The sequence below is a fragment of the Ictidomys tridecemlineatus genome, chromosome 7 (assembly GCF_052094955.1).
Source record: "Ictidomys tridecemlineatus isolate mIctTri1 chromosome 7, mIctTri1.hap1, whole genome shotgun sequence".
Taxonomy (NCBI): Eukaryota; Metazoa; Chordata; class Mammalia; order Rodentia; family Sciuridae; genus Ictidomys; species Ictidomys tridecemlineatus.
Genome location: NC_135483.1, coordinates 181009745 through 181256424, shown reverse-complemented (window position 1 = coordinate 181256424; position 246680 = coordinate 181009745). Strand labels below are relative to the sequence as shown.

The window sequence follows — 246680 nt, the reverse complement described above, 5'->3', positions numbered from 1 at the left end:
AAGGGTTGGGGTTGGGATTCAGCAGTAGTGCACTTGCCTACATGTGCAAGGCCCTGAGTTCAACCCCAAGTACCATCCCCCCAACACAGAAACCTCAAAGAATAATCAAAGAAGTTAACCATAGTTCCATTCGGGTAATCACAGGGTGGAGTTTCCCTGCCTCATATCCCCGGGCTCACATCTCTCCATCCACAGCTGACGATGGACAGTGCTACCACCTCCCCATCTCATGCCCTGGAACACTCTGCTTCTCATCCTGCAAGTTTTCTAGAAAGCCAGGTCTGTGCCTCTCTATGCTCCAAACAACCCTGGAGTCCCTGGGATTTAATACCTCCAGAGGCAACTCTCAACCAGTAAAGAACAAAACTTAGTGCAATTGAATCACGCTGGACTGTTATCCAGCCCTCCACAGACAATTCTGAGGGGTATTCAATATGATTCTTCCAAGGGTCCACAGTGATACTCAGCCCCATTGCCCACTGCTGTAACCTATTCAACCTCACACTTAATTTCATTGACTTTTCTTCTTTCTTTACCTCAAAGGAAAGTGATTTCTGGGATCATCTCCCACACAAATTACCTGAATCCAACTTCTTATTTATTTTGGCTGAACCCAAACTAAACCTATTACATGCTAGACACTCTTCTAGACACTGGGGATACAGTTGTGGAATAAGGCAAAATGTTCACTGCCATGGAGTTTATTTATAAATCATTTTCTAACCATCTGTTATCAGGGAAAAATTCAAGCAATTTATCTGGTCCAGGGAGCATTCAGGTTCTTGTCTTATCAATTTCCTCAGTGCCATGGTGCTTTACCCCATTCTGTCAACTATTTGTACCAGCAATTCAGTCCTAATTGTGTTTCCCAAATGTGCCCAGAGGGTGTATGCTCCAGGGTCCCAGTATATGCCATTCTCTCTATATTACAAGTGCCCCCTCCCCAACAAACTTTGTCAATCTTATCCTAAAAATCTAAGTTCTCCTCTGTGACCTTCCCCACATCTCAATCACTGGAGCAAAGTGACAGTTTGCCATCTACAAGGCATGGAGAGGGGCTTGGAACAGATTCTCCCTGTCTGCCCTGCTGACCCCTTGATTTCATATTGCCAGCATCCAGAACTGTGAGATCACAAATTTTTGTGGCTTAAGCAACTCAGTCTATGGCATTTTGTTAAGGCAGCCCTAGAAAACTAATACAAATGGCTGGATTTCGTTGGAGAGAATTTAGATATATTCTACCTGAGAGAATAATGGTGCCACTGTACTCATGGTAGGTCTGGAACCTGAGACTTTGCATTTTAAAGAAATTTTAGATGATACTGATGCCATTAGTCCAAGGACCACACTTTGAGAACCACCATCTTAGAAAAAATGTACACATAGGTACACAGAAGACATGTATAAGGATGTTCAAAACTGTGTTATATATAATAGTCCCAAACTGGAAGCCTATATATCTATCAACAGTAAAAGAGAGGACCAGGTGATACAGCACTTGCTTAGCATGTACAAGACCAGGGATTCGATGGCTTCATAAAATTGGATAAAAAAAATTTTTTTAAAGAATACATAGTATATAATCCCATTTATATACAGATTTAAAATAGGTAAACTATCTCTTCTGGACCATATTCAGGAGTTTGGGGACTGAATAAAAATCTCTTTTTGGCCTTTATCCAGTTTTTTCCATTCAAGAAGAAATGCCACAGAGAATAAACATGGCAACACCCTGAGGCGCAGCATGACCCAGACAGCACTGCTGAATACATAAATTAGTCTTTGACAAGGGGTTGTTGTTTCATTAATTTAGGCAAGTCATTTGACTTGGAAGAAATATGATGCAAATAGGCCACACGTTCTAGTTGGTATCAGGGTGGGATGAGTCAAACTAAATTAAATGAATAACTACTAAACTTGAATTGACAGCAATGAAAAAAATGCTGTTATCTTAAAACCATCAAAGCCCAGAACCTTGGAGGTTGGCACTGGAACTCTTAGAAAAAACAATCAATTGGATGGTGTGTCATAGTTGCCTCTTCCCAGTAGGAATTCAGCCTTTTCCCTAGGTCCCAGTGCTAAGGCATTCACAGATATGGAGCTCCTTAACTGGATGACAATGTGGCCTTAAGTATACACAGTGGATCTTCCTCCAAGTCTTCCCCAAAAGGACCCACAGCCATTTACAAAGTTAATCATACAGGGGCAAAGGATATACACAAACGCTCCAGGCTACTAGAAACCTGTCCTGAATGGAGATTCATCCACAAAAATATAAGATACCATTGTGAACACCATCAAGGTGAGAATCTATGGATGTCAGGTAATAAATGGAGTTGTGGTCACAGTCTGCCTTATGATAGTTTACTTGAATTGTGGACCCATCCTGTAGTCATGTCCTGTCTCTGAATGTATGATGGGAATAGACATATTTAATAGTTGGCAGAATCTCGTCTTTGATTTTCTTACCTGTGAACTAAGGATTATTTTAGCAGAAATCCCCACTGAAAGTACCTGGAACTACCTCCCTGATATGGTTTGGATATGGCTTTTCCCCCAGAAGTTCTTGTGATAGAGAGTTAGTCCCCATTTTGGTGGCAATAAGGTGATGTAACCTTAAAGAAGTGGAGACTAGTGTCACATAATTATGTCATGGGGGTTCAATACTCATGAATGGTTAATGCTGTTCCTTGGGAGTCAGGTTTAGTGGATTGGTTCCTGCAAGAGCAAGTTGTTAAAAAAAAGAACAAGCCTGACCCCTGCCTTGTCTCTTGCATCTTCTCTTCCCATGTGAACTCTTCCATGTATACTTCCACTGTTGGGCTGCCATCCACTCAGAGGTTTTCCTTGGAGCCAAGCAGATGCTGGTACCAAGTTCTTTAACCTCTTGAACTATATAGGTCTCTTTTCTTTATAAAGTACCCAGCCTTGAGTATTTTGTAATAGCAATACAAAATGGACTATAATATTCTCCCTTCCAAAAGTATGCACCAAAAGCAGTTCTGCATCCTAGAGGAATTTCAGAAATTAATACCACTATCAAAGACTTGAGGACTGAGATTATAGCTTAGTGCCAGAGCGCTTGCCTAGCATGTTTAAAGCACTGGGTTCAATCCTTAGCACCACGTATAAAATAAACCAATAAAATAAAGGCATTCTTTCCTCTACAAGTACAAAAAAAAATTCTTTAAAAAAAAAGAGCTTGAAAGATACAGAGATAACTATTCTTGTCACATCCTCATTTAATTTGCCCATATATGCTTTGAAACAGAGAGATGAATCTTGGAGAATAATTATAGATTATAATAACTTTGGCTAGTGCAAACTGGAAATATGCTGTAAAAGATACACTGATTTTGATTTCAAAAACTTATTATGAAAAAACAAATTCAAAATATCTCAAGAAGTTCTTATACTGAGAATACACTGAACTAATATTTTGATACATTGGGTTAAATATAACATTTAAATTAATTTCAACCATTTTTTCATACTTTTTAAATGAGTTATTAGAAAAATTAAAATTACATGTATAATTACAACTATAGTTACATTAGACAACACTGATTTAGAAAACCTTCTTTCTTTCTCATTTTTATTAGGAAAAACAGAAGCACTTTGCACTCATATGACAGAGAAAAACACCATGTCCCAAAAATGTCTTTTTTGAAGTCTATATCAACCCTCCTGTTCTCTGTAAAATTGTGATCTGGAAAGATTGCTTTTACTTTGATATCTAAAATGGGTTGAATGTTTGTGTCACCCCACCCCTGACAAATTCATATGTTGAAATCCAAACTATATATTAGGAAGTGAGCCTTTGGGAGGTAAATGGGTCCTGAGGGACTAGTGCCTTTATAAAAGATCTAAAAAGCTCTCTTTCTTTTTTTTCTACTTTTGAGAATAACAACAAGAAGTTGTCTGTCTGCAACCTGGAAGGGAGCCCTCACCAGAATCTCAACCAGCTGTACCTTGATCCTGGACTTCCAGCCTCTGGAACTGTAAGAAACAAATTTCTATTGCTTAGATGCCTTTTAATTTATAATAATTTTATAGCAGCCTGAAGTAAGACAATATCCCACATAAAATGGCACTGGTTCATTACTTTAATGATATTGTGCTGGGCTGGGGATGTGGCTCAAGCGATATCGCGCTCGCCTGGCATGCGTGCGGCCCGGGTTCGATCCTCAGCACCACATACAAACAAAGATGTTGTGTCCGCCGAAAACTAAAAAATAAATATTAAAAAGATTCTCTCTCTCTCTCTCTCTCTCTCTCTCTCTCTCTTTCTCTCTCTCTCTCTCTCTCTCTCTCTCTCTCTCTCTCTCCTCTGTCACTCTCTTTAAAAAAAAAATGATATTGTGCTAACTGGATATGCTAAGCAAGATGTAGCAAGGATTTTAGATACCATGAGACGCATGCATGGAAGAAGAACTTCAGGGAAGTTCAGAGTCCTGCCACATTAATGAAGTTTCTAGAGGTCCAGTTGTCTGTGACATGTTGAGATCCCCTCTCTAAAGTGAGATACATTGAGTGGGGGTGTACTTCAGTGGTAAAGTGATTGCCTAGCATGCACAGGCCTTGGGTTTGATCCTCTGAATGATAATCAATCAGTAAAGTGAAATAAGTTACTTCATGTTAGACAATTATCATGATTAAAAAGAGAAACAATACTCTTTGGAAAAGAATGGTCCTCAGTGGTATTTGAGGAAATATAAAGTGCCGCAGTCTGGCTGGGCACAAAATAACCGAGCCGCCACACAGCCTTGTAGGTTCAAAACAGGAACTCCTTTACTCTCCGCCACGCACATGGCCTTCTCTCCCGACAGACCACACACCAACCAGAAATCCCTCCTCCTGCACTTCCCCAACCAATGGGAACTCTCCGGGAATCCCCGGAGTAGTAGGCCTACTACTTTGCAGGGATCTAATATACACAGCTTAACATAACCATTATCATCTCAATGGCTTGCTGGCGTCACCTCTCAATCACTCCGTTTGGGCAAAAATGCCATGCGTTATTCGGACTCCGCTATAGCTCTCAGCAATACAGCACATTTGTGCTACTCAGACTGATTTACCAGTGAACCAACACACTTTTCATGTGGCCTGAAGCAAGAAAATGTTTTGCAGTGGTTCCAAGTTTTAATGCAACCAGTATTTTATTTAATTATTATGAATCAGTGATCCCAGTGGTATTGGAAGTGTCTACAGCAGACCAAGATGTTATATGAATCCTCTGGCAAAACCTAGTCAGATTATTATCATGTACTCTCCTAATATTTTGGAGTGAGGCCATTCCTCTTTATTCTACCAGCTGTTCTCCATTTGAAAATCAGCTCCTAGTTTTCTACCATGCTCTTGTTTTCTTCAACTACACACCTGGTCATGGGACAATGAGTAATTAAGAACTTGGTATTATCTGACCCACAAGTCATAGAATTGGAGGTTCATCACAGCCTTCCCTTACTAAATGGAAATGGTACATATAAGAGGGGGCCCAAGAAGATATGGATGGAACAAGTTGCATGAGCAGGTAACTCAGACTCCTACTGCTTCATCACCTCTCCCACAATCTTATTTATGGCCTCCTGGGGAATTTCTTATGACCAGATGACAGGGGAAGAAACAACACAGGCCTAATTTAGAGACATCTGCACAAAATGCAGGCATCAGCCAGAAGTAGAAGACTGCTATATTATGGCCCAGTGCAGAAGTGTCTGTGAATTACATTGATGAAATCTTCTTTGTGGGAATTTGTATTGATATATCTGGCTTTCCACTTAGAACTGAAGAAGAGAAGATCTCTGAGGCATGGATCTATACTGATACAAAGATTATGGCTAATAGGTTGGTTGACTGATCAGGGATTTGAATAGAACACATTTGAAGATCTGCAACAACAAGGTCTTGGATGGATCACTGGGCATGGACCCAGAGTATGACTACTGTCATGATTTCCTGAGTAAATGACCATCAGAGGTGCAGAGTGTGGAGAAGACTGTCAATAGTCAAAAGTATAAAATTATCTGTTTTGCACATACCAGTCATCTTTCCCCAGCAACTCTGGGACTTTCTTAATGAGCCCATGTACTAATGGATAGGGTGTCAGGGATTAACAACATGACTTCCCTCCCTAAGAATTATCTGGTTATAGCTATCCCTGGATACTAATTTGCCAACAGCAGAGAACAATGTTGATTTCCCAAAATTGCATATAAGCAACCTGGTAATATATTTTCATCCTGAATTCATTCCACCAGGAAAAGGAATAGGGGATTTATATTCTAGAAATGGATTTGTCTTTCCTGTTCATAGTACTAACTTATCATTAGTGAATTTGCAGAATGTTTTTATCATCCCTAAGAAAAGCAAGAAGTGAAAGTCAAAGTGGCCCCTCTCACTATAATACCTCAGAACCTCTGAAGGAATGCTTGCATCCCATCTCTTGAATGATGACTTTTCAAGGTCCTACTGCCCAAGGCAAAAAGGCTTTCACCACATTCATGGTAATATTAAATTGGAAGCTGAGATTAACTAACACCTGGCCACTTGGTGTTCCTCATATCACCAAACCCACAGGCTGATAGGGATGCCATTATATTAACCACAGTAATTGACTCTAATTATTAGGTTGGGAAGCTGTGTTACTGCTATAAAATGAAGGCAAAGATGATAACTACCGAAACCAAAGGAATTCACTTGGACTCTTTATATTTTCTTTCCCCATAGTACTGGCTCAATAGAAAATTGTGGAAACCAAATAAAGTTAGAGATGTCAAATATCAGATCTTGCAGAAATAAGGATTTATTTCTCAGCCCACTAGTTTAAAAATCCCATCCAGTCCCTTTGACCAGAGTAAAAAGACCATAATAACCCAAGACAAGGGGTAATCAAAATTTCACCAACAGTTAGTGATGCACTCTTAGGTTATAACATCATAGTGAAAAACAAAGAAACTCAGTCCACAAAAGAATGGATAATGGTTACCCTCAGAAAAAGGCCATGTCTGGGGAACCAGTCAGGCTTTTAGGGTGCTGGAAAAGTTCTAGAGCTTGACCTGAGTCACATGGGGTTTTGTGGTAATGTATTAAGCTTTTGTTTGTTTGTTTTGCACATTCGTCTTTTATTTTTCACAATTTACAAAGTTTCAAAAAGTGGAAAAAATGGGGTAAAGTAACAAAGAAGGCAGGGGGAATTTTCAAGAGTGAAAAGAAGACTTCCCTGAGTATATGTGAGAGTTTTAAAGGGTTTTTGTTGTTTATTTTTTAGAACTTTTAATAAAACTTGTAGAACCCTTTTACTAAAGGAAAAGTGACCTGTCTCTTCAACAAGACAATGCCAAATAAAACTCAAAAGTAAAATTTTATGAAAAATGAAAAACAGCATCCTAAAATATCAAACAAACTGAAACAGACCTAATTACATGTCAAATTGGTAGTTGTGACTGCTCAAACAAAAGAGTTATTTCAAATGACTTTAGAACACAGTATTTTGACACTATATCCCTAGGGGTTATATTTAATGACAAAGACAAACTGCCAAAAAACTTATGCATTCACTGATTAGGAGAGTAACATTTGTATGGTTAGGTGTAAATCATTGCATATTGTAGGATTAAACATACAAGAGTTATGTTAATGTCAGTAGGAACACAAATCTTCAGTGTAGGATTAAAAAAAATTCATAAAAAATCCAGAGTTCATTAAGAATCATGGTGAAATTTTGTAAATATGTGTGTGTGTGTGTGTGCGTGTGTGTGTGCACGCGTGTCTGTGTGTCTATCTGTGTCTATGTCTTAATATTCCATCTCTGGTCTTTGAAAGGGACTGGAAGCAGCAGTCCCTCACCCCATCCACCCAGATTATGGTTTCTAAAATCAACCCTTAATAAAATCTATAATGTCTCTTTGGAGAAATGGCTGCTTTCATGTCCGGACAGGGAATAAAAAAATATGAACCTGATGCATTTTGGAGTGGCAAAAATCAAGGTGGATTTTAATGATTAATGGGAAGTTTCAAAAGAACATCAGAGCAGGGCATGGTGGCACACACCTGTATGTCCAGTGACTTGGGAGGCTGAAGCAGGAGGATCACAAGTTCCGGGCTAGCCTCAGCAATTTAGTGAAACTCAGTCTCAAAATAAAAAATAAAAAAGGGATGGGGAGAAAAGGACTTAAAAACAGTATACTACAGGAACACAGCCACATCAGTTTACTGCAGCACAATTCACAATAGCTAAACTGTGGAACCAACCTAGATGCCCTTCATCTATCCTAGATAAATGGATAAAGAAAATGCAGGTAAATGGATGGAGTTGGAGAATATAATGCTAAGTGAAGTCAGCTAATCCCAAAAAACCAAAAGCCAAATGTTTTATCTGATATAAGGAGGCTGATTTATAGTGGGATTGGGAGGAGGGAGCATGGGAAGATTAAACAACTCTAGACAGGGCAAAGGGGAGGGAGGGGGAAGGTGGGGGTAAGAGGGTAAAAAAATGGTGAAGTGAGATGGACATTACTACCCTAAGTACATGTATGAAGAAGACACAAATGTGTGAATATACTTTGTATACAAGCAGAGATATGAAAAATTATGCCCTATATATGTTATATGAATTGTAATGCATTCTGCTGTCATATATAACAAATTAGAATTTAAAAAAAAAGATTTAAGGGAAAAAAGGGCTTGGGAGATAGCTCAGAGAGCATCCCTCAATTCAATTCCCTATACCAAAAAAAAAAAAAAAAAATGGAGCCATCTTAAAAGACCTTTCACTGGCTTATTCTAGGATAATTTGAATATTGAAAATAATTGCTGTGATTGATTCATATCAAATATATAAATAATAATATTCAATAAAAAATCATGAAAGTATTTTTTAAAACTTACTATCCACTCTTAGGGGTAACTATTATAACTATTATAGCAGCTTATTACTCTGAAAATGGGTGAAAAGTGAAAGCTAAGAATATGTTCTACATTTCCAGTTGGGATTACATTTCAGATAAGTTAAGCCTAGTTAATAATGCCAATCCCTTTATGAAATATCAGCTAATAAATGTAAAAGGAAGGAAAGAGTAAGAAAAATCACTATTTTGCTACCTCTGGTGAAATAATTTAGTCAAAACTGATCAACTAGGTGAAAAAGTTGATGGGGAACTAGATATTCTCATGTGAAACTATTATCCCATGGATTATATGCTTGTTACGTTAGGAAAACATAATTTAATAGAGATCTGGCTGGTTCTACCTCAAATCAGTGATCAATTTCAGCATCACTAATAGTGGGACAGGCAGACAACATGCACCTTCGCAAACGATGCAACTGAAGGTATTTTTCTTAAAAAAAAAAAAGTGTCTAACCTGATCCAATCAAGGTTTCAGATGTAGCTTCTAGTTTACAGAAAATCCAGGGGATATGAATGTTATACACATGGGGAATATAGGGAAATAAGCCATGAAGAAACAAACAAATTCAAAGGTGAGGAGTTCTAAAGAAAAAGTGACCTGTCTCTTCAATAAGACAGTGTCAAAAATGTGGGAGGGGATCAGTATCAATGCTAATTTAAAGAGAATTAAGAAACGTATCTAACCAGGCGAGGTGGCACATGCCTGTGATCCCAGTGATTCATGAGGCTAAGACAGGAGGATCAAAAGTTCTAGACTAGCCTCAGTAAATTAGCAAGGCCATAAGAAACTCAGTGAGAACCTGTCTCAAAATTTAAAAGTTGGGGAACAGGGCTAGAGATGTAGCTCAGTGATGAAGCCCTTCTGTATTCAATCCCAGTATCAAAGTGAGAGAGAGGGAAAGAGAAAGAAGGAAGAGGAGGAGGAGGAGGAGGAGGAGGAGGAAAGAAAAGAAAGAAATCTAGATGCAATTATGGCCTTTGATTGACTCCCATTTTGAGCAGAAATAGCTGAAAAAGGAATTTTGGAGAAATAGTTTGAGAAATTTAAATGTGATTGAGTATTAAATAATATTAAGAGAGTTACTGTGGTTATGTGAGAAAATGTCCTTGTTTCCTAGAGATACATATTGAAATATTTATAATGGAATTATGATGTCTATAATTTGCTTAAATACTAAGAAGAAGCAAATATGGCAAAATGCCAATAACTGTTAAGTCTAGATGAGATGGTATGAGTATTCACTATGCACACATCTCTCTCTCTCTCTCTCTCTCTCTCTCTCTCCTCTCTCTCTCTCTCTCTCTCTCTCTCTCTCTCTCTCTCTCTCTCTCTCTCTCTCTCTCTCTCTCATATTTTACTAGAAAGCAAGACAGTAAAATGATCAAATTTGAACCCTAGAAAGCTCACTCCCTAGCTTATTGGGAGATAAGAATGGAAGCAAAAGACCAGTGGGATGATTACTGCAAAATCCACCATGAGTGAGCACAGAGGTCTAGGTAGGGCAGTCAGGGGGAAGAGAGGTGAGCTGATATGAGATACACTTTGCCATACTAACCATAAAATTGTTGATAGGCTCCAGATGGAAGAGTCAGAGAGTCAACACTAATAACAAAAATTACTACCTACAAGGGTGCAGATAGATAGGAGAATAACTTCTGATGCTCTGTAGCACAGAAAGATGACTACGGTTAATTAACTATTTCAAAGTAAATGAAGAGAGGATTCTGAATGTTCCTAATACAAGGAAATAATAAATGTTTAAGGTGAGCTGGGGTTGTGGCTCAGTGGTAGAGTGCTTGCACGTGAGGGGCACTGGGTTCGATCCCCAGCACCACATGAAACTAGATAAATAAAATCAAGATATAAAAAATGTTTAAGGGATAGGTATGATCATTAACCGCTGTGTACATGTATTGAAATGTCACACTGTAGTCCATAAATATGTTCAATTACTATTTATCAATTAAAAGTAAATAAATGTTTTAAAACAAAGGAAAAAGTTCAAAAGACAATAAATACATTGTAAGCATTGTAAGGAGAGAAAAAAAAGATAATATTTTATGTTATGTTCAGTACGTGCTCGTCCAGTCCTTGTTCCCAGTGATCCACATGAATTTAATTCATATAATTCTCACCGTCACATTGTGAATTACTTACTAGTATTAGCCTCTCTGATTTACGCTGCTTGAGCACAGATAGATAAACAACTTGCCCAAGGTTATACCCCTAGTAGGTGGCACCATTGGAATTGGAATCCAAGCACGAACGCCTAACCATCCCTGGCCTTAAGAATGACGCCAGAACTATTAATGAAGACACACGAAAGAGTTCCTTTCTATTCACTTTTATGCTCCTCGTTTTAGGATTTATATTCCCAGACCCACGTAGCTTCCCTGGCCCCCACGGGAACTATAAGTAACCCATTTCGCCAATCTTGGGCGCAAAAGAGAGAGGTGGATGTGGTCCTTGAAGAGGAGCATAGTTAGGTCAAAAGGGGATAAGCCAAGTGGGAATTCTAGTGTGGCTCCTACTATTTGGTGGAGGAGGTGAAGGTTGCTTAGGTACCCCGCTAAGACAGGGCTCTTACGTCACGTGTGACGCAAATAAGCGTAAGAGCCGGGGGTGGAGATGTCGTCACCACCCGCCTGCGGTTGGCCGAGTTGCCTTGAGAGGGGCAAGTAGACCCCGCCTTGGAGGTGGGTGGGAAGTGGCAGGCCCCGCCTTGGCTCCGCTGGAAGGCTCCCGCCAGCGTCGCTGCGACTCTGGCGGGGGATCGAGCGCTTGGAGCCTGGAAGGATGCGGCGCCCGCGGCGGCCTGGGGGTCCCGGGGGATCCGGTGGTCTCCGGCTGCTCGTCTGCCTCCTGCTGCTGAGCAGCCACCCGGGAGGCTGCAGCGCCATTAGTGCCCACGGTCAGGAGGAAACTTGGGGGGTGGGGGCAATATGGGGCTGGGAGCAAAACTCGGTGCGGGGGTGGGGTGAGGGAAAGTGTCGTGAAGGTAAGAAGCCCAGGTAGAATATGTGTATGGGATGGGGTGGAGGAGGCACAGCGCGACGAGGACGATGAGAGGGACGAAAGGGGCGTAGGCCTGGAGGTGGGGCTGGGAATATGCGGGCGGGACCTAAGAGAAGTGGGCTCAGGAGAAAATTGCTGGTTCAGGAGGAGAAATGGACGTGCATGGGGGTAGAGGGGCTTAAAGACGGGCTACAGGACCTCGGGAGCAAGTCTTGCCGAGGCACCAGGGAGGTGGTGGCCCGTGGTGAAAAATGGGGGAGGGGGGGCAGGGAGGTAGGAAGAGGGAGAGGTAACGGTGATCTCTGGGCGATAAGAGCTCGGGCCGTAGGCAACCCCTAGAGGATTGGGCTGGGGAAAAGGTCAGGATTTCTCTTTAAGTCTAGAGAGACCGGTTGCTGAGATCTAATCTCCTATAAGAGGGGCCAGCTGGGAGAGGGAGCAGAAGAGGATGAAGAGGGGAGGGTCGTTCTCTGTACCCCTCCCCACAGCCAGGCCTGGTGCTGACTCACATCTGTGCGGACAGAGGCTGTCAGCGCTGACTCACGGGCCGGGGGTGGGGGTGGGAAGGTGGCGCATGGGGGAAGGGGCGCAGCCTCGCCATCTGGCGCCCTCTTTCCCCACCCGGGCTTGGAGACCAACGCAGGGGTTCTTCCTGTGACGCTGTGGGTTAACAAGATGGAGCGGAGGGGTCAGGTCCTCTGGAGACTCCTCTCCCCTCAACCCCTCCCTCTCCCGCAATTCCCTCCTGAAAAGCCCTTCGCGGCTCCAGGCTTCAGCACCACGGACAGCGCGGCGGCAGGGATCTGGAACCGCTTGCCAGGAACACCCTGACCCTCTCCCCCCACGCGGGGGGAGGTGTATTAGACTTTCCGCCTCGTCTGAGTTCCAGGCTATTAAACTTAGGAGGCTTTCGAAGATTTGGGGAAGTAAATTTTCCTTCTGGATTTGGCGAAAACTCTCCCATAGTAATTTTATGAAAACAACAAGATCCTCTAACACGACTGTCCCCGCCCCCGCCCTTGCCTTGGGCTTTCCTGTCTGTGCTCAAGCAGCGTAAAGCAGAAAGGCTGCTGCTTCTCAACTCTTAGTAAAGTGACTGGAGGCTCTTAAGGATTCGGACTTTAAAATCCAGAGCCGGATCTCATGCTTTCTTCTATTCAGGATTCTAGGCCTCTTCCCTACTCTCCTCCCAGATTAAAGGCTTTCTTAGAATGAAAGAATGGGCCCCGTCTGGTTTTCCTGTTTCCCTGACTTTCCATCCATCCTACCATTCTGTGTGGGGGTGTCTGAGCTTCTGCTTACCTGTCCCTCTACAGGCTGTTTATTTGATCGTAGACTCTGCTCTCACCTGGAAGTATGCATTCAGGGTGAGTAAGACCCAGGCATAGGACTCACAAGACAGAGAGGTACAACAAAAAACAAGTGGGAGTCCCAGAAGGGAGGAGAGGGGACAGTCTTGGGATAAGGAGCCCTGACCTTAAGGAACAAGAGAGAAGGTGGAGAAAGTGCTGTTCATTGGCAACCTGGACTTTGATAGGTCTCTTGTTCAATATTTCTGATACCACTTTTGTCCTCTTAGATGGCTTGTTTGGACAGTGCCAGGTGGGAGTGGGGCAGGCACGGCCCCTTTTGCAAGTCACCTCCCCAGTTCTCCAACGCTTACAAGGTGTGCTCCGACAGCTCATGTCTCAAGGTAAAATCTGGTTGCACTGGAGGAGAGAGATTCAAGCTTGGTTAGATATGAGTGGGGAAGTAAGGGACCACCTGACCCAAAGACTTCTCTTTCTGAAATATTCTTGTCATGCCAACTTCTGGAAACTCACCTTCCTAGATCTTGCTGGAGAAGGGGACAAGAAAAGGATGTGATAAAATCCTAAAGACTGGCTGTTCACGTCTGAACTCTGGATTCTAAAAGCACTGGAAGAAGCCAGCATCTGTCTCTTTAGGTCCAGTTTCACTCCCTGGGACTGTCTGAGTGTTCTCCACAGATTCTAAGGTCCTTAGGCAAGAGAACACCCCACTCATTCAATTCATTCATTCAGCACGTATCTATTGAGTATTTACTATGTGAGGGGGGGCAGGATGGGGCATAGTTCTAGATGTTGGGGATGTAACAGGGAATAAAACAAAGATCTCTGTCTATTGGGGTTTATGTTTGGAAGATAAGGGGAAGAAACACTATATTAGTTAGAAAATAAATAGTATGCTAGAAGGTAATAAATGGATATTAGGGTAGGCTAGAAAGTGCCATAGAACATTACAGCAGAATAAAGGGACCTGAAATGGTGAATTAGAAAGCTGCACTATACATTTTTGAATATATGTAAATTTTGAACAGACTATAAGGAGAAGGGAGAGTTTGCCAGGAGGTTATTCAAGGAAAGAGTGTTTCAGGCAGACCAAACAGCTAGGTCAAAAGCCCTAAGGCAGGAGCAAATTTTAGGAACACCATGGATGCCACTATAACTGATAGAAAAGTGACAGAAAGGAAAAATAGAAGTCACATTTGGGTTAGTAATGGAGGAAGGAATGTAGTCATTGTAGGGACTCAAGGGAATGTATGGCATTGGCTCCACTCTGAGTACAAGAGGAAACCATTGCAGGGTTTTAGCACAGTTGTGCATGATCTAACTTCTATTTTAAAAGGATTATTCTTGCTGCTGTGTTGAGAATACACAGAATGTAGAGAGAGTCAAGGTTTGAAGCAGGACGTCCAGTGAAAGCTGCCATAATAACTTGGGTAAGAGATGAAAGTAGTTTGGACTAGGTTGATGATGAAATACTAGATATGGCTGTAAAAAGAGAAGTCAGAAATGACATCCACATTGTATTGCCCAGACAACTGAATCAGTGGAGATGTCATTAACTATGATGGGGGAAATTGCACACACACACACACACACAAAAAAAAAAAAAAAAAAAAAAACTTTGGGTGAAGTTGGGCGATGTTTAGTTTTTGATATGTTGAGTTTAAAATGTCTGTGCAGGTAGGATGGAATTCAAACCTGTGAGATAGGATTTTGAGAGAGAGGACCAGAATAGAGTTATAAATTTGGGATTCTTTGGCATAGAGATGGCAAATATATCTATAAGGTAGATGGCTTAACCAAAGGATTGAGTATATATGAAGAAGAAGACTTAAGAATCAAGCCCTGGAGAATTCTTTTTGTGTGTATGAGAGTGGAGTGTACAGGGATTGAACTCAGGGGTACTCTGTGACTGAACCACATCCCCAGCCATGTTTTGTATTTTTTAAATATCTTTATTTATTTATTTTTACATGGTCTGAGGATTGAACCCAGTGCCTCACATGTGTGAGGCAGGTGCTCTACCACTGAGCTACAGCCCCAGCCCCCCTATTTTGTATTTTATTTAGAGAGAGGGTCTCTCTGAGTTGCTTAGTGCCTCATTTTTGCTGAGGCTGGCTTTGAACTCAAGATCCTCCTGCCTCAGCCTCCTGAGCCACTGGAATTACAGGCGGGCACTTCACCTGGCAAGCCCTGGAGAATTCTAATAACCTTTTCCCTGAATTACATCATGAAGTGTCCCATAATACAAGGCCTGAATTCTGAAGGGAGAGGGAAGATGGAAGGAGGGAGTAGTCTCAATGTTCCCATTCATAGTTTAAATGTATGACACATTTTGATTAAACTTAAAACATTTGATATTCTAGTGCAAATATAAATGGCAAATTAGAAAGCTGCAGTGTACATTTTTGAATATATGTAAATTTTGAACAGACTGTAAGGAGAAGGAAGAGTTTGCCAGGACTTTAAGGCCAAAAATACATTCTCCAAGTCAACTGCTCTGTATGTATGGCTCTGCAGGTCCAGTCCTCAGACTCAGAGGAATCTGTTAGGACCTAGGTGGATGGCCAGTTACCAGGCAGACTTTGTTAACTGTTAGAGTCCAACATGTAAGTTTAGGGGGTACTGTGACCCAGACTCAGCCACAGAAGGAAAGAGACTTTGAAGATGAGCTTATTTAGGTTAAGAAAGAAGGAGGAGGAAGAAAGTGAAAGGGGAGGAGGAGGAGGAGAAGGAGAAGAAGAGACTTAGAATCGGAAGCCAGTGAGGTAGGAGGAGTGTTCAATGTCCCAGATGCCAAGTGAAAATCTACCAAAGAGGGAGAGATCAACATTGTCAAATGATGATGACAGGTTAAGAAAAATGACATCTGGGAACTGGCCATTGGATTTAGATAAGCATAATTCACTGCTGACCTTGATGAAAGCAGCTTTGGCAAAGTAGTAGTAAAATCCTGAATAGAGGGGCTGGGGCTGGGGTTTAGTGGTAGAGCATTTGCCTTGCACACGTGAGGCACTGGGTTCGAGGCCCAGCACCACATATAAATAAATAAATAAATGAAATAAAGGTATTGTGTTCATCTACAACTAAAAAAAAACTAAAAAAAAAAATTAAAAATAAAATAAAATCCTGAATAGAGTAGATTGAGAGGGAATGGGAGGAAAGAAATTGGATAGAGTGTTGTAGTGTTGTAGATAAGTCTTTCAAGGAATCTTGCTACAAAGAAATGGGATCATAACTAAAGGGAAATGTGATGCCAAATAGTAGTTTTTTAAGATGGAAAAATATTGCATCATATTTTTATGCTGATGGCAACAATTCAGTAGAAAATGGAGAAGAGGATGATGTAGGAAATAGGGGAGAATTTCGGGGAGGGTGTTCTGGAGTAGGTAAGAGGGAATAGAATCTAGTGCTCAAGTGGAGGAATTAAGTTTAAATAGGAGCACAGGTAGTTAATCAAATATTAAAAGACAAGAAGGCAGAGAGAGATGTTGGTAGATCCCAGAATATTTGTCAAGAGCACCATAGATTATAAACCCAGAACATAGAAGAAAAAATGAGGGTAGAGAGAGGGAGATTTTTCTTTAAGAATGGGTGGCTGGTCTTTCCTGAGAGCAGAGTTTCATGGGGTTAAAGGGTCAAACAGAAGATCTGCTTCAAGGTAAGATGATGATTATAACAAATATGAGAATGATAATGATGCCAACCCTGATGAGGAGAGGATGTAGAAGTTTAAAGCAAATGTCCACTGATTTAGAGTTTTCTAAGCACTTTCATTTCCATGGTCACACTTGATCTTCACAATCACATTGTGAGCTATGTGATATTCCCATATGGAAACTGAGGTTCAGGAAAATAATAATAATAGCTATAATAATAGCATTGTTGAAAGTTCATTATGTGACAGACACTATTCTATTTAATATATGTTATTTTAGTTAATACAAATAACTCCCTTAGGAGAGGGCCAGGATGGTGGCTCAGGGGTAACGTGCTTGCCTAGCATGCACTGGGTTCAATTCTCAGCACCACATACAAATAAATAAAATAAAGGTCCATCAACAACTAAAAATTTTATATATATATCTTAGGTGGTATAAATGCCCATCTTATGGAGGAGAGAATTGAGATAATTGAGGCTCAGCAATCTTCTCAAAATCACTGAATTTCTCAGTGGCAGAGGCAGATTCAAACCCAAGCAGTCTGACTGCAAAAGCTGGACCGGAGGGTGAGAAAAAGCAGCTCATATCACCCTGTGGGTCTCCAGCCTCCTCCACTGCCTCTCTGCTCTGCCAAACTCAATGCACTGCAGTGTAGGGGTTGTGCTTTTTGTGACTGGGCACCCAGACTCCTCACCCACTCTCACCTGTCATTGCCCAACAGGATTATCCTGGCATGATGACCTCACACAGTATGTGATCTCCCAGGAAATGGAGCGCATCCCCAGGCTTCGGCCCCCAGAGCCCCGGCCAAGGGACAGGTAGGCAGCCTTTCTCAGCAACCTTAGTGTATTGAGGCTGGTAGTGTGTGGTCTTCTTGATGGTGAGAAGGGAGGGGAAGGGAAGAAGAGGGTACCAAGGTCATCAGACTGAAACACAGATAAAAGAGATTCAGGAATGGTCACTCTCTGACATGCTCACATGCCCAGAAGGAGCTGGGTGCACTCTGGGGATCAAAAAAAAAGTATTAAAAATACACTCAAAAACATTATTTGAAAGTTTTAGACCCTGTCTCAAAAAAAAAAAAAAAATTAGAAGGGCTGGGGTTGTAGTTCAGCAATAGAGTGCCCCTGCTTTCTATCCCTAGTACCACCAAAAAAGTCATTATTTGATATTTTATAAGAATCATAAAAGAGTCATCTTAGGCAGATTAGAATTTTGTTGAAGTCACTTAACATTCAGTTTCATCACCATGTGGAATTGTTTATGGCGGAGAGATCACCATTTTTCCATGGCTAGGACCTCTAAGGCAGTGTCCAGACCCAGCAAAGCGGAAGAAGAGCAATGAGGTTCACTGAGCTCAGAAGAAAGCATGCGGCAGGGGTGGGGGTGAAAGGGCAGTCTTGAATGTTTGAACATACACGAGGAGAACCAGCACACAAAAGGACAACTAGGCACACTGCAGCCACAGTTCATCTTTAGAGGCTCCAAGCTGCTTTTCCTGCTCCCATTCTGCCCTCCTCCAATCCTAGCCATATGCTTCCCTGGCCCCAGCAGCTCTGTTTGGGGACCTAGGCATGCTTACCAAGGAGGCAGATACCTCAACCCAGGCTTGTCTCTCTGACCTTCCCCAAGTCCTTCTGGTGCATCTCCTGTCCCCTGAGGTCACCTCATTTCTTAAGAGGTCAGACTTACTCGACCTGTCTGACCCCCTGCCCCCATCTCTTCCTCGTAAGCTCTCTATCCCCTTGCTGCATAAACCATCACACACACACTTTGCTTTCCTCCCCAGATCTGGCTTGGTGCCCAGGAGACCTGGTCCTGCTGGGGAGCTGCTTTCACAGGGCACCCCCACTGGTTCTTCCCCTGCTGCCCAGGGGCTTCCTCGACCTCCCATGGGTGGGGGTGGAGCTGGGGCAGGCTCCCCACTGTCCCCTCTGCAGGCTGAGTTGCTGCCTCCTCTCTTGGAGCATCTTCTGCTGCCCCCGCAGGCTCCCCACCCTGCCCTGAGTTATGAACCTACCTTGCTGCAGCCCTACCTGTTCCACCAGGTGAGCCCTTGACTCTGGCCCTTTCCCCGCCTTCCATCCCTCGGTTCTGACTTTTTCCCTTACTGGTATCTCTGAATTTCCACAGTTTGGCTCCCGTGATGGTTCCCGGAGCCCAGAGAGCTCATCAGGAATGGTCAGTGTTGGCCCCCTGCCCAAGGCCGAAGCTCCTCCCCTCTTCAGCAGAACTGCATCCAAGGGCATGTTTGGGGCCCATTCTGGTCACTCCTATGGGGACCTTCCTGGGCCCTCACCTGCTCAGCTTTTCCAGGATTCAGCATTGCTTTACTTGGCCCAGGACTTGCCAGTACCCAACAGGGCTAGGACACCAAGGCTACCAGAGCAAGGGGGCAGCAGTCGGGCAGAAGACTCTTCAGAGGGGTATGAGCAGGAAGGACGAGTGGATCGTGGGGAGAAGCCTCCTTCCCCAGCAGTGCAGCCAGGTAACAGACCTCAGCATCCACCTCCCTGACTAAGGAATCTGCTTTGGGAGAACCATGGGGTGCCTTCCTGACTACCCATGCATCTGTTGAAGTGTCATCCATACATTTAACTAGTGTCTACTGACAAGGTGATCCATGTAGGCACTAGCATAGATGGGAGTACTGTGGGGTGCAAACTGGATATTATTCTTCAGATGAAGAACTGAAATGCCCATAGAGGGCCTGGAGTTTGGTATTGGCTCCAGAGAGGTCTTTTCCCCAAAATGTGTACAAGGGCTGGGAAGGGGATGGTATCAGCGTCCTATTATTTAAGAAGAATCACTTAAATGTGCTAGTCCACCCTCCCAGTCAGTTCATTCCATCATCTGCCCTAAGCTCTGTGTCTGGCCCCCAGCGGATATAGCCCTGCAGAGACTGGCCACTGTCCTGTCGGGCTATGGAGTGGAGCTGCGTCAACTGACCCCTGAGCAGCTTTCCACGCTCTCGACCCTGCTGCAGCTGCTTCCCAAGGCCACAGGAAGAAATCCAGGTGAGTGTCCAAGCAGAGAGACCAGCGACTCCCAAATCCAAGGAGGCTTCTAGCCCCACCTGTCAAGACCACAGGGAGAAGCCCAAAGGGAAAGAGTCAGAGTCAAGGTCAGGGGAAGAGAGATTTTTTTCAGACTCAGAGTAATTTCCAGCAAACATCAGGGAGCAAGTGGTAGGGTGATGAAATGAGGAGTTTGATCAAGAAAAGACTAAAGGGTGGGGGCTGGGGATGTGGCTCAAGCGGTAGCGCGCTCGCCTGGCATGCGTGCGGCCCGGGTTCGATCCTCCAGCACCACATACAAACAAAGATGTTGTGTCCGCCAATAACTAATAAATAAATAAATAAATATTTAAAAAAAAAAAGACTAAAGGGTGGAAGTAATGGAAAAGAAGATATGGGCAGGGGGACTGGGGGAGACATGAAGAAGGGTGGGTCAATGCTGCTGAGGACACGAGGAGTGCGTGGCCTGTGAGCAGAGGCCAAAAATTGATGGGTAGAGGGAGAACTGAACAAAGAATAGCTTAGAGAGATATGGCCAATGATGAAAGGAGAAGTTAAGAAAGCAGTGCCTTATAAGGCTGAACCAAAGAGGAATGAGGCCATCAATAGAGTCTTGGTCACTAAAACAAGATCAAGGCCACAGCAGATAGAACAGGCCCAGGGGCTCCAGCCCCTTCTCCCGCCGGTGTTGTTGTATAGATGTTGTTCTTGGCCCTTTTCCCCAGACTCTTGTTTTTCCTGTCTCTACAGGAGGGATTGTAAATGTTGGAGCTGATGTCAAGAAAGTAAGTTCCCAGCACCTCCCTGACCTGTAAATGTCCCATGGCAGTACACTCCCTTGCTGAAACCTAAATCTCAGAATCAGGACTTAGAATCTGTATCCTCCAGTCCCTCATCTTGGGCCCAGAGAGCTCAAGTCATTGTCTGTAGTTTTATATCAAGCTGTTGGCAGAGCTGGAATTAGAAACCAGAATTCTTGATTCATTCCTCTTTCACTAAAATCCTTTCAGACTATTCTCTGGGGATTCCTGCAACAAGAGAAGAATTGAGAGAAGGCAGGCTCCTGACCATCTGTAGCTGGAGGAGCTCTGCTTCTCTCCATTTTAGGTGTCAGACTTCCAAGATATTGTAGCTGAACAAAAAGTCTTAAAAACATTGCCTGCTGTTCATCTTCTAACCTCACCCCAGCTTTTCTGGCTCCAGAAGTTCCTCCCACTCCTCCAACTCCATCCCATGGATAATTACAGATCATGTTTACTCATTCAATCTTTTATTCATTCATTCATCCACTTGGCTCACATTTCTGGATGCACTGTCTATACCCAGCGCTGTACCAGGCCCTGGCTTAAGCTCCACTGTGGAAAGCTCAAGATTCCAGGGTGTGGCCCCCCTCCCACAAACCCCTCCACTGTAGGTAGTCCACACCTTCATTCTCTCTTCTAACAGACAATGGAGGAGCAGGTGCAGGGTGGAGACAGAGCAGAACCTCCACCTCCCACCCCCTCCCTGCCTGGGTACCCCACTGCCAGCCCTATCTCCAATAAAGACCAGCAGCTGCTGAGCCCTGCCTCCTCTGAGTCCCCCAAAGCTGTGAGTCTCCCCGCTACACCTGTCCTGCTGGAGAAGAAAAGTTCATTGGGCCAAATCCAGCCCACAGTGGTGGGACAACCTTTAGCTCAGCCATCAGCAGAAGAGTATGGCTACATCGTCACTGACCAGAAGTAAGGGCTCCAGCTCAGAGAAACCTTTCAGTCCCTTGGGGTTGGGCTGGCCCATCTGGCGGGAAGCAAAAGCAGAAATCCAAATGTGAAAGACAGGGAGGTGGTAGCAGCTCTGCATCCCTGGAGGTGGCTTGTTTTAAGAAAGTGACTGAGAATATCCCCACTTTCCTTCCTCTGCCTGCTACCCGCCTCCAGACCCCTGAGCCTGGCTGCAGGAGTGAAGCTGCTGGAGATCCTGGCTGAGCATGTGCACATGTCCTCAGGCAGCTTCATCAACATCAGGTGGGGCGGCTATCTTAATGGGGCAGTGGCAGGGGTCTAGAAGACAGCTTGAGCCCTGCAGTGGCTGGAGGAAAGGAAGACAAGTTCTGGGGTCAGACTCAGGGGAGGAAAGGAAGACAAGTTCTGGGGTCAGAGATGCTCCCAGCTGTACTGAAGGTACAGCCACACCTATCCTTGCTGCTGGTTCCATTCATTATCTGCCTGTCATCAGACACCACTGTGGGGGCATCCCTGACCTGCTCCAGCCCCATCCTTTAATGGGGAGAGAGCCAGAGTTGGCCTCTCTGTTAGAACCTGGTGTCTAGGGTAGGTGAGGCAGTAACATAGCACCTACTTGGCAGTGTGGTGGGACCGGCCCTCACCTTCCGCATCCGGCACAATGAACAGAACCTGTCTTTGGCGGATGTGACCCAGCAAGCTGGTAAATACCACCCCACAATCTCAAGCCCAGGCTTGACCCTCGACCCAGTCCTAATATCCAGGCCCGGGGCTGATGCTCCCTTTAAATATCCCCGGCCCACATGCCATCTAGGCCCTACCTGCCACCTGGCATAGTATGACATGGGATGGAGACCATATAGGACTGGAGAGAGCCTGACCTGTGTCCTCTCTGCAGGGCTGGTGAAGTCTGAACTGGAAGCACAGACAGGGCTCCAGATCTTACAGACAGGAGTGGGACAGGTAGGCACTATCCCAGGGGGCTGACGTTGTCCACAAGAGATGGAGGCAAACTTGACAGTACAACTGAGCAGAAACCTCGTTTATCTGGCTGGCCAGCCCCCACCCCCGCTTTGCCAACCAGCCCCTCCCCATGCATTTCCTTTTATGGCCAGCAGATGGCCCCAGTGGCCCCTCCTCCCTGTGGGACCAGCCTTTTAAAGAAAGGCCTGTGCTTGGAAGAACTGAGATGCCCTTGGTCTCCTGCAACAAAGTCTCTCAATTCTAAGGGGAAACTTGGCACAGAAGAAACACAATACTCAAAATATGTTTGTAGTCAACATCTAACACTTATGCCTCACACTCCAGTATTCCATTCTGCTAGCTCCTTCCCCACTTCTTTCTGTCTGTCTTTATATGGAAATCTTTCTGAAGGAAGTCACCCCCAGTGTCTCTGGCACTTGAGTTGTCTGATGGGGATTGAGAAGGAGCACCTGAGCCATTCTGACCTCACAGCTTTGCCCTAGGAAATGTCCTAGCAAGGATCAGGACAGGGGCATGGGTGACAAGCAGCACCTAAGTCCACCCCCCAACACACACCACTTCCTCCCTTCCTGATTCTGGCTTTGTTCCTACAGAGGGAGGAGGCAGCTGCAGTCCTTCCCCGACCAGCCCACAGCACCTCTCCCATGCGCTCAGTGCTGCTTACTCTGGTGGCCCTGGCAGGTGTTGCTGGGCTACTAGTGGCTTTGGCAGTGGCTCTGTGTATGCGCCAGCACTCGAGGCAGCGGGACAAGGAGCGCCTGGCAGCCCTGGGGCCTGAGGGAGCCCATGGTGACACTACTTTTGAGTACCAGGTGTGCAATCCCAGAAGGTTGTCAAGGGGAGGAAGAGCAAGGGGCTGAGGAGTCTGGGTCTTGCTTGGAGTGAAGGTGGGAGTGCAATGGCGAGCGAGTTGTCATCCCCAGGAATGTCCAGGCAGAGACTGAAGAGGGTCCAGCAAGTGTTGTGGGGGAATTTCTGAATGAATGGGAATTCCCACAAGGAGCAGATATTTCCAGAAGTTCATTCCAATGCTATGATTCTGAGGGTCTAGGATTTCACCCTGTAATATCTGAGGTTGTTATAAGCCACACACAAGCAGAAAACTCTGACAAGGATGAGGGCCAGGGTAGAAGATTCTACCTCAGAGGAGTTGGGTTCAAGGGTGTGCCTAGAGACCTAGACTTGAACCTAGGCCCCTGTTGAAAGGCTTCAGAGGACCCGTAGGCCTCACCTGATTCTTCTTCCTCTGCAGGACCTATGTCGCCAGCACATGGCCACAAAGTCCCTGTTCAACCGGGCAGAGGGTCCACCAGAGCCTTCAAGGGTGAGCAGTGTGTCCTCCCAGTTCAGTGATGCGGCTCAGGCCAGCCCCAGCTCCCACAGCAGCACACCATCCTGGTGCGAGGAGCCTGCCCAGGCCAACATGGACATCTCCACGGGACACATGATTCTGGTCAGGACAGGGCTTGGGTCCTGAGAGGGGAGGGAACAGGATGGTGGGAGAATTAGGACTGGTGGTGTAGGCCAGAGCCTCGCTGTGGTGCCCCTGCAGGCGTACATGGAGGACCACCTGCGGAACCGGGACCGCCTGGCCAAGGAGTGGCAAGCCCTGTGTGCCTACCAAGCAGAGCCGAACACCTGCGCCACTGCCCAGGGAGAGGGCAACATCAAGAAGAACCGCCATCCGGACTTCCTGCCCTGTAAGTGAGCCCTGACTGGCCTGGCCCCCACTCTCTGCTGGGACCTCTGAACGGCTGTGAGGAAAGCACTGGGCTCCTGGCTTAGGCTGAGTGGCAGAGGTACCAGGACCCCAGTGACCAGAGGGTCATCTGGGGTGGGATGTCCGGGTCTGTGCAGATGATCATGCCCGCATCAAGCTGAAGGTGGAGAGCAGCCCTTCTCGAAGTGATTACATCAACGCCAGCCCCATTGTGAGTGGCCCTGACTCCATCCTCCTCCTTGGCCTCATTTGTGTCCTGCCTTTCTTGACTTCATTCTCTGTGGTCACCACCTACCTCACCCAAGTCCCTGGAATTGTGGGGCTGATATTCTAGTATGGAAATAAGGGCTTCTCTGTCTTCCCTGGTCTGGTCTCTTTGACCAAGCTTCTCCATAGTAGCAGTGCCCATTCTGGCTCTTGATATATCTTCCTGCCCTCAGATTGAACATGACCCACGGATGCCAGCCTACATAGCTACACAGGGTCCGCTGTCCCATACCATCGCTGACTTCTGGCAGGTGGGCTCTTGGAATGACCTCTAGGGACCAGGGGATTTTGTGGTCAGTAAGGGCCAGTCAGGTTACAGTGGGAGGTTAAAGTGCAGTTTATCCGCGTCTCTGTCCACAGATGGTATGGGAGAGTGGCTGCACTGTCATCGTCATGCTGACTCCACTGGTGGAGGATGGTGTCAAGCAGTGTGACCGCTACTGGCCAGACGAGGGCTCCTCTCTGTATCACGTATATGAGGTCAGCAGGGTCCCCACACCAAGGAGAAGACAAGAGTGGAGTGGGGCAGATGAATGATGGCCTGCCTAGGCATTCATGTATTTATATGAATATATGTGCATAGACACATATATGTACATATATATATGCATACACATACCTACATATACACATATATGTCTGCCTGTATGTCCTGTCTAGGATCAAAAAAGTGTTTATAGGGACTTAGAATAAAAGTATAGAAATAAAACCACTGAAACTGAGATAAGAAGCTAAGAGCCATGATTATGTGAGACAGAGAAAATAAGTATACTCAAAATCAGAGAGTAAGACCTACTTTAATTGAGCCTAACTGAGCTCTGAGTTTCCCAATGGCCAAAGCAAAGAAAGAAATATCACCAGTCACACATCTTGCTTATGTAAAATAGAAAAAAAAAAGTGTTCTCATTGGGTGAGAAGATAGATAGGTATGGGGGGAGGAGACAGAGGCAAAGCAGGGGAAGGCAGTAGAGATTCCAGACAGTGATCCCCTGTAAGACAAGGGATCTTAAGAACACAATAGAAGTTTCTCATGGCCAGATAATCCCGGATAGTACTTTTTTCATTATCAATGAGCACTCTATAGTCTTTGTTCTTTATAAGCCTTTTGTCGGTCCTGCTCATGGGTAAAGGAAAAAATTGAATAGAAATATTATGAAATTTCATCAAAGTTTGTGATCGACTAGCAAACTTTGGAAGACCTGTGAGAAGGAGCAAGGAGAGGCTCCAACCTCTAGAAGTTCATAGTAATAGTTGTTCTGGGTGGAAAAGTCACCAGTTGTCCTGAGCAGTAGATAAACGACATAGGCTGCCAGGGTTCTTGAGGACAGCTGGGACAGGTGGGGCGGTGTGGAGTGGTACATTGCCTGAAGAATTTCTGGAGCGAGGTGGGGACCCCCGAGGCCCGGGGTGCGAGGGATGCGTGCGCAGCCTGGAGACGGGAGCGTTCCTGCGGCGCTCAGGTCCCGCGGTCCCGGGCAGGTGAACCTGGTGTCGGAGCACATCTGGTGCGAAGACTTCCTGGTGCGGAGCTTCTATCTGAAGAACGTGCAGACCCAGGAGACGCGGACGCTCACGCAGTTCCACTTCCTCAGCTGGCCGGCAGAGGGCACTCCGGCCTCCACCCGGCCGCTGCTGGACTTCCGCAGGTGAAAAGCTCGACGAGGGGCTGGACTCCCTCGTGTCCCCTTGGCCCTCCAGCTCCTCCTGGTGCCCCAGGTCTAATTTGGAGCCTCGGCCCTTGACCCCTGCCTCCCGCCCACCACCCTCTCGCCCAGAGCCATCCCCAGCCCGTGACTGGTCTCAGTCTGGCCAGCTGTGTGCTTCTCCCACCCTCTCTCTCTCTCCCTGCCTCTCTGTGGCTGCCTCCTAATTTCCCAGCTTCCCTGCAAAAGGGCAAACGTTGTTTGTAGCTGCCCTCCCTGTCTCCGCTCCTCCACTGGGCTTTGCTTCCTGCCCTGACACCCTGCAAATTTCTCCCACCTTCCTTCTTTCCATCCCTCCCCCGTGGCCACTATTGATTCTGTGATCTGCAGCTAGTATTCTCACTCTAGATGCATAGTTACAGGGGGAGCCGAAAAGCAGCTGAAAGCCAAGGGCAAGAGTACAGAAAGGACTGAGACTGTCAGAGGGAGGGCAGTAGGGTGTCTGTCTTGGGAACTCCTTGGAGCAGGGGCAGAAGCTAACTGAGGAGGGCTGGGGTCGTAGTTCAATGGTAGAGCACTTGCCTTAGCACGTGTGAGGTCCTGGGTTCAATCCCCAGAATGGGGGTGAGGGAGAGAAGCTGAGGACACGGGAACCAAGACCAGGCCAGAACTCCAGCGTCCCCTGCCCTTCCCCAGCCAGGCAGGTGGCTGGGAAGCAGGGCCTCTCTGCCCTGCAGTTATTGTGTGTTGCCAGTCTCTTGCCAGGCTGGCCTGGATCTCTGGGCAGAGAATCAGAGTTAGGGTGGGGACCTGGGTATACTTTTTGAACATGAGGACAACTAGAGTCCCTGGATGGGAGCATATCTAAAAAGCAATGCCAGGTTGTTGGGGCTATTTCCATTTTTGACCTTTAAAAATCCTGATCAGGCTGAGGGTGTAGCTCAGCTGTGGAGTGCTTGCATAGCATGTGTGAGGCTCTGGGTTGCATCCCAGCACTGCCAAAAAAGTTAAAAATCCTGATAGGACCTTACATCGATCTGTTTTGGGGCTGCATATATAAGCTAAAGGCTTGTAAGCTAGGCTAGAATTATGCAAATTCAGTTGGAATGAGACATCCAGAACAAATTAATCATTTTGGTGAAGGCCCACCAGAGGGAAGGCAAATTAATAAAGGAAGTCCTAGAAAGTGACCCTGGGCAAGTTTCTTGGCCTCCCTCTGTTCTCTTACCTGTGAAATGAGGCTGATGACACATACTTTAGGGGACTGTTACAAGATTTAATAGGATCAAACATGTAAAATCTAGTTGTACATAGCAAGGACTCAGTTAATTCCAGATACTATTTATGATCATTATTATGAACCAGCTGAAAACCATCATTGTGACCCCCATTCAACCCCAGCCTTCTGATGCACCCACCAGTATGCTAGAAAGCCACGTGGACTCCTGTAAAACCATTCAAAGTCCTCTGGTCCCTTAGCTGGAGGATCACTAAGTCCCAAGTTCCTCCTGAAACAATCTGACCCCTAAGAAGTTCCTCCCTATCCTGGGGGTATTAGGAGTCTGCCAGTGACTCTCAAAGATGGAAGGTTATAAGGGATGATGGAAGGTTAGATAAGGCCACTGAGGGAGGGAGAAACCCCTGCTCTTTGCTGAACTGTGGTCAAGGGTAGAGAGAAGCATCCAAAGTCCAAGTGGACCCTAAGTCTGAATATAACCTAGACATAGAATGCCCGGGCAGAGGTGAGGTTGATTCAGGGAGACATGCGGCAACCCAGTGTTCAGAGATGAGTGGTTTTCCTCCCTTGGCCAGAGGAAGTGTGTGCCCAGTGTGACCTGATGTCACTGCTGGTGATGACTATTAGGAGTCTGAATGAGGAGGGGCAGAATAATGCCCTTGAAGTCACCCCTTAGATTCTGGCAGAGGCAGCTATTAATGTTATTGTGTGTTGTCATGATTAGTAGCTATCATTTATTGAGCACCCACTGTGTGCCATATCTTGCACTTAGTCCTTTACATAGATTTCTTGTGATTGTCATAAGAACCTTAAGGAAAAGATTACTATTATTATATCCTCCACTTTACAGGTAAGAAATTTGAGGTTCAAAGAGGTTAAATCCAGGAACATAGCTTGGGCACATAGCTCTTAAGTGACAAGTCAACCCCAGTGCCACCCACACAAATTCTTGATTCTTTGCCTCCAGCCCTGACTTCTTTTTCCAACCCTCTTCCCACTGCCCTGGCCATGAGGTGGGGTGGGAGGAGGCAGACGATAAGGCCAACAGGTGTGTTCTGGGCTCCCTTCCTCACTGCTGGTGCCCAGTGGCGCTCACAGCCATTTCTCATTGCAGGAAGGTGAACAAGTGCTACCGGGGCCGCTCCTGCCCCATCATCGTGCATTGCAGGTTGGTGGGGACAAAAAGTGCAGGGCAGCCCAGGCTTGGAGAGTCCCCGGGCTGGAGTCTTCCTGATTCCCATCCTTCTTTGGCCTTGCTCCCTCTGTACATCTCCCATGCACATTGCCGGCCTGTCCTCTTAAGACTGGCACACTCTAGACCACAGACTAAATCTGGCACAGCCTGTTTTTAGTCTTGTTGTTTAGTGGCCCATGAGCCATGGTTGAAGGGGGAAAAAGAGAATGTGACAGAGACTCTCTGTGACCCTTTCCACAGAAAGTTGGCCAAACAAAAGCCTGGCCCCTGGTTAGGGAGGGCTGTTCCCCCCACCCGCTGGTGTCTCCTCCACAGGACTGACCCATGGCTCTCCCTTTGGGTTGTTCCAGTGCCCAGGGATACCCCACAGTTCACAGGCTCCCCTCTCTTGGCCCAAGCCCAGGGCCCAGGCACTATGACCTTTCTCTTATCCGTGGCTCACTAGCGCCCTCCCCGGGCCCACCCTAATGGATCAACCAGTGTTGTCTCCAACCCAAACTTCCAGGCCTCCTCCACCCCTCTCCCCCATTCTGCTGGGCCCCTCTGCTAAGCCTGTCAACAATTCCTCCTGTTTCAGTGATGGTGCAGGGAGGACTGGCACCTACATCCTCATTGACATGGTACTGAACCGCATGGCAAAAGGTAAGGACCATCCCCACAGTGCTTGAAGCTCTAGGGCGGTGGCTTGAGGCTCCCCAGCACCAGGTGCCTGGGAGCTTATGGAGGAGCAGTCTGTCAGGCTTCCAGGCTTTGCCCCATCCTCCATGCCACCCCTCACCTCTGGATGCCCCAGGATTTCTTTGCCCTAGCCTCCTCTGGACACCCCTGCAGCCCGGTGTTCTACCCTTTTTCCAGGAGTAAAGGAGATTGACATTGCTGCCACTCTGGAACATGTCCGTGACCAGCGACCTGGCCTTGTCCGCTCTAAGGTGACTGTGCCTTCCTGCCCTGACTCTAGCTGCCACCCTTCCCTAGCAGCCATGACAGCCACCCTGGGGACAGCAGCAGCAGCCTGCTTTTCCCTTCTACCTCTGGACTTCCCTAGGAGGCTCTCCTCCTCCCAAGAAACCTGCCCAGTACCCCCATCTGTGGAAACCCCAGGGCAAAAACATAGACCAGGTCTCCCCATGACTCTCCTGTCATTGCCCTTCCCCAGGACCAGTTTGAATTTGCCCTGACAGCTGTGGCAGAGGAGGTGAACGCCATCCTCAAGGCCCTACCCCAGTGAGACACCCACGCCCCCTAGTGGGCAGCCCAGCCTCCGTTCCTTCTGCCTGTGTGAGCATCTATCTGTATATCTACTCCTCACCCCAGCCCACCACCTTGGTCCCTCTGGGCCCACCCAGCCCTTCCAAGAGCAGTGTGCAAGGGAGGAGATGTGGGAAGGGCAGGCCTGTCCAGCCTCACACATGCCAGAGTTGGGGTAGCTCCTGGGGGAGCTGGCAGTGGCCAGAAGGAGAGGAGAGGCCGTGGGCAGCAAGCCTACCCAGAGCCTTCTCCTGCCTGAATTCCCTGGCCCTTCTTTGTGGTTCTGGATGCTCCCGACACCTCTGTGTATTTCCCTGGCCTGCTGTGTGGACAGAGCGGGGTGGGATGCACCAGCTTTCCCAGCCCTGTTGCTGTTGGCCTGCCACCTTGAACCCCACAAGGGGACTCTCCTCCCTGCCCCCAGGCCTCCTCTCTCTGCCCTCCCGCCATGTGCCAATCAACCTCTCTCCCTCTGGCACAAGAGAGCATTTCTAGAAAAATCTACTTTTGTATCAACGTGAATAAAGTTAGTGTTGTCTGTGCATCTGCAACCCTGACTCCTTCATGTTTCTGTCTGCTCTGCTTCCAGACCAGCCTCAGCCCTGGTCCCAGCTGAGCCCTTTCCATCTCTCCTTAGAGGATGGGACACTGCAGCCTGGAGGCTCGCTTCCCTCTGTCTGATCAGTGGTGTGTTAGGCGTACATAACCACCAGGCAGTCCTAGTTTACCCTGTTTCTAGGTGGCTGGCAGTCTCCAAGGTGTCACGTTTATTAACTTGATCTTTACAAGCCACCACCCAGGATTAGCCTCTTTTGAAGATGAAGAGGCTGCAGCATGGCCCTGGCCCAGGTGGTACATCCTTCTAAGTGGTAGAGTTAGGACCAGACCCAGCAGCTTGATCTCCCTGCTGCCTTCCCTCTCAAGTCTGGGCAGCTGTTTTGTGCACTTTGTCCTGGGGAATAACTTTCATATGGTGCAGGACTGAGGTTAGGCCCTGTGGAGGTCACTCTATAGCAAACTCGTGACAGTGGTGCCAGGAAGACCTCTCTACCTGGGGGATGGGGTGAGGGGGGATTCTTCTCCCTTTCTGACCCACCCCAGCTTCCAGGTACCTCCCTTATGAGGCATTCCTTCTCCCAGCAGTCCTCACCTGTGTGCCAAGAGGTGCCCTTGGACAATGATGGTGGACACAGAGCCTGAGGCCTGGGCCACATAGGAGTTAGGACCACTTACCCATGTAGAGGCTCAGACTCCCAGAGCAAATACCATCTGCCAGAGTGGGAAGTGAAGGGACCAGCCAGAACAACACAGGCCCCTGCTGTCTGTCCACTCTACCAAGGTGCAACCCAATATGCTCCACATCTCAGGGCAGAAGCAGGGAAAACAGCCACTTTCACAAACTTCTGGCAGACTTTTCAGGATAGAGGCTACTTCTTTAAGAAAATACATCATAGGCCCTTCGGCTATTGAAGTTAAAGCTAAGAGCCTCTCCCAGAATGCATGGAGGCGGGTCACACTGCCCAGCACCACAATGCAAAGGTGCTTGTGCCATGGCTGGAGAATGGGGAGGGTAGCCAGCTCTCTGCTCCCTGGACCCAGATGGCTAGGGGCCTGAGCTCTGCATGGGAGGACTCTTAACTCTTCTAGACACCCTGGCTCACACCTCTGCTGTGAGGCAAGGACCCTGCTGAGGGGCTTAGTAAAGGGATCTGGAAGTCTGGCTTAAAGTTTTCACCAAAGTCCTCGGCTTCCTGAGGCTCTCATGCTTCCAGTCTTAACTTAATCTGGTCCTAACTGTGTCTGTGTTGTGCAGTATTGGTGGGTGGCTCCCTTGTAAGAGGAATATCCACCATGGGGAAAACTGATTGTGGGACCTCAAGAGGAAAGGGCCAAGAATGTAAGCATTTCTCAGGGCCCCACCACAAACTGGGGAGGGCAATTTGGTCAACCTGGAGGAGACTTCTGCTGCCAACTGGCAAGGCTTGCACCTGCAGCTGTTTGGGCAAAAAGGAGGTGAGGCCTGAGGTGTCACCCATTCGTCCCACAGGGTTCCTCATGAGCCACCTAGGAAAGAAGGAACACAGAATACTACCAAGCTCTCAAAACAGCTTTATTGACTTCCAGTTTCCCTCCTGTCTTGAGCTCAGCCCAGCTGGCTTTGATAGGTCTCTGAGGCTCAGTGCTACAAGGGCTGATGACACCCCACTCCAGCAGTCCCCTCCCTAGCCTTGGGCTCCCCGGGCAGGGAGGAGGAGAGGCAGCTCGTCTGTGATGTTGGAGAGAAAGAATGGGAAGCAGGGTCAGAGGCCAAAGAAAGCCATTCAAGCAGCAGCATGCCTGGAGTTCCTGTCACATGCCGCTAGGGTGGCCTCCCCTTCCAAGCTCTGCCAGCCCACGCCCATCAGCCTTCCATGGCCATGCCCTGCTTCCTCAGTCTGCTGCCCCCCTGGCTTGTTCCTCAGACCCCAGTCTGCCTGCAGAAAAAGAACCTCTTTCAGACATTGCAGGTCCTTGACCTGCCCACTCCGACCCCGGGGCCAGCAAGGTGTCAGGGGAACTGAGGCTCAGGTCATTCCCCCTTCATCCACATTCTAGCCTGCCAGGAACAAATCAAAAGACAAGATCTCCCGGTCTAGAGCGAGTGACAAGCTGGCCAGCGCCAGAACTATATACTCCAAGAAGCACAGATCTGAAACCACGCACCACCTCCCCTGGCTATGCTGAGCAGGAAGGTGGTCGGGTGCACTGCATTCTAGGACTAGTAGTCCCCAAGAGACAGCAGCAAACACTCAGGTTAGAGAGTTCACAGGCTAAGTCTACTGATGCCTCCCACCCGACCCCCACCCACTACCCAGGCCCCAGTTCTACACTCAGGATGGGTGAGGGAGAGGAATGGAGTGTCCCCTCCCAATGCTTGGGGGAGGATGCTGTCCTGTTGGAACTGTGCAGCGACTGTGGATCCTGGACATCCAGCTCAGAACACATCTGGGGAGAGAGCGGGGGCGGGTAACAGGAGAGAGGGTCAGCAGCAAGCTGTGGAGGATGGAGCCAAGCATGCACACCTGGGCTGGCCCTGTGGCCTTTCCCTGAGCCCTGATGCATGGTGGGATAGTAGTATGGGATCCAGTCCCCACCTAGGCCTCCCCCTGGGTCACCTGGCCCTACCCCACCTCTCCAGGGTTAGCCAGCCTCACCTCTGCCTAGTCCCAGGGCCGGGGCAGGCTGAGGCAGCAAGAGGAAGGGAGGAGGAGTGGACTCCGGTTCCAAATCTGGATGGCTGAGAGGCTCCCGCCCCACCCCGCTAGCCTCCCCAGAAGACCTCATGGCCCCAATGGCCCCAGCATCTTCCTGGGCACACTGAGGCTTCTCGGGGAAGGAAGAAGAAGGGAGTCCTAGCCAGACGGCAGTGAAAGCAAGCGATGTGGCCCGCAGGGAGTTGCAGAAAGCAGAGTAGGAGAAAGGAGAGCAGCACAGAAGGAAAGCACAGAGACAGTCAGAGCTCAACACTGCACAGAAACCAGCGGGGGCTGCAGCTGGACACAGAGCAGAAATGCCGCTCAGTCTGCACTGCTCCCCAGGGTAGCTGCCAACTCGGCTCAGAGCACCCCAGGCCAAGTCCTCCTTCCTTGACACAGTTGGCAACACAGGTGGCAGAAACCAGGGCACAAAAGGCCCAACCCAAACTACTAATGCCACTCAGAAACTCCCCATTCAGCAAGTGCATCTGGGCTCATCCTCAGCCCCTTCCACAGCCCTGATGCCCCGACCCTGGGCTTCACCCAGGGACCTATCAGCCCCAGGCTGAGCAAATAAATTCCAAATCCACAACACCAGAGTGCAGCAGGCCTGGGAGGGAAACGTGGAGGGACATGGGCTGCTTTAACTCAGGCCATGCTCCACTCAGCTCTCCTGACAGCCGGACCTCAAGTCAAGACCTGAGTCAAGTCAGGCTGGGCCTGGTGTTCAAAGGATGTGGCAGCGAGAGGCCTTCTCCTCTGGAGATGGGCTACGTTTGGTTGCCTCACCCTTTGCACCCTCAGGGGTCCCCCCCACACCCAGATCTTGGTGCTGGACCTTGGGTTGCCCCTGCCGTTGTTGCTGCACCCCCCGCCCACCTGCCGGCTTCTGCCCAGCTGCTTCCATCTCTGACAGACTGTAGGCCATGGCAAGCTGCAGGTCCTCATCATCCTCAGAGAGGTCACTCTCAGAGGGACGTGATACAGGGGTTGGCCGGACCTGCATGCCCCCCGACCTGGAGGTGACTGACTGTTGCTGCTCCCGACGGCTCAGCTCCAAGCCCAAGGCCAGGTCATCTGGGACACCTGCAAGAGTCACCATCAACATGAGGCTCCAGAATCGGGGCCCATCCCTTCACACGGTGAGGACTGGGCACCATGCATCAGCCCCTAGGGCTCACCTTGAGCAAGTTATAAAACTTCCCTGGGCCTCCCTTTTCTCACCTATGCAATGGGAATGCAATCAAGCCTACATATGCAAATCATTCCAGTGATTAATTAAGACAACAAGCATAAGGTTACAATAGGGAGGAGGGGAGCAGGGTTGATGGCATCTGCTCTGGGAATCCTGCACCCAGAGTTTGATTACTGGTTCCTTTTATCCCTTGCTTGATAGGAAGAAATCTTGCACAAGGAGCTACTTGAAAGTCAGGGTCATTAACCATGCTGTGACTTGGTCTCCTCAAATAAAATCAGGCAAATACCACCTGCTCTGCTTGTTCTCATGGATGCTTTAAGAATACAGGAGAGGGCTGGGGTTGTAGCTCAGTGGTATAGTGCTTGTCTAAGCACGTGTGAAGCACTAGGTTTGATCATCAGCACTACAAATGAAATAAAAGTATTGTGTTCATCTACAACTAAAAATATTTTTTAAAAAAATACAGGAGATACTGGATATGTGCTAATGTTTTAAAACTATAAAGTGCTCTGTAAATGTAAGGCACTCCACTAATGTGATAGTGATTAGCTGTATCGCTGAGATCTGTTTACTCTTTCCCCCTCTCATGGCCATCTCTGATCCTGAAAATCTGGCCTGTGGCTGACATTAGGGCCCAGCCCGCACAGGAGTTCAGAGAAGAGCCATATGGGGAGGGGGCTGTAGGGGCTGAGCTGATCTTCCTGCAAGTTCTGGGTGGTGGAGCCACTCCTCACCATTGATGGAGACTGACTTCAGCTGCCCGTCCTCCTCCACTTCTACCCGTTCTTGCCCGTTCTCCATGATTCTGTGGGAGACAGCACAATTCTGGTAGAGACTCTGGCCACCACAGTGGACAGGGCAGATTTTCTATGGTGTACACAGCTCTCACCTCCACCCCTCAATCTCAGACCTCTCACCCACATGGCCCTAGAAGGAGCTCTCACCTGCGTGTTGTGATGCGGCGTCCTTGGACAAAAGTGGTGGATGTGGAAACAGAGCGAAAAGCACCAGCCCCAGGGCTGAAGGAGAAAGACGAGGAGGAGAAATCTGGCATTGGGATGAAGGAGGCAGAGGAGAAGCTGTTAGGGGAGGCTATGCCCTGACTGCCACAAAAACACCAAAGGCCAAGGACCTCAGGCCTCTCATACAGCTGCCCAGAAGCAGGAGTCTACATACAGGGCACAGGCTTAAAAAGTGACAAGATGAGGTAGAGATTCCAAGGCTCAGAGCTTCTAAAAGTGCAAAGAGACAACACTTACCAGAGTGCCCAGGGAAGGAAGAAGAGAAGGTAAAGAAGGGGCCCGAGTGTCGAGTGCCTCGACTCTGAAGCTCTGAGAAGGGGCCCAGGTCATCTGCAACAAGAAAGCAGATCAACCGTTACTAGGGAGCAGATTTCCCCCCAAAATGTGTGAACTTAGCTTATAAATCTCGAAATACAAACTGCTAAGCAACTGGGTACTTTTCTGATTTTTTGTTGTTTTTGGCTGAACTTCTTCACAAAATAAGTTCCTTTTGAAGGTAGTATATGAAAATCCTCAGTGGTTAGTTCTGTTCTTCCTTTGTTCCTTCCAGAACAACCAGTTCTGGAAGGAATGAAGGAAGAAAGGAAAGAAGGAAGGGAGAAACATAAAAGCAAGGGCAGATGGGCTCCTTCCACATAGGCAATTAAGGATGATGTGATGATAGGCAGGAACAGCAGGGTGTCCTGGCTTTTGCCATTTGCTGTGTGACTCTTAAATAAGCTATCTGTGCCTCAGTTTATAAATTTTTATTTCTTTCTTTTTAGTTTATACATCTTTAAATGGGGATTAAAATTACTCACCTCTAAGGTGGTTCAGAAGAGAACTGGGGATGTAAAATACTCGACATTAATCTTTCAAAACCTAGTATATGTTGTTATGGGTAATGCTACTATTATTGTCACATGATGCTTTGAATCTTGCTCTCATGGCTGTTATTGTGGAAGTCTAACAATGTGTTACTGTTGTTGTCATTTAGTAAGACCAGTCTGTAAAGTGTCACTAGTGGGTCACGTGAGTTCTGGCATGTGTAAGGTTCTGTCCCAGCTCTCACTGGACACACACCCACTGCACAAGATCTTTTGCCTGTGGAATTCAGCTTGTCTCTCAGCCTCCTGCCTAAGGGCCTCCCAGCTGACAGAGATCAGGCCTGAAAGGGGAAGCTGAGTCATTCTGAGCACATCTGGGTCCACTCACCAAAAAGTTCTGCAAAAGGGTCTCCACTCCCGAAGAACTCACGGAAGACTTCTTCAGGACTTCGGAAGGTAAAGGTGAAGCCAGGCCCACCACCACCACTTTCTGCCCGAGAGGGACCAGAGGCTGGAGGAGACACAGCATGAGAGGAAAGCTTAGGGTGTGTGTCTCACCTCAAGACAAAGATGCCACCAATGGCATGGCCAGGAGCCTCACAGAAAGCTTTTCATGGCAGGAGTCTGCCCTCCCCCTTCCTCCCTGACCCACTTCCATCCCCAGGTCCCGCCTACCTGCCCCAGTCAGCCCTTCTCGGCCATAGCGGTCATAGATCTCCCGCTTATGCTCTGAAAAAAAGAGACCTGATTACTTCTCCCTCCCTCTGGGATGATGGCCCAACCTTCCAGGCTAGCATAGCCCTCAAAAGATTGCTCCCCAAAACTTCAGTCTCTGGGCAGAGTGCAGGAGGGTGTTCAGGACACACAGGCTATGGGTTTAGCCCTTGGCACAGCTGGTACCTCATCTGTAAAATGGACAATAGCAACTACCTCCTAGGGCTATTGCAAGGACTAAATGAAATAATTTATGTAAACTGCTTAGCACCATGCTTGACACATAACGAGCGCTCAATAAATGTTGGGTAGGAGCTGGGGGTATAGCTCAGTGGTACAGCACTTGCCTAGCACCCTGGGTTCAATCTTCAGCAATGCAAAAAATAAATATCAGCTAATTATCACTATGTAATTATTAGTCAGAACTTAGCCTGAATGTCAATTCCTTAGAGAGACCTTCTGAGACCACCATAACAAACCACGTGCCCATTATTCCCTACCACAGCACCCTGCTACTCTCCTTCAAAATGCTCTTCACAAGCTACAACTCTGTAATTTTTATCTATCTTTGCTGACCTCAGGACAAGGGCAATGCCCGCTTGTCCGCCCCAGTACCCAATTAGTGCCTGTCACTGTAAAATTCTAATCAATAGTTTTCAAATGAATGAATAAAAGACAGATTCAGGGTCAGGAGTGTAGCTCAATTGTTGAGCACTTGCCTAGCATGTGAAAGGACCTGGGTTTTATCCCCAGCACCACAGAATAAAACATAAAAGGCACACCTGGACTCATTCCAGCTCTGTGAGACCCTGAGCAAGTTTTTTCACCTCTCTCAGCCTCCTTGCCTATGAAATGGGAGTAAGAAAACCTGCCTCACAGGTTGCCTGAGAGGACCCATGGAAATTATCAAGGCCTGGCACGGAGGAGGCTCAAATACATTGGTCACCTGCCCTGCTCCCTTCCCTGGTCAGGACCCATGCCACTCTCTAGAGAGTAGGGAGGAGACAAAGCTCTTCCTATGGAAGGGGGCACTTAAATGCCAAGTTTGAAAAATGGAGGCAGGTGGCAGAGGGATGGCTTTGGGAAGGAATCTGATGGGCATGAGTAGAGAGAGAGGATGTGCTGGGCCCTGTCCTGACCCAGGGCCTTACTGTCAGACAGCACTTCATAGGCCTCAGCCACCTCCTTAAATTTCTTTTCAGCAAACTCTTTATTATCCGGGTTCTTGTCTGGGTGCCATTGTAGAGCCTTCCGACGATACCTGCAGGAAGTGGGTGCAAGGGGAGGGTCAGGCTCTTCCCACCAGGGAACTGAAGCACCCATCCATTCTCCCTTAGCCCACCAATGTCCTTTCACAGCTTGTACCCAGCCCACCCCAGCTGCAGAGGCTGCTCTGTTGCCATCTTTTCATGGAGCTCTTCTCTCTCCCTTCTGTGCCAGGGCTGGAACCACATGATGAGCAGATATTAATGCCAGAGTGAGAATGCCCCCGCCCTGACCCTAACTGGACCAGCACAGAGGATAAAAGAACACTGACCCTCCTCCTAGAATCTGGGCATCTTTGAGCTGCATGTGGAGAAAGCCCACATCTAGAAGAGGGGAGTGGAAGGGACGGAAGGGAGGCACTGGAGAAGGACCCACAGTGTAGCTTCCAGCACGACTTGGTCTTTCTCTGAACTTCCTCCTTTTATTCTTGCAGGGGTCTCCTTGCTCCTGCAGGTATCACTCTGAAAGGCCCCGTGGCACTGGGGGTGGGGGGTGGGGCAGGGAGTGGGAGGTTTTCTGATGCACAGCGGAGGCACTTACGCCTTCTTGATGTCATCAGCGGATGCACTTCGCGGCACATCTAGAATCTCGTAGTAGGATGCCATGGCAACCCGTCAGTCGTCAGGCAGGCCTCTCCGGGCTGCAGGAAAGAAGGAGTCAGGCAAAGGGTACCAGCAGCCCCTCCCTATGGCGGAGACCCCCGGGGGAGGGAGGCTCTTGGAGGTGGTAGCGGAGCCCGCGGGGCGGTGCTTGCAGCCGGCAGTGAGACTCCTTCCGCAGCTTTATCTGCCCCCGCAAGCCGGTGCCCAGGGCTATCTGGATGCGCAGGCCTGGGGAGCCCTATCAGAGCCCCCTAAATTCAGCACCCTGGGTCGGGCCCCCGCCTTACGCGGGCCCGGCAGCACCTCGGTGCCGGAGTCCCGCCCCAGCCCCCCGCCGGGAACCGTCTGGCACGGGCGGCACGGCTCGCGGCTGCTGCGTAGGACGCACCCGGCCCAGCTGTGCGACAAGCATGCGTCAGCTGCACGGAAACTACTAGAGACTGGGAGAAGGCCGGCTCCACCCGTCACACCGAGGGGAGGGCGACGGCAGGGGCTGCTGGGAGATGGGGGCGGAGCTTGCTATTTTGGGCAAGCACAGCGGCTACGTCATGCCCAGGTGCGACCTGGGAAGCTGAGGCCAGCGCAGTCCATCCAGGCGTGATGCCCTCGCGCAAACCGAGGCAGAAGCACCCACCAGCAAGGTGCTGGCCCTGGTCCCGATGTCTCTCGGCTGTAACACTCTGTAATCCATTGGAACTCACCCGGAGGTCACGGCTGCCTCCAAGACCCACCGACTCGCCTAACTCCTCCCCTTCTTCGGATCCCTGTTCCAAGCCCTGGCCTTCGAAAGAGCCTGCCCTAACATTCCTTGAGTAGGTCAGACCTGCCTTTTAGAGAGTCTCGAGGCATTTCCTTCAGCACGCTTGTCAGAGCCACAAATTAGCATTTATTGGTTTGCTTATTTGATTCACAGTCACCTCCCCCACTAGAATGTAAATTCCACAGGGCAGAGATTGTGTCCTTTTTTTCACTAGTAAATAGGCCAGTAGTCGGTGTTCCAGAAGATCCGTTGGATAATTAAATAACTAACAGATGCAAATCCCTTGGTGACAGTTTGACACATTTGGGAGAGGTGAAGTTATAGGAGACAGTAAAAAGAAACTCCCCAGATTCAAGGTTTTTCTTCTCAAACCGATGTTGGAATAGCCCTGTTCCACCTCAAAAATGATTCCCGGGTTCAGGCCTTATGAGAGAGTTAGAGAACCTTCCAGAAATGGCTCTTACTAGGTACTATACAGCCAATCCACAAGCATTAGTTGCAGATCTTCTACATACTAGATGCTGCCAGCATGTATAAAGAAGAACACAGGGATTGGAGCATAGCTTTGTGGTAGAGCACTTGCGCAGTATGCATGATGCCCTGAGTTCCATACCCAGCACTGAAAAAAGAAAGAAAGAAAAAAGAAAAGAAATAGAGGAAGAGGGAGAGGAAAGGAAAAGGAAGACTAAAACTTGATATGATAACAGCCTATCCCCAGGGCTTTTGGAAACAGACCTGGGTTTGCAACCTGGCACTGCTCTGTGACTTAAGGAAACCTCTGTGGGCTCACTTTTTTCTCTTTTAGATATAGGTAATGCCTGGGGTTGTTTGAAAGTCAAATGGGGCACAGTACCTATTCTGTATCATTAGTACAACCATCTCTGGCATCACAGTTGGCTCAAGGAGTAACTGTTAATGAGTCCAGAAAAGTGTTTCCAGATGGGTGACCCAGGAATGCTTCATCAAAGATAAGGGCTTGAGCTGGACATGAGGGAAGAAGGTGGTATGCATTTGTCCAGTTTTCCTGGCTGTCCATCATCAGAACCTCCTGCTTACATTTGGGGAATTCCCATCTACATTTGGGGAATTTCCATTGCACAGTCCCTGCCACATGGCCATCTGCCACAAAAGCACCAGGGATTGCTCTCTCAGACTTCCCAGCTCTAACAGTGGGAAGGGCACGCAAAAGATATAAGGTCTGCCAAGCAGGTGCTGTAACTGGGACTTTAAATCTGAAACAAGTCACCAAACAGCAGGTGTAGGTAGATGACAATCCATTTCTGCCTGGTGGTGACTGCCATGGGGCCTGCAGTGGCCTCTAGTGTCTGGCGAAGAAACTGTCAGCCTCAATTATCTGTTATAAGAGAGGCATGGGCACTGAAGTTGGTGGAGGGGCAAGTATCTCCTACACAGGTGGCCAAGCTTGCCCTGGTGCTTGCCTGTTTGCTGAGCCTTGTTTTCAAGCTCTTGCATTGATTCTGTGTGCTACTACATTTGTGGAGGTGGGGAAGGGGTGTTGTTTTGTTGCTTTTATAGATTTATCAGAGTTCCTTTCTGCTGTTTACAACAGGAGTCTTGACTGATCCAAAGACTGAGGACTCAGATTTTGTATAAGAGCAAAATGTAGGCTGGGTCACTTGAAAATCTTCCAAGCCATTATCTTTATCTTCTCACTTCTGTCACCTCAACAGACATTTGTCTAGCACCTCCCGTATATGTGAGATGATACAAGGGTAGAAATTCAAAAGGTTTCAGTTCCTGTCCCTGTGCTCAGGGAGATGAAAATCTAGTTGGAACATAGTCAAAGGACATAGACAAATGACAACCAAGAGAAATTATATTGAATGCATCTAGCAAACAAAGGGTTCATTTTCTTTGTCCACAAATTCAACAACTTAATAAGAAAAAAACAAACTGCAATTTTTTTCAATGCTGGGGATGGAACCCAGGGCCTCACATATGCTGGGCAAGTGCTGTTTCCCTGAGCTGCATCCTCAGGTCTCCACTGTAATTTTGAAAATGGGCAAAGGGCACAGACAACTCACAGAAAAGGAGGCACTAGCTTCAAAATACATGAAAAGATGCTCAATCTCATTCATAACAAAAGAATTATAAGCAAAAACTGCTGCCAGTGACAAAGGCCTGTAATCCCAGGGGCTCTAGAGGCTGAGGCAGGAAGATTGCAAGTTAAAGTCATCTCAGCAATTTAGCAGGGCACTAAGCAACTCAGCTAGACCCTGTGTCAAAATAAAATATAAGAAAAGGGCTGTGGATGAGGATTAGTGGCCAAGCCACCCTAGGTCCAATCCGTGGTACTAAAATAAACCAAACAGTGTAACAAAATACCTTACTTTACTTTTTTTTGTGGTACTAGGGATTGAGCCCAGGGGCACTCTACCACAAAGCTATATCCCCAGCCTTTGTATTATTTTTTTTTTTAATTTTGAGATAGGGTCTTGCTAAATTGCAGAGGCTGGCCTTCAATTTGAATCCTCCTGCCTCAGCCTTTAGAGTCACTAGGATTACAGGCAAGTACCACCACATCCAGCTACTTATTGAATGATTAACAAGGATCAAATTGTATAAATACATCATATGAGCAAGGCTCAGATGTTCTCGTATGTTGGTAGTGGGAGGGCAGGTAATTTGGTATAATTTCTGTTAACTTTTTTTTTCCTGGTCACTTTGTGGTGCTGGGAATTGAACTCGGGGCCTTGTGCATGCTACACAGGTGCTTTACCACTGAGCCATGTCTCTAGGCTTTGGTATGCTTTCTAAAGAGCAATATGGGGTACAACAAAATTAAATGTGTGTGGTCTTTGATCCAGCAATTTCAATTCTAAGAATTTATGGTTGTATATAGGTGCAAAGAAGTATGTTCAAGATTGCAGCATTCTTTTTATTAGGATAAGATTAGAAATAACCTAAACACTTATTATTAGCAAACTGTTTAAAATGACAATGGTAAACTGTGTGATGGAATATTTTCAAAAGCATGAGGCATCGTTACATGTACTGATAAAGACCATCTTCTAGATTGTTAAATGAAAAAACAAGGTGTAGAACACAGTGTATATTAAATGTTATATATACACATGAGAGGTATTTATATGTCTCTAAAAGAAAACACTATCAAAAAAGTTAACAGTGGTGTCTTCCAAGAGGAGAACAAGACAAAGGAGATTTATCCTTGCAGTTCACAGATTTCTTTGGTACCCTTTGAATCCTGAAGGATGTGCACATAATGTCTATTCAAATACATATAAAATTTAAAACCCTAGTTTGGGAACTAGGACATTAATAAGAAGCCACATGCTACTGTACAAGGCAGACCATGCCAAGGGCCAAATGAGTGGTGGAGACAGATGGTAGGGGCTGGCAGAATCCAGAGGAGGGAGAGGTCCTGGGGGTTGCATGGGTTCCGGATGGCTGTGACCTAAGCTGGAATGAATGGCAACAGTGAGGTGGGGAGGGGAAGGTGGCAGTCCAGAAGGAAATGGTGAGGACGAAGCTTCAGAGGCACACATGTTCCTGACACAGCAGAGGTGAGGAAATAAATCTGTTGGGTGTGATCCAATGCTGGGAAGCTGCCTCTTGTGTCTGTCTGCAGGAGGTAATTGTATCCTGGCTTTAGAAGTATCAGGGATGAAAGCATTCCCCTGCATTGAGAGAGTCCCCAGGAGCCAGGCTGGATGGCCCCCCCAGCTGCCACCTCCCCATACCACACCCAATCTAACCCAGGCTTGCCAGTGCCTGCCAGCATGCATACACTGGGATGACTTTCGGAGTCTGACAAGAAGAGATAGCCATACAACTGCCAGGGGTGGGTTGGCTGATACAGTAGACAGGAAGGGAGATTGGCTGCCTCTCTGGATACCAAGCCATATTGGCAGATGACAGTCCCATCTTTCTCTCAGCCATCCCTCCTGATCTCTCCCAGGCCCTTACCCCACCTCCTATGAGATATCAGAGGACCCTTTCCAAAGGATACCAAAAGCCCTGCTACCTATCCCCAGAGAAGCATCTGTCCTAATTTAGGCCCAGAAACTTGGCTCCTGCCCCCTCCCTTGATGCCCTCCCCACCCCCAGATCCTGGGCAGGGCAGAGTCAAGCATCATTCCCTCCCTGCCCTGGAGGTGCCTGAGTCACTGTCTGGGCATCAGGCACCTGGCAGGCCAGAGGAACCACTGTGGGCAGGAGGGAAACATCTGAGGGAAGGTAGGCAGCAGCACAAGCTTTAGCTTGGTCTGATCTGAGTTTGAATTCCTCCTCCTTGCATTTACTAGCTGAGTAAACTTGGGTAAGTCACATCACTTCTTTGAGCTTTAGTCCCCACCTCTATTCAAGTAACAAGTTCCTTCAACAATACTGAGTGTCTAATATTATCAATGAGGAACAAGGCCTTGCTCCCATGGAGTCCCCCTTTTGATAATATAGTAACTGTACCTATTTCAGAATGCAACAAGACAGTATGGACTCAGGGCCTTGCGCATACTGGGTGCTCAACAGATGGCAGCAATTTCTTGGGGTTTGAAGGACTCCCAAAGTAACCTTCCTTTCCATCCCAAATTTGAAGCTAGGTGAGGGAAAGACACAGGAGTCAGATGGAGATTTTAAAATCGGCATTTTTTTTGTAGTTGTAGATTTGTAGATGGACAGCATGTCTATATTTTATTTGTGTATTTTTTTTAATGTGGTGCTGACGATAGAACTCAGTGCCTCCCATGTGTAAGACAAGCGCTCTGCCACTGAGCTACAGCTCCAGTCCACTAAAAATCAGCTCTTTTAGTAGAGAAAAAAATGGATTGAGGGTATAGCTGTGTTATTCAGCCAAAATGGGTTTCCAAATATGCTCTCTGAATTAAATTACCCCCACCTCAATACACGACACACAACTGCAGCCTCTCTGTTCTGAGAACAGAGCCCCTTAAGTATAAATCATGGAAGATGAGTTGAGGACACTTGCTGCCTCTGAGTAACTCCCAGAGGGAAAGGAAGCCACTGGGCTGGACATGCCCATTTTCTCCTCTAAATCCTCCACCATCCTGTTGCTTTCACTCCATTTTCTATTACTAGAAAGTACTTGTTGGGACAAAAATGACAAGGACAGGAGAGCAAGGAGCTACTCCTTGAATAGCATCCTGGTGCCGGGCCTCATGGCAGTCGGTGTTGGTGATTCACCTGCTTTCTCCATTTCCCCACCTTCCCTACCCTGCTCTGTACCTCACAGGGCTGCATGACCTTTGTCCCCCTTGCCAAATGGCGTCTAGTTTTAGCCAATGGAAACCACTGGCTGGAAATTGAAGATGGGAAGAAGGAAGAAGCCAGTATCCCTACTGTGGTTCCAGTTCCCACCTGGCAGTCCCAGCTTCAAGACCCTGGTATTATATCTCATCTGTTGGTTCCTCTAGCCTGAGAGATGACAGTACCTTCCTGATGTCACTAATTTTGAAGTCATCCTCCTAGCCTTCCATCTTTGGGAAGTGGCACCAAGCCTGGGACAAGGAAGCTGAGGATGACACTGAGAATTGAATATCCACTTGTTAGGGTGACATGTGGATGACTCTAGTTCCAACATCACCAATGGTTAAACCATCCCTCAACCCAGAAGATGATCCAAGAAGTCCATATGAGAAGACAAAAGGACCACCATCGGGCTGGAAGTAGGGACTTGAAGCTGTACTTGCATAACACATAGCATAGGATTGATTTATTTATTTGTAGTACTGCGGATTGAACCCAGGAGGCTTTAGCACTGAGATCCCTAGCCCTTTTCATTTTGAGATGGGGTGTCCCTAAATTGCTCAGACTGCCCTCAAACTTGTGAATCTCTCACCTTAGCCTCCTGAGGTACTGAGATTACAGGTGTGCACCACCACACCTGGCTGGTCACATGTCTTATGAAAAGTGATGAGTATTGATGGAGATTATCAGAGGTTAGCCCTTCTGCTAGCCATTTCCTCTTTGTTGGTGCTACTATGTTACTGCCTGACTGCCAACTTCTGGACTCTCTGTACATTGACCTCCTCCTGGCAAAGGCCTCCAGACTGAGCTGCAGCCATGTCTGACTGCTCTTCTGCATCGCTCTGGGCCTTCCAGTGGCCCAGCTTCTGTTGAAGCCCTGGGTGGACTTCATATTGCATGCTCCACAGCACCATGTCTTCCTCCAGGGTTTCCTATTGACTCTGCAGCCCAAGTATGTACAGCCCAAAAGTACAGGGAACTTGATATTTGATGGGGTGAAGATTTAACTCACAGAAAAAAGAAAGCAATTCATAACCTCCTCCACCCTCACCTGCCCGCTCCCCTAAGGATGGCCTGAGATGTCATTTACATCACTGCCTCTTCTCTAGGCCAGGTTTGCCCTCCTTTCCTGCCACACTCCCCACGGCCCCCATTCTGCTCACTGGAATTATAGTCTAGTGAAATCTAAAATTAGATCTGCCTTCAGGGGAGCCCAGGCTAAAACATCAGCCTTCCTTTCTCTCTTGAAGGAGAAACCCCCCCTCCCTTGTGGTTTTTCCCAAGAGAAAAAGACATTTATGAGACAATAAGGCCACAGTGCTTTATTTAGGACAGATACAGAGGATCTTCTAATATTCGTCTCCTTCCTCCTCCTCTCCCTCCCCCTCCAGGCTGTCCATTCCCACCTCCTCGTAATCCTTCTCCAGGGCAGCCATATCCTCTCGAGCCTCAGAGAACTCACCCTCTTCCATGCCCTCACCCACATACCAGTGCACAAACGCCCTCTTGGCATACATCAGGTCGAACTTGTGGTCCAGGCGGGCCCAGGCCTCGGCGATGGCGGTCGTGTTGCTCAGCATGCACACAGCACGCTGCACCTTGGCCAGGTCACCCCCAGGCACCACAGTGGGAGGCTGATAGTTGATGCCAACCTTGAAGCCTGTGGGGCACCAGTCCACAAACTGGATGCTGCGCTTGGTCTTGATGGCAGCAATGGCGGCATTCACATCTTTGGGCACCACGTCTCCACGGTACAGCAGGCAGCAGGCCATGTACTTGCCATGCCGGGGGTCACACTTCACCATCTGGTTGGCAGGCTCAAAGCAGGCATTGGTGATTTCTGCCACCGACAGCTGCTCGTGGTAGGCCTTCTCTGCAGAGATGACTGGCGCATAGGTGGCCAGGGGGAAGTGGATGCGCGGGTAGGGCACCAGGTTGGTCTGGAACTCCGTCAGGTCCACGTTGAGGGCCCCATCAAAACGCAGGGAAGCTGTGATGGAGGACACGATTTGGCTGATGAGGCGGTTGAGGTTGGTGTAGGTTGGGCGCTCGATGTCTAGGTTGCGGCGGCAGATGTCATAGATGGCCTCGTTGTCCACCATGAAGGCACAGTCAGAGTGCTCCAGGGTGGTGTGGGTGGTCAGGATGGAGTTGTAGGGCTCCACCACAGCTGTGGACACCTGAGGAGCTGGGTAGATGGAGAACTCCAGCTTGGATTTCTTGCCATAGTCCACAGAGAGCCGCTCCATCAGGAGGGAGGTGAAGCCAGAGCCGGTGCCCCCTCCAAAGCTGTGGAAGATGAGGAATCCTTGCAGCCCTGTGCACTGGTCAGCCTGTCCAGTGAAGAAGAGAAATGTGGGGTATAATGCACCGTTGACAAATGGGAAAGACCCATCTGTGCTGTTTCAAAATCTCCAAAAGCTTCATGAAATCCTTGGAAGACTTTTCCAAAACCACGAGAGATCCATGTGGAGAGGTCTCCCTATTTCTCCTCTTTATCCCTCTTCCTTTCTACAGTCTCCTGAGGCCTTTCACACACAGCTCTCTTGAATCTTGTTGTGACATAGTCATTTTTGTCATAACTTGCCAATACACCCAGCTTCACACCCATGTCCCCCTGACTTAACTTCAGATGTTTCTGGAGGACTTTTCTAATGTATCAATAATTCAGGACCATCCTTGGTGGAAGCCAAAGCAAAACACAGAGCCTTGGGATAACATTCTTTTAACCCATGATTTTCATGATGATATTCTGGGAATGCTTATGGGTCTCCATAACTTGGCCAGGCAACCCACCAACATGTTGCATTAGGGGTCATTGCCTAGCACTGGGCCAGTCACTATGGAAAATAAAGAAGACCCCGGCTCCAGGCTGGAACTACAGTTGGCCTCCACTGATCAGAGCAGGGGCCTTCCTCATTAGTCCTAGTCCTTTTGTTTAGGAAGCTCTCCCAGGGGATGAAGCTGTCCTTCCCTAGTCTGGTCTCCAGAGCATTTCACAACAGGGATCCAGATTCGCCTGCCCTGGCCCTCAGTCATTCCTTACCAGCTTCCGAATCCGGTCTAACACCAGATCAATGAGCTCCTTTCCAATGGTGTAGTGGCCTCGGGCATAGTTATTGGCAGCATCTTCCTTGCCTGTGATGAGCTGCTCTGGGTGGAAGAGCTGGCGGTAGGTGCCTGTGCGAACTTCATCTGCAAGGGGTAGAGTTTTAGGTTCCACCTCCTTTACAGTCCAACTCCCAAGTCCCAGGGTACTATTAGGGAATGGGGTGGGGTCCCAGATTCTACCCTAGAATCCAGAAGAGCTGCATCCAGGCTGCTGAGATTACCCTCCCTGAAAATGCTTTCCCATGACATGGAAAAGGATGTGCGGTGGCCTTGGAACTCAGGAACTGTAGATCTGAAGTTCTAATTGGCTACAGCAGCTGGGAGGCTATAACCATTAACTCCAGTCTTCTCCAGTGGTGGAATAGGCTATGGTAGGGACTGATCATCACTCACCAATCACTGTGGGCTCCAGGTCCACAAAGACTGCCCGGGGCACATGTTTTCCAGCCCCAGTTTCACTGAAGAAGGTGTTGAAGGAGTCATCTCCTCCCCCGATGGTCTTGTCACTGGGCATCTGCCCATCTGGTTGGATTCCATGTTCTAAGCAGTAGAGCTCCCAGCAGGCATTGCCAATCTGCACACCAGCCTGCCCCACATGGACTGAGATGCACTCACGCTGAATGGGCAAAGGGCAGAGAACAACCTTAGGAGTGTATGGTGCCTGGACACCATTCTTCTCTATCTTCCTTGAATGGTTCTCTGGCTGAGAGCCAAGTTCCTGGACTCTGCTACCCTTGCCCCACCTCCCATATCTACGCATTTATTGGTGGCATTTAAGACCACCAGGCACTAGTTGTGGGGCTAAAACTCTCAAAGGAAGCAGATGTGGGCAGATTGAAGATTATACAGCCTTGCTCAGTGACTAAGCTTCTCAATAAGGAACATGGACCGGATCAGATGAGTCTGGCAGAGCATGATAGTCAGTCTACTCATGTTCAGAAAGAAATGAGAAGCCACTGGTGAGGAAAGCAAGGGAAAACACGAACACTAAGTTTGATACTCTCTGGCAGAGTGGGGAGTGAGTGCAATTGGAGAGGGAATCTATGGTCAAGCTTGGTGTTCATTACATTATGTTATTCTTTATATATTTTTGCATATCTGGAATATTTCATAATTTTAATGAGGATGCTTTCTCCTTAAATTTAACACATCACTGACTTTTAAAATATGAAATAAGGACCTTGACTTAGGATTTTCAGATGACAGGAATGAATTCATAAGTAATCTGGATCCCAGCCTTATGAATTCTCCACTTGTCTTGAGCAAAAATCTTAAGCTCCTTGTTGGCATGCTGTCCTGTAAAATGGGGATGATAAAAAATACTGACTCCTAGAAAGAAAGAGGTTTGAATGGAAGGACTCATGCAGACTGCCTGGCCCATTGCCTGATACATGCTAGGGTATGCCATTATATTTTAATTTCCCACCCCCAATTCCTGGTTTCATGATAAAAGAAGGGAATAAGTTGCTGTAGGGATTCAATGACTCTGAAATGTCCCAGGTTCCAGACAGAAGGCTGACTCAGTCGCCTGTCACTAGTAAGACTAGCATGGCTACTGCACCTCTGAGGCTGCCCAGATTTTGTCCACAAAACCAAACACCACCCTGGCCCTCAAAACTGCCAGTATACACAGAGTGTCTCTTAGGAAACAAGGCTTCATACTCTGGGGCAGCAGGTTTGGGACAAAGAACTCAGTCTCTGGAGTTACACAGACCTGGCCTCTCTGATGGCCCCTGACAAGTTACTTCATCTCAGCTTCCTAGTTCCTTTTCCCTTTTTTTGGTACTGGGGATTGAACCCAGGGGCACTTGACCACTGAGCCACATCCCCAGCCCTATTTTGAATTTTATTTAGAAACAGGGTCTCACTGAGTTGCTTAGTGCCTTGCTTTTGAGAGTCCAGCTTTGAACTCACAATCCTCCTGCCTCAGTCTCCTGAACAGCTGGGGTTACAAGCATGCACCACCCTTCCCAGCTTCCATTTTCTTGATAATAAAAATGGGACCATCTCCCACCTTGCAGGCTTTGGTGTGTTTTTTAGTGCCTGTTTAATAAGCACAAGTTAGATGTCAGGCACTGCGTTATTCCCTCCTCAAACATTAACTCCTTTAATCCCCACAGCAATAGCCTTGGGTGGGTACTTTTATTATTCTCATTTCACAAATGAGGAACTGACCCTCAGGAAAATTAAGCAACCTGTTTAAGGTCAAGAGTGAAAGTAGCATCTTCAGAGTAGAGACATCCTGGCTCTTAACTGCTCTTCTACCCTGCGTGGCAGGGAGACTGTTGCAGATATCAAACGTGCCCCATGCACAGCACAGCAGCTCCAGATAGATGGAGCACCTCCCTCTTCTCCCTCCCTCTCCCATTGATCTGTAGCTGAAATATGGAGCTGAACAAAGGCACAGGTGGCAGAACTAAGAGAGAATCCTGAAAACAGCAGCTTCTGAGGAGAACATGTCACCACAGCAAAGAAAGGGAACCAGAGCCCAAAAGGGAATCTATGGCAAGACCCAGGGTTTGGAGATTCAGCCAATATGGAAAGTACCTATGCTTTCTCCTCAAGTCCTGCTTACCCCATGCTCCTCACCCCTAAATTCAGAGCCCTTCAGCAACACTGCTCCTGAGCAAGGCTCAGATGCAACCCTGGAAACTGTTGTCCTTTCTTTCCTCACCCTTGTACATACCAGCATACTTAGGGGCCACACTCATACCCAGAAGTCTCATTCTATCTCTCCGCTTCACCTAAGCTATAGCCCAGGGGATACCTGGACTCCCAAAGTTCCCTCACAGCAGCCATCTGCCCTGCTTACCATGTTGCCTGGCTGGGGGCTGCCTGGGGTCCTCTGTCGGTGTGGCTGCTGCTTGGTAGAAGGCAGGGAGGATCTGTGAGAAACCCAGGGCTGCGGCCTCCTTATACTCTCTGGTTGCTCTCATGGGGGAGTGTTGTTAGAAACGGCCCCAGGAGGGCTGGCCTGTTGACTTGGTTACAGCACAGTAGGCAGGCACTGAGCCTGCGCCCAAACAGGAGCCAGCTAGGGTGAGCAGAGGAGGGGCCAGCACTAGGAACCCCCGCACAGGTATCCAGGTCCCTGGGTACCTGGGTCCGTTGCCAGTCACTTTATTCCTTTTCTGATTACAGCCCAGCTCTCACAGGTTGGAGAGGATTTAGAAATTAAGCCCCCAGAACTCGAACACCACCACTGCCTCCCTTCCCCCAGGACTAGTGAGACCTGAAGTAGTGTGGGTGGGACTAGGAAGATAGCTGCAGTCATCCAGAAATAATGAGTCCTTAGGCAAGAGATCAAGACTGGAACATTCTGGGTGCAAAGTCCGAATATCATAGAACATAGAGAACTAGGGTCAAATAGGGAACCCTGTGCCGAATACCTACTAGCTCATAACTTCTTTTGGCCTCAGTTTTCTTATCTGTAAGACTGTGAGTTTTAGGAGTTTAGGGAACCGCAGCAACCCCAGACTAAGCACCTGAGAGAGTTTATCTCCTTTGAGATAAACTCTCTCAGGTGCTTAGTCTCCCTACAGGCAAAGCAAGATGAGTCTCAAGGCTGTTCTTAAATGTTTTCCTAAGTGTACTGCATGTCATGGCTACACTAGCCTAGCCCTTATGTCCCCTCAGGAGACTCTGTATTGCCTTGGGAAAAATTCTGAAATAAAAAACGTCAATCTCTAGCATGTACTCCTGCTTTATACACTGCTCCCCCAACCCTGTGCTCGGGATTCAACCCAGGACTGGTGGCTGCTAGGCCAGTGCCTACTACTTTATAGTTCTTAAGGCAGCTTTGTACTTTACCTTCTTTGAGTCTCTCAACAACTTTGTGAGGTAGGCAAGGTGGTCCTCTTATTCCCATAATGAAGAAAAGGAAATTGAAGTCTCTGGTGTCTGCGCAAGGTCACATGGGGGTTCATTATCAGTGAAATTAAGATTCATCTGAGACTCCGGCTGTGCTTTCCTTTCCACATGGCAGAGCACTTGAGGATGCAAGAGCAGACAGCTGGAAATACCGGAGTTATTGGTGACATCACTGAACCAACCCTGGGACTGCCCTACACTCCAATTTGTAATGGAATAATGAATATCCTCCTTGTTTAAGCCATGGTTATTTATGTTTTCCATTGTTTGCAGCCAAAAAAAAAAAAAAAACCTCTTAAAAAGATGAGGGTAGCAATGGAGAGAATATGATGCTAGATTTTAACTTAGCACTTGGGTGCAGTCTGTTCACTCAGACTGGGATGTCCAGAACAGAAGAGGGTTTGGCAGGAAGCAGGTGAGGGTAGGAAATTGAGAGCTCCACTGTGAATATGCTGTTTGAGATGTCTGATGGACTCTCGAGTGGGGATATCAATAAAGCAAACAGACATGTGAGTCTGAAGTTCAGAGAGAAGTCCAAAATGGGTTACGTTTTTACACATCTGAGAGTCATCAGGATATCTGTGATACCCATCTTTCTTTGTTTTTGTGGTCCTTGGGATTGGACCCAGGGCCTTTCATGTCTTAGGCAAGTGCTGTGTCACTGAGACACCCCCAGATATCCATTTCTTTTTATCCTTTTCTTTCACTGTTGCATGAGAATTTATACACTTTGGTTCTACTCCCCCCCCCCTTTATACTGGGGATTAAACCCAGAGGCACTTAACCACTGAGTTACATCCTTAGCCCTTCTTTTATTTTTTATTTCGAGACAGGGTCTCATTAGGTTGTTGAGGCTGGCTTTGAACTTTTGAACCTTCTGCCTTAGCTTCCCACGTTGCTGGGATTACAGGCATGCACCACCACACCCAGCAGTTCTATTTTTGAATAATTCTAGAAGTGTTACAATAACTTTTTATTATGGACATTTAAACACATACCCCAAACTGAAAATAATACAATAAAATTCTATATACTTATCGCTGAGATTCAACAAGTACTCCTTCAGGAAGAAAATTTTTAAAAGAAAATAAGAATACTTGGGACTGGGCTGTGGGAATCTCTGTTTAAGGTAAGCTACCAGAGATTACCAAGAAAGAGGGTCCAGCAGCTGGGGCTGAAGCTCAGTGGTAGAATGCCTGCCTCACACACATGAGGCACTGGGTTTGATACTCAGCACCACATAAAAAAATAAATAAAACTTGTAACCATCTACAACTAAAAAAATTTTTTTAAAAAGAATTTCAAGGAAAAAGGATGTTCTACCATGTCAAACAATGTTGTGAGAAGCTAAGATAAAGATGTAGACACATTCTTTGGAGATTTGGTAAGATTGAGATCACTAAAGACCCTGGAAAGAACATCTGAGTGGAGCACGTGAGCCAAGGCTTCTGGCAAGTGTTGAGGAGTGAAGATATGGAGATGGTGACAATAGGGACATCCATTCTCAGTGGTTATTATATAAGAAGGAGGACAACTGGTAGAAGTTCCATTCACAACAAACTTAACGTTGCACAAAACTACAGCTCCACCTGTCCAAGATGGAGGTGGTGAAGACAGTTTAAACTTCAAGAACCTTGCTGCTGGGCTGGGAATGTGGCTCAAGCGGTAGCGCGCTCGCCTGGCATGTGTGCAGCCCGGGTTCGATCCTCAGCACCACATACCAACAAAGACGTTGTGTCCGCCGAGAACTAAAAAATAAATATTAAAAATTCTCTCTCTCTCTCTAAAAAAAAAAAAAAAGAAAAGAAAAGAAAAAGAAAAAAAAAGAATCTTGCTGCTCTGATCCAAGGTGAAAATGAGACTATGGGAAGGGGTTAGAAATGATGGAGGTAACAGCAGGTTAGGAAAGAGGGAGAGAGAACCAATGGATATCCACCTGGAGTAGATGGACTGAGATGTGATTTGATGGGAATCGTGAAGAAACACTCTACATTCTGTACATGCATGTGAATGTCTAAATAGTTTGGACCATTACCTTCACGGTCACAGAGCTTATGGCCCTAATTCAAGAGATCTGTATATATCCTGAGAGGACAAACCCACACCCACACTCAAACCCACACCCCCCACACACACACAAACACACACACACAATCAGAAGCAGCGTCAGCATTCTACTCACATGCCTTGAACATTTCTTCCTGCCTCCTGTTTCTCCATTTTCCCAGCTAGAGGGGACTGCTTAGGGGTTGTAAACTCCTAGCTCAGGAGTCAGGATAATATAACCCAGTATAACGAAGTTGAGTGTTAATCATTTTCAGTGTCATCAAGGTATCAAAAGTGAAAAGGACTGGTGAATTGGATAGGGTAGGAGTTTATCTCCTACCCCAAGAAGATAATCACTATCAACTCCATTTGTTACTGTACTGGTTTCCTATTGCTGCTGCAATGAATTACTACATACTTAGTGCCTAAAACAACAAAAATGTATTATGTTACAGTGATGAAGACCAAATGTCCAAAATGGGTCTATGGAGTTAAAATAAGGGTGTTTGAAGGGAAGATTCTAGGGAAGACTCTGTCCCTTGCCTTCCATCTTCTACCAGTTGCTCTCATTCCTAACTCATGGCCCATCTTTAAAGCCATCAATCATGTCATTCCAGTCTATGCATCTGACCTCTTCTGATTCTAACCGTTCTGCTTCTCTCTTTAACTAATAAGGACACTTGTGATAAAAGTGGGTCCACCAGCATGCTTTAAGCTAATCTCACCATCTCAAGATTCTCACCTTCATCTCATCTGCAAAATATCTTTTCCTATAAGAAAACATAGTAACAGGTTCCAGGAATTAGTATGTATCTTGGAAGTGGGGTACACCATTCTGCTATTGCAGTTGCTAAATGGGAATGCAGGTTTGGTAGGACCAGAGGCTCCAGTTCTTTTCAAGATAGGCTGGACATCAGGGATTTGATATGAATACAGAAAAAAGTTAACACAGTTGGCCTGAGACTGATGTCCTTAGAAAGAAGGATGGTTCATTGTGCTTTTCTTCTAGGAGTCTGGAATTTTGGTATATGCTAGACAGAGGTGTCTATGTAACAAAACTTTTTAAAAAAAATCTTGACTACTGAGTCTCTACTGGGTTTCCTTAGGCAGAATCACTGCAGGAAGATGTTATTGCATTTATATTTTGGAGGAAGAGTATGCTTTGTGTGAGCCTGATGGGAGAGAGAGGACACAGATTCCTGACTCTGTCTGCATCTTTCCTTTATGATCCAGTTGTTCATCCTTACTACATTGCTGTAATAAACTTTTGCTGTGAGCACAACTATACATGGGGTCCTGTGAGTTCTTCCAGTGAATATCCTAACATGAGGGTGGTTTAGGGTGTCCTTCAACACAGTTATTCCTGATCTTCTCCTATTCTAAATGCTATGGTGATTAACAACATAAAGGCCAGAAAAAAACTTTTCTGAGAGGGAATTGTGTCTCTTAGTTGCCAAGCTTCAACTTCTGTCTTCTTAAGTTCTATCCTCATTTTAACCCTACCATGGGTCAAACATATTAAGAGTTTTGCTTGAGATAATGCAGGTCTCACTGTATTCATTCTGCTGGGATGGAGTACAGAAGGAGGAAAGAGGGTGAAGGAGAGCTTGCAAGATCTGTGTCCTGTGATCACCAATCCTCTGCAGAGGTCATGACCCCATTTCCCAAGGAGCCCTCCTATGAGCCCTTGTTGGCTTTCTTTTTATGAAGAAGACTTCTTTTCCCAACTAGATGGCAAGTCCACTGGGAAGAGAGACTTTTGTCATATTTCACTGTATTCTTTTCTACGCCTTGCCTAAGTCAAATGCCAATTAAGTATTTTGTTGATAGAAAGTTTCTGTCACTAGTTATTTTATGGGATTGTGTTGCATTGTCACAGTCCTGGCCGGGGGGAAAACAGGATAGGAAGAAAGGCAGTAATCGTTTGTCCTGGGAGATGGATTCTTAAGAACCAGCACATGGGTACTGCTTGAGGAAATTCCCCAATGGCGAGAGACAGAAAAATGTAATGCAAGTCAGGGAAAGCAGAAATCACTTGAAAAGACATGACCTTGTAAAAATGGAAATGAAGTGTATAAAGTAGGAATGGCTTCTGCTGAAAATCTAAGGTATCAGTGAGATTAAGTCACTTGCCCAAGGTCACACAGCACAATCTGAATAAGATTCCAGGTCCAGAGGGCTTCAGGTCCAGCGCTTCAGGATTCTGGAGACCACAGTGATTGCTCACCAATAGTGACCACGCTAATGAAGGGGCCACTGATCAGCTGGCGGCGGGAAAGTTTCAGGAGATTCCCCAGGGTTGATCCTCGCTGACAGGATGCGGGTTCGGTGCTGCGGGAAAGTCTAAGGACTGGGCACCCTGGGACTCAGGCTGTGCAGCTCTGGTCCTGGGCCTCCCATAGGTGTAGGCCAAGGCCCGTCGTCACCACCGGGACCAGCAGGGGGCGTGCGACTAGAAGGGGTACAGCTGAAAGGAGCCTCCAGGGAGGCGGGGCGGAAAGGGCCTTCGGCGACTTTGATTGCCGTTTGCAGCCAGGAAGATTTCACCCCTTACACCTAAGTCAGAACAGCTGAACGACCGGCGCCCTCATGACGCAGGTGCAAGCGAGACGCGCAGTGTCACCGCACCCTGCATCCCTGCGCGGGTTCTCTGGAGCCTGGGGTGTCATCTTAGAACGGGAATCGAAGGGTTAAAGTCTGGGCGCTAGTCCTAAACCAAATCTGACAGGTGAGGTACCCAGGAATGGCAAGGGGCGGGCACCCGGCGTAGTCCCACCTTCGGGACCGCCTACCCTATGAGGGCGTGGCCTCTGGGTCACCCAGCCCCTAGTGGGCGAGCGGAACTCGCGGGCCCCGCCCCCTGCCTATAAGAGCGGTGCGGCACTGCAGCTAGCGCAGTTCTCACTGAGACCCGTCACCCCGACTCTACGTGAGACGCACCACCCGGACTCACCATGGTGAGTGGGCCTCGCCGGGATTGCGCCCGTCCTGTCCCCTAATTGTCTTTCTCCTTCTAGGCAACTTTCCTCCAGGGATACTTGGGACCCTACGCCCAGCGTTCCGGGTCTCAAGGAGGTACAGGGGTTTTGCACTATCCCCAGCCCCCCTCCGGGGGTGACTTTGGCCTGGTAGTTGACCACCTTCAGAGGCTGGAGATGGGGGGGCGGCCGGGTGGGATTTTCCACTAGCAGAGAGGAGCCCTCCTAGCAATGCCCTCCTATCTCCCCAATCGTTTGTGCCCCAATCCTCCTGAAGGGAGCCAAAAGGTCCTTTCCATCGTGACCCGCTTGGCTGCCCCTGCCCCCATTCCCCCCCATCCCCAGTCGCTGCAACTGACAGAACACGTGCTTGGCTCAAGAAGGTGGAAGGGGTCAAGTTACTTGGTGCCGAATCCCCTTTTCCTACCTGGGTGCATCTCCCGCACCCACAACCCCCCTCCGGTGACTCAGCACCCCGCTTCTGAGCCGGGAGGGGTGGCGGGAATGGGGTTCGGCCTCTTGAGGCGAGCCAGCCTCTCTCCTGCGGGTGCGCTGAGGACTGGCAGAGACAGCTGGCATTGAGCGACAGCCCAGACAGAGGCCAGGTTGGGGGGAGGGGAAAGCTGTGTGTGTGGGGGGTGGTGGTATTTATAGCCTAGGAGCGGGGGCCGAAACTCAATCCTCACTTTCGGCTAGGAAATAACTGGAAAGACTCCTGGGGGAAAGCGGATGTAGGGCCTGGGTACAGGATGGCGCTCACGCTGCGTGGGGCAAGGCGGGTTACCTCTGGGGCCTCACCACAGGTTCCGCTTCCTTTTCTGGGTATCTGGAAACTGTCACCCCGCCATTTCGTTGTGGAAGGGAGGTGCGTGAAATTTGGTGCTGCAAGGGTTAAATTTCGGACACTTAGTGGCAATACCTAAGGCAGCGAATGCCCCAGTGCCCACAACCCTAATTGCCCGCCCTTACTGTCTGCTTACCAGCATTATCCTGCTATTTCCGTGCGTGCTGTCGCAGTGGATGAAGGTGGTGAAGACATGCAGAGTGCGGGGGTGGATGTGGGGAGAGGAGCCAGATGGGATTGATCCCCAGGGCCAGATGGGATTTAAAGGTGGGGAGAGAGGGCATTTTGATGACTAGGGTGGTCAGCTGATCCAAAGGCTGAAAGACCTCTGCTTCCACCATAAAGAAGGGGAAAGGGTTATAGGAAATTCAAGTTCCTCCCGAAATCAAAATATTAAGTGGGGAGGCCTCTGGCTAACTCTGGAAAACCTGGAGAAGCGGGTTGTGGTTAGCAGGGATTGGGAGAAGCTGCAGCCTCTGCTGGTCTCATGCACATGCCCTTTCTGTCCTCAGTGTCCTGTCAATGTGACAGGGTTATGCTGAGCCACAGCTCTCACTTGACAAATTTCCCACTGTGAAATAGACTCAGGAGTTGCCTGCCCTCCCTGGTACCTCCAACTAGGGAGTCCTGTGTAGGAGATCCTGGGGAGGCTGCCAGCCTAAGCCTCCCTTCTTGCCAACTGAATCATCCCAGCTGGTTATAGGATGGGAGAGAGGAACATGAGGTGAGGACTCGTGGATGTGGCATTTACGATGTGCCTACCCCTCTCTTTATCCCTCTAGCGTGAATGTATCTCAGTCCATGTGGGGCAAGCAGGTGTCCAGATGGGCAATGCCTGCTGGGAGCTCTACTGCCTGGAACATGGGATCCAGCCTGATGGCCAAATGCCCAGTGACAAGACTATTGGTGGAGGGGACGACTCCTTCACCACCTTCTTCTGTGAAACTGGTGCTGGAAAACATGTGCCCAGGGCCGTTTTTGTGGACCTGGAGCCGACTGTAATTGGTGAGTAGAGGGGGCAAATTTGAGGAAAGTGAAGAGTGACTGAGAGAGGGTGTCTAGAGTTGACTTTCCTGGTCCTGAAAACTCCTATCCCTATTTGAAGCTAAAGAAGGCAAGCTGACCTCAAGCAGGCGGGGCTGTAGCAGGTCTGAGTTTCTCTCACACTATGGTATCTTAGGCTGGCAGAAGGATGAGCTAGCTCTTCTCTATATCTGGCCACAACTACCACCCAAGGGGAAGGTCCCTGCAGAATGCAGCCTTGTGGTTTTGTTCCAACAATGTGGTTTATCCCTTTCCAGATGAGATCCGAAATGGCCCATACCGACAGCTCTTCCACCCAGAGCAGCTCATCACTGGGAAAGAGGATGCTGCTAACAACTATGCCCGTGGTCACTACACCATTGGCAAGGAAATCATTGACCCTGTCCTAGACCGGATCCGCAAGCTGGTAAGAATTTGTCATGGAAGGGAGGGAGTTTTTTTCATCCATTTCAGAAAATATGTGTTGCAGAATGTGAGCTTCTATGGAATACAGATTGGTCTTTTCCTTGACTTCTCAGATACTTTAGGCTACATATAGCTACAAGAGAGAGTTCCTTGGGTCCTTCCCCTACTTATACTGCTCTCTTTCTCTTTCTGCTCTTTCAGTCTGACCAGTGCACAGGACTTCAAGGCTTCCTGGTATTCCACAGCTTTGGAGGGGGCACCGGCTCTGGCTTCACCTCCCTCCTGATGGAGCGGCTCTCTGTGGACTATGGCAAGAAATCCAAGCTGGAGTTCTCCATCTACCCAGCTCCTCAGGTGTCCACAGCTGTGGTGGAGCCCTACAACTCCATCCTGACCACCCACACCACCCTGGAGCACTCTGACTGTGCCTTCATGGTGGACAACGAGGCCATCTATGACATCTGCCGCCGCAACCTAGACATCGAGCGCCCAACCTACACCAACCTCAACCGCCTCATCAGCCAAATCGTGTCCTCCATCACAGCTTCCCTGCGTTTTGATGGGGCCCTCAACGTGGACCTGACGGAGTTCCAGACCAACCTGGTGCCCTACCCGCGCATCCACTTCCCCCTGGCCACCTATGCGCCAGTCATCTCTGCAGAGAAGGCCTACCACGAGCAGCTGTCGGTGGCAGAAATCACCAATGCCTGCTTTGAGCCTGCCAACCAGATGGTGAAGTGTGACCCCCGGCATGGCAAGTACATGGCCTGCTGCCTGCTGTACCGTGGAGACGTGGTGCCCAAAGATGTGAATGCCGCCATTGCTGCCATCAAGACCAAGCGCAGCATCCAGTTTGTGGACTGGTGCCCCACAGGCTTCAAGGTTGGCATCAACTATCAGCCTCCCACTGTGGTGCCTGGGGGTGACCTGGCCAAGGTGCAGCGTGCTGTGTGCATGCTGAGCAACACGACCGCCATCGCCGAGGCCTGGGCCCGCCTGGACCACAAGTTCGACCTGATGTATGCCAAGAGGGCGTTTGTGCACTGGTATGTGGGTGAGGGCATGGAAGAGGGTGAGTTCTCTGAGGCTCGAGAGGATATGGCTGCCCTGGAGAAGGATTACGAGGAGGTGGGCATCGACTCCTATGAGGATGAGGATGAAGGAGAAGAATAGAACAGCTGCCTGGAGCCTCCTTACTATGTTTATTGCAAAATCCTTTCAAAATAAAGTTTCCTTGCACGGTTTCTTGTCCCCTCTGAATACTTGAGCTTCTGCTGCCTTCCCCTTTGTGCTGCTGCTGCTACTGCTACTGCTACCACTGCTGCCCTCACTATTTGCTGCTCATGACACTTTTCCCTTCCATGGCTGAAGGTGAGACTTGCCAAGGGGCTCTTTCCAGGCCCAGGAATCATGACCCCAGGGACCTTGATATTAGGTCCTAGGAGGATCCAAAAATAGGGAGGAAATGAGGACCAAATCCCCCTGGACCTTTCTATCCTGTCACAAACTATTGAAGGATATGAGTCTTCACTTCCTTACAAGTAGGAATTTAAATCCAGTAGTTTCTGTGTTGGAGAATGGACTGCCACCCTATTATTCCTGCTGCTTCTGCATCCACCAACTCTGGAAGCAAGACTTGGGCAAGGCTTTGCTGTGCATTATTAGAGTCTGGGAATGGGGCTGAGCTGGCCCAAAGTTCCCAGGCATGGAGTCACATCATAAGCTTGGGGGGTGGGAGGGAACAAGGGCGATCTGGAGTTGTTTTTGCCATTGCACTTCTCAGCAGCTTTGCATAGCTTACTGTCTGTCTTGCTTTGCTGGAGCTAGGGCTGTGCCATTAAAAGTCAGGTAGTCTCCCTGTTTGTGCTTTCTTTCAGCCTCAGCCTAACACTAGCTGGTGGGAGCCTCCTGCCAGGGCCCTGGGGGAAAATTCAAACTTTGCTAATAGGCACCCCAGGACCCACACTGACGTCAGTATGTGGCGACACTGGCGACGGTGGGCATGGTGGGGGAGGAAGCTTCAATCTTGGGAGCAGGAGATGCCAACCTGCCCTTGCCGCCTCTCCCTGGTGATTCAGGGACACTGTGCCCTTCCCTGGGGAACAGGTTTTAAGCCCAGCTAAGGGCAGGGCCCCTGTTTACTCAGCAGAGCAGACAGGAAGTGGCTGCTGAATACTGCCACACCACACTAGTCTCATTAATTATTAACTATGTGTGAGCTAGGGAAATCAGGGAGATGTGGCCAAAATGGTTGCCAGCTCCACTCCCCTTGCCCCAGGCTGAGGATGGGAGACCAGTTAGGTAGCTGTCTGAAAGCTTCCCCAGGTGTCTCCACCCGGAGGCTCTTGGCCTGGCAAACCGGCTGGGCTACTTTAACTAAGTAACCCACCCCTGGGAGTGAAAGAAGAAAAGAAATAGTTGAGTGTGCTTTTAGGGGTGCTGATCCCAGTTCTTAGCAAAGGCAGAAACTAGCTCAAGTCACAGCTTTAATTTTACGACTAAAACAAGCTAGGGAAAAAACTACCCACATATCAGAAAAGGACACTTGCCTCCTGTTAAATAATACAGAAACACCTTTGCTGACTACACCAATACCTCTTTCCAGGCTGTTCCCTTGGAACTGGCAACCAGACTCTGGGCCCCTTGCATCTCTTCTCTGCCTCTAGACACACTGGGAATAAGATCCACACCAACCTGCTTTCACTTTATTCTCCTGTTTATACATTCTCCTGCTTCCAGATTTGAAAGCAGAACATGATGTGAGCGCAGCAGTCCAGCTCAGAGTTGTGCACCATATTTTCTCTGTTTCACTTTCTCCCCCAGCCTCATCACCGGTGGGGCCCCTTGCCTATGTACTGGGGTAAAAGAGCAGAGAGAGGACTGAGATAATGATCCTCATTCCTGGTACCCAACTGTCAAGGGCAGCCCTGGATAGAAAGGATGAACTTCCAATGAGGGATAAGAGCCTCTTTCCAAGGCACATGGAGCCATCTCAATGTGGCCACTGGTTAGTTCAGATTTGAGTGGTGTGCTGGCCTGGAGCTGGGGGTTGCATTGCCTCCAATTGACTGAGGAGAAGAGGAATGTGAGGGCGTTGCTGCAGGTCCACAGTCATCATGGAGGCCAGCAGCTGTCGAAGTGCTGAAGAATGCCTGTGGAGGGAGGAGGGCAAGGTGAAGGGAGGGCATCTAGCGCCCTTGCTAAGGTCCAACTCAGCTTACCCTGGGGAAGTCTGAAATGCTTGGTGTTCCTCTAAGTGCTCACCTGGGGCTTTGTGGGATGCTGAGTTGGTTCTGCACAGCAAGGGCCACACTGTCACCTTTCTGAAACACCATGTCATAAGGGCCTTCCCCAAACATCATGGCATAAAGCACACAACCTAGGGACTGAGCACAATGTGGTTAGTCCCTGGAAGGGAACTGATGGAAGTGACATCTCCCCTTCTGTGGTGAAAAAAGACTACAAAAGCTAAAAAGAATATTCCAACCTGAGCCAATGGCACTCCCAGGGCCCAGAGAAACTGCCAGTTAGCCAGAGGCCTCTGCAGTCCTTGCTCAGATACTGCCTTCAGCACCGATAACGAGCAGTAACTACCCAGCTCAATGTGAGGGATTATATCACTTCCTGAGCAACTGAGTATAGTATCAGTGACAGTTACCAGGAAGGAAGTTGAGGGGTATGGAGACATACTGTGGTTCCTGGGGCTTCATGCAACAGAAACCAAACACTTTCTACTGCCTCTCCCCACTCCACAGCAGGTACAGAGTTGCACCCCTCCCACCCAGAGTCCCACCCAGTTGCTTCTCACCCAGACATCAGTCCGTTCATCGATGACACAGTGGCTCTGCACAGAGAAGAGCTCCGGGGCCCGGTAGGAGATGGTGCACCGCTGGGCTGCCCAGTCCTGGAACAGTGGTCCCAGAGCTCAAAAGTGGGGCGCAGGCCACAGTAATGTGACTGAATTTGGGCATGCACCACAAGGAATTGGGAATGGGAAACAGGTGGGCAAAGGAACCTGGAGATTTACCTGTAGGGTCAGAGCCTGGCGGGAACCCTCCACTTGGATACATGCTTGATTCATGGAACCCAAGTCCATTAAAACTGGCTGTCCCTCATCTCCAAGCAAGATATTGGTGGGCTTCAGGTCCCTGGAGTGAAGTGAAAATGACCAATAAGCATTCCTGGACAGGAAGACTTGGAATCCCAGGGAGCAAAAATATCAAGGGGGCTTTCCTTGGGAGGAGAGTGGAGACCTCCTGGTTGTCTTAGTGAGGTTCTTCCTCTTAGCTCAGCATGTACCTGGGACCCTCCCACTGACCTGTGGGCATAACCTTTGGTATGAATGGCCTCAAGGCCTCTGCAGATACCCAACAGCAGCCGAAGGATTTGATCCTCAGTCAGGAAGTTGCCTTTGTCTTTCAGCCTTTCTATCTCATTCCACAGCGTACCTCTCTGCAACAAAAGTTTCCTCAGTTGAGATTTTCTGAAGTCTCTGTTCCCTGGGCCTAATCCCTGTCCTGTGTGTCAAAGCCCACCAATCCTTTCATCACACATACCCTGAAACCCACAGTCCCACTTAGACTCCTCTAAACTCCAAATCCAAAGTGGTCAAACCCTGGACATGGCTCCTGTTTCCCAACATGCTTGACTGCTCACAATCTTCAGCAGGTATCTGCTGCAACCCCCTCCATAACCAAGAGACTTTCTGACCTTGAAGAAAGGTAGCAGCAGCCAGGCCTCATGCTTAGCACCCCGCTCTTTCAGACAGTAAGCCACGAGGCGAAGAATGTTGGGGTGGTGGAAGAGGCGATGCATGTCTGCTTCCCGCTGAGCCTCCTCCCGGTCCTGCTGCTCGTGACACAGGATTCGCTTCAGGGCGTAGAAGTGTCCGTCATGTAACCCCTCCACTAGGTCCACATAGCTGAACCCACTGTGGGCCAAAGGGGTCAGTGAAGGACCATGATCATCTCCCACACAGCTTGGACCCAGAGGAATTCCCTTGGGGAGGGGTGCCTCTCTCATTGCATAGAAACCCTCCCAAGATGTGGCTCTAAGAGAAGTGTGAATGAGTTCCTCAGGAGCAGGAACACAAAAATTGTTAAGGTCCTGTGGTCCTAACAATGTTCTGCACATGATAGAAGCTCAACAAATATAAAATAATAGCCAACATGTATATCAAGTTCTTATGAACTGGGTGGGACACCTATATACATTATCTAATTTAATCCTCACAATTACCTCAGTGAGGTATGATAATCATCTCCTTTAGGTAGATGAAGGAACCATGGCTCACCAGGGTCACACAAGGTGGATCTAGAAGGCCTGGGTCCAGAATCCACTTTCTTGACCCATTCAGCTAAGGCTCGGTCAGATGAGGTAGATAGGGATAAAATCCTTGTGCCCCTATCATGTGCAGACCCTATGTAGTCCCTCAGTGACCATAACCCTGGGGGCAAGCTAAGTGATTTTCAAACACTCACCCCTCCCCCAGTTTCTGGATGAAGAGGTAACGCTTATTGTCAATGATGACAGTTCCACGAGAACAGACACACAGGGCGTGTCCCATAATGTCTCAGTCATCCTTCTCAAGGACAGACTTTGGCTGCCAAAAGGTTCGTCCAGAGTGAATGGACTCTTCTAGGTGATGGCCTGGGGGCCCAGCAGATCATGCTGGAAAGAAATCCACCGCAGGTCGCGGGTCCGGCATAATCCAGATGGCCCTGAAGTACAATTGCGGACAGCTCAGGCCCAGGTCTCAGAACTTAGATTCCCGTCTAAAGAAAACAGACCCTGGCGACCGCAGCTCCAGAAGGCTGAGTCGAGTGCCCTAAAGCCTCTGGCCACGCAGCGACTACCAGGTCGCTTCCTCCAACCCCGGCCCACCTTTGGACGGATCCCGCTCCCAAGCTCTTGGGGCCGCAAAGGCAAGGCACAGGGTAGCTCCCGAGGAAGTGCGAGGCTCGGGCCCACCTCCGGCAGAGCCCACCCCGGGCTGCGGAGCCCAGGGTCTGCCAGCCGCGACTTCCCACTGACCTGGCTCGGGCCGGAGAGAAGCACCAGGGACCGGAAGTAACGATTACATCATCAGTCCGCGCCGGAGTAACGGTCCACCGTCTCTTAGCAACTGCTGAGCATCCGGAGGATGTGAGGGCGCGGAGCTGAAAGGCCCCGGGCCGCACAGACCTACGGGCCGACGGGTCCCAGGACCCGGGTGAGGGTTCTCCACTTGGCCTTCAGTAGGGGTCAAGACACAGGCACTTGCGCCAAAGGGGGGCAAAGCTGGGCTCTGCCCGAGGCCCCCAGGACCTCCATCTCCCAATGTCGGAGGTAGGGGGCCTCACACCTCCGCGCGCTGGGGGAGAATGTGGCCTACTATGGTTCAGCCCAGAGAGGGATCCAGGGAGGGGCGGGTGCTGGTGGCCCGGACCCTGGAGTTCTTGTCCTGTCCAACCTTAAGGACTGTGGCATGTGTCCTACTACCCTAGAGTCAGTGATTAAGAGCTCAGACTGGAAGCAGACAGTCAGTTTCTAAATCCAGTCCTAATAGCCTCCTATCTGCATGACCTCTGGCAAATGACAACCTCTCAGATCTTCACTTTTCCCTAGCTGTAGAACAGATGTAATGATACCTAAGGTTAAGTGTATGAACTATGAGGTCAAACTGCATAATCCAATCCCAGTTCTACTAAACTAGTTGTATGACCTTGGATGGGCTACTTATTTCCATCCTCCAGTTTCTTCATCTGTAAAATGAAAATAATTATTTCACGGAGTTGTTTGAGATATAAAGTGCTTAGCCCAATATCTGACACATAGTCCTTAAGTATCAATAAAGAGCAATAATAATCATTGCTTATTACCCTGGTTCTCACACCTCAGGTTTGGAACTGTGAGGCAGAAGGAATAGAAATTCACAAAGTACAAGCCTTGGCACCAAGCAGTTGTTTGTGACATCTCTTGTCTAGACAAGCAGGGGTAAGTTGGAGAGTGCCCTTCCGAAGAAATTATAATGGCTCTATTTGCTCAATGTGGTCTTTTGATGAAACGGGGCTCTCTACGGGAAAGGTCTGTCTTGTAACTTTTGGTTCCCTGCTTCCATATCCCTGGTCACCACGGAGATTTTCCTAATGGGTTCCTTGATTCTGACATCCATTAATCTAGATTTAATTTGTTATATGTCAAGCCCTGAGCCAGACACCGAGGATCCAACGGCAAGACACTCCCGCTCTCAGGGAACTCGGTCCAATAAAGCAGTGCTTCTCAATCTTGAATATGTTTAGGATAGTCTGGGAATCTTGTTAAAATACAAATTCTGATTCTATAGGTCTAAGGTAGGACCTGAGATTCTGCATTTCTAACAAGCTCTCAGGTGATTAAGCTGGTTCGTGAACTGCACTTAGAGTAGTAAGATGTAGAGGATTTTTACAAACTAATAGAATAGTGGGTGGCTGGCTGCAGGCGGGGTACAAAGTCCCGGGTAACCTCCTAGAAACTTGAGGTGGTCTCCGCCCCTTGCTTGCTGAGGTTCCCTCCCAGGAGTCCAACACGTGACGGTCGGACCTACGGATCAGACTAGAGGAGCCCCGAGAGCGTCATGGCTCCCGAGAAGCCGCCCTGCCTTCCCTTCCTGATGCTGCCGCTCCTGACGCTGCTGCTGCAGCAGGTAAGATGAGAGGGTTGACTGACGGATGAAAGTCAACCACCAAGCGGCCAGCAGGGCTAGTTTCATTTTCCTCCGCTTTTGGCTGACGCTGACCCTCACTCCAAACGTCTGCTGAGCACAGGCTTTTCCCCTTTGCAGGCAGACCCTCGGTCGTTCGTAGTGGATCGGGAACGTGGCCTGTTCCTCTTGGACGGGACCCCGTTCCGATATGTGTCTGGCAGCTTGCACTACTTCCGGGTACCGCGGATACTGTGGGCGGACCGGCTTTTCAAGATGCGATTGAGCGGCCTCAACGCCGTACAGTTGTAAGAAATGCTAGCGAGAGCTACTTGGGGGAGGAGGCGGGATTTACTTTTCCTACCGGTTCCTTCGGATGGGTGCTGGCCTGAAGACTGACTCTGGCTGAAAAGAGGCTAGAACTCCCAGACTCCTAAACTAAGGGTGATAAGGGGCGGGCCAGGACCTGCTTCCTAGTGCTGCTGGAGATTCCTGCCCGCCTGAGCCCTTAGTCCTCCCTGGCATCTCCCCATCTCGGGCCCTGTTAACCTTTACTTTCTCAGGTACGTGCCCTGGAACTTTCATGAGCCAGAGCCTGGAGTCTATAACTTTAATGGCAGCCGCGACCTCTTTACCTTTCTGAACGAGGCAGCTATAGCAAACCTGTTGGTCATACTGAGACCAGGACCTTACATCTGTGCAGAGTGGGAGATGGTGAGTTAGTTGGAGGAGGGACAGAACAAAAGCTTTCCATGTGTTTCTAGGCTAGTCCCCTCTGCCCTCACTGTAGGGGCATGCCCAGCATTATATCCAACTCTCTCCTTTCTTACCTTCCCACTACACCCCAGGACAGCAAAACCTACATGCTTTTTTGTCTTTGTTTGTCTCAGGGGGGTCTCCCATCTTGGTTGCTTCGGAATCCTAAAATTAATCTGAGAACCTCAGATCCAGGTGAGTTGAGACAAAAGATTTAACACAGAAAAAAAAAATCAAACAAAAAGGCGGATCATTTGTGTGCCTCAAACAGAAGAGACCATCCTTAACTTGGAGATTATTCATTCAAATATTGTTTCCTTCATGCCCAGCAGGACACTGGAAACTGGCACCAGACAGACCTAGTCCCTGTGCAATAGAGGTTATAACATAGTGGAACAGACAGACCAAAAAACAAACAAACATAAAAACCATTCACCACTTGTAGATAAGGTTATTAGCTATAAACAAGGAATTAAAGACAGTGAGTAACAGAGATTTTCTTATTTGCAGGGTAGTCAGAAAAGGTTTTTCTGAGAAGGGGACATTTTAGTTGACTTGTAGGGAAGGGAAAGCATTGGTCATACAAAGAGCGAGGCAAGAATATTCATGTCTGAGGAAGGTAGATCAGCATGGTGGAGTACAGTGGGGTGAGGGAGATATAAGACATGATATTGAAGATGAGACAGATAATTGGTATAAGTCCTTATAGGACTTCTGTGGGGTTCTTAGTTTATTCTCAGTATATAGTCACGTTAAAAAAAATTAGCAAGGGATATGACATGACTTGATTTTTTTGCTTGTTTGTTGTACCTGGGATTGAACCCAGGGGTGCTTTACCACTGAGCCACATCCTTTTTATTTTTGAGACAGGGCCTCACTAAGTTGCTGGGGCTGAATTCAAACTTGCTATCCTCCTGCCTCAGCCTCCTGAGTTACTGAGATTACAAATGTGTGTCACCAAGCCCAGCAGATCTGATTTGTTTTAACATTACTTAGTCTGGATGTGGAGAATGGATTGAGGGGAGCAAGGGTGGAGAACTCAATGGAGATATTACTGTAGTTAGAACACAGAAGAGAGTTCCTGGATTAAGATGACTGTGGTGGAAATGTAAAGAAAGCAGAATTGAGATACACTGTGGATATAGAAATCCATGCTTGGTTGAAATCCACTTCTTTTGTATCCCATGATATCCACTTATCTGGTCTCTGCCCTTGGTTCCCAAGGCAGTGACCACTCAATCTTACTCTCTTGTTGACAGATTTTGATTGGAATGGGATGGGTGGGGCAGTGTGAGTAGGAATGAAGCATTTGGCCAATTAAAGTGGTGATGCTATTTCCTGACACAGGGAAGGTAGAGAAGACTAGGGGAACAACTTAAGATGCCAGAGAGCTTTATGCCAAACCCAATTGTCTATAAATATATTTAAAATGATAAATTATTAATGAAACACCAACATGCAGTCCATTTTGCTCAAGAAAACCAGCAACTGGCTGGAAATTTGTTTTCCCTTTTCATTTTAAAATACATACCTGCCTTAACCTTCAGAGGATTGATTATATAGAGTTTTGAATTATACTTCAAACAAAAGATAAATATTGAAATAATTAAACATTTTTTATCCAATAAATAAAAAGAAAAGAAATCCAGTGACCACTACATTGTGAAATCCATGATTTCCTCATCCCCTTCACCAATGAGTGGCCCTCAGCACAGCTGGGTTGCTCTGTCCTTTGAAATACACTTATTTTTGGTACTGAGGATTGAACCCAGGGCACTTTACCACTGAGCTACATCCCCAGTCCTTTTTATATTTTGAAACAGGGTTGCTGAGGCTTGCCTCAAACTTGTGATCCTCCTGCCTTGGCCTCCTAACTTGCTGGGATTACAGGTGAATTCTTACTGTATCTCCCATGATACCCACTTATCTGGTCTGTGCCCCTGCTTCCCAAAGCAGTGACCACTTAGTCTTAATCTCTTGCTTGTCCTTTTCTGTTTTCCTTTACTACAAATGCTGTAGTGTACACAGCTATCCTTGGATGCTTTTCTTTTCTCTATTATCATTCCCTAGGTGATTGCATTCTTTTGTATGATGGGATTAAAATCCATCTGATAGCTAATGATCCTGAAATATGTATCTCCATAGCCAGGACCTTTCTCATGATTTTGACACATACATTCAACTGCCTATGTGACGTCTCCATTGAGGCAAATAAAAGGCATAATGATACAATCTCTTGGTGTTGTCTTCCAAACCAGCTCTCTTAGTCTTTTTATTTCAGTTAATGGCAACTCTACTTTCCAACTGAGCAGCATAAACACTGTGTTAAATCCTTCATGCTAGTCTTTCCTCCACATCTCACATTTAATCCATCAGAAAGTCCTGTCAATTTTACCCTCAACAATATTGAATTTAACTACTTTCTCACCACCTCTGCCATTCCCTGGTCCAGAGGATCTCTCCTCAGCTGACTTATCTTATAGCTTCCCAAGTGACTTCCTTTGTTCGCCTTCTCTCCCATATAGTCATTTCTCAATCCAGTGGCCAGTGTGATTCTATTAAAATAGATGTTTAAATACACATCGTGAGATTTCTCTGCTTAACCTCTACAATAAAATTTCATCTCATTCAGAATATAAATCATGTATTTCTTAAAATGATTTACTAGGTCTTATGTAATTGGCCCCAGTCATGTTCTTCATCTGACCCTCTTCTCCTTGTTCATGCTGCCTCAACCTCCCTATCCTCATTGCTGTTCTTCAGACCCACCAGCCTTGGGTTGTGAGGCCTCTGCCTGAGGTCTTCCCTTGATCTCCCTGCTGAAATCACCTCAGCGGTGCTTCCTGGCCACTCTTTAAATTTTAAGTTCTCCCACTCCATTATTTTAGACCTTCTTTCCTGCTTTAGTTCTTGTTCTTGGCACTATATATTCCCTTATTTATTTCCTTAATTTATGGTCTGCCTACATCACTAAAAATTCCAGAAGGGCAGATGTTTTGTCTGTTTTGTTCCTTTATGTATCCTTGGAACAGTGCTTTGTGCATACTCAGCACCCATAAATACTTGTTGAAAATGTGAATGTGATTTAATATATGCTTGGATTAAAATATGCAGTACAAATTTGGCTTCCTTTATATGACACATAAAGTGTAATTAAATGGTTTAAGAATGGAGCAATATCCTCCAAAAGGTCTTTCATTGAATCCACCTTTGAGAGTCCCTGTCTTTTGCTTTGTCCTCAATGATAGGGATGCAACATTGAAGGAACCCTCCAAATAAGGTTCCTATTCACTAGTTGGGAAATTAGCAAGAAACAATCACAGACATAAATGTTCAATCATAATTTGTCAAGTTACTTAGAAGTATGAGATAATGTGAGAGTGTTTTAACAAGAGATCTATCCTGATCTGGGATATCAGAGGCTTTCTTGAGGATATTGATTGCACACACCTGTAATCCCAGCGACTTGAGGGTGGAGTGAGAGCATCAGAAATTTCAAGGCCAGCCTGGGCAACCTAGGAAAACCCTGTCTCAAAAACTTAGAAAGGCTGGGAATATAGTTCATGGTAGAATGAACCTGAGTTCGGTCCCCAGTACCAGAAGAAAAAATATTGAAGCATGAGTTGGAGTTGGTTAGGTAAAGGAGGGTGGAGGAAAAAGTGTCAGGCAGAGGAAACACTATGCATGAAGATCTTCAGGGTGAATCACAAAAATAACAAGCAGGAGTTGAGAATTTTAAGGCACAATGCCTAGTATAATGATCTTCCAATTACCAACTTAAAAAAATCATTTGACTGAAAGGTGCAAGTCAGATGCTCTACATTGTGAATTCCCATGCTACTTCACAGAAATCTCAGGCATAAGTGGATTACATAATAACAGTTCCAGGGGCTGGGGATGTGGCTCAAACAATAGCGTGCTTGCCTGGCATGTGTGCAGCCGGGTTTGAGCCTCAGCACCACATACAAACAAAGATGTTGTGTCCGCCAATAACTAAAATAATAATAATAATAATAGTTCCATACTGTGTATTTAGCCTTTTTCATCCATGTGTTTTTTTTCCTTTTTGTTTTGGTTTAGGGGTACTGGGGATTGAACTCAGGGGCACTCAACCACTGAGCCACATCCCTAGCCCCATTGTATTTTATTTAGAGACAGGGTCTCATTGAGTTGTTTAGCACCTCTTCGTTGCTGAAGCTGGCTTTAAACTCAGGATCCTCCTGTCTCAGCCTCCCGAGCCACTGGGATTACAGGCCTGCACCACCACGCCTGGCTCATCCATGTATTTTTTTTAATATATATATTTTTAGTAGTAGTTGGACACAATACCTTTATTTTATTTATTTTTATGTGGTGTTGATGATCAAACTCAGTGCCTCACATGTGCTAGGTGAGCACTCTACTGCTGAGCCACAACCCCAGCGCCTCATCCATGTATTTTTAAGAAACAATACTCTATACCCATCATGTGCAAGGTCCTGGGTTCAATCCCCAGAACCATGAAAACAAACACATGTACTTTAAAGTTTCTTATGTTTTACTTCCATTGACATGCAAATATGTACGTGCTTAGGGTTGAGAGTTCTAAGAGTCACTACTTCCCAGAGTTTTTTTCAGGGGGCAAGTGGGATGGAACCTGCAGCCTAGAGTAAGGGCAGCACTGAAGTTGTTAGCAGGGATGCTGGGGATGGGGGCCATGGAGATGGTGGTGGCCTCTAATGAGCCGAGTGCCTCTCCTTCCTTTAGACTTCCTTGCTGCAGTGGACTCCTGGTTCAAGGTCTTGCTGCCCAAGATATATCCATTTCTCTACCACAATGGGGGCAACATCATTAGCATTCAGGTACAAGTGGGAAGTTGACTGGGCGAGGGGAAGAAGGTGTAAGGTGTTTTTAACCTTCTCAACCACATAGTTCCCATTTCCCTTTCCCCTGGCAGGTTGAGAATGAATATGGTAGCTACTGGGCCTGCGACTTCAACTACATGAGACACTTGGCTGGGCTCTTCCGTGCGCTACTAGGAGACAAGATCTTGCTCTTCACCACAGATGGGCCTGACGGACTCAAATGTGGCACCCTCAAGGGACTGTTTGCTACTATAGACTTTGGGCCAGGTCTCCTGAACAAGGGTTTGCAGTGGAGTCTAGGGAAGGGGTGCCTTTTCTGTACTGTTCATCTTTTACCCTTGCTTCCTTCCTGCAGCTGACAACATGACCAGAATCTTTGCCCTGCTTCAGAAGTATGAACCCCATGGGCCATTGGTGAGGGACCAGAGGGAAGGGGAATCAAAGCAAGAATCATGGATGGGAATAGGTCCAGCTTGGTTTTCACCTCTTTCATGGCTTTTTCACTTCATATTCTAGGTGAACTCTGAATACTACACAGGCTGGCTGGATTACTGGGGTCAGAATCACTCCACACGGTCCATTGAACCTATAGCTAAAGGACTAGAAAACATGCTCAAGTTGGGAGCCAGTGTGAACATGTAACTGAAGACAATATGAACCTGTTACTGGGAGATGGGGATGAAAGTTAAGATTCAGTGGGTCAGCTTTTACCCCCTCCCCCCAATTCAGGTACATGTTCCATGGAGGCACCAACTTTGGATACTGGAATGGTGAGTACAGATTGTCCCCTGGGTCAGAAATAGGAAGGTAACAAGGAATTAGAATCTAAGGGCTGGATGGACTAGGATGCCTAGAAATTGGATATGCCACCACTGCCCGCTCTGATGGCAAAATTCTCTGCCTGAAGCTCTTTGCTTAGTGCCTATCCTCTGAATGAAAGATATGTTAATTAAATTGGTTCAACCCTAGGTGCTGATGAGAAGGGACGCTTCCTTCCAATAACTACCAGCTATGACTACGATGCACCCATATCTGAAGCAGGGGACACCACACCTAAGCTTTTTGCTCTTCGAAATGTCATTGGCAAGGTGCCCTTTTATTAATCGGGGAGAAGGTCGTGCCCAAATTATAATGGGATCCTCCTATAAACTGGTGGTGGTTTTCTGGGCCACAGAGCTGAGTGTCCCATGGAAGCATTTCCCAATCACTCAAATGGTACCACTTGAGTTACACATGAGTGAACATTATAGTGTCTAAATTAGAGTCTTTATGACCAAAGCCCTTCCCTGGGTCCCAGGTTAGGAACCTTGCTCTAGGTTCTTGGAATAGGGGCTGTTTTTGTGGTTTTCCTATGGCTCCTGAGAGAATTTGGGCTCAGTTCCAGGAAGTTCCCTTGGGACCTTTACCTCCCCCCAGCCACAAGATGATGCTTGGACCTTTAACTATGCACCTGGTAAGTTCCTCCCGTCTTTTCTGATTCTATACCTTTACTTTCTAAATATCTACCTTATCCTGTCCTTGATCCAGAAACCTCCCTCTTATTCTGATTCTCGCCTCTTATTTTAACAGGATGGGGATTTGCTGGGTTTCCTAGATTTTCTGTGCCCCCAGGGGCCTATCCATTCAGTCATGCCATTGACCTTTGAGGCTGTGAAGCAGGTAAGACATATATCTACATCTGGTGGGAACCACAAACTCTCACCAGCTATAGTGAAAAGTTCCTCCTAGCTACAATTTCCCTTTAATGTCCTTTCTTATCTCAATTTATCTTAAACTCATTCTTCCATATCCAGGACCATGGCTATATGCTGTACCGGACCTATCTTTCTTATTCCATTTTTGAGCCAACACCATTATGGGTGCCAAATAATGGAGTCCATGACCGTGCCTATGTGATGATGGATGGGGTGAGAAACTAATTCCAGGTTAACTTGTGAGATCCAATTTCCCCCTTTCCCCAGCACTCTATAGCTTTAAGTTTTCATCTTTACCCTTTCCTACTGCCTGCTCACATCTATAGAGGATACAGAATTATGGGATGAGGAAGAACTTGATTAAGGATAGAGTTCCAGAATGGTGGTGGGTAATTCACAGTTGGCTACATTTTCCTTACTCTTCAAATAAGTGTTCTAATGTGGTTCTCTATGCAGTGGCCAAGAATTAAATGCTGAGCCCTTCCTTTCATAGATCCTGTCTCTTATCCACAGGTAATCCAGGGTGTTCTGGAAAGAAATACGGATAACAAACTATATTTGATGGGGAAAGTAGGGACCAAACTGGATATCTTGCTAGAGAACATGGGAAGGCTCAGTTTTGGGTCTAACCACAGTGACTTCAAGGTGAGTTAGTTTTGCTTCCCTGTCTATCCCAGTACACTTATTGACCAACTCCTCTGGAATGACCAGAGTCTAACGGAAGGTAAGGTACAGCCAGGTCTTTAAGAGTCAGAGAAATAGTGGCTTGTGGGGACCTGAATATGGCCACCAATTACATCCTAGAATTTGATTAGGGACAGTAAATAAATTTACAGGCTTAGTAAATAATGACTTTTCCTTTGCCTCCCACAGGGCTTGTTAGAGCCACCAATTCTGGGGCAAACAATCCTTACCCAGTGGATGATTTTCCCTCTGAAAGTAGATCATTTTGTAAAGTGGTGGTATACATTCAAGTTGCCAAAAAGACCACAGCCTAAAGATCCTTCCGGCCCCACCTTCTACTCCACAATGTTTCCAATTTTAGGCTCAGCTGGGGACACATTTCTCTATCTACCTGGATGGACAAAGGTATTGCTAATGGTGGTTGTTGGCGGAGGATGTCTTTCCCAATATCACCGAACCAGACCCTAAAGAAAAATTATGAAAAGAGGGGGAGCAGAAATTATTATTTTGATGAGAAACCCCAAAGAGGATGATTCTATCCCTTGGAGAGCTAATCTTTGCTTTTCTCACTCTCTTATTGCCCCACAGGGCCAAGTCTGGATCAATGGGTTTAATTTGGGCCGGTACTGGACAAAGTTGGGGCCACAACACACCCTCTACGTGCCAAGACCCCTGCTGTTACCTAGGGGAGCTGTCAACACAATCACCTTGCTGGAGCTAGAAAATGTCCCTTTACAGCCCCAAATCCAGTTCTTGGATAGGCCTATCCTTAACAGCACTGTACATAGGATACTTTCCCTCTCACCTGATGTACAAAATGACACTGAACTAATGGAGTTAAGTGGGCACTGAAAGAAAGATAACCCTTGGACCTGGGACATGGAGTGGGCAGAATCCTTTGGTGCTGGCCATGGTAACCAAAGGCCAGAAGGCCTCTGAATGTAAGTACAAGTACAGTTTTCTTGCCAAACTTTTTATTAAAATTCCAGAGACAGTACCAGCTCCATACACTTCTGTGACCCTATCTTTGCCCTGGTTCCTGAGTATCCCTCACCCTATTCTTCCAAATACTCTGTGGCTTCATGGGGAAGAAGAAACCTAGGGCTGGAGTCAATATGCCCTCTCAGGGCCTACATTTGGCCCAGGTGAAGCTGTAGGAGGTCAGGAAGAGGGCTTCCCAGCCCGACGGCGATGGTCCTGGAGGCAACGTGTGGAGCAGAAACTGAAGTCAAGGTAATGAAAGGGAATGAGGCCTTGGAGGGAAGTCCCACAACTCCAGCAGCGTCTGAACAAGAGGAAGAAAAATGGCAGGACAGGTTCCCCAGAAACTTTCCACTCCAAGCTTTTTGCAACTCTCAAAGGTTCCCAGAGTATCTCAAATCCCCTCAGCAACCCCTCTGAAAACCATGTAGACCATCATTCCACTTGCCCCAAATAGTCCCCACAACATTAGAGTCCACTCTGACTCAAACCCTAGCCCCATACCGAGCATTGATAACTCCAGAGTTAGGGATTGGAGGAGCAGGGGCTCCCAATTGGGCAGCAAATCGGCGCTCTGCAGCCAGAGCTCTCTGAAAAACACAAAGTCACATTGCCAACAAGAGCTGCACTATGGGGAGTGGGTGAGAGCTCTAGGGAAGTCTCACTATGGAAGAGCCTGGCCTCACCTTCTCTCTGTCACTGAGGGCAGCAAACCTCCATTGCTCTTCTTGCTCTCGCTCTTCCTGCTCTCGCTGCTTCCGCTGCTGTTCCTCCCGTTGCCGCCGGGCTGCCTTCTGCTCCCTTTTCCGTGTGGCCTGCCGTGCCTCCATTTCTGGTGTCAGTGGCCCTGGTACCTGGGGGATTTTCCAGAAGATATTAAGTAAGACCCACAAAAGCTATCCTTGGTTAAAAGTGCAAAGGAGTAGAAAGGACCTGGCTAGGACCTATGACACCTTCCCACTCTGCATCTCCTTCTTCTAGCTGACCTGAGCCTTCTTGTAATCATAGGCATCCGGATTCTTCTCCATGAATCTTCGGAACTCATTACGTGTTGATCTGTCAGCTGCTACCATATAAGGTGGGCGGGCCTGGGAGTCCCTGCGTACAAAAAAAAAACACAAAATGGGTTCAACTTGCCTTCTGTCTTTCTCAATATCACCCAACCAGACTCTAAGGTTATATTGTCAACTAAAGAATGCAACATGAGCCACCAAATTATCTTCTCTATATCCAAAATGGCTCAGAGTGGAGACACTTACTGCACAGTGGGGTTGCAACCTGCCTCCAGCAGCAAATGAACCACTGAGCTTCTTCCAGCTGCAGCTGCTGCATGCAGGAGAGTGAAGCCACCAGAGCCCAAGGGGGCATTGAGTAAGGACCTAACTCTAGGGTCTGTAGGCTCAGCAGCTAACTGGAGCTTCAGCATTCCAATGTCTCCAGCTCGGCAAGCAGCTAGAAGCACATTCCATAGCTCTGGCTGATCAGGGGTCTTGGCCTTATCCACCAAAGGCTTCAAGGGGGCTTCAACTGTCTGGTCTGACAGAGAGAAGGGCTCATTTTCTTGAGGTTTCTGGAGAAGAGTTGTATGTGCCCCAGTTTCCTGGTCTCGACTTCTCTCTTTATTCCGTTTTCTTCTTCTCCGCTTAGGCAATACTTCAAACTCTCGAAGATCCAGTGTCTCCCGAGTTAATTCCACTAGCTCCAATTCTACCCGGGAGCCATCTTCTCCCTCTGACCCTGAACCTAGGGAGAAATATGACAGGTTAGATCCATCTAAGGAATAAACAGAGAGTGAGCTGGTTCAGATGTATTTATGTCTATAAAGAAAAATGAAATTTCTATCTTGTCCCGGAACTATTCCTATGAGCAGTCCTAGGATTGTGCATAGAAGAAAACATGGCAGCAATCCTTGCCCCAAACCAGCAGCATCCAGCCAGGCAGACAAATAATGTGAGACTTGTGCAACACACTGAAATATCTACTCCATGATAAGATTTTCTAAGTACCAGGGATATATATCCATGAACAAAAGAGATAACATGAGATCTGGAAAAGTCAAGTAAAAATGCCACAGTGATTGCTATGACACACCTTACTTTATACAGATACTGGGGTGTATGTGGATAGGTATATGTGGTGTAAAAACCCATCTATGGGTCAATTAAAAGTGATTTTGCCACTGTATTTCAAAGACAGACACACAAATAGACTTGATAAATGCCAGATGGTGCCTATACCCTGGTTGGATAATTCCTCCATCTTCCCTAGTGCCTCATTTTCATCACTGGGGACCTTTCTTCTTTCTTCCTTAGCAGCCTTCTTCCTCTCCTCTTTCACAGTCTTCCAGTATATCCGAGGTGAGTACAATCTGATTGTCTCCTGAGGGTTGTCTTCTGCCATAAAACACAAAATCTTTCTCAAACTTAGTTGAAGAAAAGCCAGCCCAGGTTTCTCAGTGAAAATATTCCTGGGCTATAGTTCCAGGGTTAGAAAAATCCTCTGGATGCCCACAAGAGAATCAAGGTTTGAGCTGTAGAGTACTGAAAGGTCTAAGAAGCCTAAAGATTGGAACTGGAGGCTTACCATAGACATGCACGGTGGTCAGCTTAAGAAACACACGCTGGACCTCATGGAATGTGGGTCTGCGGGTGGTGAGGGGGATAACCCAAAGTCGGGGATCCTCCCTCTGCAGAGGTGCCCCATGGCCTCCAAAGAAGAAGGAACGGCCAGAACGGGGGACACGCAGCAGGATTGTCTCAGCCTCCTCAAGTGCTTTGGCCCAGGCTGGCCCTGCCAGCAGGTCCCGAACATCCTAGAGAAGAGAGTAACTCCACTTGGCATATATTCACTTACTATTTTTAAATCTTCATCCAAAGATTTAAAAAGGAGGAAGAACTAAGGTTCCTAGAGACCCTTATTCTATTTTGTCTACCCAGAAATAATGAAAACTGGAAGGATATGAGAATCCCAAACCTCTCTACTGTAACATTTAGCAAGTTGAAACGAGAAGCAAAAAGAGTGATTAGTGGACCAACAAATCTGGGAGATCTAAACTCACTGTATACAGTGTGGCTTCATTGTAGCGCCTCAGATTGGCTCCAGCAGAGCGTGTTGGCCCACCCTGGGCATCTCGAAGACCTTGGGCTGTGCCCCGCTTGGCCCGCACGGTGTAGCGGTGAAAGGTTTTGTGTATCATTACTTCTTTTCTGTAGACAGCACAGACTCAGTACTGGAGAATAGCTGGTGCTCCCAGGTTAGCAGGATCCATTCCAGCCTTGCCCCATACAGCACCCTCACCCTTGAAAAATGGCACCAGCAAAGTGCCCAGCTGCAGCCAGGAGCACCACGCAGCATCTGGGACCTCTATTTTGCAGGTTCTGTAACAGCAGTTCTGCCTCTTCTGGGGGAACCTGCATGATATATGAAGCAGAACATAGTTTTATTCATCAAGGACAAGAAACCAAATGCTAATGCTAAGTGCTTCACAATAAATTATTACCTCATTTATTACAACCACCCTGAGCCTTGTTTCCATTTTATAAAGAAGGACATCTGAAGTTTGGAGAGGTAGTGGTAGATATACCATTTGGATAAGTGGTATATCCACAATTCAAACAGACTGATCTGTTTCTAAACTGAATTCTATAATACTTGACCCTAGCACAATTCAGGCCAGTTTCAACTAAAGACTGCTGTCCATGTGATACCCAAGCCCAAAAAGAAGGATGGGAAGAAGTGATACATTAACCAGCTAAGGAGAAAACTAAGCTGAGCATATAAAAAGTTGTGGTTGACCACACAACTTGTGCAGACACTTGCCTTGTGAGGGCCTAGAACACAGCGGTAGGCATAAAGAAATTGGCCATGGGCATTTTGGAAAAGAACTCGATGGGCATGGAAGCCTGGGGATTGGTTGGGCTTCTCAAATTCAGCCCTCTCCTTGCTCAGTGTCTGCAAGTCCTCTTCGCTATCTGAATCTTCTGATCCTGAGATGCTGGAAAGATCTCCTAAAGACAGACAACATGGGACATAAAAGTTTGGTACCCCATTTCTAACCTTTCTACAAACTCCTTATGGCCTTCTTACACCCCATGTCCTGCTCCCACCAGGTATCACCTGTGGAGCTCTGCTTTTCAAAGTCCAGGGCAGACAGGAGAGGCTTGTTCTTGAGACGTTGCTTTAGGTTAAAGCGATGCCAGTCAAGCTTATAATGTTCTCTCTGGTACAAAGGCAAAACGGGAGGCAGGTGGTAGAACATGGCCCAGCCTGGCCCTATGTACTAGCCAAGACCGCTCATGGAACTCCAGAAGTGGGACCAGGTAACACCAACTGCTTTAGTGGTAAAGCACAGACCTTTAATAACTTAAGGCAAATCAAATGTCTACCACCACAGCCCCCACCCCACCCCCACCTCTATTTTTGTTCCTAACATCCAGCCCTATATCCTGGCTTTTTACCTGTTCCTGGTGGTTCTGGAAGGTCTGGTCACAGGATGAACAAAATAATTTCTCTGAAATATCCAGAGGACCATGGAGTCCTTTTCTTTCTGGGCTTGTTCTCTCTCCTGAACCTAAATAAGGGAAGGGTAATTGAACTTCTAAGGGGCTCAAATTCACAATGCCTGGATTTAGTCAATATCTGATATCCCAACAGTAAGACACAAAAGAAAGAGATGGGCACACGCCTGTAATCCCAGCAGCTTGGGAGCCTGAGACAAGAGGATTCATAGCCAGCCTCAGCAACTTGACAAGGCCCTGAGCAACTCAGCAAGACCCTGTCTCAAAATAAAATGTAAAAGAAGGCTAGGGATGTGACTCAGTGGTAACACCACCCCCCGCCCCCCCTTCAATCCCTAGTACAAAAAAAAAAAGATGGTATGACTTTGCCTTCAAAATATTTACAATCTAATAATCATGAAATCAGTTTATACAATCAATAGTCTTCTAAAAAATTCATTAAAATAAATATGTCAAATGTTGTATTTAAAATAGCCAAAGGGATTATTTTACAGGAATTCTGTAGAAAATAATCTGTGGTAATGTTAAAATTTCCTCTTTTTTCTTTTTGTTTTAGGTGCTGGGAATTAAACCCAGGGCCTTGTACATGCTAAATTCATGCTCTATCGCTGAGCTACACTCCTAGCCCTTGAATTTTTTTTTCATTTTATTTCATTAACTGCTACATACTGCATGTTACATAACACTGCAGAACGTTCTAGAAAGGGTAAATGGCCATAAGTTATTATTAAGAAAAATGTTCCCTTAATATTCTCCAAACTTTTTGACACATAGTGATAATTCTGGATTCACACCTATCTCTTTTTTCATCAAACACCACTGATATGGATTAACAGGCAACCCCTTTTTTTCTTGCTCCTGCTAGTGAACTTGTGGATGCACTCTCAGTTGCCACTCCCCGGAAGAACAAATATGCACCCATAAAGACAAGTCCAGGGAGAATCTCAAACCACATCTCCACAAAGTTAACTAAACCAAAACACTATTACCAGGTCCCTTAAAAGTGACTGGGCTTCAGCTCATATCCCCATAAATCCTAGAATTATTATCGCTGTTGTTGTTGTTATTTTGTAGTACTGGGTGTGCATTCATGCTAGGCCAGCACTCTGTCACTGAGCTACAACCAGGCCTTAATAACTTAAACTTACTTTTAAGTGTACAAAAGCCACTCCCCTGCTGGGTCCTGTGATCAATGCCTGTAATCTCAGCAGCTTGGGAGACTGGGGAGGGAGGATTGCAAGTTCAAAGCCAGCCTCAGCAATTTACTGAAACTGTAAGCAACTTAGCAAGACCCTTTCTCTAAACAAAATATTAAAAAGGGCTGGGGACGTGGCTCACAGGTTGAGCACCCTGAGTTCAATCCCTGGTGCAAAAAAAATAATAACAGTCACTCCCTAAGTGCCACTTTTGAAGATTACAGTTCAATTAAAAGGGAAGTTATTCTAAAGAGAAGTGTAATAAAACACATAGCCAAAGACAAACTACAATTATATGAAACCGACAATAAATTGTTTAATATTTAGCACAAAGGGATGATTTTGAAGCCAGATTTAAAGATAGGTAGTTAGTGTAATTAGGTAAATCGGATCTAATATCTAATATGGAGTAAAATGGAGAATGAAGGCCATATTGAGAATGGAGTCCAGGAAAAGGGGAATTGAAAATGTCCCCAAGGCCCAGAGCCCATACCAAGGAAATGATAATGAAGCAGCTCCCAGCAAAATGTGGAGATGCTAGTCCAAAAGTCCTTCCAGCCCAAATTACTCCTTCCTCCCACCTGTCCCCCAACCTTTGGGCCTTCCCCACCTACATTCCATCACTGCAAGATAAAAGAAATAAGGCCCACCTGTCCCCCACCCTTTGGGCCTTCCCCACCTACATTCCATCACTGCAAGATAACAGAACTAAGGACCTGGAATTCGAGAAAGCTGAGAGAAGACCTCCCCCTCCCATGGATTCCACCTCTTGGGTCCCCTTCTTCCTCCGGGTATTAGTCTTTTCTGCTGTCCTTAATCAAGCTTCTACTTTATAAACTTGCCTCCGAGTGCTTCTCTGGTGTTATACTTCAGCATTCCGGGAAGCAAGGACTTGTCACTGGTAAAGGGCGGTAACACTTTGGAGTTCAGTACAATTTGGAATACATCTAAGTATTTTGAAGTGTTTTCAAGGCAGTGGTGTTAAATGTGACCAAACATATGCAACAGTTAAAGTCTTGTTTGGAGAAAACTTAGGGGCCTGTGATGGAAATTACCCCGAGACTAGAGTTTTAAGAAAAACTGTATCCAGTAAAAAGAGTCACCGTGTACTCCTAAACTGAGAAATACGATTAAGAAAGTGTTCCTGGGCTGGGGATATGGCTCAAGTGGTAATGCACTCGCCTGGCGTGCACGGGGCGCTGGGTTCGATCCGCAGCACCACATAAAAAAATAAAGATAATGTGTCCACCGAAAACAAAAAAATAAAAAAGTACTAAAAAAATTCTCTTTCTCCTCTCTCTCTGTTAAGAAAGATAGAAAGACTTCCTAACACTCCGAAGAGCCCTGTGACGTTCCACATGTTTCTACCCCAAACTTTTCGGGATACCTGGACAGGAAGTAGCCAGAGCCCCGGCCAGAGCTTCCCCGGGAGCGTGGCTCACCAGGCTCAGGCCCCGAAGGACTGGAGCATCCGCGCTGAGGTCAAAGAGGGAGACCGACGCCGGAGCTGGAACCGAAGTCGCAGCTGGAGCTGGCGACATGGCTGAACAGGAATTACTTAGAAGCAGCTCCTGGAGCAGAAAAGGGAGTATGGGGGGAGGGTTGTATTAAGAAACTGAACTCCCCAGAAACCACTGCCATATCTCATGCCTGAATTGGCCTTCTCTATGGCGCAAGGCCCATAGATTCTCAACCTGCTAGAGGATACAGCTCGGCAGTAAATACATGGCCCTGGTCTGTTTCCTCAAACCCCTAGCCTCGGGCCGCAGGGGTGAAATGGGGGAGCGTCCAGCTCCAAATCGAATTTAAGAGTTAAAATCACTAAGATTGCCTAACCGACCGCTCTTTTGTTACTCAAACGACGAGTTCCAGCCATGACTGAGTCGCGTAATCTTGTCCCCACCTTCAGAAGCTGCACCAAATGTCTCAAGAGCCCCGCAACAGCACAGCCACCTTTTGAAAGTCGGATTTCTGCAACACCACAAGAGTCCCGTCACTACGGATCAGCGAAAAGGACAAACATCCCCGCCCGCCCCGGAGTCCCTCCCTACGTAGAGCGCACTATTGGTCCTCTGACTTCCAAGACCCTCCTGGTGTCCTTCGTCCCGCCCCTGGACTCGAGAATTGGCCGATGTGTCTCCTCCCCCCATGTTCATTGGCCAATTAGGCTGCAGATGACGGTGAGTGGCAGACGCCGGGCCTAGCGCTCTGGGTCGGACCGAGCAGAGCCGAACAGACCGAGCCCCTGGAATCGCCCGGGTCGCGGTTCCTGAGGTGACACGCGAGACTGGTTATTGGAATCCCCGGGCCCAGGCAGGAGCTGGCCAAGAGTGCCCACGGAGCTCCAAGTGAGCTCGCAGCGGGTAACGGGGGAAGGGGCACCGCGGGCGGGGCGGGGGCGCGCAGTCAGAATGTTTTGATAGCGGGCGCGCGGAGGGGTGGCGCGCACGGGCGGCGGGGACGCGCGTGAGGTTGTCCGCTGTTGGGAACCGAGCCCTTGGCCTGGGGCCGGGCTACCCTGGGGCGCGTTGTGCTCAGGCCCGGGTGGCTGGGTGTAGGGAGGTAACCCAGTCCACCCGGGCGTCAGCTGTAGGTCGGGCTCTACCCCTCCAACATCCGCTGGAACCCCTAAGCCCAGGCCCTGCCTCCTGGGGATCCATGGGTCCTGGGTCTACATTGACCTGATGAGTGGTGAGTTCGCAGAGAGGCAGGGCTGCCACTAATCCAGGGAATCCCACTGGGGCGAGGTGGGGCCAGATCCACAGTCCCCAGGGTCTGCACTGACTTGGTGAACACCACCTTGTCCATGCCTGGCTCCAGGGACGTACGGAATCCGTTTACACTAACTTGGAATTTCCTGGCCAAAAGCTATGTCTGTGTGCCAAGGAAGCAGGTGAAGGGGTTGACCAGAAAGGTCCTTTTCAGATAACACTTTTATTTGGGGTTTTGTGGACCCTGAGGGCCATATCTAATTTTTTAAACTGAGATGGGGCAGTGGAGGAAAAATCTAGAGGGGCCCCCAGCCTCTGGCCAGTACTGACTCAGTCTCCACAGGGTCAATAAGTTGCTTCTGGGGATTCTAGAGGTGGATGAATGACCCTCTATAGTACAGCCAAAGGAGATCTCACAGTCCTAGACTGGAAGGGGCCTTTTCCCCACTGCAGCCTCCCTGTCCTCCTCTTAGTGGAACTTGGGTGCATGGGAGGGTTGGTTTCTTTTCTGTCCCCATTCCCCACTCTCTGGGGCCTGACACCTTCTCCTCCAGCAGCTGTCAAGCCAGGGCATCCAGGGCTGGAGTGGAGCAGACACTGTCCATGGAGCTGGTAGGGCCATGTGCTTATCTCAAATCTTTGTTTACAACATGCTTCCAAACTGCTAGTCTCTGGGGAGACCAGGGATTCCTGGAGGGGTAGGGGAGGGATCTTGCTCTCTATTGAATAGAAGATGAAACAGCCTGCTCCCCACCAAAGGAGCAGATTCTGGCTTCAGACCAGGGAAAGTCTCTGGGAATGACTGACCACGGTTAAGGGCATCCAGTCCCTAAGCTTACTACTCTCCTTGGGTTATTACTCTTGCTTTGCCTTTGAGCCAAGGAGACTGGTGGTGAAGACAAAACCCAAGGATTCTTTCTCACTCCTTCTGGCCTAGTAGACAGGGCAACAGGCAGGCAGCACCTGGGCCTGAACCAGTGTCTCTTTTTCCTCATCACTGGCAGGTGGACAAGGTGGACAGGGGGCTGCGGTGATGGCGCAGTTTGACACTGAATACCAGCGCCTGGAGGCATCTTATAGCGATTCCCCTCCAGGGGAGGAGGACCTGTTGGTGCATGTTGCTGAGGGAAGCAAATGTGAGTTCTTGGGTACAACAGCCAGAGCTGAGCTGAGGGGGGAGTGGGTGGAGGAATATTGAGAGAGTGAGGGGCTTTTGTTCCTTCAGAGCTCTGACATCTCTGCTCCTGTGCCCACAGCACCTTGGCACCACATCGAAAACCTTGACCTCTTTTTCTCTCGAATATCCTTTGTGTCTCTGTGTTAGAGCTCTGGGACCCTTCTCTGAGCCAGGTCACTGATGGGACGCAGGGGTGGGTTCAACTGATCCCTGGAAGAAAAAATGATGCCCATCCTGAGGCTGAAAGAGGCTAGTAAAATAATGATTATTAAAAATAATGATATGCCACATTTACCAAGAGCTACGTGCCTAGGTGCACTTTGTGGTGTTAATTTATAAGGAACTTTTCTAAGATGATCCACCTTTCTGATGGGATGTTAATAATCACAATAATTACTGTCTTTTGACTCATTCTTTGTCATTTCTGTGTTAAATACTTTGCATGCATTTTCTTATACCTAATAACTCTGTGAGACATGTTGCCATTCCACAGTTGACAAAAGTTTAGAGAGGTTAAATAACTTGTATAAAGTCTAGACCTTCAGAGCCAGGAACTTAAGCTCAGGTGCATGACATCAAGGTCTAAATGTATAAATGTTGTCTTTACTGACCACCTTTTCTTAACAATTAACACGTTTATAATCTTCATCAGAAGAATGGCTTCACGTGTATGCTCATTGGGGAGATCTTTGAGCTCATGTAAGTATACAAAGGAATGAATGATGTCGTGAAGGAATTCATCTATCTTTCCTTGCTCTAACCCTGACTCTGCTTGCCAAGATCTCACAGTCCTAGACTGGAAGGGGCCCAGGCTCCAAACTCTACAAGACCAGGTGTGATGCCAAAACTTATAGCTTCACCTCTTGCAAGAAGAGCTTTCCAGGTCCTGTCTCTTCTATGAAAAGAACTCACACCTTGATCATTTCATCAGAGTTGCAGTGGATATGCCAGTTTCAGTCAGGATGTCTCAGAGGTAGCAGACAGTTAAGAGCCTCTATTCTACATTAGTTGTACCTTAGACCTGCTGCTGCGCACGGGACCTTCTAATGGGGAGGAGCCATACAGTGTTGCCAGAGGGGAAGGGTCTGAGAAGCTGTTTCTCAATGAGAAAAGAGTTCACATCCCCAAAGAGCTTCTAACTACCATCCAAAGGGATCAGGGGCTAGATTCGAGAAACCATAGTTATAAAACCTCTGCAAGTTAAGTCTAGTGGTGGTGACAGATTATCATAAGGTGAGAAAGCAGAATGATTCTGTGGTGCCTGAAGCTAAGAGTAAAAAATAGGAGCCAATTTGGGCCTGAGAATGTCCCATGAGGTTGAACAGAGGCAGCCTGTTAGAAGTTCATCGCCTTTGATTTCCTGTCTTCTTTGGCTGCTTCCAAGCTCTCTTGTTCCACTTTATTTTACTGGTGCCTCTCTGATTCTCAGACTGCATCCCTCTTCCCGACTCCCTAGGCAGTTTCTCTTTGTGGTTGCCTTCACTACCTTCCTGGTTAGCTGTGTGGACTATGACATCCTATTTGCCAACAAGATGGTGAACCACAGTCTTCACCCTACTGAGCCCGTCAAGGTCACTCTGCCAGATGCCTTTTTGCCTGCCCAAGTCTGCAGTGCCAGGTGAGGCTGTAGGTGAGAAGGCACTGGGGTCTGCAATTCTTCCAGTAGGTAGGGAATGGAGTGGAGTATGAGGCAGCAACTTGTACCCCAGATGTAGACTCAGGCTCGGCCTAGCAGAATTTTTTAGGATAGCAGAATGTCTCTAAGACTCATTCTTCAAGGACCACCCCACTTCACCTTCTCTGTCCCCATTAGGATACAGGAAAATGGCTCCCTTATTACCATTCTGGTCATTGCTGGTGTCTTCTGGATCCACCGACTTATCAAATTCATCTATAACATTTGCTGCTATTGGGAGATCCACTCCTTCTACCTGCATGCTCTGCGCATTCCCATGGTAAGATTGGCTTTGGACCATTAGCACCACAATGTAAGACATCATGGGAGGGATGAGGTGTATTCTGAGTATCACATGTCCGTCCAGATTCATCATTGGCAGGTGTGCTAATCAGATTTCTATTACAGTTACAAAATACCTGAGATAATCAGCTTATAAAGTGAAAAGATTAGCTGGGCATGGTGGTACACATCTGTAATCCCAGCAATTCGGAAGGCTTAGGCAAGAGGATTGCAAGTTCAAAGCCACCTCAGCAATATAGCAAGGCCCTAAGCAACTTAGCAAGACCCTGTTTCAAAAAAAAAAGGGCTGGGAATATGGCTCCATGGTTAAGCACTCCTGGGTTCAATCCCTAGAATGCAAAAGAGAGAGAGAAGATTTATTTTATTCCACAATTCAGAGGTTTCAGTCTATGGTTGGTTGATCCAGTGGTTTGGGGGCCTATAGCAGGGAAGTACATCATGATGGGACACATGGTAGAAGATGCCTTTTCATCTCATGGCAGCCAGGAAGCAAAGAGAAAGTCAGGGGTCCCAAGTCCCAATATCCCCTTCCAGGGAATGCCCCTGATGACCTAACTTATTCCTATTAGGCCCTACTTCTACAAGGTTCCACCACTTGCCAATAGTGCCACCAGCTAATGGGAGACCAAACCATTAACACATGGGTCTTTGGGGAACACATTCTAGATCCAAACTAGAGCAATAGGTCAGGAAGTATCTGATTAAAGGCTCTACTTGGGCCATATCTATGCAGGGTAAGGGGTCGGGCTAACAACTCCCCCTTCCATACCTTGTTTCTTCCTCATCCCACCCTGCAGTCCGCCCTGCCCTATTGCACGTGGCAGGAAGTGCAGGCCCGGATTGTGCAGACCCAGAAAGAGCATCAGATCTGTATCCACAAGCGTGAGTTGACAGAGCTGGACATCTACCACCGCATCCTCCGTTTCCAGAACTACATGGTGGCACTGGTGAACAAATCCCTTCTCCCCCTGCGCTTCCGCCTGCCTGGCCTTGGAGAGGCTGTCTTCTTTACCCGTGGCCTCAAGTACAACTTTGAGCTGATCCTGTTCTGGGGACCTGGCTCTCTGTTTCTCAATGAATGGAGCCTCAAGGCTGAGTATAAACGTGGGGGACAACGGCTAGAGCTGGCTCAGCGCCTCAGCAACCGCATCCTGTGGATTGGCATTGCCAATTTCCTGCTCTGCCCCCTTATCCTCATCTGGCAGATCCTCTATGCCTTCTTCAGCTATGCTGAGGTGTTGAAGCGCGAGCCAGGGGCCCTGGGAGCACGCTGTTGGTCACTGTATGGCCGCTGCTACCTCCGCCACTTCAACGAGCTGGAGCATGAGCTACAATCCCGCCTCAATCGTGGTTACAAACCTGCCTCCAAATACATGAATTGCTTTTTGTCACCTCTGCTGACACTGTTGGCCAAGAATGGTGCCTTCTTTGCTGGCTCCATCCTGGCTGTGCTTATTGCCCTCACCATCTATGATGAAGATGTATTGGCTGTGGAGCATGTCCTCACCACCGTCACACTCCTGGGAGTCACGGTGACCGTGTGCAGGTGGGTCAGGGCAGCAGGTGGGAGCAAACAGACCAACCTTCCAGGAAAGGTTTGCATCTCACCATGAGCTTGATCTCACTAGGTCCTTCATCCCAGACCAGCATATGGTGTTCTGCCCTGAGCAGCTGCTCCGTGTGATCCTCGCTCACATCCACTACATGCCTGACCACTGGCAGGGTAATGCCCACCGCTCGCAGACCCGGGACGAGTTTGCCCAGCTCTTCCAGTACAAGGCAGTGAGTGGAGTTGGAGTTAGGGCCTGCTAGAGACTGACTGGTAGCTTGGTGGTGAGGCCAAGCTCCTTCCTGCTCTCTTATGACCTTGGTCCCTTTCCTTTTAGGTTTTCATCTTGGAGGAATTGCTGAGCCCCATTGTCACACCCCTCATCCTCATCTTTTGCTTGCGCCCACGGGCCCTGGAGATTATAGACTTCTTCCGCAACTTCACCGTGGAGGTGGTTGGTGTTGGAGATACCTGCTCCTTTGCTCAGATGGATGTTCGCCAGCACGGTCACCCCCAGGTAGCAGGAGAGAAGAGGGGCAGGTGGACAGGGATGATGCCAGTACATAGTGTCTTTGGACAAACTGCAAAAAGTCACCCTTTCTGAGCCAACAAAAAAGGCAGCTCTGCCTCTGGCCAGCCCTGCCTCAGTATTTGGTACTATTTAGGACACCACTTGGTAACTAGCAGCCTGGGCTGGATTTCAGCCCTGTTTTGCACTATTGACCAAATTCCCTTGAGAAAGGCACAACACAAGCAACTGACCCAGCATGTTGCTACCCTGGGGTGGGCATTAGGGTCCCTGAACAAGATATGACAATGCTTTATGGTCTCTGTCCTCCAGAAGGGCCTACTTTGCAAGAGGTACAGGTAGAGTGCCTATAAGAGGACAGGCTTGCTTACTATGTCTTCCCTGTGCAGTGGCTATCTGGTGGGCAGACAGAAGCCTCAGTGTACCAGCAAGCTGAAGATGGAAAGACAGAGTTGTCACTCATGCACTTTGCTATCACCAACCCTGGCTGGCAGCCACCACGTGAGAGCACAGCCTTCCTAGGCTTCCTCAAGGAACAGGTTCAGCGGGATGGAGCAGCTGCTGGCCTTGCACAAGGAGGTCTGCTCCCTGAGAATGCCCTTTTTACATCCATCCAGTCCTTACAATCCGAGTCTGAGGTATGTTCCTGGGGGACTGGGAAATGGGCAGAGTGGACTCCTGGAGTCGGGGATTGGGGCTATGGCATGGAATGGAAGGTTTCCTTCTGTCTGCTTAGTCTATGTAGGCCATTGGGCCCTAAGGTATAGAATACTAGGGAACCTAGAAGCTTCTCCCCTGCTCTGAGAATTCTGCCCATCCTTTTTTTTTCATAGCCCCTGAGCCTTATTGCAAATGTGGTAGCTGGCTCATCCTGCCGGGGCCCCCCACTGCCCAGAGACCTGCAGGGCTCCAGGCATAGAGCTGAAGTTGCCTCTGCCCTGCGCTCCTTCTCCCCTCTGCAGCCTGGGCAGGCTCCCACAGGCCGGGCTCCCAGCACCATGACAGGCTCTGGGTGAGTAGAAGTGGACCAAGAAGGGAGGGTATGATAGTAGTCCCAGCAACTTGTGTGGGCCTAAAGAGTGTTGATAACTAGGGCTGGGGATATAGCTCAATGGTAGAGCACTTCCCTAGAGCACTGTGTGAGGACCTGGGTTCAATCCCTAGTACTGGGGACAAAAAAAAAATACTGACAACTGCTGTCTGTCTGTGCTGGGAGGGACAGGGTGGATGCCCGGACAGCCAGCTCCGGAAGCAGCGTATGGGAAGGACAGCTGCAGAGCCTGGTGCTGTCAGAATACGCATCCACGGAGATGAGCCTGCATGCCCTCTATATGCACCAGGTGAGTGGGCAGCTGGGAAACAGAACAGGAGAAATCAGGCATGGGTTCCCATCCCTTCTCTGCAACTTACCTATTCTACAGTCTCCATTCTCACATATACCATCTTAATACCGTGTTAACCAAGCATACTTTCAGTGCCTTCAGTTACCTCTGCCTAGAGTTCATTCCCTGGTATATCCAGATGCTCCCTTTTCCTCCTCCTGTTATTACCTCCTCCTGAGACTTTTCTCTGACCACTCTCAGTAAAAGCCTCCCTTACTGCCTTCCTGTTCTGTATTTCACCATGGCCTTTGGTACCATCTGACATACTGTATTTTTTCCTTATTTGTTTATTGCCTATACTCTGCCTAGCCACTACCATCACCAGTGTATAACCAGGGGCTGCTGGCTTTGTCTATTTTGTTTACCACTATGTCCCAATACTTAAAAGAGTGCCTGACACTTAGACCCTTGATCAGTTTGTTCTTGAATCAAATGAATGGGTAAAATGGGAGTCCTTACCACCTATGCACAGGCTTTTCTAGGAGTCTGCTGATAACAAACCTGTAGAGTATCAGGCATCTGGCATATACTACTATTAACACCATATGTGCCCTGGGTGAAGGATTCTAGGTGAAGGGGGTGCAAGTGGGAACTGGCTGATACCATGATGGAGGCAGCTGTTTCAGTACCCTTTGTCCCCTCAACTAATAAGCCCCTCACTTCTGCAGCTCCACAAACAGCAGACCCAAGCTGAACCTGAGCGGCATGTGTGGCACCGCCGGGAAAGTGATGAGAGTGGAGAGAGTGCCCCTGAAGAGGGGGGAGAGGGCGCCAGGGCCTCTCAACCTATCCCTCGCTCTGCCAGCTATCCCTGTGCTACACCCAGGCCTGGAGCACCTGAGACCACTGCCCTGCATGGGGGCTTCCAGAGGCGCTATGGGGGCATCACAGGTATCCATCTAGGGATATGGAAGGAGTAAGGTTGCAGGGAAGCGTAACTTTTTAGGGGAGGAAAGAGATCAGAAGGATGGGGCCCAAAGAGGCCAGTCCTCCGAGCAGTCCTTGAACCCATCTCCTCTTTCCTGTTTGTGTTCTTATTTGTCTGTCCAGATCCTGGCACAGTGCCCCGGGCTCCTTCTCACTTTTCCCGCCTGCCCCTTGGAGGGTGGGCTGAAGATGGGCAGCCAGCATCAAGGCACCCGGAGCCTGTGCCCGAGGAGGGCTCAGAGGATGAGCTTCCCCCTCAGGTGCACAAGGTAAGAGCTCTAGGGCTTGAGAACCACTACCAGAAGTAATAACTTCCAGGCTGAGGTGGCAGCTTCCCATGTGGAGGAATGTGTTCCCACTCCGTGCACCCTCCCCTCCAAGATGTACTCCCCTTTCCTTACTCACCTGCTCTGAAGTCCAGGGCTTGCTTTTGCTTATCTTCCCAGTGAATCAAATTTCTTTTTCCTTTATATCTAGGCTCCCATGGTGTAGATATTTAAAATTATCTTCATTGCCATCCATTTTCTCTCCACAGGTATAGATAAGGCTGAGAAAGTCCTTATGCCCCAGGATGGAGGCCACCGCTGCCCTGCCATCCCATCCACTCACCATGGGAGGGCTCCTCTGAGTGTTGCCTGGCTCCACATGTGTGGTGTTTGTGTGTCTGTGCCTGGCCAAGGGAGGTGCCAACACTGGGCTTGCCACAGCCCCAGGAGAAGAATTTGTGGCCTAGGAACTAGGGGCGCACAGAACTCTAGCCTCAACCCCAGGACCCCCTTGGCTCAGAGTGTGGTGCTAGAAACTTGTCCCCAGCCCAGCCCCAGTACTGCCACCTTTGCACCCACCCCTGCAAGTCTCCAGAGGGCTGACTACCACAGAAGCTGCCAAGCAGGAAGAACCTGTGCCAACTGTGGAGTGGGGAGGTTGGGCCTGGACCCTTGACCCTTACAGTCTACCCCCAGATGAGCAGCTCAGGCTGTGGCCCTTACCTCATCCCTAGTTCTCACCCAGTGCTACAGCCAGCTTGCCTCTCTTTTGCTTCCTGCACATCACTGGCATGTGTGTGCTGCTTGCTCCCATTCTGTTCGCTTGCTCCCCTACCATTTGGCTTTTGCTTTGTGTTGCAGTGGAGGCCCTAGCTCCCAGCTCTTCTCATTTTATCTTTTGACACTAACTTGCAGGAGCAGTATGGAAATTCTTTGCTGCTCTCTGCAACTTTTAGGATGGGCCCCTGGGAGATGAGGCCTTCCTGGGCCCCCATTGCTGCTTATTGTATCCCTACCCCCTGCACATGGACCGGACAGGGCTGGAGTATGACCTCAACCGTCTATATCCCAGCAAGAGAACTCTGGCCCCCATCACGCTGTTCTCTAGAGGGGGATGGAGGTGGGATGGCCTCGCCCTAGGCTTTGGGCTGCTGCATTGCATGCTGGGACTCAGCTCCTACTCTATGTCCCACCCTCACCCAACCCTGGTCCTCAGCGGCAGAGTGGTGATCTCTGCTATCAGCGCTCACAGAGGAACGGGGTGGGGACCGTGTACAGCTTGATGACCCTCAATAAAGAAGGGACTTTGACCTGGTCGTGGCTTATCTCGTGCAGCTAGGGTCCTGGAGTGGGGTGCGTGCGATTCCTCCTACTCCCTGGAGACCAGGCGGGATTTGGTAGCAAGTGGGCCCAGGCCTCAGCTAGAATACACCGAGCTTGCCGAGTAAGCTGAAGGGCTGCTTCTGACCCACAGTTCGGTGGAGGTCAAGGTCTGCGTCGGACGTGCGGTCAGATTTCCCGCGCTGAGCACAGGATCAAGTTGGCTCCGCCCTTCTATTTTGCCCACCTCGCGTGCCTCGTTCTTCCCCGCCCCCTGCCTCCAGAGACATTTGGCCAATAGAGACTCTGTATAGTGGATGGGGCGGGGCGGGACAGGGTGGGGGCCGCTGCGGTAGAGGGCGGTGCGAATCTGACCTTGGGTTTCTGTGCGCCAACACTTGGCCGGAGGGTCCTGGGCTGCGGGCGGAGGCGGCGTACGTGCCCTGCGTGAGTGCGTGGAGGCTGCGCGTGCGCGAAGCGAGTGGGCGGTGTGGCAGGTCCATGTGCGTCCATTCCCAAGACCCCCGCAGTTTCGCTCCGGGTGACTCCATGACCCAAGACACCCCGGCGTCCGTGCCTCTCCCTGAGCGGCCAGTCCGGTTCTCCGGTCCCACAGTGCTTGCAGGTTCGACCAGCAGCCACATATTGTCATGGTGATTGTGGGCAACTACTGTGAGGCCGAAGGGCCCGTGGGTCCGACCTGGGCTCAGGGGGGCCTGAGTCCCTGTTTCTTCTTCACGTTCGTATCCTCGACACTGATGGCCCTTGGGACTCTGGCCTTGGTGCTGGCTCTTCCCTGCAAGCGTCGGGAGCGACTCGTTAGCGCGGACGCTTTGTCTTGGGGGACTGGTCCCCACATCGCTCCTTACGGGCTGCAGCTGCTTCTGGCCACACTTCAGGTGGCACTGCCACTGGCTGGTCTGGTTGGCCGGGTGGGCACCGCCCGGGGGACCCGGCTGCCAGGCTACCTGCTGCTGGCTTCTGTGCTGGAGAGTGTGGCCAGTGCCTTTGGCCTGTGGCTGCTTGTGAAGGAACGGAGCCAGGCACGGCAGAGTCTCGCAATGGGCGTCTGGATCAAGTTCAGGCACAGTCCTGCTCTCCTGCTTCTCTGGACGGTGGCGTTTGCAGCTGAGAACTTGGCCCTTGTGTCTTGGAACAACCCGCAGTGGTGGTGGGCAAGGGCAGACCAGGGTCAGCAGGTGAGGGTCCTTGTGGAGAGAATGGGAAGCACTAATGGCAGGGCCTGGGAAGAAGTACTGCATGTGTGGACTTACTGGCTCCATACTTTAGGATGGCTCTTAAAAAAAGAAAGGAGTGACCGGTTCCTGCTGGGTGCTGATAGCCAGCTGGTGGGGCGTGCCTGTGCTGAGTCACTGTGGTTTTTTTTTTTTTTTAAAGCCTGTTAGGTGCTGGGCTCCTGAGGAGGGCTCAGTGTTATGAGAAGTAGTTAACGAGATTTTAGTGTCATTCACATTCTGTGCACATTTCATTTTAGGTTCAGTTTGGTCTGTGGGTCCTGAGATATGTGGTTTCTGGAGGGCTGTTTGTCCTGGGGCTCTGGGCCCCTGGTCTTCGTCCCCAGTCCTACACCTTGCAGGTTATTGAAGAAGACCAAGATGTAGAAAGGAACCAGGTACACCTTGTTTTCTGAGTCCTGAGATGTGTGTGTGTTGTGTGCATGCGTGTATGCACTCTGGGTTTCCATCCCAGGGTCTCCTGAATGCTAAATGTGCTCTACTGCTGACCTACATCTCCAAGTCCTCTGAATCCAGATGTCTATCTTTATTTAATTCCCTGTCATCATTCCCTCTCCCCAAAAAGAGTTAGTTCTTTTCCCAAACATCAATTTGTGACCCAGTAGTAGCTTTCTAATCCCATAAGAGATTGATCAGACACTTTGGAGCTATATCCCCATACATTTTTCCATGGAACATTTTTGGCTAGTGAGTTTCTTTATCTCTGAGCTTCTCTCCTCTGTGTGTTATCATCCTAGGCTGGTTCGACAGACCAACAGTCTACTTGGCGAGACTTTGGCAGGAAGCTTCGCCTGTTGAGTGGCTACCTATGGCCTAAGGGGAGTCCAGCTCTGCAGCTGGTTGTACTCATCTGTCTGGGGCTCATGGGCTTGGACCGAGCACTCAATGTGTTGGTCCCCATCTTCTATAGAGACATTGGTGAGGGGGAGAAGGAATACAGCTTAGCCTGCTGGTTCTTCCTTGGCCTGGTGGATGAGGTGGCTCTTACCTAGGGAGATGGGACAGAGGGAGGTGGGACAGTGGGAGCTAGGTGGTCAGAAAAGGACAGCTTGGGGCAGTTTTGCCTGAAGCAAATCCCGGGTGCCCAAGTGACCTTTTTTTTTCCATAGTGAACTTGCTGACTAAGAATGCCTCTTGGAGTTCCCTGGCCTGGACTGTTACCACCTATGTCTTCCTCAAGTTCCTCCAGGGTGGTGGCACTGGCAGTACAGGTGTGTGGGACCCTGCACTCATTCTGGTTGGCATCAATCCCTCCCACAGGCATTCCCTTACCCTTGTGCCTCATTGAGGATTCCTTTCCCAGGTCCCTCTGTGCTTTTAGACCTTTTATATCTTAGTGTTGGGCTGACATCCCTCAGCCTCAAGCCCTATTGAGGCTTCCCTGCTCTCTAGGCTTTGTGAGCAACCTGCGCACGTTCCTGTGGATCCGGGTGCAGCAGTTCACATCGCGGCGTGTGGAGCTACGCCTCTTCTCCCACTTGCACGAGTTATCACTGCGTTGGCACCTGAGTCGCCGCACTGGGGAGGTGCTGAGGATTGTTGACCGGGGCACATCCAGTGTCACAGGGTTGCTCAGGTGCTACACGAGTGGAAAGGGCATTGGGAGGGTGGGACCCTGAAGCAGGGGTAGAGGAGCTATCAGAATAGACCTTGCCTGACCTGCTACCCCTCTCACTTGGTTTATGTTTTGTTTTATAAATCATAAGAGTGATATATACACTGCTGTCATAATAACTTAATGCAGACAAGAAGAGATCTCAGTTATATCTGTGCAGACTCACAGAATTAATATACTGTGGAAAATTTTCCTAAATCAGGTTTTTAGGACATAGATGTTCTTAGAGTTCCTTTAACAAAACCTCATGGGGGTATATTTTCATCCATGCATGAAGATCTCCGCTACTCACCATAACTGATAACTTTATAGAAAATTCTGTGATTTGGGCATGCCATGGTTTATTTAGCTTTGTATCTCTTAAAAGACATTTAGATTGATTCCAGTCTGTTGCTGTTGAAAACAAAACACTACACTAAAACTCCTAGAGGTAGGGTTGCTGGGTGTCAGCCACCAACCTTTTGTCGCTTGACTTGCCCTCTTAGCTACCTGGTATTCAACATCATCCCCACGCTGGCTGACATCATCATTGGCATCATCTACTTCAGCATGTTCTTCAATGCCTGGTTTGGCCTCATTGTGTTTCTGTGCATGAGTCTTTACCTCAGTGAGTACAGCTGGGTGAAACCATCTCTCTGAACTATCTAGGGCTTCCTTGGCATGAGCATCACTACCCACTTTGGGGAGGCTGAGGATTGGTGGACTTGATTAGGATATGGCTCCTCCTGGCATGGTGGGCAGGTTTCCTGCTCTGTCACGTTGAACCTTAGTTCACCCTAGATAAAGGACCAGGGAGGGACATCCTTGTCACACCCTCCAGTGGCCTCAGGTCAAGGAGAAACTCATTTATGCAGTAAGATGCATTTTGCCTTTACCTCAAGACGTTTTCCACTCATAGGCCTTCGAGTAAGCTGCAAAGATATCTTAGACGAAGCTTCTCTCCTCAGCAAGCTTAAGGCTGCCTTCCTCTTGAGTCTGGGTCCCAGGGCCCTAGTATAGGTTTAGTATGTATGGCAGGTAGTGGACATCGACGCTTAGACTTTGTTGTTGAGGATGATGACTTATTCTCCCTGCCCCTTACCCTGTCACCCTCCAGTCCTGACTATCGTGGTTACTGAGTGGAGAACTAAGTTTCGCCGTGCCATGAACACACAGGAAAATGCCACGCGGGCACGAGCAGTGGACTCTCTGCTAAACTTCGAGACAGTAAGGGAGGCCTCAGGGGCAGTGATGAGAGGCACAGAAATGTGGAGGAGGGTGGCTAAGACCACTGGGGTGACGAGGACCTAGGGTTAGTGATATTTGGAATCAGGAAGGGGGATTAGGAATCTGGATGAGTGACCTGAGTGCTGTGTGCTGTTTGACTTCATCAGGTGAAGTACTACAATGCTGAGGGTTATGAAGTGGAGCGCTACCAAGAAGCCATCATAAAGTATCAGGTGAGGATGTGAGGTATGGCCTCCTAAGAGCAGTAGGCTGGTCATCTGGGTATTGTCAGGGCTGAGAGTAGTATAGTCCAGGTGCTGAGATCAAAAGTTTGGGATTTGGTGATGGTCAGCGTGTATTTGACATTCCTCGCTCCTGTGTCATTACCTTCAGGGTTTGGAGTGGAAGTCAAGCGCTTCACTGGTTTTACTGAATCAGACCCAGAACTTGGTTATTGGACTTGGTCTCCTTGCTGGCTCCCTCCTTTGCGCATACTTTGTCAGTGAGCAGAAGCTACAGGTGAGGCAGAATCTGGAAGAAGAGAGTGGGGTCAGGGAAGAGAGGGGCCTGGGGCCTGTGTCTGAGCCTCCAGGCCCATGAATGGGAAGTGAGCAGGGCAACAGGAAGAGCAGCCTGCAGACCCCCTATAACTTGTCGGCTTCCCTGGGTCTCCACAGGTTGGAGACTTTGTGCTCTTTGGCACTTACATCATCCAACTATACATGCCCCTCAACTGGTTTGGCACCTATTACAGGTAATTGCTGGCTCTCACCTGTTTGATGTGTGTGTTGCTATTTCCCAGCTCCTCAGAGGAACCCCAACCCTCACCCTTCTTGCAGGATGATCCAGACCAACTTCATTGACATGGAGAACATGTTTGACCTACTGAAAGAGGAGGCAGAAGTGAGTGGAGAGAGGAGTAGGGCTTGGTTGGGTTGTTTCTTGTGTCTGGAGTTTTTTTCATTGGCTGCACTCTGCCAGGTGACGGACCTTCCTGGAGCAGGGCCCCTTCACTTTCAAAAGGGCCAGATTGAGTTTGAGAATGTGCACTTCAGCTATGCTAATGGGTGAGCCCTCCTCTTTTGCCTTCTTTCCTTTCCCCTTATCCATTTGCACACTGCCTTCCTGCCCCTGGTCCTGCTCTGAACCTTGGCTTTGCAGCTTACCACTACCAAGGAAGAGAGCCTAGGTGGGGAAGGGCATCACCCAGTAGTGGCTCTAGTAATTAGAATAGCCTGCTGACCCTCCCATACTTCTCTGCAGGCGGGAGACCCTGCAGGACGTGTCCTTCACTGTGATGCCTGGACAGACACTGGCCCTGGTGAGAAGACACCCAGCCACTTGGCCCATACTTCTTGAGCTTCTCTCATTCAGTGCCTGTGGCTCATGACCCAGACTAGGAGTCAGAGCCTTGTTATAATGCAACAGGAATGAATGTGATAGACTTCGTGGGTTTTGGTTGCCTGTTGGAGCCTTAAAAGACCTGAGTGGACCTGAGTGTTTCCCTGTGTTTCCAATGCAACAGGTGGGCCCATCTGGGGCAGGGAAGAGCACAATTTTGCGCCTTCTGTTTCGTTTCTATGACATTAGTTCTGGCTGTATCCGAATAGATGGGCAGGACATTTCACAGGTAAGGTTACTGGGGACAAGACTATAATTTAGAGGCTTGTGTGTAGAATACATGATACACATCTTCTGTAGTGGTCCAGGAAAGCAAAGCAGTGGCGGCATATTTATTTCTATGGATGGAGAGAGGCGAGAGGTGAGAGAGGGTGAATGATTTGCCCACCCAGCTAGCATTTGCAATGGTGATGGCAGGATTCCAATCTTGGACCTCTTAGCCCTTGTGCTTCCTGCCATCCCATTCTACTTCCCAGGCCTAGGGGATCTCACAGGGTGTGATATATAGTCTTTTGGCCCCAGGTGACCCAGACCTCTCTCCGATCCCACATTGGAGTTGTGCCCCAGGATACTGTCCTCTTCAATGACACTATTGCCAACAACATCCGTTATGGCCGTGTCACAGCAGGGAACAACGAGGTAGAGGCTGCTGCACAGGCTGCAGGCATCCATGATGCTATCATGACATTCCCTGAAGGTGAGGTACCTCTGCAGAGTCCCCTCCCCTGCCCAGTGTAGTCCTCTTAATGCTTCTGATCTCTGGTTACAGATACTAAGTTTATTATATGTGACTTGAGGGAGGTGGGCATATCCACAGGGTACGAGACCCAGGTGGGTGAGCGGGGACTGAAGCTAAGCGGTGGGGAGAAGCAACGAGTTGCCATCGCTCGCACCATTCTCAAAGCTCCAGACATCATTCTGCTGGATGAGGTGAGGCCCCAGTACCCTTCTCCCCTCTGTTCTCCCTCTCTGTGCCCAAGCCACTTTTGCTAGGCATTTTCCCACCTGCCATTGGCATCACCCATCTGTTTCACCAAAATCCTTTATGGTTCTCAAGCCCAAACTCTTTATTTCCTGCAAGCAGGTAGCAAGCAGCCTGCATCCTCCTCCCATTGGGATCTTTGGGTGGCAGGGACATTTTACCCAGACCCTCTCTGTAGGCAACTTCAGCCCTGGATACATCTAATGAGAGGGCCATCCAGGCTTCTCTGGCCAAAGTGTGCGCCAACCGCACCACCATTGTGGTGGCACACAGGTACAGGACTACCAGACCTGGGTGGCTGGCAGTGTGGGCCACTTCTGGTACAGTGGCAGATAACTGATCTCTGACTTTTTAGGCTTTCCACTGTGGTCAATGCTGATCAGATCCTTGTCATTAAAGATGGCTACATTGTGGAGAGAGGACGGTGAGACACACAGGATGAACAGGGGAGGGGCTTCTGGGGGGGGGTCCCTTGCTGTCCCCTTTGTCCTCTCATCCCACTTTCTCTACAGTGAAATTTACGGTTGGTGCTCACACTTGCTTCCTCACCCCAGGCATGAGGCACTATTGTCCCGAGGTGGGGTATATGCTGATATGTGGCAGCTGCAGCAACAGGGACAAGAAGAAGCCTCTGAAGACACTAAGCCCCAGACCATGGCTCAGTGACAAAAGTTGTGGCTTCTTCCCTCTAGAACACTAACTCATGGGAATAAGGTGTGTCCCTTTTCCCTGGCTTATTTCATCCTGGTCAGGGGTTTGGTGCTAGCTGTTATGAGGGAAAGGGGCCTTTTAGAAAAGTACTTTTTGGGAAAATAAATGTGTGGAATGTGCGAGATCACTGTGGCTTTGTCTGTGGGGCATTGTGAGGGACCTCTGTTCTTAAGTCAACAGAGCATTTCTGACATTTACTGTCTTGGTTAGAGAAGGAAAAGACACACATCACTTGGATATCTTATTAACTGCCAAGGTCTTTATTCTTTCCAGGCCCCTCCCTGCCCACTACCTATGTGGGGCAGCCCCCAGGCAAAGGGATGACATGATGAAAGGGGCTGAGAGTGGGGCTTGGCTAGCACCCACCAAGAGCCCAACCAGAAAATGGTTCTCAGTTACTTTCTTCCTGCAGCAGAAGAGCTAGCAGGACCTTTCATAGGCTCAGCTCGGCAAGCCTTCTGGTGCTCCTGGGAGCGGCCTCCGCCTCACTTCTGCTTCTCTCTGCACTCCAGGTTGCTGTGCGCCTCCTCTCTCTGTGTACCCTGGAGGTGTGAGGGCCACAGTCCTTCTCAGCTGAGCCTCCCTCCCCAAGCCCAGGACCCTAGCACAGGCTGCAGTTGGACGGCTTCAAGCTGCGGCTCTGCGCCTGGAGCAAGGAGGGGGAGGAGGAGGAGGAGGAGAGAGGGTACAAAAGTCAAGGAAAAAAGAGGAAAGACCTCATTTCAGAACTTAGCACCGGCTGGGGTCACACTGAAAGCAAAAGGATAACCATCATCCCAGCACTCTCCAGCACGTAGAGGAATACCCCCTATACACAGCTTCTTACTTCCTACTAGCTCAAGGCCTCATATTTATCACACTATCATACCTGCTGCCGTTGGTATTCTGCCTCACTGGCAGACAGTGCTTGAGCTAAAGCCAAGTCTTCTTCCTCCTGAGAACTAAGAGAAACAACTTGAGTTGGATGACAGTAATATCTAAAATTCAGTCATCCAGTCTGCTAGGCATCATGGTGCTGAGCACCTCTAGGTATTACTGCAGTCTTCATAGCAATCCAGGATGGATGCCAGTATTGTCCCCATTGTATAAAGGCAATGGAAGAACTGGTCAGAAGTTATCTTGAGTCCAAGTTCTTATTATTTTGTATTGGGTCAGAGTGGTCTCCCCTCCCTCCAGACTGAACCCTTGCCTATGTCCTACTCTCTTTCTCTCTCTCTCTCTCACCAGAGTAGATAGATACCTTGGGATTTGGGGTTTGGTCTCTGCCAGAGATAGTTCCAGGGCACGTTGCAGAGCCTCATCTTCACTCTACAAAGGAAGATATAATACAAGTTTCCTTGGACATTACTCTCTACCTGGGTTTGCTTCTGTCCATCCAACCTTGCCCAACTCACCAAGCCATTCTGCAAAGTAATCACTGGAGGGACTGTCCGGGACGGAGATTGGGTTGTGGCTCTATGGCAGACATATAAGAGACTGAGATTAGAGATGTGAAGGAGAAAAAGGGGAGGGGAGAAATGGGCAAGCCTACCTGCTGGGAGAAGTAGAGGAAGGTAAGGTCCGACTTGGGCTAGGAATGGTGCTTGCAGAAGAAGCCAGACCTTGTGATCTGGAAATGGCAGCAAGTCTGTAGGGAAGACAGTCTTGGCATGCCTCTAAGAACATGTCTTACCCAGGAAATCAGAAAATGAGTAACTCTAGTTTGAAAAAGAAGCTAAAAGATTCCCTTGGCCAATGAGGACAGGGTTGAAGCTTCCCAATTTGTAGTAATATAGATCGAATCAGTTGAACAATTACCCTGCCTTGCTGGTTGGGTGCCCCTCCCCAGAGCAATCATGGTCCAGTGGGTGTCGGTGCTTGATGCAGAAGTTTCGGCCACAGCGCTCACAGGTCAGTTTCATCATCTCCCGCTGCCGGCAGCCAGAGCGTTCACACTTGTTGGTGAAGATCTGAGGTGAGTTGGAAAAGTTTAAGTCTGAGATTCTACCCCTTCTCCAGCCCCATCACTGGAGTTCACTGTTTAGATTTGCAGGCACTGGTAATCCCAGCTGGATCACGATTAACCCTTCACTCACTGACCTTGCGTTTTTGCTGTGCTGGATCAGAGCGACAGTCTCTGTCGATGTGCTCTCCCACAGCCCGGTCAGGGGGCTCCCCTCTGGCCACAGGCACAGGTACATTACACAGAGGACACACGGGTACCTGGATATCCTATAGGGCAGGAGTCACTGTCACTCCCAGTGCAACAAATCTCTGATCCTGAAAGAACTTTGATATAACCCCCACACACACTAGTGCACAAGAAAACCAAATGTTCCCCAGTATTGAGCCTCAAAAAGACAATAACAGGGAAAATGTAGGACAGATTCTGGAGATTCTGAATGCAGTCACCATCTGCCCCCTCTCACCCTCACGATCGCCCTCCCTCACCTTTTGGTAAGCGGATCCACAGTGATGCTGGGCGTAGGCCACGTGGTCTGCACAAAAGATGCCTGAGCAGGCATCGCACTTGAGCGGCAGAAAATCTGCAGGAAGTGGATCGGATTGTAGGTCTAGCAGGACCTGGCTGTCCTTTCTTCTCACTCAAGGCTGCCACTCGGGAAAAAAAACGCCACCCTATTGGCAACACACTGCACCCCTTCCCTAGTCCAATACCTTTTGCCACGCCCCCTCGCCACCGCCCCCAACTTCGAGCTCCGCCCTTCTCTGACTTTGCCAGCCCCGCACCCCTCCCTTCTCACCCCACCTGCAGTCCCAAGCCCTTTTCTGCTCCGCCCTCCTCCCCGCGCGCTCCGCCTCTCACCCAAGCGCTGACAGCTCGGCTCGGAACAGTGAGCCCCAAGGTCCGGGAACTCCATTGCCGGGCCGGGCGGAGCCTACCGGGGTAAGAAGCGAGGGCTGAGCCTCCCTAGGACCCTCACTCCGGATCTGGACCACCACCCTGCACTCAGGAGGGGGCTCCTGGTCCCGCCCCTTCCTCTCCCCCTCCCAGCCTGCGTTACCAGAGCCTCTGGGCTGCCGGTCCACCGCTCCCACTCTTCCTTGGGCGCGCGCGGGCGCGATGACGTCATCACGCAGGGCGGCCCGCGTCCGGCCCGCGCAGTCTCAGGGCAGAGTCGGGAGAGACCCATCAGAGCCCCGCCTCTCGCCCTGCTGGTCCAGGAGTTGGGTTCTAGTGTGAGGTCGTGGGTTGCCACGCACCGGTCTGGGATCCTGAGCTCTGCTGTAACTCCGGGAAGGGTCTTTCTCAGTCCTCAGGGATGAGCGGAAGGAACGGTGACGGAGAGGACAAATGCTCTTTTGGGGACAAGGGCTGGCTGGGATAGTCTGGAATCAGGCTTTTCACAATTTAGTCTCTGGCCAGATTCTCATTCCACGCCCTCCCGCTGGCCATTTCATTCATGTCCAAGATTTACCTACTCTTCAGGAGCTGACAGCTCTCATAATTCTTTGCAGTGCAGATCCCTCTCCAGAACTACAGATCCCTCCTCCAGGTCTCAGCTTTGATGCCTTCCTCTGAGACTTCTCTGACTCTTCTCATTCTGAGCGAAGCGCACCTTCTATGCCATCTCTCTTCCAGCACCCATCGCACCTCACTGTAATCAGCTCTGCAACCCCTGCACACATAAATATACTTGGGAGTTGGGGACCATGTCTATTCTCTGTCAGGTCCCAACACCTAACAGTGTCTGTAAGAGATTTCAGACTTGTATGTGAAATCTCAGAATTTATGAACACTGAGCTCTTCAGTAATTGTTCTCTTTTTTTAAAAAAAATTTATAGTTGTAGATGAGCACAATACCTTTATTTTATTTATTTATTTTTATGTGGTGCTAAGGATCTAACCCAGTGCCTCACACATGCTAGGTAAGCATTTTACCACTGAGTGACAACCCCAGCCCAGAAATTGTCCTTTTAAGGGGCCTGTGCGAAAGCTGAATCCCCTTGGCAGAGGACCCTTAAGTGCACACCTGGATAGAGTCTCCAGCATGTCATTAGCTTTGACTTCAAGTTGTGACCAGAGATTCCGACAAATCTTGAGCAATAGGATTAATATAGTGAAATGACTTGTAACAATCTTAAAAGAGACAAGTGAAATCAGTGAGTGATGGCGGTTAGCCATAGCTTTGTTCATAGACTTTGAGAGGAGAAAAAAGAGTCACATAATTACATGACTTAAATACATGGGTGTAAGCTACAATATCAACTTTTTTTTTTTAATGGAGCTCAAGTGTCCCATTAGTCAGAGGTATTGTAGATAAGAGTCTCTTTTCCAGCTGGGCACAGTGGCAAACGCCTGTAATCCCATCGGCATGGGAGGCTGAGACAGGAGGATCTGAGGTCAAACCCAGCCTCAGCAAAAGCAAGGCACTAAGCAACTCAGTGAGACCCTGTCTCTAAATAAAATACAATGTAGGGCTGGGAATGTGGCACAGGGGTCAAGTGCCTGAGTTCAATCCCTGGTACTCACCTCAAAAAAAGTCTTTTTTCCTGGTTCTTGGTTCCTTTGACAGTGTGGTTATATGGCAGATGGCTTGTATGTTACAGGCTCAATCTTTTTTTTTTAGTATTTATTTTTTAGTTGTAGTTGACATATCTTTATGAATCTCATTGGCTAGATGCAGCAGTCATATCTGCCAGACCCATTTCTGACTTCAGTTGCTACTACAGTGGACAGGGGCCATGAGTCCACTTCAAAGCACAGCCTCAGCTTTTCTGAAAGAATAAAGACTAAGAGACTGGCTCCTCATTTTCTTTTTCTTTTCTTTCTTTTTTTTTAGTTGCTGATAGACCTTTATTTTATTTATTTGTATGTGGTGCTGAGAATCAAACCGAGTGCTTCACACATGCCAGGCAAGTGTGTTATGCTAAGCCCCAAAGGCACTCGACCATTGAGCCACATCCTCAGCCCTATTTTGTATTTTATTTTAGAGACAGGCTCTCAATGAATTGCTTAGTACCTTGCTGGTTGCTGAGGCTGGCTTTTATACTTGAGATCCTCCTGCCTCAGCCTCCCAAGCCACCAGGATTACAGGCATTCGCCACCTGGCCTTGCCCTCACTTTCAATTGTAGCCTAGCTTATCTCTCCATTCTGGAGGGCAATTGAACTCTTGAGCTTATTTCCTCTGTTAACTTATCCCCATGCCTAGATTTATGGGGGGATAGAGTCACCAACTCAAAAGAAGAGGATATAGCTCTCAGTAGTAGCGTGCTTGCTTAACATGTGTGAGGCCCTGGGCTCAATTCCTTGCACTACCAGAATAATAATAATAATAACTAAGAGGGAGAGAGAGAGAGAGAGAGAGGGAGAGAAACAACTACCCCATACAGGAGGAGTTGGAGGCAGTTAAACAGCAAAGTATGCTGAGGTTGAAAAGACTCAAACTGAGGCTCCTAAAATAAAGCAGCAACCAATCTAATATGCCCACACTTCATTCAAGAAACATTCCAGATACATTAAGAATATTCTAGCTAGTGTTTTCCAAATGTGGTGCATGGGTAATCTGTGTCAGAACTCCTTCAAATGCTGGCCGTGGTGGCCAAAGCCAGTAATCCCAGTGGCTCCAGAGGTTGAAGCAGGAAGATCCCAAGTACTAAGCCACCCTCAGCAATTTAATGAGGCCCTAAGCAACTTAGCAAGACCTTGTCTCAAAATAAAAAAAATAAAAAGGGTTTAGGATGTGGCTCAGTGGTTGAGTGCCCCTAGGTTCAATCTCCAGTACCAAAAAATAAAATGAATTATTTCACGTGCTTCCTACTGATTCAGAAGCTCTGGGCCCCAGAATCTGCATTTTAAAATATATTTCATATATGAAATTCTGCATCCATTGTTTTAGATTAAAACATGAAATTGGTAATATTTGACCATTTTTATACTTAAATTGTTTTCCCAATAGGGTTTAACTAATCTAAGCAGCATATGTTACTGGCAAGAATTATTTTTTCTGACCTATCTGATCTTCAGCCTGCAGGTGTCAGAGTGCAGACATAAAAGCAAACACTCTCTGTGTGGAAGTGTGATTTAAAGTCCAATGGGGCTGGGACTGTGGCTCAGCCGTAGAGCGCTCGCCTAGCATGGGTGGGGCCCGGGGTTTGATCCTCAGCATCACATAAAAATAAAGGCATTGTGTTATGTCCATCTACACCTAAAAAAATAAATATTAAAAAAAAAAAGTCTGTGCACCACGGGGTTGGGGATGTAGCTCAGTGTCAGAGCGCTTGCCTAGCATGCATAAAGCCCTGGGTTCAATTCCCAGTACTGTAAAATAAATAAATAAAAATCAGATATACTAAATGTCTATGTACTTTATCCTCAGACATCCACTGTTATTTAACTAATAGGGCAAAAGAAGAGGGTACTAGGTAGGATATATGTTAAACTGCTATAAAAGAAACTCAAAATAACAAGAGCTTAACAACAAACAAGTTTAATTTCTTGCTTGTGTAATAATTCAGGGCTGGTATGACAATACCTGTCAGGAACCCAGGTGCCTCCTATTTTGTTACTGCTCCATCCCTATGATTGTCTTTGTACCTGTGGTTCCAGATAAGGAAGCAGAATGGGCGGGGGGGGGGGGGCGGGGGGTGCAGGGAGGACACACTTCTTCCATTTAAGGGCCTGACCCTAAGTCTGCATTAATCGCTTCTGCACATCTTGCACTGGCCGGTGTTTAGTAGATATGATCTACCTGGCTCCAGGGAAGTAGGAAATAGAGTCTTTAACTAAGTGGCCTCATGCCCAGGTAAAATTTCAATGATTATGTCAGTGAAGGAAAACAGAGTTGGGAGACAACTAGTGTCATAAAGGCATCTAAAGAATGACTTTTATGCTATGTAGACCATCCTAAATTTGAAATAATAAGACAGGTGTTAGGTCATGTAAAGTCACACAGCAGCCAAAATTGTGAAAGGCATTTATGTTAGCTCATGGTTTTTGAGGATAAGAACAACAGGATTCAGTGCCACTTTGTCAATATCCTGCTGTGGCACACTGTGTATCCAGCAACCACTTCCCAGCTCCCTTCCTTAAGGACAAAACACTGATTTTAATCATCATACACCAAGCAGTGATGTTTTGCAACTCTCTTTACAGCCCCAGGGATGTCTTTAAATGATTTAAGTTAGTGTTGTTTAAGCTTTTTTAACCATTACCCGTATTAGGAATTGCATTTTATTTCCAACACACACACACATGCACGGTCATGAAATTAGTACTTGACCTTATATTTGATAAAAATGCTGGTTGCTATACACTGTTGACTTCCCATTTCACCTTCACATTAATGAGTTGCAACCTGTAGTTTGAAGAAAAAAAATGTTCTAAGCCAAAACTGCCTTCATTCTCCATGGTAAAGCATATAACAATATGGGTACGAAAGAAAAAAAATACTGCAAACTTTCTCTCTCTCTCTCTCTCTCTCTCTCTCTCTCTCTCTCTCTCTCTCTCTCTCTCTCTCTCTCTCTCGCCCCCCCCCACCCCCCTCAGGTGCTAGGAATCAAACACATGCTGTACCACTGAGCCATACACCCAGTCCTTTGTTTTAATAAACAAATATTAGATTTTAAATACTTATTTTCAAGTCAAACTGTGATCAGCTGGATTCAAGAATTGCACTTCTTCATTTGTTTATCTTAACATTCGTCAGCAGCTTTAGAACTGAAGGCTTCCCATTGGGGGACCTTGGAATGGAGCAGACATAATAAAGTCAAACACTGCCCCTCTCCCTGCTCCAGGCTACCAATGCACAGATAACCAAAGGTTTGGAGAACTTGAAAACAAAATTGTTTGCAGCTCTCTCTTGAGTATAAGCCAGATTTTTTTTTTCCAGTGCTGGGGATCAACTAAGGGCCTCACACATTCTAGGCAAGCACTCTAAGCACTCTGCTACTGAGCTACATTCCCTTCTCTGGAGCCAGAATATTTTATCTGCCATAATTTACCTCACCTCAGAGACCCCATGACCACCAAAGAGAGTGAAGGTCTCACATATCTCTTCTCTGCAAAACCTTTTCTGACTAATGGGTTGTAGTCCAGATAGCTATTTGCGTTGACTGAGAGCCCAGGGTGCTCACCTGTAATCCCAGCGGCTCTGGAGACTGAGGCAGCAGGATCTCAAGTTCAAGGCCAGCCTCAGAAACTTAGCAAGAACCCAAGCAACTTAACAAGAGCTTGTCTCAAAATAAAAAGGGAAAAGTGTTTGTGGGGGTGTGGCTCAGTGGTAAAGCATCCCTAGGTTCAATCCCTAGTACCAAAAAACAAACAAAAACTCCAAGGTTTTCTCACTGGATGTTATTGACTTCCCCAGATTTAAGAAGAATGATGCACAAACCAAAGTCTCCATTTCCCAATACATAGTTTAGATTTCATTTCCTTGCCTCCTGAAGAAAGGAATAAAGGAGGACACTGAGGGAAATCCAATAACATTTTGCAAATTGTGCAGCTGTTCCAAAAGATATCAATTAACAATTGAAGAGTGCTTAAGTCTCTTTTATTGTAGATCAACAAAGCATACCCAGACCTGCTAAGCAGCTTTGTGCACTAGTTCTGGATAACTGAGCTGCAGTCTCTCTCTGAAACAACAGACATCAGCTTCTCTACAAATCAGCAGGTGCAGTCATGGCCAAACATCTCTTATTTCAGCCTTAGCAGGTTTAAAGTAGACAAGGTCAACATGAGGATGGCCAGCAAGGTTGTCTTGGCCCCAGTCCTACACATACTGAGCTTGAGATTAGGTTACTTGCTTCCGGAATTAGGATCTGAACCCAGGTTTTTGTATTGACATAAACCCTATGCCTTTCCATAATACAACATCATCTCCCAAAAATCTATTCTTTTAACTTTCTAAACAACTGGAAGAGGACATATAAGTTATGATTTTCCTAAAGTGTAGAAAATCACTTCATGGGTTATCAATAATCAAACACCTACCAGCAGAAGGTACTTAAATATCTAAGTGAGATAACCAGGATGGGGAAGCTCTTTGATTGGAGCTGACTTCAGGTCCCAGGAGATTAGTAGGGCAGCATGGCTGTGCCTCTGCTTAGGTCTGCCTTGCTTTCTGGAGTGTGGTATACAGTCTTTGTGACAATCTTCAGTCATTTGTCCTCAGGTGCCCTAGCTCTCTAGGGAAATAATTTAGACTCCTACTTTAAGCAAATAGTTCAAATTCATCTGACTTTACAGGCTACAAAGTGATTTTGAATGTTCAATTCAACCCAAATGTTATATTAGGCCTTGGGCATAGGGAAAGCAGATAATTTATGATTTTTGGCTCCAAGTCATTCAGCTTTTGTTAATAAAGACACAGAAACAATTAATTCAAAGTGAGGAGGTCCTGTGTCTGTCATCCTAGTTATTGGGGAGGCTAAAGCCTGAGAATCACAAGTTCAAGCCTAGCCTCTGCTACTTAGTAAGACCCTGTCTCAAAATTAAAAATTTTAAAAAGAGCTAGGGATGTAGCACTTGCTTAGGATGTGCAGGGCCCTGGGTTCAGTTCCCAGTACTGGGGAGAAAAAAGTGAGACATGCATAATACAGTGGTTTTCAAATGTTTTCAACCTTAGCTAGGAGTGATGACACACTTGTAATCCCAGATACTTGAGAAGCTGAGGCAAGAGAATCACAGGTTCAAGGCCAGCCTGGGCAATTTAGTGATAACATCTCAAAATAAAATAAAAAGGGCTGGGAGGTAGCTCAGAAGTAAAATGCTCCCAAGTTTAATGCCCAGTGCTGCCAAAAAAAAAAAAAAACTGTTTTCAACCTTGACCCACAGTAAGATAAACAGTTTACATGTCCTACCAATATAAATATAAATGTTGCTTAATGTCTACTGAATTAATTTATGACCCACTGATTTCATGACCCCCAGTATGAAAACTATACTATAATAGATATGCAGAAGGTTATGGGACATAAATGGGAGCAAGTAATGCCCCGAAATGAGGATGGGAGAACACAGTGAGTGTTCTGCATGAAGACAAGATGACAAAAGTGTTCTGGCAGGAGGAAGGGGATGCAAGAGCTTTCCAAATGTTATAGCTCATCCTCACATATAGAGCAGAGAGAAACCTGGTCCGTGAAGGTGGCAGATAAATATTGTGATAAATATGGCCAATTGAATGTAGATATTTTATGTGTGCTTCCTCCCCAGTCCACACCAAAATGTTAGGAAAGGAGTAAGAAGAACAGAAATGAAACAATCCAGGGAAGTATGACAAGACCATTTTTAGAAGCTGGAAAGCTAATCAAAGAGGGATAACTGATTGGGGAATCTAAGGACACTGAACCCTAAGTATCAAGCCAGTGTAGACTGAGGAATTGGAGTGGTGGGAAGTCTCAGGAACTGAGAATATAACACCTGTGAAGGTAGGCTGGGAGGAAGGGCTGAAAACAGAAGGGTGTTTAAAGTTTGTCTTAGTCTTGAGTTCTAATAACACAATACACTGGGTAAATTATGGAGAGGTTTATTTTGGTTTATATTTCTGGCTCAAATTTGAGGGACCCACATCTGATAATGCCCTTTTTAAAAAAAATATTTAATTTTTAGTTTTAAGTGGACACAATATCTTCATTTTACAATATGTGGTGCTGAGGAATGAACTCAGTGTGCTAATGCCCTTCTTGCTGGCAGAGTCCCGAGGCTGTGAGAGACAGGAAGCACAGGAAAGACCAAACTGGCTTTTATACAGGCCTCCTCTTATTTTTTTTATTGTACACATATATTTAATAATAGGTTTACACAGAATGCTAAGAGCATTTTTCTTCATACCTCACAGAGGCGTGAAAAATACAGACTTTCTATTAATATTCATACCCACAGTACATCCAAATCTAACTCCTAAATAGATGCATTACAATTTGCTTAGAATTTAAAGGCTTAATGGCAAAAACTCAGAGGAGGAAAGAATATATAAATTTATTTTACATAACTGGATGAAAAATAAATTTGAGAGATAGTAAATAAAATTTAATATGGTCTCATATGCCCTGAAGAAGGTGGTGCCCGACTGGGAGGGGTAATCACTATGCCCAAATAATCTCCTATTTGGAACTTATGCAACTGCAACGTCATGAAATTGTCAGTCCTCTTCCTGCCTGACATGGTGCTGCCACTCTCCTTGATAGCCAGGTCTTTTAAGATCCATAAAAACAATTGCAAAATTGAAGTGTGTTCCCTTCTTTTTAGCTTCTGGGTAGACTTCTTTTACTAATCAAGTCAGTTCTTTCAAAGTTGCATCCATCCAAGTATAAATCTGCAGCTCGCTGGAGGGTACGTTTCTGCAGGAGAATTCATCCGTTCGGTGGTGGTCGCCTTGTTACTGGTGGTAAAGACTCAAAGTAGCAGCGGGCATGTCTTCTCTGGGTCAGTTGGCTTCTCTGGCTATTTCTTAATTTCCTCCTGGGTAAAGTGTGATTCGCCATCTTCCGAAGGCTGAAGGGCCTGCGAGACGCTCGCCCTAGCCTCCGACTCTGGCAGCCAGCATGAGTACCAGCAGACCACTCTTGAGATAACCCATTTAATGAATGGATGGATTTATCTATTCAGGAGAACAGAGCCTGTTTTAGTCAATTTTGTGTGCCTTGACCAAAATAGCCAACAAGAACAACTAAAAGGAGGAAAAGTTTATTTGGAGCTGTGTCACCAGCGCTTATTATTGATTCAGTCTGAGATGCAGTTAGATTTAATCAAACCCATTTTATTGATGCTTATCACACTTAAGACACATCCTAATTCTAAGTCCTAACTGAGTCTACACCCAAGGGTCCCAGATGCTCACCTGTGACGTGTCTTAGGTCTGGGTCTCTGGAACTCAATCTGGACTGAAGGGGTCTGTACAGGCCTTCTTTCTCAGTCTAGGTCCTATTAGTCCTGTCGCCCTCCCAGAAGTCTGGGTTTTTAAGTCCTAGTTCACTTGTGCTTGCAGCTGATAACTGGGTGAGGTCTGGGGTGTACACCCTGGGTGTAGAATCTTACATCACTAACTTAAGTCTAAATTCTGCAGTTTAATCTAAGTTTTGCAGTTCACCTTATATCATGGGCACATTGCTTATAGTCTTTTATCCAACACGCACACACACACACACACACACACACACATTAATAGAATCAACAGTCAATAATCCTTTAATATTTCTGGTATTCATATCAGGCTGACATTTTCAGAGGTCTCAGTCCATAAATGACCCACTCCATTGCTCTACCCAAGATGTAGTACATCATGGGGAAGGAGCCCAGGAGAGTAAAGATGTTCCACTTATGTTGGGTTCAGGGACACAGAGAAAGAGGGCATCCTTTCAAGGTATCTGCCCAGAAACCCACTTCCTCCAACCATGCGCAACCTTATAAGAGTTACCACCCAATCAGTCCATTCAAATGGATGGACTGATTTGGTTACAGATTTCAGAATGTGATCATTTCATCTCTGAGTATTCCTGCATTAACACAGGAGTTTTGGGAGCTTATATCCAACCATGAGAGAGCCCTAATCAGCTGGTAAGGATCCTACTTGGCCTTACTCATAGTATCTCATAATAGGGATTAAATTTCTTCCCCCGCCCCTTTCTCTCTCTTGCTGGGAACCAAGCCCAGGGCCTTGCCCATTTAGGCAAGTGATTTACCACTTGTACCCCCAATAAGGATTTAATTTCAGCATAAGTTTCAGAAGGGACAAACCATATTTAGACTGTAGTACAGTCTGTCTAATGAGCACTTAGATTCTCAGATTCCCTCCTCTAGCTTAGAAAACAGGTTATTTCTCCCTCCTACCCCCAAAGAAGGCAGGAGGCATACTCTCTGCAGAGAGTAAACCAGACGGGGGTCCTTGGATGAGTGAGGGTGGACAGGAAGAGAAAATACAGCCTCCGTTCACCTGGCTTCAGAGCACTGCCACCCAAGCTGGAGACTGGGGAATTCTACTCTGGGGAGCTGCCAGACAAAGAGAAAAGATTCATGGATACTGGCATTGGAGGTTCTCAACAAAATGGTCGTCTCTATCACATCTCCCTGCAGAGAAGATGCCGAAAAAACAAGTTGGAGAGAACATTCAGCTGGCCTTTAGTTGTTGTTGTTGTTGTTGTTTTTTCCTTTTTCTTCCTTCTTTCTTCCTTCCTTCTTTTCTCTTTGGGGTGCTGGGGATCAAGCCCAGGGTTCAAATGCAGTAAGCATTCTGTCACTGACCTACATCCCCAGCCCTCAGTTGTCCTTTAAAGAAGTGCCTCTGCTTAAGTATAAAGGAGGAAACCAGGGTTTGAGGTAAGTCTACTGTGAAAGAGATCAAAGTCAAGAAACAGGGGCTGGAGTTGTGGTTCATAGGTAGAGTTCTTGCCTGGCATGTGTGAGGCCTGGGTTTGAGCCTCAATACCGCATATAAATAAAGAAAACAAAAAAATCAATTCCAACTAAAAAAATATATTTAAAAAAAGTCAAGAAACAAATGGGGGAGGGGACCAGCAAAATGCAGGAAATGCTAAAATGTAACTATTATAATAATGATGATAAATATAACATTAATAATTAATATAATGTCTTCAGAGAGCAGATTTTTCACCTAACACCCAGGATCAAGAAACTATAAAAAGGGATACTCAGAAGATAAGGAAAGCTCTTATCAATGAAAAATTCAGAAGAATGGTTGCAATGTAAATTTTATGTTAAATTATTTTTTAGTTGTAGATGGACATAATACCTTTATTTTATTTATTTATTTTTATATGGTGCTGAGGATCAAACCCAGTGCTTCACAGGTGCTAGACAAGTGCTCCACCACTGAGTCATAACCCCGGTCCCTGCAATGTAAATCTGAGAAAATATTTTAGAAAATAGAACAAAAATACAAAGGAATGGGAAAATATATATCAGAAAACTAGATTATTGGTCCAGGGATTTCAAAGTTTTGTCAATAGTAATGGCAGAAAGAAAATGGATGAGAGAGAAATATTAAAAAAAAAAAAAAAAACACAGAATCTAGAAAACCATAAGGAGAGCTACTAACAGAAGAGAGAAGTCCTGTAGTGAGGGACATCCAGACATTTTTTTTCTTTAGTTTTTCCTCCCAGTACTGGGTATTGGATTCAAGGGTACTCTACCTCTGAGCTATATTTCCAACCTTTTAAAAATATTTTATAATATTTATTTTTATTTGTTCTTTTAGATATACATAACAATAGCATTATTTTGAATGTTATATTATAAATGCATGGAATATAACTTATTCTAATTAGAATTTATTTTATTTTATTTTGAAACAGGGTCTTGCTCAATTGCCCAGGCTGGTCTTGAATTTGAGATTCTCCTTTTCAGCTTCCCGGAACAATGGGATTACGGAGGTATGCCACCACTGTACCTGGCTTGGGTTTTTTTTATGTTCTGTGACATGAAACTTTAATATCTGAGTATTCCCACCTGTATGGTCCTTGCTTAGCATCTAGATTGCCATCTTAAGTGACAGCCACCATTTTAAGAAAATTTTCGCTTTCCCACCCAAGGGCATTTCTGAGAAAGGCTCACTACTCTCTCATGCTTACCCAACCCTTCACCTCCAGCATTGGGACCCGCCCAGCTCTAATCTCTGAGCCTGCCCCCTGAAAGTCCTGAATCCCAAGCCTGTTTGGTCTCTCTGTCTATGGAGAGATGTGCCTTTATTTGTCTGACAAATAATCTCTAGTGTGTATCTCTGCCTGATTTCCATCTTTCATTTGTTGCTCGCCCATCTCCCGGTTCTTTGCCTTTCTTTTCACAACCTTCTCTCTCCAAGAAGATGAGGCATTGTGTTTCTGGCAGCTTCAGGCCTTGTACTGATGCGAGCCCCAATGGGTTCATCTGGGAATCTGAGAAAGTAGAGCTAGAATCATATAAATTGGAAAGGACTAATTTAAATATGAAAGTGAAGGACGGATTTGGAAGACTGGGATACAGCTTAGTGTAGAGCACTTTGCTTGTCCAGGATGCTTAAGACCATGAGTTCCATACCCCAGCAAAGCAACCAGGTGCAAGTGCGCGCGCGCGCGCGCGCACACACACACACACACACACACACACACACACACACTTTGAAAGATTGCAGAAGAAAGGGCTGACTTGGAGAAGGGAGACAAACAAATGAAATTTGGAGACTTTCTGGGAAACAAAAAATGGAGGAATGGTATTGTGTTGCTTGAGACAGTGGGAGAAAAATGGGGGGAAAGAATGGGGAAAAATTCAGTGTTTCAGGCTTTTTGCATGATTTTGTTAACGTCTGTTAGTGCTTTTCAGTGTTCCAGGACTATTAGATTGTAAGACCATGTTGAGCCTGGCTTCCAGGAAGCTTGTTTGCAACTTCAAGTAGGTTGCAGGAAATGGGGGCATGGCTTGTCCTGGATGGTTCCCTTATTTTCACTGGATGAATAGGCCAGGGTACAGTCTTTCACTCAAACCCCGCACTGTCTGAAAGGTCTCCTATTAAGAGAAGCAAAGCTACCTGGACCCTCTTTCCCAAACACTCCCTATGGTTCATTGGGAATCTGTCTTCAAGGAGTTCAAGTCTTCCTTGCATTCTACCCAGGTCCCCAAACCTTGTTTTCACATGTCAAATGCATGCTCCACTTCCCAGTCTTACCTCCTGAAAGACTTATTGGTTGCTTCTGTTTTCCCTTATCCAGGATTAGCCTCATCCTTAATTAAGTTGAGGTGGTCCCTGGACATGTAATCCATCTGGACTCCTTCCCCTGCCTTGGGGCTAAACACCTGTACTTTTCAGGGGGCCTGCTATTAGCTTCCCTGACCTTGGTCTTGAAGAGTGAGTCAAGAGTTGGCCAGGTGGAAAGTAAAGTGCAAATGCCAAAGAAGAAGAATGAGAATTACTATACTTGCTGTGTGGTTCAAATGTCTAATTAGGGGAGGAAATAGGGAAAGACATTAATAGATATGGAAAATGAAGAATCCCCAAAATAATGTGGCTGAGAAAAGGGGAGTAAAAAAGAAAGCCATGCACTGACAGCTTTCATCTCCCAAGACAAATGTTTCCCTGGTGCTATTTGCAGGCAGGAAGGAGGTGTCTCATCACACTAAGGTGATAGCCTCTGAGGGGCATTGACCTTACTTGGAGTAAATTCTCTCCAGATGTAAAGCACAGACCCCTGACCCAAGAACTCAAATTACTAAGCACTCAGACTGACCCCTTCACTGATTGATAGAACAATCCCAAATTCCTGAGTGCCCAAGAAAACTGATATGCTCACTAGACTACTTCTCAGGATAACCTATATAAGCCCAGTCCCTTCCTCTGTTCAATGGCTCATTTTCCACCAGGAAGTGGGTCCATTCCCATAGGTGTCATCCCATTCCTGAATAAAGGCTGAAATGATCTGTGAAGTTTGCCTGATCTCATTGTTCTAACAGACATGAAGCTGATCATCTAGGTAATTTTCATATTATTTTGAAGTGTATGTTTATAAACATCTGTTTACAGGTGGCACTACAAGGCTTCAGATGCACCTCCTGATTCCAAGTTTAGTGGTCTTTCTATATAGTTTAATTTAGATCAGTAGTTCTTAACCAAGGGCAATTTTGCCTCCAGTGAACATTTGGCAACGTCTGGAGACACTTTGGCTGTTATAATGAAAGCACGGGCTGGAGGGTGCTTCCAGCTTCTAGTGGGTGGCAATCTGTCAATCTGTCTTCTATAATGAAAAGGAAAGCTGCCACCACGACCACCAAAGAATTATCTGTCTCAAAACATAATAGAATTGATGCATTAAAGCCCTGATTTAATGTTTAAATCTAGAACTATTCTAGCTGGTATTCTATGGGTGGTAGCACCTGTAGTTCCACTTACTTGGGAGGCTGAGCAGGTAGGATCCCTTGGGCTCCCAAGTAGGACACCAGCCTGGGCCACATAGCCGAGACCTCTAAAACAAAACAAAACAAAAAAACTAAAGCTAATCTGAGTTCAAATCCCAGTGCCAATAATTCCTAGCTGCCTGAGATTAAAAATGAGAACACAATGACTTTACTGGCATCTCAGTATTTATTTTACATAAAACAGCTTCTTATTTATTTTTTAAAATGTTTTTGGTATCAGGAACCCAAGGTTTATTGCATGCTAAGCAAGTTCTACTACTGAGCTACATTTCCAGCCCAGTAATTTCATTTTAAAGCAAAATATTCTGCACTTTGAAAAGTAAAATTGGTATGACTCTACTTTGTGTATAACCAGAGACATGAAAAATTGTACTCTATATGTGTATTATTCTTCTGTATAATATTATAGAATAAATAAGTAAATAAAAATAAATAAATAAGGTAAATAATAGTAATACCTTTGAAAACAAACCTAAAAATGTAGATTTAAAAATATAAACATTAAATATACATATTTTAGTTGGGTACAGTGGCACACACCTGTTAATCCCAACGACTTGGGAGATTGAGGCAAGAGAATCCCAAATTCAAGGTCAGCTTCAGAAATTTATTGAGGCTCTAAGCAACTTAAGGAGACCCTGTCTCAAAATAAAAAAATAAAAACTGCTGGGGATGTGGCTCAGTGGTAGAGAGCTCCTGGGTTTACTCTCCAATAACAAAAACCCCCATGTTATTTTAAAATAAATTATTAGCATATAAAAGTAATATTATTTTATTATGATATTAACACACATAATTGACTGCACAGAATAATGCAATTCACTGTGATATTTCCATCCATGCATATATTGTGCATTGATCCTGTGCATTTACTCCTCTTCTGCCCTTGGACCCCTTTTTCCTCCAGTACTCTTCCCAGTACCTAGTAATCTCTCTCCTACTTTCAGGGCATTGCCGGGTTTCTATTCTCAGGGGTCACTCCAGTTGAACTGGGCTGACTGGGCTGCACGAAATAACCACATAAGAGACACAAATACCTTTTTCTTTGAGGTTGCTGTGACAACTCTTCTGACCTTAAGGGTCGGCAGGAAGAGAGAGAGTGTGAGAGCACTAGCTGACCCCTTTTATTGAGGAGAAGCTATTTAAATGAGGCAAGGGGTCAGGTTTCAGGGGGCTGAGTCTATCTTCATGATGTCCACTGTCAGCAGGTTGACTGACATCTGGATAGGCCACACCCAAGGGCACAGTAAGAGAAGGGGACTCACACAAGGCACTTTCATGGAAGATTCTATCCTAAACAGGGCAAGGGGTTATATTACAGAGGAACAGGTGAGCATAGCTCCACCCATGGGGCTTAGCAAGACACACCCATGCACGAGACACCGACCCTGGAACCGAAGAAGGGTGGGGAAAGCTCTGCCACATTTCTGTGACTGAGCGCCTCAGCACCCAGCGGGGAGTGTGACTCAGTCATGTGCAAGGTTGGTCTCCCACAGGGCATCTTTCATTTTTTCGTTTCTACAAATGAGAAACTGTCTTTCTGTGTCTGGCTTATTTTGCTTAACATGATGTCCACAAGTTCCATCCATTTTGCTGCAAATGACAGTATTTCTTTTTCTTTTTTTAAACCAAGAATTGAACCCAGGGGTGCTTAACCCCTGAGCCACATCCCAAGCCCCTGTCCCCTCTTATTTTTTTTTTAAGGTTTGTAATTATCATTTCTTTTTTTTTTTTAAGAGAGTGAGAGAGAGAGAGAGGGAAAGAGAGAGAATTTTTAATATTTATTTTTTAGTTTTCGGCGGTCACAACATCTTTGTTTGTATGTGGTGGTGAGGATCCAACCTGGGCTGCAGGCATGCCAGGCCAGCACGCTACCACTTGAGCCACACCCCCAGCCCCCCTCTTATTTTTTAAGACAGGGTCTTGCTAAGTTACTTAGGGCCTCACTAAGTTGCTAAGGATGGCTTTGAACTTGCAATCCTGCCTCAGCCTCCCAAGCCACTGGAATTACAGGCATATGGCATCATGCCTAGCCAGGATTTCATTCTTTATGGCTGAATAAATGTGTGTATGTGTGTGTGTGTGTGTGTGTGTGTGTGTGTGTGTGTGTGTGTGTGTATCTCATATTTTATCTCTTCATCTGTTGATGAGTAATTAGGCTGATTCCCATATCTAATTAGGCTATTATGAAGAGTAACACGATAAATGTGAGCATGTAGATATCTCTTTTGTATACTACTGACTTTATTTTCTTGGAAGTATACCCAGGCATGGGATAGCTGGATCTTACAGTAGTTTTGTTTTGATTTTGTTTTATTTTTTCAGTACTGAGGATTGAATGCAGGGCCTTGTGCAAACTAGGCAAATGCTGTACCACTGAGCTATGTCCCCAGCGCTACTTTTTTGTGAGGAAACTCCATACTATTTTCCACAATGGCTGTTAATAAATTTACATTCCCACCAACAGTATATAAAAGTTCCTGTTTCTCTACATTCTCTCCAGCCTTTGTTATTTCTTGGTTTTGATAACAGACATTTTAAGTGGTTTGAGATGGTATCTCATTGTAGTTTTGATTTGCATTTCCATGATGGCTAATGATATTGAACATTTTCCACCTTAGTACTAGGAATTGAACCCAGGGGTGTTATACCATTGAGCTACATCCTCTGCTCTTTTTATTTTTGATTTTGAGACAGGGTCTCACTAAATTGCCCAGTCTGGCCTTGAACTTGCAGAGGCTGGTTGGGATTATAGGCATGCACTGGGATTACAGGTGTGCACCATTAACTTGAGCATTTTTTCCATGTTTTATTGACAGATATTTGTTTTTAATTTAATTTATTTATTTGGCACCAGAAATTGAAACCAGGGGTGCTTAAATACTAAGCCACATCCTCAACCCTTTTTTGTATTTTATTTAGAGACAAGGTCTCACTGAGTTTCTGAGCCTGGCTTTGAATTCAAAATCCTCCTATCTTGGCCTCCCCCACTGCTGGGATTATAGGTGCGCACCAGTGCACTGGCCTTATATTTCTTTTTTTTTTTTTTTAATTTTAATTTTGTAGTTTTCGGCGGACATAACATTTTTGTTTGTATGTGGTACTGAGGATCGAACCCGGGCCGCACGCATGCCAGGCAAGCGTGCTACCGCTTGAGCCACATCCCCAGCCCTTATATTTCTTTTTTGAGAGAAGTGTTTATTCAGATCATTTGCCCATTTTTTAAGTGGATCCTTGGTTCTTGTTGTTAAGTTTTTTGAGTTCTTTATATATTGTGGACCTTAACCCTTTGTCAAATGAATGGCTGACAAATATTTCCTCCCATTCTGCAGATTGTCTCTTCACTCTGTTGTTTCCTTTGCTGTACAAAAGCTTTTTAATTTGATTTAATCCCATTTGTCATTATTTTGCCTTTGTTTCCTTTTGGATCTTATCCAGAAAACCATCACCTATACCAATATATTGAGGTATTTCCCCAATGTTTTCCTTTAGTAGTTTTGTAGTTTTAGATCTTACATTTAGTCTTTAATCCATTTTGAGTTGTATAGGGTGAGAGGGGTTAAATTTTAATTTTCTGCATGTAGATATCCAGTTTTCCCAGCAACATTTGTTAAAGAAGCTGTCCTTTCTCTATCCAATGTATGTTTTTGGCACCTTTATGTAGAATCAGTGGACTGTAGATATCTGAATTTGTTTCTGGGTTCTCTATTCTGTACCATTGGTCAGTGTGTCTGTTTTCATGCAAGTGCAATGTTGTTCTTGTTATTATGGCTCTTCAGTATGTCTTGAAATCAGGGATTATGATGCCCTCAGTTTTGCTCTTTTTGCTCTAGATTTCTTTGGCTATTCTGGGTCTCTTGTGCTACCAAATTAATTTTAGGAGTTTTTCTAATTCTGTGAAGAATAATATTGTTATTTTGATAGGGATTGCACTGAATCTGTAGATCACTTTGGATAGTGTGACAGTTCATTTTCCATCACTGTAACCAAAATATATGATTAGAACAATTTAGAGAAGAAAAAGTTTATTTTGGCTCATGGTTTCAGAGATTCATTCCATGGTCCTCAGACCCCATTGCTCTGGGCTCCAGGTTAGGTTGAGAATTGTAGCAGAAGGGCAGTGGAAAGGAAAGTCCTCACATCATGGTAGCCGGGAAGGAGAGAGAGAGAGAGAGAGAGAGAGAGAGAGAGAGAGAGAGAGAGAGAGAGAGAGAGAGAGAGAGAGAGAGAGAACAAGAGCCAAGGACAAAATACATAATCCTCAAACCACATCCCCAGTGACCCACTTCCTTCAGCCATGCCCCATCTGCCTACAGTTCCCACTCAATAATCCATTCAAATTATTACTCCATCAAATGGATTAATCCATGGATTAGTTTATGGCTCTCATAACCTAATCATTTTGCACCCTATGTTAATACAGGAGTTTTTGGGGACCTCACATCCAAACCATAACATGTAGTATGGACATTTTAAAAATATTAATTCTTTCAATCTGTGAACATGGGAAGTCAAAATCTTTCTTTAGCATTTTGTAATTTTCAACATAGAATTCTTTCACTTCCTCATTTAAGTTTATTCTGGGTATTTTATTTATTTATGATTATGCTATAGGGATTGTTTTCATGATTTATAAGCCAATTAATTTTGCTGTATAGAAAGTTTCTGATTTTTGTATGTTGGTTTTGTGTCTTGTTACTTTACCATAGATATTTATCAGTTCTAACTTTTGACTGGATTCTTTGTTTTTTTTGTGTGTAGAATCATATCATCTGCAAACAGGGAACATTAAACATTTTCCTTTCCTGTTTGTCGGCCTCTTATTTTTCTCTCTCTTACCTAATTGTTCTGGCTAAAATCCCTAGTACTATATTGAATCAGCTGTGACAGTGGAGGGGCTTGTCTTGTTCCTGATCTTAGAGGAAATGCTTTCAGTTTTCCCCATCCAACATGATGTTGACTATGGGTTTGTCATATGTTGAGGTATGATCCTTTATGCTTAATTTGTTCAGGTGTTTTATCATAAAAGGAATGGTGAATTTTATCAAATGCTTTTCTGTATCTGTTGCAGTGATTATATAATTTTTCCTTGACCCTCTTTATGTGCTGTTTTATGTTTATTGATTTGTATATGTTGAGCAATTCTTTCATCCCTGAAATGAAACCAACTTGATCATGGTAGCATGATCTTTTGCTGTTCTGTTGAATTTGATTTGTAAGTATTTCATTTAGAACTTTTCCATTGCTCTTAATAAAATATATTGGTCTATTTTCTTTTTTCATTGTGTCCTTCTCGGATTTTGATAACAGGGTAATGCTTACCTCACAAAATGAGTTTGGAAGTGTTCCCTCCCTCTCAGCCCTGTGGAGAAGTATTGTTGTTAGTTTTTCATTAAGAGTTAGATAAAATTCAAGTTGGTACAGTGCCTCATGCCTGTAATCCCAAGTGACAAAGGAGGCTGAGGCAGGAGGATCACAGATTTGAGGCTAGCCTGGGAAATTTCATTGGGTCCTGTCTCAAAAAATTAAAAGGCTTGGAGATGTAGCTCATTGGTAGAACACCCCTGGGCTCAATCCTTAGTACCACCCTCAAAATAAGAAGTTTGGTAAAATTCAGCAGTAAAGCCATCTGTTCTTTGGCTTTTCTTTGGTGGGAGACACTTATTACTGATTGATTCTTACTGTTTGTTATTGGTCTATTCCATTTTTAATATCTTCTTGGTTCAATTTTTGAAGGTCAAATGTGTCCAGAATTTGTCTGTTTTTTCTAGATCATCCAATATTTTATCATGTAGTTTTTCAAAATATTCCCTAATGATTCTTTGACTTTCTGTAGTAATGTTTGTAACCTCTGCTTCTTAAAAAATATTTTTATACAATTGTATAAAATATATATTTTAAAGTGTGTACACACACACATATACATATACATATGTATATATATATTTTTGGTACTGTGGATTTAACTCAGGGGCACTAGATCACTGAGCCACATGCCCAGCCATCTGCTTTTTATCTCTCTCTTTAGTCTAACTAAAGGTTTGTCAATTTTGTGTATTTTTTCAAAGAACAAGCTCTTTGTTTCATCGATCCTTTGTATTGTTCTTTTAAGCTCTTCTACTTATTTCTGCTCTGACCTTTTTTCTTTACTAATTTTGGTTATGGTTGTTTTCTAAGACATTGAAATGCATCATTAGGTTATTTTAAATCTTTCAATTTTTTAAAATGTAGGCACTCATCACTACAAACTTCCCTCTCAGTATTGCTATTGCTGTATCTCACAGGTTTTGATATGTTGTTTCCATTTTCACATGCTTCAAGGGATTTTTAAATTTCCTTCTGATTTCATCAATAACCTAATGTTCATTCAAAAGTATGTTGTTCTATCTCCACTTATTTGTATAATTTCTAAAGTTTCTCTTGCAATGGTTTCTAATTTCATTCCACTGTGATTAGAAAAGATACAAGATATGATTTCAATAATTTTTAATTTGTTGACTTGTTTCATGGCCTAATATATGGTCTATATCAGAGAAAGTTCCATTTGCTGATGAATTTGTATTCTGGAGCTGTTGGATGGAGTGCTCTGGAGATGTTTATTAAGACTGAACTATAGCTGGGGATGTGGCTCAAGCGGTAATGCAATAGCCTGGCATGCGTGGGGCACTGGGTTCAATCCTCAGCATCACAAAAAAAAAAAAAAGACTGAACTATAGTGTACTTTGAGTTTGTTGATTTTTCTTTTTTCTTTTTGGGTCTGTATGATCCATTGGTGATAGTGGGGTACTATTGGAGCCTATCTTTTCCTCTTAGGTCTAAATGATGTTTGTTTTATAAAATTGGGTGCTCTGTTATTAGGTGCATATAGATTTATAATCATTACATTTTCTTGATGAATTTATCCCTTGATTTTTTTTAAGGAGAGAGAGAGAGAGAGAGAGAGAGAGAGAGAGAGAGAGAGAGAGAGAGAGAGAGAGAGAGAGAGAGAGAGAATTTTAGTATTTATTTATTTATTTATTTTTAGTTTTCCATGGACACAACATCTTTGTTTTTTTGTATGTGGTGCTGAGGATTGAACCCGGGTCGCATGCATTCGAGGCAAGTGCGCTACCTCTTGAGCCACATACCCAGCCCCAAAATTATAGTTTTTTTTTATTTGTGTGTGTGGTGCTGGGATTGAACCCAGGGCTCTGTGCATGAAAGACAAGCACTCTACCAACTGAGCTATATCCCCAGCCCTGATTTTTTTTTAGTTGTTGATGGACCTTTATTTATTTGTATGTGGTGTTGAGAATCAAACCTGGTGCGTCATGCATGCTAGGCAAGCATGCTACCACTGAGCCACAACCCCAGCCCGGATCCCTTGACTCTTATATAGTGACCATCTTTTTCTCTTCATACTGCTTTTGTCTTACCTATAAATATAGCTATTCCTGATTGTTTTTAAGATTCCATTTGCTTAGACCCCATCCTTTCACTTATATTCTGTGTGCATCTTTATTGGTGAGATGAGTTTCATGTAGGCAGCATATTGTTGAGCCTTGTTTTTAATTCAGCCAGTTTAAGTCTTAAAAACATTTATTTTTAGACAAGTTCTAAATTGTCCAGGTTGTCTTCGAACTTGTGATCCTCCTGCCTTAGCATCCTGAGTAACTGGGATTAGAGACATGTGCCACCATGTATGGCCAGTCTGTGTCTTTTAAATGAATAATTAAGGCCATTTATATTCAGAGTTATTAATGAAAGGTGTGGACTTGTGCCTATCATTTTGTTGATTTGCTTCTAGTTGAACAGTCTTTGTTCAGTTCTTCCTCTCTTATTCATCTTTATGATTTGATGGGTTTTCTGTGTTGATAATTCTTGATCCTTTTCTATTTCTCATTTATGTGTCTGCTCTTCTAGTGGTAAAGCACTTGCCCAGCATTTGCAAAGCCCTAGGTTGGATACCCAGCACAAAAAAAGATAAAGAAAATAAAAAAAGATTACTGAATTCCAGAAGACCCCTTCACTCATTTCCCTCCACATCCAATGGTGGCCACTAACTTGCCTTCTACCAGTATAAATTCATTTTATATAAATGGAATCATATATATCATTTTGTTTTTATTCTTTTGCTTAATATTTTGTTTACAAAATTCACCTATTTTGTGTCTACTTCTAGTCTGTCATTCTATTTAGTTATCTAAATATATCACATGTATTTATCCACTGAATAGGAAACTTCTAGTTATATTTATCTATGTATTCCTTCACAACCAGTAGTTATATTTACTTTATCATTTTCTATCTTTCTACACATATACACATGTACACACACACCCCATATATTATTAATTTAAACTATTTGATAAAATTTACAGAGAACTATACATATAAATTCTTCAGTATCCTAAAAATAAGGATATCCACTCGTATAACTATACCACAATTATTAAATTAATGAAATTTGACCTTGATACAATCTGTGTGTATGTGTGTGTGTGCAAGTATTGTGGTGATTGATTCCAGGGCTTCATATATGCTAGGCAAGGGCTTTAGCAATGAGCTATAAAGCCCAACATACTCTTTTGTATGATATACATATTCAGATTTTACCAACTGTCTCAATAGTGTCCTTTGTAGCAGCTCTTTTCCCTCCACCTAGCATTCAATTCAAGATTACATTTAGTATTTGTCAATCTTTTTGGTTTTGTTTGTTTGCTTGTTTTTGGTACTGGAGATTGAACCCAGGGATACTTTATCACTGAGCTACAATTCCAGACCTTTTTATTTTGAGGTAGGATCTTGCTAAGTAATTTAGGGCTTTGTTTAGTTGTTGAGCCTGGCCTTGAACTTAAAATCCTCCTGCCTCAGCCTCCTGAGTTGCTGGATGTGTGCCACTGCACCCAGCTTTTATATATATTTTTTAGTTGTAGATGGACACAATACCTTTATTTTATTTATTTATTTTTTATATGGTGCTGAAGATTAAACCCAGTACCTCACATGAACTAGGAAAGCACTGTACCACTGAGCATTGCAAACAACAACAAAACAATCAACTTCTTTAATCTTACTTATTTCTACTGAATGTATGAAATTTTTTAATATTTATTTTTAGGTGGACACAATATCTTTATTTTATTTCTGTGTGGTGTTGAGGATTGAACCCAGTACCTCATGCATGCTAGGCAAGCACTTTACCAATAAGCCACAATCCTAGCCTGTAGCTCAATTTTTTAAAGTAAGTCCTACTACATATGATTATTTTTTTTTAATTTTTTCAATATTTATTTTTTAGTTTTCGGTGGACACAATATCTTTGTTTTTGTATGTGGTGCTGAAGATCGAACCCAGGCCGCACGCATGCCAGGGGAGCGCGCTACCGCTTGAGCCACATCCCCAGCCCTACATATGATTATTATTATTTTTTTTTGTGGTGGGGAGTGAACCAAGAGACATTTAACCACTGAGCCACATCCCCAGTCCTTTTTTGAATTTTATTTAGAGACAGGGTCTCACTGAATTGCTTAGGGTCTCATTTAAGTTGCTAAGGCTAGATGTGAACTTGTGATCTTCCTGCTTCAGCCTCCCAAGTTGCTGGGATTACAGACTTGTGCCACAATGCCCAGACATGACTAGATTGAATGATTAAAATATCTGAGTCTAAATATTTTAGCCCAAATTATTTTCCAAATAATATAATATTTTGATGCAGTCATAATGGTTCAAGCTAATTGGGCAATCTTACTTTAAACTCAGAAAATCTTTAGCTCCAAAACCAGCAAATATAATTCTCCAAATCTACCTAACCTAATGCAGAAACAAAGAACCCACAAGTCTATCTGTGGATTATTTTAATTTAGCTACTATCAACTCTGGAACAATAACAAAATATTTACCTTCAACAGATACCACCAAACTCTATTTATATTGTCCGCTTCAAAAGTTGGAACTAGTTATTACAGTGCACTTGTTTAGTCCAGTATACATTTATTGAGCATTTATTATGTGTCAGGCACTGTGGTAGATTTTGGGAATATTCAGGTGAATTGACAGTCTCTGCCTTCAAGAATGAACATTTAAAGTTATGGATACATATACATACAGAGAACATATGAAAATTCTACGTAATAGGTGGAAAGAAGTATGCCTAAGATACCATAGGAACACTAGAAGAGCAGGACTGATATGGGAATGGGTATGATATGGAATATCAGGGCAGGTTTGTTGATATAGTGTGACCTGAAGATATCTTAAAAGCCAGGTTGGGGACATAGTTTAGTTGGTACAGTGCTTGCCTCGCATGCATAAGGCCCTGGGTTCAATTCTCAGCATCACATACACACACACACACACAAAAAAAAAAAAAAAAAAAAAAAAAGTAAAGGGCCAGGTGCAGTGTTACATGCCTATCATCTCAGCAACTCAGGATACTGAGGCAGGAGGATCACAGGTTTGAGGCCAACCTCAGTAACTTAGTGAAATTCTCAGCAAATTATCAAGACCCTGTCTTAAAGTACAGAAAGGGCTGGGGATGTAACTCAGTGGTAGAGTGCCCCTGGGTTCAATCCCAAGTATTAAAAAAAAAAAAGTGAGAGGCTGGGGATGTAGCTCAGTGGCAGAGTACTTGCCTAGCATGCATGAGGACCTCGGTATGATCCTCAGCACTGGAGGGGTGGGGTGGGGGATGCCATAGCTGAGATGCTGCACTGTGCAGGCATGAAAATAAGTATATGCATGTAGAGCAAGTGAGCAGCACAGCTGAGCAGTGGGGAAGGGGCGCTTTACCACTGAGCTACGTCCCCAGTCCTTTTTTTCATTTTGAGATAGGGTCTAATTTGCTGAGGGTTTTTGCTAAATCACTGAGGCAATCGTGAGTTCGTGATCATCCTGCCTCAGCCTCTGGACCTTTTTGGAATAGAGGCAAGAGCCACTGTACCCAGCTTCAGACTTCCTAACCCTTTCAGGGAGCTTGAATTTATAACCTTGTAGATAAGCCTTTGGTTAATAAATATTAAATACAGAAAGCTCATCAAATCTATTATTTCTAAATACTCTATTGACCGGGAATGTAGCTCAGTAGTAGAGTACAAGCTTACTATGCTTGAAGCTCTAGGTTGAGTCCCTGACACCAAAAACTAATAATAATTGAGACATTTTATTAAGTAAGGGTTTGTGGTCAGGAACAAGACTGTGGGCAGGAAAACTGTCCAGAGATGAGGAGGTAGCCTTCAAAAAGTGATTAGAACACCAAATTGGCAGCAACTGGAGATACACTGGGTGTGGGATGAGGGAGAAGTAGGCTATCATAGTTAATGGTGCCAACAAACAAGATGAAAAGTTCAGAAGAATGTTCTGTTTGAGGGAGGTGGGGAGTAGAGTGCAGAATGGAAAGAGAATTAGTTGTTTTTGATCTGTTGAGCAGAAGGCACCCGTAGGACATTCAAGTGGAGATGTCTAGTTGGAAATTCTGGGAAAGGAGCTAAAGTTTAGATAATATCAGCAAATAAGTGGGAACCAATAGGTAAATATGTGAAATTGCCTAGGATGAATGAGCAGAGTGCAATGCCAACTATTGACACCCAACAATATACCAACATTTAAGGAAACAGGTGGAGGTAGAGAAGTTTGAGCAGACTTTAGATAGATACTAAAAGAAAAATGACATGGTGATGTAGTGTTCCTCTACAAGATTATTGTTAGAATCTCTGTCCTTGACCATTGTGTTTTAAAGATAATTTGTTGGCTGGGGTACTTGTAGCTCAGTGTACAGTGCTTCCCTGGGTTCAATCCCCAGTTCCACAAAAAGAAAAAAATAAATCTGTTTTGTAGTATCCCTTGTCTAGAAAACGAAACTCTGTTATCAATCTACTCAAAAGATTTAATTTCTGCCTTCTGAAACCCTACAAATCATCACAATCTGAAGGCAGCTAACATGACCAACTCAAAGTCTCTTCTTAAAACATTTCCCAATTCTTTCAATTGATCACACTGCACAGCAAACCCTCCTCTGGCAGTATTTTCACTTGTGTGCTGTACAGAAGTTACTACTTTCCTTGTTCTGAAGACTACAATTGTATTAAGGCAAACTAAAGCTAAATTAATTTATGAGCAGCCAAGTTACACCATTAGCTGTTTGGATACATAGTTAGGAATACTGCTTCCTACCCCAACATAAACACGAAGCCAACCCTTCTTCTCCAAGCCTGTACTTCCATGGTTGATTTTTGTTTAGCCTAATGATAGGTTTCACACTTTCATTCATAGGAAAAGTTGTCTTCTTGTGCTTTTCATCATGGTACACAAAATGGCCAGGACACCTGATAATGGAAAAAATAGACAATATGTAGCAACCATCAGGCCAGGGTGAACATCAATAATGGACCCTTAAGGAGCTCCAAACCTACAGAGATGTTTTGATCTAGCTACAGGCTTCTGGTTCCAGTCTCGAACTCCACGATTAATAAGGAAAAAGATTAAAGTGGAGCATTAGGTAATGACTTTGGTTAATTCTAATCTGGAATTGCCTGTTGATTAGAACTGATTTCCATTCTCTTCTGAAATCTATGGATAATGATGAGTTTATTTCTTCAGTGACATAGGACAAGGTCTCAAGTCAACCCTGAAAGATGGTAAATATCAAACCAATGGAAAATTCTCACAGAAGAGATGAGGCATAGAAGTCAACCTCAGAAAGACAGCATTGCCATATGGTGCCTGCAGCTGAAGGCTAAGGACATGAACTCATATAGAGACCAGCTGCTCAGTTTGTTTCCCAAAGGAGGGGGGATTGTCATGAGTCTAACCTTTGTAAAGCCAAGTATCAGATTTACTCTATAGTTCCCTCATCTTTGAGCATCTTCCTATTTGTATCCTGTTGATAGAGAGGGTCTGACTATTCAAGTGTATCTGCTGGAGCCAAAATATGAGGGTTTGGATCTTGGTTCCACCATTTGTTGGGCCTTGTTACTTTCAGCAAAGTTAACCTATCCGTAAAATGGGAGTTAATAACAGGATATATCTCAAGAGTTGTGAGGAAAAAAACACATCAACATATATAAATCATTAAAAATTGTTAGATATTATTTCTTTAGTATTCCTTGGCCTTCAGTCAGTTGCTATGGTATGTATAAGTCCACTATTGTTTGGCCTGCCCAGTCCCATATATCAGGACTGAGCAAGCTGTTAGCATGTAGATGACTTCTTAAGAGGACAGTGTTAAAGATGTAAGCAACATGGAAAAAAACAAGTTTTATGGCTCCAAATTTCTACTAATTGGGAAGACAAGGCAATTTCCTCCTGCATACACTTTATTCACGCATGCTAAGTCTCACTAAACATATCACACAGTGGTCAGGAAAATGGCTGACGGGCAGTTAGGGTGTCAAGGTAATCCTCATTTCTGGCCTTGTTTTGCACCCAGATAAATGAACAGCCAGAAGCAAGACTAGAGTGAAGGGGGTAAGGGTGAGGAGGGGAAAACACACAGTGTGGGAGGCAGCTCACAGTGAGGCAGGCAGGCAAGCAGGCAGCAGTTCTAGCCAATCAACACTTTATTTTTCCAAATGACACCTGCATAGATGTTACTATCTACCTCCTGACCCCAATGGGGTCCCATCCATGGCCCAGAGGAGCAGGTTTCCTTCTTCCACCCTAGGACAGCAAGGAAGCCTCTTGTCTCAATAAGACAAGAGCACATGTTTACCATCCAGCACTGACACCTGTGCTGTGGGACCCTGCTCTCCTGCATCATGAAAAGGCTGAACTAGGGCAAGGGTACAGTGGAGCTTTTAGAGACTGCAGCAACCTAAATGCAGAACTACTGGCCTTTCCCATCACTCCAGGATTACTCTTTACCTCCCAGACCAGGAGCCACACTAAAGCTTGGCCAGTATCTGTGGGAAGGAGATGTCAAAGGATTGCACTGCTAAGGACAGGACACAGCAAGGAAACAAAGCTGAGGGGAATGCAGGACAGGAGAGAAAAATCATAAAGTGCCTGAACTAAACAACCAAGTGGGACATGAGGGCACAGCAGCACAGGTCCCTGAGGATAGGAGGAAAAAAGGGCTAGACCACCAGGGCTTGGGACATAGTGGAATGAAAATAGAAATGAGGCAGGGAGGCAAGTGCAGGCTGTGGGAAGGACTTCCCTAGCCCTGTACACATCCACTAACCCAAATGAAAAATTATTTACAGACTTAAAATCCGTCCCAGACACAGGTGCTGCACCAAGCCTAGGACAGCAGGCAGGCAGGCAGAAGGTAGACTGGTTACCAACTGATAGCCAGCTTCCCCACACACTGCCCCACCCTAGAGTGGTAGGGAAACACCTCAAGCCAGGAAGCCCACTGTGCCTGTAGCTCTTTCCCCATGGCTCATGGCTCTACCATGGCCTGTGCCTCTTGGTCTGACTGTACCAAAGAATGGGTATCTGGCCCCAAGGGAGGAGGGGGTGGAGCATCAGGGGGCTCTGGGTGTATCTCTGGCCCCAAGCCCAGCTCTGCATTCAGTTGCTCCAACTCCCCCTGATCCAGCAATTCAAAGTCCTCAGTGGCAAGTGCCTCCTCTTCCTCAGGGGCAGGCAGGGGTTGGGGTGAGTCCTGGGGAAGAGGAGGGAGCATGGAGGGGGAAGGGAAGGGGACTGGGTCACTTTCAACAAGGCAAAGTGGGGGTGACAGGGTGCTGGGCGGAGCTGTGAGGTCACCACTCACTGCCTCTGGGCTCAGCGTCTCCACTGGTCCTCCAGGGGAGCACTTCACTTCATCCTGGGGGGACCCTGCCCCATTGAAGTGCGTGTTCACAAAGTGAAGAGGGGATGACAGCCGAAGCAAGGTTTCCTTGGCTGCTACATCTTCCTCCCCTTCCTCCAAGTCCAGGGCTTGCCTTAAGGGAGCTGGTGGGGTGCCTAGCAGATCTTCAGGAGGGGCCAGCTCTGCCTCCTCTCCTTCTCCCAGCTCCCGGCTCAGGGCCTCCTCTGGCTCACTCGGCAGGCTCTGCTGGTCCAAGTCTGAGCAGAGAAAAAGTTAGAAATGGGGCTGTTACTCTGACCACAACAGTCAAAAGTTTAAGGACACAAACTTAAAAAATGGATGCTAGGCCAGGGATTATGTTAAGATCTTTCGGACCTTAAATCAGAGGGTCCGTTACCCAGAGGAAATATGATTTGTGGGAAGCCAGAGAGCACAACCAGCACCCCATGGAATGAAAAAAGGAAGATCGAGAGAGGCAAAAGGCTTCCCATACCTTCAGAGACATCTGTCAACTGTGGAGTTGTGGCCCGTGATACAGAGAAGCCACCACTCTCCAAGATAGAGGCCTCCTCATCTGACAGCTCTGAATCTGTAATGGCCAAGGCCAGTGCTGTTTTCTTCACATCCACCTGCAGGAAAATCAGGATGAACACAACAATGGGATAAGAGCACCGTGCTCCCAAACTGTAGGGTTCCCACCTCCTTGAGAGGTGGCAGTTCTAAAGCATACAGATTTCCCCAGCCTTCTATTTGACATCCCCATCTCCCCTGGACCTCACCACTGGGGAGAAGCCAGCCAGCTCTGCCTCGCTTTCACTCTCTGTTTCTGCCAGTGGCTCATCACCTCCTGGGGGTGCGTTCTTCCCTTGCCGCTCTAGAGAAGAGCAATAAGGCAGTGTCCAAGCAAGGACAATAATGGGGGACAAACATGGCCAAGGAACTGGAGATGATCTAAATTCCAGGGCATTTCAAGCCATAATCCAGGTCCTCCCCCCTTCACCCTCCTGGATTGAGAGAGTCCCTTACTCCTCTTGTCATGTTTGTGATGCAGGGCATCAGCTTCCGCCTTCATGCTGTAGTCCAGCTGCATAAGCAAGGGCTCCAGGCGAGTGTACATCCTCTGGATCAGCTCATGATAAACCACCAGGGGCCACAGCAGGATACTCAGCACTATGGGTTAGAAAGTTCACTCAGAGTTCTCTAGGCCAATTTCCTAGACAGCCTTCATTCAGCTGGTCTCTAAGTAAGAAGAGCTGAAGGAATCCTGGTCCTTTCCCAAGTAGTGCTACCCTTTTTGCCCTAAATCTACTGTCTTCCTCCTTAAACAACTCTTCTACTATAAATAGAAATGCTCTATAGCATCCCTGGAAACCTCCACCCATGGGGAACTGAACAAAGAAAACATAGTCCTCCCGCTAGGTTGGTCTGTGGAAAGAAAAGAAGAAGGCTATGGGAAGGGCAGGGCTGGCCCTTACTCACAGACAATGTAGGAAATCATAATCCCTGGAACATAGTGTCCCAGCACAGCCAGCACAGCACAGCCAGAGCAGACTCGCGCACAGAACTGCAGAGAAGAATACAAGGTCTGTGAAGATGAGTTTGCTGAGCTTTGTGCCCAACTCATGTAGGTTAACAAACTACTGCTCAGCTGTGACAGAATGGGTATTTCCACTAGAAGTTCAGTGATCCAGTCTAGTCAACACGATGCCCATGAGAATCAATTAAGGAGATTTACAGCAATAGCTCACAACACTTCTGCTCTACCCTACCCTCACCTTCAAAAAACCATTACAGGGTGTGGGGAAAGTTACCTGAGCTGGATTCTGCCTCTTATACTGCAGCAGCTCTTGCAGGTGAATCTGGAAGGTGAGCCAGCTCTCAGCCAGGTATCTGCATAACTCGGGCACACTCAGCAGGTGCGGCCGGGCGCCTGACCCCGCACCCTCACTGGAGAGACATGACATGACCCCTAGAGGCCTCAGACACCAGTTTCCTAGGTATTCAATTCCCTCTAAGACTGCTGATGAGATCTTCACTCTAAGGAAGTTAAAAAAACAAAAAAAAACAAAAACCAAAACCCACCTCCCGAAGGGTATAAGAAAAGCACAGGGTACCCAACCCTGTGTCAAAAGCAGCAGTTGTACAAACACCAACACAGGAGCCTAGAACCAAGAAAACTCCAGCCTATTGTCAGTCCCTTCACTTGGCTGGGGCTGTGCCTGTAGAAGCTGCAGCACTGCTCTTCTTTGTGGTGACATCAGCATCAAGAAGTAGACTGTCTTCAGGAGACGGTCTGTACTCACCTGTCAGAGTGTGGTTCCTCAGGGGATGATGCTATGGAGAAAGAAAGGTGACAAATTATTAAGTGGTAGAGGCACTGGCAGACACTCCCCAGGCAGAAATAGTTATCCTCCTCTGCAATCCCAGAAAACTTTCTTCAAATACTAACTGCAGTAGGTATTACACATTGCTCTATGTCCTTTTTTAAACTTTACCCTTTAAACACAGACACCACATCTTATTGTTGTTCATATCCCACACAATTCACACAGCCTGACACCTCTTGCTCCAAAATGCACATTAATTATATAAAAAACCCCCAACAAACTAGTACAAATAGCGTAAGTTAAACACTACCATAATCATGCATCGTGTGTTGACTCATTTAATCCTTATCTTGTTACGATGTTAAATTCTATCATCCCTACTTCAGAGATAAGAAAACTGAGACAGAAATTGAGACTATTTACAAGATTATACACATGTAAGTGCTACTGAGATGGGCATGAAACCCAGGCAAGCTGGCTGCAAAATCCACTTTTTTTTTAAAGAGAGAGTGAGAGAGGGAGAGAGAGAGAGAGAGAGAGAGAATTTTAATATTTTACTTTTTAGTTATCGGCAGACACAACATCTTTGTTTGTATGTGGTGTTGAGGATCGCACGCATGCCAGGTGAGCGCACTACCGCTTGACCACATCCCCAGCCCTGCAAAATCCACTCTTAACCACTACATCCACAGACACATCAATTTTGGGAAATGCCTGCTATATGTTACCTTCATCCCCATTCAGGAGATCAAGCACAAAGCAAGCACGCAAATAAACAGGTGCTTGCCCAATGAGGAACCACTCACCTGAAACATCAGGGAGGAAGCGAGGTTGCCAGAGATCCAGCAGAAAGTAGGCCAAAAGTGAGATGCTGAGTAGGAAGAAAGGCCGGAGGGACGATGAGGACAGCAACCTTTGAGAGAGAGAAGCACCCCACGGGGAGTGGGTGAGAGTGGCTCCTGCGTTCATCGCTAAAGGCGGAAAAGCGCCCACAGATGCGGGTACAGCACTTGCAGGCCTAACTCGCCACCCAGAGATAGAGGAATGCAGCAACCCAGGCGGACGTCAGCCTTCAAAACCTGGGGGATGGATCATTTCCCCAGGCCAAGTGACAACCCAGAAAGAAGAAAGGTGCTCCTGGTCCCTTCCGCCCCCGCTCTCCCGCGCAGCCCGGCCCCGCCCCCCTCCTCCGCGGCCGTTACCAGAAGAGGCCGTTGAGCGCGGCCGCCGTGACCAGGCTGTGCAGCGGCTTTTCCCACACCAGCAGCCGCTGCGCCGCCGCCAGCACTGCCTCCCAGCCGCGGAGCCGCAGCCACAGTGTCGTGGCCAGGCGTCCCACCGCCTCGGCCGTGGCCGCCTCCTCCTCCGCCTCGCAGGTGGCCTCACCCATGCCGAGGCTCAGACCTAGGCCCAGGCCCAGCCCCGGGCCCCCACCTGCGCCGGTGTTACCACCGCCTCCGCCGCTCGCCATAGCCCAGCCGCAGCCGCCGCCCGAGCCCACTAGGAGCCAGGGCTGCGCGGCCGCCGCCAGGGGCGCGTCAGGCGGAAGGGGGCGCAAGCCGAGGAGAGCAAAGGCTGCGGACGGGCGTCACGTGACGGCGGAGCGCCGAGGGCGTCACGTGACGCGGCTCAACCGCCCGGATGGGCGACCCGCGCGTGCGCGCAGGCGGCTGCGTTGACCCGGCACCTACGCAGGTCCGTAGTTCTTCCTGTGGTATTCGTGACCGTAGGTCGGGGTCAGTTCTGCACAGTTCGCGTTCTTCTCTCAGTGTCCGCAGGGAGACTGAGGCGCCTAGAGCTGATCGTATCACAGATGTGACCCCGATTGGAGGAGCAGAAAGTGGTCTTCCGGGCGCCGAGTATCCTGGATAGGACCTGCTGCTACTGCTCGGGAAGGGCGGCGGCCGTCTCAGTACTCAACTCCCTACGTACTAGTGGCCCTCCCAGGTCCCTCCCCTCAGCGGGTAAACAAACACGAGCGCGTGACTCGACAGACTTGAAAACAAGTTGCTTCTTCCCCTTTCCGTAAACTTCTTTCTCGACTCCACGTTTTGGCGCTCCTTGCTCCCCCATCGCCTTGCGTGAGTGAGGGCGGTAGGAGGGTTTAAAAATAAAACCAGAGATGCAGCTGTTGGTGGGGAGGCATACAAACATCACTGTTTGCAGAAACCCAGCAAAACTTATTCATTTAGGCTTAAAATGTCAAACTATACTGGAAGGTATACAGTGAAAAGCTAAAATGTCCCTTTCACCTGGCCGTACTGCTCCCACAGGAAGTTTCTGCGTGCTTTCGCAGCCGCCTTCTGTGTGCATTATTGACTGAGTTCATCTCTTCTAAACAAGTGGGGCAGCTCGGTGCTGCCTGCTTTATTCACATTAACACAGGGACACGGAAAGGTCCGCCTGGCTGGTTCGCCCTCGGTGGCGTGGTCTCCTAAGAACTGTCCCCATTTCTGAGACGAAGGTCCTCGGGGCTCAGCTCTGCGGGGCTCGTCTTCCCGGCAGGCGGGGCGGCATTTCCTGCCGGCCTCTGACTCGCCGGCGACGCGCGCGCGGCTTGTAGACGCGGGGCGGACGCGGCACCGCGGTGTAGGCGTTGGGCTGCGGGGTCGTCTCTTAACTGCGAGGTGAGCGCCGCGCCAGGCACCCCGCCGTGGAGCTCCGCCGCGCCGCGCTCGGGGCGGAACAGGAAGAAGCGCCGGTCCGCCCGGGCTCCGCCTGCCGCTGCCGCCGCGAGGGGAGGGGGCTGGCGGGCGAGGGCTGCGGCCCGCTCGGGGGAGACAGGCGGGCAGGTGAATCGGCGGGCGAGGACGGCTCTGCCGGCCCTTTACAACTCCTTTCTTTCTCCACCTTGGCAAGGCGGCGGCTGGCGGTGCGATGGACCTGGCCGGGCTCCTGCTGGACGAAGAAGGCACCTTCTCCCTCTCCGGCTTTCAAGATTTCACGGTGAGCGCGTAGCCCGCCCTCTTCTCCAGCTCCCTTCTCCAGCAACGCCTTTTATGCTGGGCGTTCCCCTCAGGCCTCCAGTGGACTGAAAGTTCACCATCTTTTGGTGCCCGGGACTGGGCGGCAGCTGCTGGAGTAGTGTTTACTGGAGGCCCGGCCTCTTGGGCCCTGAGGCAGAGCCGCGGGGCAAGAAGGGAGGGGGGGTGGCTAGACTGGGGGCCCATTTTGGAGACTGTCACCGGGGAGCTCTCAATAGGGCTTTGTGTTTTCCTTCCCTGTGGCACAGGCTGCCATTTGCAAACAGTCCAAAGAACTAGGAACTGAGTGGGGCATAAGGCCCCTAGCAGCAAAGCTGACCCTTACCACCTAAGGAGAGCCAGGATCTTCATTATACTCTTCTCTACAGTTCACTCTCCACCCACTTCTGCCCTGTTTTTAGTTCCTCCCAGGACATCAGAAGCTGAATGCTCGGATCCGAAGGAGACTGTACTATGGCTGGGACTGGGAGACTGACTGCAACCTGGAGGAGCTCTCTAGCCCTGTAGCAGGTTAGGCAATGACTGGGCAAATGATGAGGGTAAGAGTGGGGCTGTCAGCAGTCACCCAGATACCTACAGGTTTACCCCCAGAGCTGTATACTGTCTTATCAAAGCTAGCTCATTGGTACTTGGTTCAAGAATGCAGGTTATAGCTGATGTTCTTCTAGCCTCTGAGAATAAACAACATTTCACAGCCAGTGTTTTGTTTTTGTTTTTGAGATGGGGCCCTTTTTTTGTTCTTCAGGCTGGTCTCCAGTTTATGAGCTCAAGTCATCCTCCTGCCTCAGCCTCCCAAGTATCTGGGACTTGTAACAGGCACCCAGGCCTGCTCTTTTTGTGTGTGTAGTATTGGGGATTGAATCCAGAGCCTTACACATGCTAGGCACATATTCTACCACTGAGCTACACCACCCTGGTATTTCTCTGCATTCATATATCACAAACTTAGTTTTCTAGGGATTTCTCTTGGGTTTGTCTATTTCTTAGACAAACATCAGTGAAAGACAGATATGATCCATTTGAATTGACAGGGAATTAGCCTTCCTGCTGGAATGATCTGAAATTCAAACTTAGGGCTTTTTGTCTCAACTTGAGACCATTTGCTCTCTATTTTGTTCCCAAGGCCTCAGATAACATAGACCTGGGTTTTTACTGAGAGCAATGGGGCCTGGTGTGGGAGTCATTTGTTCACTTTGTCTTCCTTCTTCCCTTTACAGACATTGCAGTAGAACTGCTCCAGAAAGCAGCCCCCAGTCCTATTCGCCGACTCCAGAAGAAATATGTAGCTCATGTGTCACGGTGAGCCAGGAACTGAGGATCAACTAGGATGAGAGTTTTTGGGCCCTATAAAAGGAAGAATATTGTCTCTAAAGAGAAGATGTAGAGATGGATGTTGTAAGAATTGTGAGAGCTTAATGACTCTTGGCTTTAGTTACTGATTCTTTCCACCTCCTAGGGAGGCGTGCATTTCCCCATGTGCCATGATGCTAGCTCTGGTATACATTGAGCGACTCCGGCACCGAAACCCGGACTACCTGCAGCATGTGTCATCCTCCGACTTGTTTTTGATCTCCATGGTAAGGTGCCCCTCTCCTTCATCTCTCTGGTGAGCCAGGAACCTGGCGCAAGCTCTATTGATGCCACTTCTGGTTCCTGTGCAGATGGTGGCCAGTAAGTACCTCTATGATGAAGGGGAGGAAGAGGAGGTTTTCAATGATGAGTGGGGAGCTGCTGGAGGTGTGGCTGTGCCCACTCTCAACGCCTTGGAGAGGAGCTTCCTACGTGCCATGGCAAGTAGCTATTCTGTCTCTCACTTTTTTCCCCTAGTCCATCTGTTCCTTCCTTTCATTCTTTGTTCTCTCTCAGTTTTCGGCCGTTTTTTTCATTTCTCTTTTTGCCTGTCCTCTTTGTGCCTTTTTGTTAATTGTTTTACCTTCCTATCCTTTCAGTATTAACCTTTAGGAGGTTCCTGGAGTGGTGAGGCCAGGAATAGAGTACTTCCTTCCCTCCTTTATTCCTCTAGGACCCCACAGGGCACACTGAGTCAGACCTGTCATGTTGGGCTCTGACTGTTTGCTTCCAAACTTATTCTGCCTCTACATTCTAAGCTCTGTGGACGTGGACCATTCTCTGGGTTATTTTCTGTCTTTGCCCTTAATATAGGGTATAATGTGAAAGTAGGTATTTTGTGTATTATATCAGCTTATGTAAAAGCTCTTGAGACAGTACCGTAAATACAGAGTAAGTGTCAGCTATGTAGAGGTTGTAGTTTCTGCCATGGCTCGTGTTCTCAGATGACTGTGGCTCACATCCAAGTCAGGTTTGATGCTCTTCCCTCTTGCCCACAGGACTGGAGTCTGTACACTGACCCGAGGGAGATCTTTGAGGTGCTGAGCTGGCTGGAGAGTTGGTATGTTCTATGAATCAAGAAGAAAGGTTTGAGGGATTGAGAAGCTAAGGCCTAAGCCATAGAATCTAGAAATGAAGGTCTGTGTGACTTGGGGTAGGAAGGAAACAAATAAGAGAGTTGCCCAAGGGGGTGATTCCTAAACCTGCTTGCCCTTTTTTAGGAGGCTGAGAGTAGATTATTGGAAATATGTACCTTTCCAGCACTGCAAAAATAAAAATAAAATACAGGTTTTGGTCTTTTTCTTTGCTTCTGGAATCTGAGCACTTAAATTTGAGTTCTGCAGTGCTTTCTGGAGGGTCCTGAGGGGTAAGAAGGTGTCCCTAGTATAGCTGCAGCAGAGTTGAAGACTCTGTTTCTCCTCTTCTCTCCCACCAGTGTGGCTGAGCAGCAGGGTCGACGGCGGGGCTGGTACACCTACACAGATTTGTGTGTGCTGCTGGAGCAACCAACCTGGCAGCTGGCTCTGGGCTCCCTCTGCCAGAGGCTGGTTAAGGTGAGGAGGGGTTAGAAAGGAGAGGGATCTTGAATGGGCTGGTGTGTAGGTGTTATAAAGCAAAACACTGAAAGGCTTAGGAAATGGGGCTCGGGAGTAGATGAGTGAGGGGAAGTTAGAGGAGCTTTGGAGAGCTTTAATTTGAAAAAATATTTTTATAGAAGATAGGTGTGTGTGTTAAAGTAAGCAACCTGGTGCTTTCTTGCCTTCTCTCCTGCAGTTCTCCTGTCTGTTAGCCATGGCATATGTGAGCAGTGTGGCCTTGGCTGTGGCATCAGTGGCTGTAATACACCAGTCCTTGGGGCTGTCTTGCAGTCCCCCACCTGGCCCTCCTGACCTTGGACTGACCTCCAAGGGCCTCTTGGAACCTTGTTTACCAACTTCTGTGCCACAGTGCCTGCCATCTTCTGTTAACATCTCCACCTGCATGGAAGGCGACGTAGGGCTACGTTCACTCTGGGGCAGTCTTTTGGCCTCACTGACCCCCCCAACACTACCTCCCCCAGATCCCCCTGCCCCACCCACACTTCTCCATAACTGCCGCCTTTGCCAGAATGTCCAGAGAGATCCTCCAACCTGCCGTGCCTGCCACCACCCCAATCGCACGGTGTCCGCTGGGCCTCCCAGCCCCTGGTACCACACCCATGGCCTGGCTCCACCTTGGCCCTGGAGCCCAATGGCTTCTCCGCTCCCCCATCCCCAGCAGTGTTCCCTTTTCAGTGTCATGGAGCTGGCTCGTCTCAAGTCTTTCATTTTCCCAGGCTAGGTAGAGCTCTGAGGAGTGCATTAAGAGGATTTGGGAGTCCCTGAGAACCTGGGAGAGGGAAGTTTGACTTAAATCCTCGCTACCTCTCTGGGTCTTTGGCTGATCCCCTGTCCTCCTGGGTAAAAGCTTAGGGGATTGAGGGGCAGAAAGGCTATAAAAGGTCATTCACTCTCCCAGACCTTAATGGCTGGCTGCTTGGCCCAGGGCAGTGATGATGTCAGGGAAAACTTCAGCTTGGTGACCACGGGCATGTCACAAATGGCAAAGGAGAAGCCCCCATTTTGGGTCCCTGGGGCTCTTCTAGGCTTTTGCTTTTGAGTTTCCTTGGGTGAAAAAGAAAAGGTCGGGAGATGGAGGAACTGGGGCGAGGGGAAAAAGGAAATGTCCACATGGGCTTGTGTGATGTCCCAGAGACAGAAGAGCCAGGGACTGATGGGACCAAGGTGAAATCTGCTTAGGGAAATATGGGTGAGTCAGGAAAGCCTTTCTACACCCATAGACTGCTGGGACCTTCAACTTTGATCTTCTGTCTCCAACCTCTTAGTACCCTGCTCCGTAGCTCCCTCTGTTCCAGTTTCTCTCCAGGTGTTCTCTTCACAGGCCTTTCCAGCTATTGCTTTGTATCTGGATTTTTCATGCTTTTATAGAACTGAGATTTCAATAAACAGTTTCAGTTGCATGGCCTGGACTTTTCCTTCTGCGGCAGCCTTGAAGATCTTTCCTCCTGTGTTTGCCTTCTAAGCCTCCCTATTTCCTGATTCCATCATCTTGCAGCTGTTTTCCTTGAACCCCAATTTACTTAATGTATCATTTGAGAGTCATAGGTTCCCATTTCAAACTTCTCTTTGACCCTGCTTCCAGCACCCTAGGGCCCTAGCCCTGCTTTACTTGGGGTGCCGTGGGACACAAATGATGGCTGTCCCATGTCCAGGGTTGGCCTTGTCTGTGGCATGTGAGCACTACCCTTGTGAGACCAAGTATCTAGCAGTCCCCTCAGCTCCTTGAGGGCAACTCCGAGGATACCTTTCTGTGCTGGTGCTGACCGGCCTGTTCACTTGGCTGACATGGTGAAAGGCGTTGCTAAAAGAATGCTGAAGCTAGGTTGTCATTGGAAGAACAGATTGGGTGGTGGCCCAGCAGGTTAGGCTGCTGAAGATCATCCACAACATGGTGACACTGCCCTCTATGGGCCATTTTGGCAATATCAGTCATTTTTTGGTTGTCAAGAATTTAAGGGGGGATGTATGGGGCATTTAGTAGGCCTGGGCAAGATGCTAGACATTCTCAGATACTTAAGACATCTCTTGCTAGGAAGAATTCCCAAGACAAATTTTGGATGACTTAGATGGTTATTGTGCATGTTGAAGTCCTTACTGAGCCTGGAACTATCTTTTTATGTATAAACATGAATTTGTACATTTTGAAGAAGTCTTGATTTGTCAGGTATGAACTTCTATGAAAATTAAAACAGATTTGTCATGTTCATTGCTTTACCAAGAGTTTGCCATTTTGCGACATCAAGTCACCACTTGATCAAGTACTGAAGGTAGCATCTGAGTTGCTCAGTTGCCATTATTAGCTGCCACAGTAGCTGTCACATCCTCAAAGATTCTACATATGGGTGTGGGACTTGGAATGCTCCGTTGTCTTCTGGTTTATCCATGTCCAAGCTTTTAGGCATTAAAATACATGTTGTTATACATTTATTTCTTACAGAGAATATATAACATGGAGTTTGGGTCATTGTTGTGTGTGATTTGGGGCATATTATCCATGAGGTTTTTGTCCCCCCCACCCCCCTGCAGTACTAGGAATTGGACCCTGAGGCCTTTTAACCCTGAGCTACATCCCCAGTTTTTTTTGAGACAGGGTCTCCCTAACTTGCCCAGGCTGGCCTCTAACTTGTGATCCTCCTTCCTCAGCCTCTGAAGTTGTTGGAATTACAGCTGTACTCCACTGAATCCAGCTCATGAGTTTCATTTTGAGATGATCCAGGGACCTGTCCTGATATGGTTGAAAAGTGTGGATCATTAGATGGGATGGTTGTAAATGGTTGTGGGAGGAAATAGTCTGCAAAACCTTTCCAGGCTATTTTGATAGTTGTCCATGTTCTCCTACCTTCCAGAGCCTGGTCTAGGAGCAGGGAATGAAGATTCTTGGGGGAGGGGTCCAGAACTCAGCTCTCCAGTTAATGGCTGATGGAATTTGCACAAGAACTGGGCAAAGGTGAAAGGGCCCTGTCCAGCCCCAAAACCCTCATCCCTTTGTTCCGCTTCATTGAAACCCCCACCCCCTCCCTACTTCTGGCAACTAACCTCTCCCAAACTCCTACCTCTTACTCTGAACTTAACTCTGGCTCAGGGCAGCCAAGATACCACAAAGGCAGGGCAGCATGAGCCGATCACACCTTCATCCCATTCCACTCCAGTGTGTGGGCTCCCAGGATGCCCCAGTTCCCCTACCACGGCCACTGGCTGTTCCCCAGAATTCCTCTTCCCACACTTGGGCCTCTCCATGTGGGCCTCCCACCTGGGGCTTCAGCTGTCTTCTGGCTCTGCAGGTAGGAAGTAGAGGTACAGAAGTTGGTGCTAGCTGAAGGGGGTGCTTGGGGAGAATCATGTGGCATGAAAGCCCTCTAGAAATAGGAATTTCGAAGACTGTCCCTCCCCATTCCTCCACCTGCAGCATTTCCTGGTCCTGGCTTCTCTGCTCTGTGCCTCCCACCTGCTCCTGCTTCGTAGTCTTCCCCCAGGAGGACTCTCTTACCCCGCTGCTCAGCTCCTGGCCTCCAGTTTCTTTTCATGTGGTGTATCTACAGTCCTACAAACTGGGATGGGCAGCAGGTGAGGGAACCCCTTGGAGAGAGGGTGATGGCTCCAGGGGGAAGAGAGGCATAGGGGGGAGTACTATTGGCTGCCACATGTTTCCAGAGCTGCTAGGGCTGCTGTTCCTACAGGCTGCCTCTTGTCCAGGCTCCATCCTTAGAGTTCCTTATCCCTGCTCTGGTGCTGACCAGCCAGAAGCTACCTCTGCCCATCCAGACACCTGGAAATAGTGAGTACAGAGCAAGGGTGATGGTACAGGGGAGTTGAGAGCTCAACTGAGCATACATGGAGAGTTGGGCTCAGGAATGAGGTTGGGCAGTAGTGGGACTTCTGGGCACTTAGGGTCTTGGAGTTGTACCAGGCACCAGTGAGGACTGGAGAGCCATGGGTTTCTATCCCATTTACTTTTCTCCTTTTCATGCCCTAAACTATTCCCAGGCTCCGTTGTGTTGCACCTGTGTAGGAGGCCTGGCTGCCACAGCCTGGAGCTCTGGAACACTTCTCTTCGAGAGGTGAGTGCCTAGGGATGGGAAGCTGGAGGGTTAAGGTGGCCCAGGCCTGGGAGGTTCTCATTTCCATTATGCAGATACTCTGAGATACTCTGGGGGAAGAAATTGGGGCAGGGTCCTGTCCCTGAAGTTAGCAAATCCAGGCTGAGGTTAACTTTACTGAGCAGAAAGTTTTTTCTTCATCTTCTCTTTTCTACCAGGTTTCAGGGGCAGTGGTGGTATCTGGGCTGCTGCAAGGCATGCTGGGGCTGCTAGGGGCCCCTGGACGCCTGTTCCTACACTGTGGGCCCCTGGTGCTGGCCCCCAGCCTGGTTGTGGCAGGGCTCTCTGCCCACAGGGAGGTGGCCCAATTCTGCTCTGCTCACTGGGGCCTGGCCTTGCTGTACGTGAGTCCTGAGGCACAGGATAGTGCCTAGTGGGGTGTGCGGGACTGGGGGAGGACAGAGCTGCTGGCCCTATCAGAATCAGCAACAGTCTGGGCAGGCATACCACCTTTTAGACTTCAAATCCAAGGTTTTTCTTGATTCATCCAGTCTCCTTGAGAGTCTTACTGTCTTTTCATGTCTCCCATGTACCTCTCTACCCCTTTCATGGAATTTTCTTTGCTAGGATCCTCTTTATTTTTGTGGTGCTAGGACCCTTTTTATGATATTCTTCTCATTCCCACCTTCATTGCCACCCCTCAGGATTCTGCTGCCTCTTGTCCCTAAAGCTGCTTCTCTCTTCTAGGCTTATCCTGCTCATGGTGGTCTGTTCTCAGCACCTGGGCTCCTTCCAGGTACCCCCATGTCCCTGGAGGCCAACTTCAACCTCTTCAACTCATATTCATGTCCCTGCCTTTCGGTTCCTCTCGGTATGTGGGGGCCTGGGTAGTTGAGGCTAGAAGGGCTGGTACAGAATGCTCCCTGGCCCCCGAGTTTTGGCCTTCTGTCTACCCAATCAAAGCTGGTTCACAAGGTTCTGGGGGAGGAGCTCTTTCCTGTCTCAGTCTTGCCCCTCAGGTGCTGATCCCTGTGGCCTGTGTGTGGGTCGTTTCTGCCCTCCTGGGTCTCAGCATCATCCCCCTGCAGCTGTCTGCCCCCACCCAGGCACCATGGTTTTGGCTGCCTCACCCAGGTAGGTTCTTTCCTAGGCCCTTGTCCTCTTACTCAAATCAAGGTATCTATTTCTTTGAACTCAGATTTGGTGGATTTCACTTCTTATGTTTCTTAAAAGACACAGGAAAGAGAAATTGCCAGCCTGAGGGGCAATCCAGCCCCTCCCTGCAGCATTTTATTGGGGTTGGTGTTAAGACAGACATATATAGCTCCACCGCTCACTCCTTACCCAACTTACACATTTTCATTACTGAGCTCCAAGGGCTTTTCAGCTGGTGATCTATGTAGAAAGATTATTTTTGAGGCATAGTATACAAAATTTATCATTCATCTATTTACCTATTGCACTGTTAGGGATCAAACCTGGCCCATCAATTAATAAGGCTCTTTTGAGTGCTGATTGTGTGCTAGGCATGTGGCAGGGGACATAGTGATGAATATGACAGACATAGTATCTGCCTTCATGAGACTGGTAGTCAATTGGGGAATATAGATACTAATTAAATAGGGACCTAAGTAAATGTGGAATTGCAATTGTGGTAAGTACACTCAAGAGGAATTACACTAGCCAGGCATGGTGGCAAATGCCTATAATCCTAGTGACCCAGGAGGCTGCAGTAGGAGGATCACAAGTTAGAGGCCAGCCGGAGCTGCTCAGGGAGGCCCTGACTCAAAATAAAAAATTAAAAAGAGGGGCTAGCGACTGGGGTTGTGGTTCAATGGTGGAGTGCTTGCCACATATGTGTCAGGCTCTGGGTTTGATCCTTAGTACCACATAAAATAAATAAAGTAAAGGTGTTGTGTCCATCTACAACTAAAAAAAAAAAAGAAATATTTTTAAAAAGGGGGTGAGGGAATGTGTAGCTCAGTAGTAGAGATTCCATCTCTACTATTGGATTCCATCCCAGTATTGAGAGGGAAAAAAAGGAGCTACATTGCATGGTGAGAGCTAATAATGGGAGATTTGACATCATCAGGGAAGTCTGGAAAGGTATTCTTCCAGTGGTCATTGAGCAGAGATCTGAGAAATGAGTAGGAGTTAACTGTCAGAAGGCAGGAGAGAATATTGTGGATGAAGAGAATAACATGTACAAAGACACTGTGGTGGCAAGGAGCACTGCAAGTCCAGGGCCTAAAGCAAAGGTAGTTTGTCTAGGGTGAGGAAACTGAGGTGAAGTTTGGCAGATGAGGCTAGAGAGAGAGTGTTAAGGGTCAAGCCAAAGAAAGTCTTGTAGACCACAGTAAAGAGATGGGTCTTTCTCCTTAGAGTTCAGGTGTTTTGTCCCAAGATATCTTCAAAGGCACAGGCTGTTGTAGGTAGAGGGGTGTTCCAGAATTGAGTCTGGCCTTAAGGTGGCTCCTTTCCCTCCTCAGGAGAATGGGACTGGCCCTTGTTGACACCCAGGGCTCTGACTGCAGGCATCTCTATGGCCCTGGCAGCCTCCACCAGTTCTCTGGGCTGCTATGCTCTGTGTGGCCAGCTGCTGCACTTGCCTCCTCCACCTCCACATGCTTGCAATCGAGGGCTGAGCCTGGAGGGGCTGGGCAGTGTGGTGGCTGGGCTGCTGGGGAGCCCCATGGGCACAGCATCCAGCTTCCCTAATGTGGGCACAGTGAGTCTTTTCCAGGTATGGGAACCTGGGACAGGGGTGGGGAACTGGAGGTACAGTAGAAAGTAGAGAACACATTGACTGTTTGCCAGCTGTGCCCAGCACTTAAGCAGTTCACATTAATGACTTCACTTAGGGCTGTACCTAGAAGTGGTAAGAGGCTAGCAATGAGGCCAAGACAACAATTTAGCACATCAGAGTCAGCTGGCACTCTACCAAGGCTGGGGTTCCAGTGAAGAACAAGTCAGATAAAGTCATACTCTCTTGGGGACTTCCTCAGGAGAAGAAAATAAAGTAAATAAGGTAATTTCAGAGAGTGATAAGTGCTATTAAGAAAACAAAGTTGTGGAATAGTGGCTGAGCAGAGAAGGCATCTTTAGACAGAGAGTGGTTACAATGCTACTTGGATGGTAACATTAAAGTTGGGATCTAAATGATGAGAAGGAGTCAGCCAGGCAAGGATCTGGGACACTCCAAGGAAGTGGCTATTTCTGGTATCTCTTCCTGCAGGCTGGATCTCAGAGAGTGACCCACATAGTGGGGCTGCTCTGCATGGGGCTTGGGCTCTCCCCTAGGCTGGCTCAGTTCCTCACTACAATCCCGCTGCCTGTGCTTGGTGAGTGGATGTATTGACAGGCATCCTTTCTCTCTAAATAGCCTTCCTGGATGGGTGGATATGAACATGTGTCAGCTGCCCTCATTGTTTTGACCCAACATCTTGGTTTCTTGAATGGACTTTTGGGACTCCTGAAAAATCTGAAAAAGGCCTTTTGGTAGTCCCCCCATTATAATCTGCCTGTCCACGATACACTGTGTCCTCTCCCTCTCTCAACCCTCTTGATTTTTTTTCTATGAGACAGGTGGGGTTCTAGGGGTGACCCAGGCTGTGGTTCTGTCTGCTGGATTCTCCAGTTTCCACCTAGCTGACATTGACTCTGGACGGAATGTCTTCATTGTGGGCTTTTCCATCTTTATGGCCCTGCTGCTGCCAAGATGGCTTCGGGAAGCCCCAGTCCCACTTAACACAGGTAGGTGGAGAGGGAAAGAGGAGTTGTTCAGTAGTGGAAAAGTACTGTTTGGACTCCTGGCCCCACAATCTTCTCTGGGCTTTGGAATAAATAATTTATCCATTTGTTGAACACCATGCTAGCAACTTGGGATACAAAGGAATTCTAGATGTTATAGTCTAGTAAAAGACATGAGGTGTGCAGGAAAATAACAAGAAAGATTTAGATAAAGAGCTGTGGCTCAGTGGTGATCCAGTAACATTAAGCTGGTCTTGAAGGATGGTAAACAAATTTGGTAAAAAGATCATTTTTGATGATAAACAAAGATGTAGAAGTAGGAGAGCAGCCAATAGCTTAGCTTATCTAGAGCAATGGTTTTCAACTGGGGGTGATTTTTCCCCTATGGGGAACATTTAGCAATGTTGGGGAAAACACTTTTGACTACTAGCAATTAGTACAGGGGGAGATGTTGCTATATTTCCTGGGCAACTTGTGAGACCTTGACTCACAAAATGAAAAAAGAGGGTCCTGGGAATGTAGTTCAGTGGTAGAGCACCTGAGTTCAATCCCCAGTACTCCCCCCCCCCAAAAAAAAAGAATCCTTCAATGCATAGGACAGTCCCTCATCTGGCTCAAAATGCCAATAGTACAGAGGTTGGGAGACTTAAGATAAAATATAGCAGGTATAAGGAGTAGGAGATAAGGTTGGGGATTTTAATACCAAAATCCCAGAGAAATGAAGCCTGGAACAATCAAAGCATATCTAAGCATGTGAAGGTTGTATGGATGCTCAGGAGATAGGGTGTTGAGCAAGGAACCTTGAGAAAGGGCCTCAGTGAGGAAAATGGAGAGTAGAGGGATAAAAGATAAGGGAGGTATAATGACAATTTAGAAAGGTCTGTCTTTAGTCCAAGACTTAGGTTTAAGTCTGGAAGGATAAGACTCCTTGGCTCTGAATAAGTATTAGAGTTCTCTTCCTGACTGGTCCTAACCCTTTGTAGGCTGGAGCTCCTTGGATGTGTTACTGCGTTCTTTGCTGGCAGAGCCCATCTTTCTGGCTGGACTCTTGGGCTTTCTTCTAGAGAACACTATTTCTGGTAAGTTGACATCAGGCCCTAGCTACCTGGGGCATGGCCAGGAAGTTATCACTCCCTGGTTTGAGCACAACCTGACAAACTTTTTTTTTTTTTTGGCAGGTACAAGGCTTGAGCGGGGCCTCAGTCAAGGGTTGCTATCTTCTTTTGTTGCCCAAGAGGCTCAAATGTCTCAGAAGTCCAGGGAGAAGGCTGCTCAAGAGTATGGGCTTCCTTTCCCCATTCAAGACATGTGTCCCTGCATTCCCCAGCCCCTTCATTTCCTCTGTCCAATGCCTGAAGACCTTGGGGATGAGGAAGGAGGGCCATCTGAGCCAGGAGAGACCTCAGACTTGTTGCCTGGCTGTGGGGAGTCATGCCCTGCATCTAGCAGAGAAGGACTTAGGTCAAAGTAATTATTGAGACTCCTCTTTCTGCTTTCATTGAGAATCAGCTCCTAGGCTCAGAGGGACTGTGTATGTGTCATGGGCCCACCTAGAGGTCTCATTTCCCAGTAGAATGGGTTGCCTTTTCTTCTCTTAATTAGGCCTATTATAGAGCAGGGGCCATGGTTTAGTGGATCATGATGAATGAATGAGATTTTTCCTATAAACTATTAATGTCATCTGAACCCTATCATTCACTTAACAAATATTAATTCTTTTCATGTGCTAGGTTCTGAAACTAAAATATGAATATGATGGGATCCTTGTCCTCTCCAGGTATTTAAGGTTTAAAAAGATATATGTAATTTCTTATTAAAAATGCAAAGCAGAAGGCAATCTGTAATAAAAATAAAAATAACACCATGGGAGCAGAGGAAGAAGTAGTTCATTCTGGGAATAAGGCTTTATGAAAGCAGCAGTGCTGAGGATGACCTTGAGAAGCAAGGATTCCGGTTTTGGAAAATAGATGAGAAATTTTCAGGCTCAGGAATCCAGCGTGAACAAAAGCATGAGGTGTACAAAGTACTGATGAGGGGTTTCAAGTCTTCAGTGGTGATAGGTTATGAGTATAGGGTGCATAAAGGGTGAGATGATGCAGAGGAGGTAAAGGATGAAATCAGACTACAGAATTTATTCCCAGGAGCCTCCTCTCTTCGACTACTCTTTAGAGGCCAAGACTCCAGAGATGATATGGTGAAATTCAATTCTTTCATTTTATTAAAAAAGGGAAAGTCTGGACAGTATGGGTGGGAACAGAAGTAATCTGGGTTTGACAAATTCAAACCCACATCCTACTCGCCTACATTTCTTCTGGTATTCTTTCTCCGCTGCTGATCGGACTCCTAGAAGGATCGCTACCCCTCAACCTCCCTAGTAAGGGCTGCGGTGGCCCTCTAGCCCTTCCGCGCTCCTACAAGTTGCTCAGTGAACCCGAAGTCCCGCCCCCGCCAGGCCTGGACCCCGCCTCCGCGCCCAGGACCCGCCTCCGTGGGGGGTATCGGTCTCTACCCTACGCCTTTCAGTTTCCGCGGGCGGACGGGCCTGCAGTGAGGAAGGTGTGAGTTCTAGAGGAACTGACGGTAGGTGGTATCGACCTCAAGTTAGGCCAGGGTCTGGACCGGGTCGGGCGCCGTGGAGCTGCGCGGATTCTGCGGGTTGGGCCCGGCACGGACGCTTTTTCCCAGAATGGACAGCGCGCAGCCGGGGATTTGGGCAGGCCTCCAAGAGTAGGCGGGGCTGCGCGTGCGCAGCGCGCTCCGACCGCTTCGGCGTTTTGGGGGCGTGAGTGAGGCTTTTCCTAGGCCTGCTATTTGGTGTAGCCGGGTTACGAACCGGAGGTGTCCACTGTGTACCCGCTGAGGGATTCTGACTATGCCTCGGTGCAGCCGGTGCTATAGAAATGGAAAGGCGGACCGCGGAGTCTCTTCTAGGGGAGGCAGATGGAAACAAACTGGACGCCAGGCGGGGTTCCTGGGGTGGGCTGTGGTTTGGGACTCAAGGTTCGCCCTCTCCCAGGGGACGAGGAGTGGCCCGGCTTGAATCTCTCTAGGGCTTACTGCCCCCTGCAGGGTAGTGGAGGAACTGCCCTGAGAGGGGTCTGCTGGCCGAGGGGCGGAACCGTCTCACCCCCCTTCTTCAGACAAGAGTACTAAACGGATGAATATAGTTAACATGAATGTTAAAGGCGGCCTTGAAGAAAACAGAGGAATGAAATTTAGAGGCTTCAGTCTCGAATGGGCCTGGCTAGTGAGAGAAGCCAACGTGGGTCTGTTGCAGAAATATTCTGACTTTTTTACAGGGCCTGTTGTCTCTAGCCACATTTTAAACTACACCCTTTCATCAAACAAAAATCATCATTTTGAGGGTTCTGAGGTTCTTGGCTTTCAGAAGGACGGACTAGAATGATTAGCCGCATTTTGGTGACTCTTATTTCTGTAAGGGAAATTGAAGGGTTTGGCAACTTAATTTGCATTTGTGATCTTTGGCGGTAGGTGGTATGGAGCTCATTGGAACTCTGTCCAATGAGGACTAGCTTAATCATTCCAAAGTCATTTTTGCCCTGTAGGAACAGCAGTGAGAGATGTGACTGGACACATCATCTCCCAACAACACCTTGGCTGCTGCAGATAAGTCACCATATAGTAAGTCATGCACTCATGGGTCATTAAGATTGATACATTTTGAGATACAGTATTAGGTGATTTCATCGTGGTGCAAACACCATATAGTGTATGAAAATGCAAACTAAAGTGCCTGCAATGTTACTAGCAGTATACTGTTATGGAACTACTGTCATATACATATGGTCTGTCATTGACTGAAATGTTATTATGGTGGCATGACTCTTTAGTTACAGTGCAAATTAAATAATATCACAAGGTCACTCTTTGAAATCTAGGTTATGGTTGGAAGAATGATGATTTAGACTAAGTTGGAAATGACTGTGTTAATGAAATGTAACAGGAATTTTATTATTTTCTTTATATTCTAAGTTTTCACCTCCTGGTACTTCTCTTCATTTTGTATTTATAGACTGGAATAATGGAGGAAACTATATTATTCCCCACACACACAGGAAAAATAAGCTCTGTTAAGCAGTCATTTTTGCTGAATATCTCCTAGGTTAAGGCTACATAGAAAAGTTGATTTCCAAACTTTTCTAGGAGTTCCAAGCTGTGCAAAGAGTATAATATCATTGGTGGCTGTGCCTTGGAGTGGGGATATGAGTTAAGTGGAAGTTAATTATCTCTTCTTCTGTGGTGTGCTGTGGTTTATATTCATGACCTCCTGGTCATTTGTAAAAGTGGATTTGGGTCTTTTCTGTTGCTCCTGGTCACAGAGCTTATTAGCTCCTTTCTATGTTTGTGCTGTTAATCTCTAAGAATTTGACCACAGCTAGGCACAGTGGCATATGCTTGTTGTCCCAGCGACTCAAGAGGCTGAGGCAGGAGGATCAAAAGTTCAAGGCCAGCTTCAGCAACTTAATAAGACATATCTCAAAATAAAAGTGCAGGAGGATGATGGATCACACTATGCATTATTGTGCATACAGAACTGAGCTACGTGTGAATGTTCCTTGGTTTAATCAAAAATTTGAATCTGACTATAGAGATGGACTGCTTCTGTATACACATATATGCATAACATTTTCATATAATTCTAGAAGGTTTGGGTGTATAAACTCTACATTAGGAAGCTCTGTTTTAGAGATTAAAAAAAAATTCCTGAGAGTTTCTAGAGTTTTGTTTTTAGATGATGATGAAATAATTTGTATATTCTGCCCCTGACAAGACTTGATGATGTTTTACAATACAAGAACTATCTTTCTCTTCTAAAAGTTCTGGGAAATTATAGTATTGTCATTTATTAGGATTTCTATTGTGGTAAAGGTGCAACAAGAATGGTTTGGGTTTCACATTAAACTATGTTATGAGAGAGTGGAAACACACCAATTGGCTGAGGCTTAAATACTATGGAAGAAAGTACTATTCTCTACCCTCTAGGAACTTTATGTGGAAAAAGATTCTAACTAGATTTTAAAAATCAGATACAACACTTTTTTTTATACATTTATTCTATTTATTTATTTTTATGTGGTGCTGAGGTTTGAACCCAGTGCCTCGCACATGCTAGGCAAGCACTCTGCCATTGAGCCACAACCACAGCCTCTCTAACTAGATTTTAAGTGGTAGTAGGTTGGTGCTCAGCTAGTTCAATAATAAGGAGAAGAATGTAAATCCATGTTTCCTATTTTGTTAGGATTTTCACAGGATTGTAGTTGATGCAGAGTTGTCTGAGCACCCTCCTAGGCCTACATTACTCTGGAGATACTTTGCTAAATTAGGCCTTTTCTGCAGATGGAGGAATTGGAGCAAGGCCTGTTGATGCAGCCATGGGCTTGGCTACAGCTTGCCGAGAACTCCCTCCTGGCCAAGGCTTATATCACCAAGCAGGGCTATACCTTGCTTGTTTCGGATCTTCAACAGGTGTGGCATGAACAGGTGGATACTAGTGTGGTCAGCCATCGAGCCAAGGTAAGTGTAAAGAGAAGTACCACTGTGAGGATATGTTCTTTCCTAGTGAAGGTCAGGGGATGTTAATGTCAACCAGCTCGACCACTTGTATGTTGGCAAGGAAGATTGAAATGAGTTGATACAATTCCAGTTTCAGGTTGAGCATCCCTCATCTAAAAATCCAAAATTCAAAATAATCTAAAATATGAAATTTCTGAGCATAGGGCACTTACAAAGTTTCACATTTCAGAGCATTTTAGATTTTGAAATTTGGGTTGCTCAACCGGTAAACTCTTACACATACATTCCAAAATCCAAAACTCTGAAATATGAAACACTTCTTGTTCCGAGGAATTTTCAACTAGTTATGTCCTACACTTCTGTCTGCAGCTGTGGAATCTTTCTGGGATGAGGGGAGAAGGGAGGACGGGTAGAGAGAAGGAAGGGATAGTATATGTGTTTCTGTAGCATGATAATGCATAATGTGACCTATGTTGTCTAATCCATATAGGTCTTCTGTAAATTGATCTTGCCTAAGACAGAACTTTTTTTTTTCATTTTAGCGTTTTTAATGCAAATTGTAAATATGGTTATTTTATTCCTGCATCTTCTCAATTGTTTCTTCTTTATATTTGCCCTTTTCCTTTCCTACTTGGCGAGACTTGGCCTTCCGTTCCAGGATCTTTTTGCGGTCTTTGTCCAATTTTAGCCTGGTGATAACCACCTTGCTGGGGTGAATGCCCACATGGACAGTTGTGCCATTAGCCTTTTCCCGCTGAACCCGTTCAATATAGATGACATATTTCTTCCGGTAAACCTGGATGACTTTGCCAATCTGCTGACCTTTATAATGTCCTCGAACAACCTGAACTTCATCATCCTTTCGGATGGGCATAGATCAAACATTGTACTTTTGTCTCAGCTCTTTGGAAAGAGGGGAAGACATAATCTTCCTGTGAATGTGTGAAGGTGCATTGAAATGCGTTTTGCGGTTCTTGCTTCCGTCAGAAGTCACAAAAGGATTGAACTTCACTTCATTTTGGCCGTTGCCGCTTCAGCGATGGCCGGCCGCAAAAGGGAAGACAGAACTTTGAAGTAGGCCAGTTGATTTTTTGTGACTCTTGTTACTTTTGTTTTTGTTTTCTTCTTTCCTATTGTGATGTTTTTCTCTTTCTTTCCCTTTCTCTCATGCCCATTGTCTTCACATTAACCAGGACTTTCTTTTGCTACTGCTCAAGAGGGAGTTAATTTCCTTTTAGCACCCTCAGTGTGTAAAACTACTGTCTTTTCAGGAGCTGAACAAGCGACTGACTGCTCCCCCTGCGGCTTTTCTCTGTCACTTGGATAATCTGCTTCGCCCATTGCTGAAGAATATTGCTCACCCTAGTGAAGCGACCTTCTCTTGTGATCGTGTGGCAGAGGCACTGATTCTACGGGTGCGGAGTGAGCTTTCTGGTCTCCCCTTCTATTGGAACTTCCACTGCATTCTAGCTAGTCCTTCCCTGGTAAGTTCAGGTCAGATTTGGGCTGGACGTCGGGATGCCAGCTGCTTGAGATGCAGCTTTAGGAATCTTTATATTTTTGTAAACCCTGTTTGAAATTCTTCTCCAATCAGAAAACTTTCCTTGACCAGACAGTGGCAAATAAGAAAGATTTTTGACTGGTATAAGCAGGGGTCAGACCTACATACTTTATTCAGGGACTTTATTTATTAGTTTATTTATTGAACTACCTATGTGCTGTTAATTACTGAGTATCCCAAAATGTGTGTGTGTGTGTGTGTGTGTGTGTGTTTGTGTGTGTATACATATGTATATGGCTTTCTCCTGGAGTTTATACTAATAAGGAGACAGAAAGGAAATTATGATAAAGTGTGGTAAGTTCTGTAACTGAGACAGGCCCCAAATGGCTTGAGGATCAGAGAAAACCTCTTTGAAAAGTGAATTTCTGAGTTGTTTTGATGATGATTTGGGATAAAATAAAGAGAAAAATCATTCTCAGCAAACAGGTATGGAGATGTGTAAGTGTGGACTTTATAAAGTTCAGGAACTTTATAACTGTAGTATGATAGGAAGGCATGAGAAATGTGGTGGATTTAAAATAGGGGTTTTACATGGTCCCACTTGTGTTTTATCAGGACTGCTCATAACCGTGGACTAAGTACTGATGTTAGTTATTTTTCTGAACATTGTCTGATCTTTTAATCCTAATGACTGTCCTGCAAAATATGTATTACTGACCTCATTTTCCAGAGCAGGAAACTGAAATTGAAGGTAACTTGTCCAAAGTCATCCAGGTTATAAATGAGTGAGTTAGAAATTGAACTCCAGATCAGTCAAGTCTGAAGGCCCACTTTAGGGACTAGGAGAGTCATTATCTTCTGCTCACTTGTAATTTTCGTGCTCTAAGAGCCTTTATTAGAAATTAAGCATTGAGCATTGAGAACTAGTTTTCATGAATAACAAACAGGGCTTATTTTAGTAGTACTAGAGGTCAGGGTGTTAGAGGTGTGGGAGGACTGGGGGACAAGTTTCTCAACAGAGGGATCTGCAGAAAGTAAGCGTCATTTCCCAGCCTATGTGTTTAGTCTCCCACAGGTGGAATGATGCTCTAGCATCCCTATATGACTGTGAATGGAACAAAAGACATTTTTATAAACTGTTCACTGATGTTTATTCATGAACTGGAACCCAGTAAAACTTGACTTGAGTGCTAAGAGAACTACTTCTCACTCATTTCTGTATTTCTAAGGCCAATATATTGCCTAGCATGTAGTCAGTCAAATTTGTGGATTTTAATTGAACTTCTTGTGAAAGTTTCCATCCTGTTTGAGATATAGAATTTACCTGTATCATTTAAATCCCTCATGACTTTTTCTAAGTGACACCAGGTGGCACTGTTCTCTCAAGAATGAACCCAAATATTTCCTCAGCCTTTGGGAATCTTAAGATATCTGATTTCACTTTGCTTTACATGGTTCTATACACAGGATAGTGTGACTTTGGAGGCAGCTCTTCTTGGAGGCTGATGGACTCCAACAGTTTCTTCTTTCCAAAGAATATAGTGGGCTTGGGATATAACTCAATGGTAAAGCATTTGCCTAGCATGTGCCAGGCCCTGGGTTTGATCCCCTGCACCACAAAAATAAATAAATAATTTTTAAAAGGATACAATAAAAGAGCACTTGTTTAATATTATAAGTAAAGAAATATGTGGAGAAAAACTAGCACACTATTCTAATTGAGGAGCTATAGTAAGAGAAGAAGCCAAAAAAAAAAATGTGTTAGGTGGGTGAGCCTTGATTGGCTATGGGCAGAAATTAGCTTTGAACAATCGATTAACAACTGTACTTTAAGTGAAAATAAAATACTCATCATTAAAAAAAGAGGAATGTCATTCCAGGGAAACCCCGGAGCCTGGGGAACTATAGGGAAGAGTCATAGCCGCAGGCGCTGGCAAGGGTGTAGGCAGATGCTATTTCAGGCTTCTGTGTGTGTGTCTGTGAGGTCATTCGGTTATAATTTTTGTTTTTTACTCATTCTTGTGATAGTTTTCACTTTTTTTTTGAATGGGTAATTCATCCAAAGTCAAACATTTCAAACAGCATTTAAAGGTTTACAGTGAGAAAACAGTCTCCTTTCTGCCCCTCTTCAGTCCCTCTTTTTCCTTCCTTTTTTTGTTGGGGGGTTACTAGGGATTGAACTCAGGGGCATTCAACTACTGAGCCACATCCCCAGCCCTATTTTGTATTTTATTTATTTATTCTAATTTGTTATTCATGACAGCAGAATGCATTTCAATTTATAGTACACATATAGAGCGCAATTTTTCATGTCGTGTATCTATAAAGTAGAGTCACACCATTCGTGTCTTCATACGTGTACTTAGGGTAATGGTGTTCATCTCATTCCACCATCTTTCCTACCTCCATGTCCCCTTCCTTCCCCTCCCTCCCCTTTGCCCTATCTAAAGTTCCTCCATTCCTCCCATGCTCGCCCCCATCCCCATTATGGATCAGCATCCACATATCAGAGAAAACATTTGGCCTTTGTTTTTTGGGATTAGCTTACTTCACTTAGTATAATATTCTCCAGCTCCATCCATTTACCTGCAAATGCCATGATTTTATTTTATTTAGAGACAGGGTCTCACTGAGTTGCTTAGCATCTGGGTTCTCCTGCCTCAGCATCCTCAGCCGCTGGGATTACCGGCGTGATTGCACCACCGCACCCAGCTTCATTTACCTTCTTTAAAGCAACTGCTGATATTCCTTTATCAGCTTCTTGTAAATTCTTTAAAAAAGCTCTATGTAGTGTGTGTTTTATGTACATACATAGTCAAATACATATTTACAAATACATGTATAGTTTTACAAATGGCATCATGCTGTACACTGCTCAATATGTTGACTTTTTCACTTAATTATATAGAGATCATTCATGTCAATATGTTTAGAAAACCTGTAAAATATTTTTAAATGGCAACTTAGTATTTTATGGTTTTATCAATATGTATTTAATTGATCTACTATTAGTAGACATTTTTTATTTCTAGTGTTTTGTTATATACTGTGAATATCCTTACATTTATTTATTCATTTATTTTTTGTGGTGGTGGGGATTGAATCCAGGGCCTTTTGCATGCAAGGCAAGCACTTGTATCACTAACCCTATATTTACTTTTTCTGTGTGTAAATGCATAAGTAAATTTCTGAATGTGGAACAGCCAGGGCAAAGAGTATTTTCATCTTTAATTTTGCTAAACCAATGCCAGAGTATTCTCCAGAGACCTTCAATCCTACCAGCCATAGAAAGAGTAGGAGAATACCTAATTACCTACAGCCTCTACCATATAATGTATGCATAATAACAACTCAATGGTTCTTAAGTTGCTGCAGGATATTGTGGAACATATGAGGTTTGGGGTCTCTGCTTTATAACTTTGAGCTGGTCTCCACTTGTGATGAACTTCTCATCTCTTTTCCTCCTTCCTACTGTCTGCTCTTTGTAGTATCTAATATAATTCTTAATATTTTATATTTTTCCTTTCAAATTTGTCACCCCTTTGACCATTTATGATCCCAGGAGTCATTTCTCAAGGTTTTTAGTGGTAGAAAGCATAGGCTTTGGAACCAGCTGACTTGATTTTGTAATTAACCCCAGTACTTTCATATTTCATCATTTATGTTTTTTTTCTTTAGCTATAAAATGGAGATACCAATTACAATCTTTTTACAGACTTGTGAGGATTAAATGAAAATATGTGTAACATTGCTCGACTTTAGTATTATATTGTATCTGTGAGAGCAAACAGTTAACTCCATAATTTTTCTTTTTGAAAAAGACAAGGACCATGAAAGTAGTTGAAGTCAAGACATTTTCATATTAAAGTTATGTGAGAGTCAGGACTGGAATCTAGGTCTCCTGCTCTCTAGTCTGTTATCCATTTCACTGTGTCACCTGATGTGATTCATCTGGAGTTGAAAACTGCTATTCTGTCTCCTGCCTTGTGAGCATTTCTGTGGGAAATCAGAAGATGTTGGGGGAAATTCTAAATGGTTGAAGATTGGCAACTTCTGCTCTGTATCTACCACACTTCCTAATCTCTCTAACTGTTGGGCGTTCTTGGAGAGCAGAGGTCCTAGAGCACATGTTAGGTTCCTGGTAAGTATTGGTTGAATTGATTTCTGACCTGCATCTCTTCATCCTTTGCTGTCTGTAAGTGAAGGGAAGTATCCTGACCTCCTAAAGCACATCAGGATTTTTCCTTGTAATGTCTATGCATTTGCTTTGATCTGTTTACACATTTGTGCCATTCTTTCTTTTTTTTCTTTTTACTTTTTAGTTTTAGGTGGACACAATACCTTTATTTTACATTTATGTGGTGCTGAGGATCGAACCCAGTGCCTCTTGCATGCCAGGCGAGCACTCAACCACTGAGCCACAACTCCAGCCTCTGCACCATTCTTTCTTATGACCATTAATACATATTTTCAAGATTTCTATCCAGAACAGAACAAAGCTATCTGGTTTAAGGGAAATCATTTTAGTGTTCATTTAACTTTGAAAGTAATTATACCTCAGTAATTCAGAAGGTATAACACAATCCTATGAAATTATTACTATTTATTTATTTATTTCCTGAGGGTTGAACCTTGGTTCTTGCACATGCTAGGAAAGCACTCTACCACTGAGTTACATCCCCAACCCTTTTTAAATTTTTTATTTTGAGACAGGATGTCACTAAGTTGCCTAGGCTGGCCTCAAACTCACAATCCTCCTGTCTCAGCCTCCTGAGTTGCTAGGATTATAGGTATATACCCTATGAAATTATTTGAGCAGATGAAAAGATGAAATATGTACTGATAAAACTGTTGCTGTTGCTGCTATATAGACATTAGGGTCTGATAGATCTTTTGAGTAGCTGGTATATTATTATCATATTTAATTAGACATAACATTGATTAAAACTTACCATATTTCATGATATATTCTGCACCACTCAGAGAGATTGCTATTAAGGTGTCCCTTTACTCCCTGAGAGAGGCTAATTATTAACTTTAGGAGTACCTGTTATTTGAGTGGTGCCACCAAATGCATGGTGTGGTTGTTTGATCAGTGATAATTATTTTCAACCCAACTCACCAAACCTAGCCTGGCATTTAACAAATATTCAACTTTTTATCCCTCCTGATCTACTTTAACCAGGACCAAACTTAACAAAACTATTTCTAGGAAAGAGAATTGGGTCTAGAGCATAAAAATCTCCCCCAAACTGCACTTCTGCCACATTCTGAGCAGTACTTCTAGGAGACCTAAGTGTCCTGAAGACCTGAGTTAGGAGGCAGTGCCAGGTTGGGATGTGCTGTGTGATAGAAAGAAATAACGAACATCTAGAGTTTGACTTGGCTTCTGACCTTCCATCCTATGCCAGCACCACTCTCTCTTTGCCCACTTCCCCACATCCAGTCTTTCCTAATTGATTATTAGAGAAATGTGGAAAAAAAGTATTTTCCATATAATTTGAGTCACAACACAAGTAGAAGTTTTAGTGGTAACTTTTACCTAGAAAAATTAATGGAAAATGAAAACACAAGAGTCTGAAGAGCTCAGACTTCTGGTCCTGATTCAGATTAATCTGGCTTGCACATCCTATGAGAATCTCTGGTACCTTTTCTTCATTTCAAGCCTGTGTTGGGGTATCCTGTCTAAAGTCTTCCTTCGTGTTTATTTATTGTATTTTGTTTTCAGTGCTTAGGATTGAACCTGGAACCTCATGTATGCTAGGCAATTGATCTGCTACCAAGCTGCACCTCTAGTCTTAAATTGCTCCCTTTTAGGACTAAGACAGGGGTTGGTATACTGTGGCCAGCAGGCCAAATCTAGCTTATTGCCTCTTTTTGGAAAGTTATATTGGAACACAGCCATCTCCTTTGTTTACATATTGTCTTGGGTTGCTTTAGTGTGCCACAACAGCAAAGTTGAATATTGACTATCTGGCTTTTTCCATAAAAAATCTTCTTGACCCCTGATCTGGAGCACCACTTCTTAGTTCCTCCTTTAATTTGTGTCCTTCAGGGGAAAAAGAAAGTAACTCTGGTAGCATCCCCAAGCCACAAATAGGTGATTGACTTTGTTATTTTCTTTATTTATTTTTTAATATTTATTTTTTTAGGTTTAGATGGACACAACAAATGCCTTCATTTTTTTTCATTATTTAGAGAATACTTTATTAGTTTCTGTAATCAAACCCACGTAGATAAGACCTTACATATTTAATACAGTGCATTACCCCTGTACAAATGGAAAAAAATTAAGTTTAACATTTCTAGACCAATATGGCTGTTAATTTCTGTACAATGCCAACTCAACACGGTAAACTGGGATACTTTTCCAAAGTTGACAGCACAGCTAAAGTTTCCAAAAATTCAAATTATCTATATATGTATATATATATGTATTTATATTTATATAAAAAGACCAATAATAGCAGTATGTTCTGCATCAGCAGCAGCAACAGCGTTTCCAGGTTCTGCAGTCATCTGAACAGAATCATAGACACACCCAGCACACTCCATTTAAAAATGGGGGGAAAGTAAAAAAACAAAAACAAAACCAAACCCGAGAAAACAGCAAAGTTCTGTTACTGTTGTGAAACCTGGCACCATTTTTTTTTTATTAGCTTCTCAATCATCATCTGAAAAGAAAACATTCTAGAGTAATATCATTAAAAACAGCTCTGATAAAGCACAGTCACTACCACATATCATAAAGCAGGTACGAGAGGTTTAACATTCACAGCATATGGTACAGTACTGTCCTACATCTACAATACTAGAGGGTACGATTACAAAGGCAATTATTTGAGACTTGATTCTACTTTTACAGCAGAGGGCCAAAAGGATGGTATGACACAGCTCTGTAAAGAAATGTACTTCCTTAGGATTTCCTTTCATTGGCGGCACAGTTCCGAGTACTCACTCTCTTCAAGAACGTCAGCTAAAAACCGTTAATGGGGAGGGGGGGAAGGAACAAAAAAGCAAAACAAAACAGCCATTGGATCCATACAAAGGTGACCAAGTGGAAGCAAGCAAGACTCAACCTAACTAGCATTTGACCAAATCTGTCATGTTTGAATGGTGAGCGCTCCATGGAAGAAAGGAGATACCTAGTAGTGCTCCAAGCTTCAGACCATGCCTTCATTTTTATGTGGTGCTGAGGATCGAACCTGGGTCCCGCCCGTGCTAGGCGAGCACTCTACCGCTGAGCCACAATCCCAGCCCCTAGTTATTTTCTTTGAGAGGCTAATGGACACCTTGTATGGGTGAATTAAATGATTATTCTGTACAGTTCTACATTATCATACGAGAGCATCATTATAGCTGCACTGTAGTATGGCTCTGCTAGCATCCTTCTTTTTTTATTAATTTTATTTTATTTTTACACAAATGCAGCACAACTTTTCATTTCTCTGGTTGTACATGATTCAGAGTCACACCATTCATACAATCATACCCATACATAAGGGTGATAATGTTTGTCTCATTCCACCACCTCCCGCCACCATACCTTCCCCTTCCCTCTCCCCACTCTGCTCATTCTAAAGTTCCTCCATTCTTCCCTTGCCACCTGCTCCCCTCATTATGTTAGTATTCAGTTATCAGAGAAAAGATTTGGCCTTTGTTTTTTTGGGATTGGCTTACTTGCTTAGCATGATATTCTCCAACTTCGTCTATTTACCCATAAATGCCATAATTACATTTTTCTTTATGGCTGAGTAATATTCCATGGTGTATTTATACCACAGTTTCTTTATCCATTCATCTATTGAAGAGTATATAATCTGTTTCTACAGTTTATGTATTGTGAATCGAGCTACCATAAACATTGAAGTAGCTGCATCACTGTAGCATGATGATTTTAAGTCCTTTGGGTATAGACTGAGGAGTGGGATAGGTGGGTCAAATGGTGGTTCCATTCCAAGTTTTCTAAGGAATTTCCATACTGTGCTAGCATCCTTCTTACTTCTTGTTAAAAGCAAGGTATATTTGGGTGGATATTTTATTTATTTCTTGGCTAGTCTTTTAGAAATTGACGTGCTTTTATTATAACAACAACCTGAGACTCTGCTGCATTTGTGGAAACAGATTGAAATTCTGGGCTATCATCAGCCCTGAAATGGCACTTGATAAATGATCTAACTTGAACTTCAAAGCTCTCTACTTTCTGTTGAATTTTTGTTTTCTGTTGTACTCCAGCTGGTGTACTCTGTTTTAGCCACTAGCCATACCTTCTTTGTTTCTTTTTTTTTTGGTTCCAGGTGTTAAACCCACAGGTGCTTAACCACTGAACCATATTCCAGGCCCTTTTTGCTATTTTTTAATTTTGAAGTACAGTCTTACTAAGTTGCTTAGGACCTTGCTAAGTTACTGAAGCTGGCCTTGAACTTTCGATCCTCCTGCCTCAGCCTTCCAAGTTGTTGGGATTATAGGCATGTGCTACCATGTCTGTCTACCACACTTACTCTCTTGAGGGCTGCTTGAATATTCTGCTTTTATTTCGTAACCTCTGCTGAGAGTTGAGCAAATACTTTCCCTTTCTCAACTGTATCACATCATTATCTCTAAATCACAACTCTTAAGTTAATCTATCCATATTCTATCTGGGTCATAAAGGCAATCCTTGAGCCTCTTTAATAAATTTATTTAATTATTATGTTTATGTTTATGCTCATCTAAATGGATTGCTTGCCTTTGAAACTATAAATTCTTGTGAAAATATTCTTTGGTGTTTTCTTCTAGTACCTAATGCAGAGAGTACTCTGGAAGCATCTGTTGGCTAATTGATGTCTCTTTTCCATCAAAGGTCTCCCAACATTTGATTCGTCCTTTGATGGGCATGAGTCTGGCCTTGCAGTGCCACGTGAAGGAGTTGTCAACATTACTTCGGATGAAAGATCTAGAGATCCAGGACTACCAGGAGAGTGGGGCTATGCTGAGCCGAGGTGAGAGGATATTCTTTGAGGAATTGGGTAAGGAGTGGGACAGGTAGTCCAAAGGTCTTAGAGAATGGAGAGGCTCATGTGCATTGAGAAATTGTTTCCCTTGGTGTGAGTGTTGGGTCCTGACTAGGAACTGGAGACTTGATAGTAAGTAGATGACACTTTTTTCTACCTTGAGTACCTGGCTGGTGCCTAAGTGGCCAGTGGAAGCTATAAAGGACAGACATGTCCTAGGAAATGACAAGGGAAGGCTTTGGAAAGGAGCCAACAACTATACAAAATTGTACTAGGCAAGGCGAACTTGGGAGTTTAGAACGTTGCAAAGCACCAACTTCAAAGTAAAAATTCCATTTGACATGCCATTTTGTCAATGGAAATGGCAGGAGGATCTCATAGAGCAACTGCTGCCCCTGAACTGCCATTTGTTGCCAGTTGCCCTCTCCTCCTTGTGTTTGCCCACATACTCTCAATCCTCCTTCTCTCACCTGGCTAGGGGGGATCTCTGGGAGGGCATCTTTCTGTTCTGGACTCTGTTCCTTTTCATCCAACAGGTAGGAAGCTCATCCTCAGGATCATATTTCTTTTTCTTTGACCCTTCTTATTACAGGTCGATTGAAGACGGAGCCATTTGAAGAAAATGCTTTCTTGGAACAGTTTATGGTAGAGGTAGGGTAGTTATTTCCTTTCTTCTTCAAATTTGAGCACTTAAAGTGCCTGGATAGTGCTGGGCATGATGGTGCATGCCTGTAATCCTAGCAGCTCAGGAGGCTGAAGCAGGAGGATTGCAAGTTCAAAGCCAGCCTTAGCACCTTAGTGAGGCCATAAGCAACTTAGTGAGACCTGTCTCGTAATAAAACATAAAAAGAGCTGGTGTTGTGGCTCAATCGTTAAGTGTCCCTGGTTTCAGTTCTTGCCACCCCTTTCCCCACAAAAAAGGTACCTGGATGGTGATTTGCATTTTGGGTGGTAGGTGGCTTGTATGGTTGGAAAGCCCTTTGTCTGAAAAAAAATGGCTATAGAAAATCTGATAAAGCTTGAGATGTACATAGGGAAGATGGGGGAAGGAAAGGGGATGAATACAAAAGGCAAAAGCAGACTAATTAACAATTGTAAAATATCTCTGTTAAAGTACCTGGGAATTTCATTTGGAATTCTCTAACCTTGGGAAGCTTGATTGGCCAGTTGTTAACTTGTGCTTATTGAGATCTGAATTGTGGAGTAGAAGTGTAGTCATTGTTACTTGTCCAGTCCCTTCAGCATCTAGCAGTAGAGGAAAGTTAAAAGCTCAGGGCTACCATCTGGGGACTGTCTTGTGGGTGCTGCAGGCCGTGGAAAATCACAGTGTTTATACAAGGGGATTGGCAAAGGAATGAATGGGGAGTAGATAATTGTGGCCTGTCAGAAGCTACTGCCTAGGTTTCCCTTCTAAGGATTAAGCTTGGCCAAAAGAAACATCTGTTGAAGGCCAAACAGTGGGAGTATTAATAATGGTGACCTTTGATAATACCAGTCAATATTGATCTTTTCCTTCTCTAATTCTTTTGGGACTTGTTGGTTATACAGTTAGTACCTTAGTATTATTGCCCCATTTTCTAATTAGACATATTACCCAAGTTACTATGTAAGTAAATAATGCTATTATAATATTGTTATATACAGATTATTCATATTTCTATCTTGCCCTTTAGGCTACTTGTAAGCTTCTTATGGATAAGTTCTGTGTCTCAGATCTCTTTAGAACCTGAAATAAACTCTTTTCACAGGGGCTAGACGTAAAGCAGGTATTCTTGATCTGGAACCTTCTGTTCTTTCTATTCATTGACTGAGATTTAATACTTGAAGTCTTAACACTAGGAGCAAAAAAAAGTGGGGGGAGCTGAGTACTCAGCCCATGTACTGAAACAGTTTTAACTCTGGAGAAGAAGGAAAGCTTGCATTGCTAAGTCCTAAAACATAATTAATGTCAAATTCTTGGGGAAAGAGAGACTGTTATACCTAAATATGTGACAGAGATTTCTTTTTTAAAAAACTCAAGTTTGTTTTTTAAATATTTATTTTTTAGTTATAGATAGATACAATATATTTTATTTATTTATTTTATGTGGTGCTGAGGATCAAACCCAGGGCCTCACACATGCTAGGCAAGCGCTCTACCTCTGAGCCACAACCTCAGCTCTTGATAGAGATTTCTTAGGCCACTTTTCTCTCAGATGGCTTCTGTATGTGAATCTCTGGGCATTAAGGAGTGTTAACACAGCCTAGAGCTGGTGTACCATTTACCTGCCTCAGGCCCTGCATTAGAGTTCAGGGCTAACTCTTAGCCTTCTCTGCTGGTCTAGTGCCTATGTGCTTTCCAACTTGACTCCATAACGTTTTACTATATGTGCTTTATGTTTCAGCCATAAGAAATGACTTTTGATTTTCCCAGATGCTGTTTTGTTTTCTCTTGCCTTTATGTCTTTATAACATTCTTTCCTTTATCTAGAATGACCAATGTGCTGGCCTTATCTACCTTGTAAACTGTTCATCTTTTAAGTGTCAGCTTCAGCTTCTTTGGAAGATCTTTCTGGACTCTCATAAAAATAATCCTTTCCTGCTATTAGAGTGCATTGGTTTATACTTTTTTTTTTAATGTCTGCAAAACTGTAGCTTTCTGCTGCTGATCTTTGATTTCTTTCCCCTTCCCACCCCATACTGGGGATAGAACCCAGGGGCACTTTACCACTAAGCTAAGTCTCCATCCCTGTTTATTTTGAGACAGAGTCTCACTAAATTGTGCCAAGCTTGCAGTCCTCCTGCCTCAGCCTCCTGAGTTGTTGATCTTTGGTTTCTTTGAGGGCAGGGACCATGTTGAATGCATTTCTGTCTTCCCAGCATGGATTATAGTGCCTAGAAGAAGTAGGTTCTCAATAAGTTTGTGTATGCATATTTTGATAAATCTATGCCAGGGGGAATTGTGTGAATTTTGTGGCAGTGTGGCCTATAAATACATTGTTGCTTTTAAGGGCTATATATGAGGACTTCAGTTATTATCATGGTTTATTTTGCAGCTTTAGATAAATCACTTCTCTCAGAGCCACTATTTTCTCATTTTTAAAATAGGAGGCTCATCTCTTTCATGCTGCTGGGGGAGGGCTCCATCCCTGTAGAATGGAATGAGAAAGCCATATAATCCAGGTGCTAACTCAGGGATGGTGTTGGTACTTACAATTAATTACTTCATGAGTTCTGGTCCTCTAGGCACTGGGTGGATTGCAGCCAAGCCTTGTAGACTTGTAGAAGTTTTATATATGGGATCATATAGAGATACATAGCTGAAACTTTCCATTTTATAGATGAAAAAATTGAGTCTCAGAGGTTAAATGACTTACCTATGTTTAGGACTTCCCACATTTCTTGACTCAGAGTCTAAAATGTATCCCTATTCTGTTTCTCTACTTTAACTTGTTGTGCACACCAGCTGAGGAGACATAAGGATAGGGTAATTTGAATTCTTATGACTGTGGGTTCACTGCACTGTCCTCAGAATGTTCTGCATAGCTGCTAGACTGAAAGGACTCTGGAGCACTATTGAGACTATAGAGCTTCATATGGCTACTGCATCTTTTCAGTTACTGTGCTTGCCTGGGGTGCTGCAAACAGGACACAGAAGGGTCATGGGGTCACCCAAGACTGAAATGAAAGGATGTGCCATCAAAATAAGCAACATGGGATAGGAAGATAAACAAACCAGAGAGAGAGCTTAGGATGAAGGCATGGAGAGGCCAGGCTGATGTCAGAGGGCCACGCGGTCAGTACTTGGGGTCACTCCTATTCTCATTGGAAATATTGCTAGGGAAGAGATTGTAGACAGAGTGCAGGGGCAGTGGGATAGGGAGGTTTCTTGGATATAAGATTAGGAAAAATATTGAAGGATTGAACAGGGATCACTTTCCCATATTTGATCCTTTTTGTTTTTCTTCTCCCCTCAAGAACCTCTGATTTTTCATTTCTAGGGAACCTAAGGGAGCCAATTGATAGCAGCCTAACTAAAGCAGGAATACTGGCAATGTTGATTCAAATCAAGGCTGGGGGAGAGAGGACTGCTGGCATGATCCTCATGTAGGGCAAGATCCCCATATGGAGCATTTCCCAGGATTAGGCCTAAGAGGTATCTTTTGGAGTGGAAGAAAAGTCAAGGAATTGGGCACTGTTATGACACAGCAATTGTAAATGAGTTTAAGATGAAGTTTAGGATGAGTGGCTGCTGTAGCCTTCTCTCCATCTAGTCCACTGGAGGGAGTTTCTTCTCCTGGCCCCATCTGTGCCTCTTTCCCTCCATCTGGTTGCTATCAGGCTATGCGGCTGCTGGCGGGCTCTTTATTTATTTATCCCAGTGTAATGGGATGAGGAGGGAGCTGGCCTAAGGCTAGCATTCCGAGGCCATGCCACTGAGCCACAGGCGGTTTGCATGGGTGTGTGAGTCACTGGGGCTGCATGCTGCTCAAACCAGATGCGGACAGGCTCAGGGACAGCAGGCAGCCTAAAATAGAGCCCCTCCTTCTGCAGCTGGCAACCTCTGGCCAAGAATCAACCCCTGACACCAAAACCTGGACAACTGTGTGCAGTTTGCTTCCTCTGGGTGGAGGCCCATTGTAGAGATAGATATTTTGCAATTTTCTCCTTCTCTGTCTTTATATGATGATACTCATAATAGCAGTCATTCCCATTGCTGTATTCTGATTGTCTTATAAGGCTTAAACACTCTGTTCAGTGTAATACATTAACCAAGAAATTTGGAGGCTACAGTTAACATTGATTTGATTCAGCATCCTAAATGTAGCCGTGGTCCTTGTATCCTGTCTAGTTTTAGTTAGTATCTTCATCCCTGTCTGGTTCCAGGCAGATTCTAGAGCAGATACTTCATGCTGTGAACATATTCATTGCTGCCCTGGTGAATCAATAGTTCATATCAGAATCACCTGAGGGAGATTGGGAGATCTTTAACCTGGCAATTGCTATCCTGTAAGTTTATTCACAAAAGATTCTACTTGGTTTCTTTGGCTGGCTTTCCAGCCTTTACCTGCCTCTTGAATGTTAGTTTTCCCAGGTTTTAGTCCTTGATCCTCTCACCCTTTGCTCTTCTCTCTGGGTTGTCTCGTCCAAACCCCAATGTCAACGTCATCAGTATGCTACTGAGTATCAATATCATATCTCCACTGTGTTTCAGCCTGTATTTCTTTTTGCATCCTTGACATTTCCACCTGGGTGCTCCATAGACAGCACACACCCTAACCATGTCCGAAATGAATTATGTAGTCCCCCAACTCTATTTCTCTTTTTACATTCCTTCTATTGACAAACTACCACTGTCTATTCAGTTTTCTAAGCTGGTAACTTAGGAGTCACCACATGTCCTTACTTTGAAAGCCTAATTTAGCAACTTATTTTTTTTTCTTTCACTACTGGGGATTGAGCCAGGGGTGCTGTACCACTGAGCTACATCCCCAGCCCTTTTATTTTGTTTTGAGACAGGGTCTGAGCCTCAAACTTGTGATCCACTTACATCAGCCTCCTCAGTAGCTGGATTACAGGTGTGCACCACCACATCCAGCTGATTATGCCACTCTCCTACTTAAAGCCTTTTAATGGTTCCCAGTGGCCTACAGGATAAAGTTCAGACTTGCATGCCACAAAGACCATTTGTGTTTAGTCCTGCTGACCCTTCAGCCTCATCGTCTGTCACTGCATTATAGCACCCTGAACTTCCCTCATCCTAAAGTCTTGGCAGCTTCCTGCTTGTCTTTCTGTTTCAATTCATTTGCCTGGTGTTCTCTTTCCTCTTACCTGTTTAACCTTTCCAACTCTATGTGGACATTGCCTCTCGTGTGTATTCCTTGACAATTTTCCTTTCCCTCAGTCTGCTCTCTTCTTCCAGGTATTGGTATCCTGTTATTCCTATAGCTTCCTGCACAACCTCTGCCTGTGCATTTGTCATCAAGAAGACACAAGAACAGGAAGGCTAGGGATGGAGAGACAATTGAGTTTGCCAGTCTGACCATTTAGGCTTTTTCATTATAGCATTTATCAGTCCTTCTCATCATTATTCTTTCTTAGCGTGGCTTTCACAGCATGCCCTCTTCTGTCTTTCTTCCTGCCTCAACAATTGTTCCTTTTTTTCCCTTACCTCTTACTATTGGAGTGCCCTAGGACTCAGTTCTTATTTCCCTCACTCCCTTATTGGTCTCAACTAGTCTTATGACTTTATTTTATTTTTTAAATTTATATACTTTTTAAATTTTGTCAGTCTTATGGCTTTAAATACCATCTTGTTAGTGATTTAATCTTTATTATAGACCTTATTTTAAAACTCCAGACTGCCTGTACAATATTTCCATTTGGATGTCTACTAGACATCTTAAACTCAACATGTCCAAAACTGAACTCTGAATCTTATTCCCAAATTTGATTTTTCAGCAGCCCAGCTCCTATCCATTTTTTCACTGGCCTAGGCCAAAAACTTGGGAGTCATCTTTGACTCTCATCCTTTACTCACATTTTACATTCAGTCCATCAGGAAATTCTGTTAGTCCTACCTAAAAAAATATAATCCTACCTCTGCTGCTACCATTGGTCTGAGCCACCATCATCTCTTACCTGTGCTTCGGCTGTAGCCTCCTCATTGGTATCCTTGCTGCTACTCCAGGAATGTAGGAGCTTAGCAGAGAGATTCTATTTCAGGGTTTCTTGTGAAATTGCAGTCATGAAGTTAGCTGGGAATGCAGTCATTGTAAGGTCTGAGGAATTCACTCCCAAGGTCTCTCATGGGGCTTTTGGCAGGAAGTGCCGTTTCTTTACCACATAGCCTCTCTATAGGGCTACTCAGATGACCTGATTCTGGCTTCCTCCAAAGGCAGTGAGTGATCCAAAAGAAAAACTAAGAAAGCAAGATTGAGACCAAGTGGAGCCACAGTCTTTTTATAACCTAATTTCAGAAGTAACATCTGATCATTGTCTAGCTGTATTCTCTTCATTAGAAGTGAGGTCACCAGGTCCAGATTACACTAGGAGAGGGTCATTAAGCTCTACCTTTTAAGTGGAGCTGTGTCAAAGAATTTGGGGACATACCTATGTGGATTACATTGCATGTGTGTTCACATTTCACATTCCCACTAGCATTTTACCCTGCCTATTCTATTTAAAATTGTAAGCCACATCCCTGTTCCTCTGCTCCTGGCACTCCCATTTCACTTTACCATGTTCTACTTTTTCTTTTTTTCTTAGTAGTTATCATCCAATATATTGCCAAAAATTTATTTATTTTATTATACTTATTATTTTTGATTTGTCACCCCACTGCTAGAATGTAAGCTCAACAAAGATAGGGATTTGTTTTGTGTACTGGTCTATCTCAAGTGCCTAGAACAGTGGTGCCTTCATGCAGAGTAGACATTTATTAAATATTTGGTGAGAGGATAAAGGAATCATGTCTTCCCATCTTATAGGCCATCAAGTGATCACCTGTTGGGAGTCTTGAGCTTACCCCTATGTGTAAATAGGCAAGTAGCCCAGTTAGCTTGCCATTTTTTGCTGTGTGCTTTGTTTCCTTAATATTTTTGTTTTCTGGGAGGTGTTCTGAGCTTTGGGATGAAGTATTATTGACTCTTTTGTTATTGAGAGATTACTGACATCTATTTTTAGAACCAGCTAAAAGATGACTACCTAAAAAAACTAGAGGAATAAGAACCTCACAAAACCTTGGAAAGAAAATTATTCCTAGAACCACAAGGGCTCTACATCCACAGTTAGAAGAGCTTCCCCTTTACCATATATTTCCTGTTCAATATATGGAGGAAGGTAAGCATTCTGAGTGTGTTTTTTTCAGAATCTTCATGAGCATCATGAAGAGGATAAGTCTAAATGCATTAAAATATACTCTCTATTATTGTGTATGACCTGAGGAAACCTGCAGTTAATTTATTCTCTCCATGTTCAGTAGTATACACATGAATTATACAAGGTTTTATGATCATTAGGTATGATATTATTGTCATCAATAGGCTCACAGTGTTTAGTGAGTGATTATAAGGGCCATGATGGTAGAATGATTTTAAAAAAGCTTCCCGTAAAAAGCAGCACTTGAACTCAATTTTAATGGTTAAAGTTAGGTTTTTTTTTAAATGTTTTTTAGTTGTTGATAGACTTTTATTTTATTTATATGTGGTGCTGGGAATCAAACCCAGTGCCTCACATATGAGGCAAGTGCTATACTGCTGAGCTACAACTTCAGCCTCTAGTTAAGGTTTTGATAGGGAACTATGTGGATGGCATTTTAGATAGGAAGCACACCAGCAAAGATGCAAAAGTAAGAATAAAAATGGGTGAGATTCTTTAACAGTCAAAATTAGATGATATAATTAAAACTACATGGTATCTCTGCATAAAAAAATGGGTGAGGATTAGTAGAAAATGAAGTCAGTGAGATAATAATGAGGCTAAGTTGTGGGGGCCTTAAATGCTATGATGAAGAGGTGGTATTTTATTCTGAAGGTGTTCCTCAATGTTTTTCTTCCTGTAACATTTATTTGCCATTTTAGTCCTCGTATTAACATCAGTCATTATGTGCAGCAATTCTCAAACTGGGGCACATCTAGGAAGGAGTTAGGGCATTTTCTACTTGCAGTTATTAATTACTGTGGTAGACAATGGGAAGCCATTGAAATTTTCGACTCGAGAACTGACATATGAAGGTGATCTTTTAGGAGGGTCAGGCTGTCAGTGGTATGCCTGAGAGATCTGAAGAATAGTGGTGCCATTGAGGGACTGGGAAAATCATGGGTGGGGCTCAATTAAATCTAATCTTGGGCATATAAAGGAATGGTTTTCTTTGCTTCAAACACAAATCCACCAGTATTTGCACTCTGGAATGAAAATCATCTCTGGGGTGGGGGTGGGGATTGCATATGTTTCTCATCTATGTTTCTTCTGACTTTTGCCTTCTATTTGGGGTTTTCTTGCTGTGATTTCTATAGTAAAAGTAACCTAGTTACCAGGGGCCATCATCTTTTCTTTTTGGCCCCCCAAATGGATAAAAGTCCACTTTATTTTCCTTTTACAAGATTTTATAAGGGCCTATACTTTTTTTTTTTTTTTTTAGTTGTAGATGCACAAATACCTTTATTTTTTTTTTTTTTTTATTTTTATGTGGTGATGAGGATCAAACCCAGGGCCCTGCATGTGCTAGGCAAGCGCTTCAACACTGAGCCACAACCTCAGCCCAGGGTCTATACTTTTAATAGAAAATATATTACAATTTTGAGGGGAAATAAAAAGGAAATCAATATTAAAAATAAAAATGGTACAAAATTACTCACTTCCAAAGGATAAGTTTCTAATTTTAAGAATCCCAATAGTGAAGGGCAATCTCATATGCCAAACTTTTTATCCTAAGACACTCAAAACTAGATATTTAAAACTGAGATGGCTTCATCAGCCAGGGATATATGACAGTATGTATATTGGGTCAGTTATAAAACAATAGGGAGTTGTAGGGACCTGTAAGAAGTGAAATCTCAAGTACTTCTGTGTCTGATCCAGATAGGCTAGCACAATTTAATAGACACTCATGGGGGGATTGTGTGTCTTACTGCATTCAGAGGAAGTTACCAACTCTCCTAAAATTAAAACTTTTTTTTTCTGTTTTTTTTTTTTTAAGAGAGAGAGAGAGAGAGAGAATTTTTAAATATTTATTTATTTTTTTAGTTCTCGGCAGACACAACATCTTTGTTTGTATGTGGTGCTGAAGATCGAACCTGGGCTGCACGCATGCCAGGCGAGCGCGTTACCGCTTGAGCCACATCCCCAGCCCCTTTTTTTCTGTTTACCTCCACCAAATACACTGTTAGTCCCTCATTTAATTTTAATCTCCTGTCTGAGATATCTGTTTAGGCCATCAAGATTGATGTCTTATTTTTGACAAATATCTGTAGAAACTCTCATCAGATGGCCTTGTTGATCTATAAGATTTGTTTATAGGCTTAACCTATAAGCTTCTTCATGTACCCCCAGAGCATTTTTTTTTTAACAAAGTCAACCTTTTTTAAAATTTATTTTTTAATTACAGATGGACACAATACCTTTATATACCTTTATATATTTTTACGTGGTTCTGAGGATCGAACTCAGTACCTCACACATGCAAGACCAGCGCTCTACCACTGAGCCACAACCCCAGCCCCCCCCATAGCATTTTTTTTTAAAGATTCACATAGTCGAGTCTCTCTACATTTTACCCTAACATGAGTTTCCTAAAAGTCCATTCATTACAGTGTGACAATTTAACAATGCCTTAGCCTATAACTAGGGGGAAAAAAAAAAACAATGACTTTTATAAAGATAATTAAAAAACAAAAGATTAAGAACTTTTCAGGGACTGGGGTTGTGGCTTAATAGAGCACTCACCTAGCACATGCGAAGAGCTGGGTTCGATCCTCAGCACCACATAAAAATAAATAAATAAAGTAAAGGTATTGTGCCCAACTACAACTAAAAAAAAATTTTTTTAAATAAAAATAATAAAAAAGAACTTTTCATATTTATGCTGTATTTAAATTGTTTATAGGACATACAATTGAGAATGCTCAGGAAAGAGTAGAAAAAAATAAGGTTGAAGCTTAAGTTGAAAAAAGGCCCTATAGAGGGCTGGGAATGTGGCTCAAGCAGTAGTGTGCTCGCCTGGCATGCACCGGGTGCTGGGTTCGATTCTCAGCATCACATAAAAATAAAATAAAGATATTGTGTTCACCTAAAACTAAAAAATAAATATTAAAAAAAAAGAAAAGAAAAAAGGCCCTATAGAAACAGATTTGGGAATCTTCTGGCCAAAGAGCAATATCTGAAGCCATGAGAATAGATACGTGTTTTTCTGGGAAGAGCATGGAGAAAGAAAACGAAAAAACCAAAACAAAACAAAACAAAGACCTATAAGTTGAGATTTGGGGAGCCTTTCTGATTGGAAGAAATAATAAGTAGGAGTCAGTGAGGGAAATGTGAGAACAATCAGGAGTGTGTAGTGATTAGCCAAGAAAGGGAAACTAACCAACATTAAGTTCATACTGTGTGTGTGCTAGTCACCATGTTAGATGTTGTATATAAGTTATACTTTTTAATCCTTACAATAACCCTAGGAGCAGGTAAGATTATCTTCATTTTAAAGATAAACAAGCTGGGCACAGTGGTGCATGCCTGTAATCCCAGCAATTTGGGAAGCTGAGGCAGGAAGATCACAAGTTCAAAACCAGCCTCAGCAAAAGCGAGGTACTAAGCAACTCAGTGAGACCCTAAATAAAATACAAAATAGGGCTGAGGATATGGGTTAGTGGTCGAGTGCCTGAGTTCAATCCCTGGTACACCGCTCCCCCCAACCAAAAAAGAATTTAAAGATAAACAAGCAGAGACTCAGGGATGAAGTAATTGGCTTAGGGTCAGTCAGCTGATTTATTCATACTTGTCTTGATTCAAATCCTGTGCACTTCACATCATCAGGGATGGTGATCTGAAGTGCCATGTGCACAAGCAAGATCAAAGAGAATGGGCAGTTGATAGGAAAGATCACCAGGCAGTTAGTGATCTTGAGCAGTCTCTGTGATTGCAGGCAGTTAAAGAAGGACAATGGATAAGGCAATGGAGACAATAAATGGAGAACTCTCCTCAGAGAAGTTGCACAGCATAAAGGAAATGAGAGACAGCTGGAAAGCCAGTGGCTTAGGCAAAATAAAATTTTAAGGCACATATGGATTTGAAGGCCAAAGAGTAGCCAGTGGATGAGAAGGCGGGAAAAGGGCCAGTAGGAGAGCAAGGATCTATAGGGCTGAGCTAAGGGAAAGAATTTCATTCTTCCTCTGGGATTTATGGATGGTTTGAAAGGATGGGCAATAGTTGAAGATGGATAACTGGATTTCTGCATAACTTTCCCCGCACCCTCATCCCCCCGCCCAGGAATTGTAACATTTTTATCCAGTGATTTTAAAGTCCTTTCCAGGGGCATTCAATTTCCCTTACTTAAAGAGAGACATGCACAAGAGGTTCATGAGTTTTATCCCCAACCCCCCCCCCCAAAAAAAAATGGGGAGGGAGCACAAATGATACATGATTTTTCTGTTATGACAGAAATCATGAAACGAACAGGAGTAAAAACAAGCTATATTTCTTTCTTCTTCTGAACTCCTACAATGCTTTGTATCTTTCCTATGTCACTTTTGCCTTGTAAGAATTTCTAGACTTATTTTCCATTAATTTTTATAGTTCTCAGGGAAGGATGGATTTGCTCATTTGTTTCCTTTTTCTTGCTTTTTTTCTTTTTTTTCCATGGACTGGGAATTGAACTGAGAGAGACTCTATCACTGAGGTACTGCATCCCCCCAGTCCACCCTCCTTTTAAAATTTTATTTTAAGATATAATCTTATTAAGTTGTCCAGGCTGGCCTTGAACTTGCAATCCTGCTGCTTCAAATCCTGAATAACTGGGATCATAGTTTTGCACCACTGCATCTAGTGGTTTTCTTTTCTGAACCCACTGCAGTGCCTTGTAGATAGAAGTACACAATCAGTGGTAGTAACTTAAACTTAAAAATAACTTCACATTTTATTTTGCCTGGCATTCAGGGATTCTCTCACATTGGTGCATATTGTCTCTAATTATAGAAATGGAAAAAGAAAATGAAAGTATCAACGTACCTTTAAGTGTCACATGGCTTTATAAGTTTACCTGTATATCTCAAGACCTAAAGTAGTCTCTCTCATATTCTTCACTCATGGATGATGTTTATTTTGACTAGTGCACCACTTTGAAAAGAATGTTCTATAGAGACTGAGTCCTTTAGGTTGGCAGCTTAGCTGTCCAGGGTTTAGGGAATGAAACTGCAGGATTCATGGGCATCCTCATCTCCTTTTAGGGAATTTTCAAGGGAGAAATTGCCAGAAGGTCCAGAAAGAGTATTTTTAATTCTGTGTGGAAGATCTATTTGCTTTTCTATTTAGAAGTTTATACTCTATGTGGACAGTACTTATTAGACACCATTGAAAATATTATAAAAATGGTTTCTATTTAGAAGTTTAAACTCTATGTGGTCAGAACTTATTAGACACCATTGAAAAGTTAAAACATTTTTTTTTACCCTTAAAAGATGGACTTTTGAGGGAGATTAGACCACTAGAATTTAAATATCGATAAGAATATTCTTGCCGGGCATGGTGGCACTCGCCGTAATCTTTCATTGGGGGAGGCTAAGGCAGAAGGATGGCAGGTTCAAAGCCAGCCTCGGCAATTTAGCAAGGCCCTAAGCAACTTAGCGTGACTCTGTCTCAAAATAAAGCATAAAAAGAGATGGGGATGTAGCTCAGTGGTTAAGTACCCCTGGGTTCAATCCCTGATATCTAAAGAATATTCTTTTTTTTTTTTTTTTAATATGGAACACTTCATGAATTTATGTGCCATCCTTGTGCAGGAGCCATCCTACTCTCTCTGTATCATTCCAATTTTAGTATATGTCTGCCAACGCAAGCACAAAAATGCAAGCACAAGAAGAATATCCTAAATACTCTGTGTGTGTGTGTGTGTGTGTGTGTGTGTCTCTGTGTGTGTGTGTCTGTCTGTCCCGGGAGAGGAAGAAGAAACAGACTCATTGGATGGGATCTGGGATTCATACCAGGATACTTAGGATAAGGTATTGCTGGAAGAGGTGAGTCTTGAGCTAAGAGTTTGGAGGATTTTGTGTGGTGAATGGCTGTCAATGGAAAAGTCACAACTAGGTATTTTATACAGTTATGCCTTGGGACTCTCCATAGGTGTAGTGGTTTGAGGGAATCCTTCAAAAGCTCTTTGGCTTCTGTTAGTCTTATGCTTAAAGCTTGAACAATTCTAATAAAAATTAAATCTGGTCTAAAAAAATAAAGTTTGAGCAATTCTGATGCTGTACATTATCCTCTTAGACTATTTTATTCTGAAGAATCCCTTCAGAGTGATGTGGGTAAAACTAGGAAAGTGATGATACCTTGAGATGGTAGCATGATAATATAGCTTGGTTTGAAAAAGGAGCAGCTGGTGGAAGCTGCAGGATTTGGGGGGCAGAGCAAAGTGAAATTGCTGAATTTAGTGAGGTCATAAGGAAATGTCAGCCTCAAGCAGAGTATTCCTCCAGTGTAGGCTAACCATTCATACTGAAGTAAGCGACAATAAATCTAAGATTGATGGAATTAGCTATGTACAGAAGTAACTCATTGAGTGGCACATTGTGTGTGTGTGTGTGTCTTACAAATCTCAAGGGTCTAGGCAAATACCTCAATGAGGGAAATTGTGACATCTAAAATATCTCATACAGAACTTTACAGTCATAGAATTTTATGAGCTGTATGAGACTTTTTTAGTTTAAAGATTTATCAAGCCAATTTGTGAATGAAGGTCTACAAAGGTAAGAGAACTGTAGTGTAGACAAACAGTTTTAGAAGTTAGCAGCAGGGCCCAGGGCTTTGAACTTTGGATCCAGCATATTTCTGTCATGTCCTACTGCCTTGCCGAATGTTACATGGCTACGCTTGAACTTTATGTGGGAGGTAGGCAGGTCTGAGACCAAGGTGTATGTAGTGTTAAGGCCTAACATAATTAAAAGAGGAAGTGATCCAAGGCTAGAGAACCTGCCCTAAGTACTGCCTCCTCTCCTAATCCACTTGTGTACCTCTCTGCACTTATAAGCAATTTAAAAAAATTATTGTGTATTAATTCATGATTTCTGAGGAATACATTAACAGAGGAACAATAACAAATTTTTAATGTGTCTAGAATATCCCAAAGTAATGATATAGGAAAACAAGATACTTGTCTACCTTGTACAGTGTACACAAACTCTCCATACAAACATTTGTCTTTTTTTTTTTTCACCCTTTTTCTGTGTTTAACAAATAGTGCTAATGTGTTTATTTAACTTCCCTGGAAAAAGCAGCTAAAGATATTTCAGGCTGGATGTGGTGGCACACACCTGTAATCCCAGCTGCTGAGTAAACTGAGACAGGAGGATTACAAGTTTGAGGCCAGCCTGGGTGACTTAGTGAGACCCTGTCTCAAAATAAACTAAAAAGGGCTGGGGGTGTGGATCAATGGTAGAGTGTTTGCTTAGCATGTACAAGGCCCTGAGTTCCATCCTTATTACTGAAAAAAAAAAAAAAAAGATATTTCAGTCACTGGAAGGGCATAACCCCCCACATTGTAAGGGAATTGAACCCAGAGATGCTCTATTATTGAGCTACATCCCCAGCCCTTTTATTTATTTTTAAATTTTGAGACGGGGGGGCTGGGGATGTGGCTCAAGCGGTGGCGCGCTCGTCTGGCATAAGTGCAGCCCGGGGTTCGATCCTCAGCACCACATACAAACAAAGATGTTGTGTCCACCGAAAACTAAAAAAATAATAATAAATACTTTTTAAAAAAATTTTGAGACAGGATCTCAATAAATTGCTCAGGCTGGCCTTGAACTTATGATCCTGCTGCCTCAGCCCTCCTAAGTTGCTGGGATTTTAGGCACCCTGCCTCTCGTGGTTTTTAGTAGGTATCACTCACTTCTCTAGAGTCTGATCATCCTTAAATAAACTAATGAAAACCAAGTTAGACACACTAGGCCTTAGGTGACCCCTATAGAGCATAGACTCCTCAAGAGAAGCTGCCTGAACAGCCAGGCAGAGTCTTTCAATTCGTGTCTCTTTCCTTTCTCCCAAATATATTTTCCTTCAAAGAGATGGGGTCTTACTCTGTTCCCTGGTCTGGCCTTTGAAATCCTGGGCTCAAAAAATCCCCCTGCCCCATCCTTCTGAGTAGTTGGGACTACAGGTGTGTGCTGCCATGCATGGCTCTCCCTGTATTTCTTTCTTTCTTTTTTTTTTTTTTTAAAGATTTTTTTTAGTTGTAGTTGGACACAATATCTTTATTTTATTTTTATGTGGTGCTGAGGATTGAACCCAAGGCTTTGCACATGCTAGGCGCACGCTCTACCACTAAGCCACAACCATAGCCCCTCTCCCTATATTTCTTATTGAAGGCACTATGTGCTAGAGCTCCCCTAACACCATCTGAGAGTATTAATATGGGCTTAAAAGCATCACAGCAAGTATTTGGAGTTTGCTTACTGGATGCTGTGCCCTTTGTTCAGTGCACTAAGCAGATTTGACTCCAGACCTCCTTTCATCGAACTTAACACATATAGTAGGAAATCCTGCCTTCAGTGTTGGGGCTTTGCCTGCCTGGAGAAGCCCTTTGGGTTGTATGTAGGTGTAGAGGTTCCAACTTGGAGGTGATCTCTGAGCACTCTCTTAACTCAGTTTCCTTTCTTTAATTTTATTGGCCAGAGAAAGAGAGAACTCTCCATGCCATTTTGGGAAATTTAGAAGAGAGGATTCCCCAGAGTTTGTTTGCCTCATCTAGAAAGCCCTAGTACCTCAGAGTCTGAGGATCTTCCTGCACTGACCTGTTCAGAATCACCTGTATGGACCAGCAATGACAAACAGACTGAGAGCCCATCTTTCCTGAACTACTTCTAGGGCCTAGATGCTTCATCAAATGACCATTGTACTAGCCTTGTATTGGGGCTCAGAATGCCGGGTTTTAGGTTGTCCTTATATATAAATATAGGTTTTTCTAGATATAAAAAGTGAGAGAGTCTGTAAGTTGCTTTTTTTTTCTATACCTCCTTTCATGGGGCAAGCTAATGAGATGCATATCATTAAAGGCCTCATGTTTTGTGGGATGGAGCCTTTTAAACTGGATGTGCCTGGCTTAGTTATGGCAAATATTTACCAAAAAAAAAAAAAAGGGACATACCATATAAAATTAGAGTTCTGAAAATAGTACTGAGAGAGGGAGAAAGAAAAAAAAAAGGGACAGAAAATACAGGCCAGTCTGTTTGGGGAAAAGGGAAAAAGAGATAAAATGAGAGAAACCTCGGCAGTAAAAACAGCATCTTGGTAAACAGACTATAAAAAAAATTGTGACCTGCTTTCTGGCAGCCCTGGTGGCTGTCAAGCGGGTGAAGGTGGCGGAGCTGGCGTCTGTGTGGACACACCGTGCCCTGGGTGCACAGCTCCCCTGGCCGCGCAGGGCGTTAAATTTAGCCACATAATGATGGGCCTGAGGAGCAGCCTCTTGTTGACCACACCATAATTACTGCTTCGCTTTATGAATTTTATTTTGCTTATTCTGTTTCCTCCTTCTTTGGCACGAAGGAAGCCCAGAGTTGGGGTGGGGGGGAATCCCGCCCCCGCCCCTTACTGGACAAATGAGTCTTCATAGAAACTTGGGTTCCTGGGCCCTCAGGGTAAAAAGTAAGCTTCCTTGATAAATCAGAGAGGGAGGAAGGTTTGCTGGTCTCCAAGGCTCTTGATGTGCTAACCCTGCTTCTCAGAGCTTTTGGAGAAAATGTTCTGCAGTCATTGGTCTAGGTTGAGACTCTTACTGTGTACCTCAGGAGTAAGTGTTCTGGTGTCATTGTATTTTTTTTTTTTTTTTTATCTTTTGTCCCAAGCTCCCTAGATAACTCTTTGGAAGTTCTGTTTTGACATTCTGTATCATGAAGAGGTTCATTGTTTTATATATTTTACTTGTGGTGATAACTAGATTTGGAAAATAAGGATTTAATGTAATCAAGTGATTCTTTGGGTAACAGAAAAATGTAAGTTTAGAATATTCTGGTGAAACCTCAAATATTGTCCTTCTTGGGTGTTGGAATAGATGCTAATCTTGGGTTTAGTTTGCTAGAGTATACCATGGTCTTTGTCAGAGTGGTACTCTAAGGCTTAGCCTTACATACAACTTCAGAGTAGGATCCAGAAGTCCTTGGCCTCAGACCAAAAGTCCATATTGGGGAGAGAATATAGGCTCGAAGAGCAGTAGAAGAGTTATATGGATAGTACTAGGTCACTGGGGGTGAAGTTTTTTAATGTGACCTAGGCTGGCAGCTACCTATGGCCCCACAGTGGCCCTCCAACTGAGGAAGTGGTGGAAAAGGAAAAGCAAACAGGGGCTGTGGTCAGGGTACTGGTTTGTCTGTCATTGGCTGAGACTGTCCTGTTTGTGTGTCAGGGGTGGTTGGGCTCCTCCCGAGGCCAGGCAAGAACGTGTCAAGGAGAAGCTTCTTGCAGCTCTTGTTTTCCCAAAACAAAGGAAGCTCCTTGCATTGCTGGAAGTCGCGTGCTTGGATGCTGAGTTTGTTACTGCCTGATAACCTGGCCGCTAACTCCTGCCCTCCTCTTCACCCCATATAGCCAGTGAAGTAGCGGGAGCAGCTTCCTGTTCCTCATCCTTAGGCAGCACATTCACTCTTCATTGAACCCAGAAGTAGGAAAAGAGAAGAGCTAGCCTACCCCAGGACCCACTGGTTTCTTTTCACATGGAAATCTTCTGAAACAGTATTTTTCAAAGTATCTGACACACGATCTTACTATGTATAACCAATGTGCAGCATGGTTATTTACTGTATACATGTATACATGTATACAATGTGCAGCATGGTTATTTACCATGGTGATTTACTGTATACATTTAGCAATAAAACGTTTTTGTACCTTGTTCATTGGGGTGAGTCCTCTGAACTTTGGGTGTCCTGACAATACGAGGTTACTAAGTTTTCAAGTGCTTACACTCAGTTTCTATAAGTGTGTCATCATGGGCTCATTGCAAAGAGTTCATGGACCAGCACCAGTTCTTTGAGCATACTTTGCCTGTGAGCTTTTTTATTTTGTTTTTTGAGATGGGACCTTGCTATTTTTGCCCAAACCAACTTCGAACTTACTATCCTCCTGCCTCAGTCTCCTGAGCAGATAGTGTTAAAGGCATGTGTCACAGTGGCTGGTTTCTGATGCACTTTGAAAAGAATTGTTCTAGAACTTTTTTTTTTTTTTTAGAGAGAGAGAGAGAGAGAGAATCCCAATATTTATCCTTTAGTTTTCGACAAACACAACATCTTTGTTTGTATGTGGTGCTGAGGATCGAACCTGGGCCGCACGCATGCCAGGCAAGCGCGCTACTGCTTGAGCCACATCCCCAGCCCCTGTTCTAGAACTTTAAAACTAACTAGTTGAGCTAGTCCCTAGTAGATCTAGTGGTTTTACCCTAAATCTCTTCAGTGGGGATGAATAGAAAAAGGAATTCTTAAGGGGATTTCAGGCAGCAAGAAACATTGATTCTCATACTAGTATAAGAGCACTGACAGTGAGGTGGAAAATTGGACTAAAGTTTCTTCCCCTAGCATGATGTGGTGGCATATGCCTGTTATTGTAGCAACTTGGGAAGCTGAGGCAAGAGGATTGCAAGTTCAAGGTCAGTCTTGGCAAAAATAAAAACAGCTGGGCATGGTGGCTCATGCCTATAATCTCGGCAGCTCAGAAGGCTAAGGCAGGAGAATGGCGAGTTTAAAGCCAGCCTCAGCAAAAGCAAGGTGCTAAGCAACTCAGTGAGACCCTATGTCTAAATAAAATACAAAATAGGGCTGGGGATGTGGCTCAGAGTGCCCCTGAGTTCAATCACTGGTATCAAAAATAAACAAACAAATAGAAACCAAAAAAAGGGACTGGGAATATAGCTTAGTGGTAGAGCATCCCTAGGTTCTGTCCCCAGTTCCAGAAAAATAAAATAAATATGATTTCTTTCCCAGTGCCAAGGTTGTGTGATTAGAAGGTATGGTGTGAGGGTCAAGAGGTAAAGTTAATGACTATGCTGATTTTCCTGTGGGGTATTGATTCTAGACCTTAAACTACACTCTAGAAGACTTAGTGAGGCATGGAAAAAAGAAAAGGAGTGGATGCTTTCATATAGTTCACTTTCTTGTTTGTATTATCATCTAGATATGAGATCTTCCTTTTTTTTCATTTTCTCCCCAGTGCTAAGGCTTGAACCCAGGGCCACTTGCATGATGAACAAGCAGCTCTACCACTGATCTACATCTTTAGGCCTCTGGGGTCTTTCTTATGCAGATTGATTATGTTTGGTCAGCTTTATCTTAATCTTCTGTTAGGAGGCCACCAAATTGTTTCTAGAGGTTGAGAGATCTAGGATGGTGGAGAAAAGTAAATACTGGCAGAGTTGTGGAATTCAAGAGGGAGATAAGAAATGAACCTTGGATTAGAAATGTGGATTATTGGCAGGGTTACTTGACAGCCCTATTTGGAGGGTGGTGATAATGGGGAAATAGTCAAGAAAGGCTAAAAGCCTGGGTCAATAGGACAACTGGTTGGAAAGATGAGCCATACAATCAAAGGTTTTCTGTTGTGTGTGCTTGTGACAGAGAGAGAGGCGGGTGGGGGTAGACAGAGAGAGAGAGAGCATAGGGTGGGGGACAGAAAGAGAGAGAGAAGTAAACCAAAATGTTAAAGAATAGGAAGAAAAAAAATATCTAGGCCCAGCCTGAACCTCTGCTTTTTTTCTAATGCTCCACTAACCCCAGAGATATGCAATCAGGAAAGGAAACCAGATGGAAACTACTGATCAAAGTAAATTTGGTCATATGTCCTTGCTTAAAACTGTTGGGTGGCTTCCTATTGCCCTTAGGATAAAGTCTAAACTCCCTAATCAAACCATCAAGGCCCTTTATGATCCGACCTCTACTCAGATCTCCAACTTTATTTCCCATGCTTCTACTTGGCCACCCCTCCCATACACACACACTCTGAGTTCAGTTTAGTTGTCCTTCTCATGTGTTACTAAGCTCAGTTGTAGGCTATCTCAATGCTGTACTATAATTACTGACTTTTCTGTACCACCCCCCCTTAGATGGCAAGTTCCCCAAGAGTAGGAACATTGTATGTTGTTCAACTTTTTTCCTGCATGGGAAGCACTTAGTATAGTTTTGTGCTGCTATGTATTCTGCAGAGGACTTTAGCCTTTATGATTTGATTGGACTGTATAGCTACCTGGCGAGGTAGGCAGGCTTCATTGAGCAAAAGGCAACACAATTTTATTGACCGTCTACCCAGAAAAAAATACTAAAAATACACAGGCATGGTGGCCATACCTGTAATCCCAGCAGCTCAGGAGGCTGAGGCAGGAGAGTCGTGAGTTCAAAGCCAGCCTCAGCAACTTAGCTATGCTCTAAGCAACTTAGTGAGACTCTAAATAAAATATAAGAAGGGCTGGGGATATGACTCAGTGGTATAAAGTGCCCCTGGGTTCAATCCCTTGTACCTAACAACAACAACAACAATAACAGTGATTAAAAAAAATAAAGAACAAAGTTATTGTTTTTTTTTTTTTTAAGCCCCTTAGGGCCACTTAAGACTGAGGAGATGTGATAGATTGGCTCAAAGAAATTGATCCCGAATTCCAAAAGTAATTGTAGTGGAAACCAGAACCTCGTCTTTGACTTTCTAGTACAGAGCTTTCCCCACTTTCCCACACTGTGTTTGAGACTCTGTTCTAATAAAATGTGTTTGAGAATGAAGAAAATGTAGGGAGTAAGAAAACAGTCCTGTAACTCATCTTAAATCTGCCATTAAAATGCAGGTTCTAAAATTAGAGAAAAATGGCCAAACACCAAGGTGGATTATCCCCACATAGAAGGTCAAAGAAAACTGTTAGAACCACGCAACATGGAAATGAGCTGAGACAGAGTTGGAGGGAATCCTCCGTCCTGGAGAAAGATCTGAGAGGGACTGACATTTTCAGCAGCCTGATGTTTTCCTTGGGGCTGCCCTGAGAACAGACTAGCCAAGAGGGATGAGGACAGAACCGGGGGTGGGGGGTGGGGGGTGGGAGTCTCTTGCTGACTCTCTTGTACCTCTCACAATTCATCAGCCATCCAACAAGCAAGGTGAGGAGCTAGAACATGTAGGGCTACCTCTTGGTCCTTTTTGTCCCTCAGCTCTTGGGAGCCATGGTGAATGGGTATCGCCCAATTTAGAAGCCTAGTCTGTAGGCAGGGCTGGCCACAGAGCCAGGTTCAAAATTATTCCTGTGCCCTTTCTTTGGGCTGAGGAGAGAGAGCATGGCCCTGGTTCTCTCACCAGCAAGGATCAGTAAATTCTAGCCATACAAGACCCAGACACTCTTGTCCAGTTCTGTTTTCCCTGTGTCTCTTGGGGAGTGATTCAGGGCCAAGGTGACAGTGGGTTTGGAGCCCAGATGAAAGGATTGCAGGGACCACAAGACAAGATCCCTTGTGTGGTGGCTGCTGGAAAGAGGAGGGAGTGAGCATGTGTAGAGGTCAGTGACGCAATGGATCTGGCTCGCAGGCGTGGAGGAGGAGAAGGCTCGTGGTGTGTCTCCCTATAAAGAGGGCCTCACCACATGAAGCAGGGGGTGAAGGTGATCCCACTGTGAGTCACCCAGGAAGGGACGCCGTGTGCCCAGAGCCCAGAAGAGAGAGAGGACTTGTGGATTTCCCATTCTTTCCTTCTATGATTTTATGCGTAACAAGGGTTGCTTTAGTCATTCAAACTGCGTTACTTCCCTTTCTGACTTCTAATCCATTCTTTCACCTTTCTCTACACTGTCCCCGATGTAGACAGGTTTTAAATCTATCAATGTGTTCTTGATTTATCTAGGCTTTTTTTCTCTTCTGGATGAAATTTGGAAGCCTTTGATTTTAAGAAACCCAAGGCACATTAATTGTTTGCCTTTGAGAAGATGGCCTGGTGCTCTTTGCCAAGCAGGTCATTCTTAGATTGTGTTTGCTTTTTTCCTTATCTTCAACTAAGGCAGGTATCACATCCTGGACTGGAATCTGAAGGGATTCTAGGGTGCCCTGGATCCAGTTGCCCCTCAGTTGAACACAGTCATAGTCTTGCCTTTATTGAGGTCTGAGACTGCAGAGAGTTCTGGGGAGTGTCCCTGTAATCAGCCAGCCACCAACCCCACACTGCCTTGTAATAAAGCAGCTCTATATTTGTTCTGTTTATAGTCTCCTCTGTAATAATGCCACAGCCCTCACTTCTCTCTTTCTCTTTGGGGAGATTTTTTGGGTACTAGAAAAATTTGAAATGTTAAAGAGGGTTGTAGATGCAGAAAATGTTTTTATCTCATATGTCTACTGTTGGGATGATGCCCAGGAAAGGCGGGCGTCCCATGCTCTTTGGAAGGAGTGTGTTGTGAAGAGTGTGTTGTGTGTGTGCATTGTGGCTGGGACTGTGTGTAGGGAGGGGCCATGGGCGTGTGCTGTGGGTTGGAGTAGGTGTGGGGTGGTGAGTGGAGAGTGTGAGAGGTGTGTGGAAGGGGCTGTGCAACGATGGAAAACCCTGGCAGATTTAGAAATGGTCAGCTGTGCTGGATGGTGTGAGCTAGAAGTTTAACTCCAGAATGGAACCTTTGAAAGCAGACATTCTGCTCATTCAGTGGATGCCCCTTTACTCTGCTTCCCAGCCTTTGGAGGCTCAGGCCCACTGTTTTGCTGGCATTCCGAGTTTCTCCTGCCTATTCCTCCAAGTTTCTCATCTCACTCTTGCTTAGCCAGGAAGAAATTAGAGACATACTATTGTAGAGGAGTGAACTTAAGCCACCTTGGACCAGGCTAATAAGAGTAGCGGGCTGTGCCAGGCTGAAAGCTCTGCAGTCAAGTTGTTGCCAGGCTATTGCTAACAATTCTGATTCTTCCTCTTTCCCTCCCCCATTCTATGCCCACCCCCTCAGATTCTATAAATACTTTATTATATGGCACTAGTAAAACTTCAAGTATTTCTTTTTATTAGAGCCACATAATATGGTAATTGTGTGACAGAACACAGCTCCCGTGAGTAGCCCCCACCCTCTTCCTAGGTGTGGCCTCTTACCACCTCAGCTTGGGCGAGGTCCACAGGCGTCTCTGTTCCTCCAGAGTGTGCATGAAGGGGGCTGGATCAGCTTTTCAGGCAGAGCTAAAAGGTCAAGGCCTTGAAGTAGGATGGGTTAGAGGAATGAAGAGGCACTTTTCTAATTTTAAGAGTAGTTTGTCCTGGTGTGAGTATAGCAGTAATCTCGTTATTAGCATTAATTCTGACCACTGCATGGGAACCTTACCCTGCCTTTCCTTTTATCAGCACTGTCATATGGCACAGAAGTAGATTTTAAACTTATACTCAAGGCTAGTGGTATATGGATTTCTTCGGTTGATTCTGATTCACAGTATTACTTTTTTTGTTTTTTAAAATAATAGTGATCATTCTTTCTGATGTCTCTTGGGTTTAAAGTCTGTAGATGTTAAAAGATATATCTGTGTATATATATTATTTATATATTATACATTCTATTTATCTGTCTTTCTGTCTATCTATTTTGATGCTAAGGATCAAACCCAAAGCCTCATGCCTCCCACATGCCAGGCAAGAGCTCTATCACGGAACTACACCTGCAGCCATAGGTACAAATAGAAATTGGTACTTTCTATCTCTTACTGCTTTAACCCTAGAACATCTTTCTTTTTAAACCTGTCATTACTCCCTGTGTCTGCTAGTCTCATGGCTAGAAACTACACCATTTATAGATCTTTCACTATTATTAACATGTGACCTTCAATATATATGTATATATATATATATATATATATGTATATATATATATATTTTTTTTGCCTGATTCAGTGTTATGATTTGATTCTGGTTGGACTTCTTGCTTCTCTGATACAGCAATTGAACTAGGTCAGTAGAGCCCTACTGGTGTTTTTTGGAATTGCACATGAATTTGTTTGTACATCCCAACTTTTGCAAGGCTTGAGAATTGAGGATTCCTGCCCTGGTAGCATCCAACAGAGAGCCCCCAGTGCCAGGGACATGGGGCACAATGTTTAGTCTTTGCTTAACTGCCCACGTGCCCATGTTTGCATAGGGGCCAAAAAATAGCAGATCCCTGCACTGGCCTCTGCTGTCCACTCGTTACTCCCCATGGGAATGTATGGGCATATGGTCTTCCTACCTTTTGGGCCCAGCCAAGGTTAATATTAGACCTTCTAGCTAGGCTGCTATTCCCGAAAGCCACAGGGTGTTGTTAATATTCATGTGACCACAGGGACTCATCAATATTCATGAGGTATCTGCAGTCTTCCTTCAGTCCCTCAGCCTGGAGAAAACAGGGATGATTGGAGTTTCTTGAACTTTAAAACTAACCCTATTTCCTGGAGTCTCTTGAGGAGGAGGGAAACCTTAAGAGTAAACGTCTGGGCCAACAGAAAGTTTTCTTGCCAATATCCCAAACTGGTCTGACAGCTTAGTGCAGTCATGCTGGATGTCTGCTGTTATGTGTCGTCCTTATCCAGCATTTATTGGGTTAGATTCTTGCACAGGTAGTAGAGGATAGGAAGCTACCATTTTTAAGTACTTGTTGAGTGCTGGAGATACAAAGATGCCTGACATGACCCTTGCCCTCCATGTGGCTCAGAAAGGAAGCCAGACAGGTGTCTATCCAAAGAAGAATGCCGCATAAAGAAAACACACAGGGCCTAATAGGGGCAAATGAGGAACTCATTCTCTGTGGGGAAATTAGTGAAAGAGTCCCAGGCAGTTCTTTTGAGGTCGGGGAATCTAAGGAAAGGAAGTAAAAGTTTCTGTGACTTCTTTTGTGATCCTCAGCAAGTCATTGAGCCCATATCTCGGGCTCCCTGCTTATCAGCTGTGGTTGCTGCTACCTTTGTCAGATACTTTAGCTATTCTCAGACCTTGTTTAATAGAACTTCTTTCCTATAAAGTACACTTCTATTCCTTAGGTGGGAAATATTGTCTGCCTGCCTTTCTTCCTTCCTTTCTGCTCCCCCCCACCTCTCTCTCTTTCTCTCTCTCTCTCTCTCTCTCTCTCTCTCTCTCTCGCTCTCTCCATCTCTCGCTCTCTTGCTCTCTCGCTCTCTCTTTCTCTTTCCTGAAAGATTTCACTAGTAAGGGCACCCAACTGTGATAATCTTTGGTATAGTCTGGATACTATATAATTAAAGAAATAGCATATGGATCCTAGACCAATTGTATTTAGCATTAGTTGGGCTTTTAGAATTTTGGTATTCTGTTTGAAAGATGCATGGAGGACTTAGTGCCCAAAGGAAAATAAGAACAATAATAAAAAGAATGGACATACAGTAAGAAAAGAAAAACCCCAAAGCAATAAAATTATTTCATTCAGACAATAGATTGGATGGTAGCTCATGAAAAATTAGCACATGTAATATGGTCAATAGTTTTTTGGCATTTCATTCAAAATAGCTCAAGAAGGGATAAATTTGAATTGTAACAATAAGAATGGGGTTGAAGTAAAGGGAAGGATTTTTTTTAACCTGCCTAAAAAAAAAGTTTCTGTTATCAGAGAAACTTTGGAACCTTCTTTTTTATAATTCTTTAAGATTTTGTGGTAACCAATGTAGCATGGTCCCACTTGGGAACAGTTGGAGAGTAAGATCAGAAGAGGGCATGGCTACTTTAAGATTCGAAGGCTGACTTTGTTTTCCTGGCTCATAGAACAGCCTGTGGAAATTTATTTCTTCTACAAGATGGAAATACATTTGATAGAGTCCCATCTGTTTTCTTTGGTGACATTCGAGAAAATATTTGCAAATAATTGAAGCCTTTGGTCCCAGGTATTGAACAAATGCCACTTCTCCATGTTTTCTACTAAAGACCTGTAACTCTGGAGAGCTGAGGAGAGCTGGCCTTGGAAACTGGCATGCAGGTCCTAGATTTAGGTCCAGGAATGGGCTTTAGGGGAAAAACTTAGCTTGAAGGAATAATTCTTATATACTACACTCATTCATTGCCCCCATTCTACATTTCTTCTTATATTTCTTCATTTTGTCTCTTTATGAAATTTGTTTATATTTTTGTCTTCATCTTTGCTTCATCAGGGGCTCTTAAGATGAGTGAGGAATTGCTGCATTACCTAAATGAGTCAGGTGAAGGATGCTAGAATAGAATGTAGCCTCCATGAGAGCAAATGTTGTTTGTCTTATTCATTACTTCAGTATGTGCATGGTCCATGGAAGGTGCTACAGAAATACTTAGTAAATGAATGAACTAAGCATTTGTATCTGTGAGGTGATTTATCAAAAAAACTTATCACATGTTTGTTACAATGTTTACCCAGAGTGAGGGCCATCAGAATTATAGAACAGTATAAAATATCTGAGTCATCAGTTGTTGGGTGACACTGCTTCCATTACAATGTTGTGATGACAAACACTAGATCATTGTCATATAGTACAAATTAGAATTTCTACCTAAAACCAAGAAAACCAAACAGTGTGCTTTAGAAATAAGTTAACTTATTTGGACTCTATTAACTAGAGAAATTCTTGTTGGGTATTCACTATTCTCAAATCCGCAAGGAAAAGGAATTTCTCAAACTAATGGTTTTAATACTAGAAATAACCCAGTGAGAAAGTTCTAGCTAATTGGTATCTTTTTTTTTTTTTGCCCATACATATTTTTTAAATTATTAGTTGTTCAAAACATTACAAAGCTCTTGACATATCATATTTCATACATTTGGTTCAAGAGGATTATGAACTCCCATTTTTACCCCATATACATATTGCAGATTCACATCAGTTACACATCCACTTTTTTACATACTGCCATACTAGTGTATGTTGTATTCTGCTGCCTTTCCTATCCTCTACTATCCCCCCTCCTGCTAGTTGGTTTCTGAGACATCAGAGCTGGGAAACAGGAGAAGAATAGAACACTGGTTTTCTCCAGAGCACTCCCTAGGAAAGTTCCCTTTGGTAGAAATTGTGGTTTCTTTTCTCTTGGATTCCATTCTCTTAGAGCTTATGCTGAATTAAGGAAGGTAAACTTGAGGTCCATCCAGTTCAAGGATCTGGCCTCCTCAATGGTCAGGAAAGGACAGCAGGTGGCGCCAAAACATTGACACACTTGTGCTGGCTGGGGAAAAGAACTGGGACTGAGAAAAAGATTCTCTTTTGCATTGGGGATGGGAGGAATGGCTACCCTGGCTGTTGCTCAGGTAAGAAATTGTGGTGTATTTAGGGTCTTCTAGCCCCAACACCAAGCTGTGGACTTCAGTATGCTAATTTGGCAAGAAGATTGGTGGAGAGGGGGATCCTAGCAAATCAGAGCAGAAGATGAGCTCAGTCACTTTCTGTCCTGGTAGGACTGTCTCCTTCAGGGCCTGGTTCAACCAGATGCCATGGTTTCTGAGACTCTGGCTCAATCTGTGAGCTGCATTTTCCTTTCTGTGAGTTTATATCTGTCTTTTGAGAGGTTTTCATATTGGGATAATTCCCTTATTTAGGGACACCTCCTTACCTGCCCCCAACTCATTGCTCTGGCAAGCTGGGAATGAGTTAAGGGAGTGAGGAGTGGTGTAACCAGCCCCTGGACTAATTTAAAGTGGAGGTGCTGGTTGGGAGGATGAGGAAGATAGGGAAATAAGTTTTATCAGAGGCTGTTTGGTTCTGAGAAGGAAGCAGAGCCCTGTCAAGACCGTGGGATCCCAGGCAGGCTGTCAGTCACCTCAGGACAGCTAAAGCTCCCCAGCATTCTGGAGCTGGAGCAGCACCTCCACTCCAAACCTGACCCTGATTGATTCCCACAGCCTAGTCATTAGCTCTCTTCCAGCATTGTCCCTGACGTCCCTAACTTCCCCACTCCCTTCCAAACCCGCGCCGGGCTGTCTCCAACCTTCATTCCTGGAGCTTGTTCCTTGGGCCTCCCCCTTCCCCTTCCCGGGGCGGGTTTAAGGGCTGGGCGGAGCTGTCCGCCTGAATTCCCTGTGGCCCCCTTGGTTCCTGGTTCTATATATATCCCTGTCCTTCTCTGCACAGGGTTTGATATGGCTTTATGGGCATTTCCATCCGCTTTACAGACATAGCCACCACAGAGGCCTATTTCACCCGAGAAACCTCAGCGGAGCCCGGCCTGTAGCGGACTCAGTCTGTCCCTGAATCAAGGCTCTCTTCTCTCCCTGCCCTCCCCACCCTCCCCCGCCCTCCACCTCCATCTCCCCCTGCTTACTCCCAAGTGAGTAGCAGAGCTCCGGGGAACACTCAGCCTCGCTGGCAGAGCACTCTGAGAGTCCCTTAAGAATTCCCTCATGTCCCTTCTCCACCAAGCTAATTGGGGGAATGTCTGCCCTTGACCTTTGGCTTGGGCACTATTGTGATAGGACATTTGGGGAGACCGGAGCCCAGTGGGTGCTAGCAGGTTTTTGGAGGCACAGGAAGGGAAAGAAAAGACTTTTTTACACTGAAGTTGGAGGAGCTATTGAGGCCCTAGTGAGGAAGGTCAGGAGCAGAACTAGGTTTAAGACTTCAGAGTGATGAAGGGACCAGATTACTCAAGAGTAAGAAAGAATACTTCCCTAAGGAACTCCCTTTGGCTCATTCTCTGGCCAGATCAAATAGTGGAATCTGGTTTGCAAAAGGAAAGTTTGCATAGAGTAAAGGAAAAACCTGTGAAAGAGGCTGAATTTGCATAAGGAAGGAATAGGACCTGCCATTCCACCTCTATTTTCAGATGGTTAACCCCCAGCTTATCAAAATAGCTACTATTTTGTGTACCTTTTGAGTGCTAGGCACTCTGGCTGTAAATCTTATTGTTAATCTTTATATCTTCACATAGTACAAAGACAAAAGAGATTCAGAAAATATAAGATGCCCAAGGTCACTTAGCTAATAAATAAATGATGAAGCTAGCTTTCAGACCCAGTTAGCCAAACCTGAAGCCCATGTTCTTTCTGCTAAACCATGCCGCCTTCCTATGGAGACCATAAGAAGAGCTGCTTCTTAGTCTGTGGTCTGAATAATATTTAGTCTCTTTCCATTATTTAACATTTTATATTTCCACGTGGTTCTCTAAACTCAATATCCATGTTTATCTGTGATTTTCCCTGACATGCTGGTTGATTCTTGAGCCTGGGAATTTCCTGGGCACAAAGGATGCTTGGCTGTGCCCCATAAAGGACTGACACATCTCTGTGTGCATCTCTTTGTTATTGTCCATCTGAGCTCAGGCAAGAAGGTAGCTTGCTATTGTTGCCTAGAAGCCTTCATCCCTGGCTTAGACACATCATTCTATTTGTGAATTTGCTGTCCAGAGTGACCTGCCTAGATATTTTCTTTCTCCTGTGATGTTTACTGTTCTTTCGTGGGATTTCAGATTTCCATGATGGCGGAAGGCTTGTAAAACGAAGGGGTGGGGAAGGGTTACTGTGGCAGGAGCCTGGGCCAGGCCAGGTCGAGCTAGCAGCACAGACAGCTTTTATAATGGTGTGCAGGGCTGTGAGGCTTGTAAAGGCGATGCAGGCAGATAGGGGGATAAATCATGTAAGTAGTGGGCAGGGTGGTGAAGCCGAGGTTAGGAATTAACTTTGTGTTGGATGGAGCCCAGGTTGTGGGATGGGAAGAGAGGCCTCTCCTCTTTTCCTTTCCCCTTAGCTCTGTTCTTTGCCTCTTCTTTCTGTTGGCCCTATTCACTACAGGCTGTGACATGTTTGCCCTAGCCCTTCCTGTCCCTCCTCCAAGTTGCCTGAACTAAATCAACAAGGGAGAAGGTACCCCAGAGCAAGGGGAAGAAAGCATTCTATTCCTCTACCAATCAAACTGCTTTGTTGATTGCAAGTACTGTGTGGAACCAGCTGATTCCTTCTTGTCCTATATTAGGGTGCCCATCCCCACCTCCTTTCTGCTTATTCTCTGGTATTATGGTGTTTAACATAGAAAATGGACCCAAATCCTTTGGGATCATAAAGGGAGTAGAAAATGTCCTTCTAGCCATTTTGAGGTTCCTTTCAATGTAGTGTCTCAGCCTGCCTGAGGGCATAGGCCTGACTTGGCTTCTTTTGAGGGCTGGGGCAATCCAGATCACTTCATTCAGGAATTATATTTGATGATACCATCTTTTTCTTGTGAGGCATCTGTGTGTCATGTGTGGAAATTAGTAGAGAACTTGGAAAAATGCAGAGAGGCCATGTGAGTTGTCAGAGTGGACTTTGTATATAAAAAGAAGTTAAGGTTAAATTTTCTCAGAAGACTTGTGTATATGTATACAATGGCTGATTGTTATGTGGTGCATCTTATTGCAGGGATAGTGTTTATAAGCCTGTCTGGGTCAGGGTGATATCTGTTGTGATCTTTATTTCTCTTTGCAGCCCTCTCCATAATGCTTTGCAAATGGTGGTTGATCAATACATGCTTTTGACCATCTTGTTTGGCCCTTGACTTGCATAATCAGCCAGCCCCAGGCTCTCTTCTTCTACTCCTCCCTTCTCCTCCACCATCTCTCACCATAAATTATCCCTCTAATCATTACAGCTTTCAAGTGGATGGCTCAGCCCAAACGAAAGTCATTGACTGCATTTCTTCCCCCACAGATCTGTCATAGCAGTGCCACTTTTCTTTCTAATTAGGCCCTAATTGAAAACTGGTTGCATTTGGACTTCTTTTTTGCTTTTTAGTTCCAGTGGTGGAAAAACATTAAGCTGAGGTTTGAGTTCCCCCCACCCCACTCCCTTTTTCTCCTCTCTCTTTTTAATATGGTGGGATTCTTTTGGACATGCTGTCCCCAGCTCTTGGAGCCCCACTCACAAACTCCAGCCTTCTCCTAGAAGACCGGGTCTTTTTAAGTGGTTTGTATAGAACACATCGGAGGCCCCCAATGCCTGTGACAGTTTCTGTTAATTATAGAGGCTCTTTTCCCCTCTCGCATTAGTCAAAGGAGTTTTGTATGTTTTAACAGCATTTTCCCTTGGCTTGAATAAGACTCTGTTGAGTCTCTGTTTCCTAGAGCTGGTGAGTCGGTAGTGCTTACTAGTACCCAGTAGCAGTGTTTCCTTATTTGCTTCTTTAGGGGCTTCAAAGATTACAGTGGAGGGGTGCTTCCTGATATGCTGGAAATTTAGTTGTTTCTGGATTACAGACATAGTTCTTACATAATTAGAAACTTATGCAACATCTGGGCCTCAGATATAAAATAAATGGGTGCTTGTGTGTAGACATGTCCTCCAGGTCTGTGGGCCTCTTTTTGTGCCTTCTCTCTTCTGGCCCTATCTAGTTTCTGTAGATTTTTATCCTTATTGTTGAGATACATCCAAACATTTTTCTAAGACTCTGGTTTCCATTTTATACTTCTCAAGCCTGTATGAGCATAGTCCTTTGTAGACCTATGTTATAGTCATCTTCAATATTAAAGTGTTTGAAGCCCCAGGAATGACATTTTGCTTGGTTAGACCAAGAAATTCTAAGTAAGAATCAGCCCTGGCACATGATCTGCTTAAGGACTTTTCTGAAACACCCATCTACCAGCTTGGCCAGGAGAAAAGAGGAGATCATTAAAACAAACAATGTTCAACTAGAAATCCTATAGTGGTGGTAGTTTGCTGAATTATATTGAACTCAGGCAGCCGATATTCAGTCTGGGAGAGGATCAGCAAGCTCTTACAGATGGAGCTGCAGAGACAAGAGACCTCTTACAGGGCTGGGTTGTGGCTCAGCGGTAGAGTGCTTGCCTAGCACATGTGAGGCCCTGGGCTCGATCCTTAGCACCACATAAAAATAAACAAATAAAATAAATATTGAAAAAAAAAAGACCTCTTACAGGCAAAGCATCCTTGGATATATGACATCTATTTGTCCGATGATGATCACTTGTCTTATTGTGGGCTTTTTCATTCTTTTCAGACATTTACTTAGCTTAATCAAAGCCCTGAGCTTTTAAAAGAGAGAGAGAGAGAGAGAGAGAGAGAGCGAGAGAGAGAGAGAGAGAGAGAGTTAGTTTTAATATTTTTGTTTTGTTTTGTTTTCGGCGGACACAACATCTTTGTTTGTATGTGGTCCTGAGGATCGAACCCAGGCAGCATGCATGCCTGGCGAGCATGCTACCACTTGAGCCACATCCCCAGCCAGCCCTGAGCTTTTCATTAAGAATATTTTGCTCTTGAAGATGCTTTTATCAGACCCTACCTCATTCTTCTAGCCTAGAACCACTTGCCCTAGCCATTGACTTTATTGGGATGAGAATGCTGTGGGAGGAGGACCCTGGAGAATGGTCTACTGAGCTCTCTTAAGGGCTGCTCCTAGCTTTGGTGCTGAGAATAAAGGGGTGAACTTTATTTTGGAGTATTAAATTGGTGACAGTCTTACTTATGGTGAGTTTTATATTACTTTTTCTGGAAGTTTGGAATATCTTGAAATGCCAATTCTCGCTATATAGCCTGATAGATTCGGCAAGGAATCTTAGGCTCATAGAGAAGATCAGCTAAGTTCATTTCTAAATAGTTTATAGAAGAGAGAAGGAAGACCTTTAGAGAGGGAGCCAGTTGCTCATGAGAAGGGTGGAAGTGGCATGAGGAAGGGCTCTTTTCCATAACAGAGGCTCGAGAGTCTCTGAGTGGCTGAACCTGGAGGCTTATCACTTATCTGGGGCCTAGGAAGAAGGACAAAACCATAGAAAAAAAGGTGATAGAAACTATAATGATTACATTTTAAGATAAGTTTCTGGATCAGGATCTAAACTGCTCCTCTACCTGAGTATAATTTCCCATCTCCTCCCCCTTGTCTGTCCCTTTCCTTCCCTCCTTGTTTTGTGTCTCTGCTTTAGCAGGTATTTGGTGCAGCAAATGCAAAACATCTTCCTGCCCTGTGACCACAGAGACTGCAGCGTTGGAAATTCTTCCTGAATTGCTGACATGGTTCTGCTGTACATTGTTTATATTTTGTGACACACGTTCAACAATATAAACTGTAATATATTAAGTAAAACATTGAACGAGTGAAACAGAGTCAAAAGAGACTAGCAGCATGTATTTGTTTAACACTGAGGAGATAAAGGACTTTAACTTAGTCACCACCTTTTCCATATGCATAAATGACAGTTGCTTGTTTACCATGGTTTTAAGATGTATAGTATAAACAATAAACCACATGCAAGCACAGGAACATTCTGTAACACTGGGCAACTAATTTTAACAAAGTCTCTTCATGTAGTTTTATTTGAAATGTTATCATAATTGTGATTCTCTGTGGCACAATGGGGATAGGGGTGTGTGTCATACTCTACTATATGGAGGTGGGGCCAGACTTTTTATTCTTATCATTATTAATCATGAAAGTCATGAACATGAAGGAGGGCATAAAAGAGGGTGAAGGCAGCAGAGGTTTGGAACAGAACTATTTCCCAGATGGTGTTTGTTCCAGGAAAACCTTAGCTTGCCAGAGTTCATCTTGAAGGGAAATGGTATCTGAGTCCCTTCTTCGCTTTCATATCTGGTCCTTTGGCAGCCTTGAGTCTAGCTCTGAGTCTAGCTCCTTTTTCAGTAGGCTGGCCTCCCCCTTTTCTACAGCAAGTGGAAGCTTGGGGTGTGCTCTTTAACAAGTTCAGGGCAAGCTCATGCTCTCCCCACTAGTCCCTGACTTTGCCTATAAGGAGATTACAATTTGGAGCATAAAGATGCACAATTATCTGGGATAGAATTAATAATAATTCATATATGTGTGGTCTTTATGGTTGGCAAAGTGCTTTCACTTACATTGTTTTCTTTTTGGTTCTGATCTTTATGAATTAGGGCAATATTTTTGTATTATATCCCTATTTTACAGATGAGGAAACTGGAAGTCCTTGAGTTTCCCCTAGGTTACATAGCAAGTAAGAAGCAGAGCCAAGACTCAAACCAGGTCAGTTAGATTGTTCCATTAGGTTGCTTAAATTGGTCACCTGGTCTTCTACCTTATGACTCTTGGTTTGACCAAGGGCCAGGGTTCAAAAGGATAAGCTTCCCAGTGTTCTTTTGTTTCAATCTCGGTTATGCTTCTCATTCTTTGTAGCATTTTTAAAAAAATTTTGGACACTTCCTTTTTCCTTCTTTTTCCTATTTCTCTGGCCCCCCACTTTCAGAGACTACCTTATTTGCTTTCCTAGAAATTCCACTTTTAAGGCTTTTGGGAACTTTGACCTACCAGTAGTAAGTACATTTTAGAGAGTGTTTAAAATGTCTCCTGCCCCTCTCATTCATCTCCCACCCCCAAAGCGTGGCCTCACCCCATCCTGCCATAATGCTGGCCAAGCGCGTGGGGCAGCTGTGGTCAGTCCCATTTATAAAGCTGGTAAATATGGGACCAGTTTCGGTCCCCTCCAAAGGTCAATATTTGTGCAGAGTTTAATTTTAACTTAACAAGCAGTTGTTTTCTGCAGCTGCCCTGATGTGTTGTGTTGTGTGTGCTTTCCTTTTCCCTTCCTTCCCACCAACTGTGTGTGTGTGTGTGTGTGTGTGTGTGTGTGTGTGTGTGAGTGTGTGTCTATATTCATGCTACAGACTTAGTTCTGGTCTTTACAACATGCAGTCCACTGGCTCCGGCAGTCTCTGTGTACCAAAGGACATTTGGGGCTGAAGGGGAGCTAGATAAAGGGCAGCAGCCTAGCACAGGGGGATAACTAGACTTTCTAGCAGTCAGGGGACAGAAGACTCTGCTTAATCTTTTGTGATCCTGATGTCATCACTATATCTTCTTCTAGGACAGTTTCCAGAATTCAGGATTTGATAAAACTAGTTCCCTTTTTCAAAAGCTGTACCATCCTCCTGTTTTGCTTTCTAAGGAGAGTTAACCCCTTATCCAGGAAGGCTGAATTCTAATTTTGGGAGTTGCTCTTCAGTAAGATGAAAGGAATGAATAAGATAATCTGTAGATTTTGTTCTATGATTTTATGAATAATAGATCACTGAACTGGGAATTAAGAACAAATCCAGCTCTAGTTTTAAAATCATTTTAAAAATGATCCTCCTGCCTTACTGGTCTAATAGTTAAGGGATATGACTTATCCTTGCTGTACAAGGATTTTGTAAGAATGGATGAGATTCTATTTAACAAAACTTTGAACTACTTAAGTAAAGTGAAATACTTTAATACTGAGTTCACCTTATTTACTAATATCCCCATCTACCAGCTGTTTAAGTTCTTTCTACTTGTTAGTATGAACCTGCCCTGACATTTAGTTCAACAGGCAGTCAGCCCAAACTGCTAGGGCCGTAGGATCTGAGGTGGAGAAGGAGCTCTGTGATAACTAATGGCATATGGGTTCCAGCACAGCTCCTTACACTGCTGTGTTCAGTGGTATTAAACGTGTGCCCCACCTTTGGACCTTCGCACTTACTGTTCCTTCCCTCTGTTGAGAGTGTTCTTTCCCCACATATCTGGATTGCTCATTCTTTCTCTTCTTTTAGGTTTTTTTTTTTTTTTAAACACTACCTTCTAATTGAGGATTTCCTGGCTACCCTATCTAAAATTTCAGCTCCATTTCTCACCCCACAAGTGCTTTCTATCCCCTTCCCTGATGTTTTTCTCTTTAGCATTTATCACAATCCATATTCCAAAGGTCTTGCTTTTTCATTCTGTTGTTTTTCTCCCTTGTGAGGTCTGGATTCTCATTGAGGACAGGGATTTTTATCTCTGTGTTCATTGCTGTCTCCCCAGTACCCCCAGAACAATGACTGGCACATATAAGCTCTCCAAACGTATTTGTTGAATACATGGAAGGAAGGAAGGGAGGGAAGGAGAAGTAGGCTTTCTAAACTCGTGGTTCTTCCTAGGGGGTAATACCCCTCAGGGGAGATGGTCAGAATGATTTGGAGACCTTTCCAAACTATTCACACCTTTACCAAAAAAATTCTGATTTGTGTTTCCTCCACATCAGGCTAGTTCAGAGCCTCTGCATAATGAACATAGTTACTGATGGGAATCTGTGGCATTCTTGTGTGTGTTGGGCAGGAAAAAATTGAGAACCACTATCCTAGGGAGTCTGAGAGGGCCTGTTCCCTCCTGGCCTGTGAATTGAAGGCAGCCCTCCCGCTAGGAGATTTGTTTTCTTCCTTTCCCACCTTTCCTTACCTCATATATACCCCAACCCATGCCTCCTTGCCCCTCCCCTTTCCTTTCTTCTCAGCCAGACAGACACACAGGGGCGCCCTACATTGTGACTGATTGTAATTGGGATACAGAGACCCGTTGATGGCTACAAGTGCTTCTTGTGACATCAGCTCTGTGGCTTTAGGGGCAAGGCTGTGGCTCCAGGTCCCCAAGGGAGGGGGCTGTTTTTCTCTTCTTGATCGTTCACATTGGTGCCCGTCTGACTTATAAACTTTAATGGCCAGTTTTAAAGGTTACTGCCATGGGGCACCTTTGTTGCCAGTTTTAGTTTTTTAATTTGGAAACTTTTTTCCCCTTGTGGTCTTGGGAGGAAAGATTTGGGACCATTTGGGACTGAGAATTGGTATTTGTGGGTGATGATGAGATAGCACAGCAACATTCTAGTTTTGGCTCCAATAACTAGAATCCCTGCCATATCATCCAGTGGTCCAAATGAACCCCTAAATGAGAAGGAGCAGACTGATGTTGGGATCTGTAGTCTTAAGCAGCATGGGTAGTCTTAAGGCTACAGTGGGTTGAGAGCTTCTTGCACTGTCTGAGAGAATGGTAACCATAATTTAGGTGTTGAGACCCTGGGAAAGGAAGGGGATATCTCACTCTTATTCTAACTCTCTTGTTCCAGTCCTTTGTTCTGAATATGAACATCATTGACAATGGTCAGGTTTAATTGAGATGGGACCTAGGGTTCAGATATAGAATTCACAGAGGAGAATGTGGCCTGGTAGTAGTTACCCGTATGTAACATGGACACAGAACTAGAGAAAAAGCCTCAGAAAATCTTTGTGCCAGGGATTTTTGCCATTTACTCCTATGCCTTATTTAAAAAAAAAAAAAAACAACTTTTTTTTTTTCATTCGGGATAACTTCATAAAGCCTCAAGTGCCAAAAACAGGTCATTGCCCATTTTAGTAATCTGTATCTCTAGGAGTAAAATAGTATTATAGAATACAACTCAAATAATAACATCTTGGAATTGGGGGTACTTATTTTCAGCATCTCATAAAACTCATATTCAGTACCTCTGTCTGAAACTCAGAAAGTTTAGAGTTTAAAATATATTCTGTGGATGCTAGGAAAACTTTTTGAGACATTTAATTCTGAGCATGCCTTTTTCCTGAGTACTTTTCTTTTTGTAGACAACTGGAATAGGGGTATAAAAAATGAATAGATAATCTAATAGATAGATCCTAAGAGGAGGCAAACAAATAAATCCATGGATACTTAGACACTAAACAGATAAGCTCTTTAGGGAACTGTTGACTGGTACCCTTGCTAACCAATACCTGCACATCCCCTCTCTAATATTTTCCTGGTGAGACTGAACTCAGAATTTAACTTTGAATGCACTTAAAGAATTCAAGACAGGAGCCTGCTATAGAAGGAGCACACAGCTCCGCACTTCAAGATATCCAGTGCAGGCAGTCCCTTCTGGACAGTCTTGATACATTCTGTGAGGCTATAACACAGGGTCTTGGATTCAGATCTCACTTCTGGCTGTTCTTTTTGAGCTGGACAAAACTAGATTTGCTTCTTGTTCCCTTTTGCAGGGCAGGGGAGGAGGTGTGGTGATTGGCGCAGGGCTGGGCCACAATTAGTGACCTGGAAGCTGGGCTGGGCACCCAGAGGCTATAAATAGCAGTCATGAAGCAGTCTCTGAGCAGACTGGAAGCCCAGCCAGACTAGCCGCGTTTCAAGTGGTCTGGGTGGGATTTTTTTTCTCCTGTTAACCATTTGTACATCTGGTTTCCTCAGGGTTGGTGGGGGTAAAGGAGGAGGGTGGGGCTGTGAGCTGAATCAGAAGTTCATATGTGGAGTATCTTCTTCTGTTAGTTTTGCCATATGTGAATCTTGGCGCTTCCAGGGCCTTTAGGACCTGCCAGGCATCTGGTTGGAAGGAGAGTAGGTCCCAGAGCAGAGTATTTGGGGTGGGAAAATAGAAATCCTGCAGGGCCCCTAATTTAAAGTATGGTGGGTGTTTCTGAAGAGAGGGAACCACTAAGATTTGGGAGTAGACTGGGTGGCTGATTTCTCATTCTTCTGTGAATTGGTCCCTCTCTATCAGCCAAGCCCCTCTGCTTACCTTCTCTCACAGGGCTATTTCTATTGTCTCAGCATTTGTTCCACCATCTGTCCAGATATGAAGTTGGAATACTTTGATTTGAATTCTACTTCTCCTGATTATTTCATCTGTCACTTGGACATACTAAGTTCTCTGGTTTCTGTTTAATTCATCTTTCAAAGAAGCATTTTTGAGAGAAGACACCCTACACTTCCTTCTACCTTTTGTAAACTATAAATTGATTTCAGTCAATCAGTTTCTATTTTTCCTCCTGAGGAAGGAAACTCCTCCCTGCCAGGAAGCCCTCCCTCAATCAGCAGTGGTCTTCTCTCCCCTGTCCTTCATGGTGGTTATGTATAGTCTATCCTATTTTTCTCTTGCATGTATCATTTGTTTTTTGGCAGTTGTTTTCTTACTGTTTGTACCTGTTTGTATACTTATTTATAGAATACTGAATACCATTCTGTGAAGCAGGACACCATGTCTTCCATGTCCCTATCACACATAGCACTCACTGTCAGTGTTGGCAGCACCACTGAAGCCTACTAGAACCTACCACAAGGCAGGAAGTGGAATGGGAAATGGGAAGAAATGAGTATGTTTCCAGAAAACCCCATTTTGAGAGATGTCTTTGTTTGAATAAAATGGGAAATAGCAAATGAGGACACCTGAGAGATTTCCCCAATTGTCCAGCACATGGTTCCAGTTCCACTGTTTTGCTGATCTTTCATTCTCCTTTTTCTTTCCTCATCTCCACTTGAAGATGCTTTTCCTAATGAATGTACTCAGACCCAATGGGTTTTTTAACCCTGCTTCCATGACTCTGGGGATGGGGCTACGTTGTACATAATGGGAAAGGACTGTACCAGCATAGACACTTTGCATTAGGTTTCAATTATTCTAGTTTTAATAGTTCATGTACTTGCAGGTCTCCTTTATGCCTGACTAAGAGGATAATGACACTTGTTGATATCTGTGAAAATGTTTGTGGCCTTGTTTTCTCAGAGTCCAAGGAGGGCAGTGTGTCTCTTAGTTGGCTCTCCTGTCACAGTACTTTGATGTTCCTCCTTGGTTTCATCCTTCCTTCAGCTTTGAGCTTGTGGACCAGGCTAAACAATTCCTCCCTTCTTGAGTGTTTACTCTTTGGATGTAAGCAGAAGGTTGTCATGTCTAGTCGCAGAGGTCACTTAGGCCATCTGCCTCAGAGGAGCCCCTAATCGCTTTTCTTTCATCCTTTCCTCCCTCACTCCAAGTCAGTTATGCTGCTCTTTCTGGAACTCCTTCAAACTTATCTGTATAGTTTTGATGCCAAAATACCCAGTGGGGACAGGAACCAGGCAAGGTCTCCTCAGAGCCAAGAGAAAGAGACAGTTCTCTGTCTTCAAGGCATCATGCCTCCCTGCCCGGGATTCAAGACAACTTGGTTGTGTTGGTATTTTCTTTCTTCCAGCTCATTCACATAATAAACATTTACTTAGTATATGCTGACATTTTATTAGACACCAAGGATATAATTCTAATTTATTAAACCTAGGAGACTTTTAAGTATTCACTATTATGTTAGAAGATGGGGGTAACTGGGGACTAACAAAAATGAGAACCTTGTCCTCAAGAAGCTCATAGGCCAACCCTGGAAGAGTTGGACATGTAAATACCAAAGTATAGTTCAACACAGAATGAGGTGAGAGGCCCAGGCAATATGCTGTGGGAGAAAAGAACAAAGGTTTAATTCTGGCCTTTTGAAGGAGGCAGGAAGGGATGAGGGACGACTGAGGAAGAGAAGGAATTTGAGCTGGAGCCTGAAAGATGAGAAGTTCCCAATTAGAGAATGAGAAACAATATTAGAGTGAATAGCATTTATTCTTTATTTTAAGAAATAGTTTTCAAAGAATGGGGAAAGGACACATTAAATAGAATAGCACTTACCTCTTCTTCAAGGAACTATTTTGGAGTGCCTACTGTATGCTGCTCACTGTTCTGAAGGCAGCAATAGAGCAACAACCAAAAAAGTCTTGCTGTTAGAAAGCTTGCAATGTGGAAAGTTGAAAAAATCAGTGTGGCATCTGCCCCATCTCATTGCTGTTATCATGTATCATTGCTTTGTACTATACTAAATCCTTTGAACAACAAGTCTCTTTCCTATCTGGGCACTGTTACCTCCTTTCTTGGTGCCATCTGTCTTTCTAGATATTTCTTCTTAGCCAATAACTGAGACCAGATTCTGCACAAACCTTAGATAGTCATGACAATTGATACTTTTAAATGAACACCCTATGTTTTTGAAAGATTATGGGAGGTTTTGTATTTTAGTGTTATTTTTATTTCATAACATACTTTCTAATTCTTTGAGAGTTGGTAATCTATATGAGAAGCAAATGGTAAATATTAAATAGAACTATGATTAACCAGAATATCCCCCTCTCAATCAAGCTGTGATCAGTACTCAGCCGTGATCATATTTACCTTGGTTGAATCACCTCTGTTTCTTTCAGTCACTGTGCTGATTCTCAGAGCCTATCTTGTGCTCTCATTGATGTGTGTTTCTGTTTTACGCATGGTCTTTTTGTGGCTTTAGGCCATTTTAATTTGGTCAAGTTAAGCCTTTCTTCCCAAGTCTGCAATTGCCTTTGCCTCAATTCTAAGAGAGGCTGACAGTAGGAATGAATCCAAAATTCCATTCATTTTATATTCACCACATCTGGGTTTCTTTTAGCATCATTTTCTCCCTTGAGAACATATTCAAGGTTTTCCTAATTTTCTAGTGTTTCCCCCCCTTGGGGAAATGAATTTTGGAAGGTTACTGAGAAGTTTCCAGGACTGATTATCTAGTCTTCAGTCTATTTCTGTATATCCCCCTTCCCTACCATCTTCTCTCATGTAGTGATAATCATTTTGTTGTTGTTGTTGTTCTCTCTTCATTTACTGTGCAGCCATCTTATTCTTGAGACCTGAGTTGTGAGTAAAGTTATTATCCTCTGTTCCCATTTGTTTCCCAGGAAACCATTGATTCTCAAAGAGTAGTATTGATATATATTTTAATTTCTTGTAAGGGACCAACCTGGGTAATGAAAACAGTAGTGAAGGTTTTCTTGTCTCCCCAACTCACCTTAACAGCTATTGGGGTTCTAAAAGTTTTGATCTCTGTCAATACTATTTTCACCACTAGGGGGACACTCTTAACTTTCAGTCTAGTTGTGGGCAGAAACCTCCCTTTTCCTTTAGGCAGTTTGCATCTGTCTTAGGATCACCCATGTGAGATGTGCAGGTTGTGAACTGCACAACTTTAGGGGATCCATTCACATACCCCAGGTGCTGAGGGAGTGGTGCAGTGCAGTGGCCCTGACTTTAGTTCAACCAAGGCAATGTCAATATTAAAAAAAAAAAAAAAAAAAAAACCCTAGGCAAAACAGAACCCAAAATATCAAAACTAGAACCAAAAAAGAGTTGGGAAGTAATAAATTCTTCCAAATATTATCATTACATTATTAATATAGATAACATAAATTCTATAAAATAAACAAACATCTCACATGGGTGTGCTTTAGAGTTAGGCACCTGTGGGTTTGAATCCTGACTGTACCATTTACTGTTACTCTATTAAGCAGGTTAATTAACTTGTTTAATTGCAGGCTCCAGAGTCAGATGACTTAGGTTCACAACTTGGCTCTACTTGTGTTAACTTTGAGAAAGTTATTTAATTTGTCTTGTTTCTTTTTGTGTGAAATAGGAATAATGCTTTCTGTAGGGCTGTGTGAGCTCAACAAGTATTATACTTGGTTTCTGGTGTATTAAAAGCATCCAGAAATAATAGTTGTGCATAATGTTGTTTATTCTCAGGTTTCTTTCCATTTAGCAATCATTCTATTTAATGAAAATGGTATCTTCCTGGTTAAATGTTTATGCATATAAATGAATTTGAAAACTGTTTTCGCTTTTTCTTAAACTGATGTGTTCTCCACTTAAATAAAATAAACAAATAAAAGTTCCAAGAACTGGGGCTGTGGATGTGGCTCAGTGATAGAGCTCTTGCTAGCATGTGGGAGGCACTGGGTTCAATCCTTGGCACCATATAAAAATGAATAAATAAAATAAAGATATAAAAAGTGTTGTATCCATTTAAAATTTTTTTTAAAGTTCCAAGAACAATATCCTCTTCTATCAGTTGGCTAACACTAAGATTGTTATAGCATTAGCAAGAGGATGGGGAATTGAGTATTCTAGATCATTTTTGGTGGGAAAGTAAATTGGTACATTTTTCAGAGGGCATTTGTTTCAGGATATCAGATATATCCTTTTATTGAGCAGGTAGAAAGGTAATCTGTAGAACTATTCATGTGTGAAGACATCTGCACAAGCATGTTCAAAGCTTTATTGTTTAGAGTAGGGAAAATTAGAAACAGAAATGTCCATTGTCATGGAAAAATGAATAAATTATGGTTTATCCATATAACATAATCCAGTGAAGCCATTAAAAAAAATGAAATAAACCTGTATATACCTTGAAAAGATGCATAAGAGTAGATGTAATGTGCTGGGCACAGTGAGCACATCTGCAATCTCAACTATTTTGGAGGCTGAGGCAAGAGATTCACGAGTTTGAGGCCAGCCTGAGCATCTTAGCAAGACCCTGTCTCAAAATAAAAAATAAAAAGGGCTGGGAATGTAGTTCAGTGGTAGAGTACACCTGGGTTCAGTCTTCAGTCCTGGGGAGAGGAGAATATGTGTAATATGATTCCGTTTGAGGGGAAAACCACTTGTGCATGTGTGTGTTTGTGCAAAAATAATGGTGGGATATACATAGAGTTGTTCAAAGGGGTTTCTCTGAGGATTTGGTTGGAGGTTAAAAAAAAAGAGGTCTTTTAGTTTTGTTTACATTATTTCCATTGTGTTTACATTTGAATTGGTAATTTTTTTTGTAGTTTTCTAAAATGCCATAAAGGAAGAAATATAAATGACTAATTTTACCCTGTACCAATTCCTTATCTTGGCAGAGTCCATTTCCATTTCTTAATTCAATTGGTTTACCTTACCCAGGCCCCTTTCTTCACACTTATCTGGCTTGGTGGGATTCTTGGTCCCTCTGGGAATCTGCAGAGTGACTCCAAGATAAATACTAGCTCAGTTCTCTGGAGTCTTGGTCATATTCCATTCTTCATTGGAGCCACTCTGCCTCTTGTAGAATAGTCTAATTTCTGATCCTCTCTGAATAAGGCACTTTCCTAAGTGGCCCCAAGAAGTATACCTCAGGCTTTATGCCTACCTGTACTAACCTCACATAATCGTCACTTTCTTGAAGGTTTCCATGCCTCCTGGATATTGAAAACCTGTTCTCACCTCTGCACAGATTTACATCTTTTTGATTGACTTCCTAATAGTAAAGCTGGTGAAGCTTAGAAAATGACCAACTTATTCCAAACAAGTTGTAGTCTAGGGTTGGTAATTATGGTGTCATTCCTAGTGGCATGATCACATCCCCAGCAGATTCTTACCTTATGTTCATCTTCTTGCCAAAATAACAGAAAACTTCAGTCTCTTATTTTAAAGATCTACCTCAACCATACCACTCCTTCCTCAGGGGACCTCCCACTGTATCCCACCTTTCAGTTTGAGAAATACATCTGACGGTTTCCCCTTCTGTCTCTTTTCCTGCCCTTCCCCAATTCCTGAGCCCTTCCATCTGTCTTCTGGAATTAATAGTTCATTATCATTAAACTCTTTTTCTATCTTCAGTCTCTTCTCTGAGTATTAGTTTCTCCTTCCTGGTCAGAAACTCATCTTTCCCCTGATGTGGCCCTCACACATGGTGGCTGTTCATTCTCATTGTCCTCTTACCACTGAATATTAGGGCTGTTTCTGTTTGCTGCTTTCTGTACCCACTTCCCCTAGCTTTGGATCTCCTGTTTTCAGGTTGTATTACCCAGCCCACTTCATTGCTGCTGTCCTGCACTGACTGAGTCATTCATATTTGTTGTGAGGACTTTAGCTCCTGACTCACCACCACTTTCTCTGGTACTTATCATATTGTCTTGACTCTTGCTCTATTTCATCCCCTCTCTTCCCTGGATGTATTCATAGCAGTAGTTCTCAACAAGGGAAGATTTGCCCCCAGAGCATCTTTGGTAATATCTGGAGACATTTTTGGTTGTCATTGTTTGAGAGGTACTCTGTGGGTAGAGTCCAGGGACACCACTTACCACCCTGGAGTACAAAGAATTGTCCAGCTCCACATGTCAGCAGTGCCTCTGTTGAGCAATCCAGCTCCAGAGTCTGCTCTAGACCTTGTCATCACCAGTGATTGCAATTCTTCTACAATCTCTGTGTACCCTCCTCTGAGCACTCCTCCTCCTGTCTTTTCCCTCTCTTATTCTGCCTTGACTGACATTTGTTTAATCACAGAGAACTCCATTCCATAATGTTAGCATCCTTTTCATTGTCCTAACTCCTTTGATGTTCTATCTCCCTCCCTTACCCAGCTTCCATGGTCAATCATGATAATCCCTTCCTTGTTTAGATTCCTGGTTCTGTTGCCCATCTCTTGTGCTGTGTAGAGTTAAACTCTACTTTTCCACCTCCTCCATACCTGCTTATGCAGCCAAGTGTAACCAGAACAAATCAAACAAAATTTACAACTTTGCTGACTAGTTTTGATTTAAATTCTTGACCTGGCCTCTCAAATGCATCCTTAATACTATAAGACAAACTAGTTACTAGTTACTCTGCTGTCATTCTAGATCACAATTTCAAACCCATGTCTCTGTCCTCAAGCTCACATCACCGTGACTTTGTTTCCTATTTTTCCTGGTGGTGGCGGGAGGTGGGGGGAGAATCCGTCAGAAGTGAACTTTTGCAGATTTAAACCACTATTTCTCTTTCCTTCTTTCCTTCCTTCCTTCCTTCGTACCAAGGATTGAACTTGGGGCACTCAGCCACTGAGCCACATCTCCAACCCTATTTTGTATTTTACTTAGAGACAGGGTCTCACTAAGTTTCGTAAGGCCTTGCTCAGTTCCTGGCTTTGAACTTGAGATCCTCCTGCCTCAGCCTCCTGAGCGGCTGGAATTATAGGCATGCTCCACCGTGCCTGGCACTACTTCTATTTCTTGCAAACATGGGTACCCCAGACATTGCCCTTCCTCCTATTTGCATAATAAGTTAGCCCTGCCTAACTAAAAGCTGGCCTTCCATTTGTGCATTATATTCCGTCTCATCTATCAAGGAATTGCTCCAGTAATTCTCCTCTAACTTTTTGTTCTCTATAGATTTATCATATATATAAATGTGCCATGAGTTTCCATTTTTAAAGTCCTCCTTGTGATACCCCACTTTGCCCACTAGTTTTCACCCTACTTCTTCACACCCCTGCCCAGTGCTATAAAACTCCTGATAAGAGCTCTCTCTTTTCATTGTGTTATCTTCTAGTTTTAAAACCATTTCAGCAGGGTTTTGGCACCTATTACTCCATTGAAATTGTTCTTGAAAAGGCTATACCGACTTTGTCATTGCAAAATGGAATAAATAATTCACTTTCTCATCTTATTTGGTCTACTGGCAGCATTTTTTTTGGGGGGGGGTGCTGGGAATTGAACCCAGAGGCACTTAACTACTGAGCCACATCCCTGTCTCTTTTTTATATTTGAGACAGGGTCTTGCTGAGTTGCTTAGGGCCTCACTAAGTTGCTGAGTCTGACTTTGAACTTGCAGTCCTCCTGCCTCAGCCTCCTGAGTCACTGGGATTACAGGTATGTACCACTGCACCCAACTACTAGCAGCATTTGATATACCTGGTTACCCATTCCTTGGCATGATCTTTTTATTTGGCTACCTGAGCTGTATACTTTCCTGACCTTATTTTCTATTCTATCAGTTGCTTTCTCACACCCTTCTTTGCTGATTTCTTTTCTTCTGTGCCCCTTCCAAGGGGTCAGCCCTGGGACTTTCTATTCTCTGACTGCATTTGACCTGTTAGTGATCACATTCATTCTCAGAACTTTAAAGACCGTATGCCTTCATTACTAGCCCACTTGTTTCTCCCAGATCCCAAAATTGTATATCGACTGCTTAAACAGTATTCCACTTGGCAATCCGAAAGATGTGTCAAATTCAGTGTACTCAAATTGAGCTCCTGATCCCCCACACTTAAACCAAGCCTGCTCTTCTCATCACCTTCTCGTCAGTTGACGGCAACTCCATCCTTCCATTTGCTCAGGTGGAAAATCTTGGAGTCATGTTTGTCTTTTCTTCCTCTCATACCCCACATCCAATCCATGAAGAGATTCTTGTTGGCTTTTCCTTCAAAATACAAACTCTGGCTTGGTATGGTGGTTCATGCCTGTAATCCCAGTGGCTCAGGAGGCTGAGGTAAGAGGACCACAAGTTTAAGGCCAGCCTGGGCAACTAAGCAAGGCTCTAAGCAACTTAGCGAGACCCTGTCTCAAAATTAAAAATTAAAAAGGGCTGGATATGTGGCTCAGTAGTTAAGTGCCCCTGGGTTCAATTCCTGGTACCAAAAACAGAAACAAACAAACTTTGCTTTTGCTTCCAGCACCTTGATTTGAGCCACTAGTGTTTCTTGTTTAGACAACTGCAGTGTTCTCACTGGAGACTGGGCCTGCCCTTGCTTGCCCTGTAGTGGCCTCCTCACTGGTCTCTGAGCTTCTGCTCTTGCTCTCCTATAGTCTTTTCTTCTTCTTCTTCTTCTTTTTTTATTGAGAGAGAGAGAGCGAGAGAGAGAGAGAGAGAGAGAGAGAGAGAGAGAGAGAGAGAGAGAGAGAATGAATTTCAATATTTATTTTTCAGTTTTCGGCGGACACAAAATCTTTGTTTGTATGTGGTACTGAGGATTGAACCCGGGCCGCACGCATGCCAGGCGAGCGCGCTACCACTAGAGCCACATCCCCAGCCCCTCCTGTAGTCTTTTCTCAGCATGGAAGCTATAGTGATCCTTTAAAGCTCTAAGTCAGTTCACTTATTTGCTCAGAATCCTATGGTGGATTCCATTTTATTCCAAATAAAAACAGTCCTTACAATGGTTTACAAAGTCCAGTTCTTCAGACTATCATAACCTCTCTTTCTTCTTCTCCTCCTTCAATTTTTCTCTCCCTTTCTTCACATCGGCCATTTTAGTCTTCGAACACAATGGGCACACTCCTGCCTCAGGTCTTTGTACTAACTAGCTAGATCCTCTGCGTCCAACGCTTACCCACCACATGTCCATGGGCTAATTCCCCACCTCCTTCAAACCTTTGCTCAAATATCATTTCATCAAGAAGCCTGCCCTGGCTACCCAGTTGAAAGGTATCACCCTTCCCTTCCATCTATGCATTCCCAATTCCTTACCTTACTCTACTCTTTCTTTTTATAACATTTAACATCCTCTGATATACAATTTAATATTGATAGTCTTTCACCACTAAAATGTAAGTTCCACATTTTAAGATATTTAAGTATGTTTTGTTCACTTTGTGTTTCAGCAGCCAAGAACAGTATCCAGAACATAGTAGGCCCTCAATAAGTTTGTTGCCGCAGTCTGGCTGCAGCAAAATAACCTGGGTGAGGAACAACTTGTGTACATTGATACATCAGGAGTAGGAGCCGGTTATTGTAGGACAACAGAGGTATTTATACATTTTGCACAGCTTATCTTAATTAGCATAAACTAGATACAGCAGTCAACCAATAAGGAATCTCCACATTTAATAGCTCGCTTTTGTTACTTCTCAAACCACTCCCTCTGGCATTTTGCCAGGCACCATCCAGACTTGTTTATGAACTCTAACATTTCTCTGGCAAAATGCCAGGCGCCATTCTGACTTGTTTACAGACTCTAACATTCAGACTGCAGCAGTTTGTGTTGAATTACTACTCATCTAGTTTTAGGCATGGTTATGGAGCATGGATGAAAACTTGAGTCCATAGAGTGGTCATTTCATAAATCTCCATAGCACCTTATACCTGTGGGATCTTTCCCCAGTCATTACAAATTCTTTTTCACCTGGTTACTTTAGATATTCTGCTTCTGATTAATCTTATAAAATTCTACTAGAGGGCTGGGGATGTGGCTCAAGCGGTGCTGAGGATCGAACCTGGGCCACATGCATGCCAGGCGAGTGAGTTACCGCTTGAGCCACATCCCCAGCACCACATACAAACAAAGATGTTGTGTCCGCCAATAACTAAAAAATAAATAAATAAAATAAAAATATTTTTTAAAAAATTCTACTAGAATTTTCTATATAGCCTAATATGTGTGTGTGTGTGTGTGTGTGTGTGTGTGTGTGTGTATGTGTGTGTGTAGCCGTGGCTTTTAATCCCCATTACCACATTGAAAATGTTCTTACTTCCTGTCTACCTTGAAACCTGCCCATTAGCTCTCTGATTGCATTTATCATACAGCTCATACTCCTTCTCTCTGAACCAGATTCCAGATTATTAAGAATTTGGTCAAGGAACTAACTAATCCCTGCTGTAGACAGTGCCATCCCCATGGGGCGTTAGATCTCATCCCTGTGGTAAGGGTGTTCTTGAACCAGATCAGGTCTGGGCACAAGGAGTTGGCAAGAGTTTAAGGGGTTTAATTATTTAAGGTTTAGATTGTAGGGGATACAAGGTGGGGAGGGAACAGCTGTTAAGTGACCATTACGTGTAAAATACTGCACTTATATTGTCCAGAAACACATGTCAAGAACTGGTGGCGAGATCGTTCAACAGAAAGGACTACTGGTGAGCACATAACCAATCGCCAGTAAAAGATACACACCTCAACACAAGAACTGGCATCTTGGCTCTGCACACTCTGCATCAGTCTCTTTATCAAGATGGGCTTTTATTTTCATTCTTCTTCCCTGCCTTATTCTCCCATAGATCATACAAAAGATACCTCAGTAGATAGGCTCAATGGAAGTGGGAAGATGGCTGATTTGGCAGCAGTTCCTTTGCCTTTCTCCCATGTCTGCTGCTCATCCTGCCTTTCTGAAAGGGTGTGTGGCACAGTTGCTCACACTTCATGGGCAGCCTTTTCTTGCATGCTTCCTTAGGTGCTCTTCTACTCTGGCTAGTGGCCTTTGGGGTAGAGTGGGTCTGGATTCCCTGGGTTAGAAACCAGAGGGCATAACTTTTCCTTCCCACCCTCTCCCTCTCTTTTGGTGGGTGGGAGGGCCAAAGCCTTGACAGATAGTGTTTTATTATCAGCAGGTGTTCTAGATGCCCTGTAACTAGAGCCTAGACTTGGTCCTTCCTTCAGCCCCTCACCTGGGGATGAACCCTCGGGGAGCAGCTCTGTTGCCTAGGGTCAGCCTGGTGTCAGAGCTGCCTGTTCTTGCCTCTGAAGTGACCCTGAGGATGGGGGTTTAGCAAACTCAGTGGGAATTCTAAACCCACAGGCCTATGGCTTCCTGAAAGGAAGTGGAGAGTTTATCAGTTAGGAAATGCTAAATTAAGTAACCAGGGCATTCTCTCCTCCTTAGTGAAACCTGGATCCAGAAGAGTGTGAGATGTACTGTCCAGATCAGAGGTGATCTAGGCATTCAAGAATACCTGAACTGTAGCCAGGTGTGTGGACAGGGATGCAAAAATTCTGAACCAAAGAACTAGAAGTCCCAGAAATCGCTCTTCGCCTTAAGCCTGATCACATCTCTTTCAGAGAATTTCCTCCTAATCAGGTTTGTCTTGACTCCTCTGCAGATTCATATTCTTTCTTCAGCCTCCTTCTCCCAGCACTCACCCACAATTCTCCCATAGTACCACCACACTACTGTCCTGAACTGAGGTCTGAACTGAAGTATAGTCAAGCTCTGCATAACATTTCAGTCAGCATTGGTCCACATAAACAATGGTCCCATAAAATCATATCACCTAGTGACATTACAGCCATCTTAGTTTGTGAGTATGCTCTATGATGTTCACAGAAGATGAACTCACCTAATGATACATTTCTCAGAATGTGTCCTTATGGTTAAGCAACACATGTCTATATGTTTTAACCTCCACTTTATTTCTCCCTATACTCTTTTTCTAGGATCTCTTTAATGCTTAGTTAGACCTGTTTAATTTTCCCTAGGCACTGGAGTTAGGGTCATTGGAGTTAGGGTCATCATTGAACAATTTTAGGTTGTGTCTTCCTAACCCAGCCATAGGTTAGGCACGTGCCCTGCGGAGAATGAGTATTTTGAGTTAAACTGGTGGCAGATAACTCAGAACTTCTGTCACTTCAGCTTCTTACCTCATAAACTGTCAGTCTTCTGGATCTTCAGGAAAGTGACTTTGTATCCAAATATTTTTTCCTAGAACCTCACACTCCTCGGAAACCTTGCCTGTCTTTAAACTTGGAGTCCAGTGGTCCCAGGCAGTGGTATGAATCTAGAGACTATGTTCCTCATCAGACTTTTTAATACCTAGACTTTGGGAGTCATTGCTGATGTATTAAACAGTTTCATTTTTTAATTTGGATGTTTGAATTGATTTGATTTTTACTGTCTTTTAAAATATTTTTAACCTACATTTTTCTTTTTCCTCTTTCACTTTTTAAAGATAGGGTCTTGCTATCTTGCTCAGGCTTGTCTTAAATGACTGGGCTCAAGAGCTCCATCTGCTTCAACCTTTTGATAAGTTGAGACTATAGGCACATACACTGCACCTGGCTTTAAAGTATTTAATACATACAAAAGACAAGACATAGCATATATAAGGTATAAGAATAATAAACACTGTATGCCCAACACTCAATGCATCTTTAAATATTCAGTCCCTTTCCTATTTGCCCCTAGGGGGATTAAACATAGTAGAGAGAGCAGCTGGAGAATCCTGAGAGTTATTCTGTTCCCTTCTCCTCGGAAGTGGCTCCAGATTTATATCTATCCAGTGAGAATTTAGGCATCAACCATCCTGAGTTATTTTTGTGACAAGAAAGTATTCAGGCACAGGGCTGGGGATGTGGCTCAAGCTGTAGCGCGCTCGCCTGGCATGCGTGCGGCCCGGGTTCGATCCTCAGCACCACATACCAACAAAGATGTTGTGTCCGCGGAGAACTAAATAAAATAAATAAATAAAGAAAGAAAGTATTCAGGCACAGTTTATCCTCCATAGTTTTTCCATCATTAGTGAAATTTTTTAAATCTACTTAATATGAATTTTCTAAGTGGAAAATTTCTGACAGCTTTGGTTTCTTCATCTGGCCCTTGCTATTCTTACCCTCTTGTCCTTGCTTTACCTAAACCTAAAGATCTATAGTGATTTAGATATTACCGTGGCTTCATAATTGATTGTTCATCCTGTACCATTTGTCTGGCTTCTATGAGATTAATTTATCTCCCTATAAACTACTCTGTCATGTGTTGCCATATAGGCAGAGGTAGGACAGCTTTTCTTCCTCCTCTGAGGTATTTGACATTCTTAGTATCTTCTACAGCAGGTTTATGGAAATCAGCAGCAAAGGCTTTACAGAATTAAGAGGATAAATATTCTGAAATAAAGAATTTATAATCTGGTAGAACATTAATGTAGGTTGAACTTCTCTAATGTGAAAATTCAAAATTCTCCAAAATCTTGAAACTTTTTGAGCACTGACACAATATACATCTAGAAAATTCCACACTTGACCTCATATGACATGTTCTAGCCAACACAGAGGCACACTAAAAATATTGCCTGAAGTTGTCTTCAGGCAATGCACATCAGGTATATATGAAACATAAATGAACTTTGTGCTTAGACTTGGGTTCCATCCCAAGATATCTATTATGTATATTCAAATATTCTGAAATCTGGAAAAAGATTTGAAACCCAAATCACTTCTGGTAGACTCAAGCATGTTTAGTACCTGTTCAAAGAGAAGCAAGGGAAATTAATGCTGAGGACATGCATTCTTCTAACCTGGAGATGAGTTAGGAATTCAAGTGAAGAGATTGCCAGAGAATGTCATTTTCCTGGGGCAAGTTCATACCTATAAAACATCACTTGCCACATGATGCTGTGTCTCTTCACCAGCTTTCTTAGTCGCTTTATTAATTCTAGTAGGTCATTGGCAGTAGTGGTATGGACAGGGATATTGATTGACTGGTTCCTATGGATTTCCCTCCCATCTTAACTCAGTATGCTCTGATTTTATACTCAAGTCTTTAACTCATCTCACTCTGCAGAACTACTTGATGGCATTGCTTCTGTTCCCCTTTGGTGCAAGTTAAAAGCAGGGAGTCAAAGGCTAGAAAATTTCTGATATGAATGAAGAATTCAGTCTGCTTTCTATTCTTCTCTTAAAGCAGGCTACATATAGACCGTATCACAGAACTGAACATAGTTTGCTGAACTCATAATCATTCATGTATTTCTTTGTGCCTAGAACAATTTGGCTTAGAGAAGGTGCCAAGCCAGTGCTTCTTGAATGAATAAATGTGTTTATTTCTGTGGCTTGAGACTTTATCTCTGATTCTGCTTTCAGGACATTATTTCCTGCAAGCAAGGATTTATTCACTAATTTTACACACACACATTCATACATACATACATACACCCTTGTTCACTTAATAAAGAATTTGAAACAGCCTTTTTCAATAACTCTTGGAATTTTATTATCTCCCAGCCCTGGAAAAGTGTTCCCTTAGCCTATCTCCAGAGAGTTGGTAGCAGAATATATTTACTAGATTCTAATTCACCATCCCCAGACTTCAGGTTGGCTTAGCAGGAAGCAGCCTTAGGATGAAGTCAGACTTGAAGATGGAGAAGCTCAAACTATGGGAAATGACCATCTGGGAATCTCAGGGCATTGAAGTTAAAAGGTGCTGAGGGGTCAGCCCTTCCAGGTTCATATATTTCATCTCTACAGAACTAAAGGGGCTCTTTCTTGATACCCCATTTTCATCCCCAGCCTGTATGTTCCTTGCCTGATACCCACCATACGTGTCCTTAGAATGCTGATATGAGTGGATTTATAAGACAAGAACTTGAAGAAATGGCTGTGAGTACATTGTTTGCCCTAGCTTAAACCCCACTGAGCTGAGAATATGGGACTCCAGGGCAACAGGAGGAGGAACTGAGAAGTCCGCAGAGTTCCAACTTCTTGCCTTTTTTTTTTTTTTTTGGACTTGGGAAGAGATGGGCAGCCAAGGGCTCATATCTATCTGGATTGATCAGAATAGGGTCCTCAGCCAGGATCTGGATAAATGTCCATCCCAAAGCTATCCCATGAATATTGGCTATAAGCTTCGTGAGGGCTGACCATGTCTCTCCATTCTGAATTCCAGCACCTACTTCAAGGCCTACCACATGACAGATACTCAGCACATATTTGCTGGATCAATGGTTCCTGGGCTCCAGGAACATTCAGCCTAGTGGGGAGATAGGAAGTGAGTAAAAAAATAATTAATTGAAAATGTTATAATTGTTTTGAGAAGAAAGAGTAGAACACCATAAGAGCAAATACTACAGATCATATGGTCTGGGCTAGAGGAAGTAACATTTAAATGGAGACCTGAAAGATGGGAGGAAGCCCACCACTTGGAGAGTAGAGAGAGAAAGATAAAAGAGATGCCCTTCAGTCCCTGGACCGTTAGTAGTAATGCCAAGGAGGAAGTCTGAATGCCTTTTCATCTAGACTTTTGTAGGAGATTTGTGGGAAAAGAAGGGTCTACTGTCAAATCAGAGTTAGTCTTTTCTCTGCCATCCCAACCCCACTCTGTTGTTTATATATCCAGCTTCGTCTCATAACACCTCAGACCTGGTGCTGTTGACTGGGAGTCAAAGACCGTAGTGTATGGCTGGCCATGAAGAACAATTGATTGTTTATGTGTCTGACTCGCTAGCCTGACTATGAGCTCCTCGAGGGCAGTGAACACTGTTTTATCCTTAGGACACAACATGTTATCTGACATACTTGACAATTTTGTTTAATGATTGAATGAATAATAATAGTTAATATTTATTGAGTACTTCCTATATGCCAGGCATGATAGTGTGTGCATTATTTCATTAATCCTGATAATAACTCCATTATGTAGGTAGTACTATTATTCCCATTATACAGTTGGGGAAACTAAGACTTATAGATGTGAAGTAATAGACCTGGGGATTTGAGAATTAACCATTTAACTGCAGAGCTCAGTTGCCTTTAAATACTTGAGATTGCTTGGGATTCTCAAGGGAGTAGAATTAATATGTTACTTATATTATCTCATTTGATCCCTTGTGACAGCCTTCATGAATAGAAATTATTTCACTATATAGTGAGAAATTATTTCACTTTATAGTGAGAAAATTGAGGCCCAAAGAAATTAAGTTACTTACCCAAGATCATAAAATAAATATGTTAGGTGGTGGATTTATTTTCAAAATTAGGTCTGTCTGATTCTAGGTGCTGTGGTCTTTCACCACTCCATGCTAACTCCAGCTGTTCAGTCACTGGGCAGGCTCCACTGAATGGACAAGATAAACAGTCCTTTTATTTTTATTTTTTGATACTGGGAATTAAACCCAAGGGTCCTTTACCACTGAGGTATATCACTAGCCCTTTTTGTTTATGTATTTATTTATTTGTTTTTTGGTTTGTTTATTTAATTTTGAGTCAGGGTCTCACTAAGTTGCAGAGACTGGCCTTGAACTTGTGATTCTCTTACCTCAGGCTCCCAAGTATCTGAGATTAAGGTGAGCACAAAACAGTGCTTTTTTTAAAAATATATATATATTTATTTTTTAGTTATAGGTAGACACAACATCTTCATTTTTTATTATTATGTGGTGCTGAGGATCCTTTAAAAGCTTTTCAGGCCTTTTGAGAGCCTGAGGGTCTATTCCTAAGAGCAAACAGCGAGGAGAATAGGCAAAGGAAAATGGGAGAGTAGAGACTTTTAAAAAATCCTTTTAAAATTTGAGCTGTAATCCACATGCCATAAAGTACAATTAAAACTATACATCAAGAATATTCAATTCTGGGGTTTGAATATATTTATGAGGCTGTGCAACAATAACCACTTATCTAATTCCAGAACATTTCAACACCCTAACAGGAAGCCCTGTGCCCATTTGCAGTCATTCTCCATTCACATCTTTCCCTAGCCTGTGGAAATCACTAATCTACCTTCTGTTGCTGTAGATTTGCCTTTTTTGCGTATTTCATACAAATGGAATCCTACATTACATGGTCTTCTATGTCTGGCTTCTTTTACATAGCACTGTGCTTTCCAGCTATTAAAGCAAATATCAGTACTTCATTCCTTTTCATGGCAGAACAATATGCCATTTTGATATTCAGCATTTTTGTTTATTCATTTATCTGTTGATGGACATTTGGGTTCTCTCCACTTTTTTTGGCTTTTATGAAAAATGCTGCTATGAACATTTGCATACACTTTTTTTTCCTGTACTGGTGATTAAACTCAGGGCCTAACATATGCTAGGCAAGTGCTCTACCATTGAGCTGCACCCCCAGCCCATGTGTACACATTTTTGTGTGAATACATGATTTTACTTCTCTTGGGTATATACTTAAAGAGTCGTATTTCTGAGTCATGTAGTAACTTTTGAGTTTAACTTTTTGAGGAACTGCCTGTTTTCTATAGTGATTTATTTTATTTTTTATTTTCTATTTTTTGAGACAGGGGCTTGCTTCAAACTTGTGATTCTCCTACCTCAACCTCCTGAGTCTCTGGGATTACAGGAGTATGCCGTCATACCTTGCTATCTTTTGTTAATATGTTTTTTTTTTTTCTTTTTAGGCAGTGCTGGAGAATTGAACCCAGGGCCATGTCCATAGTAGACAAGTGCTCTACCCCTAAGCCACATCCTCAGTCCTTTTATTAATAGACTTATAAAATAAAAATACAAGACACTATAGGAAAATACTCATAAGTGTCCTGTTTGAAGAATTATTGCAAAATCACTATAGTTTTGTAACGGTTTGGATAGTTCAGAAGGAAACTGTTCCCTCCCAGTACCTACTACATCCCAAGGGTAAACACTATCCTGACTTCTAATAAGATCATTAGTTTTGCTTATTTTTGAATTTTATATAAATGGAATCATATGATATACATTCTTTTATGTGTGACTTCTTGCACTCAACAAAATGTTTATGAAATTTATCCATGTCACTGTGTGTAGCAGTATTTATTAATTTTCATTTCTGTATACTATCTCATGGTTTGTCCATTTGTGTAGGAATGGGCATAATGAATGGAATGACAGGGTCACAGATATGTGATCTCTGGATTTAGTAGAGACTGTCAGACCACTTTCCAGAGTGACATGTCAATTTATACTCACACAAGCAATATAGAAGTGTTTGGGTTGTACCACATCTTTTCCAACATTTGATATTATTTGCTTTTTCTGTTTAGTTATTATGGTGACTATATAGTGATATTCTATTGTGGTTTTAATTTTCTTAATGACTCATTTTCAAGTAATTGATGTAATATAGATACAACAAAGCCTTTTGCCAGTGTTTTATTAGGTTACTTATGTTCTTTGTCTTTTTTTCAGAAATGGGTATTGAAAGGGCACCCCAGCCCTTTTTTTCTTTCTTTCTTTCTTTTTTTTTTTTTTTTTTGTTGTTTTTGAGCCAGGGTCTCATTAAGTTGTTGAGGCTGGCCTCAGTCCCTGGAGTAACTGGGATTACAGGTATATGCCACAATGTCTGACTTTTTCTTCTTGATTTTTAGAGTTTTTAAAAATATATTTTGGAAGTAAGTCCTTTCATTGGTTATTTGTATTTTCCTACACTGTAGGTTACCTTTTGCTCTCTTAATTGTGTGATTTTGATGAATAGAGTTTCCTAATTCTAACATAGTCCAATTTATCAGTTTTTTCCTTTATGGTTTGTATCCTTTTCAGAATTCTTTATTGACCCACAGTCATAAAGATCAGGTCCTTATTGTGCATGCATGCATATATGTGTCTGTGTTTGGGGAAGTGATATGTCACCCTATGGAGCAAGATTTCTCAGGGCCTAGAGGACACTGTGTCACCCTACAGAAAGCAGGCAGCAAGCCATGGGGGAAGGGAGCCCTTGAACCCTGCCATTGGCTGTATTCCCAGCTGTCAAGCGTGTAATCTGGAGTGAAAGGGAATCTCCTTGGTGTGGAGGTCCTCTAAATCACCTCTGTGCCTATAGGCCCAGCTGACTGTCCTCTCTTCTCCATTAAACCAGGAAAAAATTGAAATCTGCACAAAGCTGATAGCACAGGGAGGAACCACGAGAGCCTTCAGAGCCACAATGCCTGCCTCATAGCTGCAGTTTTCTTTTTGTCATTAAACCTGATGCATGGCCAGGTGCAGCGATACACACCTATAATCCAAGCGACTCTGAAGGCTGAGGCAAGAGGATTATAAGTTCAAAGCTAACTTCAGCAACTTAACAAGGCCCTGACAACTTAGTGAGAATTAAAAAAAAAAAAGGGGGATATAGTTTACTTGTTAAGTGCCCCTGGGTTCAATCCTCAGCACCAAAAAGCAAAACAATATAACAGCAAAAAAAACCCTGATGCTTTTTTTCTTTTTGATTCTACCACATTGTTTCATTTCCATTTGGGGAAAGGCTGTTAAGGTGGCAGGATTTGAGAGAGGTGCTAAACTAATGTTCAGACTGGCTATCCCCTTGCTAGGTTGGCCAGAGTTCACTCCCTGAGCCACAGGGACAGGAGCTGCTTGTTCTGAGGGAAGGAGTGGGAGCAAAGAAAAGAAGAAATGAGACTTGCTACTACTCATTCTGAGGGGTTCTGAAGACTCATCCCCCCCAGGAAACCACTTTCGTCCCTCGAGCCCCTTGCCGCTCATTAGCTGCTCTCCAGACTAGAAAGCCATGGTTTGTGCTGGGGCTGGGTGGGGCTCTGGGGACAGTTTGGGCTCTGGCCCTCCAAAGGGGAGGGGGGTGGTTATGGAGTGAGCAGAGGGTCACAGCTCAGTCTGTACCATTTGCTTGTCACCTTGAGAAGTTCCACCTTGTCTAGCAAAACCTCCTTTCAGAGGCAGCCACCACAAAGGGCTCTTATGAGAGCAGCTGCCCCTGCCCCCACCTCCACTTCCACTCCCTTCACCATTATTTTTCTTTGGGGGCAGAGCTGAGGGGCCTTCCTGCAATGACTCTGAGGGGCTGTGCTTCTTTTAAAAGGAGATTCAGAGTCTAGAGCTTCTCTGTACCAGAGATTCATTTTGGATTTTCTGGTACCCTTGGAGGCTACACAGGAGTTAAGAAAGTCTTCCCTTCTCCAGAAGCAGTTTTGTCTTTTCCCTCTTTCAGCCTCTTAGGCCATTCAGAGATGTACAAAAGGAGGTGAGAGCTATTTTGGAGTACTATTAGACCTCACAACAGGGACTGACCTCTTTATGAGCCTAGTGGCAGGAAGGAGAAATGGACATGTCATGGGGTAGTTCTGAGAGGCAGTCTAATCAGTGGTTCAAGTGTAGGTTCTGGAATTCATCTTCCTGGGTCTTCAACTTTTCCATTCTGCTGTGACCTTGGTGGAGTTACTTAACTCTTTGAGCTTTGTCTTCTCAGGTTTAAATGAGGATGATTTTAGTGCCTAGGGGATAGAATAACTATGGAGTTTAATTGTGATAATGAACTAAAATGCTTAGCCTAGTACCCAGCACATAGAAAGCATTAAAAAAATCAGTTAATCATGGGACTGGGGGTGAACTTAGTGGTAGAGATCCTGCTTAACATGTATGAGGCCCTGGATTCAATCCCTAGCACCACATTTTTTAAAAATTGTAATTTTTTAATATTATTTAAGCCTTCTATTTGGGTCCACTCCTTTTATAGTATCTTCCCTTTCCCCCGCTCTTCTGGCTGTACATCTTGGGAGCTAGCTAGGCCTCAAACTGAACCAGAAAAATCTGAATAACCTGGGCTGCATTCAGACCATTTTGAACTCTTTGCCTGAGTTAACCTTCTATTTCCAGCCTTATGAGAGAGAGCAGGATAGCAAAATTATCTCACTCTGAAGGGAGGCCACAAAGAAAGTGATTTGTTGACTTTCTTAGATTTGTTGACACACCCACTTGCATGGGCAATTCAGCTTTCCTCCATTCTCCTACTTTATTCTAGAGTGGGGGGAGCAAGGTGGGCCATCATTTAATTAATTTGTAAGGTCCCTAAATTGCCATTAATTTGCAAGGTCTCTAAACACAGATTACATTCAGGCTTCTCTTTGTTCTTTTTTGTTCTATCTCAGCTCTGAGTGAATGCTCAGGAACTCTGGCTAATTGTGGAGGTCAGTGGTGGCAGGCCAGAGTGGTCAGGAAGGCCTTATTGCAGGCACAGACCCAAACAAAGCTAAGTCAGACCCAAAACAGAGCAGTGTCAGCTGTCTCAAGGGTTTCATGCAGACCTTCAAGGGCATATGGCTTGTGTGCTTAGGATGCTGTGTTCTCGTCCAGATCACCAAGGTTTCTATCAGTGAGCTGATAGTGGGGTACTCTGAGAGGGACAAAACAGAGGGACCCCTCATAGTTAGACCTTGCCTGAGACTCAGAAATTGCTCATCCAATGAGCTGCTATGGAAACCGGAGTAAGGAGAAAGGAGAGTAAGCGTGTTATCTTCTAAAACTCTAGTTGTCACTGCCATATCACTGTCCTTTGTCCTATTTATGTTTTTCTCTCAGACTCCGAGGACACTGTGAGATTAATTCTATCAAACACCATTTGACCGTTAACTCTTTGTAGAATATATCTGCTGGTTATATTTTTTCTATTTTTCAAAGAGCCAAGGGCTGAGGATGTAGCTCAGTGGAAGAGTGCTTGCCTAGCATGTGGAAGGCCATGGGTTTTACACCCAGTATCACACATAAAAACAACCCCCTACACACATCAAAAACAAACAAACAAACAAACACTCCAAATATCTCTTACAGAGTGCATATGATTTACAAGTGGGACTAACACAGCAGAGCCATTCCACAGGCTACAGCAGGAAGCTGGAAATGGTGGTGAGAAAGGACCCTGGTTGAGCACTGTTGGATAAGTTGAGCTACATAGAATACTTCTGCTGAAAATTTGTGGAAAGCAAGCTGTCTGTGCTTTGTGTGCTCTGGAAAGAGTTGTAGCTTTACTCTTTACTATTGACCCTCTCCCCATAGGAGGGTGAAGAGAATGAAGGAGAAACCTTGACCTCTTGGGCAGGTCCTAAGAAGTGGGAGAATAAGCTGAGTGCATTGGCACACACCTGCTATCCCAGCAACTCAGGAGGCTGAGGCAGGAGGATTGTGAGTTCAAAGAAAGCCTCAGCAACTTAAGGAGGCCCTAAGCAACTTAGAGAGACCTTGTCTCAAAATAAAATACAAAAAGGATCTGGAAATGTTACTCAGTGTTTAAGCACCCCTGGGTTCAATCCCTGGTCAAAAAAAAAGGAAGTGGGAAAATAAGGAGATCTTGGAGAAGCAACAGGAGCTGATGTGGGGAGGTAAGGAGACATAACATATACTGAACAGCACCCTTAACAAATGTCTCATGAAACCTTCAGTGTCATGAAAGTAGGTATTGGTCCTTTCATTTCTCTGATGATATAACAGGGCCTAAAAAAAGTTAGTAACAGCTGGGGATATAGCTTTGTTGGTAGAATGCATGCACAAGGCTCTGGGCTCAATCCCCAGCACCACCAACACACATACAAATCCAGAAAAGGTTAGTAACACAGCTGGTAACTGACAAAACCAGGACTTAAACCCAGGCCTTCTGATACAGCAGCCTTGCTGGTCTCTGCTGGAGATGGAGGGTAAGCTCGAGTGGTGATAGTTACTAGGTAGGTTTTTCCTTACTGCCAATCTGATCTGGGCCTGTATTAGTCCATGAATTGTTCCAAGATCATATTCTTTGGGATGCCAGTGGAGAAAAGTTGACACTGGGACCTCCCGCTGGTTTCTCTATGTATGTAGTCATTAGGGCATTTCTTGATCCAACTTGGTGCAGGACTAGGGCCCAGCAAGAAAAGTATCAGTGTGCCTTGCAAAGGGAAGGAAGATCTCTTTCCTGGGTACATAGCCCACTCTCTCATTTAATCTTTTCACAGACTCTTTGGGATGTACCTCTTATTAGTCTCAGTCTTCTCCTTCCTCCTTCCCCACTCCCTCTTTTCTTTCCTCTCCTCTCTCAAAAAATAAGACATTACGTATATAACTTGGCCAAAGTGTCATAGCTAGCAGATAGAAGACCTTAGTTATAAATCTACATTTTTTTGAGACTCTAAAGCCAGAACTTAAAATTTGTTTGGTTCTTTTTTTGGCGTGGGCAGGGTAACTAGATATTGAACTCAAGGGCGCTTGACCACTGAGCCAGTCCCAAGCCCTATTTTGTATTTTATTTAGAGACAGGGTCTCATTGAGTTGCTTAGTGCCTCGCCTTTGCTGAGGCTGGCTTTGAACTCGCTATCCTCCTGCCTCAGCCTGCCAAGCCACTGGGATTACAGGCATGCGCCACTGTACCTGGCTGTTTGGTTCTTTGCAAAAAATTTCTCTCCCAGTTCCTGGATATTGCTTCTCCTTTCTCTTTGCTCTCTCCCAGTATTGGTTCGGTTTCCTTCTGACTCTCACCCTTTCACTAGGAAGCTGGGTCTGTGTTGTGGAAGGGCCATGAGACTATCTTTGATTTAAGGATTTTGTTTTAGGTTTCTAGATTATCCCTTTTTACTATCTACCTGTGCCTGACTCCTCTCCTGTCCTATACTCAATCCATCAGCTTGAAGGTATGTTGTTAATCCCTTAAGATCCATTCAGAATCTCACCATCCTCACTGCCTCCTCTGCTACCTCTGTGGTCCCAGCTGCTTTCTTGTTGTAGCAGCCTCCTGCCAGGTTCGCCTGCTGCCTTTCTTGCCCTTTTACACTGAGCCATCCTTTTGAAATGTAAATCAGATCATTTCACCCTTCTGCTCATCAGCACTAATGGCCTCCTGTCTATATTATAGAGTAAAAGATAATATGCTACATTACCTCACAATGTTAAATAAACACACAGATGCACCTTCATATGCCTGCCATGCTCTTCCTCTGACAGGATAACCACCTAATTTATTGTTCAGATTGAGGAACTTCTAAGAGATTAAAAAAAAAGCTTTATTTATAATTAAATTGGGAGACAATAAGCATAAACAGGAACTTTCTCAAGCACACTAGAAATCTGGTCACTTGACTCAGTCTCATGGATCATTCTCTCATTTTCATTTAGGTCTTTACGAAATACTACTCTCTTGGTGAGGGCTTGACCTCCATTAAAAATTGTATTACCGGGTGTGGGGAGTGTGACTCAGTGGTAGAGCAGCTGCCTTGCATGCACAAAGTCCTAGGTTCAGTTCCCAGTACTGCAGAATGAATGAATGATTGAATGAATGAGTCACATTCCTGTCCCTAATCTACAATGCCCTCACTGATTTATTTTTTCCTCATGGCACTATCACAGTCTGACAGAGACTGAGTTTTGATCAGCTGTATGTTTTTGTTAACCTCCCCTCTAGAATGCAAACCTCAATTCCCTGCAGGGATTTTTATCTTTGGTTCTCTACATGATACCTCCAGTCTCCACATAGTCCTGAACACCATAATAAATCAGTGTTTATTTATTATGTGCATGTATGTTGATCAGTGCATGTATGTTGAATTTGAATAGGTTGTCAGAGGGGAGGACATGTTTCTTGAACAATCTTTTCCTAAATTATTTTTCTTATTCCTTTCTATTTATTTTGGCAAATCCTTTGGCAATTGAGACCATAGAAGAGTTTTCTATCCTAAGAGAAGCTAATAATGAATATTACCATGATACCATAATATGTGGACTCTCTAAGGAGGGATGTTTGAATCCAGACCAGCATATTTGCAAGAGGGAAGAGAGGACTTCTTACCTTTAGGGAAGCGATGTGTCTGGGGCCCTGCCCTGGAAGTCATGATACTGTGACTGTCAGTGCCAGGGCCTTGATCTTGTGCCAGAACCAATTACCTACTCAGTGGTCACTTACTTTCCCTTGCCCTTGGTCTCTTAAATCTGTTCCCAGATTGAGACCCATATTTATAAGGTGAGCAGTATATCATGTTGAACTTTTCCCTAGCCAGGATTCTAAAGGTTTCTTTTCTGAAACATTCTCAGAGGAAAGAAGAGATAAGACATGGGGTGAGAGACAGAACTTCCCCCCCAGATTAGTTGAAAGTGGTCATTGGGACTCCTCTGGACTGACTTGTTGAAGATGGATTACAGTAGGGACAAGAAGAGGAAATAAAGTGCCCTGCAGGATTTCTATAACGCTGGTTTTCCTAAAAAGTTTATGATATGCCTGAACAGCAGTGGCCAAAGTCCTTGTGAGCTGGAGACAGGAGAGTAAAATAGATCACAGAGATGTGCACAGAATATAGCCCTTATGGCTTTTGAGAAGTCATGATACCACAAGTCAGTATTGAAGAAGTACTGAGTTTAAGCAAATGTAGCCAAGAATCTAAAAAGGGAAACCTTGAGGAAGTTCCTGATTCCTCATTATAGTTTCACTTATTTTGGAGCCAAAAATCTTAAGCAAAACAGTTGTGTGGTAGAGAAAGTCACTTTGCAAAATAAAAGGAAATTCCCTGGTGTAACCTTAATTTAGAAAACAAAGTCTTTTGCAATCTCAGCCTTCTAGTCGCATTTCCAGGAGACTAGTCCATGTCCTATCTTTTCAAACCTCTATCATCACTCACAGTCTAACTTTGCAAGGCTTACCTTGATGTCACCACCTCTGAAGCTTTTCGCAGGCCTCTCAGTCAGAATTTATCACTTTGTTCCCTGGGTTTCTCTTGCCCTTTGTTTGTTACAGCAAATTATTTGAAAAACCGGACCAAGCAGCATATATCTGCCTATCTCCTGAGTGCGAACATGAGCTTTTAGAGGCCGGACTCTTATTTATCCTTGTATTGACCCAAACCTTTCTGAGCAACGACCAGCTGATGCATTCATTCCCTCTCCCCCTGCTCCTATAGTGCACAGAATCCAGTGACTTTTTTTTTTTTTTTTTTTTTTTTTTTTTTTGCTGGCTAAAATTGACTCTGGTTTAATCAAATGAATGGGTTACACAGTAGACTAACCTGACTCTTCTTCCCCTCCCACTCTGGGCAGTGACCCGCTTGTGGCTGGTACACCGTGCTCCTGGCTCAGTCATACTTACCACAGGGGACACTGTTTGCTTGGCTTAGTCTTGACTTCAGCATTGTCCCTTTGATCTCTGCCGCCTGCCCCACCTTGCCCCCCACCATTGTCCTGCCCTGGGAACTAATGTTTCTCATTCCCAAGCTCAGGCCTCCCCAGATCTTTTCCATGACACATTCTAAGATGACATCAAGAAATTAGTTAGGCTGGGGAGTAGCTGCAGTGGGTTTCAGGGTATGGCCTGCCAGCCCCCAAGAGTTCTAGTTTGGACCAGCTCTCTCCTTTTTATCTGCTCACTTTTTTTCTTGTCAACTTAGGGATGGTATAAACTGTGATGTGAAGGGTTGCCAGTTGTGATCCTGGGAGAACTTGGATTGCCATTTTGACTAAAATCCTTCTGTTAAGAGAAGTAAATAGGGGAGTGATTGTATATGTGTCCCTGAAGCCAATCTGCCTGGATTCTAATCCTGCTCTACCACTTACTAGTTATAATCACAACTCAGCCAAATGGGGTCATTCATTCATTCATAAATAGTTATTGATACCCCCCCACTCCAAGGTTGCTCTGGATGCTAGGAAAATAGTAGTGAAAAGATGAAAATGAGTTAATACATTTAAATTACTTAGAACAGTCCCTAACATGTTGTAAGTACTCAGCAAATATAGTAATATTCTGTTCCTAGTACTTTTCTTAGAACAGATGCTTGGTTGGGATAACCTTTGGCAGCAACTGAAGGACCAGATCTCTCTGAGAAGAGAAGAGATACAGGAAGGGCTAAGTTAGGTCTAGATTTGAACTTAGGTCCAGGGCAGCACTGGCTTGAATGGCCATTTTTTATTTCTTCTGGCATTTCATTTTAAGGTTAAATACATGAACTGGGTAAAGATATTCCTGGAAATTTTATGAGTCTGATTGGTTCTATAGAAAGGGCAGGAGGAAATGGCCCTGGACCCCTAGATTCTGCCTACTTCATTTGTATGGACAGCATATGCCCACCCAGCGGTGTATGAACAGCCTTGAGAGAGGCTAGGCTTCTTGAGCAATGTTATGGAGAGCCTAGAGACTGGAGGCAGGAGAGCAGCTGTTTGCCTCTCCACTCCCAGGGCTCTCTGTCTATAGAATAGAGGACCTTGTTTTGGAGGAGGAAGTGACTTGGGGGTTAGAGAGAGAGCTGAACCTGAGAAGGAGAGTGAGGTGGGACAGAGATGGCAAGCCCTGATAGTTTTCCTCCCATTTCAGGTCATTCCTCAAGGAATGCTGCTGAAGATGTCTAGTGTGACAACTCATAGTGTGATTATTGCTAGAGGCAAAGTTTAGACCCAAGGCTACTGATTCATTGTCTGTGGTTTCCAGTGAAAGTCCAAGCCTTACTGAAACCTGATGTTACATTGCAATAAAAAGAAAGAAAGAAAGTCCAAGTCTGAGATAGTCTTTATGGAGGTAGGGTTGGAATGGAAATGAGCATACTATTTCTTTAGCTACACCCCACTCTGGGAAAGATCACTACAGTCCTGACCATGGGTCAGCACCTGTTCACTGCTTCTCATACTTCCCTTCTTCCATTCTTTTCCCACAGGGGATTTTCAGAAATGAATGCCTTTATAGCACAGAAAAAGTGTCTTGACATGAGATATGGGCCAATCTCATGGGCCAAGGATTCTTGGGTTGGTTCCCATGTGGGTCGCTGGCATGGCTGCTCTTAGGGACCTGCTCCCTTGGCTCGGAACCATGACAATTGGCATACATAGGGACAGATGAAGTAGTTCTGGGCCCATTCCAAGATTCTGAAGTGCAGCCAGGTTTGGAACCACTGGATACCATTCTCTTTCATCTCATTTATATTGTACTTTGTTCAGTCTTCAGCCATTACTTCAACTCAGTTCACCTTAGTATATGAAACTAGAACTAGGCAAAGCATTTTGCTGTGGATGTACATCCCTAGTTCATTACATAGAGAAGTAAAGATAGTATATTTATATCAGTGTTTCTCCACTTTTTTTCCTCTTTATCACCTCCCTTGTAAGACATTTTTTCCCTAATAACCCCCTCTCAGGAAATTATAATGTCAGTTATACCAAAACTCTGTAGTTCTACCGTATATATACCTATGTAAGATCCCTTAAAAGAGTAACTTTTTTTCATCCCTCAAACACAATTTTTTCGTCTTCAGGCTGAAGATATACTTCAGTGATAAAGTGTTTGCCTGGCATGTATGAGGCCCTGGATTCAATTCAGACCATGAAAATAATATTTCCCCCCACTGAGGGTGCATAGATTATATAAAACGGCAAGCAGCCCTCCAAAGCTATGCCGGCTTCATTTCCCATCTCCTCTACCTGGCATCATGGCTCCATAATTTTTTCTTAATTTCTCAGTTCGTCAATCCATTTTGCTCCCTCTCCCTTCTCCTGGATTTAATTCTTTTTCTCTTTCTAGCGTAGAAAGTTTTGTTGTAAATTTAGGTAAGATAGTGATTTGTAGAATTCAGAGATAACTTAAGGAAGGTGATTTCCTAAAACAGCTAAGAGGTCATTCCTTTGGAAGAAAGATTCTAAAGATCTTTGGAATATTCATGGAAAAACATAATAAACCTAATGAATGGAGGAAATAAATGCCTAGAGTTGCCTTTCAGAGGAGAAGGTCTCCCAAGAATTCTTATCAATAGGCTTGATATGGATATGCTGTATTGGATCTAACAATTTTATATAAATTCATTCAGGGAGGTTTGATGTGAGTTCTGTCATCTGGATGTCAGATTCCTTTTCTCTGGCCATACAGTGACAGTGTCCTGACCTCCTCTCCTCTTGTAGAAGCTACCAGAGGCATGCAGAGTTGGTAATGGCAGGCCCTTTGTCATGCATCTGCAGAGTCTGTATGTGGCAGTCACCAAACAGGAGGTCCAAATGGGACAGAAGCATCAAGACACTGGTGAGTAGCCCCAGACATACCTGGTCTGCCTAGGGTTAGAGCTGGGGTGAAAGTTTGTGTTGCCCAGTATGATAGCTCTAGTTACATATGGCTTTTTAATTTTTAATTAATAAAAATAGGGGCTGAGGTTGTGGTTCAGTGGCAGAGCACTTGCCTCCCACATGTAAGTAACTGGGTTTGATCCTCAGCACCACATACGAATAAATAAACAAAATAAAGATAGTGTGCCCATATATGATTAAAAATTAAAAATAAAATAAATTAAATTTCATTTCATCCTATGCTCTAGCTACATTTCAAGTGCTCAGTAGCCACATGTGGCTACCAAGTCGGATAGTGCAGATACAGAACACTTCCCTCACTGCAGAAAGTTCTCTTAGGTGGCACTGGCGTAGATGCTTAGGAGTGAGCAAGAGAATCAGTGGAAAGGTTAGTTTCCCTAGTAAGAGACATCAGGTAACAGAGAGAGGAACAGTTGGCTCTTTCGTGTTAGGAGTACTCTTATCCTGCCTGCTAAGAGTGGGCCTGAGAAATCTTTGTAGAAACAGAACAGAATCTTCTGAAAATCAGCTGGATTGGATTGTGGCTTCTCTGTTAATTGATTAGAACCAAACTCTGGCCTTTATCTGAATGTTTGGTAAATGCTAATGTCCTTCTAGTAAGACGGCATTTCTCACTATCCTTTCTTGATCCTTCTAGTTTCAGGAGATGCTCATACCTCAAGCAGCACCTCCCTTCAAGCTACTGATAACCAGCTTCCAAGACAGCCAGAACAGCCAGTCTCTTCAGCACCAGCCCTCTCAGTGCTTGAAAAAGAGCCCCTGGTGAGTGGCAAGTAGCTTCTTGGATGGCATTCCATGCACTGAAGGAATTGGCCCCTGTAGCCCTCGAACCAGTGGTCCTTACAATTGCTGCCTCATTGATGCTGTTTCTATATTATTAAGGGATATTTGTGAGCAGACTTCCAAATAATGGAGAGTTCTTGTCTTTCACATCTTCCCTTGCTGTCTCCTCTCTGCCATTCTTGTGCTGAGTGATGAACCTTGACTCCTTTTCACCTTAACCCACTTTAGGTAATGGTCTGTGAGGTTGTTCCTGGAGGAGAAAGAACATGTCTTATATCACATTTAGTGCCTGACACAGATTTCAAAATACCCATGTCAGACATTTCAAGGAGGCTTCATCCTAACTAGGAGCCAGGAGAGGAAGAAAGTCCCTTTTCCAATGTCAGTAGGTCTGTCTCAAAGCCTTTATTAACTTGGATTCCTTTTTATCTAGGATACTTCAGGCCCTATGCAGAGAACTCAGCTGTCAAAGGTCAAGAGGAAGAAACCACGGGGCCTCTTTAGTTAACCAGTCATGAGCTCAGCTGCTGAGGATGCACCAGAAGAACAACTCCCAAACATCACATGGAAAGGAGCTCACATGGCAGTTTCTCTCAAACAGAGTTACAATCAAAGGTCTACTCTCAGAGCAAGAGAACTAAGCTCATGGCGACATGTTTCCTGAATGGGTTACTGTTAAACAAGAAAAGCTTGTTGCCATCCCATGGAGCATTGGCCTTCCCTGGTACAGTGGAAGCCAGTCTCTGGGATCCAGTCTCTTTTGGTGGAGGTTCTTTAGACTTTAGGATATAGAGCAAGTCTTCAAAAAGGAACGGTGTATCCAGGAAGCCTGTGTATTCCTCTTCTGAGTCCCTAGCCAGTCCCAGATACTCCCCAGAGACCCACTTCTCTCTTTAGCATAGAATTAAAAGCACAATCCCTTATGTTTGAGATATTTATCTGTGGAACTCAACCCACCTCACCTCACCTCACCTGTTGTCCTCTCTGGGTGAAGTCTGTGTCCTCAGTCCAATCCTTCAAATTTATCTTAAGCTTCTCTGTTGTAGTCTGAGCTAAGGCTCCATTTCAGAGGTTTTGATCTCCAGAATTCTTTCCAATAAGCACAAGATAAGATACACTGCTGGGCTGGGGATATAGCTCAGTTGGTAGAGTGCTTGCCTAGCATGCACAAAGCCCTGGGTTCAATCCCTAGCACCACCCCACCCCCCCCCCAAAAAAAAAAAAAAACTCTGCTGCTCTCCTTTGCCAATTGGATGTGTTTTCTGCCTGCTTACAAGATCTAAACAACAGGTTAAACCACAGTGCAATGTTGAAATTACAAAGAACTTTGAACACTAGGGCCAAGGTAGGTTCTCATGGGTGGGAGAAAAATGAATTTGACTTCTTCATTCTTCACTCCACTTTAGATAACATACTAAGTAGAGAACTAGGATAACAGAGACTAGGAAGTGACCCAAGAGTTCCCAAGGACAACAGAATTGGCCTGTAGAACTTTCCTACCAGGAAAGAGTGGAAAGGCATAGGAAACAGGCAAAGTCTGAGACAGTTACCTCTTGAACACCCCAGGACTGGCACAGTCCCTTGACCTTCTCTGCCGGGTCTTTCTCAATTGTAACATTATCTTAAACTTCACCTTGAAGGCAGAGGAATGAAAGTCAGCCTTAGACTTGGAATCCCAGCTTCTTGAGAGACTGAAGCAAGAGAAGCATAAGTTCAAGGACCATCAGTTCATGGCCTGCCTGGGCAACTGAGTGAGACCCTGCCTCAAAATAAGACGTAAAAAGGATTGAAGATGTAGCTCAGGGGAGAGCACTTGCCTAGAAAGCACAAGGCCCTGGGTTCAATCTCCAGTGCCTCCCCCAGTGAAACACACACACACACACACACACACACACACAGTAGAACTCAGATGTTCAATGGGAACCCTGCAGTAGCAGGTGGGAGAATGCAGAGGCCTTTTCTGGTGTGTTTACTTTTGCTGGCCTCCTTGTCTGTGTTTCCTCTCTAGTGGGTTAATGTTTCTGCATTGATGTAGCCCACGGAAGGAGGACCATTCAAAGAATAATAAAGTACTTCTTATTATAATAAGAACATCAGCTACCATTTATTAAGCCATTAAAGTATATCAAGTAGTCTGTCTAATAAGTGCCTGACATTGAAGCCTCACAACATCTGAGAAAGATACTGTTCACTCAGTAGGAAATTGAGTCTTTAAGTGATTGAGTGACTTAGAGAAGGTCATGCAGCTAATAAGTGACAGCAAGAATTTGAACTAGGGGCTGGGGATGTGGCTCAAGCGGTAGCATGCTCGCCTGGCATGCGTGCAGCCCGGGTTGGATCCTCAGCACCACATACCAACAAAGATGTTGTGTCCGCCGAGAACTAAAAAATAAATATTAAAATTCTCTCTCTCTCTCTCTCTTTAAAAAAAAAGAATTTGAACTAGGACTACTGAATTCTTAACAGCATTATTACAGATACACTGAAGACACTTTTTGTTTTCTTTTTTTTTTTTTTGCAGTACTAGGATTGAGCCCAAGGAGGCTCTACCACTGAGCTAGATTCCCAGTCCTTTTTGAGACAGTCTTAAGTTGCCAAGGCTATCCTTGAACTTGTGATCCTCCTGCTTCAGTCTCCCAAGTTGCTGGGATCACAGGTGTAGTTGCTGGGATCACACCCAGCTCTGGAAACACTTTTTCCAGAAGTGCTGTTGGGTCTTCTTCCAATTTGTATAGTACCCACCTTTATCCTACGACCCTGCCTCCTTCCAAGGGACACTCCCCTCCATGTGGGTTCTTCAAGGCAGGAAGCTTTGAGCACTCCAGAACTCATGCCCTTGTCTTTTCCTGCCAACAGCTTTTGAGAGGGCCACCAAGCATCCCAGTTGCTAGTGATAACTTCTCTTTACCTCCAGACCATAGCACCCCAGTGCGTGCCCACTAGTAATGTCTATCATCAAAGCAATTTGGAACTGTGTGAAAACAGCGTATCAGCTGGGTCACCTTGTTCTGTACTTTCCTTTTAGCATAAATCAGATAGCCAGATTTTGGAGTTTTCATGATATAAGACCACATAAAAAAGGGAGGCTTTCCCAGCAAGCTTGGAAAAAAATAGGAGTTCTTTCACTCTGGATAAATCCCTCTGCCTAAGAGCAAAGTCTCAAGCAGGCATTTTTAATCAGGGGGACAAAGGGCCTATGACTTTCCTAAAATTGTAAGAAAAATCCTTAGAGTATAACTTTCTTCATTTCTTATGACTTTTTCAAAAAGTTAAGTAAGTTTATGCCTGAGAACCTTCCTGTCCACTACTCCTGCATTCTCAAAGGTTGCTCCCTCCTTGAGGGCATTTCTTAAATGCATCCTCAGGGAAACATCCCTGCTAGAGGCCTTGCTTTGGGTATCCTTGCCCTAGAGCCCTTACCCAAGCTAGGGGTAGTGGTTGAGAATTATTCTTCCAAGGAAATCACTGCTTTGACAAATTGGCCCAGCCAGGCTGTATTCCAGCCCTGCCCCCTGGCTTGGGCCCCTCCCTGAGGCCCCCAGCCTGGCCCAACCCCCACTCCAAATGCACATAAAAGGGTCGAATTCTCGTGGCTGCTCCATAAATTTTATTCCGTAAATATTAGTTTTCCCTGTGTTTAATAAAGCAGTGGCCCACCTCCCCGCCTACCCGCCCGCTCCCCGGGGCCGGGGCTGGGGCCAGGGCTGGCTGGTGGGAGAAGGGACTCTTTCAATTGCTTTGGAGTATTTTTAGAAAAAAAAATAATATAAGGTGGTTTACACGAGCAAGCCAGCAAACCAGGAGCAGGACTTGGGACCTCGAGGAAGTTCCTGCAGCAACTTGATCTAAAAAGTAGAGAAATAGCGCCACCTAGGTTGCAGGGTCTACTTGGCCTTGCTGGCTGGTCCCAGGGCAGTCAGCTAGGACTGACATTCTCCTTTCTGGGAGAGAAATCCTCATCTCTGTGCCCCAGCTGGGTAGCTCCACCTTATTTCATACCTCATGGGGCTTCTTTCTCATCAACCCTTAAAAGCACAGTCCAGATTGGGTTCTGTATAATCCTGCCAGCGCTTTTCTCTTCTCCCAGATCAGGGTTCCAGAGTATGGTAAAGTTACTGAGATGGAGGAAGGAAGCTTCTAGTCACCATCTTCCCCTGAGACCTGAGGAACCAGAATTCCTAGGGCATAAGGTAACAGGGAGTAAAATCTGTGCTCCTGTGCTCTGGATGGCAGAGTCTATCCCAGTCAGACCAGGATCCTTCCATCAGCCTGCTATGGGGCACCTACCAAGATTGGCTATAGGACACTGGGGGAAGGAAAGATGCCACCTCTTCTGATACTCAACCCTATTGCTTCTTGCTTTTATCCTGTGGTACATTTGGACTCCTTTGCTTTCCTTCCTGTTCATTTAAGCCTTCCTTTCCTAAGTCCTTCCCTTCTCCCTAGTCCAGCTCTTTTGGGAGATATCCAGGAGCCCTTGTGTACTCTGTGCAAAGATGGTGGCAGGAGTAGGGCAACACTTTCTCATTCCTGACAGTGTCACCAGGGATAGTTTCTTCTCCTATTTTGTCCCTCACTTTCTCCTACTTTTTTTAACTGGGAAGATTTGCTCCAAAGAGTTTAGGGAAGCCTAAATCCTCATAGTAACCCCCATGTGGTGAGCTCACTCTGATCTGTCTTGCTTACCCCTCTCTGTTGTGCTTAAAAAGTAATATGTATTAGCAGGCACATTTGTGATTTTTTTTGTTGTTTTTCTTCTTTCATTAGCTTATAAAATCCATGAGAAGAGAGTAAGTTTTTAACCTAACTCAGAAAATATACTGTGATGGTATTCCAGTATAGTACATATAGTGTTAGCTGAGTTTTCAAACACTTTGACTCACCTAGGAAGATTGTGCCAGATATGTTTTCCTACACTTTGCCCTGGAGTAGTTTCTGTCTTCTAATTGTCCCAAAGAAGAAAGTGTTCAAAAGGAGTAAATAACATACTGCAAGGAAGCCACCAAACTCAGTGCTCAAGAACCATGGTCACTAATTCCTGTTACCAACATTCATACATGTATGAGCTGATAAAATTGTACTGGGTGATACTAGGCCCTTACATACAGAGAAAAATGTGGGAAAGGGAGAAAGCTCACACTTTAAAGGGGTGTTTCCCTATTGCTGTAACCCTTAGGAAGCTTCTAGAGGATATTCCTGTCCAGGGCTCCCTATTGCTTTAGGTCCCTTTCTTGTCTCCTCTGTGATCCTTATCTGTGACCAGGGTCACAGATGATCCCACCCTATGGGAGTGTACCAGTAAGAAAGGTATCAGGTAGCCTGTCTGTGTGTTAGGGACAGGGACTCTGGGGATTAGTTCTGTATTTGAGGAGCTGGAAAGTCATACATCTCTTAGTCTTTTATCCCAGAACCCTTTTATGTATACTTTCCATCTCCTGAGAATTTCTCTATGGTCATTCTTTATGCATCCCCTCAGTTTTAGGGTCTCTTTCCGTACTCTGGCACCTGGGATGTCATTAGATAGCACCAAAGTATTCTAGCAAATGCTCACTCTTCTGAGCTGGTAATTCCCACCCCCACTCAGTTTTCTTATCTGGAACTCAACAGATATTTTGCCACTATTCACACCCTTGGACCCCTTTGAATAAGTGCTGGTCCCTAAGCACCCAACTCTCATGGATTCCTAAGAATCTGGACCAGCCTACCAGGGGAACCCGGAAGAGGCATTGAAAGAACTCCAGGGTGTGGGGAGCACACAGCCTTTGACTCACCTGGGAAGATTGTGCCAGGATTACTTGTCCTGCTGGGCCAAGGCCAGCAGTTAAAGGAACATGCAATGCTACGCTCTCTCCTCTTCACTTTGGGGTCCAAAATAGTAGCAAGGTTAGAATAGGGAAGAAGGGCATGGGGGCTGCTGGGAGTCCCTACTGAAATCTGGGTGTTGTATTTACTTTTTCATATTGGCAGCTGGAAGGGGAAGCCCATCCCAGCTTGGCATTGTTGTCTAACGTGGTTAATCAGATCCTATAATCCTGCTGTGGAAATATTGGGCCTCACTCAAAACAATAGAGACCAAGAATATTGTAGTTAAATTTCAACCAACTGCCTCCCTGGCCTGTTTGCCTAACCCCTACCCCCCTCTCTAGGGCCAGAGTCCTCCCAGCTTTATGGACCCCTGATAGGATCGACAGCTGGTCAGAAATCGGGACAGGAGACAGGAATGGAGTAGGGGAAGAGCGATCCCCTTGACTGGCACTCCATCCTGCCTTCTCCCTCTCTTCCAAGGCCTTGAAGGGTGGAGAGAGGATGATAAAATGGGTTCAAGCTGGTAGGGAAGCCCTACAGGTGTAAGTCTTAGCTCAGGGGTCAAGAATAGTATTGCTGGGAATCATTGGTGACAAAGAGATCTTTTATTCAAGACAGAAAAAGACCTCTGCCAAGTGAGAAGGAAAGATTGTCAGTTTCATTTATAACTGGTGTCTGATGCTTCCAGGGCACAAAGCAATACTAGTTGGTCCTGTGTCACCCATGGGAGGAATGGGAACACTGGTTGGGTGAGATGGAATTTTTTGTGTCATCAGTAATCCAATAACAGCAGTGTTACTACTGACACTCTGATTATATATAAAGGTGATACTGATAAGGCAACCTGAATGCTTTTCTGATGGTGGTGATGTCCATTGTGTTTAATAAGTACAAATTAAATATGGCAAAATAATTTTTAAAATGGAATAGCAGGACAAAAGGGATAGGTTTTTTGAGAAGATAGGTTGATTTTGAATCAAAAATGGGAAAAGATGCAGTGTCTGGATTTTGCGAATGGGGAGATTGAACACAGTGACATGTTAAGCAAGAGGCTGGGAGAGTTCCTCCTGAAGATGCTTCAACTCACTGTGAAGTGGCCAACTTGAGTTTGAACTTGGCTGTTCAAACCCAAGACACAGGGACTTGCAGCCACGCTGTTTTGGAGGCGTCACTAGTCAAGAAGGTGAAGTACAGTGAGGCCCCAGCTCCAGCACTCTGGACTATTGAACGGTCAAAGTGTATGTGCGTTTTTAGGATTTGAAGAATGAAAATAGCAGAACAGTGCCAAATGAAACTGCATTAATCCGTCTCCAGAGGTTGGGGGTGGCACTACAGCAGAAAACCCTGGCAGATGTTCTCACTAGGGTGCTCTGTGATGATCCAGGGACTGGTGTGGTCATTCATCAAAGCCAGGGTGAAGCAGGGACTGAACTTTCCACCTGCAGGACATCTGGGAATCTGTTCTGAGAAATGAGAATCTAAGACATATGCATGATTCTGGAAGTAACTTCATGGTGGTTGTTGACCAGGACTGAAGCAGGTAGAGAACCTGATATCAAATGATCTAAAAATGATGGAAAATATTTCAAAATGTAAGCAATTGGGTAATGAGTTGGAAGAATTCAATGAGAAGAAAGATTCCCACAGAAACCCCAGAGAATGGGCTGTATTTCTGAAGGAGAAGAGGAATATAAGAAGCCAAGTTGGTTGGTTAAACCTCATGCTGTTCATACACTTGAATTGCAAATGGGAAAATCTAAACTGAAAACATCACTACAATGAATTTCCAAAGAATGGCACCAGTTTGTAGGCATCGTTGTAATAAATTTTTAAAAACCTATATTCAACAAGAAACAGAAATAATTAAACATGCGTTAATTTTAATCCTATTGATTGAGTGCTTATTCCCTGGCATTCTCACCAACAGGGGTGCTCTGCTGCTTTCTAAATGGCCACATGGACATACTCCCCGCATTCCACAAGCCTACACAATACAAAATTGATATTTAAAGAATAGAATTTTTACCCAAAATTTTAAGTTTATGAAATAGAAAGTGAGAGCAATGACAATACATCTTTTTTTTTAAGTTTAAAAGAATCCTATATGTAAGTACTCTTTTGTTACCTACTCTTACTGAACTATGATTTTTGTCCATATTTACACATCAGTACATACATTTCTTTTTTTTTAAGAGAGAGAAGGAGAGAGAGAATTTTAATATTTATTTTTTAGTTTTTGGCGGACACAACATCTTTGGTTGTATGTGGTGCTGAGGATCGAACCCAGGCCTCAAGAATGCCAGGCGATCGCGCTACTGCTTGAGCCACATCCCCAGCCCAACATACATTTCTTTAAAGAATATATTATCTTTCGAGGTTGGTATCATACACCTTTAATCTTAGCAACTCGGGAGGCTGAGGCAGGAGGATCTTAAGTTCTAGGCCATTCTCAGGAACTTGTCAAGACCCTGTCTCAAGATGAAAAATAAAAGAACTGGGAATGTAGCTCAGTGGTAAAGCACCCCTGGGTTTAATCCTCAATAGCCCCCCCAAAAAGGAGGGGGACTAAATTTTCTTTAACTGGAGTTTTATAAAAGCTTGGAAATGGGGCTGGGGCTGGGGCTTAGTGGTAGCACACTTTCCTGGTATGAATGAGGCACCACTTGTAAATAAATAAAATAAAGGTCTATCAATAACTAAAAAAAAAATACAAAGAAGTTTGGAAAACACCCTTGTGATCAGGAAGTAGAAAGTCAAGGTCACTTGCTCCAGTTTTTCTCTTAACTTTATCTTCTTCCATCGAAATGATCTCTTTGTCTTTCTGTAACATGCCAAGCATGTCAGAGTCTCTTTGATCTACGCAGTTGTCTGCCTAAAAGTTTCTTTCCCTAGATACCTGCTTAGGCAAAACCTTCACCTCTTTCAGGTCTTTGTTGAAACTATACCCTTTCAGAGAGTTCTACATTGACTACTCCATGGAGCAAGCTGCCTGCTGACCTCCCTGCTCCCCACAAGCTGGCTGACCCCCCCATCCTGTTATCTTGTTTTATGTGTTTTTCTCATGGTCCCCCCTTATTGCCTTTTAATGCATTCTATGTTTTATTTATTGTATTTTTGTTTTTAATTGTTAATCTCCCCAACTCCTCCCCACCAGAGTAAAGCTTCATGAAGTCAGAGATCTTTGTTCTTTTGTTATTAATTTTTTTTTGTTGGTTGGTTTTTTGACTTCTTACATCCCAAGCATCTGGAATGATATGTGGCATTTAGTAGGTGCTCAAAATTTTTATGGTTGTGGAGTAAAAATATGAAGAAATGTTAATATGCAATCACACACATACACACTTTCTCATACCACAGTATCTTGGGGTAGTTTTAAAAATTTGTGGTTATAAGCCAAAGTAGTGTTTTAGGAAGGTGAGAACCTGTCATAGGATGGGAATAGGATTTAAATACCATTTTGTTATCAATAATTATAATGGAATGGATTTGTTATTTGTGGAAACTAAGAATACTAGTTGTTAAAAAGCAGGTGTCTCTATACTTTTTTGCTTTCTTTGGCTTCAGATCCCAGAATCTTTAGGGTGTTGCATCTACCAAAAGGGACTGGTGAGAGTCTCAGTGGATTAGAATAAATTCAGTCAAAGAATGTTGTCAGGCATTTGGCTATTAAAAGAATAGTAGCCTCTTGCCTTATTGAAAATTCACTAAACTAAAAGTTTCCAAGATTTTCTGCTAAGCAAATACTTTCTTTTCAAATAGAGATACTAGGGAAGAAATGAAGCTCATTATTTAGTAAACATGTTATAATGCATAGAAATACAATTCTGTGCATGTCTTTCCATATGCAACTATCCACCTACATGATAAGAGTTTCCCACCATCTTTGGTCTCTTACAGGAGGGGCAAATGCCCTTTATGTAACTAATTTTGTTGCCTTTTCCTACCTTTTCAAAGTCATCAAAGCAAGGTCTTTAATGCCTGAGCCTCTCTGAAGTGCCTTGTAATGAGCTTATTGTTTGGACAAAGGTAACTCAACATTCCCATTTCTGATCAATAGCTAGCTTTCAAAGCATTGTTAGTTTTGAGTGGCTCTAATTGGACCTCTAAATGTATTCTGCACGATCTGAGACTTGAAAGACAAGCATGCTTCTATATGGGCCAAATTTGGTGGAATTACCAACCTCTTCCAAAAGTCAACAGTAGTGCAGTGATCCCAACCAGGTGGGGAAGTAGTCAGTCAGAGCATGAAGGCTTAAAAGCCTAAGAAGGTAACAACTCTTGAAGACAAAAACAATTTCCTAGATTTTGAAGAGAAAATGATTGACTCAAACACAGGTCAGCAACCCAGCATTCTTGCGCTAGGAGTCATTCACCGAGAAACTGTGCCATTGTGCGGTCACACCGGCCTGGATTCCAGCTCCTCCTCCCTCATATGCAAGCTCTGAGCCTCGATTTCTTCATTTGTAAAACTGAGATAATGGCATCAACTTTGGAAGGCTTTTGTGAAGGTTTGTGGGACGGTATTAGAGCCCTTCATCCCCACTGTCTCCTCATCTTGGCTTGTCCCACACCCTCTCCCTGAGTTTCCTTTTCATTTTTTGCAGCCATTTTCCCCCCTCCTTCAAAACTGATTTCATCCAAGAGGTTTCCAACTCTGGGCTAATCGTTTCTTAATTCCATATTCTCCCAGAATAAATCCACCTAATCTGTTAACCTATCTAGTTTCTAACACACTCTGTACTCATTTAGAGTGGCATTTGTGGCTTTGTAATTGCCTTTATTTTAATGATATATTTGTTAGGTTAAATAATACATTTTTTAGGACAACAACAAAATCTTCTATTTTGCTGTTTGCATTCTCTTTTTCTGTGTGCCCATTATGCTACTGTAGCAAGGTAGAGACTCCTTACAGAAAGATGTAGGACCTCCTGATCTCCAGTGCTGCCTGAGTGCACACACATACCTGAGCACCCTATACCCTCCAGACAGGTATAGGAATCAGAGGACTGCCACCACCCCTAATGAATCCAACAGAGGATAAAAGAAATTTATATACAACATTTGGACTTGACAGCTTGTATTTTTAAACACTGTCAACATCCCTATGAGATAAATGTTATCATAGATGAGAAAACTGAGACTCAGAAGGTTTGTGAGTACCTTGCCTAAGGTCACACAGATAAAAGGTAGCAAAGATAGTGTTCAGGCATGAATCTGCTACCTCCAGCTCTAGTGTTCTTTCTATTGCATCAAGGCTGCCATACACTGTGTCACTCGGGGACATTTGACTAACTGCATTCCTGAAACTTGTCCAGTTATGGTGCAGCACCCTTTGGTTTAGGCTGGATTGATCTGGTCAAAAGGCAGGATTAGGAGAAAAAGACTAGTTGGCTATGGAAGTATAGATCTATGTAGTGTGTGTGTGTGTGTGTGTGTGTGTGTGAATATTATATATATTTTATATACACTTAAATGTATCTGAGTATATCACTTATATAGTACATGTACTCTAAGTTTGTACTGTAATGTTAAATTTGTACTGACTAAAAATAATAACATGGTAGAGCCAGGGGCGATGGTGCATACCTGTAATCCCAGCCACCCAGGAGGCTGAGACAGGAGGATTGTGAGTTCAAAGCTAGTCTCAGCAATGGCAAGGCACTAAGCAATTCAGTGAGACCCTTTCTCTAAACAAAATACAAAATAGGACTGGGGATGTGGCTCAATGGTCGAGTGCCCCAGAGTTAAACTCCTGGTATCCCCCAAAAAATAATTATAATAAAAATAACACCTTAGACTCTACTATGCAGATGTTTAAATTATCAGACCCTATAATATATGTTCCTCCTTTAACAGCCTATTTTTCTAACTTTGGCTTTTAGACAAAGATTAATTGTATTGTCCAAAACAACAGATTTTTCTTTGTTCTTTTCAAAATAGAGATGCCTGAGGGGTAGAAGAGATCTAAAGGTGAGAGAAGAAAGTGATTTTTACCAATAGGTACAGGACTCAGACATGAGGCTCTGATGAGGCTGATGGGCTCTGTCTTCTCTGCTCACCCATGACAATTAGGTCAGGAGCTGTCCCAGACTGTTGATGCCTCCAGAATGGTCACCTTAGTTCTCTAGATCTACTGCTGGCAGAGCCTGGCAGTGATCAGAAGGAGTCAGGCCTTGTTTGAAAAGTCTAAGGCACTGGCCCAGCTCAACAGCCACCCCACATCTACTGAACTTAAGAACATAGGCATACAAGCAATGACCCGGATTCTTTAGTCCTTACTTGGATTAAAAGTGCTTGTGGTCACTGCTATAGAAATCATGATACTTCCAATCATGTTACTCCTCTACCAGAGGAGACTGAACTAATCTACTTTTTTTGAGATTCAGATCTTGAAACATAAATTGTGTCCTGAGAAAAAAGAGTATAGCTTTTCTATATAGTATAGAATGTAGTGTAGAATATCTAGCTGCCTCTACATATTTTTCCTTTTTCATTTCATTTCCAGTACACAGCCCATCACTGCTTCTTAGTGATAGGCCTGAGTGAGGAGGGTCTGATCTTAGCAAGTCCCAATCTCTGCCAAGGAGGTGGTGCTGCTGCAGATGCACTCTTGGCACCCAGCTGTAGCCACTGAATAATTTTATTTGTCTGATCAGATCTTTACAGATTTGTGTTCAATTGGATAAGAATCACAATTTAAGAGAGGAAAAATGAGAGGACAAATGGAAAAGCTTGTAAATAAATAATCATAAATTAGAATCTCTGAGATAATCTTAAAGAAATGGTCTTTCACTTGGAGAAAAGCAGATTGAAAGTAAATTTCAAGACCATGCATATGGGATACTAAGAAGGAAAATAGCCTTGATTGCTAAGGCATGAAAAAGAGGAAAAGAGTTCATTTTGCATTGGAGAGGGAGGGGGGAAGACAAATGATATTTAAGGCAAAATGTCTCTAGATTATTATTAAACATTGTAATAGGTAAAGGCAGAAGCCTATAGTGGGGGGGGGTCTTCTGAGGGAGGCTTCTTTTTGGAGCTTCATAAAAACAGAGCCCCTTTTGGTTGGGAGGTACTGACCTGCTGAGTACTGTACCCCAGAAACCTGAGAGGTGTGGAGAGCGTAGGAAAAGATGAAGATATTGCATGAATGGTTCTTGAACCCTGGAAAACTCAAGTTAAAGCCTTTGGAAAACTTTCAAGGGAAAGAGGCAACATTCATTCTGTGACTAGGAAACAGAATCTGAGTGCTAAAGAGCATGACACTGCCGAGGTGGGGTGGGGGGTGCCAACAAAGGGGAGAAAAGGAGGTAATCCATTTCGTTTTCAATTCACAGGTGCCACTCCACTCCTTGTGGAATCATCCAAAATTTCCTTCTGTGAGCCTCAGTTTCCTTTCTGTAATATCGAGTGCTTGGATTAAGCCCTCTTGAATCCCTTCCAATCCTGAATTTGTGTTCACAAAACTGATCCAGAAAATGTGAATGAATCTATGAAAAGCTGCTTCCTCCTACAGCTCAGGTGTGCTGGATGGGTGAGACCTGCACAGAGAAAGGGATCAATGTCTGCCTAGGTGAGGGCTGGCCCCTGCATCCACATGGGGTGGAACCTCTGCTCCTGAGCCATGGGTAAGTTGCTTATCTTCTCTTAACTTAGATATCCCTATTTGTAAAATAAGGATAGCAATAGCTCATCTGATTGTTGTGAGTTTAAATTAGATTTGCAAGATGAATGCAGTGTAATAATTTCTAATAGCTCCTGTATCTCAGACACACAAGTACCAATAAATGTATTAATATTGGAATAAGAGTTTGTAAATCATTTTATTTCTTACCCTTTTATTTCTCTTTATTGAACTGCAAAAAAAATCATATAGTTTAATATTGTGATGGCAGTGGGTTTTTTTGTTTTTTAACACTTACCTTTTATTGTTTGGGCAGAATAAATCCTAATTAATTACATTTTCCTGAATGTCCTATTAAAATACATAACCCGTGATCACTTTTCTAGCTTCCTCTACATATTCTGTCCTTTTTCATTTCTAAAGTAGAGCCAAGAGTACTTGTAGGGACTTTGGATCTTTT

General features: G+C 44.8%; 15 protein-coding genes, 1 non-coding gene and 1 pseudogene across 71 annotated transcripts; 8 read left to right on the top strand and 9 right to left on the bottom strand.

The window, feature by feature from the left end:
* The first annotated feature begins 11573 nt into the window (after positions 1 to 11573).
* Positions 11574 to 30480, top strand: Ptprn (protein tyrosine phosphatase receptor type N). Its single transcript, XM_005330509.5, has 23 exons — positions 11574 to 11824; positions 13245 to 13295; positions 13508 to 13621; positions 17619 to 17715; positions 18687 to 18945; positions 19031 to 19385; positions 19780 to 19914; positions 20665 to 20699; positions 21361 to 21635; positions 21831 to 21917; positions 22259 to 22338; positions 22534 to 22598; positions 23213 to 23431; positions 23872 to 24072; positions 24172 to 24319; positions 24477 to 24550; positions 24780 to 24857; positions 24967 to 25086; positions 26086 to 26252; positions 28601 to 28654; positions 29259 to 29323; positions 29537 to 29610; positions 29838 to 30480. Exons 1-23 carry the CDS (start codon positions 11710 to 11712, stop codon positions 29907 to 29909), a joined length of 2940 nt encoding a protein of 979 aa, XP_005330566.2. The 5' UTR covers positions 11574 to 11709; the 3' UTR covers positions 29910 to 30480.
* A 193-nt stretch (positions 30481 to 30673) lies between these two features.
* Dnajb2 (DnaJ heat shock protein family (Hsp40) member B2) lies at positions 30674 to 39293 on the bottom strand. 6 transcript variants are annotated; one of them, XM_078018054.1, is made up of 11 exons: positions 39162 to 39293; positions 38712 to 38811; positions 38057 to 38166; positions 36867 to 36920; positions 36580 to 36702; positions 35623 to 35715; positions 35308 to 35410; positions 35098 to 35168; positions 34045 to 34251; positions 33124 to 33321; positions 32019 to 32914 (listed from the first exon to the last, which is right to left on the bottom strand). In XM_078018054.1, exons 2-11 carry the CDS (start codon positions 38774 to 38776, stop codon positions 32904 to 32906), a joined length of 1035 nt encoding a protein of 344 aa, XP_077874180.1. In that variant the 5' UTR covers positions 38777 to 38811; positions 39162 to 39293; the 3' UTR covers positions 32019 to 32903. The 6 variants fall into 6 exon arrangements, with proteins under 6 accessions (XP_077874183.1, XP_077874180.1, XP_077874178.1 ...); XM_078018057.1 differs by lacking the exons at positions 32019 to 32914; positions 33124 to 33321 and adding an exon at positions 30674 to 31993; XM_078018052.1 differs by having other exon boundaries at positions 32019 to 33321.
* A 6779-nt stretch (positions 39294 to 46072) lies between these two features.
* On the bottom strand, positions 46073 to 51715 carry LOC101970177 (tubulin alpha-1D chain). Of its 2 annotated transcripts, none has more exons than XM_078018047.1 (4): positions 51699 to 51715; positions 48282 to 48504; positions 47824 to 47972; positions 46073 to 47110 (listed from the first exon to the last, which is right to left on the bottom strand). In XM_078018047.1, exons 2-4 carry the CDS (start codon positions 48400 to 48402, stop codon positions 46127 to 46129), a joined length of 1254 nt encoding a protein of 417 aa, XP_077874173.1. In that variant the 5' UTR covers positions 48403 to 48504; positions 51699 to 51715; the 3' UTR covers positions 46073 to 46126. The 2 variants fall into 2 exon arrangements, with proteins under 2 accessions (XP_077874173.1, XP_005330562.1); XM_005330505.4 differs by lacking the exon at positions 51699 to 51715 and adding an exon at positions 50701 to 50861.
* A 4888-nt stretch (positions 51716 to 56603) lies between these two features.
* Positions 56604 to 60319, top strand: Tuba4a (tubulin alpha 4a). Its single transcript, XM_005330504.5, has 4 exons — positions 56604 to 56761; positions 58409 to 58631; positions 58928 to 59076; positions 59277 to 60319. The coding sequence occupies exons 1-4, from the start codon at positions 56759 to 56761 to the stop codon at positions 60246 to 60248; spliced, it is 1347 nt and encodes a 448-aa protein (XP_005330561.1). The 5' UTR covers positions 56604 to 56758; the 3' UTR covers positions 60249 to 60319.
* A 1434-nt stretch (positions 60320 to 61753) lies between these two features.
* Positions 61754 to 65242, bottom strand: Stk16 (serine/threonine kinase 16). Of its 4 annotated transcripts, none has more exons than XM_005330502.5 (8): positions 65109 to 65242; positions 64556 to 64795; positions 63786 to 64005; positions 63394 to 63527; positions 63103 to 63223; positions 62884 to 62979; positions 62340 to 62461; positions 61754 to 62227 (listed from the first exon to the last, which is right to left on the bottom strand). In XM_005330502.5, exons 2-8 carry the CDS (start codon positions 64639 to 64641, stop codon positions 62089 to 62091), a joined length of 918 nt encoding a protein of 305 aa, XP_005330559.1. In that variant the 5' UTR covers positions 64642 to 64795; positions 65109 to 65242; the 3' UTR covers positions 61754 to 62088. The 4 variants fall into 4 exon arrangements, with proteins under 4 accessions (XP_005330559.1, XP_005330560.1, XP_077874177.1 ...); XM_005330503.5 differs by lacking the exon at positions 65109 to 65242 and adding an exon at positions 64959 to 65102; XM_078018051.1 differs by lacking the exon at positions 62340 to 62461.
* Glb1l (galactosidase beta 1 like) lies at positions 65159 to 75710 on the top strand. Of its 4 annotated transcripts, none has more exons than XM_005330497.5 (18): positions 65159 to 65286; positions 65955 to 66050; positions 66612 to 66738; positions 66877 to 67043; positions 67299 to 67449; positions 67626 to 67686; positions 72238 to 72332; positions 72428 to 72602; positions 72691 to 72749; positions 72852 to 72973; positions 73065 to 73105; positions 73305 to 73423; positions 73714 to 73788; positions 73905 to 73994; positions 74129 to 74242; positions 74543 to 74674; positions 74903 to 75118; positions 75302 to 75710. In XM_005330497.5, exons 3-18 carry the CDS (start codon positions 66670 to 66672, stop codon positions 75563 to 75565), a joined length of 1950 nt encoding a protein of 649 aa, XP_005330554.1. In that variant the 5' UTR covers positions 65159 to 65286; positions 65955 to 66050; positions 66612 to 66669; the 3' UTR covers positions 75566 to 75710. The 4 variants fall into 4 exon arrangements, with proteins under 4 accessions (XP_005330554.1, XP_021585643.1, XP_021585642.1 ...); XM_021729968.3 differs by having other exon boundaries at positions 66600 to 66738; XM_021729967.3 differs by having other exon boundaries at positions 65247 to 65402.
* Ankzf1 (ankyrin repeat and zinc finger peptidyl tRNA hydrolase 1) lies at positions 75671 to 83449 on the bottom strand. 9 transcript variants are annotated; one of them, XM_005330498.5, is made up of 14 exons: positions 83311 to 83449; positions 82795 to 82978; positions 80152 to 80264; positions 79811 to 79913; positions 79514 to 79701; positions 78992 to 79104; positions 78753 to 78900; positions 78278 to 78506; positions 77932 to 78087; positions 76954 to 77437; positions 76681 to 76792; positions 76381 to 76548; positions 76199 to 76284; positions 75671 to 75998 (listed from the first exon to the last, which is right to left on the bottom strand). In XM_005330498.5, exons 2-14 carry the CDS (start codon positions 82946 to 82948, stop codon positions 75875 to 75877), a joined length of 2178 nt encoding a protein of 725 aa, XP_005330555.1. In that variant the 5' UTR covers positions 82949 to 82978; positions 83311 to 83449; the 3' UTR covers positions 75671 to 75874. The 9 variants fall into 9 exon arrangements, with proteins under 9 accessions (XP_005330555.1, XP_021585639.1, XP_040123804.1 ...); XM_021729964.3 differs by having other exon boundaries at positions 83361 to 83401; XM_040267870.2 differs by lacking the exon at positions 83311 to 83449 and adding an exon at positions 82250 to 82305 and having other exon boundaries at positions 82850 to 82980.
* Positions 83450 to 83575: 126 nt separating this feature from the next.
* On the top strand, positions 83576 to 93236 carry Atg9a (autophagy related 9A). 8 transcript variants are annotated; one of them, XM_013360859.4, is made up of 16 exons: positions 83576 to 83755; positions 84676 to 84730; positions 85123 to 85254; positions 85375 to 85418; positions 85930 to 85994; positions 86752 to 86913; positions 87109 to 87250; positions 88071 to 88819; positions 88902 to 89055; positions 89160 to 89339; positions 89741 to 89989; positions 90185 to 90363; positions 90574 to 90691; positions 91402 to 91624; positions 91784 to 91929; positions 92196 to 93236. In XM_013360859.4, exons 3-16 carry the CDS (start codon positions 85152 to 85154, stop codon positions 92199 to 92201), a joined length of 2520 nt encoding a protein of 839 aa, XP_013216313.1. In that variant the 5' UTR covers positions 83576 to 83755; positions 84676 to 84730; positions 85123 to 85151; the 3' UTR covers positions 92202 to 93236. The 8 variants fall into 8 exon arrangements, with proteins under 8 accessions (XP_013216313.1, XP_005330557.1, XP_013216315.1 ...); XM_005330500.4 differs by having other exon boundaries at positions 84673 to 84730; XM_013360861.4 differs by having other exon boundaries at positions 83576 to 83770.
* Positions 93237 to 93620: 384 nt separating this feature from the next.
* Abcb6 (ATP binding cassette subfamily B member 6 (LAN blood group)) lies at positions 93621 to 100539 on the top strand. 3 transcript variants are annotated; one of them, XM_005330496.4, is made up of 19 exons: positions 93621 to 94445; positions 94742 to 94879; positions 95240 to 95420; positions 95612 to 95713; positions 95895 to 96078; positions 96603 to 96724; positions 97214 to 97323; positions 97491 to 97556; positions 97717 to 97842; positions 98001 to 98077; positions 98163 to 98226; positions 98305 to 98390; positions 98587 to 98644; positions 98849 to 98953; positions 99247 to 99421; positions 99542 to 99654; positions 99885 to 99979; positions 100062 to 100130; positions 100261 to 100539. In XM_005330496.4, exons 1-19 carry the CDS (start codon positions 93897 to 93899, stop codon positions 100370 to 100372), a joined length of 2532 nt encoding a protein of 843 aa, XP_005330553.1. In that variant the 5' UTR covers positions 93621 to 93896; the 3' UTR covers positions 100373 to 100539. The 3 variants fall into 3 exon arrangements, 2 of the variants coding, with proteins under 2 accessions (XP_005330553.1, XP_077874166.1); XM_078018040.1 differs by having other exon boundaries at positions 93630 to 94445; positions 100219 to 100539; XR_005725873.2 differs by lacking the exon at positions 100261 to 100539 and having other exon boundaries at positions 93629 to 94445; positions 99809 to 99979; positions 100062 to 100136.
* Positions 100540 to 100654: 115 nt separating this feature from the next.
* Zfand2b (zinc finger AN1-type containing 2B) lies at positions 100655 to 103542 on the bottom strand. 3 transcript variants are annotated; one of them, XM_005330493.4, is made up of 10 exons: positions 103420 to 103541; positions 103221 to 103293; positions 102848 to 102942; positions 102497 to 102628; positions 102215 to 102366; positions 101949 to 102044; positions 101812 to 101872; positions 101658 to 101725; positions 101286 to 101358; positions 100655 to 101063 (listed from the first exon to the last, which is right to left on the bottom strand). In XM_005330493.4, exons 1-10 carry the CDS (start codon positions 103486 to 103488, stop codon positions 101019 to 101021), a joined length of 864 nt encoding a protein of 287 aa, XP_005330550.3. In that variant the 5' UTR covers positions 103489 to 103541; the 3' UTR covers positions 100655 to 101018. The 3 variants fall into 3 exon arrangements, with proteins under 3 accessions (XP_005330550.3, XP_005330549.3, XP_077874174.1); XM_005330492.5 differs by having other exon boundaries at positions 100655 to 100959; XM_078018048.1 differs by lacking the exon at positions 101949 to 102044 and having other exon boundaries at positions 100655 to 100959; positions 103420 to 103542.
* A 7355-nt stretch (positions 103543 to 110897) lies between these two features.
* Positions 110898 to 129460, bottom strand: LOC101966726 (histone deacetylase complex subunit SAP18 pseudogene; annotated as a pseudogene). Its single transcript, XR_013424320.1, has 3 exons — positions 129406 to 129460; positions 117230 to 117302; positions 110898 to 111955 (listed from the first exon to the last, which is right to left on the bottom strand). The product of XR_013424320.1 is annotated as a histone deacetylase complex subunit SAP18 pseudogene (transcript).
* Positions 112094 to 136145, bottom strand: Retreg2 (reticulophagy regulator family member 2). Of its 8 annotated transcripts, none has more exons than XR_013424318.1 (12): positions 135519 to 135994; positions 135123 to 135229; positions 134293 to 134323; positions 133801 to 134026; positions 133469 to 133553; positions 133016 to 133159; positions 132769 to 132863; positions 132483 to 132618; positions 131951 to 132246; positions 129406 to 129557; positions 117230 to 117302; positions 112094 to 115244 (listed from the first exon to the last, which is right to left on the bottom strand). XR_013424318.1 is itself a non-coding variant. In XM_078018035.1 (10 exons), the coding sequence occupies exons 1-10, from the start codon at positions 135785 to 135787 to the stop codon at positions 129531 to 129533; spliced, it is 1416 nt and encodes a 471-aa protein (XP_077874161.1). In that variant the 5' UTR covers positions 135788 to 135994; the 3' UTR covers positions 127208 to 129530. The 8 variants fall into 8 exon arrangements, 4 of the variants coding, with proteins under 4 accessions (XP_077874161.1, XP_040123788.1, XP_013216330.2 ...); XR_013424317.1 differs by lacking the exons at positions 112094 to 115244; positions 117230 to 117302 and adding exons at positions 121264 to 121340; positions 122578 to 122617; XR_013424315.1 differs by lacking the exons at positions 112094 to 115244; positions 117230 to 117302 and adding an exon at positions 121264 to 122617.
* On the top strand, positions 136146 to 141648 carry Cnppd1 (cyclin Pas1/PHO80 domain containing 1). 4 transcript variants are annotated; one of them, XM_013360882.3, is made up of 9 exons: positions 136146 to 136280; positions 137176 to 137262; positions 137702 to 137810; positions 138518 to 138599; positions 138757 to 138877; positions 138962 to 139090; positions 139649 to 139710; positions 140086 to 140203; positions 140424 to 141648. In XM_013360882.3, the coding sequence occupies exons 2-9, from the start codon at positions 137194 to 137196 to the stop codon at positions 140967 to 140969; spliced, it is 1236 nt and encodes a 411-aa protein (XP_013216336.1). In that variant the 5' UTR covers positions 136146 to 136280; positions 137176 to 137193; the 3' UTR covers positions 140970 to 141648. The 4 variants fall into 4 exon arrangements, with proteins under 4 accessions (XP_013216336.1, XP_013216335.1, XP_013216334.1 ...); XM_013360881.3 differs by having other exon boundaries at positions 136259 to 136397; XM_013360880.4 differs by lacking the exon at positions 136146 to 136280 and adding an exon at positions 136805 to 136943.
* Positions 141649 to 142822: 1174 nt separating this feature from the next.
* Positions 142823 to 149899, top strand: Slc23a3 (solute carrier family 23 member 3). 5 transcript variants are annotated; one of them, XM_005330489.5, is made up of 12 exons: positions 142856 to 143529; positions 143655 to 143812; positions 143926 to 144023; positions 144233 to 144306; positions 144504 to 144685; positions 145033 to 145156; positions 145305 to 145419; positions 146775 to 147028; positions 147521 to 147626; positions 147871 to 148038; positions 149019 to 149114; positions 149214 to 149899. In XM_005330489.5, the coding sequence occupies exons 1-12, from the start codon at positions 143362 to 143364 to the stop codon at positions 149504 to 149506; spliced, it is 1836 nt and encodes a 611-aa protein (XP_005330546.1). In that variant the 5' UTR covers positions 142856 to 143361; the 3' UTR covers positions 149507 to 149899. The 5 variants fall into 5 exon arrangements, with proteins under 5 accessions (XP_005330547.1, XP_077874159.1, XP_077874158.1 ...); XM_005330490.5 differs by lacking the exon at positions 146775 to 147028 and having other exon boundaries at positions 142823 to 143529; positions 145064 to 145156; positions 145374 to 145419; XM_078018030.1 differs by lacking the exon at positions 143655 to 143812.
* A 143-nt stretch (positions 149900 to 150042) lies between these two features.
* Nhej1 (non-homologous end joining factor 1) lies at positions 150043 to 241775 on the top strand. 10 transcript variants are annotated; one of them, XM_040267857.2, is made up of 9 exons: positions 150043 to 150615; positions 151602 to 151677; positions 153394 to 153570; positions 154842 to 155054; positions 163914 to 164052; positions 164657 to 164715; positions 231832 to 231949; positions 232649 to 232773; positions 233228 to 241775. In XM_040267857.2, the coding sequence occupies exons 3-9, from the start codon at positions 153394 to 153396 to the stop codon at positions 233300 to 233302; spliced, it is 906 nt and encodes a 301-aa protein (XP_040123791.1). In that variant the 5' UTR covers positions 150043 to 150615; positions 151602 to 151677; the 3' UTR covers positions 233303 to 241775. The 10 variants fall into 10 exon arrangements, 9 of the variants coding, with proteins under 9 accessions (XP_040123791.1, XP_013216286.1, XP_021585630.1 ...); XM_013360832.4 differs by lacking the exon at positions 151602 to 151677; XM_021729955.3 differs by having other exon boundaries at positions 150043 to 151677; positions 231889 to 231949.
* Positions 154095 to 154603, bottom strand: LOC101965163 (large ribosomal subunit protein uL24; the record flags this gene model as incomplete). The annotated part of the gene is given in 1 exon segment (XM_040267862.2): positions 154095 to 154603. A coding segment is annotated over 1 exon segment (459 nt), but the record flags the coding sequence as incomplete, so codon positions are not given.
* On the bottom strand, positions 177489 to 177591 carry LOC120883778 (U6 spliceosomal RNA). The gene has a single exon (XR_005725977.1). It is a non-coding gene; the product is annotated as a U6 spliceosomal RNA (small nuclear RNA).
* Positions 241776 to 246680: the final 4905 nt, after the last annotated feature.

Coding starts and splice junctions, on each gene's coding strand:
- Ptprn (XM_005330509.5), top strand. CDS start 11,710: ATGCGGCGCCCGCGGCGGCCTGGGGGTCCCGGGGGATCCGGTGGTCTC. Junction 19,386..19,779: donor TTCCCCAGCAGTGCAGCCAG/GTAACAGACCTC, acceptor TCTGGCCCCCAG/CGGATATAGCCCTGCAGAGA. Junction 25,087..26,085: donor CTCTGTATCACGTATATGAG/GTCAGCAGGGTC, acceptor GGTCCCGGGCAG/GTGAACCTGGTGTCGGAGCA.
- Slc23a3 (XM_005330489.5), top strand. CDS start 143,362: ATGAGCCGATCACACCTTCATCCCATTCCACTCCAGTGTGTGGGCTCC. Junction 143,530..143,654: donor GCTGTCTTCTGGCTCTGCAG/GTAGGAAGTAGA, acceptor CTCCACCTGCAG/CATTTCCTGGTCCTGGCTTC. Junction 145,157..145,304: donor CTGCCTTTCGGTTCCTCTCG/GTATGTGGGGGC, acceptor CTTGCCCCTCAG/GTGCTGATCCCTGTGGCCTG.
- Abcb6 (XM_078018040.1), top strand. CDS start 93,897: ATGGTGATTGTGGGCAACTACTGTGAGGCCGAAGGGCCCGTGGGTCCG. Junction 95,421..95,611: donor CATCTTCTATAGAGACATTG/GTGAGGGGGAGA, acceptor TTTTTTCCATAG/TGAACTTGCTGACTAAGAAT. Junction 98,391..98,586: donor CACTTCAGCTATGCTAATGG/GTGAGCCCTCCT, acceptor ACTTCTCTGCAG/GCGGGAGACCCTGCAGGACG.
- Zfand2b (XM_005330492.5), bottom strand. CDS start 103,488: ATGACGTCATCGCGCCCGCGCGCGCCCAAGGAAGAGTGGGAGCGGTGG. Junction 102,943..103,220: donor GCCGAGCTGTCAGCGCTTGG/GTGAGAGGCGGA, acceptor CACTTCCTGCAG/ATTTTCTGCCGCTCAAGTGC. Junction 102,367..102,496: donor CAGCACAGCAAAAACGCAAG/GTCAGTGAGTGA, acceptor AACTCACCTCAG/ATCTTCACCAACAAGTGTGA.
- Glb1l (XM_005330497.5), top strand. CDS start 66,670: ATGGCTCCCGAGAAGCCGCCCTGCCTTCCCTTCCTGATGCTGCCGCTC. Junction 73,106..73,304: donor CAACTTTGGATACTGGAATG/GTGAGTACAGAT, acceptor GTTCAACCCTAG/GTGCTGATGAGAAGGGACGC. Junction 75,119..75,301: donor ATCTACCTGGATGGACAAAG/GTATTGCTAATG, acceptor ATTGCCCCACAG/GGCCAAGTCTGGATCAATGG.
- Tuba4a (XM_005330504.5), top strand. Junction 58,632..58,927: donor CCTGGAGCCGACTGTAATTG/GTGAGTAGAGGG, acceptor ATCCCTTTCCAG/ATGAGATCCGAAATGGCCCA. Junction 59,077..59,276: donor TAGACCGGATCCGCAAGCTG/GTAAGAATTTGT, acceptor CTGCTCTTTCAG/TCTGACCAGTGCACAGGACT.
- Nhej1 (XM_021729954.3), top strand. CDS start 151,558: ATGAGGACTAGCTTAATCATTCCAAAGTCATTTTTGCCCTGTAGGAAC. Junction 151,678..153,393: donor TGCAGATAAGTCACCATATA/GTAAGTCATGCA, acceptor CCTTTTCTGCAG/ATGGAGGAATTGGAGCAAGG. Junction 153,571..154,841: donor TGGTCAGCCATCGAGCCAAG/GTAAGTGTAAAG, acceptor CTGTCTTTTCAG/GAGCTGAACAAGCGACTGAC.
- Atg9a (XM_013360864.4), top strand. CDS start 85,152: ATGGCGCAGTTTGACACTGAATACCAGCGCCTGGAGGCATCTTATAGC. Junction 85,995..86,751: donor GGGGAGATCTTTGAGCTCAT/GTAAGTATACAA, acceptor CCGACTCCCTAG/GCAGTTTCTCTTTGTGGTTG. Junction 90,364..90,573: donor AGCACCATGACAGGCTCTGG/GTGAGTAGAAGT, acceptor TGGGAGGGACAG/GGTGGATGCCCGGACAGCCA.
- Ankzf1 (XM_005330498.5), bottom strand. CDS start 82,948: ATGTCGCCAGCTCCAGCTGCGACTTCGGTTCCAGCTCCGGCGTCGGTC. Junction 80,265..82,794: donor TCTGGCTACTTCCTGTCCAG/GTATCCCGAAAA, acceptor TCCCTTATTTAG/GTTCAGGAGAGAGAACAAGC. Junction 79,702..79,810: donor TGAAAAGCAGAGCTCCACAG/GTGATACCTGGT, acceptor GTCTGTCTTTAG/GAGATCTTTCCAGCATCTCA.
- LOC101970177 (XM_005330505.4), bottom strand. Junction 47,973..48,281: donor CCTGGAGCCCACAGTGATTG/GTGAGTGATGAT, acceptor TACCCCTTGCAG/ATGAAGTTCGCACAGGCACC. Junction 47,111..47,823: donor TAGACCGGATTCGGAAGCTG/GTAAGGAATGAC, acceptor TTCACTGGACAG/GCTGACCAGTGCACAGGGCT.
- Cnppd1 (XM_013360882.3), top strand. CDS start 137,194: ATGGACCTGGCCGGGCTCCTGCTGGACGAAGAAGGCACCTTCTCCCTC. Junction 137,811..138,517: donor GCTCTCTAGCCCTGTAGCAG/GTTAGGCAATGA, acceptor TTCCCTTTACAG/ACATTGCAGTAGAACTGCTC. Junction 139,091..139,648: donor GGAGCTTCCTACGTGCCATG/GCAAGTAGCTAT, acceptor TCTTGCCCACAG/GACTGGAGTCTGTACACTGA.
- Dnajb2 (XM_078018052.1), bottom strand. CDS start 38,776: ATGGCATCCTACTACGAGATTCTAGATGTGCCGCGAAGTGCATCCGCT. Junction 35,716..36,579: donor CCCTTTTGCAGAACTTTTTG/GTGAGTGGACCC, acceptor TTCTTGTTGCAG/ATGACCTGGGCCCCTTCTCA. Junction 34,252..35,097: donor GAAGTCAGTCTCCATCAATG/GTGAGGAGTGGC, acceptor TGACTCTTGCAG/GTGTCCCAGATGACCTGGCC.
- Retreg2 (XM_013360876.3), bottom strand. CDS start 135,787: ATGGCGAGCGGCGGAGGCGGTGGTAACACCGGCGCAGGTGGGGGCCCG. Junction 133,160..133,468: donor TATGATTTCCTACATTGTCT/GTGAGTAAGGGC, acceptor TCTAACCCATAG/TGCTGAGTATCCTGCTGTGG. Junction 132,247..132,482: donor GTTGACAGATGTCTCTGAAG/GTATGGGAAGCC, acceptor TTCTCTGCTCAG/ACTTGGACCAGCAGAGCCTG.
- Stk16 (XM_005330502.5), bottom strand. CDS start 64,641: ATGGGACACGCCCTGTGTGTCTGTTCTCGTGGAACTGTCATCATTGAC. Junction 63,224..63,393: donor ACCAAAGGTTATGCCCACAG/GTCAGTGGGAGG, acceptor ACTTCACTCCAG/GGACCTGAAGCCCACCAATA. Junction 62,228..62,339: donor AGCATCCCACAAAGCCCCAG/GTGAGCACTTAG, acceptor CTCCCTCCACAG/GCATTCTTCAGCACTTCGAC.